The sequence below is a fragment of the Ammospiza caudacuta genome, chromosome 3, assembly GCF_027887145.1.
Source record: "Ammospiza caudacuta isolate bAmmCau1 chromosome 3, bAmmCau1.pri, whole genome shotgun sequence".
Lineage (NCBI taxonomy): Eukaryota > Metazoa > Chordata > Aves > Passeriformes > Passerellidae > Ammospiza > Ammospiza caudacuta.
Genome location: NC_080595.1, coordinates 50,591,496 through 50,848,655, shown reverse-complemented (window position 1 = coordinate 50,848,655; position 257,160 = coordinate 50,591,496). Strand labels below are relative to the sequence as shown.

General features: G+C 41.0%; 1 protein-coding gene across 1 annotated transcript; it reads left to right on the top strand.

The window, feature by feature from the left end:
- The first annotated feature begins 45,765 nt into the window (after nt 1-45,765).
- On the top strand, nt 45,766-199,140 carry UST (uronyl 2-sulfotransferase). The gene is made up of 8 exons (XM_058801100.1): nt 45,766-46,321; nt 101,210-101,253; nt 118,383-118,538; nt 125,675-125,754; nt 141,694-141,847; nt 165,543-165,640; nt 167,793-167,950; nt 195,101-199,140. The coding sequence occupies exons 1-8, from the start codon at nt 46,066-46,068 to the stop codon at nt 195,382-195,384; spliced, it is 1,230 nt and encodes a 409-aa protein (XP_058657083.1). The 5' UTR covers nt 45,766-46,065; the 3' UTR covers nt 195,385-199,140.
- The last annotated feature ends 58,020 nt before the right edge of the window (nt 199,141-257,160 follow it).

Genomic DNA, 257,160 nt, shown 5'->3' with positions numbered 1-257,160 from the left:
TTAATACTTGGTGAACCCAGAGGAAGGGCCCATGAGTACAATGCTGTGGAGCTGTAGTTAAAGTTCTTGCCTGCAAAAAGGGATTTCAAACATGGTTTGCAAATGCAGCTCTGCTTTGTTTGGCTGGTGAGGTGCTGGAACTCCTGAGCAGCCAGGTAATGTCTCCAGTCTGGAATACGATGCCAGTGCCCAGGGTTGGGGGCAGAGGAGCCTTGGGACATGACTCTTGGCATTTCCTTCCAGCTCACTTGAGTAACTCCTTGCTGACTATTTTGCATTTGTTAAATTTTCTGTGTAATTAATGGGTATGCTTAGCTGCCTAACAGCATGCGGCCAGCTCCTTATGGCAACGGCTTGAAGTTAATCCTTTGTGGATTTAGCCCCAAGGAAAGAGGGGAGCTGTGTCTGCACGAGTTGTCCTTAACCGGAAGCTGAACTCAGGAAAGACACAAAGCGGAAAACAAAAGAATCTTTTGGGCTGGATCCAGACAGCTGAATCCTCGTCCCCCCCGGGCAGCGATCCCCGCGGAGCTGCGGGACGTGGCGAGCGGCCGGCGGCCATGAGGGGATTAGGGCTCTGTGCGGCCATGAGGGCTCTGCGCAGCCCTGAAGGGGCGACGGCTCTGTGCGGCCCTGAGGAGAGGGTCAGGGCTCCGCCCGGCCGTGAGCGGCTCAGGGCATCGCGCGGCCCTGAGGGCGCTCGGGCGGCAGAGGGCGCCGCACCGCCGGGACCCGCTGTTTCCAAGGGTCTCTCAAGTAACAAAACAAAAATAAAAACAAAACAAACGCTGCACAACATGAAAAGCCAGGGCGCTTGCCATTTCTGCAGCTGGAAAGAGCATTGCTTCCCTTCCAAGATTGCTGTGGTCCAGGATTGCGTTGGGAGAAGCTGAAACACAAAGCCCCCATCTATTGCTCTCAGCGTTTTGCTGCTGTGTTTGATCCAAATGTGTGCTAACCACAGTAGCTGCTGCCAAAACCAAACACCGCCACCCCCCAACACATACATACCGATCCTGATTCTAAAACTTCTCTTTCCACATGTGTTTGCACCAGAAAATGAGATGTGGGAGAAACGTGCTAAAAATTCTTGCTGCTAATACTTAGAAAAAGAAACTTTATGCCTGAGCAGAGGGTTCATGTGTAAGCCCCCAGAGACTTAAAAGCTATGAATGTAATGTCACATGTACCACCAGAGCTACCTCAGGAGTCCACTAAAGGATGACCCTTTAACTTTCAGGAAGCAGTACAAAACAAATGGTGTGACTCTTGGGGATGGCGCTGTGCAGGGATGGGAGTTTGACTCAATGATTGTTGTGGGTCCCACCCAACTCAGCATATTCTGTGATTCTATGGTTCTTACTAGTTCTTAGCCTTGCTCTTTTTCAGGCACTGCAGTCTTTCATAGCATGAATGGACATCATTATTTGTTTCCTTCAGTTCTGTAACACAAGTAGTCCATGCTGAGCTTGTGCCTGCAGGAGTTTGCTTGCAGGCATACTGGTACTGTTCAAGTCCCAAAGCTCTGATATTACCGAGATTCTGTCATTTCCAGTGGGCTTGGGCCTCTCTCCAAGCAGAATAATTTTTGCACATGTAAATGGACTTAGTAATATTCTACACCAAATAGACCCCAAGGCCTCTTTAAAAACTTTTCAGGACATTTATTGAATTAGTATTCTTCCAAAGAGAAGCAGATGAGAACAAAGACATAGGTCTTATTTGAAAGAAATACTGTTTCTTGGCCTGCTGCAGTTGAAGTCCATGGAAAATATAGGTGCCTATGGTCAAACAGAAAGATGCCTGGTGTGATTAGCTGCTTCCAAGACTAGAAAGGTTTGAGTAGGAGAGAAAGGTAAGTTTGGATTACAGTTTCATACTCCAAACCACCTTGCTGTTAATGAATTTGTTTAAGTTTGCCATCTCTAAGATGAATCCTGCATAGCCTTGGAGGTTCTGGACTTGGCTGTCCAAAGGTGGATCCATTCCACGTAGGCAGAGACCTTTGCATCCCTGACAAGTTCTACCTTCCTTATGCTACTATGCATATGCTATTCTGAAATTCCCACAAGCTGCATTTTTTCATTTAGCCACAAATTGCATACACAGATTTGCAAGTTTGTGAGAATAAGCCTGGTGTTTATGTCAACAAATCCTGTCTTAAGGGGACACCCTTGTGAATTAGACTATCAATCTACTGCTTTTTTTTTCTCTCTCTTTAGCTCCACTAACTCCTATGGTAATGAATACTCACTGGGTACTAAAAATGGAAGATACAATTTTTTTATTTTATTTTTTATGTTTTACTGAAGCATGACTAAACTGTTAATACTAGAACTCACTTTTAAAGTTCTGATTTAAGTGGCTCCATTTGCACTTAGCCAAACAAAAAAAACCTACCACTGTTTCTCTGCCTCGAAGAGTGGAACTCTATTGTCTCTCCGGCAAGTTCAGTGTTGATTAAAAAACCTATGCAATGCCACCTCAGCCCTGTGGTGAGCTGTTCCTGTACATCACTAGCAGTGTGACAGTAGCCTCTCTTCCATCCTGATGTCCTGAGTCCCCACTGGAACAAGCTTGGTAGTGACAGATAAGGTTAGTTCAGGTCCTAGCAATCCTACAAAGCCAAAGAAAAAAGAATTTGCAAAATCCTGCTGACCACCTAGTATACTCTGAGGTGTAAGCAATTTTATGGCTGGCACTGTCTATCTGAAACCAGGATGAGTGACACTTCTGAGCACACTGGGACTGCAGGCAAGCACTGCCGCGTGGCGTGGCTCTCGGCTCTGCGGGGGGGGGCTCCACGGCGGGGGAGCCTTTGTGCCTGCCTCGGCTCGGCAGGGCGTGTCCCAGCACCCTGCTGCTGGTGCCCGGGAATTTTAAAAGCAGTATACACAGCTGCATTGTCTCTCTCTGCGACGTGTTTTGCTGTCTTTTGGAATTCGTGCCGGCGGGCGCGGGGAAGCTCTGCCTCTGTCCGGGGGGGCGGGGGGGGGAGGGGGGCCTTTTGGCGCGGGGTGTTCTTCTGGGGACAGTCCTCACCCCTATCGTTTTTTGTTTTCCCTTTCCTGTGGGGTCTGCTTCCCCAGACTTGGGGCCAGGTCCTACCACCTAAATTCCTTTCTTTCCCCTCAGTGAACCCTCAGACTTGAGGACAGTGGGGGGAGCAGGGGCCGACAGCATGTGCTTCATTGTTTTAGTTTGCATTTTTCTCGGGTGGGTGGAGTGTTCCATCGTGGCTGCTTGCTCCTCCTGAAGTCGCCTTGTCTAGGGTGCTTTAGGAGCAGGATCATGGGTGCAGGTCTGAGCAAAACCCAAAAAGGAGTTTTTATTGTGGTTAAGGGTTTGTTATTGGGGGAGGGTTTACTGCCCCCAAGAAACAGTTTGATAGTGTTGATTAGATGGGTATTCTCCTATTTCCCTGAAGTTTCCCCCGAAATTGTTAAGGAGCCACGTTTTTGGGCAGTCGTTGTGGCCAAATTAGATAAAGAAGTTAGTTCTGGGGAAACTCAGTTAACTAACGTGGCTTATTGGGTGGGCAAGGTGCTAACCTTGCTGCACCCCTCTGGGGAATTGAGAAAAAGCCCTTCTCATTCAAGTTTGCTCCCCAGTTGGCCTGGTTTTGTGCTCCTACCCCTCGTTCCTCTCCCTCTTCCCACCGGCACGAGCCCTTGAGAGGGGTTCTAAAGGCCAACAGCAAGCAGGGGGGTCACCTTGCCCCTGCTCCCTCTTGACCGGCTCGGCCCCCCCCCTCCGAAGAGCCCTGGCCAAGCTCTCCGGAGTTCTCTTCCTGATCCCTTTATCCCTGCCCCCAAAGTTGTCCGGTTTATTGAAAATTCCCAAGATGGCTGCCATGGAGCCCAGAATGGAGGCTGCCACCTGGTTTTTCCCGCCCTTACCCCTTCTTCTCCCCAGAATCCCTTTCTTTCCAATTCCAACCCTTTCCTCTCCCTTAATCCTTCCTGCTCCTCTGTTTCTCCGCCCCTGGTTCCACCCTTGGTTCTTCCCTCAGCTCCTCCCCTTGCTCCGCCCACAGCTCCACCCCCTATGGGCCCCTTCCAAGTTCCTCCTCCTTATTCCGCCCCGCCTCCTAACTCTACCTTGGAGGCGGAGAACAATACAGGAAGAGGAAAGAGGAGAAGGAAAAAGAGCAAAAAAAACTAGATCAAGACCGCAGCCCCTCCCTGTGCCAAGATAGAAATGTGGCGGGTGATGTAACATCTAGCGGGGAGGGAGGAGAAAAGGGAATCCTTTTTTTAAGTCATTCACGTTACCGGACTTGTGACGTTTAACAACCGTGGTTTACAGCTTCAACCTGCGCTTAACACCCTGTCTTCTGCTTCCCCATGTAGGCTGCAGCTCACTAGGGGCATACACCTCCCCAAATAGTGATTTACAGCTGGTGTCTGTCAGCCTCCAACATCTGGGTACTTCAGCAGTCACCAGCAGCTGCAGCCCAAAGCCAGGCCGCCGGTCCTCATCAAGGATCCGGAGACCTGGCGGACGGAGGGGCCCTTTGACCTGGTGACCTGGGGAAGGGGATATGCTTGCGTGTCCACGCCCTCAGGCCCCCACTGGATACCAGCGATTGGGTCAGGCCCTTTGTCCCGAAGCAGAGAACGCAGAAGGAGGCTGTGTCACAGGTTCAGGTGGCGTGCTGGCGGCGGCGGAGGAAACCCTCCCAAACACCATCAGTTTCCTCAGATATTCAGTTCCTCCCCAATGCTGAGACTCCTTCACCTACCCCTCTCCTCACTGCACTACCTCTGGTTTATGAATCCCAACCTTCCTCCCCCATTTCCTCTCCTTTTTCCAAACTTGATTTATTATTTGGGGCAGAACCATCTGTTTAAGTATTTTGTGTCTAACTGTTCCCTTTTTCTCTTTTAGTGCATTTCCCCAACTCACTTTGGATTTTCACCCCCCTGATTCGTGAGCTAATCCGGAGAAAACTGACAGCGCCGGGTGCCACTGTCCCTTGCAACGAGCCCATGCAAAGGAGCGACCCCTCTCCTTCAATCTCTCTTCGGAGGCAAGCCGCAGAGGAGATGGGGGCTACCGCTACAACATCCAGCTACTCATGGGCCGATGGACTATGTTCAGAAGACAAAGGCACTTGTCAAGACCAGCCACGAGTCACAGCCTTTTAAGTTATTTCTCTTGGACTTTTCAGTTTTACATACACTTTTCCATTTTTTTATCTTTATTTGGTAAAAAACGGGGAGATGTTGTAGTGGGTTCATTAAGTTCATTTAATTCCTCCCCCATTTTATGTATCTGCTCCCCCCCATTTTGTGTAAAATGGTTTGCCGTCCTCAGTTTTCCCGCCACAGACCTGCCAGTTCTATTGTCAATCTGTTAGATTATATAATTCTTCCTCCCCTTTTTTCCCCTAATATGTATGCTTTTTCTCCTCCCTGGGCCAAGTCAATCACCTCCCACTCCACCTAGTATTCCAGAAGCTTCTCTGCTTTGGGGGTTGTGCTTGGCTGTGGTCCCAGGGCCCCTCCCATACCTGGTACCTATTGGGCTCTCCACTATGTCGTTTGTATTAAGTTCATCCACCCTTCTCCTCCTATTGGTCTTCTGTAAACCCCTCCCGGGTCCACTCCTTCCCTTTATAACCCCTAAACACCCTTTATTTTTGGTCATTCTCTTGGACATCTTGGGCTTTCCAATAAACCAAGTTTAGCCCCCCCCGGCAAGAGTCCAGCTCCTTCCTTCTCGTCGTTTAGCAGCAATCCAGTCCGCAACCAGCACAGCCCGAGGCCTTACGACGCCGAGGGACGCTGGCAGGTTGTGCAGCTGGGTGTCAGCCTTAACCTCAGCTAGCCGGACTCTGACCTTCTCTACTCTTCAAGTCTAGATACACGTCGCTGCAGCAGGGCATATACCATCAGGTGCAGGCACATACAGCAAAGCTTACCAAAACTGCTCCCCGCTGAAGGCCAAAAGAGAAAAGACGGACCTGCAAACATGCTGGAATGAAGATACCATCAAAGGAATTGCAAATGGAGGAGAAAAAGAAAAAAGTGGAAATTTGGGACATTTAGTGACTCTAAGAAAATGGACCGGGATTGTATCAGGACCAGTGGAAAGGACCAAAAGGTGCAAAAACTAAGCTCGCAGATGTTGCAAAAGCAGGGGAAAAGGCCAAGGAGGAACCCACAACTTGGAGAGGGAGATATCAAGGACATGGCATGGATAGTGTAATAACAAAAAAAAAGAGAGAAAAAATCTCTCCCAAAGTCAAAGGCATCGAAAGGCATGGCATGCCATCAAGTGCAGCGACATGCACCAAAGATTCCTCTCTTGGTGCCCATTGAAATCGCAAGATTCCTTTTCCTTTCCCGAAAGGAAATTTCATTTCCTTTTGGGAAGGGAAAAGGAATCTTGCGAACTGCAAAAGAAAGGCTTACAAACACTCAGGAAAGGAGATAGGATCAAATGAAAGATAATTGAAAAAACCCAGAAAATCAGCAATTTTAGTGTCGTAAAAAACGGTCAGTGAGGAAATGAGATGCATTGCAAAGGAACAAAACATGCCAAAACTAGGCTCACAGATGTTGCAAAAGCAGGGGGAAAGGCCAAGGAGGAAGACACAACTTGGAGGAGAAGATATCTGTGATGTGGCATGGGTACTTCAAAAAAAAAAAAAAATTTTTCCAAATCACATCCATCTAAAAGCAGGCCATATACAATCAGGAGCAGACACAGGCCCCAAAGCCTGCCAAAATTGATCCCCGCCGAAGTCCAAAACACAAAAGAAGGACTTACAAACCTGCTGGAATGGAGATACCATCAAAGGAATTGCAAATGGAGGAGAAAAAGAAAAATGTGGAAATTTGGGACATTTAGTGACTCTAAGAAAATGGACCGGGATTGTATCACGAGCAGTGGAAAAGACCAAAAGATGCAAAAAATTAAGCTCGCAGATGTTGCAAAAGCAGGGGAAAAGGCCAAGGAGGAATCCACAACTTGGAGGGGAAGATATCTGTGATGTGGCATGGGTACTTCAAAAAAAAAAAAAAAATTTTTTTCCAAGTCACATCCATCAAAAACCAGGCCATATACAATCAGGAGCAGGCACAGGCCCCAAAGCCTGCCAAAATTCATCCCCGCCGAAGTCCAAAACACAAAAGAAGGACTTACAAACCTGCTGGAATGGAGATACCATCAAAGCAATTGCAAATGGAGGAGAAAAAGAAAAATGTGGAAATTTGGGACATTTAGTGACTCTAAGAAAATGGACCGGGATTGTATCAGGAGCAGTGGAAAGGACCAAAAGATGCAAAAACTAAGCTCGCAGATGTTGCAAAAGCAGGGGAAAAGGCCAAGGAGGAACCCACAACTTGGAGAGGGAGATATCAAGGACATGGCATGGACAGTGTAATAAATAAAAAAAAAAGAGAAAAAAATCTCTCCCAAAGTCAAAGGCATCGAAAGGCATGGCATGCCATCAAGTGCAGTGACATGCACCAACGATTCCTCTCCTGGTGCCCATTGAAATCGCAAGATTCCTTTTCCCTTCCCAAAAGGAAATTTCATTTCCTTTCGGGAAGGGAAAAGGAATCTTGCGAACTGCAAAAGAAAGGCTTACAAACACTCAGGAAAGGAGATAGGATCAAATGAAAGATAATTGGAAAAACCCAGAAAATCAGCAATTTTAGTGTCTTCAAAAAATGGTCTGTGAGGAAATGAGCTGCATTGCAAAGGACCAAAACATGCCAAAACTAAGCTCGCAGATGTTGCAAAAGCAGGGGAAAAGGCCAGGGAGGAAGACACAACTTGGAGGGGAAGATATGAGTGATGTGGCATGGGTAATTTAAAGAAAAAAAAAAATTTTATTCCAAATCACATTCATCAAACAGCAGGCCATATACCATCAGGTGCAGGCACAGGCTGCAAAGCCTGCCAAAATTGTTCCCCGTCGAAGGCAAAAACAGAAAAGAAGGACTTACAAACATGCTGGAATGGAGATACCATCAAAGGAATTGCAAATGGAGGAGAAAAAGAAAAATGTGGAAATTTGGGACATTTAGTGACTCTAAGAAAATGGACTGGGATTGTATCAGGAGCAGTGGAAAGGACCAAAAGATGCAAAACCTAAGCTCGCAGATGTTGCAAAAGCAGGGGAAAAGGCCAAGGAGGAACCCACAACTTGGAGAGGGAGATATCAAGGACATGGCATGGATAGTGTAATAAATAAAAAAAAAAAGAGAAAAAAATCTCTCCCAAAGTCAAAGGCATCGAAAGGCATGGCATGCCATCAAGTGCAGCGACATGCACCAAAGATTCCTCTCTTGGTGCCCATTGAAATTGCAAGATTCCTTTTCCCTTCCCGAAAGGAAATAAAATTTCCTTTCGGGAAGGGAAAAGGAATCTTGTGAACTGCAAAAGAAAGGCTTACAAACACTCAGGAAAGGAGATAGGATCAAATGAAAGATAATTGAAAAACCCAGAAAATCAGCAATTTTAGTGTCTTCAAAAAATGGTCTGTGAGGAAATGAGCTGCATTGCTGTGGTGGTTTGACCAGAAAGAAGTGGGAATTCTGGGATGTTCTGGTAAAACCAATGGGTGCTTGGATTTTGATATTGGCACCTGGGGTAGCCAGTGGGTTTTAGGACACACCTCCGAGAACACCCAGGGGTTAAAAGCAGAGCTTCGGCCCTGGGAGGCTCTCTTGGGACCTCGAGGGACGGAGGTCGGAGCTCTCCCCCGTCCAGCCGCTGCCGCTGGGCGGGGCAGGGGCAGCCATGCCGTAGGCCTGGGCCTGGACAGACATGGGAGTGAGGAGGCCTTGGATGATGGAAGGGTGGAGGAAGAGCCCTAAGAGACATCGGACAGCCTTCCCCCCCCGCCCCCCCCCCCCCAGAGACAGATAGAGAGAGAGAGAGAGAGTGCAGCCTGTGTCGTTACCTTGAAATTCAGTAAATATGTGCTGGCAGCAGGCAGCCCAGCTGAGGAGATGGGGGGGGTGCAGCCAGGAGTCCAGCCGCCTGGAGGAGTTTTTAACCCCTTTTGGACAATGAAAACCCTACAGAACATTAACCCTTCCTAGACGTGTGATAAGAGTGGAGGAGGACGAAGGAAATGAACCAGTGATGGGGGTCTGGACCAGAGAGAGAGAGAGTGAGAGATGTTGAAAGAAGGGAGAAGATGGAGTGGCATTTTATGCTGGACTCTTTTGTGTAGCCATGGACAGAGCTATGTTTCCGTGAGATACAGAGACTGAGTCCAGGGGGAGAAATGTCCCAGTGCCAGAGAAGATTCAGTGTGGGTACCCCTCGGCCCCAGGGGGTATATAAAATATGGGGGGGACGGATGTCCCAAAGGTGAGAAGGTGAGATACTGTGTTTTTCTGGAACTGGACAAAGCATCCTTAAAAAAAGACAACCCTGGAAGCAGCCCTGATCCCTGTTCGGTGGTGAGAGCACCGGAACAAGGACGGAAGAGGCCACCACGACACACAGAAGGACTCCCTCTCCTCTTGAGGAGCTGAAAGTCTGAGCAATCTGAAGGGTGGTGTTGGACCTAGAATTGGTGATTTGGAGGATGTATTGTATTGGGAATTTAGGGGGGAGGAGGAGGAGAGTGTTTTTGTGAGGTTTTCATTTTCCTTGTTTTTTTTTTTTTTTTTTTCCTTTTTTTCTTTTGTGTGTAGTTTAGTAATTGTTTGTGTGTAGCTTAGTTAATAAAATTTTCTTTATGTTTGAGTTTGGAGCCGGCTTTGCTTATTCCAGGTTATATCTCACAGCAGACACCGGGGAGAAGGTGTACTCATGGGGGCTCTGGCTTTGCCAGGCCCAAACCATAACAATTGCAAAGGAACAAAACATGCCAAAACTAGGCTCACAGATGTTGCAAAAGCAGGGGAAAAGGCCAAGGAGGAACCCACAACTTGGAGGGGAAGATATCTGTGATGTGGCATGGGTACTTCAAAAAAAAAAAAAAAATTTTTTTCCAAGTCACATCCATCAAAAAGCAGGCCATATACAATCAGGAGCAGGCACAGGCCCCAAAGCCTGCCAAAATTCATCCCCGCCGAAGTCCAAAACACAAAAGAAGGACTTACAAACATGCTGGAATGGAGATACCATCAAAGCAATTGCAAATGGAGGAGAAAAAGAAAAATGTGGAAATTTGGGACATTTAGTGACTCTAAGAAAATGGACCGGGATTGCATCAGGAGCAGTGGAAAGGACCAAAAGATGCAAAAACTAAGCTCGCAGATGTTGCAAAAGCAGGGGAAAAGGCCAAGGAGGAAGACACATCTTGGAGCGGAAGATATGAGTGATGTGGCATGGGTACTTTTAGAAAAAAAAAAAAATTTCCAAGTCACATCCATCAAAAAGCAGGCCATATACCTTTAGGTGCAGGCAGAGGCTGCAAACCTTGAAAAAATTGATCTCTGTCGAAGTCCAAAACAGAAAAGAAGCACTTGCAAACATGCTGGAAAGGAGATACCATCAAAGCAATTGCAAATGGAGGAGAAAAAGAAAAAAGTGGAAATTTGGGACATTTAGTGACTCTAAGAAAATGGACCGGGATTGTATCAGGAGCAGTGGAAAGGACCAAAAGACGCAAAAACTAAGCTCGCAGATGTTGCAAAAGCAGGGGAAAAGGCCAAGGAGGAACCCACAACTTGGAGAGGGAGATATCAAGGACATGGCATGGACAGTGTAATAAATAAAAAAAAAAGAGAAAAAAAATCCCTCCCAAAGTCAAAGGCATCGAAAGGCATGGCATGCCATCAAAAAGCAGGGACATGCACCAACGATTCCTCTCTTGGTGCCCATTGAAATCGCAAGATTCCTTTTCCCTTCCCGAAAGGAAATTTCATTTCCTTTTGGGAAGGGAAAAGGAATCTTGCGAACTGCAAAAGAAAGGCTTACAAACACTCAGGAAAGGAGATAGGATCAAATGAAAGATAATTGGAAAAACCAGAAAATCAGCAATTTTAGTGTCTTCAAAAAATGGTCTGTGAGGAAATGAGCTGCATTGCAAAGGAACAAAACATGCCAAAATTAGGCTCACAGATGTTGCAAAAGCAGGGGAAAAGGCCAAGGAGGAGTCCACAACTTGGAGGGGAAGATATCTGTGATGTGGCATGGGTACTTCAAAAAAAAAAAAAAAAATTTTTTTCCAAGTCACATCCATCAAAAAGCAGGCCATATACAATCAGGAGCAGGCACAGGCCCCAAAGCCTGCCAAAATTCATCCCCGCCGAAGTCCAAAACACAAAAGAAGGACTTACAAACCTGCTGGAATGGAGATACCATCAAAGCAATTGCAAATGGAGGAGAAAAAGAAAAATGTGGAAATTTGGGACATTTAGTGACTCTAAGAAAATGGACCGGGATTGTATCAGGAGCAGTGGAAAGGACCAAAAGATGTAAAAACTAAGCTCGCAGATGTTGCAAAAGCAGGGGAAAAGGCCAAGGAGGAACCCACAACTTGGAGATGGAGATATCAAGGACATGGCATGGATAGTGTAATAAATAAAAAAAAAAGAGAAAAAAATCTCTCCCAAAGTCAAAGGCATCGAAAGGCATGGCATGCCATCAAGTGCAGCGACATGCACCAACGATTCCTCTCTTGGTGCCCATTGAAATCGCAAGATTCCTTTTCCCTTCCCGAAAGGAAATTTCATTTCCTTTCGGGAAGGGAAAAGGAATCTTGCGAACTGCAAAAGAAAGGCGTACAAACACTCAGGAAAGGAGATAGGATCAAATGAAAGATAATTGCAAAAACCCAGAAAATCAGCAATTTTAGTGTCTTCAAAAAATGGTCTGTGAGGAAATGAGCTGCATTGCAAAGGACGAAAACATGCCAAAACTAGGCTCACAGATGTTGCAAAAGCAGGGGAAAAAGTCAAGGAGGAAGACACAACTTGGAGGAGAAGATATCTGTGATGTGGCATGGGTACTTTAAAAAAAAAATAATGGTTTCCAAGTCACATCCATCAAAAAGCAGGCCATATGCCATCAGGTGAAGGCAGAGGCTGCAAACCTTGAAAACTTGATCTCTGCCGAAGGCCAAAACTGAAAAGAAGCACTTGCAAACATGCTGGAATGGAGATACCATCAAAGGAATTGCAAATGGAGGAGAAAAAGAAAAAAGTGGAAATTTGGGACATTTAGTGACTCTAAGAAAATGGACCGGGATTGTATCACGAGCAGTGGAAAAGAGCAAAAGATGCAAAAACTAAGCTCGCAGATGTTGCAAAAGCAGGGGAAAAGGCGAAGGAGGAAGACACATCTTGGAGCGGAAGATATGAGTGATGTGGCATGGGTACTTCAAAAAAAAAAATAAATTTTTTTCCAAGTCACATCCATCTAAAACCAGGCCATATACAATCAGGAGCAGGCACAGGCCCCAAAGCCTGCCAAAATTCATCCCCGCCGAAGTCCAAAACACAAAAGAAGGACTTACAATCATGCTGGAATGGAGATACCATCAAAGCAATTGCAAATGGAGGAGAAAAAGAAAGAAGTGGAAATTTGGGACATTTAGTGACTCTAAGAAAATGGACCGGGATTGTATCAGGAGCAGTGGAAAGGACCAAAAGATGTAAAAACTAAGCTCACAGATGTTGCAAAAGCAGGGGAAAAGGCCAAGGAGGAACCCACAACTTGGAGGGGAAGATATCTGTGATGTGGCGTGGGTACTTCAAAAGAAAAGAGAAAAAAAAAATGTTTCCAAGTCACATCCATCAAAAACCAGGCCATATACAATCAGAAGCAGGCACAGGCCCCAAAGCCTGCCAAAATTGATCCCCGCCGAAGTCCAAAACACAAAAGAAGCACTTACAAACATGCTGGAATGGAGATACCATCAAAGGAATTGCAAATGGAGGAGAAAAATAAAAAAGTGGTAATTCAAGGAAATTTGGTGATTACAAGAAAATGGACAGGAGGAAATCAGGTGCATTGCAAAGGACCAGAAGATGCAAAAATCAACCTCACTCCTGTTGTAAACTCAGGGGAAAAAGTCAAGGAGGAAGACACAATTGGAAGGGAAGATATCAGGGACGTGGCATGGATACTTTAAACAAAAAAAAATTAGAAAGAAATTCTTTCAAAGTCAAAGCCATCAAAAGGCAGGCCATATGCCATCCGGTGCAGGCACATGCAGCAAAGGTTGCCAAAACTGATTCCTGCTGAAGGCCAAAACAGAAAAGAAGGACTTACAGACATGCTGCAATGGAGATACCATCAAAGGAATTGCAATTGGAGGAGAAAAAAACTATTCGGGAAATTTGGGACATTTTTTGACTTTAAGAAAATGGACCGGGATTATATCAGGAGCAGTGGAAAGTACAAAAACTTGCCAAAACGAAGCTCACAGATGTTGCAAAAGCAGGGGAAAAGGCCAAGTTAGAAGACAGAACTCTGAGCAGATGGTATGAAGGAAGATATGTTTCTGTGCTGTTCTGAGCATTGCAACGTGCACTTCATCCTCCCTCACACACAGCAGTGTAAACATAAAACATATTTAGGTCTCCTAGACATATCATTTCTGCTCACTGGCCTAACATATATAGGAAGCAGCTGCTACAATGTTTGGGACCACCTTTGCATTCCTTATCTTTAAAACTCAAGGCCTTTTAAAATACCAAGCAAACAAAACCCAAATGATGACAGCAGACCAAATAAGCAGCCCCATACTTGTTGCCAGGGAGCCAATTAGCATAAAAACCATGGATGCCTCTCTGATCCCCATTTGTTCAGGAGCTCTGCCACCTGTTGCCATTATCTCCATCCCACGAAGACCTGTGATTTCCTTTAAGCTCCAGCTTGATTCAAGGTGGAGTGCAAATAGTAATTGATGTCTGGTACAAGGTTCTGAAAATGTAAACTGTTCTGTAGGGCTGCTGCTTTTATCTCTGTTACACAAGGGTGAAATATTTGACAAAGGGCCATTTTTGCCTGTCAGTCCATACTTTTGGAAATCACAAAGCTTCAAAACAAATGCATGAATAAAGTGATGAAGAAAGCCTATGAGGACTCAGAGATATGAGCAAAATACTCTTGAATCTCTATTGCCTTCCCTTCACTTTATTGTTTACTGACTTGTCACTCTTTTCCACAGAAGAGTGTGTCTTACCTCTCTCCAGGTAACCTCACTGGAATATGGGTCTCCCTGCTTGTGCAGTCCTGAGCAGGGACACAGCCATTGATGATGAAGAGCACTTCAGCCTTCCCTGTGTCATGCAATGCACAGCTGGTGCCAACTCCCTGATCTCCCTTCTGGTGCTCCTAAATCCATACCTCCACTTGCACCCACCACAACCTCTAGAGAAGGCTCTGGTGACGTGGGCATGTGGGACAGGTGAGTAGGGAGGCTGGCAGCTGAGGCAGGGTCTGTGCCAAATCTGACATATTCTGGGGGTTTGATCTTTCAGTGACAACCCCAGAAGTGTCCCTGGGGCAATGTGAATGAGCAGGCAAGGCGCAGACACTCTTGTGACACACAGCTACCTTCTGGAGAGAGGGTCAGTCAGAAGGAAGAGAATTCATGGAGTTCTGCATAATCTTTTCTCAAGCACAGGAAATACTCCAAGAGCAAGTAAAGTTCCAAATGAGAAGATACCAAAATTTACAGTTTTACCTCCCAAGTCTTCCAAAAAGTCCATGTAAGAGACATAACTAAACCAACAAGCAGCCATTAAAGACATTAAAATCTTGTCCTGCTCTGAAATGTCATTTCCACATTCATTTCTCAAGTCTTATTTGTTCTGTCTCACATGTGTTGTCTCACACTGACCAGCAATATAATGAAATACTACTTGAATTATTTAATTGGATAAAGTTTTCAGTCCAAAGTTGGACTTAGAATTTATAACTAAAGCCCCCACAGACTTGTATACAGACAAGGGTCTCCACATGACTGTTTTATTGGCCAAGTGCTGGATTGCCATCTACTGGACAGTAAAGAAATACAATCCAATAAACAGCTATTTCATAGTGAGGGAACCATGTTGTCTGTGTTTTTGTCTTTAACTTTCCCTGCTTCTGTACAATTAATACAAGTCTGTGATGTCCTGTAATGTTGTTTCTCTGTTACGGTAAGCAGCTTCTGGTCTTCACTATCTCAAAGTTAGACTGCATAAATATTACTTTTAGAATGAGGCCCTTAAAAAGTTTTTTAAAAGGTTTCTTCAAAATGAGCATATATAATCTCTTTAAAGCTGGAATTACTGGATAAGCAGCAAGTAAAAATGTTGCTAAAGTTCTGATCTACTGCATTTGTGTGGCCTCTGTGTTCTTGTAAGAATGGTCATTGGACAGCTAAATAGCATTACTACTGGGAGATAAAACTGCTGGCAGAATTTATGCCAAAGGCAAATCAAAGTGAAACATTTAAAGCTTTCTCCCTCTATCTTTTTTATGTGAAATGAATCTGTGTATTTAAGCCTATTAATGTACAGTAATCTCTTGCTGCCTTCCATTTACTTTTTTTAAAGACTATAAAGTCCAATGCTCTTCGAAGGTAGAGAAAATAACAGTTACGGTTTGTGGTACAGCCTCAACTCACCCTACCTAGTGCACTACAAGTGCCTTGATGAGCTGAATGTTCTTCCTATAGGATGCTTCACTCATTCATTGCAGAACTTGATCATGTCCAGGTGGCAGATTTAAAAGAAGGGGGGGAAAATAAATCTGTAGGGCTCTGAACTACATTACTGAGGAAGCTTGGGGCAGATATCAAATGAGGCATGTAAGTACAGTAAGAGAAAGAATGGTTTCATGGCTGTGTAAGTTGAGGCTAGTTAGAGTCATGCTTGTAACAGAAAATAGGAAAAAAACCCCAGATACTTTGTTTAGAAAGACAGATGAAGATTATTGAAAAGTCGGCTGTATTCCAGGAAGAATGAGCTGCAGCCACCGCAGTTCTGAGTCCTTCTGCACGCCTACATGCCTGTCTCCTGCCCATCTTTCCTTATGCCTGTCCTCTGATGATCTTGTGTTTTCTCTCCCCCTTTTCTCCTCATTGCCTCTCCTTGCTTACCTTGTCATTAGATATCTGTTGAGGTGCTTGTTCCAGTCTGCTCCTCTCTGTTGAACACCACAGCCCGGAGTGTTTCACTCCAGACAAGTCACTCATTGCTGCTGAGGCTCAGCTGGTGCAGCAGGAGAAATGCATTTTGGGGAACATCCCATCCAGATCCTGCAGCGTTATGGCAGATCTGTTGAACAGATTCATATGGTGCACAGTGGCTGCAGCCAGCATTAAGACTTGCTTTGAGCTGGACCATTTTCAGTGCAAAATAAATTTAATCTTCTCATCGTTTAACTGTTACATTTTAGCAAGTAAGCAACCAGAAAGGATGAGACCCAGGGTTTGCCAATAGCTGTGATCCTAAAGCAATGAGGTAACAAGTGCTCAGTGGCAGAAGAGGAATAAATACAGTTGAGGGATTATTGTTATTGTTGCTATTATATAATTTTCCCTAATTTTTTTCTTGAAATGATTTAATGAATTTTCTTTCAGGAAGAAACAGATCAATTTGCAGCTTAACCAGGGAAGTCCAGTCCTCCCAGGACTGGACACTAATACCTATTAGAATGGCATTTATCCCATTAATTTGGAGATTTCTCTTTAAGAAGTAAGTACATCTCTCCTAATCTCCTTTCCTTGAAAACAAAGTATGTTTTAGTCTCTGCATCTCATACTGGTGTGCTGCACCCCTCTGAAGAAAATCTGCAACACCATGTGACTTTTGCAGCAACCCTTAAGACAGGGGAAAATCTCAATGTTGAGCAATGTGTGACTGAAAGGAAAAAAAAAATCAATTTGCTTGGAGTTATCCTCCAAGCTCCAAGTCAGGTGACCAGTCTATTGGCTCAATTTTCTCTGCAGCAGTTTGGATATTTTTCCATTTTGATGAGACTGTATTTCTTGAAAACATAGACAAACAGCCAAACAGGGTGGGGAGTTGGGGAGGTTTCCAAGCAGCTCTGAGAGACAGCGTGGAAGAGACAGAAATGTCATAAATAATAGTGTATTTCTTTTTTCCAATAAAATTTCTGAGTGGCATCAAAACAACAAATCAAAAAAAGGTCTGCAATTCACTGTCCTGTCATTCAATAACATTTCATGTAGCTCTGTGCCAAGCCCTTTTATTTGCTTTTTGTGGCTCCTGCGCGAACCAGGAACATGTTAGCCAGCCATGTATGCCCACTGTGCCATCACCTGTGCCATCAGAGTGTCTCCCTCCAGCCCAGGGCTGGCACAGCTGACAGCTCAGGGAGAGACCTATGAGCCACCAGGTTTGATAGGAAGGTGCAAAACTAAGGGAAGTCCCATGTCTACTAGAGCACTTCCATGTCCTCAGATCCAGAATCTGGGCTTAACAGCAAATTATCACTGTCTTGATTTTGTGTCTTGCTGCAGGAGCTGCTTTATATTTGTCTGAAAATGAGTGCTTATGTTGTCCTTGCCTCATCCTGAGTCAGCTCATACCTCCCTCTGCAGTAGAGATGGGAAAACAATTCACCTGGATAGCCAGCTGTGCCTTGCAGATGAAGTATTCTACAGAAGCACCCAGAGAATAAGGCTGTCAACTACTTTTGCAAAACCTTTTAATTGCCTTATTCAGAGACTGCAGCCAAGCCTACATGTCATTCCTTAAGTTTTGTTGCTTTCTCTTTGCAGTAACAAAACATACTGATATTCTTCTACATACTTCCATGGGCTGCCCTGAACCGAGGCACTCTTTTCTGCCGTCCTGATCCATAAAAATTATAAACCAACCTATTGCTGGCACTGGTGTCATTATGAAGCCTAGCATATATCTTGATATAATTACGCAAGCATGGGTTTTGGATTTGTTTGTTTGTTTATTCTGTGCATCCTTTGCCTTCCTGAGGACACGAAGGCAGTCTTTTCCCACCTAAAATATTCAGCCTTCTTTATGCACAAGTAGTGCTTCCCTGTAGCTATCCTCCTCTAAGTCTTCTAGGGGCTCCAATGACCCTACCCACTTTCTTTTTGGCTACTATGACTACTGTCATTGACTCTGCACTCAGTACTTTCCCTCCAAAGTACTAACCCTATTTTAGCCTCAACTGTATTAATAATTAACCCCATGAAGTTCCCACCCCTGATATCTGCCCCTTTTCTTCCCCACACATAGCACTACTACACAGGCTGCCCCTGCCTTCCTTGTGCCTTTGGAGGGCTGCCTTTCTCAGAGAGAAATGTGCTTTGGACAAACCTTGCTCTGTGCTAGGGCAAATCCAGGACTTTGCACAACTGGGAGAGCCCAAAAGGTGATTTCTGTGCTTGCTGTAAGGTAAATATGGGTCCCAGCAAAGCAGTGAGGACATTGTTCTTTCAGTTGTCTGAGTTAATAATATTTAATTGAGTAATTCCTTCCTAACTTAAAAGCTTGTGGAGTTTGCATGTTTATCTATATCTCACCTACTAAACGTCAGTAAGGTCACTGCTATCCCAGAAAACGTTGTGTCAGAATTGGATACAGCACAGGATAAGAGCAGGGATGGTCAGTGCAGCACAGCTTTCCTACAAAGAGAGGCTAAACAGCCCTGAGGTCTAAATGGAGAGACTGATGCAGAATGGGATAAAGAGAAGTGAAGTGATGGCAGTGAGGGAAAATGTGAATGGAGAACAGTTTGCTCAGGGTCTTCACAATGCAGTGAACAACTGATACCGGATCTGCAAAAGGAAATAATGGTTCGTGACTGAGTAGTTATATTGTGGTGATGTTTACAGCAGACTGCTTCAGAGGGCACAAGAACTAATAAATTGAGGAGATTTTGGAATTAAGCTTTGTTTATGACTGCTAAAAAGATTATGGGGTGAGTGCAGGCTTTACACAGGACATGCTTAAACCACAGAGAGCTGGAAGAATGTACAAGAGAAAAGGTTTCCTACTTATTTCACAAGCATAGTTAAGAAGCACCTGAAGGAAAGATATTGAGATGAATAAACCCTTAGTCTGACCTAACATAACTGTTCTGATGTTAATGAATTTGGGAGACTTGATGGAAGACTGGAAAGTGCAGCTTGTGCTTCCTTCCTTGTACGTCATTTTTTCCATAGTTAGGACCAGCTATGGTAACAACATGGATTTAGCCACAGTGGTCAAATATGAGGTCACTTTTACCTAAGAGCAATCTGTAGTACCTCAAACCTCAGTTTAATTGTCCAGAACCGTGTAAGAATTCAAATTGAACAGGAAAGGGCCTTTCCATTAAAAACTGAGCAGCTCCCTACTATGTTAGCCTACAGGATGTCTCAAACTTCAGCAGTTGCCAACAGCAGCAGCTGAAGGATGATCTCTCCTGGCTGACACTCCATTTTCATACACAATTTATGGTGCTTAGTGTTAATATATGGCCATAAACAGATGCTGCTTTTCTCCTTGCATGTGATAATGAAGCTTGTGACAAAGCCAGGAGTACCTGATGAGAAGGAAAGGAAGCAGAAGTGTTTTCACTGTAAGGTCACCTCACCACAGGGAGACTTTGGTGAATTAAGCACCAGCACAGTGGGTGACATAATGGGGCTCAGATGCTGTCCTTGACCTCCCACCCTTTCTTTCCAGCTTTCCACTAATGCCTCATAAAGTGGGAAACAGAGAAACTACCCATGCCATTTAGTCCAGGCAAATTCCAGATATCTACTTTCTCACTGTTATTCCAAATACTAATCTTTCAGGATAGAAACAATTGAGAAACAACCACAGCAGACATGGCTAGACATCTAACTCCGCTCTGGGAGAGGCTGGAAGCTGTCACAGCTTGCAGGGGGACACCTGGTGGAGCATCCTCAGCACTGGCCGCCAGTCCACAGTGCTTGCTGGCCCTTTCTCCGGCAAGTCCTCCTGGTACATGTTTCTCCAGGCTCTGCTTTGCCACCATTCCCAAGAAATGAACGGCTCTTTGCAGCCCAAAAAGCCCATGCTCACCACCCACCGACTCCTGCACACTGCACTCTGTTCCCTGCCGTTGTTTCCTACAGGGAAGAGGCTAAAAATCCCTCCACCAGTGCCACGTTTTTCCACAGAAAGTGCCTGTTGCATTAAGTATGTGCGCACGAGGGAGATTTCCAGGCTTGAGCAATCCATCTGGCAGCAGCACGCACCGCTATAAGATCGTTCCCGCAGGACAGGACCCAGAGCTGATTTAATTGCATTAGTCACCACCAGCAGCACCGCTGATCTTGGACCCAGAGTGCTGGCTGGCCAGCAAGCCTCATGGTTATTTTAACTTTGTTTGCTTGACCTTTCCAGTGGCCCAGACCCCTTGAGGAGCTGAAGAATGCTTCATTCCCCGCTGCTGCCTCTGAAATGCAGAGCAGCCAGGGCCAAGTGTTAGGCTAAATATCAGAATGCACAGGCTGAGTAATGGTTCATCTTCACAAGGGGAAAATTTGCCTCGTACTGACTGATTTTAAAGAAACCAGTTTTAGCATAGTGATTGAATTTGATGGCAAAAAAGGAAATGGAGCTGGCTCCTGCTTATTGTTCTGAGGATCATTAAACATTTCTTTATAGGCAAATAAATTCACAGATCTGCAGAACAGAACCAAAACCTGACATTTAGAGCCAGATTCATGTTTTCCCAAAGTTTGCGAGTTTTCAACTCATGTTATCTGCTGATTTAAGCGGGATATAAGGAAAGAAGATGAAAAAGTTTTATCCTGGGAGAAAGTTTTGAAAGCCCAGCAGGTAGCAGTCTCTGTCAGGTAGATCATTCAAAGATACACATTGTGCATCTAATATGTTACTTGCTGTGATTCCTAACAGTGTAGACAAAGCATTGCACAATTTTAAGTAAGTCTCCAAAAAGTGTTTCTAAAAAGCTGTTTACTGCCAGACCGTTATTTTTTTAATCTCTTAAGCCAAACTCTCTCATTCTGCACAGCATCTGGAGAGGAAATTATTGCTCAAACTGCCAATGTCAAGACAGATGCCAGACAAACTTAGCTGCGTAGCAGTGATTTCTCATTCACTGCTGTCTGAACAGCACACTCACCCGGGAGTGTTGTTATCCTGTTGTTGTATTTCATATTTCTAAAGTCTCGTACCTCCTCAGCGATATTTCTTGGGGGCAGTTCTTTGCAGCTCTGACTTCTTCTTCTGCTTGTTGCGGCTTCTTCATCAGGGCTCTTCCCAGGCTCTCCCTGACTGGCCAAGCCCAGCCCCTGTTGTCTTCATTAACTACAGCTGCAGCCCAATTAAGGACATGGCAGCTGCAGCCCATCAAGAGCAACCAGGGCTTATCAGGGCAAGGCCTATATACAGATATTCAATATGCAATACAGATATTTTACTAGGACTCCTACTATACTGGAGTCCTGTGCTCCTCAGCTTCCAAGAGAGCACTTGTCAGAGCTGAGCTGACACAAGAATTTGTACATAAGGAACCATAACACAACTTGCTTTAATTTGGGAAGATTTACTTCTCTTATCAAGTGCGTTACTGCCACATGGCAGGTTCAAAATTAAGGCAAAACTAGAATAAATTCACACAAAATGATCTATAAAACAGTGATACTAACACATAAGTAAAATAGAAATAATATAAAATATATAAAATTTATTAAATTATACCTGATACTATGCAACTCCATACCCTATGGATTTTGAAAGACCACCAGAAAACCCATGAATCTGATAGCCCAAAACAGGCTACTACAAGAATCAGATGTCTGTTTAAATAATCCTTTTCTCACAATATCTTGATAAATTCTGACAATTTATTATTTTTAAAAGATCCCACACCACTGAGTTTTGAGGATGACAATGATGATAATCTAAATGTGCTAGTGGGATATTTGTTCTTACTTCAACAGCGAGCTCATAGGCTGATGCTTCTGAAAAAGCAGAGCCCTTGGGTTAAGGCTTCCCTTAGCTGAAATACTTTACTGCTTGAAACTTCTTGATTAACTTCTAGGGATTCTGTAAATAGCTGGGGAGGAAAACATCTGTGCTCAGATAAAAGACGTTTGTGGATTTGCTGTTGGAGATGTGCAGTTCCCAGGGCAGCATCACTAAGTCAACCCTGTGAACCAAAGGAGATGGCTGTGAAACTGATGCCTGCAGTCACACAGGGAGCCGGAGGGACAAACAGACTGTCACCTGCAGACCCTGGTTCTGGAGGCCAGTTACTCTGGCAGACTATCCAGTGAAATTTTTAATAGGAAGACAGACAACATTTAAATTCCTCTAGATTTGTTTTTGCTCAGTTTTACTCTAACCAGGGAGTCAGTGCAAGCAGCTGTTTTCTCAAAATTCACATTTTTATAGTGTGAAATTGCTTCACAGTCTTAGGGGAGGGGAAGGTGCTGAGGTTAGGTTTTAGCAGAAAGGTGACTTTTCAGACTTCTTTTAGCTAACTAAAACATTATAACCTTTCTTCCTGTACTGCCACATAAAAATGTATGGTATGGCTCTGTACCAGCTTCTGAGGTTAAGAGCTCCAACTCCAGCTCCACTCTGAAATGTTACTCTGTAAAAAAAAAATCCATATTTATTGGTTCTAAGTCACTCAAACCTCAGATCTGCTCACTTAAAAAAAAATGTTTTTTCTAGCTGCTGGTGCTTAATCTGCACCTGACTCACAAATCATCTCTCACAGGCTTCAGCTCTACCTTCACTGTGCCTGTGAGGCATCTCAGTGGGACAGGATTATGGATGAGGCAGTCAGTGCCAGGAGGAACACAGCCTGTCTTTCACAGCCCTGAGAAGGTCTGCAGGGCTGGCAGTCCTATAAACCAGCTTTTTTTAGTCATGAGCTGAATGCATTCAATCTGCTGGTCAGTTGAAGCATTCTGGAATTCACGTGAGGTTGTGCTAAATACCCCAAGAGCAGAGGTGAGTGGTGGTGCATGTTCATCAGGTATTTAATGGAAGAGGTCACTATTCTCCCTTTAACAAGCTGGGCCAGCTCCCTCACAACACCCCTGGCTTTTTCTCCAGTGTGCCTCTCAGCAGAGACAGTGAGCCACAAAGTCCTGCTGGGGGAAGAAACATCTCCGTGGGTAGGTAATTTAAGTGACATTATTTACTTTCTTTTAATGTGGTTTTGTGACCTTATAACGGGAAGTCATCTCAGAAGACAGATCTCTCACAGCTTTCGAGCGCACCAGGGAAAGGCAAGGACACTCCCAGGGAAGGAGCTGAGCCTGTGGCCACAGCCATTAGGAGGATGTGCTATCCAGGGTGCCACCAGCCTGACCCTAATGCCACCAACCACCAGGCCTATCTGCAGGAAATGCTTGGGCCCTGCTGCTGGAGAGGCTGGGAGACACTAAAATATACGTGGGGAATGCCAAGCCCATGCTGGATGCAGAAGGGAGCATGGAGCAGCAAGGATAAAAACTGAAGCAGGTGCCAGAAGCCAGGCTGAGAACACAAGCAGAGCAGCACCTGTAGCGGGGATGGGCTGGGCTCAATTACAAAAGAAAAAAAAAAAAAAAAAAGGGAAAACAAAAAAAGGGGCAGGGATGGCTCATGTGGTAATTGCTAATTAGCTCTTGTTTGCAGGGAGTTTGGTCAGAGGCAAGCAGGGGGATTTCAGAACTGGCTTTGCTGAGGTAAGCTCTGTGCTGATGTTAAGGTACTGTGCAGAGGGGTCTCTACTCTGGCGAGGGTGAGCAGGTTTTAAGGTCTTTTAGCTTTAGTTATAAGCTTTCATTGTAGTTTAACTCTTTCTGTTTGCTCAAGCATTGATGGAAGTCTCTCAGCCTGTTTTCCTTTTCAGTATGTTGTATTTCTTATTTGCTTTTATTTGAATTATTTATTTTCTTGTCTATGGTCTCTCCTACAAGGTTTTGCCTTCCAAATCTGCTTTGCCCCTTTAGGAATGTGGCAATTTTTCTCTCTTATCTATGGATGTGTGACTTTGCCTATAATTAATAATAGGGTTCAGTGCTTTGCCACACAAAGTCATTTTCCTTCCATTACAAATGTTCATAAATGTCCTATTCTGAACTGTTTTGATCTGTGCTCTCAATTAGCAGGCTGATAAGAAACTATTTTGCTGAATTACTGCCCATATCTTTTCAAGCAGTCCACTTTAGAGAGGAAAAATTTTGGCAGCTGCTTAATTTATTAAATTAATATCAGTGCAATTATGCTTTTAAATGGGTGAAGTCTTTTATTGAGGGGAGTCATATCTGCCTAGTATAGGCCATCAAAGTCATCACAAATTGTTTTTGTGTCAAAACCACAGTAAAGAATTGCTATGTGACTACTAAATGCATTGTCGTCTCAAAGCTAGAAGAACTAAACCATCCCCTACCTTTTAGAAAGGAAGATATAATTTATCAACCTTTTACCTTTATTACATCTTCAGTGTGTAAAAGTTTAAGATGGTCTCTGGTGCTGTAAGCATGTGTTTTGCATGATGCTGAACCAGGAAGGAGTTATTTCAGTTTTATTTTGAGATTAAGAGACATCTGAACCTTTATCATAGGTCCTAGGAATACACATATATGTGTATTGTTTCTAATTCACTTAAATCTTAGTAAACAGTGTTATACTTACAACAGCAAAAGTAATTTTGGAAACTGTAGTGGAAGGCAAGTGGATGTAAGTCGGATATTTCATAGCACTAAGGGAAAGCTAATGCCTTCTAATTAGGATAAAGTGTGTGGCTGTGAGGTGTGTGGGACCAGCCTCCCATTTAACCTCATCAATGGCACAAAGGAGAAGATGTTGAGTTCTCACCAACTGTGGAAATTAGAGGAAGGTTTTCTCAAAAGAGGGGGGGAAATGAATGTCACAAGATGGATGAAGACTACACTCCTTGTTGGTTTTGTTTTATTATTGTTGTAGCTCCAGGGAGCACAAGACCATTGACTTCAGCCTGACCCGAGGTATTGGTGGCTGTAATTTCTACAGTCCCTTACTTTAGGAAGATTTACCAGAGCATCATTTCTCGAGGTGACAGCTCTTGTAAATAGATGATGATGGATTACCTGTGGGAATTACTTCTCCTATATGTAGTGCTGTTGGAGGGTAATTACTGCCAAGTAGCTGGCAGCTGCAGAAATCCAGCGAGAGCAGAGGGACTAAAGAAACTTAACCTTCATTCTATTCTTCATACCCTGCAACAGCTTGACTTTTGGTGGACAGCTGTGGGACTACTATAGAAAACATGCTGTTTGCATTGCCCATACAGTGATAATGCTTAAACACCACATCTGCCAAAATGAGAGGCTGGGATGTAAGGAGAAAAGGGAGACAACTGGTAGCTTTCTCCCACACAGAGGTATCAGCACTGCACACTTGCTCTGCTCCCTTCTACACCACTGATTGTCTCCAAAGTTCTCCAGCAAATCCACTCATCCAATGCCATCTGCGTTTACCATTTCACAAAAACATCTGTCTGATTAAAACCAGAGCATGCTGCTTGTCAAGACCCAGTCTAGGATATCAAAGGATCAGGCTGGTAGAGCCAGAATGCTGTCTGGAAATGGGTGCAGGTTTTTGGGGATGGAGCTGCAACCAGTTTCAACTTCTGCCAGCACTCACAGATGCTCTCCCCACCAACAGGCAATCCTTGCTTGTGCTGCCAACCACCTGGCTAGACAACACCTCAGCTGCTCCACTGACACCCCCTCATGTAGCACCACACACCCCCATCCTGCCTGCCAGCCTTCTTGGGATATGCTCAACAGCTTGAGTGTTGAGAACACACTTACCATGTTTTAAGGAGAGAGTTCTTTAAAAATAGAAAACAGGTGTCTACTTTTTTTTCCCCCCCACATTGCTCTCCTAAATAAGCATGTTAAGTAAAGAACTGTAAAAATGATGCTCTCTTCTCCCCTTGTTTTCAACTCTAACAGACATCTTTAGAATCCAGTCTGGTCAAAAAAAGCCAGAAGTAGCAAAAGTCCCACCTCACTAAAGTGCAGTCTTCTGATGGCGACCTACAAGATCATGCATCTGTTGCTTATCATCATATTTAATGGACGTGAGGACATTTCAAGCACCTTTTTTTATGAAATGCAGAACAGACATAGTGAGGTTTTTGTATCAATCACTGAAGTGTTGAGACACACCTACAGTAAGCCAACAAACAACAGCTTTTGTTTAGTTAACTCCATGGAAGAGTATTTTATCAATCTTCTGTATTGTGGGGAAAACCTGCTTTCACTGGAATACAGAAGGCATGCAACATTCTTCTACTATTAAGATATGAAACATGCATATCTTGGCTTGGAGTTTGTTGAATTTTACCACAGGACTCATGCTTGGCAGCGTTTTGAGGTTGGAGTTGAGGTTTTTCAGTTCTCCTTTTTTTTTTATGGACACATTAGTAAAAAAGGGACTAACATCAGGGACGACAGACTGTGGTAATGTCTAGGAGCTGGTGGGTCTCCGTGTGAATAACTGGGTCTTTTCTAGTGCAATTCATGGCCCTCTCCTTCTACCAGGGCCTGACAGAAGAATTAAGAGGCCGTGCTTATGCACCGTCATGCTACATGTGCTATGTCTGTGATTTCTGAACACAACTGCCTCTACACTCCTCCAGGAAAGACTGATGTGATGAAAAACACAGATAACAGTGGGAACATTTTGCACAGGCAGGAATGCCAGAGATTTGGGATATGGGTGGTGCTGAAGTGTCAGTGAGGTCCATACAAGTGTCCATACAACACCATACGCTGGTGCTTAGCCTGACTCCATGGCTGAGGTGCAGAGCTGCTCAGGTTGCTCTGTGCTTCACAGCTGTGACATCCCCAGAGAGCTCTCCTGCTGCAGCACTCAGCATCCTACCCTGAGACAGGCTCCAGAGTCACACCGTGCTGTGCACCACAGCAGCAGCTCCTGCAGGGCTGGGCAGCTAAGCAGAGCACGGCAAAGGTGTCCAGTGGCAGAGCACTGGGTGTGAGAGCTCCTGGCTGGGTTCTGGCCTGAGCTGCTGGGCTGTCTCTGTGTCATGCTCCCAAGTTTCTGCTGTGCTGGTAACGTTTTAGCCCAGGACTCCTGCCTGGCGCCTTCCCAATGCTGGGCAGTGCCGTGTTAGTGGGGCAGTTGAAGGGAATGACCCCACCCATAATTTAAATACGCAAAACCACAGGAATTCGGTAATAAGGGTGTTGTCTGCTACACTTCTAGAAGTACTGAACCATCTGTTATGATCAGACTGACTTTTTTTCTTGATACCAGACTCAAGCCCTCTGGGAATTCATGAATTTTTGAATATATGCATAAACATACACATATACTAAATAGTGTTGTCATGACCCATTTTCTGCAATGCTTCTAGTTGCATGCTGGATATAAGAATTTGAGGAACCTTGTTCACAAATTAATGACAAATCCAAGAGACTGCAGCACACTGAGCAGGCGATTTCATCCATGACCTGTGTTATGTGGTGTCCCCAAGCTCCTGAGGCTACATAGGGAGACTGAAATGTGAACCATTATGTTTTCAGATAGATGTTTGCAAGTGTCCATCTTGACCTTTCTTGACTACCTGTTCTACATTATAAATGCTGCAAGACTTCCCCAAGGGCTTCCACACAACAGAGCATTAGCTGGTAGAGCTGGTAGCCACTCCTCCCTTCCCCTTACATTAGTAAGCACGAACGAAGTGGTGCAGAGACAAACTCCAAAAACACATTAGGATCTCCTGAGAGGAGGTCCTGCGTGAACCTGCTCAGATATATTGTTTATTAAATGTGGTCTGGAGAAATCTGCAAAATATGTTTATTTTCTATCAAATCATGCTGAATACCACGGAAGTTGCAGAGTTTTGTACATGGCACAGGAGTAAAGCCAGGAGGCATTCAGCAAAACCAACACAAAGCTTGATTGTTGGATTTATTTTTCCCCATTGAAATAGCAGATAAGGGTTCAGGATATCTAGCAGCATGTTAACTTTAGGCAAATAATGCAGGAAAATCTATGAGGGGCAATGACAAATAGAGTTTCTGTGAGCACTACCTCTTGGGCTTTTTTCTGTTTAGATCTCTGTTTAATTATCTGTTTTATTGTGTCTGAGTGTTTCTCCTATCCCTATTTAAAGCCTGAGACAGACCTCCCCCCCCCAAAAAAAGGATTGAAAAAAACAGTTAATAGCCAGTAACATGCAAATAAAAAGGTGATATAGGAGTCTAGCACATTATTTTAACTAGCCATGTTTTTCATTATAAAGGAGGTAGCATAGTCCAATATAGAATACATATATACTATATGGGTACTGTACACATACATTCCTACATGTAGTTTGACGTTTAAGTTTGGATAATTTTCAATGGATGACCTACTCATCTTGTCTAAGCTCCACCTCCTGTGTTTGCCTCACTGCTTCTTGGTATATCTTTACTTTTTTTTCGTCACTGAAGCTTGCAGTGCACACTATAACATCCATTGCCAAGTGAAATAACTTTTGGTGTTTTTAGTGATAAAATTGGGGGCTTAAGGCTCAAGTGCTAGTGCTAAATTAATTTACAATTGCTTTTGGCATTATGAAATGTAGGGCAGTGCATTCTCTTCAGAGAGAATGTGACAACTTAGGTAATGAAAAAACACTTTTCCTCTCATTTTTATCAAACTTTCTATATAGGAAGGAGGCAGCCTGCAGAGAAACTGTTGGAAACTTATTTCAAAGGCAGGTTATAGAAGATTGAGGAGAGACACAATAAAATCTGGGATGAATGATCTGTCCTAAAGCCAAAAGATTTTGAAGGAAAAAGCTTAACCAGTTGGAAGAAGACAACAGATGATTTTGTCAGCTTGAATCAAGCAGCAGAGTAAAACCCAATTTCCTGGGAATGCATGAAAGGAGCTATTTCCAAAAAAAAAAAGTAAATAAGGATGCTGTATCCAGATGGTCAAAATCACACAGTGAAAAACTGTCTTCAGCAGGTGGAGATTGCCAGCCTTTTTGGAAGTGGCAATGTCAACCCTCATCAGCCAAGGAACTGCAGAACTGGGTAGGAGGCATGAGAAAAACATGGAATCATCACATTTTCCCCAGACATTCAGTAGATGTTGTTTCCCACTGTCTCAGTGCTGAAAGGTGCTATTTTCAGAGTGAAACAGTAAAACTGAGCTGCTGACCTCCACATCCATTCAGGAGAGATTACTGCCAGTTTTGCATAGCTAAAAATAGTGACTTCCACTCAGCCTTTTTTTTTTTTTTTTTAAACTCTTATATTACCAGGAGGACGGAATGTCTTAGAAATTTAAAAACCAATAATTTAGGTGTAAATGTTGGTACTGAAATCTCTGAGTTGAAGAGGAAAATGGAGATAGTGCAGAAGTCCTGTATCCAATTCCTTTAGGCTCTGGATTCCCTCTGGAGGAAACCCCACGCAGTTCTGTGACTGCTGTGGGATTAAGTATTAGGAGCCTCTGGCAGTCCAGGAGGAGGGACTGCTGGCCTCAAAAGTTCCAGATGTGTAAAGCTTTCCTACCTTGTAAGATAAAAGTCTAAGCAGAGCTCTTGTGACTGCCTTACCGGGTCTTTACATACTGGTTTTGTCAGCTCCAGCTCTGGATGCTGGTTTAAAATTCCAGTTGGAAACTTTTCCCTTCTGCACTCTCTCCTGAATCTCCCCTCTGATCCTCTCTTCTGCAGATGTTTTTTGTCATATAAACCCTAAACACCTACCTAGCATTCCTCATCTGTAATTCTGAGTCAATGACAACAAGACATTATGCTTGCAGTCATCTGCCTAGGCTATTGATGTGAAGACCAAAGCACTCTGCCTGTGGGGTTTGGTTTGGTGGGGTCTTGCTGCTGTTTTCATGGGCAAAGTTAACTTCCTGTCTTCTGTTCATGCCACAATAATTTGGGAAACAGATGCCCAGCCCAGCTGAGGGAGACCAGTGGGCTAGGAGGTATTTTGACAGATACTAACTCTGTTAAAATCCATGGACCAGCTGATTCACATGAGAGCACTCATTAAATAATAATAAGCCTTCAAAAATAAATCACCTTTCATTTTGGGATAAATGAACCCATTTCCATCTCCCAACTCTAGAATATTTTTCTAGATGGCCTTGAAAAAATTGTTGAGCTCATTGCAAATATACAGAAAAGAACAACTTATGAACATATTTTTGGTAAGATTTTTTCTATTCAGAAATATCAAGTAAAAATCAGTTTGTACAATCAGGCTGGTTCAGTGCTCTAAGTGGAACATATACATATTTTTGTCTTTAGGTATATTTTCTTTTTTAGGTAACATGACTAAAATTATCAGCAGTTAACAATGTTCACATTCTGTCTGTCATCTTCAGATTTCAGAGTCAGTACTGTAAAGGGATGAACAGGTCAAATAGACTGAAAATTATTCTTTTGATTGTCTTTGGTCTCTTGAACATAAGACTACATCAGTCCTGTTTGATTCATGTCTTCAATGATTTCTTCACAGCCATGACCCTGAGAAACATAATTTTATTTTAAATGGGATGTGAGAATTCAGAGCACTGACTTGACACCAAATTTAGTAATTACATCAAATACTGTGAGTATGCAGCGCAAGAAATTTAAGAATTCAACTGAACATGCCCTTCTTCCTTCCACCTTGTTTTCTCCCTATCATACTTAAGTTCAAGTTGGAATTTTTTATGCAGTAAGCTAGCTCCAGCTATCATCTCTCAACTCCTCCTGCCTATTTATTTCCATCTCTGTGAAATATTTATTGCTGTTTCTTACACTCTTTTATTCTAAGGCATATGGCTTTTGTTTACATTGTAACAGAAGTAAGTAGTAGGATGTGTTTGCACAAGCCTTACAGGCACGCTCCTGCTTGGGTTTCTCAGGTGTTAATTACAGCTGCTGGTGTTTTGTAAGCAAAGGCCTGTGTTTCTGGTCGAACAGAAAGTTTTACAATACATATCAAGAGAGAATGTGTCATTTTGTGACTATTGACTCAGAAGAGCAGTTTGTTTTCCTGCAGGAATAAATGTATTTCGCATCTTTCTTCTCTTGATGTAATCTACAATTCTGTACCTTTGCCTGTAACAAGGCGTAGATACAAATTAGTCACTTGGCAGAAGCTTTGCCAGATTAAAATCTGTTTGCCTGTCCTTAAAGCTGCTGTCAAACAATTTGTCACTTGTTGTTAAAATATATAGTGATCATAACACTGCAGAACTTGATTTACAGGGGAGCATTTCCCCCCTGTGAAGGTGTAGGAGATGAATGTTGAGCCTTTCTCTTGCCTAAAGAAATTTAAACTTGGATTCACTACTTTTCTGCAAAGCTCCCTCATTCAGAGCCTGCTGGCCCCTGCCCCTGGGCCCAGGAATCTTCAATTCTTTATGCAAAGTGGAGCACCTGTAAAGAGGGTCACGGTGGGAATGGCACCGTGGGTGAGAGGGAGCTGACCCTCACGTTCAGTTTTCTGTGTGCTCTGGACAGCCTGATAGGAATCACCAGCGGAAACAAAACCTCTTTGCATGTCTGTCTGCCACTGGAGAGCTCTGAGGAAAATGCTGTCAGTCCACTCTTGTGGCAAGAAATTGGGGATTTACTGCAATCAAAGCTACACCCACAAACTGTGCATACCATGACTTACTTCTCCCAAGAAGTACTGAGAGGATTATGTGCGTGGAATTGTATTTACAATTAAATAACTCTTCTGAGCTTCTTCTGTGCAAGTCTTGCTGGTTATGTCTGTACTGCTTAATAACTGTGGCAGGAAGATATGCAAGATGCACCCTGTCCTGGTCCTCCTGATGCCCAGATTCCCTCTGATCAGAATGTTCTGCACAGGGCTCTGCCCTGCACCTCCTCAGGGTCTGCTGCACTCAGGTCTCAGGAGAAAATAGGTAGGTTTTGGGGAGAAATCTCAGTATTTCTATTGCTGCAGAGAAAGACTGCAATGAGGGAAAACAGGCTGCAGAAGGATTTTTTTCCCCTCAGCTTACATTAATGGCTGCTTATTTGAGCCATAGGTGCTAATGGCTTGGGAAAAGAAAAACTGAGATGACTTGGAATTTTTTAAAAATATGTTCCTTTTCAATGGCTTTAATGGTCAAGAGGAGTAAAATACATGTGTTGAATAGCAGTGTCTAAAAAGAAATCAATTCATAGAAGCAAAAATAAAGACTGGAGAAGAACATACAAAGAAGGATTAAGAGGTAAACATGCATAAAGTATGTAAACTTATTTAAAGTAATGTAAATATAAAATAAAAAAGAATGTAAACGCACTGTGACGGTGTTCAGTTCCCTTATGTTGAGGGAAGAGATGAGCATCTGACTCCATGTTTCAGAAGGCTTGATTTATTATTTTATGATATATATTACATTAAAACTGTACTAAGAGAATAGAAGAAAAAGTTTCATCAGAAGGCTAGCTAAGAATAGAAAGGAAAGAATGATAACAAAGGTTTGTGTCTCGGCTCTCTGTCTGAGCCAGCTGGGCTGTGATTTGCCATTAATTACAAACAAGCACACGAGACCAATCACAGATGCACCTGTTGCATTCCACAGCAGCAGATAATCATTGTTTACATTTTGTTCCTGAGGCCTCTCAGCTTCTCAGGAGGAAAAATCCTAAGGAAAGGATTTTTCATAAAAAGATGTCTGTGACAAACACACATTTAAAAGAAACATTTTATTTTAGTTTTCACATTTTCATTTAGGCCTGAGCCATATCTTTAAAAGAAGATTTCAAAAAGCTAATAACCTTTCATAGGAAATTAGGCTCCTAAATCACTCAAATTTTGCAGAAAGTAATATCCCCTTCCATTTTCTAATTAACTATCTAACCATCTTAGAAAAGAACAGCATAGTTAAATAACAGCTTAAGTTAAAATTTTGCATAGAAATATATGATATTAAAATTTGCATTAAAATTTGTGGTTTTGTGGTAGGGAATAAGAAGGTTCTCTAAGAAGTGAGAACAACGATTATTATGCATGTATCTACAAGAGACAACATTTTAGACTTTTTTTGTTACATTTCAAGGAAAATGCTAGTTGGAAGATTATTGGTTGGTAATCGACTTTTAAAGATGATTTTGTTAATTAGGACTCTCACTTCATCTCTTTTCCAAACTAATTGTCTATAAAAACGAGAAGTTTGAGTCCCAGAGAGCAGACTTGAATGGCGAAAGATAAAGCTGTCTGCCTTGGTAAGAGATCATTAAACCATAAAACAGGGCTCATATAAAAAGGCTCTTAAACAACTGAAGAGTCACAAGTAGCAACAGCAGTGAGCAGAGCTGGAGGAAATGCCTGACAAAAGTCACAGGAATTTGATTTGTTTAGCATAGGGAAAAGATGATTTAGAAATACAGTAATAAAAGTCCCCAGAAATGCTACAGGCCACCAGAAAACCAAGACCAAATAACAATAATAACAACAACAAAAAATTAAACAGCTTTTCTGTCGCCTCTGTGAAAAGGACAAAAAGTAATGGGCTCAAACTGCATCAAGTGAGAAGTAGATGAGACAACTTGAGTCAGAATAACAAAGGACTGGAATTGTGTGTCTGGAGATTACAGGGAATGTAGGGATTCTCAGGCTTCTGATTATTGTTGTCTGGATGCATAATTCCTGTGTCTTTACATCCCCTACAGAGTAATATAAAATTGCTTTACATTTGAGGAGAGAAAAAATTGCATGAATGCTCCACCATCACCACAGTAACTTAGAAGGAGAGGTGTTTTACATGGTCAAAAACATGTCCTTTTTGGAAAGTGTTTTTTATGTATATAGTCTTGGCTGCAGAAGACAAGAGTTAGTGATATATAGCTGTACCCATTGAATATAGGGATTTTTTCACTGAAGGTAACAGCAGAAACTGCAACTATAGCAGAGCCTTTTTCTATTATGCCCTCCAGATCCCATAGTTGGTTGGGCTTGTTCCTGGAGTCAGTCCATACACATTCAAGTTTATTCAAAGCAGTGAAAACTTGTCCTAAATCTGTAATTTAATCATCTTGGTCTTTCATGTTACAGTTTATAGGAGGTAGGTTTTCTAGATAATGAGATGGTTATCTGTTCAGCAAAATGTGTATACACGTCTTTTGGAATTGATTTAGTTCTTGATACCTGGACATACTAAGGAGGGAGCCTTGCTGGATCACAACTGCAATGTTGGCCTTTGCTGGTTCGCAGTTCTGGTGCTGGGAAGCACAGTGCTCCCTGGCAAAATATTAATGCCTCCTAAGTGTAGAAAATACTGTGAAAATGCTAGGTACAGAGAGCAGAAGCTTTATTTTCTTCCAATCTACTTATATGCCTCAGGCATTCACATTAGGAAGATCTTCTCTTAACCACTGTTGACTTTCAGTTCACCATTCAGCACATCATTGCCATACTCTCCCCTTCCTAATTTCAGTGTCCTTGATTATTCTCTTTGATTCTATGATTCCTTCTCATTTCAGATCACCTTAGATTAAGATCAAAGCTTTTCAATGTCCTCTCTATCTTAATCTACATCACATCAACACCTTGCTTCTGTCTTGAAATGTCTATTCCCTACTACATGCACAGATAGACGCCTCTTCTACTTTCCTTATCATTTAAATTTGAGGATTCATTAGGATCAGAAACTCCACAATGAAAATGAAACAAAAAAGAACATTTATGGTGGGCAGAATGATCCATTGGAATAAGATAATAGATGCAAATTTTGGTCTAACTTCTGGTTTTTTCCATGGCAAAATCAATGAACTATGGTGTATAGTAGATTAGTTAATTATGTAAGATGTCAAACCCCATAAAGGACGTAAGATTTGATTTTACAAATCAGCTCTGCCTGGGAGAAGTTTCACAGCAGCAAGTACTAGTGATTAAAATGTCAGCATGAGGGACTGCTGCAGGAGCTACCAATCTAATAATAGAATGTAACAATTACATGCTTGGAAAGTCCACATAATAACAAATACAAATTTCAAATTATTTAAAAGAGTGATTTCAATTGAAAATTTAAAAAAGAAGCACTAAGTTCCAGGAAGGTGGTCTCCACATGGGGCTCTTTTTTAATCAGTACATATTCTGCAGCTGCCTTTGCAGCACATTTACCACTCTGCCAGCCAGAGATCCTGTGTTCAGGGACTGTATCAGATTTTCTGTGCCTGGCTTTTGCAAAAATTGCACACGTTCTGAACATGATGCATCTGCAATTTCTTAAAATACTCTTCAATCCTCAGTTATTTGCATTCTTCAATTACCAGCCAGCCAAATCCCAAAAGGATTTGACAGTTTCAGTGACAGCAGTTTCTTCTCACTTTCTATGGCATAACATAAACCACTGCAGAATTTCTGTAGGCTTTACCTCTTAAAGTAACACTTGCTTTCAATGTAAGATCCAGTCCTTTTTTCCTGATAAATCTTGTATTACTATTTGCAAGTGTGCAAGGACTGTGTTGCATCACCCAGTGGTGACAGCTCAAAAGTGAACTTTGCAGTGACAGTTTAGGTTTATTTGATAATCAGTGTCTTCTTTAAAAGATAAAGTGATATTATGTGCATTTTATATTTACCAAAATGAAGAAAATGTTGGAAATGTTTAAAATAGTGGCAATGGAAAGTTTTGGGGGCTCTGAATTTGGAAATTTTCCTACTGTAACTTTCTTTTTTGCATCTCTTTCCTTTTGCTTTCATTCAGCTAGCAGTCTGCTTGCAAGAACACAGCTCATCCCCTTTTGTTATTATTATGGTGTGTTCTGCACACTTCAAGACTTCTGATATTTTCTCAAAAACTTTTCTTTGAAGCGCTTCAGGGCCTGCCCTGAAGCAACTTCTTTAGAAATTCCAAAGCAGGTACCTGATTGCTCCTTTCAAGATGGAGACTGCTACAAAGCATGCTCAGAGTGCAAACATCTGTCAGCCTCTCTGAAGCAAAGAACTGAGTTACAGACAGTAAGTTCAGCATCTCATCTCAGCTTCTCGCCACGGACATCCCCAAAGCATTAACACATTTGCATATTCACTCAGTAAAGGGCAGTTAGAGTTTAACTTTAGAGACACTGGACAAACTTTGAGAATTCTCACCCTGCTGATCAGCTGATCTTTCTTCTCTCTAAGTTAGAGTGCAGTGCTGCAGGAGAGAGTAGATTTCTACTCACTGTAAAAATCACACTATGAGTAATTTCCCTTGAAAAACATAAGACAATGATGTAAATGTTATAAAATGTTTCACAGTCACCCTGCCAAACTTCTTTGGGATCTTCCAGCCCTGCTTTAATTTACAAAGGTCTTGAGCTGTGCACAAAAACAGCACGTGGCGTACTCATGTGCCTTCACCATTCCGCATTTAATAACTCCCACCATTAAGCAATGTTATCCCAGGTCTTCTGAAACTGTATTGATTTTTTTGGCTCCTCAGAGTTTTCCCAGCTGTGAAACTTATGTAAAATTACTATCATCATCTTCTTCCAGCTTTGGTATTTCTTACTTACATTGCATCTATTCAATGGAAGAGACCTTTAAAGCAGAGCCAGGGGGTGAGAAGTAGAGGCATCCTAGTGGAAGGTAGGTCCATTCAGTTCAGATAAATGTGTGTGTGACTGTCTTCAGGTGAGTTGTGGCTTTGCCTCAACAGCAAATCATATGTAAATGGATTTAGACTTCCATGTCCACAAGCTTAGAGAAGTTGAAATGTCTCAGCTATAGTATAGGATATAGGAGGTGCAGTTACGTGAACTTCAGCTGCTTATTAGTATTAGAAAATTTGATTAGTAATTAATAGGTAATAAGAGTCTTCATCATATACACCCTTAAGAATTCAGAGAACATATCTGAAAAGCTTTTGCAAAAAATAAAAAATACAGTGAGTTGCAAAAGGGAAATGGAAGAGAATGTATCCTCTGTAATAAGAGATGAATGTTTGTCATTAGTTTAATGAAGGGGCCACATCCTGCAGCCCCCCATTAGTCTAACAGTTAGTCCATTGTGTACATATACAATACACAGTCACTTGTCCTTGTAAGGGATCATGTCTGGGGTAAGTCCAAAGGCTAAAAATGAAGCCATTTCTACAGTTCTGAAGCTTAGACTTAAAGCACCAGGAATTTAAAAACCAAAACAAACCCAACCCAACTTTTGACTGCCCTATTTTTCTAAAATTGCATCTCATCCCTACAGTAAACATTCTTCTTTGGTTTTGTCTGAGGGCTTGGTCTAATCATGATTTATTTCCACCTAATATTTATGTTTCTGGTTAAAAGGAGAAGAATTTTCAAGACATCAGTGTTCAGCTTTGCACCTCCTTCCCCTGGCTTGAACAAACATACCACACTTATGTTGGAGAAGACAGACATTTTGGTCACTTGTGTGAGCCATACTTGCAGTTATGCAGAGTGGGACAATTTTAGCTTTCCATCTTGAGAACATTTAGAGGTACAAGAGGTACAAAGCTGTCATTTGGAAGGGGAGCTCGAATGAAGATAAAAGGCGCAGTTTATCCTATAACTGCTATAGGATCCACAAATGTATGGATGCTTATGACAGAACACTCAAGCCAATAACAAAGTAACTATTAAAATGTAATTTTGAGGAAGAATTTTACTATAACAGAGACAAACAAGCCAATCAAATCTTTGAATTCAATGTAAGAATCACACTTTTGATCCTGTATCATAATTTCTTCCACAGCACTTGCATTTCATACACGTGCAGCTCAGTGTTGTAGTTTTTTCCTGACCTGGGATCAGACACAGATGATTGCAGCAAGAATAATTCTTCATCACGTTGCGCTTGGCACAAGGAACACAGGCTGAAATCCAGAAAAGTGGAGATGCAGATGGTGAAAAGTGCAGATTTTGGAGCAACAGCCTTGTCCTGCCACCCTTTTCTGGTTATCCATCCAGAAGGAAAGGGGGATTTACATACCATATAATCTCCATATGTATTTGGGGGTTTCCATGATGCAATTTAGGGTGAGATTTCCTACCCAGATGCACATCTGTCATCTCCCAACCTTGAGCCAGCCTAAGACTACAAATGTAATAGGCCTGTAACTGAGATATCTGAGGGTGTAAGCAGGGACTGTCATACAGTCCTTGAAACACCCTGCTTTCCATGGATAAATATAATGAAATAAAAAGGCAAGGTTGAGGAGAAGGAAAAATGATCTTTCTTTTACAGTAAATGAACATTTTCCATAAAGTTACAAACATATATAATCTTTTTGATTTATGCTGTGAATATGAAAAAATGCAATTTAAGCAGATATTCAAAGATCAGTGTACTGTTCTTATAAATGCAAATGACATATGGTTGAGCCTGCTTGTGTTAATTGGAGATAAAAAGAAAGGAAAAAAAAGAGGTGACATCTTTTGAAAGAGCCTCCCATTAGGGCAATAGGAGCTGCCTTTACAAGGTGTGATGTTGAAGTCTGGCTTAGCTCAATCAGCAGCACGTGTGCAGTCCCACTGACACTGCTAAGGGTGCTGCAGCAAGAGACAGGGAAGTAAACCACAGTGCCAACAAAATAGCAGCAGCAACCACAGAGTAATTCTTTTTATTTCATCAAGCAACAGAAATCAGACCAGTTGATCATAATTGTTACTGTTTTTTTTAAACTCAGGTCTCTAAATCTGAACATTACTCAGCTGAAGGCCCAGTATAATGAGAATATATGCTTTCTTTTTCCACAAGAATTGGAAGTGCTATGATCTAAAAGTGACAATTCCAGCATCTGGGAGTGCTTAAAGCAATTCGTAGTTTTGCTCCAGTCATGTGGCTCTAGACAAAGACCGAACAAAAATCATATTGGTTCAGAGGAAGTCCCTGTGTTGAATAGGACTCAATAAATTGAGCAAGGAGACTTTGATTTATTTGCCTTTTTTCACTATAAATGAATTGCATTCTTTCTTCTCTTGCAAATGCTTGGCTGCTATTTTTGTGTAAACATTCATAACTATGTTAATTACATTGTATCTTTTTATAGTAATTTTACAGATTTTATTGCTCTACTTTAGAGGTCCTAAATATTTGATTTATATAGTATACTTTTTCAACAGGCATTTTCATAAGCATTATCTTCCAGATGTACTTTGTATAGTTTCAAAAGAAATGCATACCACATTCCAAAAGTACTGTTGCCAAAGAATCTAATTTAAACATGGAAATACTTTATGATATGCAGATCAACTTTCTGCTTTGCATATTTCACATTTTAAGAACAACATGAAACTGCAAGAGTAGCAAGAATTAATTACTTGTGAGCTATTCTTATGGAATTAAAAAAAATTAATACATTCCATATTTCCTACAGTTATTCTGCCAGCTGATACTGAATAAAACTCGTAATCTGACATCAAAACGAAACGTCACATACAACTTCAAGATCTTTAGGTTTATATGTGCGTGTGTCAAGGAAGGGATGGGAACCTAAGATTCTATATGTAACTATCTGGGAAAAGAGTCAAAAAACTAAGTTAGAAAAAGAAATCTCTGAGCTGTTGAAATAAGCTGTCCGAACCAGTCTCAGTCAGCATATTGCACCTATAGGTACCTCATATATGTGTGTGCATACTTGTATACAGGACAGTGTTTTCATCTTCACCCACTGTTTACCAGTCCCTCATGTGAGGGGGGAATTATCAGATATTGGTATGCAGTTGGTATGTTAATCTGTTGGCTTGCTGCTTTTAAATTTTGACCTTCCATTTCAGTTCTCAGCCATGCACCACCACTCTGCAGTCAAAAGTTTGCTGACAGAACTGAGTGCTGGGTTACCTATGCAGCAAATGCAAAGAGTTCTGAGGGACATGCCCTCTGCTGTGGCTCAGGAGGGAGGTTTGTATCCCCTGAAGTATGGTGTGCTTCTGGTTTGGGGTTGGGAGCAGCAGGACATGGGCAGCCAAAGGAGGAGCAAAGGCAGTTTCACACAACACATGCACTGAAGGCCACCACTGTTGGAGGTTAGGAGATGAAATAGCCTGATTCACAGGCTTTACAATAAACTCCATCTTCTGTGTAAGTCCTTTTTTGTACACTGTTTTTTTCCAAAATTTGACGTGACACATGTAATGACATCCCTGTGGCAGATTAAACAGAAGCAGCCAACGCATAACTCTATTTTTGGTTAATACCACTTTCCCAAGCGAGGGATCCATGCTACAGAACCTGACATTCCATGACTTCTTGATATGTGAACAAACAGCTTTTCTGAAATACTTTGATTACATACAATCTGTCTATGAATAATTCAGTAAAATAACTTTCAACTTGTGACTTTTTTCATACATAAGGTCTGAGATGAGCTGAAAAAAATGGGCCAAATTTACTGAGGGATTTACTCCTGTTGTTCGGACAGCTGCCTTTAAAAATCCTATCTGGGGTCTGAGACTGCTAAGCACTAAGGCCATATCAGCTGCTGTTTTCCCACCCCACTAGGAAAGCATTTCCTTCTTCTCTGTAAGTACAAATCACCCCTCCACTCTGCACACCACACGAGGTGTATGATCTTTGGTGGACCACTCTTTTCCAGTCTCTCATAGGAACTTGCTTCCCACTTCTTTTTTAACTTCACTTTGGCTTTTCACTTTCCTTCTCCTTACATTCCTTGCCCCTAACCCCAAAACCTTAAAGCCAAACAAGTTGGAGAGTCATCTCATACTGTGACAGAGACTTTGTTTTCAGGTCTGCCATACCTTATAAGACCACAGGGGTGGCATGACTCTTAGTATAATATCTGAAGTTAGAATATTAATTTTAGGAGTAGTTTTAGACATCTGGATTGGGGTTCCTTACAGATTAGACTAGGTAGCTGCTTCATCTTCCCACAGTGCTCCCAGCTCCAACACCAACACACTTCTCTGTGTATTAACTTGCTTCTCCCTGAAGCTTTTTCCTATGCTACAGAATGTGGTGCTCTACAGGAAGCTGTAAAATGTCTCACAAATTGGCTGGTAAATCAGTGCCAGGATGGCTCCCTGCCCACTCTGTCTAGTCGTGCTGAGAGCCCCGTGCTAACCTGTCACTGCTGCTCTCTGGCGTTGCACTGCTGTAACACTGCATGGGGTTGCATGCATGCACCATCTACTCTGGAGGTAACTGTGTGTTTCCATCATATTTTGCACTTCCTGGATTTAGACATTCCTGCCTGTCTACTTTAATTGGTGCCTAATTAGCACCAGTACTGTGCTTTCCCCGTGTGACCCTCTCCATCTTTACATGTCTAAATCTGTCCAGTCCTTCATATGGTGTTACTCTGTTAACTGTCCAAACAAATGAAGCTTTTAATGGGTCTGTTGTGTGAAAAGTCATGTTAACACACGGAAACTTCTGCCTTTCTATTAGTAGTTTCTGCAGACAAATGCAGGAATTAGACTGCTATTTGAAAATCAATACAAAGAGGACACAAAGACAAAGGGAACACAGTTCGGGTGTTCTGAGTGGATATACTATATGTTATAGAGCATACTCTTTTCTATCTAGCTTTGATTGCCCCTTCTGAATGATATGCATGCTGACTAAAACAGAAAGCATTCTGGCTGAATTCTCTTGTTACCCATTTTCTGAGAAAATTAACCAAACAAATAAAAACAATGGTATCAGGACTTAAGATAGCCCTGTAAGTAGCACATTGATGGAGATAGCCAGCAATGCTAAGGGATTAATACAAATTCCTTGTGACAAATCTATCATACTCCAAGTGATATTGATAGAACATGCTAAGGTAATTCCAAGTACCATTTCAATTACAAATTATAAATTTCTCTTCTGCAGTGACCTGCTCTGAGTGTCACTAAATTTTATCAATCTGGCACACAAGCTCATTTCCCTGTCTTCTGATATTTACTATCATATTTTTCATAGGCATATATATTCCTGAACCTTCCACAAAGGACAGAAATTAATATCACCAGCACAGAGCTGCAATTCCAGTTCAGCCAAGGCAGATTAAGCTTGAAAGAATTCTATATGAATTAAATTAAAAAGTATGGTGCATCCTTATTTTATCTTCATCAAATTATCAACTGTTGCTGAGTAAAGCAAAATAAAGCTTGCATAGTTGCCATCAATTACTCTGTTACTCTCTGAACCCGTTCTGAATTGCAGAGTGCTGGAGGAATTGAAATCTGAAATCTTTCATGTGTGCTTCCCAGATGACATTATGTCATTCTATATACCAGTGAACCTTTACTCAGGGAAGACTTATATCTAGATTTCTTCTATCCTTACTGTCTTGTAAAAAACCAGGGCCCGGTCTGTATCTTATTCCTTTCTAGTTATTTATACCTTTGCCAACTGCCAACTCTGAAATATAACAGCTGAGAAATTTTGATTACTTCAAGAATTTACTTAGAAAATAATAATTTTAAAAAAGGTGTTCAGATGTTCCTAGGAATAAGAAAAATATGTTTTGCTTGGCAGATCTGACCAACCAATAGGTAACCCATCCTGATCTGGCCAAATGAGTCTCTCTGCAAAGAATTGCCAGACACACAACCTCCTTGCACTCTATCTCGCTCGTTGAACTTGTTTCTGAATCCATGCATTTGTTATTATGATTCAATGCAGGAGTATCTAGCACAGTTCGAATGTGGACTCACTTGGAAATTTTAGGCAGGTATGCTCTCTGTTCCTTTGTACAGAGGAGCATCCTCTTGCAGCCCTGAGGTAAGTGCCTCTGTGCTCACCATGTCCTCCTTGCTGCAACTGTTGCAGCCAGGAGAGGGATTCAGTCGGAGCAAAAGCTGGACCTAGTCTGGGTGAGGTCATGGAAGAAAACAGATTTGGACAAAAATCTTGGAGCTGAGACCAGATCTAGAAGGGTGAGGAAAAGCAGCAACACAAGTCAGGGCAAGCAGAGGATGAGGACTGCTGCAGTGAATACCACTCTGAAAATGATTGATTCTGTGCCTGCTAGCCCCAGAGCTCTCCTACATGATGTCAGGTGCATTACTTGAACTACAGGTGGCCACCGAGTGCTCTTTTTACACTTGCTGTTAGGTTTGAAGCCTGGGGTCTGATATGTAGTAGTTAGCATTCGCAGCTGCATCTGATGTCAAACGTACAAAGCACTGTGTCATGCTAACTATTTCACCAAGGCAAACCCCAGTCATCTCAAGGCTGGCAACCAAAATTAATAGGCATATTTAACCTTAATCTCTCTGTCTCAATTCCCAATAAGTAAAATGTTGATATTCCCTACACCTCATGAACATAATTCATAAGCATTCATTATTGTATGCTCAAGGTACTGTAACAATAAATGCTATAGAAAAGCCTGCTACGATGTCAATAATTGCAAGCAGGATTAAACAGATTGAAACAAAGCTTAAGGACATATGCTGAACAAAGAGATTAAACATAAACTGAAAGGCTGCACAGGGTCTGTCCCATGCACTCTACAAGGCAGTGGTCCTCTGAACAAAACAGTAACATCGCACAATTAAAGGCAAAATTTAAAGTCATACCCTCTACAAGTCAAAACAAGCTCGTCTGAAAACTCTTACCCTTGGCCTACCCTTAAGTGTCAATACTTGGATTTTTAATCATAATATTCTTTTCATGTGCAGCTTGTGTTTTGAATTCTTTGGGGTTTTTTGTGTGAACAGAACATAATAATTTAAGGATATATATATGTATCTATATCTATATCTATATCTATATCTATATCTATATCTATATCTATATCTAAAATTGCTTTACACTGTGCACACAAAATCATACTTTTTTTTTAAAGTGGATGAATAATAGGGGAAAAATAAAAATAGGAAAAACACTTTCAGTGTATCAAGATATGGCATAAAGTAAATTTTATTTCTTTTCCTGCACATTGCCCTAGCTAGAAATTGTAATAATAGGTGCGACAGTTCACATATATGAAAGTAAATAATTTTACAGCTAATTTACATGTTTAAGCATGTTTCAACAACAGAGATTTCTATTTCTTCTTCCTCCCAAGAGATGGGTTTTTTTATCTGTAGATGCTTAGAAATATGGCAAGAACTCTCAACAATACAGCCTTCCCACTTAAATTTTGCTCCATTGATTGGTCTCTTTTTCCATCCTTTTTTTTTTTTAATCTCTGCCTAGAGATCAAAGACATTCTTTGCAACCAGAAAAATAAAGATTTATTGATTCCCTTACAGGTGTTGTCTTTCTCATCAAAGCCTCCATTTTTCTCAAACATTCAGTGTAAGAGCTTATCTGTTTCTCATCTGCAACAGCAACTAGCACTATTAACCAAATCTGCAATATTGTCATCCAAGCAAGATGGTAGATACTGAAGTATTCAAAGGAGTATAAAACATTAATGGAAGCAGAGTATGGTAAGGAGGCCCCCACTACTTCCTAAGTGTTTCAAAGAAATATTAATGAGAATTAAGAAGTTTAACTATGCAATTAGATTTTTGACTTTATCTGGTGAAAGGTGTTGGCTATTTTTGTTTTCAAGTGAACTGGAGCCCTAAAGGCCTAGCCCTGAGTGGGCTTTTTTTTTTTTTGTATCTTGTTACTTTTTCTTTTTCAGAAATGGTATGTCATACCTCAATTTGCCTTTGCTACAGGTTTCATATAAGACTGTGGAGCATCTGTGCATTGATGTTGTAGAACTGTGTCACTAAAACCAGGAGATTCCTCTCCAAACTAAGAAGGTCTGTTTATTCAGGCAATATGAGAGTATTTTTTATCAAGGAATGCAGCGAGAATGGTTCTTTATTGTTAGACTCTGTCTTCGTCCTCTTATCCACACCAGGAAGATTAATTTCTGTATTTTACCCTTTGCTGCTGGTTGCCAACAAAAACATCAAAGTCAGTAGCATAGGCAGCATTTACCCAAGCCTTTCAGGGCAAGTGGCAAAAACATCTGAATGCAGTCTCCTGAGCAAAATCTCCAGCTGTCAGTGTGAAAAGATTAAGTCAGGTCCCCTAAACCAGAATACTTTTTTTCTAAGTCTTAAAAGGAAAAGTGTGATTGCTTTTTAATTTCTTCCATGGTGAGTTACACTTGGCTTCTGATTTCCAATTTTTCTCACAAACCACAGCAAATAGAATTTTTCTGTTTCTTAGAAATGAAGAGTCTCATACGATGCCATGAGCAGCATCTTGGGAAATCCCCAGTTCCAGCCAGGTCAATAAAACAAAATGGTGAACCAGCATTACCACCCCAAGCTTTCCTCCCTCCACTGCTGTGCTGGCAACACAGCTGCCATGGGGAATGAAATGTATTTCTACATCAGACAATGTCCAAGAACAAGCTCCAAATAAGCCATCAGGACACATTGGGGACATATGTTGTATAAAGAGGATGAAGCTATTACCCAGCTCAGCGCTGATTGAATGCCATTCACCCACCAGTGGCTGTCTAGGAAAAATGGCATGATCGAGTAATTAGAGACTGTATCATAAGCCATATGGACAACGGGGTCAAATTAAAGTTCTTTTTGCAATCTTAATTTTGTAATTTCTGTTCTTGTCTAACGCCTTGTCCTCAGTAGACAACAGCTCTGCTTCAATCGTCCCAGCAAGGCTGCAAGGAGAAGAGTGGTGGTCCCTTTCGTCCCCCACAGAGGATGTTACACCATGTTAAGGCAGGGACCTTCCCGCCGCGTTGGACCGTGCTCGGCACGGGCGATGTGCGGGCGCGGCGGCCCGGGGCAGGTGCGCTGTGCCGGCGGGGCTGGGCGGCGGCGGCGCCCGCAGGGGTCGCTGGCGCGGAGGCGGCGGGCGCATGGCGGGACCGGAGGCCGGGGCGGGCCGGGGCGGGCCGGGGCGGGCCGGGGTGGGCGGGCTCCGGGGCCGGGCCGGGCGGGGGGCGGCGGGGCCGGGCGGCGCGCATAAGTCGGCCGCGAGTTACAGGCGGCCGGCGGCGGAGCGCTGGCTGTAACTTGACACCGGGGCGAGAGGCCGAGCGGAGAGAGGGAGCGAGAGCGGCGGCGGAGGAGAAGGAGGAGAGGAGCCCCAGGGAGCGGGATGGTGACCACCTCCTTCCCCTCCCCTTAGCGGCGCTCCGTAGCAGCAGCAGCCGCCGTAGGAGCGCCGGGGACTCGCCTGACGCGGAGCCGGGGACAGCCGGCGATGGGGACGGGACGGATCCCCTGAGCTCCCGGGAACTTTCCCGGCCGCGGGCAGCCGGAGCCGGGCAGGCGGATGGAGGATGCGCTTCCCCCGGCGGGCTGCGTGAGCCGGTGGCGGCGAAGGGGAGGATGAAGAAGCAGCAGCAGCACGGCGGCGGGGAATGCCCGGCGCCCTGGCCCCCTGCGGCGGCGGCGGCGGCGGGAGGGGGCCCGGGCCAGGGCGGGGGCTTAATGAGGCGGCGGCCCCTGTCGCTGCTGCCCTTCCTCTCGCTGCGCGACTACGTCTTCTGCATGGCCACCCTGCTGCTCTTCTGTTTGGGCTCCCTCTTCTACCAGCTCAACGGGGGCCCCCCGCACTTTCTGCTGACCCTGCGGCACTGTCTGGGTAAGGGCGGCCGGCGGCGGCGGCGACTTGTTGCGGCTCTCCCTCACCCCCCGTGGCGGCTGGGCCGGGCCTCCCTCCCTCCGCACCGGAGACGCGGCCGCGGGGCTGGGGCGGCCAGAGGCCGGGGCTGCCGGGCGGGCTGGGCAGGCGGGACGCGGCGCCGTGAGCGCTGACACCGGAGGGGAACCGAGCCTGGGGCGCGACCCGCCACAAGTTCCTGCTGGCCAAAGCGGAGTCCCCTCGGGACTTTCTCAGCCCCGGGAGCGCTGTGCCCCCGCGGGCGGCTCTTTGTGTGCCCGGTGGCCGTGGCAGAGCGCGGTGTGCCGGCTCCTCCGGCCGCCAGGTAGGTCCGAGGCGAGGCGGAGCGCAGGGCAGCGCTCACTGCTCGCGGGTCGCGCACCGGGGGAGCTCGGGCACAGCCGCCCGGAGCTGTCAGCGCCTCCCCGCCGGTTGCTGTGCCCCGGGGAGGACAAGCGGGGTGCTGATGGCCCACAGCAGAAGATGCTGTTCAAAAAAAACAAAAAAAAAAACCCCAACAAAACCAAAAACCCCAGATGCACTTTGTGAACCAAGCATCCATCCTTGTGCAGGAGGTTGGAGTCTGGAGAGAGGGGTTTGCTCAGCGGGGTCAGTGCAGCAGCGCTCGAACACTCGGGCTCACCCTGGTGCTTTCCCAGCCTGGTTGCCTGCGGAGCCCCGAAGGAGGAGCCCCGGTGGGGCGGGTGTGAGCCCCACGCTGTGGCCTGCAGTTCTCACCCTCATGCTAACCCCAAGTTTTCACGTGGTTTTTCTTTGTAGCTAGCGTCCACATCGCTAAATGTTGCTTCCCTGCTCAGCAGAGTTGTGTAAAAAAGAGTTTATCGTGAGGTCGAGTAAGTACCTTAGGCTGGCAGGGCTCATTCAGGTGGTGGCAGGACAAGGGGGAATGACTCTGAACTGAGAAAGGGCAGATTGCGTTTAACTGTTAGGAAGAAATTCTTCACTGTGAGAGGGGTGAGGCACTGGGACAGGTTGCCCAGAGAAGCTGTGGATGCCCCATCCTTGGTATTGTTCAAGGCCAGGCTGGATGGGGGCTTGATCAGCCTGTTCTAGTGGAAGGTGTTTCCTGCCCATAGGGGCGAGATTGGTTTAGATTGGAAGGAACCTTTAGGACCATTCTGTGATTCTGTGATGTGAAATAGGGAACAAAAACCGAGTGTTTCTCAATACAGGAGGATTTCTACAGAATAATTTGTGGTGTGAGTTTTTACCACATTGGCTGGTCTGCTTTACTTGTGTGTGGCGGTGAGGCTTTGGTGGTACATGCTGCAGAGGTGCAAGCTGTAAGAGACAATGTTAGGTTACAAACAAAAATACTGTTTGTGTATTTCAGAAAAATAAGCTGCAGCTCCTTTTTTATGTGTCCATACTTTAGGAGCATTTTAAGAATACAGCCCTAAGTGTGTGTGTTGCTTTTCCTTATGGGAAAACTATCCCTTGTCTTCAGTTAACTAGTGAGAGAGTATGGAGAGGCAGTAGGATGAGAGACAACAAACACAAGTTGCAGCAAGGGAAATTCCAATGAGATATCAGGAAAAAAAGATTTCAGTGTGAGAGAAGTCAGGTGTTGGAACAGGCTACCCAGGGAGGTTGGGATGTTCTTGCAGATATTCAGAATTCAGCTGGACTAGCCTCTGAGCAGCCCAAGTAAATTTTTCCTGTTTTCTTGGGGAAATAGGACCAGGAGAACAGAAGTCACTTCCAGAAAATGTTATTCCGTAAATCTGCCCTATAAAGTCAGTGAAAATTCAAATGAAAATAGGAGAAGAAAAACGTTTTGGATATTACTTCATGAACACAACAATTTTAGCTTGAGTTTTAATGACTTTTTTTCCCTTTAATATTACAATTAGGAAGAAATTCCTCCACTGAAGAGGAAACTGACAATTTTTCTGCCATAGAATCACAGAATTGCTAGTTTTGGAAGGCATCTCTGGAGATCATCTCGTCTACCTCCCATTCCAAGGCAGGGTCACCTAGAGCAGGTCAACACAGGAACATATCCAGGTGGGTTTTGAATGTCTGCAGACAAGGAGACTCCGCAGTCTCTGTGGGCAGCCTGTTCCAGTGCTCTGCCACTTCTTGTGGTTTAGTTTATGGCCATTCCTCCTTGTCCTCTCACTGGGCATCATGGAAAAGAGTCTGGCACCATCCTCTTGGCACCCACCTTTGAGATATTTATATGCATTAATGAGATCCCCTCTCAGTCTTCTCTTTTCTGGACTAAAGAGGCACAGCTCACGCTGGTAGAAGATTTTGTTTGCAATTGATTGATACTTTAGTGGGATTAAACACAATCTTTGGTTTCAGAAAAAAAGTTTTTGTCAATTTTTAAATTTTCATCTTCTTCAGGGATAAATATTGCTTAGATTGAGTGAAAATAGACTGCAAGAAATGCAGAGTTACTCAGCTTGTGGCCTTTTGACTGCTTTTGAGGAATGGGGGAAAAAACCCTAAGATCTACTACCCTAACCACTCTAGCCAGTAGTTGCATGTCTGCTGGAAAATCTTCTGAGGCCTGCAGATGAAAGGCTTGGAAACCACTGCATCTTGGAGGATGGGTTAGGATAATTTTTGTGAGGTGCTCAGCAAGTGCAGAAAAGCCTTTGTTGTGTGTGCCTGAACGTGATGTGCCCCTGGGGATGGAGTGTAGTCTTACTGAAAATGTTTTGGGGTTCTTTTGATGTGTGGGATTCTCGCAGGAGAAAGCAGACAGATCTATTAATCTCTGCTAATGAACTTCTGCGCTTGTTACATGAATTAGTGTAGGAATTTCCTTTCTGTGCGTGAGTGCCCTGGGATGTTAAGGAGATGCAGGCTTGGCTAACATCCTGCACCAGGCTAGTGGCTGAGAGGGAAGCAGAGTCCTCCTGGCTGCCTGGAGTCCTGGTACCCACTAAGCAGGTGGTGCTGCTGCCTTTGCAGACAGGTGGGATGTGCTCTGGGTACTGAGGTGTCTGTTTGCATGCAGCTTTATGGAGTTACTTTATACTTCCTTGGTCTGCAGTTTCATTTGGGTTGTCAAAGTTGATCCACGTGGGTGACTTTACTGAACATTTTATGTTTTAATTTTTTAGAGTGATGCATACTCCTTGAGGTATCTAGCTGGGAAGGCTTTCAAATTAGGAACAATATTTTTTTGTAACTAGAAGGTGTATTGTCTTACAGGGAGCTAACAGGACTGCTTGGAAGAATAGGTATTGGGCATCACATCCTGCTAACTACCAAAGCTGTACGTGTAAATGTGTGTCTTATACAGCAGAGGGAAGTTTCATGATGTTTAAAAAAATCAAAACAAACCTTTTTTCCCCCCTGAAGCCACAGATTCAGTACGAGTAACTCTTTCCTTCTACTCCTTCCAACCCACAATATATGGTGTTAAAGTTCACATCTCCAGAAAAAGAGCAGTTAGTTTGTAAACCATATTTGTTATGTGAATTTTGCAGTTTCCCTCATTGGATTTAAATCTACAGAAACCAAGGAGTAGCCTAAAGGGAATATTGATTTCTGTTTTGTGCCCTCCATAGTGTGGGAGGGGTCATCTTGTCTGACTTCAGAATTTTTGTTTGCATTTGGAAGTTTCATTGCATTGCTCATGTTTAGTTATGTTATTGTGAGGGGAATGCTTGGATTTTTTTACCTCAGAACTTGAAAGGAAGTTCCTGAGCAACAACACCAAACTTCAATAGTGGTCTGGACAGAAATCTCACCTGCATCAGGCGGGTGTGTGCATAAAAGAAAATCAAGTGTGTGCATAAAAGAAAATCAAGTGTGAAAACACATGGTTTGAAAAACTTTAATTTTTTTATTAGGCCTGCATCATATGCTGTGGAGGAGGTATACATTTATTTTCAAAGGAATGAAGTGTGAACATTTGCTAGTTCTATTAACTTTCCTTTGGAGGTGGGGAAGATGAATATTTTTTCAGAATATTCAGACTATTAGTAATTTTTTTTTCTCTCCCGGACTAGCTTCTCTGGTGTCTTGTCCATATATGCCTCTTTTTCTTTTGGTTGCCATACTGATTGGAGAGAATCTTGGGAAAACATTATGGTAGTTTTTAGGGTAGGCAATAGCTGTATTCAGTATTTCCACTTGATATGGCCATTTCTTTTATAGCAGAGTCATGCTGAGGAAATGAGAGTAGAGTAGTAGATATGAGGCTGTGTTTTGTTATTTATCCTGTTCTGACTTCAAGCTCACAGTAACTCAGAGTACAGAAGGTCTGTGGAAAGCTGATGTTTCTGCTGTCTGCTGTGAATGTGGCTCATAGTGACAGGGCTCAAGTTTCTCACTGCAGTCATCCCATCCGGTGGGACCCTGTTTTTCAGCATGAAATTATTGCAGAGGGCATAGGCGTATGTGGGTTATTTCTCAAGAATCTGTGGAAGATACTTAAAAGTCTATCTGTTGGCAGTAGGCTTAAATTTGCTCTGTGGGGGTGCATACCAGTCCTGGACCAAAAATGATCTCCAAAAAACAGGAAGGTTTAAAAACTGCCAGGCTTTCCAGTAATGAGCTGCAGTATTGGGATTTGCACAAATGAGGTCTTGCTTGTTGATTCTGCCAAGGTAACCCTGGCTCACTAATTGAAAACCAACTCCAGCAGTGGAAGGAAGTGAGAAGAGTCTTCCCTTAGATGAGTAAGACACAAATCGTAAATCCTGGACAGCCCAGTGGCTTTTGGGAATGCACCAGGGACGCCACTCCCGTGCAACTGCAGTGGTTCTACATTGCTTTATTCGTCTCTGCTTTCACTTGTGATATATACATGCTTCAAATTACAGAAATGAGGATGTCCAAGGCTGGTAGCAACCCTCTAATGGCCAATAAAAACATAAAACCTTTGTATCTTCAGTATTTGCTGTGCAAACTTGTTGTTCGTGTCAATTAAAACATTTCCCTGTTGAACTTGCCAGGAGCCTGTACAAGTACACTGGTGTGATTGCATGTGAAAGTTGCCTTTCCTGTGGTTTCCTATGCAAGGCAAAAGTCTTAAGTGTCCACTTGTGTTCCTCAAACAATTTCTGTGTTGCTCTCCCTCTTCATGACACCGGAAGTTCTCAGGTATTTTGGCCAAGATGGGCTTGGTAGCTTTAAAGTTGTAAGAGCAACAGTTGTGTTTATTTTGGGGAATATAACCATAAAAGAAGCTGAAAGAAATCTGAGTATTTGGGGAGGTTGTTACAAAAATCTTCAAAATGTTAAAAACTAAGCAGCAAGGGAAACTTTTTATTTAAATCAAGCTAGTGTGAATTGGCTTTATTTTGGTAGGGTGTTGTGGTTGGATTTTCTTGTTTGTTTGGTTTTGTTTTGTTTTCTTTTTTCCTGACCTATCTGATTTTTTCCTGTTAACCTATTAGGAGAGGGATGAAAATGAAAACCTGACTATCCAAAGAAAACAGTTAAACTAAGTGGCAGTGTTTTGTGTGCAATTTTTTTATAAGCTGTAGAAGGGAGGGACAACAGAAGGATTTTTAGGGCTTTTTTCAGGGGAATTGGTTGGGATTTTTATTCTGGTAATACCGCATTTATATATAGAATAATGTAAAGCACAGAATTCTTCAGGGCAAGCTTTTCTAAAAAGTAGAAGCACGTACCATACTTTAATTTTGCAGGTAGACAGCATGCTGACTTTGCATGGCCAGAAAGGGTTGACTCATTCAGTTTTGTTTTGCATGTGCATGATCAGGAATCCTTTACAGGCCCTTCAGGTGTGTGAGTAGCAGAAACACACTCAAGGAAAGACAGTCAGGTCTGTTGATGAGGTCTGAGTCAGGTCTGTAGTGACACAATACCCATTTCTGAGGTGCCTAGGCTTTTAAAAAGGCCTGGGTTATGTTCTTAGTGACTTTTTTCCCCCTCTTATTGTTCTCAAAAGAGACAGCTCTTCTGTACTCTAAAGGATTTTTATTTTCATCTGACTTGTCACAGAATTATTTAGTTGCAATACGCATGGAATTAATTGTTTCAAAGTTCATTAACATTGTAGGGAACTGAAAGGTCAGTTTGGAATCTGCTTCCTAAAAGCCTTGAAAAGAGATGGTCTGAACCTAAATCACAAGTCTGTATGTAGCGGTGTCTTTCTTAATTAGCTTTTTTGTCCTCTTTGAACTTCCTCATTTTGCTGTTGTGAAAGCCAATCCATATTATCTTTTAGATAAAATAAGTGTGGACTTCCATTTAGGTTACTAAAGTCTCAAGTTATAAGTGAGCTTCTTTGGAAGACAAAAGAGGAGCCTCATCTCTAAATAGCTTTTGTTAAGACTGCTCATCACTCACAGCTTGTCTGATGGCAAGATTAACAAAGCTTTTCCTAACACAAGGTGATGTCAGGGAACACTGTGGAGAACCAGAATGCATCTAATTTTATAACCGAGGTCATAAAATTCAAGCCTCTTCTTCCAAAAAGATTGAGTGGCCTCTGGATTACATTGTGCTGGCTGGCTAAAACACTCTGTACAGTGAAGTCATAGCAAAAAATGCTGGTGTGAATGTGTTGTGATAATATACTAAATATATTTGAAAAATTGAATAGCATTTATTCAGGAATGTATTTTCTGCTTTCAAAGTCACACTCCAGTCTGGGAATCAGGAGTTCCATATGGGTGTCTGTGTATGTGTTTCTTTTTCTTATTCTCCATTTTGTCATTTGACAAGGGATTTAAAGGATTAACTCAGTCCCTGATGAGAGGGAATTTTACTACAGCTTTTTCAAAAAATTTATTTGGTTTACTTTCAGGTTATATTGCAGGTTATATTGCAGTGTGGTATGTATATATTTTACCTGTGTAAAAACAAGTCTGCTGGTTAAATGGGATGTTTCACTTGGGCCTGAGGAGATGAGAGAGGCTTTAGTTCTCTGCCCTGACAGACTTCATGTGACATTGAACAAGTTGTGTAGAAATTCTCTCTAACCCCCTTTTGTCCAAATGACATTTTGAAGATTAATGTGTGAGAGAGTAGGATAGTCTGAGATAGTGTGGTGGTCATAGCCACAGAAATACTGAGAGGGAAAAGATGCTTTTGATAAACCCTTCTGTTATGTGCAGGTTTTGGCTGTGTCAAAGAGATAAGGCAGATAGTGTTAGGAGGAAGCTCCTGTATAGGCTGAGGCAGTGGTCCAGCTGCTTTTCTTTCGAGGGTGTCACCACTGTTGGCTCTCACAGACTCTGTTCAGTTTTACTTCAGGGTTATTATATTTGGTTTCCAGAGTCTTATCAGAGGACTTCAATTTTTAAATATTACTTCATCTAGAAGACTTCATGTCCACAGATGTTACCAAATAATTTATTTCTTGTTTCCCGTGGTGCTGTTTAGACTTGATTTGTGAAAATGCAGTTTCTTGAAGCCTTGTTCATCCTAAGTGAATGGCAGGTTCTCTATTAGAGAGTAGGCAGCCAAAAGGGATTGACTGTTATGAGGTAAAAAGCGGTTGTTGCAGTGATTCTCGTATTTTCACACCAAATTAGGGAGAAGGAAGGTTGCTTTTGCTTGGGGTATTACAAAGACTGATAAACATTCACGGGTGCTAGAATGAGAGACTCTGTAGCAAAATAACTCCTACAGAAGCTACAACACTTCGTGCTCTGTGGGGAAAATAAAGGCTCTCTACTTTTTCCCCCCCTTACCTCTAATAAGAGGTTTGAGATTAATTAACATCTCTGCTAGCTCTACTGCACTGATGCCTGATGAAAACTATTTTGAAATCAGTAGCACATGTTAAAATCAGCAGTGACAGTAAGTTGAAGTTCTTCATTTGTTATTTAAGCACAGGGGCCTTTTATCAAAGTGTGTAGAACATATGATGAAGGTATAACAGAAGGAACTGGATTTGATATGATTTTTGGCAGGAACATTCTGTAAAATGGTTGAGCAGATACCACATATCTTTTTTTCACTCTGTTTCCTGATGGTAATTGGTCCTTTCTCTCCCATCATTTAAATTTGTATGTTAATAGAAAGTGTGTCTGCTGTCTCTTGTGTCTAGGGAAAATCTGGGATTACTGAAATTGCTCGGGTGTATTTTGTATGGTAATCACCACGTATTTTGGACAAAAATTTTGAGCACACAAGGAAGCCCTTCTTTCAGGGTGGTTTTCTTAGTTTCATGTGCAAGTAGTTGCACATTGTCAGCTTCTGGCTCCTGTAACCTATTCAGGAAGACCTGGATATTTTGTTTTCATAGTTATCCCTCTCTGGAAAGACAGGTTTCAGGTAAGATGTAAGAGTTTATTTTCATCTTGGACTGGAAAAACAAGGCTGTTGTAGGTTTTTTTTTGAAGTTGTGACTTTGCACCTGCTGCTGACCCCCTGTGAGGTCTGTTTTAAATCGCAGTGGTGTGAGAGAAAGCCCTGTGTTTCCTCTGTTACAGGTACAGCCAAGGAGGTCAGAAGCCACTCTGTGTGCTCATGTGGGTGTGTATGAAACACACTTAGAAAAATCAGCTACTGCATTGTTATATGAGCCAGAAGACTTCTGAGAATATTTCTATTTGGGTTGTCTCTCCTGAGAACTGGGCTGCAAGGGGAGGTCCTCCTATCCCCCTTCTGTGCTGCATTTGTTTCTTTTCCTTGGACCAGTAAGTTTTGGTGCTAGGGCTTGCAATGGTCTGGGTGCTGTTCGTTCATACCATGGGGGCAGGGAAGACAAGAATCCTTTTGAAATTGACAAGAATTAAGTTCCTCTTCAAATCTTGCTAGAAGATTCATGGTCCTCTCAGCTATTTGTCTGCTTTTCCTGTCTCATCAGTGAAGGGAGAGAGCCATTTCCAGGCCATTACAGTTTATTACGGACATGATACGAGTAGGATCAGCCCTTTTTGGGAATGTCAGTTGTCTGTAGCCTGTTGACATTAATTTAGAAGGGAACACCAAGCTGGGATAGGCTGCCACTGCCTTTCCCTGGGCAGCAGAGGTGCTTGCCTGAAAGACCAAGTCTTAGTGGCACAGCAGTGAGTGGGCTCCTCAAGCTTTTAGCTTATTGTTTGGGCTTTTTCTTTTTTTCTTTTTTTTTTTTTTTTTTTTTTTTTTGGTTCTGTCTTTTTTTTTTTTTTTTTTTCAAGTGAAAGCTGTGGAAAGTGATGACATGATTTTTAGGTTTTGTTTTTTTTCCACCAAGAAATGTTTCCTCATCGTTATTGGTGAGCAGGCAAGTAGATTTTCAAACATAACTTGTGTTTATGTAATGAGGCATTTGTTTTTCTTTGTTTTAGAATCTGGGTTAGAGGATGTTTGGAGACTGGACGGGTGGATAGGAAGTGGAGAGCAATTATTTCAGTGAAATTTATTTTACTCTCTTGCTCTTTAGAGCTGCACTGAGAGGAGCAGGCCCTGTTGTGTTGAAAATGGATGTTCGGCTTTGTTTGTAAGCATGGAAGCACAGTGATTAGGTTTGTGTTACGGTTTCTGAGTACTAATGCTTTGGAAATAGACATTTGGATGCTTGCCAAGGCTTGCTACTTATCATACTTAATGATTCAGAGTAGAAGTCATCAGGAGGCTGGGATGGAGATCACAGTGCCTGTGCTATTTCAGTGAAGAAGCAGTATGTCTCTGCCATGAGTAAATAGCATGTTTCAGCACCCCGAGAGTGTTTATTTTAAAAACTTCTGCTGATCAAGTGGATGGTTGGTTCAGTTTAATGTAGCTGCCCCAGAGAGAGGATGCCAGCATAACATTGTACTCTTACAAGGTTACTAACTGCTAGCAAGTGACAGTTCTGGGAGATGAGATGCTGATGCCTGGATTAACAGTTGCTAGTCAAGGAAGTTTGATTTATTATTTCCACTTTTTTATTTTTCTTTTTTTTTTCCTGATGTGAAATGTCCTCGGTATTTCTGGGAGAGGACTTGCTCCTTACAATTCTTCTTGTAGTTTACTAATAGATGATTCTGAAATACATACAACAAAGTTGTTAGAATAAGTGATTGTTTCTTAGCTTTTGCTTAGTTACTGCTGGAGATTGTTGTGAGGCTTCTCTCATTGCTTGGCCTTTGAATGTAATGGTAGATTCATTTGGAGGATACTTTGATTTTTCTCAAAGATCTTTACATGTTGTTTTAGCCCTGATTTCAAAGCTTGCTTTTGAAATACAAATTCCAGTTACATGTCTTTTTGCCTTGTAAAATACCCTAAGATTTGGAAATTCTTGTGCGGATTAGAGCTTGCATTACTTGTCTGAATGTTCTGGGTTTTGGTTGTTTTTTATTCTATCCAGATTATGAAGTTTTATGCTTTTCCTTCATGCCAGTGTCTTGTGTTGCGATGGGCATGAGTCCTGAAGGGGCTGGGGTATGGGAAGCCATATGGTGTTGTTTCAGAAAGAGTTTGAGAATGATCTTACAATATACAATTTTGGGTTGGATTTCAGAAGACAGTAATTTAGTGAATGTTGACAGTAATTGATAAATGCTTATGTCTCTGTTTATCTCATGGCAATTCGGAGGAGATTACATCAATATTGACCATACTTACTGGTGTCTTTTTGTTCAGTCTTATTTTTTGTTTTCTTACCTTCTAAGAACTTTTTTTTTTCTGCCGTCCCTGTACTTACAGGTAGTTTCCCAGTCCTTTTGTTACTCTGTTCCTGTGTAATACCAAACCATGTTTAGCAGATAGTGATTTCCTAGTCATGAATTGCTGGTGGTCCTATTTCCTTCAACCAAGTTTTCTTTCTTTGGTGGCTTGCATCATAGAGCAAATACTCTTGCCTCTTTTGCTGGCCTGCATCTAGAGAAGAGCCACCTGAATCTCTGCATTGAAAATCAGAAAAAAATGGGATCTGAGAAGAAGCGTCCCATAAGCAGCCCATGCTTTTGTATTCCCAAAAGGTAGGGAAAAAGGCTACTGGGATGCAGTGAAATACAGAGCAAGATCTTGGAGAGGTGATGTTGGTAGACCTCTTCTCTACAAATTTGATGAAATTACAGGTAGAAATTGCATTCAGATTGGGCAATATACTGCCAAGAAGAGGATGTTAAATAGGAGAGAACTGTAGGGGGAGCAAAGGACAGACAAGTGTCTTGATTAGAAAAAGTTACACAAGACTTAGACTGCACATGGCTTGTCTGTAAGACATTTACTCCTCGTTTCAAAGGTTCCCTCTGAAGTCTGCAGGGAGAGACAGTGGTATCTCCAAAGACTCACTCAGGCTTCTTATGTGTCTATGATGGCAGAACCCCTAACTTTAGCACAAAGAAATACTTGGAGTTTGGTGGGAAGGATCTGAGTTGTCATGGTAGGTGTTCTGAGAAACACTCGTTGATGACCAGACTTCCAAAGAGGAGGAAGAGAAGGATGGGGACGGGAGAGAGGAGCTGGGAAGTTACATAGCAAGATTTTTAAACAGAAAGGTCATCACTTCATGTCCGTGGGTCACTGAAAGGTGAGTGCTTAGGATGCATAAAATAATGACTACATAAGGCCCTGGAAGAAGAGCACCATGGGGGTATCTGTCCATGTTTGATGGGTGGATTTGGTGCCATGTTTGTTTCTCCCTAACTCTTGCAGTTCCATGGAAATGGAGCACGACAACAGCTTTGATACGATCTGAAATGTTGCAGCAGATATTGCAAGGCAAAGGCTATGAAATTGCTGACTTCTCAGTTCCTTTCATGTCTGCAGCTGATTGTTCTTTTCCTAGCAGAACTCCCCATACAAATGTGCAGATTTCTTTTGTGTTGCCTGTTGGGAGATAGCACAATAAGAAAATTAGGGTGAATAACAAAACAGTGGAGCCTAAACCTTTACTGCCTGTTTATCTGAAGCTTTGTGGTGTTTTTGTGTGCGGGGGGGGTTGGTTTAGTTTGGGGCTTTTTTGGGGTGGGGAGGATTTTTTTTGTAAAATAGAGATTTTCAGAAATGCGATTAAATGAAAGCTGAAATAGAAAATGCTTCATTGTCTAACTGTGAGCTCTCTACCTTGCCTCACTATTAATGAGCAAAACCTGTTACTTAATATCATCATTGATATTTTCAATGGTATTTTTCTGGGGAGTCAGTCAACTTCAACATGAGTTATTTAGTCTTCTGATGAACAGCCTTACTTTATTAGGCCTGTTGCATTTTCCCTGTCTAGTTTTGAATCTGATACTTGTCTCATCTAATCAATGAAGCAAATTTTGGCAAAGCTCTGTGATTCTTTATAGCTCAGCAGTTGTCTGTTTTTTGCACTATGCTACATGGAAACAGCTGACAGCTTCAGTTCTTTTTCTCTGCAACTCTTTGGTTATGAATTTTTGAAACTGAAAGGCTTTTAAATAGCATATAGCATCTTTCACCTTCTGACCCCAGCTCAGATACAGCTGAGGCTGGCAGTAACTGGATCTTATTATTACTGTGCTGAGGTGTTCAGTTAGCTGTGTGCAGTAAGTTCATTGCGGTGCTTGTGACGCTGCCATTCCCCTCTTTGCTGGCTCAAGGATACTGCATGTCATGCCTGTGACAGTGTGTAGCACCAGTGGAGGATCCAATGGCTTTTATCTGGTAGGGCTCCCAATGGGCTGATGCACTTTTGGCCCTCTTTCTAAATGTGCTCTGGCTTTAGGGATGGTGTGTGTGCTGCTCACACTTAATGCAAGGGGGACTTCAGATTCAGAAAGATTTTAATGAGGGTTACAAACCTTGGGGGTGGGAGGGGAGGCATAGACCCAATTGTCCCCAAGATCAGAGCTGTGCCTGTATGCTGAATTTCTTTGTACTACCCTGCTGCATAGTTAGGCTTGTTTGTTTGGAGCTGTTGTATCAATGATAAATTTATTATTATTAAAAAAAAAGGCAAGCCTGAAATTTTCTTCTCAAGTGTCCTAAACAAAGAAATTTTTCCATCATCTATAAAAGAAGCTACTAAGTGTCCTTCTTGCTTCTTCTTCCCTCAATTGCTACTGACTGGAGAGTACAACTCTGTTTTTTTTATCCTCATGCCTCAGTTTTCATCTAGCATGTCGAAGAGGAAGATAATATTGGCACTTCTGATTTCATTTAAAGCGCACAGAGAGGTGATGTGCCTTTGGTGTCATATGCCTGATTAGAAGCAGTATCAGGAACAGAGTTGTGATTCTCTGCACTCTTAGAAGGGCAGGGATTTTCCCAGAAACCTGTGCACCATGTCCAACAAAACACTGGTACTCAGCAACATGGAAACTCTTCCACTTGCCCTTACTTTAGCACTTACCTGCCTCTCCTGGTTAGGGTGGTTTGAGTTTGTTCAGTTTGTGAGCTTTATATCTGTACACTGTTCCTGAAAAGTAATGAAGTTGTTTTTCTGAGGGGACTTCTGAGGCACAGGGAAGTGTGAAAACAGGTCTACCCAACTGTGTGCAGGTTTTGCCCTGCAGAACCTCCATTCAGCCCAGGCATAAAAACTCTTATTTCTGTCTTTGAGGAGGAGCATTTTAGAGTCTTTCTTCCCCTGTTTCCCTCAGCAGGGAAGCCTGCTACTGCAGAACTGTGTGCTGGGCTTGAGACTCTCAAAATGACAGGGAAGCTTGTGGGAGGGAGTGATAGCTGTGAAAAGAAAAAGTGGGGTGAGAGAAGCAGAGGTTGCTGGGCAAAACTTTCCTGATTTAAGCTAGAAAAGCATACTTTTTAATGTATTCTACTTAAAATGAGCTTGTGAGAGACAGGAATAGTTCTGGGGGAGCACACAAGTGATAAGTGGCACCTATTCCTATTGAAAAGTATTTCTTGCTCCTTTCTGCAGCTTTCTTGAGCACCTTTGTAGAATTTGCTCACCAAAGCCTCTGCTGTGAGTGGAAAAAGTTGTATTTGTGGCACGGGTAGATGATAAAACAGCTGCTTTATGCAGACAGCACAGCTTGAAAGCTATATAGTCAGCTTCAGAAATGTTTCTTTAACTAACTTAGTCTCAAGACAAAAATATTTTTTAATACAAAGGAGCTCATAATGCAAGGGGATTGATTTGCTCAAGCAAATTTTATCCATCTGTTAAGCTCTCTGATTATTTAAACTGAAATTTTACATCCCCTTTTTTATTTTATTTGGAGGTAATGCTTGCATTGTATGAGAAGGATGACCAGAGAACCTCTTCTTCCACTCTAAAAGCATCATTACCATGTCACAAGCACAAAATAATTATGAAACTGAAGGCAGATCAGTTGAATGGCTGATTTTCTTGCAACATGATTGTTTTGGCTCACAAAGCCTGGAAACAGAAAATTTTGATACAGACTTCTCTGGATCCACATCCAGGCTTGAGATCTAATGGTTATGAGAAATAAATGTGGTGGTCTCAGGCAATTCCTTTGTAAATGTGGTCAACATCAAAGAAAATAAGAAATGCACACTGATTTAAATATATAGTTAAATCTGAGATAAAAATGACAGGTTTAGCTATTCAGCTAAATATAATGTGTAATATGGCCCTGGTTAAGAATATTTCCTTCCTCATACTCTATAAATAACATCATAAGTGTGCTTTATACTTTCTCCAAACACCCATTCTTCACTTCTGTTCTAGCCTGTTTGCACTCCTCATCTCTGACTGCTCTGGGTCTGGCAAGGCATCTCTCCCATTTTCAATGAATCTCTTTTGTTTACTTTAGTGGCCAATGAATGGTTCCTGGATTGCAGAATGGGGAACCTTTAGTTCCTGATGCCACGTGAGCAGTGGGATTCCTTAGTGCAAACCTGTGTGTTGCATTTGGTGCTATTGCACAGAGCCTTGTGATGCTGCGCCAGTCATAGCTGTGGTTTGGCAAATGCTCCTGCTCAGCTGGGAAAGGAGGTGGGAGGCAAGAACAAGGAAGAGGAGAATAGTAAGCATTCTTTCACTTTCCTTCCTTTAATGTGTTTATGGACACTTAAGACAAAGTGATGGTAGCACTAATGTGCTCAAACTCCTGAAGCTGCACTTACTAGTGAACCACAAAAAAGTTTAAAGAAGGTATAAACTCATGGAATGTTCTTTTGTGTTCTCTTGCATGCATTGCAATTTCTTTGAGGAGGAAAAAGACTTGCTTTACTGCCTTAATTCTGGAAAGAAAAATAGTTTTGAATTGAGGAAGTTTGTAGTTGGCCATGGAAGTCAGAGTTTGCATTGATGGTTCTTATGTTAGCCTTACCAACTTCAGCCTGTCTGTGACACAAAAGTTAGGATCCTGCTAAGAATTACGGTTCAGTAGAGCCTGATATTTATTTTCTTCTACTAGAAATAATAGTTTGTGTCCAAAGTGGGGTTATTATACTGGCATATCTTGAAATTTCTTAGAATTTGCATTTCATTATTTAATATTATTTTATTTATGTAACTCTGTCTTTTATTTGTTTTATTTGGAGATCAGTCTGTAGTGGTGTATTTTCTTTCTTAGGAGGAAGGCATGCTAGATTTGTTTCATGAATAGTAATATTTTTCTTGCATGTGTTTTAGTGTAGAGGTAGTTTAGAGCTTAAATACTGTGTTACTACAGGACATTTTCTGTAGGAGAAATAAGACATAGTCTCTTTCTGGAGAAAACAAGAATATAAAAATAATGTGTGTGAATATAAAAATAATATTCCAGGTTACACATAGTTTTATCAACATGGTAAGATGCCACTTTTCATGCATGACATGAAGCTGAAGCATGTGTAGTAAATTGTTTAAACCTTTTCAGCTTTCTTCCTTACCTTGCTTGTGAGAATTTGTGTCCTCCTGGTAAAGTAAAAATGAATAAGGAATGGTTATAAAGAATTAAAACACTTGCACTGGATCTTCTTTATCCATCAGGTTCAGATGAGACAGTTTTGATGTTTCTCCTGCATCTGTGGTAATAGCTATTATTGAGCAAGGATTGGAGTAGTTAATAAGTTCTGTGGGTAAGAAGAGTTAAATAACCCAGTAGATTGATCCAAAATACTTTCTATGTGTTTCATATGAGTTCCTCTCAAGGTGGAAATGGCCAGGTTGAATGTAGATACCAATGTACCTATGAAGAAATTGGCATGATGTACTGTTGAAAGTAACTTTGATTTCTCTGGGTGCCCTCCTCTTGAAATTTGGGAGCTTGAGCAGCAATGAATGTGGTTTGTGCTTCCAACCGCTTAAATATTTTCATGAGTGTTTGCAAGTGAAACTCACCAGTGCCTTTCTGGTAAGCTCTGTATTGAGTTCACCAGGGGAGGAGTACAGAGACGTTAAATGTGCAAGGATGGGCTTAGGACAGCCAAAGCCCACCTGCAGCTGAATCTAGCAAAGGATGCAAAGGGGAACAACAAGGGCTCCTACAACTGTATCAGCAGCAGGAGCAAGGAGAATGAGGGGCTGCTGCTGAACAGGGCCTCAGAAAAGGCTGAGGTGCTTAAAGCCACCTCCACCTCAGCTTTTACTGGTGAGATTTGCCTTCAGAAGCCCCAGGCAAGGAAGACCCATTGCCAGGGCCAGATTGTTCCCACTAATACCCAGAGTGACAAGGCAGGAGACAGTAGTGACAGATTGAAATACAGGAAATTCCACTGAAACATCAGAAAACCCTTTTCATGTAGGGGTGACTGAACCCCAACACAGGTTTCCCCAGGATATGCAATGCAATTCCTGATCCCCCTGGTCTGGCTGAGCAGGGGATTGGAGTGGACAGGTTGCTCTGCTGGGGTGCCTTTCTGCCCCACTGTGCAGTGGCACTGTGCGTCTGGGATCTCATGGCATGTGCTGTCCTTTTAGAAACTTGGTTAGCAGTAGGAGTGCAAAGTCAACTCTAGTGTAAAGTGTGGAACATGACAGACATGTTGCTGATCAGTGCCAGTTCTAGGAACAGGGGCTGGGTTCTAATGTCAGTCTCAGTGTGAAGGAGATTGATATGTCAAAATTGCATGTCACATTTATGAATCACTTACAAGACTTGAATTTCTTTCCAGGACTTTGGAAAATTATTTTCTAGGAACTGATTAATTAACATGCAAGAATATAATTTTTGTGTTGCAAAAGGAAGGGTAAACTACCTGACTGCGAACTGTGTGACTTCAGAGACTATGAATCTTATTTGCTACACAGTAAGCTAGAAGGTGGAATATGCTGCTGCATACTTTTCTTGATCATGGTATCCTTTGTATATCATGATCAAGCTTCAGGTTTCTTTTACTGGTTGTGTGAAATCTGCCTGTTGTCTTGCATTGTGTCATTCTCAAGGAAGGAGATATAGCAAGGGGCTAAAGAGAAAAATAAGTAGTGCCTTCAGTAAAAACACATGAGTTTGCTTTATGCACAATTAAATGTCCTGTTGGACTTGAGCCTAGAAATCAGGATAATGTATGCTTCTAACATAGTGTAGCTGAAAACATTTAGAAATGGTGTTTTATTAGCTTGTGTATGTATTTGACAGAAATAAGTTTTTCCAAGAAGAGTCTTGGATGATGTCTTGAATGTGAGGGAGAAAAAGGATGGATAGCTACTTCAAGAGAGAATGCATCTGGTTGTGCTGGGAAGAGAATGCTCCTTGGCAATGCTGCTTATCATTTACCACTTTTAGCACAATTGCATTTTTCCCCCTTCGTGGTATGTTTTCCCTTCTGGGTCAGTAGGAGATCAGTTTCTTAGAACAGGGAAGTAGTACAGTAAATCCATTGTGCCTCTAGGATGTATTAACTTCAAAAGATAGGATGCCTCAGTCTTCTAGTGAAAGATAGACAGAATCTAGCCTGCTTGTTTGTTGGGTTTTTTCCTTCTTACTGTGACTTTATCTTGCAAAGGCATGGTCTAATTCTTTCAAGTGAATAATGTTGAAGCAGATTTGTTTCAATGAAATTGATACCTCTGGCAAGTTGGATCTAATTCAGATGGCTGTGCCAAGGATGGAAGTCCTGAAGCTTAAGGAGACAAAAGAAAACAAAGAATTTTTTCAATTAGAGATTAACTTTTAAAAAATTAGAGCAAACTGGGCCTTAAGTTACATGTGAATTGAGAGCTGTTGTGTTAATTTATTTACTAAGATAAGCAGCAATATTCTGAGATTTTCCTTCACTCAAATGACATATTCATATTTGGCACCGGTAAGCATTCCTATCCAAAGGAAATTTTCTTGGTTTTGCAGCACTTCTGTTTGCTGGAGTGAAGGAAGAGCAATTTGAATACTTGTGCATTCCTTTTCCTGCAGTTCCCTGTAACTGTGTGTGTTAACTAGATCTTGTCAACAAGCAAGGAGATTCTGAAGAAGTTTTAAAGGAAACTTTTAAAGAAAGGATGAAGACTGAAAGTATCAAGGCATGCTCTGATGTCTTTCCAGAATGGATGCTGTGATGTTGCAAGTAGACAAAGAATTCATTTGATTATTTTAAGACATAGAATTGAGGCATATAATTGCATTTAATTGATTTTTCTTAGTTTTGCCCACTCTCTTTTCCTCAAGTATCTAAATAGCTTATAGAAGTCTTATTGTGATAGTCTCCATGTAAGTGGATCCCAAATGCTTTTAAAAGGTAAGGACCTAGCTTTCTACTCTCTGCACCTCTCCCCACTGGGTTGCCTACTGATTGCCTAAACCTCTGAAAAAACTGAGTAGCAGGAAAAGGACAAACCAGCTGATAGTCACTTCTCACCCTTTAACAGGGAGTCTGCTGCTGAATCACCACTGGATGACAGGTGAAGGAGTTCTGAAAAAAATCAATAACCCAAAACTAGGAAATTAAGGAAAATAAAAAGGATTGAATACTTAGAAGATGTCTTGTGACCTTAGCAGAAGGGTACCTGTCAGGTAAAATTTTAATCAAGTAGATTAAGCAAGAGGGTGGCAATTCTCAGATGAGGGGCCTGTGTAATTTTCCTTTGAAACATTTTGCCCCTCCTGAGTGTGGGGACACCCACTCTTAGCTGCAGGCCATGCAAAATGTACATTTTAGTAGGGTGCATTGTAGGGCCCTTTAGTAGGGTGTGTTGTGCTACTTAAAAATTAAATTAGACACTTTTCTGCTTTTTTCACTCCCTTTGATGCGAACCTCAATTACATTAGTGGGTGATAGCACCCAGTCTGTGAGCACAAGCCAGACCAAGAGAGACTTCTTGAGGAGGAGGGGGAATTGTGGTACTGCACCTCTGCCCAGCAGCCCTGTAAAGCTGATGATTCTCTGCTCTAAAAGCAAACAGTGGCAATAAAGAGAGTTGGGAATAAAGATAAACATTGATACTGTAAAGTGAATATTAAATCCTGCTTTATATTGTAGACTTGTATGCCATTTTTACAAGGCTGTGCTTTGTTGCCCTGTGGAACTATACAGACTTTTGCAAGTAGTAGGAAATTTTCCTGTCAGCCAAAGTTTTCTTTTGGGTAAGAGTAGTTTCTCAGCACTTTGAGATGGCAGCTTTTTGATGCACTCACAATGAGCATTGCCTTAACCATGGTGTTTGCTTTTCTATTTTCTACCCCTTCTTGGGAAGGCAGGAGCTTCAGCAATAGGATGAAGAATTTCTTGGCAAATTAAATATTGATCTACTTAATACACATACAGCACCTTACACTGTGACTTAGTTTTACTGTTTCAAAAAAATGCTGATGGGACTTCTTGTTGTTACATATAGGAGATTTTTTTCTTTTAAATTAATTGTGCTTAGTTAGATTGTAATTTCCTTACAAACTGAAAGGAGAAATTCGAAGTTGAAGATCTAAATAATTGGAGCAATGTTGTGGGAGCAGTGCTTATCAGAATTAATGCTAAAAACCTAGCGCCTGTATCCTAAAAAGTATGTTTGAGACCAGAAAGAAGAAAGGGTCTCGACATAATGTTCATAATTATTAAATGCAAACTTTGGTTTTAGATTCTTTAGACAAGAATTTGCAAAGGAGGTACATTTTGTAGCTGTAGGGAAGAATGAGAAATTACTGGAGTTCTAAGCTTATGTCTGTCAGTGTGCCTATTCCCTGCACCACACGAACAAGTATCTAGAGAAACAACTGTGAATCAAATGGTATTCCAAAAAGTTAGCGGTGTTTAAAGCTCCAAGGAGGAATGTTTGAAACTGTAGGAATTTTTGAATATCTCTTTTGCTGTTCTGTTAAAGAAATAATTTGAATCTTGGATCTTCATTTGAATCTGGCTTTCCAAAAGTAAATATCAACATGGTCGGTTAATTTTGAAATATATTGAAATTGTCATCACGTAGTTGACAGTGACTACTAACAGTTAAGAAAACCCCATGATCTGAAGAGAACAAATAACTACTGCTTACTGTTGGACTCTCATCAAAATCCTTCTCTCTCTCAAAAATGCAGCTGACTGTAGCTGCCAGCTAATGTACAAACAGAACCGAGAGAGGGAACAGCTGCGCTCTGAAAAACAACATAGCTCAAAGGCAGCAGCACCCGCCTCAACTCCTCTGGTATTTGGTTTCAGGCTAGAATTATATATTTTGGGGTACTTTTATATGTGTAAGTAAGCTTTTCTAAGGAATCTGTAGGATTATGGCTTTGTCAAAAAGGAAAAAAACCCTAGCAGCGTGTTGATTTTAAAAGTAACTTCATCTCTTTTTTCTTACCTTTGTACTTTAAAGATTTCTTACAACTTTCTGTAGCAGTCAGTGTTTGTTGAATAGGGTTTGTAGGTCTGATATTAAGCAGACAGCATCTCTGAATCTACTTGGTAAGTGCATGTTGGCCAAAAAAGTCCTATGCCCAGTTCACCTGGATTTTGAGGAATATCATCTAGAAATAGGTGGCAGGGACCTAATCAAATATTTCTGCTTGGTGGGCTTCTGTGTTATGGGAAGTGGGACCCCCTCATTAGAGAGCAAATAGTGTGTGTCATGTTTCAGGTGGGACTGGAGGGGAATCTGCGTGTGGCAGGAACAAGATAGGATGGCAAGTGGTGGCTAAAATTAGGTCAATTACACCAGTAAAATAAAATTAAAAGTGGTGAGTATGAAGAGTGGTAAGTATGAAGGGGTGAATTCATGCAGCTTTTTGTGTGCATTGTGGTGTGCCAAATATCATTCTATATCTCACTGAAGCACACATAGAGCTTGTTATAGGGAAGGAAATTTGTTAGACACTAGAAACTTATGACAAACTGTTCTAGTGAATATAAATTCAGTATTGCCATAAAATCCAATGACTCTTTAAGTGGCTCTAGGTTTTTGTGTAGTAAAATGTCCTTCAGTTACTTCTCTTTTGTCTGTATTGCTATTGTGTGTTTTGCTCCAGATGACACATGATACAATATCTTATTTTTGAACTCCATAAAAATAAGCCTTAATGCTTTGTTTGCTTCAAGCCAAAAGAGCCTTTATTTCCTGCTTATGTTTTGGCAAGTGGACTGTATTTTAGAAAGGGTGTAACACTTGTATTTTCTAGGTAGTATGACTATAATTTTTTACTCAGGAAAAAAAAGTGTATTGTTTTGATTTCTTAAGAGGTGACTTTTTTTCTTGGTTCATGTTACAAAGTTCTGGTTTACTGAGAGAGTAGGCTTTACTCTTCCTAGGGAGCATATGGTGTGTTGTTTTCTGCATAAAACCTGGTAATTTTCAAGGGCAAGACAATTGCAACTTGTTTGCTGTTTTTAGAAGCTTGGGTGTTGCTGTTACCAAGCATACAAAATAATGTTGTACATTGGTTTTTCACAGGGACAGTAACATGGAGCCAGAATCTGTCTGCTCCTTCGCTGACATCTTGCTCCTGGGAAGTCTTTCCTTGCTGGGAAGGTGGCAGGCAAAATCTGTCCCCAGCCTTGCTGCGCTGGGTCCTTCACCTCACCTGGCTGTGGGGCACCCTGTGGTCAGAACAGAGGGCCTCATCACAGAGTGTAGTTTTAGGCACAATTTGTCTGACCTAAGACATTTAATTTACCCCATAGATGAACAAGTAGTGTTAGCTTGGTCATTGGTAATAGTTCTTTCAAGGGATATGTAAAAAATAGGTATCCGGGTTTAGTGATGACTTCTGTGAACACTACAATGACAAAAACACTACGAAATAAGCTTAATTGAAAGTGTATTTCAATTGACAGTGTCCTAAATGAGTCTTCTGAGATCACAATTACAGTGGTTTGGGACAAAATGAATTAGGTAAACTTACTTTTAATTAGCAACATCATTTGTGCTTGCAGTACCATTGGATTTGCGACATTTGACAGTTTAGGAAGAGAGGAAAAAGATACAATTACAAAAGACTCAAAACTAGTAATTTTTTTTTTTAGTACTATGCCTGATAGGAAATATGTATTTCTTACATGAATACAGAAGATATTCTCTGAAGAAAGAAAATGAGTAAATGTTTTTCTTTGAATTCTAGTCATAGGGGGGAAAAAAGAACCTGACTACTGTGCACTTCTAGTTTTCTGTGAATAGTATTTAAAAATCTTATAATGGCAGATGTAGTCATAAAATTTACACTGAAGTAAAGTTGAAGAAAAGGAAAAGAGAAGGTTGGCAGTAGCAAGATAAAGCTTTGAAGGTTTTTCAGAAATTACAGCATTTTAGCTTTATTCATATTTTAGTTCCGATTCTTTGTTTTCTGTTACTTCAGTGTTTTGGAACTGTAGTGACTTGGAAAGTTTGTCTGTTCTTGAATTTTAGTATGCCCTCAGTTGTTTTCTTCTGACATTCTAGAAGTTGGATGGCTCCTGGGCTAGGTACATCTTGGACAAATTAGAAAGTTCTAAAGTTTTGTGAACTGATATCAATAACGTAATATAGATTTTTGTAGTAAAGCTTCTAGTAATACTGAACAGCTGGAAAAAATTACTAATGTTTTAAAACCAGAATAAACAGAGCAGAGTATTGAGTGGAATATTGTTTTGGACGTGCTGTGCCTCGTCTTCTGGTAATTGTGGGCCATGTCCTGGTCATGGTGGCTGGTGAACACATCCTGTAGAGCGGGAAGAAGAGTGATGGGTGCTAAGGAAAGCCAAATTCCCAACACAGACCACAGTATACCTGTGGTCTGTGTTGGACTGAGGTTGCCTGTCAGAGCTATGATTTTTCTGGTAGTGCCAATGATTTGCTTAGGAATAGTGTAATCAGTATTATCTGTTAAAATACTGAGTTATGTTAGCTAAGTAATGCTAGCTGGATGGGTGCTGAATAATTTTTTTTGCTGGCTGTTGCAGAATAACAGGAGATGCCATTGTAGGCTTTGTGTAGTTCTTCCACTGTTGAATGCTACCATGAACACTGAAAATGTCTTGAGGGCTGTGAGAGGAAATACACAAGGACTTTGTGGGTTATTGACCAGAAAGTGTTTGTTCAGTCTTGCCCACAGTAGACCTAAACTACATGCAAAATCCTGGCCTTCCTCCAAAACAGCTCATGCCTCTTGTGAAAGGTTCCCTGTCTGTTCTGGGCTCTGAGAGTCTGGAAAGCCAGTGCCTCTCACAATGGCACCGAGTACCCCCTAGCTCTGCAGCAGCTTTTTATGGGGTGTGTGACAATAAGTTGTTGTATGTTGCAGTGAGTTTAAAGCTGTTGACAAGGTTCTTGGTGGGGGCTGAAGAGGATGCTGTGTCATGCAACATCTGGATTCACACAGAGGTTCTTCCTTCCTATCCTTAGTCATGGAGTTAGCTGTAGGGGGATAGAATATAAAAAAATAAAGGTAGTATAGAGAGTAATCTTACCCCTAAGTTGCAGCTGGGGCCAATTAATAAAGATTAGGAGCAGGCCTGGCTTTAACAAGTCACAGCTGTAACCAGTGAGAAGAAGAGTGCTATAAAAGAGTGGATTGGTTGGTTGAGGGGGAACTGGAGTCAGTTGCTGCTGTGAGAAGGAAGGGTCAGTGCCTAGAGGAGCTGCCTAGGAGAAACATTAAGGAGGTACAAAACTCTTGCAATAAGGAAACAACAGTATGGAACCTTTGCAGTATAATGTCAGCAGTTACCAGTGGCAAACTAACAAGCTACTGAACAGACTTGCTGGGTTACTTTGTAAGATGTGGAATAAGCCATGTGCTGGCTAAATATAGAATATGTAAACTGTATTTACTTAACATTTAACTTTGGATAGATGCAGATGTTGGGAGCCTGCGCTGGTGAATTTTCTGAACAAAAAATCTTCTGCTTTTCAAAAAGCAAGAGATTGGCCTTGATTATGATATCAGATCCAATGTATCCTAGCTGGTTTCATCACGTTGCTTTAAATTGTGTTAACACCTGAATGCAGAAGTAAATGCTTGCTAGGGTTTGGGGGTTTTTGCAATGATAATAAAACTGGGAGTTTAAAATTAAAGAAATGCTATGTTTAATGACCGAGCCCATTTTGCAAAACTTGAAGATGGCCTTTACAAAAACTGGAGATGATAAACTGAATTTGAATTTTGGAGATGCTATTTAGGTTGGTGAAACCTAATTGCAGCAAATTTCTTGATTTGAGTACTGCCAAGTTCCCTTGGAGGGCTGTCTTTGTCTTCTGAACTTTGCAGATGTTGGATTTTTTAAAGTGCATTATATAGAAGCGTTGAAAATATGTGCATCAAAGGGTAGTATTATGGAAGCATATGTAGCATAAAGCTAAGAGTGAAAGCGGTGTTCTGTCATGTGCATCTGCCCAGACACCAAAAACCTTTGCAATACTGTGGTTAAGATGTTTTGTTTCATTTTTTTTCGTGTATGTTAGGGCTGTTGACATTTTAGGAATTTTTGTGGCAACAGTTCAGTGGAGGAAAACATGATTAGAGGTTTGGGATGGGGGAGTCAACCCATGTCCTATATATACCTCTACTACTGGATATATTCGGTGTACTGTTTAAAATAACTTACCTTTATTTTCCCTCTCGATAAGCATATGGGTAAAGCTGTTTGTTTCTGAATAGTCAGCCACACTGTGGTGGTTCTAGATCTGTAATTACTGGAAAGGCTCTGAACACAATCAAACCTACTCTTTTGGCATTGCCTGAGTTGGGCTGAAATAAGCAGCTTTTAATAGCACATATCAGCAAACCTGCCTGTTCAGAAGTTGTTGACTTTGTCTTCTTACACTTGAATTTTCAAATTCAACTGGAGCTTCAAGATGATATGGCATAATTTGCTGGGGTTTTTTTCTGCTTGTTAGTTCTTGTGGTGTCAAGAGTAGAAAGTTAGAAATAAGTAAAATAAAAATCTAATGCTGAACCAATGCCAAGTTGGATTAATATTTTCAATAATATAAACAAGATGTTGTGTTTCAGGAGACTTTTCACCCTTCTGGTGGGGATGGTGGCCATCAGCAAGTATGAAAGCCACTGTTCATTAGAAGTCTGCAAGCTTGTAATGTTTTCTTGATACAAGTGACTTTTTCTTTTTTTTGTTTTTTTTTTTTTTTTAATTGCTGATCACCATACATTATTTACAAATTGAAAATAATAAAGGAGAGAGCGCAAGTTAAAGAAAAAAATTGGTGATAAATATTTTGGAAGTATCTGAAGTAGTTTTATTGAAATGGAGATTAATGTCTGTAGCTCTGAGGCAGCTGTGGCTCTTCAGTGCATTTTGTACCAATTGATGCCTCTGTGTTGATTGAGCTGTGAGGTGAAGGACTGGATTTGGGAGTGTGCTGGCCTTGTGTTGAGTCCCTGCTCATCTGTTTAGGTATAGGTGGAGCAGTAAGCTGTGAACACTAGTAGCAACAGTAATAGTGGTTAAACTTTTTGGGGCCGGTCTTTTAACACCTGGTGTTACCTGAACAACAGCATGAGATTATACAGGGAGTTGGATGGGGTGGGTGTAGCCCAGCAGCTGAAATCTCTGCCCTTGTGTTTTGTTTTAAGAATACTCCTGATCCATAAAGAAATCACGAGGTTATAAGAAGATATTAAGCTATTAGAGAGCATCCAGAGGAGCACAGTGCAGATAAGCCAAGGGCCTTGAGGGGAAGTCACATGGTAGGAGTGACTGAGGTCACTTGGTCGCACTTCATCCTGGAGGAGACTGAGGGGGGGGGATCTCGTTGAAGTCTACAACTTCCTTTTGAAGGGAAAAGGAGGGACAGACACTGAACTTTCTTCTGTGGTGCCCCAAGGGAATGGCCTGCAGCTGAGTCAGTGGGGCTTAAGTTTGAGGTATCAGGAAAAGGCTCTTCACCCAGAGGGTAGCTGGTTACTGGAAGAGGCTACCCAGGTAAGAGGTCACAGCACCAGTCTGACAGAGTTCAAGAAGCATTTGGACAATGCTCTCAGGCACAGGAGATGGTGCTGTGCAGGGCCAAGAGTTGGACTCAGTGATCCTGATGGGTCCCTTACAGCTCAGCACATTCTGTGAAATCAAGTTTATAGGCTTATTCCTAAATGTTCTGTTTGAAGATGCTTTTATGGAGATCAGCTTACTGGGGAAAAAAAGAACTAATAATATCAGGTGGGTTGTCCAGCTGCCGAACTGCAAGGATGAAGTATTAGAATGCTATTTTAATATTTCTCTTGAATAGCGCTAGAGATATGAGGGATGTAATACAGGAATCAAAGCTAGGAATACAGGAGGGCAAGACCCTACAATCAAGTTCCCTACTACTGAAAGCAATGATCTCCTATAATCAATTTAATAACTATTTTAAAACTAGGTAGATTTGTTTAGTTCTGCATTCTTACTGAAAACTTGTCACCAAACAACACTGCTCTGATGCTTAGAAAATCCCTCTCAAACCCAACTGAAACTTTTTGCACTGGCATCTTGATTTATCTTTGGTTTTGTGCCACAGTCGTTTTGTAGATTAAATAACTCCTGTTTCTAGGAGCCTGTAAAAGCTAATGTAGCCCTTTTTCATTAAAAAACCCCAAAACAACACTTTTGTTTCCAGCACGATTTCCTCCTTTCCTCTGATGGTGCTGGTAACACCTCCTGCACCCGTTAAAGGGTGAATTACTTTCTGGAAAAATGGACAATAATGTTGCACAGTACTTTATATACAACCTCATGCAAAGCTTAAGAGGTGTTAGCTCTTCCTTTTTCCACTTGGACAAAACTTTCCTGAGGCACACTGTGTTCCTGTTTGCCCTTTTAATATTCATTTTCATCTAGATATGGACTTGTTGATCAATCTGTTGTTCCCAGGTGGAAAGCTCATATCCTGTTAGGGAGGATTTCTCAGGGTGAAGTTTTATAGTTAGTTGCATCTCATTTCTGTTAGTCTAATCCTCAGCATTGCCACAGTTCTCCACAGATCAAGTTGTAATCCACCTCTGATGACAGTTCCTTCCAGCTTTGTGTCCCTGGGAGCATCATTATGGCTGTCCTAACCTTTGTTCCAAAGTAATTACCAAAATTATGCCATTTTGATTATAGACTGCAACATGTCCAAACTATGGTGGTGTAACTTTTGGTTCTTACACAATTACAAACTTTTCTCTCTTTCTTGGGTGGAAATGATTAAGTTCAGAGCAGAGGGCCAAATTCTGTTGTGTTTTGGTTTGGTATTGATTTACAGTAAATATATGAAACTGTAACAATTTTGTCTTCCTTGGAGTGTCAGACTAAGATCAAACAAGTTCTTCCCTTTGAATTTGCTATTTCAGTTATTTATAACTGCAAATGAATTTGTAATATATGAACACGCAAATGGAAATTTTGGGAGTCTGAGATGGATGACAGCAGAGAACCCTCTTAAGATTACTAATTTGAACTAAGTAGGTGCTGCCATTGTTTTCCTCTCTGTTTCATGTTCTGCACTATACCTGAAAATGCTCTGTGGCAGCTTTTGTGTCCAGTGTGTTCCTCCCTCAACCCTGGCAGAGCTCGCAGGAGACCAAATTTGAGTTCAAAGGATGACATTTGTGCATGGCTGATTGTTCTGACTGGATCTTGAAAGATTTGTCAAGCCATTAGTTATTTATTTCTCAAGCAGAAACATGAAGCACTGTTATTTTTTTTTTAAATTAAATCTAGTACATTGCTGAACTTGGAGGTATTAGTAATTTTTTCTAATTAATTTTAAAATATTCAAGTGATACTTTCTGACGAACCTCATAAAAGGAAGATCGGTTTTGTAATCCACAGTTTCAGAAGATCATGATGAAGAGTAGGATACTTGAGGAAAATGTGAGCAATGCTTACCTGGCATGGCGATTTCTTTGTATGTTGTTTGGATTTAGGGAAAGGATTGAAATGTTTTTTGCCTTAGTGTGCTGAGTAGTCTTCTTGGTGGTATGAAGCCATTTCAAGAGTTGCTTTAAGATCTCTCTGAAACTGTTGATTTCATTTATGAATAACTGCTCATCTTTCCCGTTCCATGTATGAAATACAATGCATCTGACTGGATATTATTGGTTGCCTTCAGAAGTCTTTCTGAGGAACATATGGAGTCATTTATTAGAGATACTTTGATATCTTTCTTTTTGTCATTAAAAAATGTGACATACTTCTAACCGTTGACCTCTGTCTCCTCCTATTTTTGTATGTCTGCTGAATCAAATGAACTGTACATGATGAGGATCAATGTTTCTACCTCATAAAACCCATGAGATCTGATCTGTTATGGAAAAGGACTGCACATCTGCAAGGGAAACTTTGTGCAGAACTTTAACGTGTGGGTGGTCTGGTTTCCCTCCTGGAGTTTTCCAAGGTTGCCAAAGTACCTGAGTGTTTTATTGCAAAGGAAAGCTTTATGATGTTTTCTTGTGCTGAAAATGGGAAGTGTTTGTCCCTGAATTTAGAGGTAGAGGGAGGACTAGGGTGAGTTTCATTCTGGGGCAAGAAGGCCATATTAAAGAAACTTGCAAATATGTTTTGCACAAGATTGGCCTAAATCACCCTAATTAGGATGCAGCCCTGGAATGGCTGTATCAGCTCTTGTTCCGCCTGTTGAAGTAAGCAATGATAACATGGAAGTTGGCTGCTGGAAAATAACATCTGCTGTTAGAAAACTTTCTAAAATGCCTGAAGTGTATTTGGTTTGCTTTCTTACAGCAATTGTTTCTATCTGTTAAATGATTAAAAAATTGTTTAGATGCTGGGAAGTGCATTAAGTTTTTTGAAAGATGTAAGCAATCTGCTCAGTACTTCTGAAACTGAGCTGCAGGTTTGTCCCATCAGGTGCTCTTCCTTTCATTCTGAATAGGAAATTAGAGCAGCTGGCAGTGTCTTATCTGATGCAGAGAATTGGTGCTCCAGTAGGTAGAGAGTACAGTAGAGATTTAGTCCTTGTTGTAACAATCCTTAAAGTGTTTGAGCATATGCAGCTTTGGCTTTTGCATTCTTATTTGCTTCTCTTGGTTACTTGCATGTGGTGAGAGAGATTTAAACAGCAGTGAGTTTGGATCAGCAGTGATGCTTCTGTCAAACAGTTGAAGGCCTCTTCCCCTGAAATAAGATTTTTGCTCTTTGCAAGTTACTATTTCTTTGTTATTCATTTTTCTAGTATGGTGTGGCAGAAACTGGGGGGACTTTAGAGTGCAGTTACCAATACTGGTGGTTCTCTAGAAAATGACTACTGTGTGAAGGCAGCAGAAAGCTCTTCTGCTATTAGTGTGCTGGTTGCAGTTGCTTATGAAGTAGGTCAAAGGGGCCTGAAGATAAATCTAACGTGTGTGTCTCATATTTTTGTGTTTCGTAGTTAGGGGATTAGGTAAGAGAGTTACAATAGCAACAAAGAGGCAACAAACTGTACAGCTTACTGGAGTCCATAGGCCGTGGGCTTTCATGCATGTGCCTAAGGGTCTTACTGCAGATACAAGTAATTTGCCTACAACATAGGGACTGTATCATAATGAAAGCTACTACGTCAGTTAATGTTTCCCAGAAGGAAGAAAAATTTGAACCTTTATTTAGGGAATACCTATTTCAATAAAATGCTGTCACTCTTATACTCTTGAGGTGGGTGAAGAAAGAGGTGGTTGAATTGGCTGTTGCGGGCGAGAGCTCACACCAGGTGCAAGAGGAGATGCTAGGAGACCAAGCTGCAGAGAATGTGGCACTTGCCATTGTGGCAGGTCCTCTCAGGAGGTGTGATACCTTCTTTCCCTTCCCACAGCCTGCTTGCAGTCTTTGTTTACACAAGTGATTTTGCTCACACTGACAGACTTACCTTGAGCACTGTGAGGGTGGTTGTCTCATGGCGACTACTATTTGTGTGTCCTGGTTTGGGCTGGGATAGAGTTAATTTTTTGCTGGTAGTTGATGTAGTGCAGTGTTTTTTGATTTAGTATGAGAATAGTGTTGATAAAACACTGACATTTTATTGTGCTAAGTAGTGCTTAGAATAAGAAAAGAAAAAAGAAATTTTTCAGTTTCTTTTTAATGAAGATGATGGCTGCAATGTAAATATGGGAAGAAGGGGGAAATGAATCTGCAGAATGGTAAAATAATTAAATGCAACAAATAAAGTTATTTGGTGTTTAAGATGTATCCCTTTTGGCTATAGCCAGTCAAATATTTCCTCCATAAGAAAGGAAGGCTTTCCATAAATCATGAAGATAAGCTCTGCAGAAATACCTATATCCTTGTGTGAGGAATACATATGCAGTTCTTCATTAAAACATTTTTTTCATACAAAGGGTGATGCCTGTATGATGATCAAAGACAATAAGATTTCATTAAAAGTCATGCTTTGACTTCTGCTACTGTAGACTTCATTTTTGAATGTAGATGTGCTATTTCAATTCAAAAATACCTAATGACAGTGCCTGACATGTCAAAATGGCTATTGACAAAATAGCAGTTTTAACTTATAGCTATTATTAACTTGCTGCAGAGAGATGTCTGGTTGGAATCAGTCAGTACCTGCTATGTATTTCACTAAAGTATTTGATATTAAGGGTTGTATATGTAACCAAATGGAAATTGGTCCAAATCCATAAGTCAGAAGCAGAATATTTAAGGACTAAAGTATTATTTGTAGACTCTGATAAAACAGCATGCTGCTTTTAAGCTTTCCTTTGCTCCCACTTGGAAACCATTGCTGGTATAAAGTATAACCATGTAAGGAGTACAACTTGATTTGATTGTTTAAATCTGAAGAATAATCTCAGTCTTGCAGAGATAAACTGCTATTTTATATATTTAAATACATGCCTAAGCAGCAGTCACTATTTCACTAGTATGTTTGTGCCATTCAGATTTAGAATACTTGCAAATGCTTAAATATATAAAATTATGCAATTGGGTAGGTCAATATTCAAGATAAAGCTTTTGGTATATATAACTGTCTTTTTCCTGTATATCACCATGCCCCTCAGACTGATGCTGTGGTAATAGAGGAATGCTTTTCTCCTAATAGGTGTGAGATGTACCTCAGCAGTGAAATGACACCTCTGTGTATAGTGCAGTTTTGAAAGGCACATTTTTAGCAGGGTAAAATAATGGCAAAGAGTAGTCGGAGGGGAAAAGCATAGAAATTATTTGAAGGCTGGAAAAAATACCTTGCAATGTGAAACTTTATATTGATTTTGCATAAAGAAGACTGGGATGTAACTGGCTCACAGTGTTCAATTACCTTTGCAGAGAGAAAATTCCAAGGAAATTACAGTATGTGAGAAATTAATAACAGGAAGCAATAGCTGGAAGCTGCAGTCAGATAAATTTGAATTGGAAATAGCAATGATAATGAGATTATGTGGAGAACTGGAGACAATCATAAGATATGTGACAAGAAAAATCTGTTGTGGAGGATCTGTCTCTGACAAGGTCATTATGAGTAGTGTGTTCTTTGTGAAAAGTTACAAGAAACATTTAGGCCTTCATATCCTGTTTGTGTAGAAGCTATGGAAAAACCCCCACATTTCTTAATTAAGGGAGGAGAAAATGTTCTGGGAGGTTATCAAAAATGCAGGACAAAAACATTTCTTGTGGCAAAGACTCAAAGATAGATCTTCTCTAAAAAATAAAATGCAAATGTTCTGGCAAATGCTAGAGTTCTAATACTCAGCACTCCAAAAATCAGTCATTTTAATGCAACCTCATTGTGGCTCTTTAGTTTTGAAAAAAAATCTTAGTTATCTTTGTCAAAATAGTCTTAAGCTGTTTGAGAAGGATCAATGGCTTTGCTTTTGCCTTCAAAATGGCAACTCTCATGAAAGAAGGAGTATTATGTAAATGCTTTGGAAGACCCTGCAGGTGGGAGAAGAGGGGAGTAATTTGGAAGTAAAATTTCCTTACCTGTTGTACATGACTGTGATATGAGAATAACTTTTTCTGGCCTTTGGGGGGGAGAGAAGTCTGATTTCAGGAAAGAATCTGAACTTTATGCAATATTTTTGGCCTTGTTTGTTCACTCTGTGTATTTTGTCCAAGGGTTATTTATACTCTGTGTGCTTGAGCTGGATACTCGTCCCTTTGCAAAAATAAGGGGTTTCTGTGGGGCTTGGTATTATGAACAATTGTGGATAGTAGTGTTCATAAAACAGCTTTAAAGAAGTTGCTGGTGTGGGAGTCAGAGCAGAGCTCATGGGCTCTGGCAGACGTTGTTAGCATAAGATCTACAGAGATGTCATAGAAGAGTTCCTCAAGAGAGCTCTGAAAAAGCTGAGCAAATATTCACTGAGTGAGGTTTTTTTAAATGAGAATGGTTTCCTATCTGTTCTTTTATTGGCAAGATTCATCCCTTTTGACTGCAAGGGAGGAAGAAATATTGCAGGCACAACATGTCTGGGGAGAAATGTGGGCAAGGAATGGTGATTCACTGAGCCTGAAGCTGATGGAGCTGAGCTGGGCTTTGCAGATAAGGGCAGAGAGGGGAAGAGGGCTGGGGGGGAGGCTGGCAGAGGTGCTGCAGAGCACAACCAGCAAGTGAGGGTTGTCTTTGGGCACACCAACCAGCCAGGTCTGCAGCGGACAGCAGCCATGGGGCAGGACTGTCCCAGAAGTGGAGCCAAGTGAGCACTGAAACAAACATTGCTGCTCCTGGGAAATTCTTGTACATGCCAGGGCCAAGATTTGCTTCTGCTTTTCTTGGATCTCTGTCTTGAGCTTCTCATAGAAAACAGCAAGAGAGTTGGCATTGCACTGAATTGGGACTTTGACCTCCTGGAAAAGGGGAGTTGAAAATCCAAAACCAAAGCATGTGAATTCTTGTGGTTTAAGAGCAGATGTCCAGTTTAATATCATATAACTTCCCAAATCACTATATATTTTCATCCAAATCTAAACCAGTACCAAATGCTATTGTTAGAGTCAGTGCCCTGTTTCTGAATTGGCCTTCCATTACTTGAGTTCTCTTCAGATGGTCTGCAGTCAGTCTTTTCTTGTAATGGTAGCTGAGTCTTTTATACTTATGTTCTTAGTGTTTTGAGCAACAGGACTAAAATTACTGAGTGATGATTCTTTCCTTAGTCTTAAGATATTGAGAGAAGTAGGCAACTAGCCTTCTCTCACAACTGAATGATCCAAGCTTCTCTTCCTCAGTGTTTCAGTTAATTTTAGGGCTTTGTGCTTCAGGAGTAACATGTATGCCTGGCGTTACCAGTGTTAGCTGGTCATGTGCCAGGAGATAGCTGTTTTGCTTTAGTCTGGGGTCACCAAACAAGCTAATTTTCTATATATAGAGTGGTTTTAGAAAAACAAACATACTTGTTCATACTTGTGCAAGTACTGTTAAGTCAGATGTGAGAGCTAACAATTTGGAAAGAAAGGTTTTGCCATTCTCTGCCTTGTGTGTAACAAGGCAGAGAAATTATTTTCCCAAACTTAGTGATGATAGTTATTTCTCACAAAAACACCCAAAAAGAAATGATATGATGTTTCTTTACGGCTTTATATGGAAGTTAATGATGCTCTGTAGTGCTTGATCATCTCATTTGAATATGTGTGCTCTGGTTACAGTGAGCATCAACCAGCTTTTCAAATGTTCACTCTATTTATTTTGAAACTGATATTTGCAACTCTGAAGAAAAAAAAAAATCCCTTAAAACTGGGGTTGGGTTTACCACGGCTGTTACATATTGTGATATTGTTGTCTGAATATTTTGTTGTGCACTTTGTGAGGTATTTACAGAGCAGTTGCAGATCAAAAAATGCAAATCCTCACTCTCATAACCCAGCATTTATTTTCATAAAGCTGGAGATATAAGAGGATCACCAGTTTATCAGCCCAAGAAAATTTGCAAGAAAAAGCTGGAGGAAAGAAAGGCATAAATGTCTTCATTTAAATAATGGAATACCACAAATGAGGCTGGATTTAGTTTCATTTATTGGACAGTGTAAAGACAACAAAAGAAGCTAATGGCCTCAGGCTGTGCAAAGGAAAGTATTTACATGGACAGTGCTGGAAGGCTTCTTGCTTTCAGGCTCTTCTTGATGAGATCTGTACCTCTGTCTCAGCTCTTGTTTGTGAACAAATACTTGTGGGAAAGCATGCAGCTCTGGTGTAAAAATCTTCTGGTATATTTTGTCAGACATTAGAAAGGAGAATTTTTTTTTCTAAGGAAAAATAGACATGGTTCCTAAGCTCCTCTGCGAGGCACAACAGCCTGAGACATCTCTGTGAGTATGGCCTCGGGAAGAGCAGGGATGTCATGATGTAAACATTGCATAGCAAGTGTCATCCAGGTTAGCACAACTAAAGAGTCTGTTATGATCTGTTAATAAAATAATCAGTGTAGAAGATGTCTGGGTATTTTATCACAGTTGGACTAGTGGGTCATGAAGGTCATGAGGCCTTTATGATGGAAGCAGTTGATCATGAAGGTCTCTTCTGTATTGAATGACTTGTCTGCACCAGCAGCTAAAATCCACACCTCCTAAAGGAAGCCTCCTGTAGGTCAACTCCAGCCTGTAAGTTGCCTCTGAGACATACATCAAATAAAATTTGGGAAGTTGACACAAGAGCTGGGCTTACAGAGAAACACAAATTGTCATGGGCGATATTAGAAAGAAACTTCAGACTATTTCTGTGTCATTGCACCAGAACTTTCTGTGTATCAATATCCTCATGTCAGGTACAAAACAGTATCTGGAAATATTAGGCAAAAAAGAGCTCTTAATTACATGTGTTTTTCAAGCTTATAGATTTACTTGAGAGGCCAAGGACAAAGAGAATGTTAATCTATCTTCTAAAGTAAAGTCATTAAATTGGGAACAAATTAGCACATCGTCTGTGTGCTCAAGACTTTGAGGATAAACAACTACCTAAATTCAGAATATATGAAATAGTAACAGCATGACTTCTACATCTCACTGCAGTTTATCCTTGTGATCACATTCCACTTTTAATTTGCACACAACTTTTCCTAAGGACTTACTCAGAACTTGGATTATGCTTTTAGCATCCCGTGATTCTGACATTCAACAATGATGAGTTCACATAGTTAAATTTTCAGTACTTAAAATAACAAAACAAAGCCACTAAAATAAAAAAAAACAAATTGCAAGCCCTAAACCAAAACATCTGTTAATTGAATTCGGATGTCTTGTTTGGAGAACATTCAATTAAGCACAAGAAAGGAGAAATTTTAGTTCAGTGAAAAGGTGAGGTTTTAATTTCTTTATTTCTTATTGTAAAATTGTGTTTCTCGTGTGTCCTGAAAGCTATCTGGGTAGCACAGTATCAAGATTTTGTTTGTATTTTCTTACTTTACTTTTTTTCTGCTTACTCAAAAGCCAGGTTATGTTTTCAGCTCTAATTTCCATGTCAAGCTTCAGAGTCAGTCAGTTTCAAAATAGGTATTTTGTTTTTACAAGTTTTCATAAATTTGAGATTTTAGAAGGAAAGTGTTCAATTGTGTCTTTTGATTGTAGAAAATAATTTCATCTCTAAAAACTGAGTTTGACCTTGTTTTTAACATTACTCAATGCCAGAAATGGTATTGGCAATATGAAAATAATGGTTTAGCTGGAAGTGAATAAAAGTGGGTGTTTATTTGTAATAGTGCCATGTGAAGCTGCAGGTGCACAATAGTTGAAATATTGGTGGTGCTTCCCTCACTGTTTCCATGAAAAGTCATCACTTTTTTCTGTGAAAAGTTGTCACATGGGAAGATCACTGAGAGCAGGAGGTCTCCTGTGACCACCTGGGCAGTCTGATATGCCATCAGGACTGCTGCCAAGGAGTAAGGAAGTAAAATCAGTAGAGAGGCTGGAGAATGGGTGCAGGACACTGTTGCATCAGTGATGCAGGAAGCCAGGCTCCCCTTGGCTTCATCAGGTGCCAGTGTGAGAGCAGTCCCAAGAGAGGCAGAGAGCAGGAGGATGGGAAATGAAAGCCTCCCACTGGCAGCCCCAGTGATTGCAAACGGAGCGCTCCCTTTCTTCCAGACCTGGAAGGGAAGATGTTTCTGCCAGTTTTCTGGAAACTTCAGCTGCACAATTGGCACCAATCTGTAGTTCAGGCAGGATGTTTGTTTGCCTTGAGTTGTTGGAAGAATGATTTATTGACTGTTCCATAAGCCCAGCAGCCACTGTGTGCATGCATTGCATGCTTCCTGATGCATCCGTACCTTGGCTTGTCCTGAAGGATCTTCCTCAGAATAGTTGCTGCTGTGGCTGCCCATGTGGCTGCTCCAAACATGAGGTGGCAACAGGTCTGAGAGTTATTACACAACCATGATGCCTCTGTGTGAGACAGAGATCCCTGAAGGCATCTCTGAGCATGGGGAACATTGTTTTCCATGGCGGCCTTGCAAAAGGGTCCCATGTGGCCAGGCTTGCAGAACTCTGCTGTGGGACTGCCACCCAGGGCTCTGTGGGGTTTGGCTCCTGCAGACCTTTGGGAGGAGAGCCCGACAGCTCAGCTGGAGACTCTACTTCTGGTGTGGAACAGGGAGGCAGGTCAAGTGTTGATGGGACTGTGAGGATGAATTGATGCCCGCTTGCCGCAGGTTGTTTGCTGGCCATGATGGGCAGCAAGAGGCTGTTTGGAGGTTTAGGTCTGGTTTGTATTGCAACAGAAGGCTGTCAGTCTTAGATATTGCATGGTTGGAGTTGTGGTTTGGGGCTTCTCTTTATTGTTATTTCATTAGAACTGCATTCCTAGCAGTTGAAGAAGGTGCAAAATTGTCACGATTCAAGTGTTCACTGGAAATGTAACTGGAGGACAGAATTTACTGAGAGATCGAGTTAGCTGGCCTTCTGTTTAATTTTGCAAAATCTCAGATGCCGTTGAGTTAGTAGTGAATTGTTCAACTTTGGCTTTGAATGTTCTCTCTCCCTCTTGTTGCTGATCAGATGAATTATTAAATCAAAGGGTCTTTGGGAAGAAGCACATCAGCAGCACTAGCACAGGTCTCCTACTGTATGGCACAGGATGCTCTTATGAATCAAGAAGTATTATTTTTTAAAGTATTTTGCAGAGTAGGGATTTCTTGTAAAGTGAAGGCAGGAGCTTAAAAGTGTGAATTTGAGTTTTTCTAAAAGCAGCAGTAGGAAGAGAAAGCAAACAGGTTTCAGTGCAAGCAAAAAGAAAATCTCAAAGCAGCTTGTAATCCCTGTGTCTCCTCCACACTGCAAGACTTAAACAGAAGTCTCTGAAGTGAGCAGCTTCTCAGGATTCCTACTTTCAAAATGCATGGTTTCAATTCAGAGCTGCTACAAATGAAAATGTAGTCAGGAACTGTATATCGGTGAATTATTTAATATATTTCATATATTCATACATTTTAGTTTTGGACTGTCCAAAGATGCATTTGCTGATTTGGTCATTAATTCAAGTTTAAAAACACAATTGTTTCTAGTGTCCCACAGTTTGCTATCAGCCATAAAAACGTTACTGTTCAAGTGCTTTACACAAAGTGTGGAGAAGCCGGAGGGTGAATGCTGTGTGCTGGGAATAACAGATTTGATGCAACTGTTCAGCACATGGAGGTTGTGCTGAAAGCCACTCCTGCAGTGTCAGATGTGGCACTTCCCATGTGGTGCTGCTCAAGAAGGGAAAGTGGCACCGCTGAGGAGCCTCTCTGGCTGGTCACTGTGACTGGGTGAGGTGACTGGAGGCTGCTGCCAGCGTGTCACCAGGCTGCAGAGTGGCACTGGCAGCCCAGTGATACAGGTGCTGTGTTTGCACCCAGGGACAGCTCAGGGCGGGTTTGGGGAAGACAGAGTCATGGGCGTGTGCTGGTTGTGATGGTCTCAGGGGATGCTGAGGGCAGTGAGAGTTTGAAATAGGGTCTGGTTGCTGGGTGGTTGTGTTTCAGGGTGTGCTAGAGTGCAATAATGCCATTATAATCAGAAACCTAGTAGTGTTATAGAAGTAATTTTTCATTACTGTGTTTAACCTTCAGTTTCCTTAGGAGATATTCTTTATTGATGAGAATGCTGAGCATATGACTATAATATTTTTCATACATTGTGGTGCTACAGCTATTATGGCATATGTGCATGTTAAGGAAGATGTCTATTAAGGATCAGTACTCTGGTTTTGAGCAATATCTGTTTTAGGGCTTAGCAAGGGGAGATGTAACATTTTGATTATATTTGCAGATGATGCTGAAGCAAAGATATTGTAAGGGCAGAGACACATTTCAGAATAATGTAGAAGTAATACATTGACAGTAAATAACAGGTCAGTTGTGGAAAAAAATACGGAATTGCCATAGTTGGGGAAAATTAGTTAAAATGCCAAAATTGCATAATGTTCTGGGTCCTAAATGGCATACTAAGAATGGAAGTCAAGTAAAAAACCAGATTGTATGCCAGATTACAAGGAAGCAAAAAAGACTATAATTTTAACTGTGTGAAAACAGTGTTATGTTAAATGTGAAGATACTCTTCCATTTGTAACAGCAAAAAAACTTCTAATCACTGAAGACATCCTAGCTGTGTTTCTGATATTTTTTACTGCCTTTATGAGTTTCCTGAAAAGTGTGAACTGCCTTCACTTACTTGTGTATTGAAAACCATTTTTGAGATTGTAAAATGCCTGTTTCTCTGTGATCATTTTAACAGAAACTGTAGTTCATCCAGGATATTGCTCAGCAACTGGGAGGAGTAAAACGGCTCTCCCCTTTGTGATCTTGGAGTGACTAAATTGTTCCTAGTTCTACTGTGAAATCACATTTCCCAGCGTTCCCTAACTACTACTAACATACATTGCTGTCCTGTTCTATCAGGGTGAAGTCACTGCTGACTAGCAATGTTGAAGTTGTAGAAACTTCAGAGTTGTCTTTTATTTGTGTTGTACACTTACAGATGTATGGGTTTGGAAAGGGTACCTCGATTGCCCAGTATTTTTGTGTTAATATTGTCAGAATACTGTACAAGAAGTAAAGTGTCAGAAAAGTCCACCTTGTAACAGCTCAGGTTTCTGCAGAAAATCCCTCTTTCCTTCAGAGGAGAAACTATTCCGTGTAACCAAAACTTAAGTAGCTGAAAATTTCCAATTATTTCAGGACTGTCTTCCAGCAGAAATTCTTCTGAATGTTCATGTGGGTTCTGATAATTTGAGAATCTGTTCTGCAGAACAGCTGAGAAATTAGCATCAGGAATAAGTAGCTAGGTAAATGGTGCGTTTCGTTAGTTTTCTAATTGTGGGTGTTGTTTTTGGCGTTTTTTTGTGATTTGTATTTAGAGCACCATTATCTAATGTGATGAACCTATTTGCTTCTGGTGCATCATCAATGCGGCCTTAGCCCGGCAATGGTACCTGTGTTGGCCAATGAATAGGGTTGGCTGTGCTGAATCCACAACTTTGAGAAACAACTATGGAAGTCCAAAACCTTTTTAGACACTGTTCATCTTAATATTTGTTTTCTTTTTCACTTGTGCTAAAAGAGGAAAGGGATCCACCTGATGCTGGAATGTTTTACTCCATGTTTCTTGGCACTGATGTGCACTGCCCTTTTCCTCTGCTGTCTCCCAGAGTAGCTTTGAATGTGTTTACATTTAAATGTGTCCAAATTACACATCCAGAGAAGATGAACACACTTGATGAAAGGTCTAGAGAAAGTCCTATGAGGAGCATCTAAGGAAACTGGCATTGTTTAGCTTGGTGACTTTATCACTTTTCACCTGAAAGAAGGTTGTAGCAAGCTGGGGGTGTTACCTCTCTTCTAAGTAACAAGTAGCAAGACAAGAGGAAGTGGCCTTAAATTTTGCCAGGATTGGATATTAGAAAGAATTTCTCCACTGGAACAGGCTGCCCAGGGGAGTGGTTGAGTCACCATCCCTGGCAGTATTTAGAAGATGTGTAGATGTGGTGTCTAGGGACATGGTTTAGTGGTGTACTTGGCAGTACTGAGTTAATGGCTAGACTTAATGATCTGAGAGGTCTTTTCCAACCAAGTGGTTCTGTGATTGTGCAGTCTCAACCAAGGTTTGTGACTCCTGGGACATTGGCAGTTGTGAACAGTCTCAGACTCTGTAGATGTTTAACTTAAAGGAAATGATCCTGCTCTTGCTGGTAGGACTCCCAGATTTAGCAGTGATGGTGGAAGAGGTTGAGGACATGGCCTGGTCCCTTGAAGAATGCTGGCATTTTGCATGAGGTCTAGGCTTTTCCTGGGATATGTGTACCTGCAGTAGCCCAGGAGGATGCAGCACAAGACTGAGACTTGGCAATGTCAGTGATGAGGTGAAACATATCCATGTTTCTGCTTGTTTGTTTTTTTTTCTTCTCTTGGTGAATTCATAAGGGATGACCTCTGTTAGTTAATAGCTTTCAGGTGTTGTACTTAAAATTTGACTAAGCATTCAGCAAGTGCCATGAGAATACATGGTGAAAATGGATTCTGTCATTCATCTGCATTATAAAAAGGGAGAATATCATCAAAGCTATGGTTTGTTGAGTACAGAAAGAAGCATAAGGCTCTGAAATTTTCTCCTTAACTGAAGGTGGCAGGAGTATGCTTACCCTGCTGGCATCCTTCCCAGGCCAAGCAGAAATGCAATAGCTTAATATGACATGATGAAGCAATGCAAAGTTCCCTTTCATCCAGTCAAGATTATATGTAGAATATGATTCCATTATAATAAAGACACACTTCTAAAATAGCAGCTGATATAGAAGGAGAGGAACAATGAACAAACCAAACCCAGAAAGATGTATGAGCACAAAGCTGGTTTTCCTAGTTTGGCTGTCAAGCTCTAGAGTTTTTGGTTTTATTAAGGGGGGTGGGATGATGGTATGTCTGTTTTGTGCTGTGATTCATGTACCAGGTCATTTGTTTTAAAAAGAAAACAAAAGTGACACAACCACCCTGATTTCAACTCAGGATGATGTGTAGGATTCTGTCTTGCTGTAAAATTGTTTTATATATGCCTCATAAAGCTGCATATGCAAAATCCTGTTTGTGCTCACTCAATGCATGTTCCAGCTGATGGCACTCTATTTATGCCTCTTTCTTTAAGTTTCCGTGACCTAAAATGGCACTATATTACAGGGTTCCTTTGGAGCTAAATGCATTGCTTGTTTACGTGCCAATGAAAGAGTCAAAAGTGTATGAGTTTATAAAGTCCTGGACTTAAATAAATGACTAAACTTTTGGGGATGTTGGAAACTTCATGTGTTGTAGTTAATAGCGAAGTTAGTGAGTGCTGGGTCCTACATGAGTGTGTCAGAAGGCTGTATCCTCTTTCCAAAGAGGTGCTAATCTTACAGTTCTGTCCTGCAGGCATTGCTGGTGCAGACCTTATTATAAAATATCAGCTCCTCTCATGTCTTTCCAGGAGCTATTACTAGTTACTATTACAAAAGTAACCCATCACAGGACTTTTATAATGGTTCACTTCTATTACTCTTACAAAATACATCAACAATGATTTGTATTTAAGGATGACTGTAGACAAAATTGCTATCTAGAGATGTTTGAAGTGATGACATTGTTTTGTCTCATTTAAGGCAGGATGGCAAAGAGGGAAGGAAAGCTGCCTGGCATGGGAGTAGGAGCTCTGGGCCCAGTCAAGTCATTTGAAGCGCTTTATTGCTTGTGCCTTGGCTGTGAACTCAAATATCAGCCTGAGTAAATACACTGGTGTCTTCTGAAATACAACTATGGGTAATCCCAGTGCCCTGGCATTTTGTCAAGTCTTCCACCTCAGTTTTTACCTTCTTAAGGTTCCATACTCAGCTTTCTAATTTTCAATAATTTAGGCTAGTATATTTTCCATGTCTTTTTTATCTGTTTGTTCCAATTTTATTAAAAAATAATGTACTTTTTTTGAAAAGGCAGCTAGGGGAATTACTTTGTTTCTTAGAGTTTGACAAAAATAAATTCTAGAGGACTCTCGATTGTTAAATAATGTAATACAGTGGAAATTGCTGTGGGAAACGAGAAGAAAACAGTGGAGACCTCTTAAACAGCTTGTGTGAAGCTGCAGTGGCAGCAGAGAGGAGGTATTTTCACAGCTGTATTTTGTTTGGAGTTGGGGGAGCTGAGGAGCTGACACTGGCTGACCATAGCATGAGAGCTGCCGATAGCGGATCCATAAGGATGTCAAGACTTGGAACAAAATGACTTGTGGTAGGAAGTCTGAGATGAATTTTTGAGGTCTAAAGAGGAAAGTAATGCCACAAAAGTCCTGACATGTGTCCCAAAGCCTAGAGTGTTGTCAGGCCAAAAGACACGGAAGCCCAGAGCAAATTGCCACAACTTTGCTGAGAGGGTATTTCATGTTCATGTCAGGGTGGGAAATTGCTGTGGCAGTGCAGTGGATGTGCCCTTTTAGAGTGCAGAGGTTGTGTTCAGATGGAAACAAATTTGGTGTTGGCATTATACTGATTTTTTTTTTTTTTTTTTTTAAAGAATCTCTTTCCCACAGGAGCCTATTCCAAGGGTAGAGTTCCTTATTTTTCAGAAAGTACCTCCATCTTTGAATCAGAGGTCAGGATAAATTGGAGAAGTGTTAAATTCTCTGTGAAAAACTAATGCGAGGACTGTAGGCACCATCATAGCTGTTTGTGTGCCCTTATGGCTTTTACACTGCAGACCATTGTTTCTATGTCTGGTTCCTTAATTTTTAAGTACCTGGCTTTAAACCACAAGAATTAAAAAACCCCAGACCAACAAAGAACCCGGTAGAAAATAGAAAAAAGTTCACCAAACAAAACCTGTGAGCACTGAACACTTGAATACATGAAATGAGATTTGACTTTGTTTTTGCAGTGCTTGTGTGGACACATTTCCTGAGTGAAGGCTGCATCCTAGATGGGACTTACTTAGCAGAAGTCAGTTTTGCTATCTACTGTTGCCTGGGGAACTCAATAATTTAATTTCAGAGTTACTTACTACCAATTACAGGAATACTTAAAGAACCTCATCTGTAAAGGGACAGAAATCCCATGTGAAGAAAGGCAAAGCCATAAGAAAATTAATGAGAGCGATCTGGATGTTCTTGCCATGTAAAAATGCTTTTACTTAAGGAAACACAACTTGGAAGTATGAACTGATCTGTAATTGTATGTAAGTTTGTATTTAAGCTTCTAAAGCACAGAAAATCACAACTCTAACTTTGTAATAGGGGAGAGGATGTTTCTTGTGTTATATTTGTATATGATTTTTTGTATTCTTATTGCATCCTTGGAGATACAAATGAGAGGACACATTTAATGGTTAATATTCTAAATATATACTATATAAATAGTAGTTAATAATAACCTTTTCCTAGTATCAGTGGCTGTTGACAGATAGGTTTAAACAGTAGCCTGGCTTAGCTCTAGAGGGTCTTCAATATTTTTTTAATGTAATACAATATAAACAACTCTTTAGATTAGATTTCTCTAGGTAGATTTCCCTATTTTTTTTTTTGTCATCTTTCAGAGAAATGTATAATCTAGTGCAAAATAAAGAACAAAAGATTGCATTTTTCATGTATCTGAACATTGATTTCAGTATGCTGCAATTTCTTTACTCTCTATCTCAGCCAAACTCAATGGAAAATTGTAGAAATTAAATATTTGTGCTGAAATTACCCTGTGAAATGTAGAATAACACCACTCTGCCTGCTGTATGATTAGAACAAGAAGCCTATTCTCACCTTTCAGCAAAAATTAAAAAGCATTGTCATAAAGTTCTGGCATTAGAAAATAATTTTTACTCTTAAACTGAAGGTTGACAAGCATGTCCTTAAAATGCTACACCATACATATAATACAATAGTATATCTGTTATATAATAGTATATATACATAATAGTATATCTATCATAAATAATAGTCGATCTAATTTATACTCGTCTGTAGGATGTGACAATGTGAGTACCTTTGCTAGCACTTTTGAAACAATTTAATGTTGTATAGGAATCTCCAAACCACTGAAGCAAAGCAGTGGTTGTTGCTTATATATATTTATATATTTAGCCAGCTATATGTAGGTATAGTAAAAAAAAAAACTTTAATCCCTGTGTATGTTGAGAAGTTGAATTTAGATGATGACTACTGTATTGTCATAGTCTACATGGCACAGATGTTTTTAATATATTTTAGGATGTTTCTTGTAAGAAACATTGTCTGCAGGAGGCCTGGTGAGTGGCAGTTAGAGCTCTATTAAACTGCCACATCTTAGTGGTGACATCCTGATGTGGTTCTCCAAGCTAAATAAAACACAGGAAAATGATATAAAAAGAAAGAGCACGCCTAGGTAATTGTTACCAGTAGTGAATGTTTGCAACTCAGAGTTCATGAGTGCGGTCAAAGCATCCGAGAGTAGTCCTAAGTAAACAGTCATTCCAGTGAGTGCAAATACATTTTAGATCCTCCTAGTTGCCTTCAGCAAGTTTGAGCTCCTCTCAGTTAGGTTAGGAGTATATATATTGAGTGCAAGTGTTTCCAGGATAGCTAGAGAGCACAAGAAAAATAAAACAGATTTGAAGACCTGTGCAGAGGCTGATGACATCTGGTCTGCTTCTGTAGTTTTGTGGCACTGCTACAAGTGAAGTTACCTTTTCCACCTAACGATGTCAATGCAGAACCTGCCATTGCTGACACTTTCACAATGCTCTTTTAGTCATTGGAGAGCTGAAGGCAGCAAGAATTAATCAATACATCTGAAAACTTGTCTTCTAAAGGTCTTCACTCAAATTTTTGAAAATTGAAGATACAAAATGCTTACCAAAAAATGGGTAGCCAAACTTTTGCTGTTTCAAATTGTTACATGTTTGTATTTGCTGCTGGATATGTTGAGTTGATGAAACTCATGAAGGCTCTGTAGTGTCTTTCACACAGGTAAGCCTGGTTGATGCATAGTTGGTCCTCAGCTGCAATAATGATGACACCATTAGATTTTGAAGAGCAAAACAATTAATTCCTTTTTTTTCCATAGGGCATCCTGCCAAATGTTTACAAATCAATCTATCACCCACTCATACAAAAATGGGTAGAAATCTTATTTAAGATCATGAGAAATGAGGCTAAAGGCAGAAAAGGTAATATTTCTAGACATAAATGATAAAGTTTGTGCTGGAGTCTTGCATTGCTTTGTAGAGGAATAAAGTACTTCCCAAAATACTGACTTTCAAGTCACCTATTAAGCTACCTTTTAAGTTACCTTTTAAGCTACCAAAGTCCATGTAACAAAATGATTCTTCTCAGTAAAGGCTGAAATCTAAAGTGGAAGTTATGTATTGCAAGGGTTTGGAATGGCAAGAATGGGGTTAATCCTCTAATTTTACAGTTGCAGGAGATAAAAGGGTGCTGAAATAGAAAGGCAGGTTTAAATCTAGTGCAATTCACTTTGCTTGCTAAATCTCATCCCCTGTTTTTGAACGTGTGATTTCTCTACAGAAATTCTTAAAATACAAAACTCCTTCACTGAGAAGTCTTTGTGTCACACAAATGCATGTTTGAGATTGGGGTAGGGAGGAGTTAAAATGTCTCCATGAATAGAAGCTGGGTAGTGTGAAAAATGAGTAGTTTGGCCAAAGCATTTATAGTAATGGAAAATATTTCTATTAAATCATGTTGAAATCTCAAAAGCCATCTGAAGCTGTAGTATTTTTTAAAGTAGAGATTAATAAAATTTTATGCTGATGCGTCATAAAAAAGAAATAGCTCATTTAGGTACATTATGTTCCTTATCTGACCTACTTATATGCTCCATTTTGCAGTTATAGGCGTCTTAACAGACTTGGCAAGAAACGCTACTTCTAATTTTGTGTCACTTAAGACATTGGAGGCTGGGAAGTTAATAATGGTTAAACAATTTGTAATTTTTTTTCTTTTTTAATTCTGTATTCAGGAAAGAAAGCAATACAAAGATAGCTGCTTCTTACATAGAGTGCTCTTGCTTTTCAGGAGGTATATAAGTAGAGTATATATAAGAAGAGTTTTAGAGTGGTTCTCCTGTGGCACAAAAAACTGGTTAGGGGGAAAAGGAGACAGACTTGTAAAAAGGCTCTTTATAAAAAAATTTCATTTGTACTTCTTAAAATCAGATACTTAAAGAACCTGAATTATGGAGAAAGTGAAAAACAGACTTACAGCTCAGTCTTGTCAGGCTACCTCATATGGGGGGTCCATTTTCCTCAATGCAGCAGCCTCTGTAAAGACGTGTGACAAAATCATAGCAACTAGATGACTCAGATGTTGCGAGAAGCACACGCAAGGAAAACTCATTTGGCTTCAGCACAATAAAAATATAAATAATTCTTTAGAGATCTATGTGACCAATTTTCTGTGAAGCGTGTTCATTTTTTCTCTGCTAGGAAGGTGCTGCTGGGGTCAGACCACAGACCTAGGCAGCTTCTCGGAAATGTGCCTCCAGGGACAGGAACTTCAAACCAAACACCCAACAAACCACTCCTTCTGGATAGCATTTGCAGTGTAGTACTTAATAATACTAATAATAGTAATAAAAGTCTTCCTTGAATAACTGGTGACTTGCCAGCTGGATGTTTTCCAAAATTCATTGACTTGCTGTTTGCCAAGATTGCCTGTGCAGGCGGAAAGGACAGAAATATATCTGCAAAAATGCAGCAGACAGGAGTAAAGCTTGCAAGTTGGGTTAAGTTTAAATAATAAAACTCTTGTCTCTGGAAAAACATCATGTGAAAGAGCAGAGCTGATGTCTGGCACTGATGTAAGAGGAAACTCTTGACTGGTATCATCTGAGAAGGTGTCTGGTCAGATACAGATTCCCTGGAGTTTGTAGCCTGAATGGCAGAGTGAAGTGAGACTGAGAGGCCTTGCACTTGACAAGGTCTTCACTGAAGCTTCATCATTATGTACTATGTCCCTCCCTCAGCCTCAGTGTCATCACTTTGCAAAGGGGAGCCTTGTGAAGGCAAGGTTCAGCTGTGGAGTTGCAGTCCTGTAGCTCAGCTGTGCAGAGAGAGGGAGGTCTCCTGTGCTGGCTGTGCTGCTCCCTGTGTGGCAGAATGTGTGTGCTGAAAGGGGAAGGATTGTGGCCATGCCAACATCACTCCCATGGAGTTTCTTCCTCTGCATCATGCATGTATTTCCTCTCTGCTGTGCATGCATTCTGCACAGCTGAGGGGAAAGAAGTTTTCTCTGAAGATATCAAATGGCTTGCAAATATTATTGCAGTTATCTCTCAGGAAGAAAAGGGGAAAATGGAGAAATCCTAAGTCTTAAAAAGTTTCTTCATAGGACAATCAATTAAAATGAACTTCTTACCAAGCTAGTGAAACTATCTCTATACATGCAGCTGGAATAGAATGATCTTCCTGAAAAGCTTTCAGAGAGTGCTCAAAGAAATCCAAAGGAAGGGAACTGATTTTCACCTCCCATCGTGGCTCTTTTCTGCAGTTTCCACTTTGTTTCCATTCTGCTTTTATGAAGATGTTGCCCTTTTCCAAGTTGAAATTTGTATGCTTGTTTTTACTGGATTGTATCCTGTATTTTCAGATCATTGCTTTAAAGGGTCAGTATGTTTCTGTTCTCCTCAGAGTTTCAGCAGATTTTAAGTCCCTTCATTTGGTATTATCAGATTTGATACTGGTGCTCTTTAATGCATCTTTCAAGTAATGAATGAGAATATTGAGTAATAGGATGCAGAAGAACACCCAAGGGAAGTTTGCCTGATTAAAAACAAAAAAAAAAAAAAGATAATAATTTAAAAGAAATGTTGCTGAAATAGGACCTGGTTTAATTTGCCTGTTGGTTCTAAAGCAGCATGATAACACCTGGGTCATTCCTGGCAGATGCTTGACTAATTTCCTCTTAGGTATATTCAGTGCTGTCCAGTCTTCATCCCCTGATTGTTGCAACACTTCTCTGTTTCCAGTCTAAGAGTGCTGGGTTTTGACAGCTGATTGCAGAGAATTTTCTTTCAGCCATATTTGACTCATTCAATCCCTGTTAATGCTCAGATAGTTGTTACTGCAGCCTTCTGCAGGCAGATTCCCTGGATGTCATGGAGTCAAGCTTATTTACAACTGTCAGATGTTTCTAACTACTCTCTAACTTGCTGGTTTCTGCACTACTCCGATCGTTTTTGTGTTCAGCCATAATAATTTGACACAGTGTCCATTATTATTCTCACATTGTCCAGCTAAGAAATGAAGTCAGAGACCAGTGTTTATCTGTGTTATTTCAGTGGATGGCAGTTCAGCTGTTGAACTGTGAGCTTTTCCCAACTTGCCCCTTTAAATTTTGAACAGGTTTGTTGGTAGCTGTATAGCTGTAGGTATTCATTGACCACACATCTTGAGAGATTTTTTTTTTCCTCAGGAACACCTGTGTGTATTTATAGAACTGACTCTGCATTTTGTTAAGGTAAGCCTTGCTGAGGAATTTAAGAAAAGAATAGAAGTCATTACAAAATATTTGACACATTTTTTGACAGATGGTAAAATAAAAATATTTCAGAAGAAAAAAAAAGGACACCATATTTAATCTGTCCCCGCTTGCTGTGTGTTAAGAGAATGCTGAATTTAAGAACTATCTGAAAAGTAGACTGAAGTTAGCAACAAGTTAATGGGTCTTTGAAGTGCATTTAGTAAAGAGCTGCCAGGCCACAAAGATAGATCACAGTCTTTGTTTACATAGCAAAATGAATTAAAATAAAATTGCAGTAGTTTGGCTTAATGGCACCTTTTTATTTTTTTGGTCATTAGGTTTTCTCTGCAGTGTCTCAGTAGAGCTGTATATGTGCTTTTCCTTGGTGTGCAGGAAAGTACCTGGTGGGGCTGTTTTATTTCTTGATTAAATGTTAATTTTTTCCCCCTTCCTTCCCCCACTATTAATAAAGAAGTTTATTGACAAAACAATTAAATGAAACACCTGTCTGTACATTTTTACATCCTCACAATTCAGAGAGGCTCTGTGATTTTGAAGTAACTTTGCCTTCTGCAGTCTCCTTTCTTTGCAAGAGGAGGGCCATCTGATGTATATTATATCCTGTACTGGTTTAGAACCTCATGTTATTCAAACCCTTCATATCTGTATTCCAGTGGTACTTTCATATATAATATATATGCAGAATTGCCAGTAAGTTTTCAAAAACTCTCCTTAAATGTGCCAGTTTCTCTCCTAATTGTGTTAGAAGTAAGAAACTTGTAGGCAATCAAATCTGAATTATATAATGATGAAGTTTCTGGGATTCAGGTCACTGAGTAATGAAGCAAAACAGGTATTTTTGTCATGCTCCAGCTTTTTTCCTTCATTGTGTGCAATGATGTAGAGTGAATTGAATATGGACTTGGTGCTGGTTTGGTTTTGTTTTTTGGCTGTAGGTTGGCTTTTGTTGTTGTGGTTAGTTGGTTTTAGTGAATTTATGTTTTTAAAAATAACCAAAATCATTTTGAAGGCAAGAAAAGAAGAAAAAAAATCCATTGTGGAATGCTTTTAAAAATAATGTTTACTTTAACTATTTTGTGGTTAAAAATGGAAATGTTTATAGGAGGATACACTTGCATAGAGGAAACCAGTTGTAGGTATGCAGCTTTTTACATAGGATGGAAGAAATGGCAATAAGTCACTCTGTATTCCAGTGCAGAATGGTCAGTGGGATTTTGCCGTGTTAACGTTCTCTGTCCACCTCTGTGAAAACTTTCCTTTGTGAAAGCTGGTGTGGCTGTGCTACCTCAGCATTAGTAGTGTTTTTTCTCTTAGGTTTGATTTGAGCTGTGGGCAACATCAATTCTGCTAATCTGCTAGTTTTCAGGTTGTAGTTCCTAACTCCCTTCCTGCCTTTGGACCACAGAGGGCTCCAAGACATGATGACTAAGAAAATCATATTGTTTCAGATGTAGAAATAGTCATGAAAGTTCCAAGTTTGTCCACTGCTTAATTGGGAGGGAAAAAGAATAAAGAAGGAAGCACAGCAGAATTTATCATCTTCTGATAACTCACTGGCACTTCAGTTTATTTTGAAGGTGCAGCTCTTAATGATTAGAGGGGCTTGGTGGGGAAATTATTCTTCAGGGTCTGATTTCCAGACCAGAAGACTCTTCAGGCAACTATTAAGCTGTTCCTTTCCTTTAAACATCAGAGAGTCTAAGGGATTGTTTGCCAGTAGAGGTTGTTGGCACCTGGAAGTTTGAGATGGTGACCAAGTGAAAAGAACAAAGAAGGATTTTCACAAGGCAAATTAAATTTGGCCTTCACTGGATCCCAGCTCCCTTAGGCTGCTGCTTGTGATTCCCTACAAGGGAAAAACCTGCTCCAGAATAATAATCCAAGCTCCTCATTTTCAGTGTTGGCTTTCTCTCCCTATCTTTACACAATTCTTTCTGTGGGATATTGGAATTGTTCAAGTAGAGTCACACTGTTTCAGTTGCAATCAAAGGGTCTTCACTTCATGCCTAAGTCCATTTACTTCTATTCCTGTACTCTACAGTATTTTTTGAAAAGGTGTTTTTTCAGAATTGCAGTTACTTTCATTATCTGTGGTTCTAAACTGTACACAGCAATATTTGTCCTTAATCCTGGTTGACTGACCATCTTTCTCTTTAAACTTGGCTTGCTTCAAGCAAAACCCCCACACTTGAGTGATTCCAAGAAGAAAGGAACATAACCACGAAGTTTCCCCAAAGATTTTGCATACAGCTGATTCACTTAACCTCAAAGATAATGAATTATGGAAAAGCCTGGACTGCCTCCATGTATTCAACATTTTCTATACTAAAGCTGACTCTTTTTTTTTTATCATCTCTGGCAGAGTGTGGAGGAGACATGTTCAGCCAGCCCAAGTGTTTGTGGAATGTGTAATACCACTTGTTTCGAGACTTGATTATTTTGTCTGACTTGTTTTTAATGCCTTAGACTTTTGTCCTATTACAGAAAGGTGGAAAATTTCCTTTTTGCAGAGTAAATACTCCAAGGGGAAAAAACCAAACCAAAACAGAAAAACTAAAATAATCTTGTTAGCAGAAAAGAGCAATGATGCCTTTATTAAAGCTTTATTAAAGGAGTTGGAAGAAGTCATCCTAATAATTTAATGCCATAGGTTGCTTTGGGGCTATGGATAAGGTTCCTAGTGAGGAAAGATGATTCTCTCTTCTATCACTTTACCTTTTCTACCAGAGAGAGCCTCTTTTCTGCTTGTGGCACGTAGTGACATCAATCACATGTTGTCTCTGCCATGGTATATAAAAGCTGTAAAATAATGTTCTGCATCTTAGATGGGAATGGATACCAAAAGCATTGTACCTAATTTAAAATGTTTATTACAATTGCATTAACAAGCCCAAGTCTCTGATTTTTACTGTGCAATGTTCCTACTATGTCAGCTGTTAGTAGCTAGCTGGTAGTTCATGGATTTGCTTTACCTCGTACTTTCCAATGGTTGCAGTTTCTATAATGCTGAATTTTTCTTTTGTTTTTAAACTAACCTAATTTGATATGCATTGTCTGAAAAGTGGCCCTGTGTGTAAAAGTGGCACCATGTTTTAAGCTTTTAAATCTTACAAAACACCCATCCTGGGAGTCATGCTTAATAAGATTTTCATGACCTCTTGTGTTAGAAAGTCATCCTCTTTCCTTCAGGCCTTTTGTATATTTTTCATTACATTTCTGCATGCATTAAGGCTCCTGTAGTGTGGCCCATTTTTACAGACAGAGGGGAAGCAAGCTGAGATCTGTAATTCAGTGATCAGTGAGGGCACTGCTGGGCTTCATGGGGTTAAGGAGCTGGCTGGTGTACCTCACAGGCTGCTGCTGCACTCCATTGCAGCTGGATTTGTGGAGTTATTTTAGTGTATTTTGCTTAGTGTATGGTATGAATCATGCAGCAAAGGGTTTTGCTTTTATTACTGAAAAAAAAATAATTCTCAATTAAAACTTGAACCCAAAATAATTCAGAATGTTAAATTGATGTGGCAACCTGTGGATGCTGAGATTGACTCTGGCTCACATACCTGGGGAGCAGAAGGAGGAGCTGTGACATGGGACAGTGGCCAGCTCTGCACTTGGAGTGTGGGGCTCTGGGGGCTGTCTTCAGCTTTCCATCCTCTGCTCATTGTGAGTAATTCTGACCAGGTTTCAAATTGATACTCTGGTTCCTCCTTCACTTGTATTGCCCTGGCAATTAGTTTGTCAGTTTGTAGCTTCTAAATTTGAGCAAGCAACTGCTGTGAAAACAACTGTTCTAAAATGTCCTATAATTCTACTGTCTTGTAAGTGGGTACAGTAGTAACTACACTGTGCTGTGAAAAAACATTTTGATTACTGAAATAAAATCTACAAGGCATATGTTCAAAGCTAGAGATATTTCCATGTCATTTTGATAATTTGAAAATTTCCAAGGAAGGAGAATGCAGTCTCCATACTAAGAACATCCATTACTGACACAGAGAGGTGAAATTAGTTATAAGCTCTTTAATTTTATGAAATATCTCAAAAATGTTTCTGTGATATAATTCTGACACTCTTGATGCTGCACTATAAGATGCTGTGTAAACTCCTGACTAGTAATTCCAAGTCCTTCTCTACTGTGAAATTGGCTGTGACAGGTGATTGGTAAAGATAGTTAATACATATGTAATTAATATTTTTATTTAGGTAAGCAAAAATTGCATTTGTTTTGGGGAGACACGAGAAAAAACCTGTTACTCCTATAACCACCTTAACACCAATTTTGAAACTTTAGTTTTGCTAATTTTTTTAAATTAGTAGTTTTTATCTAATGTTTTTGACTTCTCTAGTATATTACCTTCTTTAAACAATAAACATCACTTTTTTTGTTAGGTATCAAAATGAAACAATTTTCCTGACACAATGAGAAAACTGTAAGGAATGTTTTTATCAATGTGTCAACCTTTCTGCTGTCAAATTACAAAGAGGAGAAAGCTGCTGCAAGCTATTAACAGCCTGGTTCTACAGGAAAGTTAAATTCTGAATGAGAAGTTTTCCTTGCTCTTATCCCAGATTAAGTGGGAGGAGAAATGCTTGAAAATGCTTATTTTCAATTCTGTGTCACTGTGTGTGGAGTAGCTACTTTAAGAGAAAACCAGAGTGGCAACTCTTTTAACAGTCTGAGAGCTGAATTTCTTCCCTGGAAATCAGAATCATATCAGAGGGATGGATAAAGAAATTATGCTGAATGTAGGGCATCAGCCATATTATCTATGGCATTAAGTCAAGTCACTGGGTTTATTAATGGGTGGGTATTTGTGTCACATGTATAGAGAGATGAGTTTCTGGTATGCTTCAGAAGATGATCTGTGATTTCAGATGACCAAAAAAAAGTTACTGTTCAGGCTTTTTTAGTTGCACAAACTCTTCCAAGATCAAGGAACATACATCTGTAAAGACATGCTTGGGTTATTGAGGCTTCCTTTAGATGAATTGTAAGCCTTTTGACTGAAATTTTCATGGCTTTGTAACACGTGCTGGAAAAGCAGAAAGCAAAATACTTCTGAGAAGTAATTCCAACTTCTTATTACACATAGAAATTCATCATGCTGTGGCAGTGGTGGTGATCTGCAGGCTCTCTCACCCCAAGATGATGTGATCCAGGTGGTGGCTGCCTCTCCCAAGAGTCCAGCAAGGGAATGGTGGCCCTTCCACTTCCAGCCCCCTGCTTTTCCTGCTGAAACCAGCCCCCAGCACTGGTGTGGGTGCTATTGAATATTCCACGCTAAAGCTTCACCTCCTTTTTCTGTAACTGTAACACTCAGACGCAGACACCTCTGGGAGGCAGGTTTTGGCACTTGGCAAAATGAGGGATTTGGCCAGATCGTAAAGAGAAAAGTGCTTTGGTTCTGAATTATGCTTTATCCCACTAGCCTGTGTTTCTGTTGCCTATTCAGTGGCCCAGGAGCTCATAAGCAGAACAAGCTTTTTAAAGTCCTCTTCCATGTGCCTTTAGGATGTCTAGTAGGTACTTGTAAAAATAATTCTCATACCCCATACTGATGTATGGTTAGAGCAGAGGTATTTGTTCTGTCTTTGATAGGAGCATGACTGAGAGGAGAGGCATGTATGGCCCAAGGGGAAATTTTAGGCTTGCTGCAAGGTTTCATTATCTGCTGGAAGGTGTTGGGAAAGCACGTGATTAATACTTTTGGAGAAGAGTTTGAGAGGGACAGTTGCAGAAGATAGCCTATGTGTGTGGGGGAGTGTGTATTTTATGTATCAGTGTGTGTTTGTAAGTAAGAGGTAAAAAGTCTGAAATTTTTATTGTAGCTAACAAGGGTGAACTTGTTTATAAACTTTTTTTTTTCTGAAGCTTTTTGTCTGAATTTAGCAAACATCTTGAAAAGGCAGGTGCAATTACCTGAGAATACCACTCCCATTCAATCAGTGCTGTTTAGGAACAAAAAAGTAGCTTGGAGGTTGGGAAAAATACAGTTAAAAGAGAAAGAAGTGAATGCTTGTCAGTTCCATCAGACCAAAATTTGATAAAGGCCTTTGATACTTGATTACTTAAGAAAACTTTTTGAAGTTAACCATGCTCACTTGCTCAAAATGTACAAGGATGCAGCTGGCAATATTTTGTCATACAAATAATCGAATACTGATTGATTAATTAAAGCTGCCTTGGGTAATGTAATTTTTTTTTTGGTAAAATGGCAATGTGCATCTAATGTATTACAAATGTAGTCAAATAGATTTATTTGTTAATCAAAAATTAAAGCAGAGAGAATTTATTTTCCTTTAATTATTTGACACCACAAAACTTGTGGGATAGAGATGTACTGGTTCCATGAATTGGAAAGTTTGAAAGTTGCATTGGATGGCTTTTGTTTATCTACATCCTTCTTATTTTTATAGGAAATTCCACTTATCTGGATGACCATGGACCACCTCCTCAAAAGGTAGGCTTCTGTTATTTTGTATTTGCTTTATCCTTACTTAGTTGGCTTTTGTTTCTAACTCATTGTATGTTTACTCGTGCCAAGCAACTCTGCTGAGTTTACATCAACAGCATGTGGCCTTTCCCACTTTTTACCCCCCAGATGTTTTCAGATGTTTGTAAGTAACTTGGGTTAAAATGCATTAGCTAATGGAATTTTTTCTCATTGAGTCAAGGGAGACAGGGATTTAGTGGTTTTATCTGTCAGCACTTTCATGCAAAAAACCAAGACACCACAGTTGTAACTCATCTGGCAGGTGAAGATGGCCTTTGGCTGGCAGCATTTTCTGGAACTTGGGTTCTGCTGCAAAAACAATACTTGAAAGCAGGTCAGTAGGATAAATTTAATGAATCTGAGTCATGAGCCCTTATTTAGGAATAAGGTTCACTGTTCCTATCATATGGGACTGCGCTGCATAAGCTTTTCCCTTATGTCATCATGGCACCTCATGACATTTCAGGTTAGGAAGGGCACTGTGATAATTTCTTCAAGAGGAAAAAAGTGGAAATAGGTATTTAGGGTCTCCTGATTTGTTTTTCTTTGTTTTACCCTGTGTTGGTTTGTTCTCTAAACAGATTTGTTACTATATTATGCCTGTCTATCCAGCCTGTTAGAGTTCCTTTTGCAAGGTGCAGACCTGTACTGAAAGGGCAGATTATCTCACTTTTGTGGCCCACCATGGATGCTAGTGCAGCAGGTGACAGTGAGTAGTTAGAGAGAGGATGGGTGTGAGTAGCCACTGCCTCTGGTGGTAGCCCTCCCTCATCTCTGTTCAGCTGACCATGAAGTCACATCCTGAGCCACAGGCCTTCAGTTGAAGTGATCAACCACATGTGTGCACCTGTGTGGTGAAACAGTTGGCTTCTGATCAGCAGGAGGAGGATAATGTGGAAAGCAATTCCACTTAGCTTAGTTATTAGTGAAAACAGGAATCTGGGTTTCTTCACCTTTTTTCTGGGCAACAAAATCTGCAATTTTCAGGTGGTATGTGAGTATTTGTACTTGTTAAAGTTCAGATGGCTCACTTGGAGGAATGATGTACATTTGATTTTCTTCCTGTCAACAAAAATTGCTCAATTACAAAACTAAATGGATGTAGACAGAAGTGACAAAATCAACCTGTTGTGTTTATCATTGCAAACTGAGACAAGACACAAGTATTCTAAGGCTAAACAAATGTTTCACACTAAAATCTGTTTAGTGCTCTCTGCTTCTTTTAAAATACTTTTTTCTTTTTTAATTTAGTGCCAGCTGCTTCTCTTGTCCAGGAGTATAGCAGGCTGCATGAAATAAAGAATTATGTTTGTTGTGTCTTCACAGTGAGCACTCTGCTTCGAAGACTAAAGCAATGCTTATTCAAAACCTGTATTTCTCATGCTTGCATTAGCATTCAGAAACGATAAGCTGTTCTTGTAAGGAAAAGGCTTCCATCTAGATAAGGGTTTTTAACCTTGAAAACTTTATTCAGATTTTGGTACTTTTTCTTCAGGCATTTTGCATTACTCATTAATGGTGCTGTGGATAGGATCCATACTCCCATGGGCAGTAGCAATTGGACAGATTTATCCAACCCAGACACTTTTCTGTTGACACTGTGAAAGTATCTTTTGCCTGTCTAAACATGTAATTTTGGGCCATGTTCACACAGCCTCATCCAGCTGCAGCTCAGTTGTCTGTAGAAAGGACAGCTGAATAGATAGCTACTCATTGATTGGTTGGGTAAATACTCTTTGATTAGCTACCTACAGTCAGTAAAGTTTGTGGCCTTCCTCTGTAATCATCCTCACTCCTGGAAACTTGATGAAAAGCTCAGCAGAGTAACAGGCTATATAGGATTGTGCAAGTTAAAAGTATTTTTGCTTTTTGAAGTATTTGTCCATGTTTCAAAAACATTGATAAAATATGAATCATTTTGATCATCCCTTGGACAAACCTGCTTATTCTTTAGTCGCTTGCTTTTTTGTTTTGTTTTTTATTCCTCTGATCAAAATATGGGTGGGTATTGATGGATCCCCAGCTAATTCCTGGTATTTGCTTGGGGTCATGCTTTGAACTAAGATGCTCTTGCTTTGTAAATCTCATGCATTGCATTTTTTGGCTAAGTGCAGTTATCTACCCTCTTACAGCTTCATATCTGAACTGTGAACTCTGTGGGTGTGAGTGAAGTTCACTGTAATTGTCATTATCTTTCAAGTAGCCTCCATTCACATGACTTGATAGCTGCCTTTGTTTAAACTAACAGATGGTTAAGTTCTATGCATGCTTTTATTCCACATACAAAAAGGCATCAGAACAAATCAGTCCTGACTCCAACATTTGAAGTATTTAATTATAAAATGCTGAAATGCTAGAAGTAGAGATAATGAACAACAGTGCATTGCCTGAGGTTGAAATGACTGGTAGCTAATATGGGCAGTGTGTAGTTGGCTGTAGGGGAAGGCCACCAGCAGTTGATACGCACTGGACCGTAGCTGTTTTGCAGAGTACATTCCAGTGTTTGTAGGAAATCATATTAGTTTTGGCTCTTTGTCATGGCTAGGTGCCAGAGGTTTGGATTTTTTTAAATACCCGTGTGGGGTTTTTTTCCCCAGTGGAAGAGCTGAAAATAGCACTTGTTCTCTGAATAAGGAATTAGCATCATCACATTTCAGGAGAACAGGGTACTGGTCTGTGTTTTTCAGATAAAGGTGGCAGCAGCAATTTTCTCAGTGCAAGCAAAGAAAGTGAGCCTGGCTCACTTCTGTTCCTAAGCATTGCTGGTGTGGTTCTGATTCTTCTTGAAGACCATGTGAGACAGCTTTTATGGTGTTCCCCAGTAAAGGTTTACTTGGCTGTTCAAGATGAGCAGTGGTTATCCTTGCCAGTGATATGGAGGAAATGTGTCTAGGTGTGGTGGTTTGATCCTGGCGGGAGGCCAGGCACCCACCAAACTCTCTCTTGTCTCTCCCACCCTCAACTAGACAGGAGAGAGAAAATATAGCAGAAGGCTCATGAGCTAAGGACAAGCAGACGTCACTCACCAATTATAGTCACGGGCAAAACATTCACCTTGGAGAAATTAATTGAATTTGCTGCCAATCAAAATCAGAGTAGGATAATGAGAAGTAAAACAAATCTTAAAACACCTTTCCCCCACCTCTCCTCCCTTGCAAGCTTAACTTTATTCCCAATTCCCTACCTCTTTCCCACCAGCAGCACAGGGAGACAGGGAGTAGGGATTAGAAACATGTTGTTTCTGCCTCTGCTTCCTCCTCAGGGGGAGGAGGCCTTCTTCCTCTCCAGTGCACAATCCCTCCCGTGGGAGACTGTTCTCCATGAACTTCTCCAGTGTGAGTTCTTGCCACAGGCTTCAGTTCTTCATGAACTGTTCAAATGTGGATTCCTTCCATGGGGTGCAGTTCTTCAGAAGCAGACTGATCCTGCCAGCATGGGTCCCCCATGGAGTCACTAAGTCCTGCTGAGAAGACTTTTCTTCTCTCCATGAGTCAACATGTCCTTCCAGGAACCTCCATGGGTTATAGGTGGACCTGTGCACCTCCGTGGGCTCCAGGGGCACAGCTGCTTCCCCATGGTCTTCACAATGGGCTGCAGGGGAATCTCATCTTGGGCATGTGGAGCATCTCCTCCCCCTCTTTCTTCATGTACCTGGGTGACTGCAGGGCTGTTCCTCACATTCTCATGCCTCTTTTCTCTGGCCACAAATTACTTCTGCACAATAACATTTTTTTCTTTCTTAAAAATGTTATCTCAGAGACAGTACTGCAGCGAGGCGTATGTGGCCCAAAGGGTCAGTGTCCAGCTAGCCAAGGGTAATGGCCGACACCCAGGGGCAATTCCCTGCCAGCACCCCTCGGCGTCTGGTGGCCTTGGGCTGTGCTGGCTGCGGACAGGCTCTCGCTGGTGGTCTGATGAGAAAAGGAGCAGGACACTCTCCGGGGATGAAGTCGGTTTATTGATGTTCCCAAGAAACCAACCAAGGAGCAACCAACCTGGGGGTGGCCCGGAGTGGAGGGTGGAACAGGGTTATAAAGGGGGTGGGTGTACAAAGGAGGGGTTTACACTGAACCAATAAGGGAGAGCCAGGGAGTGAACACAACATAATGGGCATGAGGGAAAACCCAATCAATACAAAGTAAGGGAGGGGCCCTGGGACCACAGCCAATCATAACCCCCCTAGGGAAGAAGATTCTGGCAAAATAGGAGGAGTGGGGATGATTGACTGGGCCCAGGGAGGAGCAACAAATGTACATATAAGGGTATTAGGGGGAGGAGGAATTATATAACAAAAGGGACTGACAACCCCAATGGTGGGAGTTGCCATGGGAACAACATAACAGACAGGTCTATTGCAAGAAAAACAGGGAGGGCAGAACCATTATCAAACAGGGGAGGAAACAATACAGAGAATAGGGGAGCAAACAAATAACAAACACACTACAACACAGTACTACCATTCCTGATTGGCTTGGCCTTGGCCAGCAGTGGGTCTGTCTAGGAGGCAGCTGGTGTTGGTTTCATTGGACATGGGAGAAACTTCTGGCAGCTTCTCATAGAAGCCACTCCTGCAGTCCCCTCAGTAGTAGCAGAACTTTGCCATGTATACTGAATACACAAACATGGGCCACTCTTCTTTGGTCCTTAGGCACCAAAGACTTCAGAAGATGGGCTAATCCTAGGCTGTTCATGAGTTCTGAGGCAGATCTCTGTATCCTTCTCTGCAGGTAGATGCAACCTCCAGTAGCCCTAGCATACCTCTGGTGTTTCTGGTGTTAGTATGTGACAGATAGAAAACGAATGCATTTGAGCAAAACAGCCACTGCTGGTGGTTCTACACTGCCAGTGAAAGTTGACTCTTTCCTATTTGAAATCTCTGACTTCCTCCTGACTTTTTTTTTTTTTTGAGATAAGTTTCTGAAAGCATAAATTTTACAAAGTTTGCTAAGTGATAATTTGTTTATCCTTTTTCTGTAGATTGATGTTTAAGCGAGGCCTTGGTTTTCAAAAACACCTTTGAAATGGATGTGCATTAATGGCTGATGGTGTTCACTGGATATATTTCATGTCTGAGCATTTCTGCAAATCAAGTGGGTGTATTTTGTTCCAGTATTTAGACCAGCCATTTCCTTATCAGATCCTCCCAAGATTTTTTTGTTCCATCCAAGATGGTGAAACTGGCCTTGGAGGACAAATGATATGAACTTTATCAGACCTACAGTTGTTCTTGATTGAAAGCTTTTCCCTGAGAACTTGGTAAGAGCATCAAGATATGTCCCTGTTTCAGCAGAAATGACATATATATTTGTGGGGAAGCTGTGCACATAGCACACAGATAAATTACACTGAAGTAGTCTATTCTCCTTTTCTTGATGGTTTTCCCTTGGGTTGCCTGTCATGGACCCAGTATATCTTTTGGCAGCTGCTTAGTGTCAGCAAGATACTATGCTTAGCATGTGTGACAGTGCTTCAAAGCTTTAAATGAATACAAAAATGGATGGGGGTCAGGATCAGGTCAAAATGAATCTAAATAAGAGGCATACACAAAATAAATTTTATCTGATTTTATTGGTTTAAATCTGGAAAGTGGATAAGTATTCTTTTCACCATTCTTTCAGTTCTTAGGTAGTAATTATGTGCTAATTGTTCTTGTTTTTCTTATGGAGCAAGACTACCATAGCACAATGGAATATACCATATACCATAGCATAATAGAATCATTTGGGAAAGTCCTCTAAGATCATTGAGTCCAATTGTTAACTTAGCCAACACTGTGTTCACCACTATGGGAAAAGGTAGCAGAATCCTTGCGTGGACTTTGGTGTGTCATACTGTACCCAGTCCTAGACACTCTCCATTGTCAACTAGATTATTTATTCTTTTTTATTTGACTTTAAATATTACTGAAATATTATTTCAGCATTGTCCCCTTTACACTTGAGTTTTTATCTTCATCAGGTTTATGCCAGTTTTATTTTTTCCTAGTATTTTGATAGCAGAATTAAGACATTAATATAACGGCTTAAAGCTGTGTATTTTTTTTAGTTTTTTAGTTTTGATTATTTATTTTTTAGTGGATACTTCATGCTTCATTTGAAATAGTGTTTTAGTTCTAGCTATCCCTTATGAGAACATGGTTTTAACCCTTCAGCTCTCTACAGTCTTGAGTGATTGATTTGTTAGGGATTAAGTGCTTGATTTAAAGTCAGCCAAACAAACAAAGAACCAATTAAAAAAATAAACAACAAACCAACCAACTCCACACTACTTAGAACCAAGCAAGATTTGTTTTCTTTTAGGTATATACTTACTAGGGATTTTAAGAGCATGAAAAGTAGTGTTGTTTTTGATAGAGTTGAAACTGTCTATTTAGCTTTAATTGAAAAATGGGCAGATTATCTTTAAAGTAATCGTTCCAGGACAGGCTAGGAAAGATTCCAGTGATTTAAAAAATATTCTATCCTGCTTATAAAATGAAGACTTGAGATTATTGTGCAGTGTACAAATTTTCAGCTAGCAGAAATCATCAGAATTTAGCAACGCTAAAATAGAGTAAGTAATTTCCTACGGTCACCAGGCTTAGTACTTGGCTGATAAAATACGAAGAGAGAATTCACCAAGTGTCTTAACCACAAAGATCCTTTTTAGAGTTTGAAGCAGTTTTACAGTAAAACTGAGCTTGTAGGCCTAGTACAGCCAATAAAATACTACAATTTAAAAAACCCATAAAGCATTTCTCCACTTCCCTCTGTTTACTAGAAGCAGTGTGTTGTGGTTTAACCCAGCCAGCAACCAAGCCCCACACGGCCACTCACTCTCCCACCAGCAGGGCTGGGGAGAAAGTGGGAAGGATAGAAGGTGAAACATTCATGAGCTGAGATAATGACAGTTTAATAGGGAAATCAAAAGCCACACACACAAGCAAAGCAAAGCAAGGGATTAATTCACAGCTTCCCATGGGCAGGCAGGTGTTCAGCCACCTCCAGGAGAGCGGGGCCCCACCACACGGAACAGTGACTTTAGGAAGACAAGCCCTGTCACTCCAAATATTCCTCCTTCCTCCTTCTTCTCCCCACTTTATATACTGGACATGATGTCATATGGTCTGGAGCATCCCTTTGGATATCCCAGTTGGGGTCAACTATCCAGCTGTATCTCCTTCCAATTCTCAGGCACCCTCAATCTACTTGCCAAAATAAAAGCACACAGAAGACCTTGGCTGTGTGTAAGGCCTGGTCAGCAATAATAAAAAGTCTCTATATTATAACAGAGTATCTCTGTATTTATGCTGTGTTCAGCACAAATCCAAAACAGCCCCATAATAGCCACTGTAAAGAAAATTAACTCTATCCTAGCTAAAACTAGCATACAGTATAAAATATTTGTAGAATAATTGGTTTATGTTCTTTTTAAACTGTGTTTTCATTCCTTGTAAATGATAGTATCTCAAGGGAAGAAAAATCTGGTTTTTACAGAGTATTACCCCATTGTCTGTTATTCATAATTCTTTGCAGTTCTGCTGAAGCAGGTGGTGAATGATACAGCACTGTAATAGTATGGAGATATATCCAAAGGCTGGAATTGTATCTCTACTATTAAGTGTGAATTGGATCATAAAAATATATGAATTATACTGGAGCACTAATTTGTTTGTTTTGTTCACTTTAATTTATTGCTCAAGAATCTTAAGGATGAAACAATCACTTGATTCCATGATTTATCAAAATAGATGATTACTTACTTTTTAATACAACTTCAGTTTATAGCATATCAGAAAGTTGTTGATATGGGGAGGCTGACTGATCATAAATGGAAGTACAGAGAGACTTGGGAAATTAAAGCCAGATTGCCTGTCACAAGAAGATAAATCTGTGAGGGTTTCTGTGCATGCTGATGTCTTGCAAAAATTTAAACAGTAGTGAGCTGGATTTTTACTAAGCCTGACATTTGCAGCCCTTAAATTTTAAAAGACTTACACAGCAGGTATGCAGGTTTTGTGACTACTGCAGTAGTCTGTAGTTTTTATCTAATTTCAAAGATGCTTGGAAAATATTTTGCCTTTTGGTGGTACTTTAATTGTCATGCTGTGTGTGTGCTTAAAGGTGAATCTTGCTTATCTCTGGCATTAACCCAGCAGCCTACCCAGTATTACCCAAAATAGAAAAAAATTTAATATCACCAAATTTTCAACCTGTAGGTTTTGTTCTATGTCACACGCTGTAGCTAAAGAAGTACACAAGGCATAATCACAATTTCTGAAGCTAGTAAAGCTCTGTGCTTTCATTGAAATTTAGGACATAATCCATTCTGAGATGGTCTTTGTTCACCTGCAAATAATCTATGCAGATTATTACACAGCACATGAATATCTCTTAGAGATTACAGTTTTAGATTTCCAGCTGTCTAGTACATTCCTCTCTTCTTCCTTTCCTTCTTTTCATGATTGGAAGATATTCATAAACTAGCACATTATATGTTACAGGTCATGGCAACTCAATCATAACTGCCTTCGTTACCTTTTTATTAAGAAGTGGTGGATTATAATACCAATGTCCAATTGCAGCTGGGTCTGGATGACCTAAACCTTCAGTGGAAAAACAAATATCTGCCATTCTGCATAGAGATAACATGACAGAGTATCTTTTGAGTGACAAATTGATTTGGTTAATCTTGCTGAGCCTTGAGGCTGATGAGTATCACTCAGGTTTCTACCACATGTCTTATATTTGTTAATGGTATTCTTAAATCCTGAACTGAAGGAATTTTCGTAGCTCTGATGTTTGAAGGAAAAAAAAATCTGAAACTTGGGATGCTGGGGAGTGTTACAAAACTGAAAAAACAACCACCAAGTAAGAATTCTAGTATAATTTTGAAAGCCTCATGATTTTGAAGATGAGCTGATAGGTCCTGCCAGTCTTCTACTCGGGCTTTAAGAAAGGATAAAGTTTAATTCAGGAAACTGTAAATAGGAGTGAAGTACTCTGGAAAGGGTCATAAGCTTTAATCTGATAGGAGATTGTGAACGTGCCTACGTGTGGTCAGAAGCAGAGCCAAAGCATCAGGCAAAGAGGACAGGGCTTTGTGGCTGGGCTGAAGAAGTCAGTGTGGGAGTGGCAGTATTACGGTGATTAAGGTGAAGGAGTTTGGGCAAGGTAGTTCTTGCCACAGCACCTACAGCATCCTGACGTCCTGGGGAGTGTGGAGGCCTTTGTGGCTGGCACTACTGGGGATTTTCAGTAGATGCAAGGAGAGCCTCCATTTGTTAAAATGGGAAGGAGTCATGCCCTGGTCAGCGGAATGAGGTTTGGTTTTCCTCTGATCAAGTCAAATTAATAATTTCAAAGTGCAGAAGAGTGAAATGGGAGCACTTGATGTTGGGCCTCCTCTATTACTGACTCTGTTGTGCCATCTTCAGTACCACAAGATCCATTTGTGATTCAGGACATGGTTTGTAAGGGAAAGTATTTTGGGCATTTAAGTAATTTTATTGATTTCTGCTGAGCTCTGGTTCTGCTGGAAGAGTTGGATAGCAGCATGTTGTCCTTCCTGTAGGTGCTTCTTGGCGTTGTTACTTCCAAGTAAAGAGACCATGCCATGAACTAGATTTTAATCTGTTCCCTGCAGGAGCTATGGAAGGAACTCCCTTTGAGTTCCTGCAAGCATGCAGAGCAAGAGCACCTCAGAGACAGCTCATTGGTGATGAGCATGTCCAGCAGAACTGGCCTGTTTTACAAAATTTAAATCTAATTATGGCTATAAACAACCTTTCTTTCATACTGTGATTGGCTTATGAAGTGTCTGTTCAAAGTACAGTGGAAAAGACAAGCACACTAGAGACTATAAAATAGAGTGTGGAGTTACTGAAAGGGAGCCTGAAGTAAAGGACAAACTGAAACTCAGCATGACAGTCCTTGGCAATGGTGATTGCACTAGCTGCAGCCCAATCAATAGTCAACCACAATAGCTACCGAAGAGTTAAACCTGAATGTGAAGAAAGACAAGTGCATGCAGAGGAATAAATTACTCAGTCTGCCACTCACCACATTCAAATCCAGTATTATTGGCTCCCAGGGTGAATTTGTGAATATTGCACTGGAAGGACAGAAGCAACCATAAGGTGGTGAGGTTACTTAAGGGAATGCCAGTGCTGTGAAGTATTATAAAAAGTTTTAAAACCAGGCTTAGTTACTTAATATCTCTCATTTTGCAAGTATCCAATATAAACATGTGCGTTGGATGTGATAGGATTTACTACTTAAACAGAGAATAACTGTGCCAGTGTGTTCTGAGCACATCACAGAATGTACAAAACCCTGGGCTCCGAAGGAAAAATGGCAATTTTAAACTTTACAGTTCCAAGATACATATAACGTGATGCTGCTCTGGAGGTAAAATCAGTCTTGCACAAATTCTGCAGCTTAAGGGGTTTTTGATATTGTAGGTTAAACCTTCTAGTGGAAAATGGGGTAATTAAAGTGACACTAAAATTCTTAACCTACCTGACCTCATGCTAATTCTCTCAACAAATACCAGTATCATGTTCTTAGATAATTCGTCTGCTTTATCTTCTTACAAGGTGGGTGCCTACCAGAAAGATAACTTCCACAATGTGATTAACTTAAAAAGAGAAAAATATACTGCTTTTCATAAGAAAGCTAATGAGGGTCTTCCAGTTCTTTTTCTCATGTAGGATTCACTCGTGTAGGGTAAAGAAGAAAAAGAGCAATAGCTTTGTTCTGCATCCCTCTGCATCTATAGTAGGGACAGTACCATATTCTTTGATGCTTCTAAACTCTGGCCTGCGATGTATTAAAAAGAGATATCTCCAAGATGTGAACAGAAACTGTTCAGTTCTCCTTGGCACCAGGGATACAAGATACAGCACTGTATATGATTTTGGCCCCAAAAGAGGTGAACAAGTTGTGAACTGCAGAGGAAACCAAGAAGAATTCAGAAGAGGTTGAAAAGCGTGCTATGTTAATAAGGGCCAAAAGGAAAAGATTTAATTAGTCTAGAGATGGTAGTTGTACCCCATCCCAAAGCAATTATCCATTTAGTAGGGTGATTCTCTGTCCCCTGCTTCATCCCTGGAAGGAGCTGGAACTGAGCTGCCATCGCTTAAGTGCAAGTGAGTGTTGCTGGGTGATGAAAGCCAGGAGTGCCACTCACCTCCAGAGGCTGCCTAATATCAGTGAGTACCTGAAAGTGCTCAGTGAACAGAGCATGTGCTCTCTGCCAACCTGTTTGACTTCGTATACATGTGCCCAGTTTGAATGTTGCTGCATTGCTGCAACTTCACATGCCTGAAATAAACCTGGTTCTGCACTCCCTGTGGTGTGGGTAGTCTTGTGCAGCAGATTGGAAGTGCAGGGGTTTTGCTCTGCTGCAACCTGTTGTTGTAGACGAGTAAATGAGGTGTAAGGTATAAGATGAGCGAACCCAAACATGTTGACAAGATGCATCCAAAACTTTGAACATTAGAAACTGGATCTTTGTCCTTTTCTTTGTAACTTTCCCAGACTGTTATTGATGTTGTTTCTATAGCTGCAGTATATTGTAATAGGACCTGATGGGAGACTTAATGGGAATACTTGTCTATGCTTTGAACTCAGTTCTTTTTAGATTTGTAAGTGTGCAGTGCTTCTTCACAGGAAAATTACTGCAAGTTTTGATTTTGGCTACACAGATCTGTCTTGTGGGACACATCAGGGACCATAGGCTTTGGCAAACACTTCATAGTAATGCTTTTCTTTAGTCTTAATAAATTCGAGGACTGTCTACAACCAAGTTTCCTTTTGCTGCTGGTGCTCTGTGCTTATGTTTTCAATTTAGCTTGGTACTTAGGGATGTTGAACCATTAGAGAACACATTTTGACTTAGTCTTCCAAATATGTCATCTGTCTAACAGATGAAATGCATTGTTTGTGGTGATGAGGGAGGAAGTCACCCTTTTTCAATTAAATTAGTTTCTTAATGAGAATGCAACAGAAGAATATTCTGTTTCTTCTTCTGCCTTACTTTCCATGCTCTGCTACAGCTATATGACATCTAAACTTTGAAAACAAACAAATTTAATTTTTACCTTTTCATGTGGTTTTCTTCTTTTCTCTTCGAGTGTATTTCAGTGACCCGTAGAGATGACCATGCTGTCTGGTCTGCTTTAGAGTTGATTAATTCAAAAAGCTTGTCTCTGTCTAGCATCACTACACTCTACAGGTGACTGTTTATATAACTGGAACTGTGTGGTTTAGATGGGGAAGAAGGATTCCAGCTATATTTTGTTTACTCCCTTGTTCACCCTTCAGTCGTGTTTTCTGCTGACATAACTTTGTGTTAGCAACTTTTCATTGTGATTGCTTTAAAACTGAGCAAGTTGTTACTTGTTTGAAATGAGAGTTTTGAGCAGCAGTTCCTGAACTTAATTTTGGAAGGCTTTCTCTTAGTGGCCTTTGAGTTTGTCATTAAAGACCATGGCAGGCTTGTGAAAAACTTCAGTTGAAAAGAGCATCCAATGTATCTGAGAAGATCTCAAAGCTGATGACTGAATTATCTGATCTGTCTTCATGAAATCCACAATGTGAGAACAGATATTCTCTGGAAATCATAGAAGATTAATTAAAAACTAAATGCATGGTGAGAAAAAAAAACTGGAACAAGTTGTGTAAGAAAAGTTTCAGGCAGCATGGAAGGATGTGCCTTGTAACATGCCATGTATAATTTTTGAGAACACTGGAGAAAGAAGAGAGGTACTGGAGAGAAATGGGCTTCTGACAGCTGTCAGGTTTGTAGTTACCTTATGAGTATCATCCTCCTCTCATGAGTCAAATGGGCCATTCCTTTGACCAATTAAGCCATTTTTTTAATTCTTATAATTCTGTCTCAGTTGGACAGGAAAAGAAAATTAAGAGGTTGGACTGGGAGGGTGTAATGCTGTATAAAGATATGCCAGCAAATGTTGCATTGTTTCCACAATCTTATCAGTACTTTGTGTGTTATTGGCCTTACTCACCTGATAAACATGGAGCACTGCCTGACCACAGGTTAGTGTCTGCTCAGAAAGGAGAAGCCAGTTCTGGCATCTGCTTCTGGCCCCACTTGTGTGTAAGGACAGGGGTCACTTACTTGCAGGAGGTGTGAATAAAGTATCCACTGTACTCCTGAAACGAGTCAGAGACTGGGCAACTTGTACCTGGACTGGGAAATTTTTGGCAAATGGGCAAAATTGTAATGGATTTGTCTCAGTAAAAGTGGAATAATTTAGGCCTATGATTGAATCCCTACATCGCTGATGCTACAAGTAATTATCCAGCCTAAATTTTTTTTTAATGGTGCAAAGATTTATCTGCAGACAAAGCCCCCACTGAAGATGAAAGACTGGGTTTTTGTCAGGTTATCTGTTGAATGACTCCTTTTCTGAGACTGGCAGACCTCTCTGCAGAGGTACTTGACAGTCATTTTCTGTAATCCAAGTTCATTTGGGTCTAAACTTGCTTTTTCTTCCTGATTTCATTTCATAGTGGTTATTCTTTAATTATGAAACAAACAAAAAAAAAAACCCTGTTTGAACTGACAAGTAAATTGTCATAACTTTCCAAACTCTTGGAGAGAGCTGTTGTAATTATACTGTGGGTTTTACTTTTTTATGGCTGTAAGTGCTAATTTGTGTAACTCTAAAGTGAATTATATGTTTGAATTGTTTATATCACCTCTGGGCTTTGATAGAGTGCTCAATAAAGTCACTCTGCAATTATTTTGCAGTTGTGTGTATTGTTACATTAATATCAAGTTGATAGAGCATCATCTCAGCAGTTAGTCAGTCTACCTGATACCTACTCTTAGGTAATAAGTAATAATAAAATGTAATCCAATTAGCATTTTATAAATGTCCAACTGCTGTTTCTCACAATAGGAGCCTTCTTTCTAAGTGCCTTCTCTGCCACCATCTCTTGTATTGTCTGTCTTGTGAGTATCATGAGGGGGAAAAGAAAGTTCCTCCCTGGAGAAGTTTTCCATTTCTTGCATTTTTAGTTTTGTCTGATACAAACTCATGCTTTTGGAAGTTATATTTCTTCTCCTCAAATAACTTCAACATTTTCTAAATACAGAAAGCAGATTTGCAGCATCCTGAGGGAACTGGTCACATTAAACAAACCTTGCTTGTGCACCAGAAGCCTGTGTACTGCATGGCTTTGTGCACTGGACACACCCTGTGGGGCGTCTGGGTGTGATAAGTGCAATGGTGACGTAAACGGAGGAAACGTGAGCAGAGTTTCAGGAGAGCATCCCAAAAGCCAACCACACTCAGCAGTGCTGCAAGGGAAGTTCTGGTTACCACTCGTGATTCTTCTTTTCAAGTGACCTTTGAGCTGCAGCGCTTCTCTTGAATCTTGTCTGATTACACCTAAGTGCATTCACTGTGTACTGAAACAAGGCATTGATACATTGGTCTCCTTTAAGCTAAATAAGTGTCTGAAAATAATAGCCCTTTATTTCAGGTTCCTTTTTCTGCAGTGAGTATTTGCTGTCGTGTCTTTTTGGGGGTTACCATGGTTTGTGTGCAGGAAGGTGAGTTTCAGAAACGAATGTGAGAACTGGCCAAATTTGGTAACTACTGTCATTTTTCCAAGCTGTTGTTTGCACTTAGAATAGAGAATTTACAAAGGCCTCCTTTAATTTTATCTAGCTTTTAAAGAATTACTTTTATAAGATTCACCCAAAGTTACTGGATAATCCAGTCAAGGATTTAGAATTTGAGTGTAATCTGTGAGCAGTAAAATTGTACTTGACTGAAGTACAAATAAAGAAAAAAATTTGCTCACTATCTTGCCTAGTCCAAACTGCTAGCAAAATCAAAGCAGTTAATAATTATGAAGCACTTAAAAATATTTCCATGACTCTACAAACTCTCATCATTCATCTAAGTTCTGGAATGCTAGACAAACATATAGTGTATGTGCTCTTTCCTGTTCACTGACACTTGTCAGCATCTACTTATCATGTATCTTGAAGGCTTTCACTCACACAGCAAAGTATTCCAAAAGCATGTGTCTAAGCAGAGGAGTAATTCCCAACCCACAAGTTGCAGTGATGTGTGGATGGTGCTGCAGGACTGGGACAAGTAGTGATGCTAGTCTTTGTTATGCAAAGAAATGAACCAAAAAGGGGACAATCCAAAATAGGGCTCATGTTCTCTTTGATTAGGGTGTGATAATCAGCATAATAAAATGTGTTCAATTGTTAACCTTTCAGACACCATTAAGAGTAGTTTTGGGAAAGGTTAGCTACATCTGTAGCACAGGGATGTTAAATTCATCACCTTAGGAGTTCTCTAATAATTGAAGCTGAGATTTTGCATTTCGTAGGAAGCAAGGCTTCTGAAGGAAAGATTGATAAAGAAATATGGGGACTATGTTTCTCATAGAAAACCCTAAAAATGTTACAAAATAGTAAGACATACTGCACTGTGTGGGGCTTGTATGGGCCTTGAGAGGCCCTTCTTTACTTGCTGAATCAGCAGATGCAACATCCTCCAACTTAACTGAGGCCATGAACACCCAATACTTAGTCCTTCCCAGGGTGATTTGGGGGAAAATGGCCTCCATATTTAGGTTGCAGTGCAGGATATCCTAAACATTGCAACCAGTAACACCAGCAATGTTCATTTGTTCATGAAATGTTACACTGAGAGCAAAGTGCCAGTAGATTCCCATTATAAGGGAATACAGATTTTTTCCTTTTTTTTTTCTTTCTATTTGGCAGTTCTCTTTGAAAGTAGTCTGAAGGGTTGCCTGACAAATAATTTTGCTTCCTTGATCAAGATCTATTAGCAGTTCAAATGCAGTGAAGAAGTACTCTGCACTGAGAAGTGCCATATGCCTCATCTGACTGCTTTTATGTTAGAATTCCTTCTGCTGGAGGAACATGATTGCATCAGCAGCAGGAGTAGCTATATGCAGAGAGACCACTGAGACATCACTGTGGCCATTCCTTGTGCTGAACACAGGTTGCCGGGAACCCAGGTGCAGGCCCTGTGTCAGGATACGTTTTGTGCCATTGTCTTAATAGAAAAATTATCTTTCCTTAAGTGCTGTTTATGCCCCACTGTGGGTGAAACTGAGAGCTCCTGACTCTGTTAGCCAACTTAAAGGCTTGGAAACAGTTTCCTTTGGGCCTGTATTATCACATGCTGCTGTATGTGCTTTACAGCAAATACTTGTCTAGTGCAATAGTGTGACTCCAGAATGCTCTTTGCTGAAATAGTGTATAGACATCATCCAGGAACGAAATAAGGCTGCATCTGACAGACTGTGAGACGCTGAGTTACTTTTTGCTTGTTCTGGTTTCCTGGGAAGGAGAGCAGGGTGCAAGAGTTAGTGTGGGCTGGACACCATTCCCAGTGGCCAGGCTGGATGTTGCTGTTCTATTTAGATTTTTAATGAACATTACCTGTACAGAGGTGATTAGACTGTGCCAGTTGGCCTCAGGCCCCCTGTGGCCCTGTTTATTATTCTGCACGTAGATCCTTGACCAGTGGCATGATTTGTTCTGAGTCTGTTTGAAAGATTCATGTTTATATTTTAAATTAAAAGGGTTGATTAATTTCAGCTCTGTGCAACTGGTTGTTATTTGGTTGCTTTTGTTTCTTTTTAAGCTGAAGTTTTGCAATCCAAGCATTCATTCCTCCTGCATTATGTCAGCTTGACTTCAAGTTCCCAAACTGTAGTGCAAATTCACTCCTTTAAATTCTTTTTACGGGAGATAGTCAACTAAAGATGAGTATTTGCATTGAGATTACAAGCAGTAAGATCTAGATCATTACCAACATAATAATAATAATAGTGTTTCTGGAGTAGTTGTCAATCTGTTGCATTTAACTGCATCTCAAGGGGGAAATCTCACCTTGCCACTTCCCTGAGCCATGCTGTTTCTTTTCTGAAGAGCTTCTACCTTCCTAGGGGAAGTGAATGCTTCTGACCTAGGGCCTAGAAATTCTTCTCTATGTGACTGTTGGTTTAAGGTAAAAGCATGTTATTGAGAAGTACACAGAAACAAAATGTCAATGTATTGATTCAATTTTTTTCTCAATCTTTGTTTAGGTACTTCCTTTCCCCAGTCAGGTGGTCTACAACAGAGTTGGAAAGTGTGGAAGTCGAACTGTGGTTTTGCTTTTAAGAATTTTATCAGAGAAACATGGATTCAATCTGGTTACATCTGACATACATAACAAAACAAGACTGACCAAAAATGAGCAGGTAAGTTATTCTTGCTTGTCTTAGACTCTGTTTTCTTATTATGTGTATGAAACTGAGAAACAAAGGCACATGTTAGCAGATAATCCTGTTAAAAAGATGCATTGCTACTTTGTCCTGAGTAATCATGCGGAATTCATCGTTCTCTAAGTGACTTCACTTAATAAGAGAAATGGTTGGCAGAGCCAAGAACAACATGATGTGGCAGCTAACCAGAAAAACTAACTTCCAGTGAGACAGCTATTGAATTTAATCAGCATAGCAGTTGGACTACCAGCAAGGCAAGAAAGATCAGTACAGTGAAGTTAAGTGCAAACAGATCTGGGACATGTATTAATGTATCTGCAGCCATTTATCCTATAACCAGGACACCTTATTCAGACCTAGCTTGGGTCTTAAACAGAGCAGGAGTAAATAATAGCCAAAAAGGTCCTTTTTGATGACTTTCTTAATTCACTTCTAGTAATCAGTTGCTTCAAAAAGTTGTTTCCCAGGGCCATGCTAACCCATGTTTCTATAATATGACATGTCCTTGATCCTATCTCAGCTTTTTGCTTATCTGTCTTTTTCATGTTTTTGCACAACCCTCACTGAGGGAAGTGGAAATACCGCATGAAACGTCATAACGCAAACACCCTTTTTCATGTTCCCTTAAAGTTGTAGAAGGATTACTTCTGCAGCTTTGTTTCTGTGACAGATCTGCTTATTTAAATTTTCCTCTCTTCAGGGTACCCACTGTATGTATCACTTCTGTGAGTAGATTGATACAAGTGGTGCAGGAAAACCTCAGACTCAAAGTGCATGTCTGTAGTCGGATGCTGCACACCTTGCCCACTGCTGCTATTTTGAGCTGCTGATCAGGTAAAGGCTGCAATTGCTGCCTGTGTCACTTCTAGAAATAGCAGCCTGCAAACCACAAAAGGATGTGTGCAATGATCAAAATATGGTTGTGGGCCTGCCAGTGACATTGTGCTGTGATTGGGGGTCATTTACTTGCAGCCTGTTCATGAGCACAAGTTTGTTATTTTAGATGCAGCAGTTCACTCCAAAAGAAAATTTAGGAGCTGATATTGCTCCTTCAGGTACCATCTTCCTCCCCTTCAAGATGTCCACGGAGTCCCACTGCAGCTGACTGACCTAACACTCCATAAGTTAAGTTCAGCCAGAGATGGGGTCCACGGGCAGGGCTGCCATGCCAGCCCAAAAACAGCTGCTATGCATGGTTGGATGTGGCACACCACAAACAGGCTGTGGAGGGGGACAGTGTCCCCTCACTGCCCCTGCTTGTGGCCAAGGAAATGCCTGCTCTGCATCTGCTGCAGCATTCCCATGTGTATCCTATGGCAGCCCTGTGCAGCCTGGGAAGGTGGCGATATGGTCCCATCAGAAAGGAGTCAAACTATCCTGTGCTACAGAGCCTGTCTGCTTAGTTTTTCTGCTGTGATATGGGATTTCTGTGGGTAGGACTGCTCGGGTTTTGTTTGTATCTTTCACCAGTTTTCATTGCTGATTGAGGGACATACCATAAATCCCAAAAATCTTTCAGGTGATAGTAATTGCCAGCTTTCACTGTGATCAGCTTCTTCCTTTCAGTTCTTTTCTGTCTTTCTCTGGTAGGTGGATTTTCCTTTGTTAAAACATGATACAAGATCACTTCTTCACAGTTTTCCATGTTTTTGTCCAGCATGTGGAGATTCCAGAGAGACCCAGACATACTTTTGATGCAACCAACACACTGACAAATAATTATCTGCCTTACTTTTTGCACTCCCCAAATGGTTAATTTACTAAATGGCAAATCTGCTGGAAGTATTGCTACAGAGCTGATGATTTACTCTATAGATTTCCCTGCCATAATTTGAGTCTCTTTATTTTTATTTATGGTTTATTTCCATAGTTACAATAGGCTCATAATTTATTGAGTATTTTAGCTGAAAAGTGCCTTTGATCACCAGAGAACATGCTTGGAGACAGTAACTATTCTGTTGTTGAGGGCATTTTTAGTTGTCTACTCAATTTTTAAGAGCAGAATATGAAAAAATAAATGATGGTTTCCACCTTTAATGTGGTGTAACAGGAGGAAGTTAAGGCAATGAATGATCTCAGGCTCCAGGCATTAGAACAAGAAGAAAGAAAGCTGGGCTGGGCTGTAGGCTTCAGCATGAGCATGGGCTTCTCACTTGAGATGATATGTCTCTCTTCCTTCTGTCATTTCTGGGTCCTGTGTTTGGTTAAAGCCCTGATCCTGCCAAGACTTTTCTGTAAATATTTAGCTTATGCAGTCTGCCGTTGTTAAATAAAGTTAAGCATGTAGGTGTTTTTAATGGCTGTGGGGATTGCACATAATTGGAATCCATATTCTCATTGCCTTTTCCAGTCTGCTTCCTACTAAGAAATTTTCCCAAATTATGTGTGTCTGCCAGCAATTAGAAGTGCAGCCTTTGAACATCTGTGGGCATAAGGGAGTGAGTTCTGGAAACAGATGTATTAATATATGGCTTGCCATTTGCTGTAATATTTTCAAGTAAATTAAATACAGGAAATAACACATAATATTAACCTAATTCATGTGGCTTTAAAATGTCACTCAAACTGCTGCAAAATGAAGTCTTCCCCTGCCCTGACTTTGTCCTCCACTACCATTTTATTGCATTCAGAGAAGTAAGAATGAGTATGCTTATAGGTATAGAAATGCCAGTCACATACAAGAGTAATTGGTAGTTTATCCTTAAATTGTTTCCTTCTACCACCCATCATTATGGCTGTGCAGCCAACTTACTGTGTAATTCCAGTTCAACGCACTAAAAATCCATCACTAATTTTTCTAAAATGCTTTTAAAGACAGAAAATTGGTCATACCAGCCTGGGGAGGTGAAGAAATTCTTGAAACCATTCCAAGCTTTTGAGAGCTGAAAATGAAGATCTAGTCTCATTCCTGGGAGTTGTGAGTTGTTTATGGAAATGAGTACTGAGATGAAAGTGATATACCAAAATTCTTGTAGGTACTTGTGCCTCCTGAGCCCTACATGCCTTCAGTAGAGACTGAAAGCAGTGGAAGAAAGTAAAGAGCTCACAGGGAAGATAGATACAGAGGGGGTTTTTTGGTCCTTTTTGTGTCAATATTAGTGGAGACCGTAGTGTGATACAGCAGACCACATTGCAAAATCCCAGTTGCCTCACCATTTTTATATATTTTGACCTCAAATTCTCAGACTGAAATACAGCATCTTAAAAAAATACAGTAACATTTTGTCTGTTAGGGTGGGATTGTTACCTGGTTATTTCCTTTTGTTCCCAGTAGAATTTACTTACTGCAAACCTCAAACAGTTAAAGTGGGACTTCCCTGAGTGGTTAGCACAGGGACTGGACTAGCCATCTCCAGAAGAGAGAAAGGCGACCTGTCTCGAAGGCCAGAGTTGAGGTTTTGTGCAGGAACAATGCTGAGGCTAGAGAAAATCCATCCCATCCAGCCCTCCTGGAGTCACTTCACGGTGCCATCTGCTGGAGCTTTATTTGCAATACAGCACCAACCCATCGCAATACTGCTTGCCCATTGCAAGTTAATTTCAAGAGCAAATTAGTGTATTTTTCAGCTAGGTTTCACTGAAGCTGCCTAGTTCCTTCAGGAGAGCTCTGGGCAGCAGTGAGAGAGAGAAACAGCTCTTAATCCCAGCAGGTGCAAGCTCCTTTCGTACTTCTCCAATTTCTACAGCTTCTCCCTCCAACCATGGATGTGTTCTGACTCATCTCTTCCCTAGCAGTGTTTGCCAGGATTGTTTATCTTCTGCTGCTTTTATTTATTTTCAAACTTGGGATTATATGATCATCTGTACTTGTATGGCATTCTCCTTCGTCACTCATTTCATCCAAAAGCATTTCTTTCTTCAGCCCTCATCCTCTGCTCACTCTTGCTCTCTGTGGGCTGGATCCTCTACATCTTATTTTCTTTCGTTCTTGTTTCATCTTAGAGAAACAAACATACAAACGAAAAAAAGTATAACAACCAAAACCAACCAAACTTACTCTTCTGAGAGACACTGGAGATTTTTCTTTTTGTTGTGTTTTTTTTTTTTCTTTAACATAATCTTAGAAAGAGGAAGGGCTCACTATATCCTTCTGAGCAATACATTTGGGTTGTTGGCCTGAAAGCATTTCAGGACAGCATGATGAGAGAGGGAGAGGCCCATGGGAAATATGGCCACAATTTGCATGTGGCCATGAGCCATTACAGTTATTTATTTTTCCCTCCTGACATCTGTGTGTCATTTCAGTTGAGCCTTAGTTACCCTTTTGGTAGGGTTGTTAGAAGAATGGATTTTGCTTGTTTGTTCTTATGCACATTGTAGCTTTATCCACATCTGGTTACAAGTCCAGTTGATCATTAAGTGTCTAAATATGAAGGTACTCTAAGTCAAAACAAAATTCTGTTTCTGCTTTAGATCAAGCTGTTGTCTTTGCTCAAGAGACTGAGTTTGGTAGCAAGAGATCAAAAAAAAAGCCAGGAGCCAGATGCTGTCCTGCACTGTGCACATCTTTCCAGCCTCCCTTTGCTCCTGAGGCTGAAGTGTCTGTGCTTGTCCAGCAGCAGATTCTGTGACACTGACATCAGGTGGAATGGAGTGAGAAACCTGGCAGTGCTGTGATGTGAATCTGCTTCCTGACAGCAAATGGGTGCCAGCCCTGGGGACAGCTGGGAGCCAGGGGAAGCTCATGTGGCGCTTTGCAACACTCACATATACCCCCAGCTATGTTTATCTAGCAGTATTCTACTAGAGCTGCCTCTGTTTTCAGATTTGGTGAGATCACTTTGCATGGGTATAGTGTCTTTATATCTCCATATTTATACTCTAGTAAGGTTTTTTTTAATTTATGCCAAGAAGGAATTACAACGATGACCATAGGGGCATGAACAGAGTTTTTATACCAGATTAGTAACTTTCTTCTGCTGTCTTCAGTCCTTAATTCGTGCAGATAGAGCAACACAAGTAAAATGCAAAATATAACATCAGGCTTTATACAGTTCTGAGAACTTCTTCTCCTGTAACTTGTCTCAATAAAAATAAAACCAAAAACAGAAAAAGAATCTGTAGCGGGTTGACTATCACAGAATCCAATTGATACACAGGCTACAGGGTCTTCTATTGTTTGATTCTACAAGGTGAATGAATGTGAATGCAGAATATAATTTTTTGTCAGAGTGAGTTACCAGTTCTAAAGAAATGTCAACATACTGGTTTGCTAGGAAAGCCTTTGTCTCTTCAGAGCACGAAGAAACAATACTCAGTTCCTTTGTGCTAAGTATTGCAAAGCTTCCTGGGCTTTCTAATTGTGATCCGGACAAGCTTTGCTCTTCATGTATGACTAGCTAAGGAAGGGATGCTGTTCCCTTCCTGAATATTTCTTTAAATTCCTTGTGTTAATTTTTATTTTAATTGCACATGTTCTCTCCATATTCTCTTGTTTCTCTTTTCCCTTTATATTGTCCTTCTTTTGGTGATCTCATCTTACATTCCATGTCTTTGGGTTTTCAGCCTTTTTTAGGTGTAACATACCTTGCTGTACTTTCTCAAACCTAATATGTTGTGATGTATGAGGTCTGTGCCTCAAATACCCTGATGTGCTCAAACCAGTTGGACAGGGAAAGGTCCATCCTGAGAAGGTGGACAAGCTGAACTCTTTGCTTTAGTGGTCATAGTGTATATGTGTGTATAGAATTGTTGAAGACAGAGGGATAGTAGAGAAAGTCTATAAGTGTGTGCACTTTTTTCTGGCAGTTAAATGGCTGTAGCTTATGTTGGCTGAAAGAAGAGGCAGCAGGGTATGTGCACTGGGAAAAAGCAGAGGATGCAAGTGGAGGATGGATAAGAAGCAAAAAGATGTGATATAAATTACAAAAACCATGGCAAAATACTAGTCCATTGAAACTGGACATTAGAAGGGGAAAAAAATTGGCAACTGCTGTCTCTTAAATGTGGTTTGGTATTTGCTATGACATGGGCAGAATTTTTTACCATGCTCTTTTTGCTGCTAGTAATTCCACATATGCCAGTTACTTTATTTTGACCACACAACAGGCTGGACTACATGTTCTTGCTTATTTTATGTCAACTATAGTATTCAAGTTTTAAGAAATACATTTTTTAATTACTGTCCCCTCACATAGATTAATATGATTCAAATCAGAACATGTAGTTCACAGACTTGCCTCTTTTTTTATCCAGTGTATGAATTGCTTTCTACTACCCAGTCTGCAAAATCAATAAACCTGTCATTTCAAGTGTGTTTCTGTTCAGTGTCCATAACATAGCATGCATTTGAACACAGAACAGAAAATTGGAAATGAAATCTTAGGAAATTAATAAGAAGGAAGCAAAATTAACTGAAACATCGACTTTCTAGCATGATGCTTCACTATATACTTCCAGTTTCCCCTAAATCATAGCTAGAGTTCAGCTCACACAAAATAGATTACCATGTCTGTGGTGTTGTTTACATTATTCTGTCTTAATCGTCTGAAAACTCCAATTAATTAATTACTTTTTTGAAAAAATTAACATTATGTGAATGGGCCTGAACGAGAATTCAGCATCACCTTTCTCAAAGTGCCCATTCAGTTTGTGCTCCTAATTTGTTGTAATAGTAAAAGAAAATTGCAAGTCCTGATTTCTATATTTAAACAAGCAAATCAATTGGTGTCTTGACTGTGTCGGCAGTGTTTATTGTTACACAAAAATGACCATTGGTTCAGCTCCTGCTTTCTGTTACAGACATTTTGCATTTTTGGCATTGGGGTGAATAGAGCTAGTGTCTTCAGAGGGTAGCTGCCATTTGGAAGGCTCTGGCAGATTTAGACAGTTTAGATTTTTCCTTTAGTTTATGCCTTTGTTTAGACTGATTCCCGTCTCTGGAAGTATTTTGGAAGTACATAAGCTCCATGGTAGCAGAATGGTGTCTGCAGCTCAACCTTTCTTGCTTAGACATAAAATATTCATCATGCTCTCTTGATGATAGTGGGGAAGGAGGTCCTGAGTAATTCAGACTTGAAAATTATATCATCATCTGTTTTTGAAAGTTTTATGTTTGTCTCAAATTGTGCGTTGATGTAACATGGAAAATTTGATTTGTTAATTCTTTTTAGATGGAATTGATTAAAAACATAAGCACTGCTGAGCAGCCCTATTTATTCACTAGACATGTTCATTTCCTCAACTTCTCAAGGTAAGGCATTTTTTTGGTAAAAAACCTTTTTCATTGATTTCTATTAATTGTAATACATACAACTTTTCCCCTCTTTTACTCATAAACAATACAATGCACTTCTTTTTCCCTTCCTTCTGGCACTAGAATTCACATTCTGAAGTTGTTGTTTTTCCCCTCGCACTTACTTTTCTGTAGCATAATTATGTACAGTATGTTTGTGAAAAGCCAGAATGCTATTATATGTTTTTGCCTCTTAAAATGATTGTGATTTATAATGTTTGCAGTCAACATGCAAGAGATGGTGACTTAGGACTTTAAACTGTGCACTTGTGTTTTAAAAGTGGCAAGAACACTTCTGTTAACATTCATCTGTGTATAGCCAGACACTAAAAGGAGATCTAAATCTGCACTGAGTTCATTAATTTTGTGCCTGGAATAACTCTTCACCAATATAACCAATTTAATTTAGTTCTGACAAAATAGTCCCCATTCCACAGGCTATGGAAGTATTTTTAAACCCTGCAAACAGATTACACTCTGTATCATGGGAGTGCTGTTTCTTCTGGCAGATATTTAAAAGTATGCAGCAAAACTCTAGAGACTTTTATAGCACGGAATGTGAAGAAGATTGAATTTGGATGAAACTTCTAAGGAATTTTTGGAAGGACTTGAATGAATGATGCCAGTTAGCATTTAGCCAGGATGCAGAGGTTAAAGCTGACTGCAGATGCTTATTGCCCAGACTGTAAGTTTAATCTGGAAATGATATTCAGGAACCATGCTCTCTGTGCCACCAGATTGGATTCCTTGCATTTAGATTTTTTTTTAATTCTGTAGAATTATGATTGTACTGCAGATCTTTGCCAAAGCCTGCCTAATTACACAGCATTTTGTTTGCATGGTAATTAATGTGAGTGCATGGCTTCAGGCTTCTGTAGACAGTGTAGTAAGAAATTATAAAATTAGGGGCAGAGTGTGTTTATTTTTGTTTTCTTGGAAAATAAAATATTTTGAGCAATTGGAAATTCATTTGATGTAGAACGTAACAGCGGGCATGATTTTTTTATATGGAAACAAAGAGGAGTTAAACAAAATTTTGATCTTCTGTGTTCTCTCTTCTGATTCCTTGAGAGTTCCATTTCTAATGTATTACCTTTAAAAAATAAAAACCATTAGGACTTCACACTTTTAGTAAATGATCTCTTTCCTCTTCCAAACTGCAAGATCAAAAGAGTAGCCACATGTGAGGGTCAGAGGGATGATTCCTGATTAGACTGATTTTACAGAGATGGTATTCAGCATCAGGTATGAAAGAAAAAGATCAACAGTCTTAACCTCTTGCTCCTCCCTGGGGATCCCATTTTCTGTACCTATGGTACATCCTTGCCACTAAGGTACCACATTTCTTCTGTAGTGTATACATTATATATCTACAATGTATTTACCTTTTTCTTATAATATAAGTCTGCAAAAATATAAAACAGTTACATAAGGTGTATAAAATTATTTGTAGCTTCTCTTTTGGCTCTTTGTTGCAAACCTGAAGACCTTTGGGGGTTTTTTTGAGAGTAGTGAAAAGGCTGATGAGTCTTCTAAATCAGACAGCGTTGAATTGCAGCAATATTGCATACTAGTGTTCAGCATTTCTTAGTGTTTTCTGATAAAGGAAACATTTTTCATTTCAAAATTTATTAGCAGTGTAATATTTAACAATGAAGTAGCATGTTTTATATTTTTTTGGTTATTTAATTCTAGGGTGATTTTTTTAAACAGATTTCTTTAGGAAATGGATTGTCAAATATTACATTTACAGAAATTTCAGGATGCGATTTAAATACACATTTTAAATGTTACAATATTATGAAAGTGTTTTAGTTTTGCTTGATTTCTTTACCCTATTTCTTTATAGAAACCTTCCTACCTGTGGTGGTTAGCTGGAGTCAGATTGTCTGTGGAATACTTTTCTTCCTATTTGCCCCAGCTTTTTTGCCAGCTCAACATAAAAGTCATACAAAACTCCTCATCATCATAGAAGAACGGGGCTCAGAATATTGATGTGGTGTTTTCTGGGTGACAGCTGAAGTCCTCAGACAATAGCTTGGCATGAGCAGCCAGCGCAGTGGGGAGCAGGGCAGATGCACAGGGATGGGTAGGGGACAACAGCTGACTCCTGACTGCAGGTTTAGGGCAGGTCTAGATCCATGAAAGTCTCAGCTTGAAGATTAAAGAACCCTATTTTGGTGAAACTTCATGCTCCCTTCCAGGAAAAGGCATGAGACTTTCTGCGTGCCATTGCAGCAGAGCCGTTACTGGATTCTGTGAACTTTTGTAGGAGCGGCCTTTCTGGACATCAGTCCAGTGACTCACTTCTCTTGTTTGGCATTTTATACCTTTGAAACCAAGTTTTTGTTCACAGGAAAGAAACAATTTATTCTCCTTCCTCCTGCATATATTCAGCTGGTGAACAGGTAGGAGTTAGAAGGCATGTTACTTTGCTACTCTTTTGGTTGGTCACATTAGAAACAAAAGAAGTCTCTTCTGCTTGCCTTGCACCTCTCTGCTTGAGTGTTTTCAAGAAGTGTAGGGTTTGCATTAAGCCATTTAGAGCATATCACCAAGGTACTAGAGAAGCAGAGAAAATATAAGCAGAGTCGTGAAAAATGTGAATCTGATTTGCTTTGTCTTAAAATAGAGATGTAAAGTTATTTAAGGTAGAAAAGATCCTTAAGATCATCGAGTCCAGTTGTTAACACAGGACTGCCAAATCTGCCACTAAGCCATGTCCCTGTGTACCACATCTACATGTCTTTTAAACACTTTCAGGGATGTGGACTCAGTCACTCCCCCAGACAGCTTGTTCCAATGCCTGACAACCTATTCCACGAAAAAAAATTTATGAACATCCAATCTAAATCTCCCCAGTGCAACTTCAGGCTGTTTCCTCTTGCCTGGTCACTTGTTCCTTGGCAGAAGAGATCAATCCCCACCTGGCTACAAACCTCCTTTCAGATAGTTGTAGAGAGCAGTAAGATTTTCCATGAACCTCCTTTTCTCCCAGCTCTCTCAGCAATTTCTCATATGAATTATTGTCTAGACCCTTTACCAGCTCTGTTGCCCTTCTCTGGACACACTCCAGCACCTCAGTGTCCTTCTTGTAGTGAGAGGGCCCAAAACTGAGCTGAGGTGTGGCCTCACCTGAGCTGAAAGAGGGGGAGATCAGAGCCCTTGTCCAGCTGGCTACACTGTTGCTGATCCAGGCCAGGATGTCACCAGCCTTGGCCACCTGGGCACACACTGGCACATGATTGGCAGCTGCTGACCAGCACCCCCAGGTCCTTTTCTACCAAGCAGCTTTCCAGCCACTCTGCCCCCAGCCTGTAGTGCTGCTTGGGGTTGTTGTGACCCAGGTGCAGGACCCAACACCAGGCCTTGTTGAGTCTTATACAATTGACCATCAATCCAGGCTGCCCAGAGCCCTCTGCAGAACCTTCCTACCCTCCATCAGATCAACACTCCTGCCCAACTTGGTGTTGTCTGAAGGTGGGCTTGATCCCCTCATCCAGATCATTAGTAAAGCTGGTAACCAGAAGCTGTTAAACAGAACTGGTCCATACTGAGCCCTGGGTAACACCCCCTGTGACTGTCTGCCAGCTGGATGTAACTCCATTCACCACCATTCCTGGGCTCAGCTGTCCAGTTCCTCACCCAGCAAATTCTGCACCCATCCAAGCTATGAGCAGCTGGTTTGTCCTGGGGGGTGCTGGAGGAAGCTGTCACAGGCTTTGCTGAAGTCCCGGCAGACAACATCCACAGCCTTGCTCCCATCCACTGAGCAGGTCACCTTGGAGGAAGAGGTCAGCTTGGCTAAGCAGAACCTGCCTTTCACAAACCCAAGGTGGCTGGACCTGGTCCCCTGGTTGTTGTGCATGTACCCTGTGGTGGCACACAGAGTCATCTGTTCTACCGCCTTCCCTGGCCCTGATGTCAATCAGGCTGACAGGCCTGTGCTTCCCTGGAGTCTCCTTCCAGCCCTTCTTGTAGATGGGCTCACGTTTGCTGACTTCCAGTAACAGGGACCTCCCCACTTATCCAGTACTGTTGGTGAGGGAGGCAAAGTGGCTCAGTGAGCACTCCTGCCATCTCCTTCTGTACCCTTGGGTGGATCCCATCTGGCCCAATAGACCTGTGTGTAGCTAACTGGTGTAGCTGCTCACTGACTGTTTCCTCTTGAATTAAGAGGACTTCTTTCTGCTCCCTGTCTTCCAGCTTGGGGCACGGTACCCCAAAAATAACTAGTCTTTTATTAAAACCTGAGGCAAAGAAAGCATTAAATACCTTAGCCTTTTCCTCATCCTTGTTGGTGCTTCGCAGCTTCCCAAACAGTAGTAAAACAGACTTGTTGGTTTTTTTTAACGTTGCTGATGTGAACAGCAGCAGTGACAAATCAGTAATTTTCTGCCTTTGTGCCCTGTACCTGCTTATAAACCTGTCAGCACTTAAAGCTCTCTGATTATTCAGACAAGCATTTACTTAAGATTGTTTCCAAGTGAAAACAAGCAAAAAAAAAAAAAAGGCTATATCTTCTTTCCAGAATAAATCTCTAGTGGAAGTGAGCTAAGCCTTCAGTGATGAGTTTGAGTACATGCGTGTTTCTGAAGTCCCATTAGTTTTGCTGAACAAAGTTCTAAAACCTTGAAAATCTCATCCTGACCTGAATGCTTGCCAAGGTCATTTTCCTGTCATTCTTGAATAGTTTTTAAAGAGTGCCTGTTGGTTCAGCTGAGTAAATTAATCTCCTTTACTGCATCTTCTGATTCAGTACTATCTTTTCTCAATCCAAAGTAGTGTGAAGAGGCAGACAAAAAGATAAATATTAAAAGGAGACATGAAAGCAAAACTTTTTCCAGCTTCAAACAGAAGATAAAAAACTGTCTTGTTCTTCTTTCATGTTAGTGAATTTCTACATAGCCTTTGTCACAGAGAAAGCTTTTATTCAAAGTGTTTTGCAGCTTCTGTTCTCAGTCTGTCCAGTGCAGTGATGGTTAGCTTCAGAAGATGATCCCGTGCTTCTGGAGGGTGGCTACTCGACCCAGTTAATTTCAAGACTGTTTCTTTTGTGGTGCTGTTTTTTTGTGAGTTTGGGGATGTTTATTGTCTTTTTCTGACTTGAAGTTTATATAGTAATATTGCTGGGAAAAACATCCAAAGTGTTAATCAGGAGCAAATATTAAATAATGTCTCTAAGGAGGTAAAGATTTATGTGTTGATATATTTGCTGAGATTCCAGGTGTTGCTGGTAGATCCAGGGAGTACAGTGTAGAAGTGCAGAAGCTGTGAAGAAGCAGAATAACCTGCAGAGAGATAAAAAGCTGTTTCAGAATAGCTGCAGTTTGTTCACTGTGCATTACCATGAGTGCCTCTTGCCATCTACTTAGTCCAAGAAAAAAATATTCAGGAAGAGGCTTCAAATTCTTGGAAAAGCCCGCCTTGATTTCTCAGTAATCTGCTGAATTAACTGTAACAGTCACTGGGCAGTGACTCAAGACACTTGGAGAGTGCTCCAAGTGTCACAGATTTCAGAGAAGCAGGAAGAATGTTTGCAGGAATGCAGAGGCAGGTGGCAAGGCCATGGTTTTGGGTAAGGATGAGTCAGGGATGTGGAGAATTGCACAACATCTCTTTTGGTCAGGGGAAAGGCAGCATGTCTCTCTCCAACATCAAACTCTTCTCTTCCGGGCGTGCACTTACAGAGCCCAGTTTGGGCAGAGCATGGAGCTTGGGCATTCTTTCCTGTCTTGGGGTAAATGAATGGTGCAGCTGAGTGTGTAAAAATCTAATGACATGCCTTTGTCAGTGGCTGGTGAGTTTTGCTTGAAGGCTGGCTGATCAGGGCAGGGTGAAGTCAGAGAAAGGAGAAGCATTATAACAACCACCCAGAAAGTGAGACAGACTTTTTCATGTCTCACTGGAGCTATGAATTCTTTTCTTTCTGCAGTAGCTCTGGGCCACTGAGAGATAAAGCACCAATTCTACTTAATTTTACAGTTTAATTAGCCCTTATAATTCAGTTCAGTATATCTTACTTGTTCAGAGTCAGGATGAATTATCACCCAGCACTGCTGTGCCAGGAGTCATCCTTTCTGTGCTGTCAGGCTGCTGCCCTCTTCTTCCTTTCAGCTGCAGTTTTTAATATCTTAAGTGTGTATTTAGCATGTGTGCATGTGCTTAAGGGAGGGGACAACACTTCACTTTTGACATAAGTTTCTAAAGAAATGAGATCCATGCAGCAGTTTCAGGTGTCCTGCCTGTCTTTCCATCCTCTCCCCTCCTGAATTGCTAAATAATTTCTGAACATGTTGGCCACTTTGAAACCACATTGAGTAGGTCACTAGACTTCTGAGACAGCCGCACTGCAGGTACATCTGCTGAAGGCAAAGCCATGCAGAACAGAGCTGGTGGACTTTGTGCTGGGCCACAGCCAGCAGTCACCTCCCTGTGCCCTGCTTGGATGCCAGGCCCTGCTCTGTTGCGTCCTTGCTCGATGTGAGAGCTGTGGGGAGACAGGCTTGGGGGAGGAGAGAAAGGTCTGTAGGTCGTCTTCTTGGGAAGGAGCTTGCCTTTAGTCCCTAGAATCCACATAAGAAATATTTCCAGTTTTCTGTTTTTCATTAGCAGAGTTCATGTGTAAAGTTCTTGTTTTTCTTGAAACAAGCCTTTTTTGGTAGACAGTCTGTATCAACATTGTTGAGAATTTTTTTTTATTACTTTTTTGCACAGATTAAATGGCCAACACTAACTAATAAAAATGAGTAAATTAAACTGCTGTAGCAGCCAGACAGTGTCACATGCAGCAGTGCTGGTCAGGTTGGCAATTTTCCTTCAACTCTGACCTGAATTCTGACCTATGGGTAGCAATAAATCACATGCTATGTGAAGGCAGGGATGGACAGAGAAATTCTGGATAAGCCCAAAACAAAACTTGATTTCTGAATGTCGTTGAGCTTTTTTTGTTAGTCATTGTTACAGTGTTTTTTCCCATTCAGAAGCAGCTTTAAAAATTGTGTTTTAACACAGCACTTTGATATTACACCATTCTCTTGTTCTTGCAAAATGTGGTAAAACAAAAAGGAGGTAAATCTGGATGAATTAACTATGTCATGTGAATAACCTTCGTGTTTGAAAGCTGAAGCACACTCTGTGCTGGCAGCTTGTGTTTGGAAGCCTTGCATGTTAGTTTGTTGATAATTTGGAAGGGCTGGATGATACATTTACAATCTTTTTTTTTTTTTTTGACAAATAAACATCTTGCTTTGCAATTACTTAACCTAAGTATGTATGTCTTTGGTCCATTGATTTGGAAATAGAATTTCCCTTTTTTATAGACTGACTGGAGGTCAGTAAAACCAGAGTGATTCTGTGATGCTGTTTTCATTGTCTTAGAGTCATGCAATTCTGGTCACGACACCCAGATTTTTTTTAGTAATTTGAGGAATATTGTTTCTTCTTTTCTCTGGAACAAGTAGTGCCACACAGTTTGTTCGTGTTTTGTAGAACATGTCTATTATGTCTGCTAACCACGCTCCACTAGCATTTGAAAGGAGTGTGTTGAGCAAATGCATGGAGCTGGCATAACAAGATGCTAAATGTTCAGGACCCTTTGAATGCACGCAGGTATACTTTGTACAAAGAGCAGTACTTGGGTCAGCTTGCATCACTGACTATACAGCTCAGCTGTGGGAGGGATTGGGCTCTTTGAATGCCGTCTTGAATCAACATCTTGAAACAATGATTGCAGCCTAAGATTATCTATTAGAGTAATTTTATGTTGGGGGATTTTTTTCTCCTTTAAAAAAAATACCCACTTAGGGAAATGTCATTAAAAATATGGTAGCAAAAAAAAAAAGTTACCCTCTGGGCAAGCTGTTAAAAGTAGGGAAATGTCAGCTAAACTCGAGCATGGCCTTAACACTGTGTCTTTATGTGTGTTCTTTATAATCTGTACTTTTTGCTAACACATCATGAAACACTTTCTACCATCATGTGAGGTCTGCCTTGTAAAGTACACATTTCATGAATGGCCACATGGTGCTGTAATCCCTCCTACATATTTTTTTTCCCTTTTTTATACTACCTTTTTTAATTATGTGAGTGTGTAATGATGCTTTTTAACTGTGACTTGATGGAAGGTTAAGCACAAATCTCATGTGCAGTTTGACCTTTATGTGATCTAAGCAGGGTTTTTTGGGGGTTTATTTTTTTTTAAAGCATTGCTTTCTGGTGAATTTTTCCACACATTTTAAGATAATTTAATTTATTTAATTTATTCCTCTAGCTTTCCTGTGTTGCATAATACACTTTTATCTTTCATTCAGCTCATAATATGATATGTTCAGAATAGAGATTGTTGCTTGAAATCTAGTTACTGAAGGTGGGGTCAGGCATGTCTCCTCAATTATCCTGCTTTTACTGTTTTCAGCTTCCATGCTCACAGTCACACTGCAGATTATCAGTTTGGGAGTAACTTGATTTAAGAAAGATGATGATTAATCCACAGGGGACCAAAAGAGAATAAGAAGAATGAACAGAGATTTCAAAAATATACCTAAAATCACAGGAAAAGAAAAACAAATAGAGAAGACGGAAAGAGAGGACTGTTATAACACTTCTGATTTTTTCATTTTTTAGTTTAAAAGATTCTGCAGCGGAAAAGGGACTATGCAGTTCTTAATGAGTAATGATAACACAAGTGGCAGACTGAAATTGCTATTGAGTTCTAGATCAGACATTTAGGAGAAGGTTAGAACAACAAGGGCAGCAAAGCAACAGAATAGATTATACTTAAGGATTTTGAAGCTGGTAGTGGCAGTCGCATAGCTGATCCTGCCTTCAGAAAAAAAGATGGACAGTGACAGTTCTGAATAATTTTGAAGCTTTTTTTACCCTTGATGAATAAGTTTAAACCTGAAGCTTCCATCTTTCAGAAAGGAAATGGAAGTCTTGATTCTAAATCACCAGCAATAGAGAATCTGCTGCACTTGATAAATTCTTTCAATAGTGAATTGTTCTCTCAGATAATAAATTGAGTTATTTTTCCTCCTAATTTTTCAGAGAAGTTCAGTTGATTCCTTTTCCTTGGATCTCAGAGTCCATTTGTCCACTATGTAAAGACACATCAAATTTTTCACCTGTGTACTTATGTATAATTTCTTACACACTGTCATGCAGTCATCTCTCAGGCTTCTCTGTATTTTTTTCCTTCTCATTCTCTTTGCAAGCTGGAGGCTTTTAGTTTTTTTCATCATTTTTGTGATGCTGCATGAACTTTGTTCATGTTTTTCTGAAAATGGACTCTGTGAATGGTCACGAGTGCTGTGTCAGGCCTTTACTCCTCTCTCCTCCTGTTTTTTAGAAAAAGGGAAACGAGGATTATTATTGTGGCCTGTAAGGTTTCCCACACTCCTGATAATATGTGGAAGTATGCATGTCCTTGCCAGAACTACTCCTTCCCTGTCAATATGCTCTGCTTCATGTTCTAGATGCTTTAGGTTTCATTTGCTGTACTGCAGTGCAAAACGTTTTCTTAAGTCTTTCTTGCCTGTTGTCTCAAGTGACTCTTTACCAGCAAACCACTCCCTTCATTATTCCCTCCTTTGTTTTCTTAAAATATTGTCACGTTGCACATAGCTTCTGAATCACAGGTTATCACATTAAACTGTGTAGGTTCCAAGCCTCAAGCAGAGTGGCATCCACAATCCCTCTCTGACAGCAGATTTTCACATCTGTGACAGGGCAGCCATGTTATAGCTTTCACTTACATTGATTTTTATATTCTATAGATTGCATACATGATATGTAGTGCTGAGTTACAATGATTTATTCTTTTGTTATGCACAGTTTACTGTATTTCAGTTTGCATGTGGACACTCCTAGCATTGACTTGCTCTTTGCAACAGCCGTTTCCATGGGATGGCTAGAGTCGCCCATGCTTCTCTTGATAAATGTGTTCATACAGGAAGTTGAATATGCAATGCTGAGTACATTGCAGCATCCTTTGCATAATAACCTTCCTAAGAAGTTGAGCCCCAAGATTTTATGCTAATGTAACTATCTCAGCCAAATCTGTGGTCTCATCCAATTTTGAAAATACATCTTTTCTACCTATCATGTTTGTTGATTTAATACTTTCCAAAGAGCTGTATCAGCTATTCTACTATTTGCAGGAAATTTATTGTAATACTTTGTAATTAGTTTCCCTATTCTTCTGTGCAAATGCATAACATTTGCATCTCTGAATTACAGTGAAACATTAATCAGAGTTCCAGAGAAATCCTGAGCCAGACCTCTGGAAGAAAGTCTTAAATACAGGGTATCTGGAATTAGGTGATTTTAATTAATGTGGAGTTTAGCTGCTGTTAGTCTTTTATGGACTTAGTTTGCTCAAGTTTACTCTTTTACTTGTTTCCAGCTGTTTGCATTACATAAATGTAAACATAATTAGTATTTCCTTTACTTTACTTGGGACCCATGCAGGATGCGGATCCGTGTTGGTGCTGTTCATTGTGAATTTATATATTAAACTTCTCTGATATCCTCAGGAGAATGAAAAATATAGGGTAGAAAGAAGACCCTAATTGTTTAGCATGCATGAATGACTGACAAAATACAGCCTAAAATATTTTGGTAGATTTACAGGATAGTGAAGTAGAGAAATACAAGGCTTTACAGCGTTATCTTTTAGCCATTCGCTGGTCTGAGGCAGCTTACTAAACAATTCCTAAAGGACTCCGTTGTAATTTTACAGTGACCCAGACACATCACTTCAGAAACTGAAATTTCTATCATTGAAATCTCAGGTCCAGAAAGGGTGATTGATGAGGACTGTGCACTATTTTACTGTTAACTTTGAACCACTGGGCATTTTGAATCCCTGCACATACCTCTCATTGAAGGGCAGGCCAGTCAAAGATAAAGTTTTGAAATGAAAATACTTGTTTCATAGAATCATAGATTTGTTAAGGTTGGAAAAGACTGCTGAGGTCATCAAGTCCAACTGTTAACTACACTGCCAAGTCCACCACTAAGCCACGTCCCTAAGCGCTGCACCTACATGTTTTTTGAATGCTTCCAAGGATGATAATACATCACCTGTCTGCATTGCTTGTTTTGTGTCTGGGATAAATTAGAGAGCGATAACAATAAACCACACTGGCATAACTTTTAAGTTCAGCTTGCTGGGGAGAGGCAGCCTCGTTAGTACTCTGCAAGAAAGGAAAAAGGCCTCATGAAGCCAAAGTTTTACCTGAAGTCTGCTCTAGATAGTCCTTGTACCAGTTCAGCTATGCCAGCCTGTACTGTTATGACTGAAATAACTGTGTGGGTGACATAGGTGCATCAGTAGAGAAATGCCCTATACAAACTCCACCAGTTCTAAAGAAAAGGTTGAGAGCATGACCACAGCATGAGGCTGAAGGCTGCAAGAGAGGCACTACAGACAAGAGCAGGAAGATAAACTCTTGATTATGGAGGCTGGCAGTACCTCAGCCCATTCCTCTTTGCATCTCATCCCTTGGGAGGACCACTGGAGCATCCCAGAAGTGTCTGGTGTTTGTGTGGAGAGAATTGCTTTGCCACAAGTTCATGCTGATGCAGATGTTATGAAAACTAGTATTTCAAAATAACTTTTTCAGAAGATAAACATTGGGGTAACTGCATCTTATTTAAGCCCTAAAAAGGTGAAGGTTCTATGTTAGTGCTTTTACATGACCTCCGTGTGAAGCTGTGCTGCAGGGTAGGTAATGGAGCTCTAACATAATTGCTGAGTAAAGATGGCTGGGCAATTGTACTCTCAGCATGTGATTCTTACTTGTATGATGCTGGAAAAGGAAATTGTGCTTCCTTTATAAGAAGGAAACAATATGCCTGTTCCTATTAATTTTATGTGGCTGTTGGTTCTTCTTTGCTTCCATTATACTGAATTTCTAGCAACCACCCTTTTTGTTTAAGGGGAAAACAGAATGTGTTGAAAGAGTAAGAGGCAGACGACATTATTTCAGAGAACAGGGTGGGAGTCATCTTTTCCTTGAGGAGTTGTGATTTGCCTGCAAGGATGAAGTAACCATCTTCTGCTTGTGTGAAGAGTTTTGTATTAAATGCAAAGTCAGCAGCCTCCTGAAGTGAAATGAAAAATAATAGGAGCTAAGAGAGTTTCCATTTTAAAGCCAAGCAAATAACTTTGTTGGTTTTTTCCCCCCTAGCTTGCAAGGGGTTTGTAAATAATAAAATTAGAATTCATCAGAAACGTGAAGGGGCAAGCTCACATGCTTCTCAGGCTTTTTTTTTTTATTTTGCTTTTTTTAAAAAAGACATAGGTAATATATTATTAATGAAGCTAAATATCATTGATTGAAGCTTGCAAATAGTTTTTTTGATGAGGACTCCAAAACTACACCTTCAACAACAGATCAGTTAAAACGAATGGGATTTACTAGTGCATATAAGGTAAATCAGGAAACATTAAATACAGCAAGAATGTTGTGAGGGTTGGTGTATTATCCATTTGCAGTGCTCTGGTGGAGTGGTGGTATCCTGACCCACTCTTCCCAGTCAGGCCAATGTGCTGCTGGAGATGAGAATATTTGTGCAACTTCATCATGTGGGATCCAGTCGTGATTCCATTCAGGGAAGGTAAGTCTGCTACTCAGGCCTAGAAAATATGATCATGTCCCATTTTGAATCCTTCACAATAGGGGTTTGAGTGCAAATAAGGTGATGTGATGTATAATGAGAGCACATATCTATTTTTTTGCAAGAGCGCTTTCATGTGGGTGTTGTTAATCTGAAAAGTTTCACTTGGGAGAGCATTTAATATGTTGTGATTGATAGGTATCTAAAAATATGCAGAACATACTTGAACAAATGGAGCATTGATTTGCCCTTTTCTTCTTTAAATAGCTTAAGGGACTTGATTTTCTTTTAACTGTTAGGATTTTTTATGCTCTATGAGTGCTGCTTAGCTTCCATAAATGACTCCAAGTACAGTTGATAGAAACAAATGGCTGGAATTTGCAGTATTATAAACTATGTTTAAAAAAAAAAAAAAAGGCACATTTGAATAAGGACCAGAACAGACTTGATTTTTTTAATAATCCCTTGCTTGTTGCCTGGTGGAGCAACCCCCAGCTGGGTGTATAGCAGCTGGTTACATTGTGCAGAAAATCAGAAATTTGAGCTGTCCTGTGTTTGGGGAGGCAGGGGAGCATGCACAATGTGCATTTCAGAAATGGGAATTCCTCTGTAGCATTTGTGGAAGAGTGACCTCCTGTCTCAGCTGTCCTCTTGGGGTGATTGAGCTTGTGTGGGCCTGTTTTCTCAGGGCTTATGGTCCTGAATTACTCAGGACTGTTCTCATTTTCAGAAACATGACCTTACCAGCAAAAGGGTGGGCTCTGGGAATAGGATGGGTGGGTTGTACAATCTCACCCCTCCTTTTACTTCAGAAAAGACAGTATGTATTGAAAATTTCTATCAAGACAGCTATTAGCTGTCTGATTTTCATTTTTCGCTCCTCTAATGAGCTTTTAGGTTTAACATCCTCTATGGAACCTGGGGCAGGACATCCCTGCTCTCTTGCATCTATAAATCTTATGATCTTTTTGTCTTAAGACAGCTTGCTGCTGACATCGCTTCTTAATCGCTACTGCTTCCCCTTTTCTTTGCTCTCCTCCACTCACCTCTGTCTCTTGATTATTGCTATCTGCATCAAGCAGCAGGAGGATAATGTGTCCAGTAATTTAGATGCAATCCATTCTTTCCAACAATTTCACTTGAAAAGTTTAGTTTTCAAAACTACCAAGCCAAGGCATCCACTCAGAGCTTTCTATTTGAGTAAATATTGTCAAAACTTTATGCCCACATTGTCCTGTTGTATTTGCAGGAATGCCTTTTTTTTTTTTCTTTTTTTTTTTTCTTTTGTTTTCTTTTGTTTTCTTTTTTTTTTTTTTTTTTTGTTTTCTTTTTTTTTCTTCTTTTTTTTTTTTTTTTTCAAATACAGGTTTTATTTCTGTATGAAGACAAAAAGCAGCAAAGATAAGCTTAGAGAAGAATTCAGGGTACTAAATTCAGGATATTTAACTTGCACATCCATGTCCAAACTGGGTTGTGCACTAATCAGGAAGCAAGGACATATGCCTTTTTAATTGGATTGTTTTAAAATTTTATGCTGTCTGTGCAGTTTCAAATTACAGCAGTGATCCTGCAACACTGAGGTCAATGAGATTACTGATAGGCATAGTTACTCATGAGACAAGCCTTTGTAGACTGTGTTTAGGAGTCTGGGGAATCATGCAGGAGAAAAATCAGTTTTAAACTCTATGAGATTTTTCTCTTGTCTTTTACTAGAATTCATAATTTTAAACAAGTTTGCTGCCTCTTGAATATTAATGAAAAGCCCTGATCTTTTATTATACAAATTCAATCATTCATTGCCTCAAAAGATGGGGAGAAACTGAGAGGGGTTTTTTTGATCTAAAGGGTGTCTTCAGTTTTCTCTCTTTAATCTAGTATTTTACAGTTTAGAAGAAATTATATAAATTGTGACTCAGAAAATCATCAGAATAGCATTTAAATACTTAAATATGGCTATGTTCTCAATCTCACAAAAATAAAGTATAAGCTAGTGCTTAAGTGAGAATTGTTCACCTAAATTGGGAAAACAGAAGAGAGAAGCATAATCTGTGTTCTTAGATGAGGAGAATTCCAAGTTGAATTTATCCTATAAACTCCTAAGTCCAGAAAGGTTTTATTTTATTCTTTGTCTCAGAGAATTTGTAGTCCATACATCTGTTCCATGAACGTCCATTTTTTCATTTTGACCATGGAACAGTGTAAGCAGCTTTCCCCCCCTGCTTTTTTTTTCCAGTTAGGCCTGATGCTGTGTGTTGATACAAAATATGCAGTCAGTGTTTTAACATTGTGATAATACAGTGTAATCACAAACCTTCCCAAGCTTCTTTTTCCTCCTTTCCTCTTTTGATATCCCAGCTATTGAACTGAAGATGTTAGCACCAGGAGGTGCTTACACTTAGCACCAGGAGGAGACGTACAGGAGGGTAAAGTCAAGGTGGTGAAGTTGCTCTGGTTTATCTTCTCATCTCTTAAGTTGCAGATATCTCTGCTAGATTTTATGTGCAAGCCTGGTCACAGCTGTTGTTACCCTTTCCTTTTCCTTGGACTTGCATGTTCTTGAGATTGATATTTAATTATTTTTTTGAAGCAAGAATTTTCATGCAGACTTAAAAAAGTTCATGAAGTGCAGTACAGGGATAAGGTATTGCATAACCATGAAATAACCTCAAATCCAGCTGGTGGTGCAGACTGGGGGTGAGGGGACGAGTTGTTCCAGCAAATAAAAAGTTGGAAATACCATGCATATCTGTCAGTTCATCCAGAGGAACCTTTGGGAAAAAGCTTTCAAAGTAAGCTGAAAATCCTTTGCACATTACTACACTTACTGTACAGGAAAAGGGGATCCAAGGCTGCCTTACAGCAGTTACTATTGGGTGGTGCCTGTTCTAACATGACTGCCCAGGTAAGAAGTGTGTTGAGAAGAAGAAATGCTCATTCTCTGATTCATCTGCAGAAGGTTCTTCATCTGAAAACAGCAAGGAGAGAACTCAAGAAGCAAAACTGTTGATACAGTGTAAAAAATGGTTTTCAACTAAAATGTTTGTAGTACGCATATAGCTTAATGTGACTTCATATTTACTGTTCTCCCTGAAGAGATTTTACATGCATTTACAAAGGTTTGGAAACTAGTTGTAAGATTCTCAGTTTTGCTCCTCACCTTGTAAAGGCTCTGAATTTCTGTAGGAAGTAATTTGAAAGCGTTCAAATGAGAGATAATAGATATATGTTTGTGTGGAGCCTGTGATGAGATTCACCCATTTTTCTTTCCACCAGGTTTGGAGGAGACCAGCCCGTGTACATCAATATTATTAGAGATCCTGTCAACCGATTCCTGTCCAATTATTTTTTTCGACGTTTTGGAGACTGGAGAGGAGAACAGAATCACATGATCCGTACCCCCAACATGAGGCAGGAGGAAAGATACCTGGTATGTTTAAATAAAAGGTTTTGATTACCAATTTCCCATCATTGTTATGTAGTGCTGTTATTCAAACTGTATGCATGAAAAGTGGGAGACAAGCATCTCCCATCTTGTGTTTTTCCTCTGTCTTCTCTTGCCTGGTCCTTAGTTTGCGCAACTTTCCTGTGTAGAGTGTTGCCAATGAATTCAGTTTGATCTTGAATAAGCTGACAGCAAGTTCCAGATTTCCATGGCTGAATTATCATCCTCACACAGCGTTGGATTTGCACGGCATAGTAATGTAATAATTCTGCCTATATTTATCACTGTGAATATTCACACAGATTTTTAGGTTCAGACGATGTCTGTAACTCTGCAGCCTCAGAAGAAAATCGAGAAACAGAGCAATTCGGGGAGCTCAAGTCTCCAGTGTTATTGCTGCCAAGTTGTTTGCAATGTTCTTTACACCAGGGCTCTAATCTCAGATCTTGCTTTGGTTTTGTTGCCTTTTGTCATTTTTGGGTTAAGATGATGGCAATAATGCTGAATAAGCTATTCATAACAAGTTTTAAATTTGTACGACTGCTGAACTGTTGTAACACCTGCCAGTTTTTGTTGCAAAGCAAGGTCCCATGGCAGCAGGTGTTGAATGAATGCTAAATAAGAAACTAAGAAGCTAGGAAGGTGGCTAGTTTGGTTTATTAATGATCACTTTGCATGTACACAGATACCTCTCAAAAAGACAAAATTTTAGAATTACTTCTTGCTCTCTCTCTAATGGAGATCCAGTTGGATTGGATTCAGCCTTCAGGCATACTTGAACTGCAGAGAGTTCAATGAAACAGCAGTGACAGGACAGCTTGATGGTCTGCTATGAGATGTTGCAGGCCAGATAATGTCAGAACAAGATATGTCTGTGGCTTTTGGAGGAGAAAGAGAGGATGTTTTTGTGAGGTTTTGAAGAGGCAGTAGAGTACAAGATGTGTGATGAGCCGTAGAGGACACAACTCTGAACAATTGCCACACGCTACCTTTCAGCCCTAGCTGAAGTTAGATGAATCCAAGGTGGGCTGGGTTTTTTCCCTGTTACAGAGCTTTTTAAATTTCATTTGTCTTCTGGTTTTGGTCATGTAGAGCCCTGTGAACAGACAAGCTTGTACATTACGGGTAATTGAAGGGGGAGGTATCAGTGTAACGGTCTAATAGCCTTAAATTTAATGACATCTCCTATACAGGTATAAACTGTGAAGGGTTTCTTATTTGCTATGTGCCTATGCATCCCAAAGAAGTCCCTATGCTGAGTGGGTCTTGACCTCCTGGTGTGCAGAGCTGGAAGGTTTTGCCTGTTGTGTGTGCATGGACTTCTGCATCACTGTCTCTGAATGGGACAAGAGGGTTGAGGAAATTACTGATTGGTGGGGTTTTTTACTACAACTTTATAACAGTACTACATTTTCTTTTTTGGAAATGTTAAAAGTGAGTGGTAGAGCCTGTACTTTGCTTTGAGTGCCTTCTCATTTGAAGTGCAGTGATTGGCATCTCTTACAACTGACTCTGGTATTATTCCAGTATTGACTGCACAGCTTAAGACATGATCTATATAGCCAGTGAAATTTTACTTCAAGCAGAACAGAAACAAATAGATCCAATTCATATTGTCTTGGCTTAAAAACTAATAGAAATTACCTTGCATTTTCATAGGCGTTGGTATGTTCTTTAAGAAGTTAATTATTTATATGCATATGCAGATATCTGTGAATACATAGATCAGTACAAAAGCTATAATGAAAAAGAAATAAAAAGTGTCTGACTGAGGTCAGTAATCATTTTGTTCAAAAGGCAGTTTGTTCATCTCAGGCACCATTAGTATCCTTAATAAAAACTATTTTTGCATTTTTGTTTTGATTTTCTCTGTTGGTAAGTCAGTGTTAGAATCCTGGAAACATTTTTGGAACCTGTTTTCCATCCTTCCTTGGCAGACTTTGGCAGTCACTTGCACTGCTCAAAGAGAGTGACAGTAAGACATAGGTCACTTGCCATTGAAATTAATTGTCTCAAAAGCTGGTCATTCTGAATGTTCAGCATTTTTAACACTTTAGCTAACCAACTACATCATATATTGCATGCCTGCATTCTAATATTTTCCTCAGAGGTGCAAGAAAATCAGCTGGCGTATTTCTTAAAATTCAGGTATTGGGGATTTTGGAGGCATGGCTTCAGAAATCTGCAAAATCAATTGTCAGATCTAACTGTGAAGAAAGTAAGCAGCTGGTTTTACCTCTGAGACTGAACCAATATGCCATTTTAGCACAGGACTGATGGGTGGCCTCATTGCAGGTCACATAATTTTTGCAGTTCTTCACTAATATTCTTTTAAATGCAAAACTCATCATGAAGCATTACTTTTTTTTACAGGGGACTATTTAAGGATAAACTTAGATTTAGCATATTAAATAGTTTCAACATTGATCACAATATTAAACCTAAGTTGTTGGGGATGAGGTGTGCCTGACCACTAGCAGATACATGAAAGCAGGGGGAGGATATGAACTTTTACTTTTCTTCTTCCATCAGCCAGGAAAACACATAACTGTTAATTGATCCATGACACTGAGCTCTTTGCTGGAGTACTTGTTGTGTGATAGCAGTTAAAGACTTACAAAATGGACTGGAGAAGCTTTATATATTACTTTCCTGTTTTACCAGAAGAAATGGGTTTGCAGGCAAAATATATGTATGTGGAAAGTGGGTCTTAGGGGCTAATTGTGCTTTTATCAGCCATGATGTTCTTGGCTTGCTATCTCCTGGAACGTGGTGCAGGCACCTGGGAGCCTTTCCAGGCCATCTTGGCATCTTCATCAACAGCTGCCAGCAATGGCCATCTCCATTGAAAAGCTGAGGGCAGCGTCCATATTCCCTCATACTGCAGTGTGAAGGTGTGGGAGCTCAGCTGCTCTGGAAAGCAGACTCTTAAGGGTGGAAAAGCATTTTAAGATCAGGTTGTGATGCCCTTGATGGAAGCATTCCCTCCCATCAATTCTGATCCTTATGAAAAAAGGGAGTTGAAAAAAAAAAACAGACTATCTTGAAGTCTTGCAGTACCTTGCATGCTGCTTTTTTAACATCGAAAATCTGAACTGCTGACATTGCAAAGGTCAGAAATAGAGACAGAAATTTCTGCCATTCATTGATCATTTGAAATTTTCTCTGAATACAGCTTCAGGCTTTGACTTTGTTCCAGGAAACACAACCATTCATTCAGGAGTCAGATAAATTGTTCTAAGCATTTTGGTAAATGTCTCTGTTTACCAAAATTTAATTGAAAGTCAGGATAGAAAACAAGCCTTTTATTCATGAGTCAGATAACAGCAGAGGCAGCTGCTGCAATGTGTGACTTTTTACCCAGATCCACCAGCTCCTTGCCAGTGCCTGACCTGGCACTTTCACTGCTGGACTGAGTTACTGTTAGTCACCCGAAGAAATCACTTCCAAGCTTCCCTCCCAAAAAATAGTGGCAGCCTGGTAGTGTGGAGTATGGCAGAGAGGTAATTAACGGTGAGCACCTTGAGCCAAGTCTCAAGCACACTGATGTGACTGTCAGCCCTACATTATGGTCCTGTAAGATGAGTTAAATTCACAAAAGTTAATTTAAATCCATTGTAGTGAATATGTTTCAGGTCGAACTAGAGTTCTTGGAGTAAATATGCTTGAATAAAGCAAGGAAACTCTTATCAGTTGTGAGTGCTGCAGGTACCAAGCAAAAGAAAAACATGCCTGAGATGTGATTTAGTTCAGGGCTTGGAAAGGCAGGAGGCAGGAAGCACCCCGATGAAGAGGGACTACTATTAATATTTTAATGTTTTATATTACAATTGTTCCTTCCAGAAGACTTGTTTGTAATTATCTAGTGTTTATTACAGCTTCAGTTTGAGATATCAAATATTTAAAAAGGCATGTATAGGTGTTTCATATTTTCTTAATACTTGGTGAAACTTTGATCTAAGACTACTCAGGCTGAATAAGTGTTTGAAGCAGCATAGGCTGTGTGTTGTTGCCTGAATTGCAGCAAATCTGGTTACATGGGATTCTGATCTCTGTTAGGCTCATTAATACTACAGCTCCTAGCTCACTCCAGTAAAAGATTGCTGAGCTAATGTATCATAAGTGAGAATTTTTGCATTTAAAAAATCATTCAGTGAGATAAGAACTTGTCACCTTCCCATAGGATATTTGAAATTTTCATTATAATTAAGAGTTACATTTGCACAGCGTCTCTGTATGGCTCTGTATAGTTTTTCAACTTCATCTCTGAAAATAAATATGTTTTTCTCAGCAAAAATTAAAAATATTCTAACAATATTCAACCTCATTTATGTTAAAGATTACTCATGCAAGTGATCCCATAAAGGAGCATCTGTCCTTTTGTGTTTTAAATGAAATGTTAAAATAATTGTTAAAAGTGTATTAAGATTACTTTAAAGGAGGGAAGTAAAATTCAAGTGATGTCAGGGAACTTTCACATCAAATTTCTTATAATAGGAAAAAAATTCCTTTTGCAATGCTAGCTTTTATGGCTAAATACTTAAACTAATGTTTTTTAGGTTATTTCATAAATTCCAAACAAAATAATTACAAAAGGTCAATGGGTAAATGGTGTTCCCTTCACCATAGAACATTTTTTTTTTAGTCTTGAATCTTGAGAATTTCCTTTTATTATTTCCATGGTTTTCATTAATATAAGAATATTCACTAAATATATTTAACTAGTTTAGTTATTTATATCCTCAAACTTCTATCTACAATGAAAAATATTCTTTTACCAATTACACTGATTTTCGGACAGCAGCTGGCTGTCTTATTTCCTGTGTTTATCTGCATAATATCCTGGGTAATTATATTATGAATTGTCATCAGTACCTGACATTAGTATTTGTCATCATTGAGCTTTCTCCTTCGTGACTTCAGATAAGTTTCTTGAAGCTTTTCAGTTGCCTGACACTTGGCCTCCAAGGAGAGACCATGGTATGGAGCCCATGCCTTCTTCTTCTGGCTGTCACTCTCATGAGTGTGTTTCTCTAAAAAAAAAGCCTGGGAGAGAGTTGTCTGCCTGCAAATTTGGTCCAGTGAGGGAGTACAGGGTTCATGACTCTGATTTTCCTGTTGAGGACCTTACAAGAGGGGCTACCAGTGCCTGTTGATTGAACCTGGGAAATTTTGAGGAGGCTTTGATAACTTGATTAGCATTGATTAGACTGGAAATCTGAGGCACGCAGAGGTTAAAATTATTTGCCTTTGTCTGTGCAGTGCATACCAGATATTGGAGAGTTAAATCTACAAATTAAAAAGAACATTTTTCACTTTTCACTGTGTTCTGAGCTGTAGTTAGGAGACTAAACATTTTGTGCCCTCTCAGTGTTTTCCCTGACACAGACCCATGCAGACAGTAGTCATTTTCCTGCCTGTGTTATGCCCTGGTGCTGAGATGGTTGGGGCTGGTCACTGGACGTGCTGCAGTGCAGTTTGCAGCTGAAGTTGGGTTTGGATCACACAGTAGCACCAATCCCTGCACCCAGGACAGGGCTGCTGGGAGAGCACTGCTGAAGCACAGCCACCTGTCAGCTGACCCAATTAGAACAGTTCGCTGCTTCTTCCCTCTAATGAGTACTTTTAATAGTCTCCAGCTGTTCCCTTTTGCTGTATTACCTCTTCACAGCAAAATTTCTGGCTCATTTTTGCAGCTCTTCATCTATTGTGTGTGCTCTAAAGCACCATTTTCCCCCTTAGATTCTCCCACTTTGTATTAATAATTTATTGAACCACAAAGTTAATGGTAATTCAGACCTCAGCTGGAGGAGGGACTGATTAAACAACTTATAATATTAAAGGAAATATTTTCATGGCTGACATTTACTTTTCAGTGACTTTAATTTACAAACCAATATTTTTTTAATGTTCCCCTGTGGTGTTTGCATTCCAAGCATTGCAACATTATGCATTTATACAAAAGCAAAAAAATGGGCCTTCTAAATCTGTTTTCATTCAGTAGTCTGAGTCAGTTGCATATAGTAAATATGCAATATAGCATTGGTTAAGATTGCAACACTAAAAACTTCCATGTAATTCACAATGCATACTTATATTCATAGAAAATGCAAGATTAATACCATGCTTTTATTTTAATGATACCATTCTGTATTGCCATTCTCCTTTTTGTGGAGACAGAATACAGGATAACAACAATATATTGCTTCAGAATGTGAAAAGGTGAGGGGTCTTTTCTTGCAGCAAAAGTAGTGGTCTGAAAATTTCTGGCTGTTGCAGATTTTAAGCAACTGCACAGAAAACCAGAAAACAAGTAGCAGTAGAGGTCCCAACACTAAATACCCACAACCTTATTTAAATGTAACATTATTACAGGGTCTTCCTGGTTTTCGGTAGGACTTTTAAAGACATTTATATACATAAGAATATACTTATATTATTATACTTATATAGTATACTTATATACTTAAGATCTTTTATTAAAGGACCTTGCTGTATTAAGTTTAAAATTATGAATCTTAATTTTTATGGTGATTTTGCCAAGTTTTTATTTGTGCCTTCTAAGCATGAATACAGGACAGCTCTTGATTTCTCTCTTGTGCTGCTTTTTGGGTTTTATGTGTTGTGGTAGCTTGGGGAAATAGTTTTCTCTAGCTTCTCTATAGGAAGATCCTGTTTGTAGAGTGGAAAATCCCAACCACAGAAGAAAGATTCTAATATACTGATGCCAGCTTTTTAAGGCCATGTAAACTGTATAAGAGAAGAGGGTATGTCTGTGTTATATTTTAAGGAGATATATTTTTGGATCATTGAACAAGAACAGAAAAGAGCATTCTTGTGCAGCCCAGGGACAAAAGCCAGCCTTGCCTTCAGTGAAGGAGGGAAAGCACTTTGTGGGGGATAATCCTTATTTCACTTAGAAACTGATGGACTCTCACAAGCCTTTTACAGGGTTAGGAGTGAGATCTTCTCTGTGCATTGGGTGGTTCTACCGTAGCGTGTTTGTTTCTCAGTAGCAGTCAAAAAAGGCAAACCAAAAGCAATAAAGGGCAATACAGAGAGCTTCATTGTATGTAGATCTCCAGTATGTCTGCACTCGACTACTTTCATTTGACATTTGTGACTTCCTGTCCTAGGGTATTTCCTCCCAGATTTGTCCTAAACCAGGACACCTCCCATTCCCAAAATGGGATTGAAAGAACCAGAAAACACTCACAAATGGGTGGGAGAAATGATTAAATAATTTCCATATGAGGAATGACATAGGTTCAGGCTCTTGAGGAAGAAGTAAACACGGGTAAGTATACAAGAAGACAGATTTTTGGGAGGCATGAAAAAGTGGCCTCAAGGATGATTACTTTTGAGCTGTTTCATTGTAAGACTAATAGAAGTTTACAGCTGGAATGGATAGTTACGGGATCCAGTAAAAAATAGAAAATGCGATGGTTTGGCCAGCATGTACTGAAGCTGTGGAAGTCCTTTCTGGTCATTGTTGTGAATAAGTTCTGATGTATTCAAAAAGGAAATATCTTAGGAAACATTTCTTTACAGAGGGAGTGGTCAAGCACTGGAACAGGCTTCTTGGAGAGGTAGTCGATGCCCAAGGAGCATCAACATTTAAGAGTGATTTGTACAACGCCCTTAACAATAGCTTTAACTTTCAGTCAGCCCTAAAGAGGTCAGGCAGTTGGACTAGATGATCCTTGTAGGTCCCTTCCAACTGAAATATAATATTCTATTCTATTCTATTCTAGTCTTAAAAGTGCAGCTATGTAGCCCCCAAGGGCTGTTAATTACCAAAGCAACACTTCTTCATCAGAAAATGTCTGATCAGTAAAAATCTAAAGCCTCAGGGGTACCCAGGAAAAGGTCCTGTGTGTATGGTAAATGTTCCTCATAGCCAGTAGTGATTTTCTGAAATTGGTTTCTGCTCTGGGTAACTCAAAAGCAAACTTGAAACTGACATGCTTACAAGTGAATTCTGCTACTAGGTGATTTATATAAGGTAGTTACAGTTATAGACATCTCCAGTTGAATGTTGTTTCTTGACTTTAAAATAGTTGAGTGTTCTTGGGTATATGCGACAGTAGCTAAGACTTGTTGTCTTACATCTCTTCCAATCAAATTAATTTTTGTAAGTTCCAAACTGATGCTGAAGCTATAAATTGTTAACACTGTCACAACTATTCTCAAATTTATCATCAAAAGCTAAGATACAAATGCATTTCAAGTGTGAACTGCATCCACTATTTTATATTGTGCGCTGTTAATAGTAAAGGTACTAGAAGAGATGATGTCAAAATCCTTAAAATTGATGGATAAAACACTGTTTCAGTGGTAACATTTGTTTCATACTGTTCAGAAATGCGAAGTCTCTTTGGTCTGATGTTTCAGTATGGGTGAATTTCAAGTGTTTGATAATTTTTGTAAGCCTCAAGTTGAGTATTTGCATTTTCAATTCTCACATACTTTGTTAATGTGAAAGTAACAGGAACACACATCTAAGCAGATAACACTTGCATGATTCCCAGTAAGGGATGATTTAACAATTATAATTAGCTGACAAAAAAACAAGAGGATCTGTGTGTGATATGAATGTTATCTTCAGTGCGTAGTCTAGCATTTTGGGCATTATGAACACAAAAGCAACATTTAGTAGTAATCAAGTAAAACTAATTATTGATTGATATTTTGTCTTAAGTTGGAATACAATGGTTTTTAAAACTGGAAAGTTTTATCATCCAGAAAAAAGAACGCTTTCAGTTTCTGTTAGTGCAAAGTTTTAAAAAATTATTTTTAAAGTTACAGTTTGTACTTGGCATAAATAATGGAGATGGGGCATTGACCAGCAAATAGTGTGTCTTAATAATATGATGTAATAATGTACATATGTGTATATATGTCTGTGTTTAGGAGTAGGAGTCAGACTTTTTGAAATTATGTTTAATTAACAATTTTTTTGAAGACTTGTCTAATGAAATCATGGTGCCTGTCCCTAGAAAACCGTACTATAAAACCTCCTAAGTAGGAAGGTTTTATACTCCATACTATAAAAACTCCTTGCTAGGAGTTTGCCTTGCCTATTTTCTTTTCCTTCTTGCATTATGCTTTAACCACCTTGAATGAAAACTTTTTTATTGGCAGTAGGATGGGGAAGGAAACTGCAGAACCTTTTGCTCCTCCTGACAGAGGAAAGACAGAGAGAGACACCCCTCCTCTTACTGCCAGCATATTGAATGTGTTCAGGCTGTGGCATGATAATGTAATTTCAGGCAGTCAGATACTCACTTCGCTCTGTAGGTGTCAAAACCTGCAGGAACTGACAACCCATGAAAATAAAACTGAATTTATTAGCCCATTTTATTCCTTGTCTGTCATTTGCCTTCCTCTTTCTGTTCTGTGGTTTATACCTAAGTTTTCTGGCTGTCAGAGCTGCCAGCAAAGAGAAATAAGCAGAGATCCTGATCTCTAGAACTTCCTAGCTAAAGCAGAGCTGAAGTTGTGAGGTGGTGCATGGCAAGGAGAGCGCAGGGCGGTAGAATTGGGAGAAGTGCCTGCCCATGGTGTGTGGCTGACGTGGTGAAGGATAGACATGTCTTTATTTAGGCATCCAAAGCTGTCCTGAGCCTTAGGTGTTTGTTGACGACAAAATATTTTCCTATCGTGTAATTCTTGGTGGTGGTGTGGACTCTTCTGTTGACTGCAGAATTGCTGGGCACACTTGTCAATTCTGTATTTTTAAGACTGAAGTAGCTTATGTTGAAATCATATGGAAGCAGAGATGGCATTTTGTGGAAAAAAGGGACAACAGTGCCCAGACATACTCAAGACTTTGTTTGTTCTAGTTTTTCTGAAGTTTTTAAGGTTTATTGTGCCCTGCAGAGTAAAATCCTGTGCCTTATCCTGGCCCCAGCTCAGAGGGACCCCAGGGCCTGCTGGAGCGCAGTGTGCTTGCTCCTTTCTGGGTGGCACCAGACAACCAGAGTCTGTTGACATGAGTCTGTGGAGCCCACGTGGGGTGCCTGGATATCCTGTGGGACACATCTGGGCTGCTTGTCCCACTAGGGAGGTGGCAGATTCTTTCCAGCCAGCCCACCCAGCAGGGAAAGAACCCCTAATACAGCAGTGAAGACGAAGGACAGAGGTGCAAATTTAGATTTTGTTTCAGTCTCGTTACAGAATGAATAGATCTGAACTGGGGAATAGTCTGCCTAAAAATCTGGTGCTGTCTGTCTGTTCTTGCTTTGTTTGCTTCAGTTTGCTCCTGTGATGGAGAGAATGGGTATTTGTGTTTCTCCAAAAACAACCAAATGCCATAGGTTTGTGTTGGCAGATGGATTGTAATCTGCTCTCTGGTTGCTTGGCCCTGCCTGGCAAGTGCCCGCTGTGTTTTCCTTCAGGAGTGCTCTTCAGGTGTCAGGTATTCCAGAAATCAGATTTTCCTTCCTGGCTTAAAAAGTACTGCCCCTCTCTCCTCTCCCTCTCCTTCCCCATTTTTTGTTAATAATCAGTCAAGTTAAGAAGGGTACTGCTGCCAGGAAATAATTTTTTATTGTCTTCCTTGTAATTCCACATTATTTAAAGAAAGAAATGTAAAAAAAAAAAGCCCCAAGAAACAGACATCATCTGTTTCAAATGTGGTTTTGGTTTTTGCCTTAAGATGGCTATTTGAAGTTGAATTGCCTTTTTCGAAAATACATGTCCCTGACCAGTTTGCTGATGATATTACATGGTTGCAAGTTATCAGGGATGGTGGGGTGCATGTCTTGAATGAAATGGTAACTCCATCTTTCAGGATAAGCAGTAGACCTGCTGTGTCAGCTGAGAAAATATATTCCCTGTGTAACAAGGTAGTGAAATTCTCCTTTGAAGTAAAAGCAGTGTTCATTTTTTCTGGCTATTATTCCAAACATTAATTTTTTTTTTTCTTGTTTGCTAGAATTTTCAAAGCTCCTCTATGCCTTGTAAATATAGCTGCTTTACGTAAAATCAAAATCAGACTGTCCAAAAATCCCAACAAAGGGTGTTAAGCTGATTGTTTGTTGTTGTAGATTCTGGAAAATGGACTGCCATTGTTTCAGCAAATCTGGCTACTGCTCAGTGAGTTATTGAAACACAGGCTAGTCAGGTTACCTTGAACACAACTTTTTTCCTATGAACTGTGCTCCAAGCAAAGCCAGCCACTATTCATAACTGAGCTTGTCAAGAGTAATTTCCTTTTTCATGGGGAAAAATCCACTAACTAGTGGCAAATAGGAAACTTTCCATGGTGAAGATGGATTGTTAAATGAGTTTATTATTTTCTTCAAAATTAATTTTCTGTTCTCTTTGAAAGGAAAAAAGAAAACTCAAGTCTTCATCAGTGGCTGAAGGAAAAAAAATTAAAATTTCCTCAGAATGTAATCCAAATGATTATATCTCTGATAGTAGGAAGTGGGGGCGAAGGGAAGCATATTTGACACTTTTTTCTCTCTTCCTAACAGATTTATTAACCTTCATGATTTTATACTTAATCTTGTTGCTTGCTGAGCTTTTTGAAGCCGCAGCACCTGAGATTAAAGCATTGAGAGATTGTGGGTTTCTGTGTAGGCAGGGGAGTGTGGTTTTTTTTTTCATAGTTGTAGAAAAGAATTTCAGCAGATGACTGAAAATTAAAAAAAAATGCTAATAGGTGCATTACTTATGCCTCTGAACCTTGTAATTTTATGAGGTTTTTAATATTGATCTTGTCAGTATGGTGATAGTCTTGTCAAACTGAAAAGTGGAATCAATATGTTCCATTTTGTGTATGCTATTCAGAATGGCAGTGCTATGAATAATGCAAAGTATTAGTAATTTTCCAGAAAAACATCAGAAGTGTTCAGCAAGGGGAAGATTTTAACTAGGGAAATTAGATAGGGTCAGCAGAGCAGAAACCTCCTCCAGTTGTAGCAGCAGGGAAGCCACATGCAGAAGCAGTATGATTTTCTTCTCTGCTCTGCCTTCTCCTTTCAGCCCTGAGAGATATGAGGGGAGAAACTCCAAGTCAGTCAACACTAGGCAGAAACCTGATAAGAAGGTAAAATTAGCCCACAACTCAAACTTGTAGCTGTTTTCTCACCATTCAATAGGTTTGTGTTAATGTGCCATCACAAATGTGGTGGGTCAAGGAGACATAAAAGACATTTAGACCTTGGTACAATGAGGAACTTTTTTTTTTAAAAGTCAGTACTGTGATCTTTGGGATTTACCATCTGACTTAAAAATGGTCAAACCCGGAGAAATTCATAACATGTACTGTATTTTTTCTTTTTTAATTCAGAGGTCAGCAGCATGTTTGTTTTCCTTTTTTGCTAGGCAGTGTATTTTATGTGACTGGATTATTTCAGGGACATATCAGGAGCTGTTGGATACAGCTTCTCTCCCTTTAACTTGAGCAAAAGGGAGTTGTATCACTGGAATTTGTGACAGCAGATGGTCTAAGCTATAACTGAGCAGTATGTTGAAATAAAACATGCATTGGCTAGTGAGTGGTTATTTTCTGAAATGAGAATTTTGCTACATCTGCAGATTAGGAAAAGCTTAATAATTTCTAAAATATATTTATTTCCTGATGCCTGCAATAATTTTTTTTATCTGAGGCATTTCTTTCCTTCTCTATCTCTTCACTCTCTTATTTGTAAGATTTATATTGCAGAAAGTAAAGATTTTCCTCCACGATTCTTGTCACATGAAGTCCTATTTTTAAAAAAAGGCAAATCGAATGATCTCTTTTGTTTTGCCTCTGTCCTGTTGGGATGTATGAAAGCAATAATATCTAATGCTCATTGATACTAAATTAATTTTCTTATGGCTAATGGATTTCTTTTCTCTGGTGATATATTTAGCATACAGAACTCTGACATTTGTTCTAATGAGCCTCTTTCAAACTTTTATATTGTTTAAACTACTATTGTGAGCCTCTGCTAAAAACAAATGTAATGCTAGCTTCAAGATGTTGAGGCATTCATAGAACTTAAATGTGTTTCTGTTAATATAAGCATTTTTGAGGTTTGGGCTAAAATCTGCTGAGTATAATTTCTGTGTATCCAGTCGGGTTTTAACTGAATGAGAATGTTTGATCTAGGAAAGAAAATGGGAGAAAAATGTGAACTGCAGAAATGTCTCATTATTTAAATGGCCTTTTCTATACTGTCGGAAATGCGGTATTTTGAAACATTTGAATTCCTTGGTAGCTTGGTGCAAATGATATTGTGTCATATGTGGAGGTGTGAACTTTCTGCATTAGGCCCTTCTTGAGCCGTGAGCACCATCCAGCCCAGCGGGGGAAGCCAGCTAAACTGGGGGCAGAGTAAAAAGTGCTTCCCCTTGAGTGTCCTCCCAGGTTCTGACATCCTTCAGCTCACCAGCAGGCATTGCTGCCATATCTGTGTTTAATAGCCGTTGATAGACCTCTGTAATATAAATATATAGGTTCTATTGTATTAGTGTTGTTATTCTTTTGGTGATTTGGGTTTTTCTTTTTAAATCCCATTACATCCTTGTCATCCAGAGTATCCTGTTGTAAGGATCTATGTTTTTTTAATGCTGAATGTCTTTCAGCATTCTGGAGTCCTTCTGTATCTCCTTGAGGTCAGATTTCTTATCTGCTCCCATTAATATTCCCTGAAAAATTTGCTGCTCCACTCTGTTAACCCTTCTTTGTTATTCTCAAGAATTGTCTCAGCACAGGTGCTGTGCATCCTTGCTCAGTGTCTCATTTCACTAAGAAAACCAGCTATTTTATTCCTGTCTTTAGCTTCCTGCCCTTATTCATCCTATCCTTTCTTTTTGTTTCCCTTTTTTTTGTACTGGGAACAAAGGACGTTTATCACACCTTCAGTGACTGGATTAAAGACCTGTTGTAAGACAGAAAGGCTTTTCTGCTGCTGCTGGTTCTTCCCCCTGCTGATTGTGTTCTTCATTACAGTGTTGTCTAACACTAGTTAGGTTCTGCCAATCTTCTGTTTATTTTATCCATTTTTTCTAAAGTGTCTTTGATTGGCACTTCAGTTCAAGACTGTTTTTCCTGACTTAGGCTCTTTCTAGAGAGCCCTTTTCTGTATGTGAGCAACGTGGTGTAGTGGAAGGTGTCCCTGCCCGTGGCAGGGTGGTTGGAACTAGACATTTGCTCTTTAACTTCCCTTCCAATCCAAACGTGATGTAATGTGTGGTTTTTCTCATTACATGATTTTTCATTCTGGGTAATGTGGTCATGCATATTACTGCTCAATTGTGAGCAGGACTTGCTGTTAATACAGGTCACAGAGTCTTAGTATTACAATTTACTTGGCTGAACATTAATGCTTTTAGCTTTTCACATTAAAAGAGTGATGTGTTAGCGAGGTGATGATCCAGTGTTACCACCCCCCCACCCCCGAAGGAGGTCTACAAGAAAGCTGGAGAGGAACTTTTTAAAAACTGAATCTAGTGACAGGACAAGGAGAAATGGATTTAAGCTGAAAGATGGCAGGTTTAGAGATTGGGAAGAAATTCTTTACTGTGATGGTTGTTGGAACAAGTTGCCAGAGAATCTGTGGATGCCCCATCCCTGGGAGTGTTTGGGAGACTAGGCTGGGTAGGGCATTGGTACACTGGACCTAGTGAAAGGTGTCCCTGCCTTGCCAGGGGTTTGGAACTAGGTGATCTCAAGGTCCCCTCCAGCCCAAACTGTTCTGTGACTTGTTGCTTTTCTTGTAGGCATCAATTTGCTACAGTCCACATGCCCTCCATTAGGGAGGGCTGAAAAGTTCTTGAGGTGGTGGGTATTTCCTGCTTCTCATTTGCAGAATTGAATATATGCCATCCCTAATTGATTTTATTAAAGCTTGTTATCCAAGCAGACAAATTTTCCAGGTTCTTTTATGAAGAAGTGTTAGTAAACAGAATTAGCAGATGTACTCTCTCCCTCCTGTTAGCTGCCAGTGGGATTCATTCTTGATTACAGTATAATGATCTTCATTTTTGGTCTTCCCTGGATCTGTGCCCTCTGTAACAGGATGGCGTTTAATGCTTAGAGACTGCTTCCAGCTGGCAGCCACTCATCCTTTTTTTTTGGCAATTTCTTTCTATTTTTTGTAATATATTTCCCGTACTAAGATGGTTCGAGGTGAAAAATACAAAAGCAATGGAACAGATTGTTCCTGCTTACAACTATGAAGTGATTCCATTCTTAACAGTAAAACTTATCTTTGACAAATTACTACCATGATTTCTGATAACAGAATAGAGAGAAATATATCCACCTATATTTTCCTGATGTTGTACATCATTTTAGGTTAGAAAACAGGGATGTACAAATGTGTTTCATGTTTGTCACATCTAAATAGTAGCATTGTGGGCATAGTTCATCACTTTTGCTATGTCCATACCAGCAAAAATTTGTATATGAATGAATAACTTATGTCTGCACTTAATGAAAATGTAGATGGTTAGCAGAAGATGCTGTTTTGTTAGCTGCCACTTGACTTGTAAAGATGCCAAAAAAATGAGCTTAATACATTGTTGGCTGAAAAGTCAGGCAAATTAGCCCAGGCAGAAGAGTCCAGGCAAATTAGCCCAGCCAAAAAAAAAGTGGGAATTCAACTTAGCAGCCTATTTACTTATGTGGTGGTGGGGGAAGGAAAGTAAAAACATGCATTTTGCCAGAAGAAATTGGAAAGTCAATTCAAAGAAACCCCAGAATTATCCTCTACAAAAATCTATTGAGCTTGCACCGTAGGCTTTTGGTAGCAGTGGTGGGGGATTGGGAGGCAGAAGGCCTACAGGAGTGGCTTCTGTGAGAAGCTGCCAGAAGCTTCCCCCATGTCCAGTGGAGCCAATGCCAGCCAGCTCCATGATGGGTCCACTGCTGACCAGGGGTGAGCCCTTCAGTGATGGAGGTAGCACCTCTGAGATAATCTATTTCAGAAGGGAAAGAAGTTACTGCACAGGAGCAGTTGCAGCTGGAGAGGAGAGGAGTGACATGAGAGAAACAGCTCTGCAGGCACCAAGGTCAGTGCAGAAGGAGGAAGAGGAGGTATTACAGCAATAGAGCTGAGATTCCTCTGCAGCCCATGGTATGGACCATGGTGAGACAGATGTCCCCCTGCAGCCCATGGAGGTCCATGGTGAAGCAGAGATCCACCTGCAGTCCATGGAGGACCCCAGATTATAGAGGGTGGATGCCCAAGGGAGGCTGTAAAAGAAATTATTGCAGTGACTGAAGTCATCCACAGTGACCTGTGTTGCCCTGTGCAGCTGGAGTGCTGGGGTGGCATTAATGTGAGCAAGCCCCCACCCTCTCTTCTGATAGAGGACCAGCAGAAGGCAGTGGAGGAGGAACAGAAAAGGGTTTCTGTTGCCTTTTGAGCTGGTTGAGCCTCATAGAAGTGAAGGAACAACCACAGCTGGTGCTGGGGGGCATTTGGGGACAGAAACCCTGCATTCTAGGCTCAGCTGGATCTGCTCTGCCATCTTGTGGAGCTTCTCCCCAGGATCACTCTGCAGCTTCTGCCGCTGGTCACTCTGCAGCCTGCCACTGGTGTCCCAATAAACTTGTCCAGCCTGCTGCTATCTCCAGAGGACAATCAACCCACACAGTTTGGCACAGTCCACCCCGCCTGGCAGCCCACCCTGGGGGGGCCTCAGTGCCCCATCAGCACAGGATGGGAAGCATTTGGCTTTGTCTCTATTGGCAATGCTGATTTGGGAAGCAATGCCCAGCACCTACCCACTCCACAGCAATCTACTGCCAGTGCTGCTGGCATAGATGCACAAACAGATACCAAATATATTTGAAAGAAAGAAGTAATTTTGCTGCTGTGTGGCTCTGCTTACCCAAATACTTGATTGAGATTGAACAGAAACATTAAATATCACCTGGTGAAGTAAAACTCTAACTAGGGTTAAAAATGTGTTGCATTTTGTCTTGTGTTTCATTAAAATGTGTAAACAATTTGTGCTCCTAAATACGATTTAGTAACTTATGTTACATTTATACTTGGAAAGCTTCATGCCAACTATACCTTGACTTTTCAGTATCTTTCTGCAGCCTTCCAAAGTAGGAAGTCACACTTTTCTTTCTTTCATGTCATATTTGTACTCACAAGCCCTTTTCTGAGATACCATGTTTACATTTTCTTTCCAATCACTCTAAGGCCACCCAGAGCTCCCCAGCTGGGGCCAGAGAAGGTGGGAAATCATGTTGGGGGTTTTTTTTGTGTATTGTGTTTAGCTCATATAGTGTGACATTGTCCTCAGGATGTAATGGTCAGTTTGACCTCTTTACAAACACCAACTATGTGAGAAAGCACTTAACAAGCTGTGAGAGGATTCTTGGTGGCTCTCAGGAGAGCGGAAGAATTTTCCTTGGCTGGCAGCAGTGAGGGCTAGACTGCACTGTGGACCGTACTGGTGTATGAAAAACAGCGTTGTAAGCAGGAGAGGTCACTCTGGACTGGGCTCAGTCACTGGTTTTCCACATCTTTTTATTTCATTTCCTTTTATGAAAACTTGAAATTTAGGTTGCTGCTGACACACCTGCACATTTTCACCCTTCAGCCCAAAGTAGCATGCCCTGTTCCTGGGCTGTGGGCAGGGTCTCATGGTTTCACAATAGTTGTAGTATCTCACGGGGGCAGGGCATAGAAAGAGGATGTGGTTTTTTGTTTTGATTGCAAGAGAAGGGATATTTTGGTGGTTTTCCATAGATGAACAGATGGAAATGGAATGGAAATTATTTGCAAGGCATGTAGGCATTTGGGTTATGATTTCTTATGTTAAATTGTCAGGGCTACCAATAATTCTAATGCATCCTGGGCAGAATGTGGTCTTTCTGTAATTTTTGGTTGAGACAGTCATAATCAAAAAATAGCTGTGTAGGCCTCAAATACAAATAATGATAAAATTATAATGGAAATATGTAATCAGTTACATAATTCAACCAATAAGAGCAGGCTCAGGCCGTTGGAGACTCAGGCTTCTATTGGCTGGCTGACCAGGAAGTAACTGGCTCAGCCAATGAGGATTAACTTCATGGGCTCCTAAGATGTATCAGGGAGCAAGATTGGAATAAAGTGGACTGCTGCTGCCTGAACTCAGCATGTCTTGTCACTGGTCTGTCTCCAAAACTGTGACTTGGGTTTGGGTGAGTGGACATCACCAGACGATTGCAATGATAGAAAATTATTTAAAATTACTGGATTTTGAGGTTGCTCTGGTACTGTTAAATGATTTAATGTGTAAACAGCCTTGGCCACTTTGCTTTGTGGGGTTTTGCCACACATTTCCTCTTTCTGTTTTTTTAACATATGTTTTAAAGTGCTGCCTGCCCTTTCTACAATGGCCTGTCATGTTGCTTGTCGGGGAATACCAGTTTGGTGGGCCACACCCTAGAGCTGTAGAAATGGTTTAGTTTTTTGTGATGTGTTTGCAGGTCCATTGTCTGTTTTTATGTTACATGGCATTCTAATGATACATTCCACGCTAGGCCTCTGTTCACCTACAATCTGGGTCCAAAATACCTGGGGTTTTTCTTTTGATCTGAAGCCCTGGTCTCCCTGCACCTCTGGGTCTGTATGTGGGATGCAAGACTTAAATGGGATAAGCTGAGCAATTCTGGTTTTCTCAGGGATAGTCATGGGTGGAGTGGGGGTAGAAACCATAGCATATATTTGTCCAGTAAAGTTTGAGCCAATAACAACCAGGATACACAAAGATACCTTGCATTGTAGCACTAGGCCTTCCAATCAATAGTGCACTTAATCCTTTCCCAGTAGGTCCTCGATCTTCAAGAGGAATCTTATGTACCTTTGGGTTGCATATGGTTACTGTGTCGGATGTGAATACATCCATTCCAGCTGCTCCTCGAGTCCTTCCTGCGTGCTGGTCACATAAGCCACAGGAAGGTGAGGAGATGTTTTTGTCTTCACACATCCCCTCCTCACACTGAGTCTTTGGTTTCCCTGGTCCTTGACAGGATTTGTCCCTGTTAAGATGGGTTTACAGGAACAATTTGTTTTCAGATGGCATTGCTGTTTATATTTACAATACTGAGGTGACACTCTTACAGCAGCCACCATTGAGTTGCCTAGTAACATTTTTGCCTCTGCAACATTTTTATCATGTTCATTATGAGTCTCCATGGTTTAATAACATAAATGGCCGAGTCATCTCCTATGCAGGCAGCTGTACAGATGTGTCATCCAGCCCGCTCCCAAGTTTTTAAATCTAGCACAGCCCCTTCTGATACATCCAGTCCGTGGCTCTCACACCATGTTATGAGGGCAAATAAAGCCCATTCCTCATATTTTTCAAATCTTTTCTTTAAAGCGGGTGTCTGTATGTTCAGGAGGGGGTCCTCTGGTGTTGAAGCCCATGCTCCCATGCTGGTGGTGTCTTCCAGTTACAAAAAGAAAAATTAAAAGCAAAAATAAAGGGGGGTCCAAAGCAATCACGGCTCTATGTGCCGTTCCTCATAGCTCAAAGGCTGCGGGCAACTCTTCCTGGTTGTCCCCTCTGTCTCCCCACTCTATTGGCGGCATCTGTTGTGATCACATCGTGGTCCACCACTTGTCACAGTTTTGGAGACAGACCAGTGACAAGACATGCTGAATTCATGCAGCAGCAGTCCACTTTCTTCTGATCTTGCTCCCTGATACATCTTAGGAGTCCATGAGATTAATCCTCTTTGGCTGAGCCAGTTACTGCCAATAGAAGCCTGAGTCTCCAACGGCCTGAGCCTGCTCTTATTGGTCAAATTATGTAAGTAAGGGAATTATGTAACTGATTACCTATTTCTGTTATAATTTTATAATTATTTATACTTTGAGGCCTACAGGCCAGCTGTAGTCTACTGCACCTTGAAACCCAATATGATTTTTTGTGTGTGTGTGTTTCTTCAACTGAATAAAAACCAAGTTATTATTTCTGTCAGTACTCATAGGATTTTGTATTTGGAGGAAAAAAGTTCTCAAATCTTGTGTCACATCCTTTTGTATATGGTAGAGTATTTGTCATAAGACATTGACTTGAGTAAATTGCTTATTGTTCTGCAAAAGAACACCTTAAAGCTTGCTCTTTTTGTGATGGAATTAAAATTCCCAAAGGAATTTTGTGGCCCTTCACTCTTTACAGCTACTTGAAAGGAGTTTTAGTGAGGAGGAAATGAAAGGGTGGTTGGAAATGTCCTTATGTTGCATCAGGGAGGTTCAGATTAGATATTAGAAAAAAAAACTTAACTGAAAGAGATGTTAGACAATGGAATAATTTGCCCAGGGAAATTATACAGTCACCACCTTTGGAAGTGTTCAAGAGGCATCTGGGTGTGACATTTGGGAATATGGTTTAGGATTGATTATGGTGGTGCTGGGTTAACAGTTGAACTAGATGATCTTAAAGGTCTCTTCCAAACCTGATGATTCAATTATTCTCTGAAATATTTTTAACAGATGCTGACTTCTTTTATAGCATGTTGAGCTCACTATGGCAAATGAAATAGTTTATTACTAATCTCAAAAAAAAAAACAAATTAATAATGCAGCTTTGATATATTTCTGATCAGTTGTCTGACTCATTGACAGATTAAAGGATTATTGCATGTTGTGATTTTCATTTCAAAGACAATTTTACAGAGGAAGGAAGCAGAAATTACCGGTTTAACTTTTCAGACAAAATTGTTACATGAGTAGAAAAATAGAGTATTATTTAAAAGAAAGATAGTTTCTGTTGTTACTTGGAGCTGCAGGGCTGATTCCCAGGCCTGCCACTGCCCCTTTGAAGACGCAAGCCCCATGGGATGTGAGTGATATGAATTGTAGCCAGGAGCAGAGGAATGAAGTAAAATACTGCTTTCTTTGTCTTGAAAGGTTATGATCAAAGTAGCTCTGTGTGTTTCCTTCTGTATCTTTCCTGACTGTGTTAAAATAATTTTTTTACAAGGCTCCTCCAGTCATTTAAATGAGCACGGCTCTCATCTATCACCTTGCAAATTTTTGTCTCACGTAGAAACATTTCTGCCCTGAAAGATCTGTGTTCTGCTAAGAAAGCATGTTCTTACTTGGAGATGTGGCTTAATTAATGTTGCCTAGGATAATGTCGTTTCACCTTGACTTTCCATGCTGGGAAAAAACGCCAGAAATTCCTGTGTGCCACTGGCACCAAAAAGCATCTTCTGTAGGTGTGTTTAAGTTTTGTAATGACTAGCTCACCTCAGGCTGACCTTTCTTTCACCCACTTTTTGGTTGAAAACTGATTTCACATCTCAGGGAGTGAGCAGGGGCTGCAAATGCACGAGGACACTCCAGCAGCTGCAATACAGATCATAGCAGTGGTGGAAAACAAAGCCTGGAAAGGGGCAGTGCGTTTACTGCAGAGAAAGCCTGGTGCTTCTGATGTCAGGAGGGTGAAGTGCATGTCCTTGTGTGGCAAAATATTGTAGGTTTGTATGAAAGGTCACGTGGCCTTTATCTTAAACCTTGAGTTATCAACAAGGAATGGGGGAGATGAGATTAGATTAGAGCCAGCCTGGTTGTTTCAGTAATCCTGCATAAATTTACCCTAAAAAGGACACTAAAAATCTCTTTTTCAGTTAGTATCAGCTGTCTGCTTGCTAAAGCTGCAGGATTTTCCACATGAATTTACATTGCTTTTATTGTACAGGTGTTTCTCTGGCCGTGTGAATCAAATACTGTTTTCACAATTACCAGAAGGTCCCAGTTACACTTTTGTGTTGGGTATTGATACTCATGTCAGGGAATATTACTTGACTCATCATATTCATTATTCTTGTAAAGAAATTGTAAGTTTCTTTGTTGGGAGCTAATGTCCTTTTGCCTTTGTATGACAGTGAGAAAAGCGAAAATGTTCTTAGCTGGGTGTTGGTAGAGATTTTTAAGTCTTATGTCTTATGGAAGGTGTTCCACCCACCTTTCATCTAATCTGTCTACCAAGTGCAAGCCAGCTTGGCCATAATTTAAAGTATTGTCAGGGCAATATTTCATTTTTTTTATCCAAGAGATTTATTAATTTTTTGCAGGTCTTTAGTTTCTTATGAAAGCTAAAAATATGTATTACTGAAAACATCTCTGGTGTTGTCTATAGTAAAAGCACAATAAGCCTTTAAAGAGGTGCAATTTGTAATTCATGTTATAAAGGCCTGTTGAGATGACAGGAGAGACACATTGCCTGTGCAATCTATACATCCACAGTAAGATTTCTTAGTAATAGCATGGAGCATGGGCGGCTGGTTAGCTTCAGCTCAGAGCCTTTAATGTCAAAATTCAGGTCTTGACCATAAATCTTCTGGTATGTATTTAAGGCAAGCCCTGAAATATACTGTGGGGAGCAGGGGAAATGGATTGTTTGTATCCCAGCTGGCAATTTCTATGTTATTTTCTTTAATGGTTCCTCACCATGTGATTTACTTCCTAGCCCAGTTTTCTGGTGTGCTTATAAAGTTGGATTCACATGACTGTGAGACAGAGTAGGAAATGTGCTTTAAAAGGCTTACAGGCCGAAACGGGGATCTAATGAAGTTAGGCGAGAGGACTGAAGTTCTGGGAAGAGCTTTTCTCTGATGAGGCCTCAGATGCAGATGCTGTGTCTGGAGGCCTGTACCCTCCCCTTCTCAAAGGAGAGCAGGGGATGCTCTCCATGTTTTCCATGCTGCCAAGCACATCTGTCTTGTGGAATGTTCTCTATCACATTTTATTTACTTGATAAATCATGGTTTTGTTTAGTTGTTGGCTTGATACTGATGTGTATAGTGCCTATGGCATTGTGAAAGCCCATATCTAAATAACAAAGAAGATTGATTCTGCACAGGTGAGATCCTTCCATCCTTGCTGTAGTTGTCTTACCCATTTTTTTGCCCTGTATGTCTCTGCAGAGGGTGTGTCTGCTTGCAGAGTAAGGCTCTATTAGATTTGGATAATGGAATTCAGTCCCACATGTTTATTATTGTGCTGAAGTAAAGCTATAAATGGAATGCAGTTCCTCAGGGTTCAGTAGCTATGCCAAGTCTTTGAAAAATGATAAATAGCTTCTAATTAGATGAATGATATTTCATGAAAATGATAAATACTTTCTAATAACCCATTTTCTCAGCAGGCTTCGCACAGTTCAGTTCTGAAAATCTAAGTTTACAGAATTGTAACCAAAAGTGATGTATGTTATAATATTGAGTGAGATGTACAAATTACATCTTACATTTGTTCATTCCAGTCATTGAATGCAGCAGAATTTAAAAAAAAAAGGGGGGGCGGGAGCGGCAAAGTAATAAATGTTGTCTCAATTTTATTTATTCTGGCTACTTCAGGTTTTCTCCAGGGTGTCTTTAGAAGAAAGAAGAGCCTGAAAATAATCTTCTGAATATTTTAAGTGTTATTTAGTATGAAAGTTGATTAATGTGTCCCACTTAAACTCATACAGTAATCTCAGTATAATAATTGTGGGGTTTGCAAGGAAGAAAAAATTGCTTTGTGCATTCTAGGACAAAATAACTTTTGTTTCCCCTGCTGATATTTAGAAGAAGATAAATGGACCAATAGATGATTTTTAAGATACTTGTTATGGCCTTGGCACAGTTCTTTAACCCTGAGATGACTGTAAAATGTATGAGATAAAGAAAGCAGTTGCTAATAGAGAAAGGAAAATACAGTATTTTTTTTTTCCTCCCCCACAGGACATTAATGTATGTATCCTTGAAAACTACCCTGAATGTTCTAATCCCAGGTTATTTTACATCATACCATATTTCTGTGGACAGCATCCAAGATGCAGGTAAATATATGCAAGGTATTTCAATTTGTTCAGCAATAGCTATTGCAAACATTTTGTCAGAAGTTGGTAATAAAGAGGTGACATTATTTGAAGTACAAGAGAAAAATGAAAGTACAAGGAATGCAGCACTGCATGTGGTAACTGCATGGATATATTTTGAAGTAAGGAGGCCATTGCAAATGTAGCAGTATTCTTTTTTCTTGATTTATCGCATGAATAATTCATCAAATATGAATGTATTTATGTGTATTTTTTTTCTGGGTTACTCATTTTATCTGCACTATAATTTTGTAATACGTGTTTCTGATTTGCTCAGATGCTTCTATCAGGTCTAGATGAGAAATACATGTTTCTTAGATGAGAAATACATGTTTCTGTGTCCATGTGAGAAACTGTATTTGTGCTCAAAACCATATAAAATACAGCCTTCTACTGCTTTAATTGAGCTACCTCATTTTTAACGTCTGTGAACACCATTCTAATAATGCTGAGTTACTGATACCATATTTTTAGTAGATTTTTATAAAATACTATAGGAATATTTTTTAATATTTTCTTGGCTTTAAACAGTTTAGTATTGTTAGTAACAAATGTTCTTTGTTAGGTGTTCAACTTCAAGGCATCCTTTTCTGTATTATTCAAGCTTCTCCATAATGAAACAGTTGCACATTTTCCAGAATTTCTTTCAAAAGCCATACTTCTTGTAGCAGTAATAACAAGTGAAAATGTATTACTTACAAATGAAGACAGAAGAAGTATCCATGTTGTAAAATCCTACCTTTTTGGGGTTTTTGCTTAACTGAACTTATGTATAAGAAACAAAACAAGTTAATGACTTCATTTTCATTGCACATTTTTTAACATATTTTGGCCTTATCTGCAAATGCTTATGGTTGCACATTTAACTTGCCTGCCCAAATAATCCCATTAACGGCAGTCACATGCCTGAATACCTTCGCAAAATATCTCTCTGAGGTTCCCAAGCAGGATATTGAATACTGTTTTGTACCTTGTTGTAGATTTGGCTCTGTTATGCCCTTGAACTTCCTTCAGCTACTTCTTAGTCCCATAAGGAGCTACAAACAGGAGGCTCATAGTGTTTGTTAGGACACTTTGCTATTCCAGGAAACAGATCAGTGCCCAGAAGGTGGTAGAGCATGAAAAACCTGCTACAAGTCTGCTCTAGTAGGAGTGAAAAGTAGTACGCTTTTCCACATGACAAAGAAAGAGCTTCAGACAAATGTTAAATTCACTATTGCATAGGATCCACAATAACCTAATGAAGTCGTGGAAGAGGTGTGATTTACAGCTACTCCCAGGCAGTGTGGGGAGCTGATTCCTTTAGCCTGGGACACTGGCATTATATCCTGTGTCAATATGAATGATGGCAGCTGCTCCCAGACCATAACTAATATGAATTATTATACGGGATTTAGGATTTGTATGGTTGTCTAATTACATTGTGCTTTTGGGAAACAGAGAAGCATAAAGATGTAGTGAAGTCCTGCCAGCTTCTCCTGCTGGGAGAAAGGACAGAAGAACCCCAAACTGTTCTTCAAAACCAGTATCAGTCACAGCTAAAAAATGCAAATCCTGTAGCAAAGCTGCAGGGCAACTGGGGGTAATGACAGGGGGAAGGGAAGCTCCTGGAGACTTTGGCAAAAGTTAAAATGAAGGACAAGGTGGAAAATGGTAGTGTCCTGTGTAGGATTCACCAGTAACAGCAAGCAGTGGTTGATCCCAGCAGCTCTCCTGATGTAGTTCAGGGACACCACCACTCCTCAGCACCTTCCAACACCAAGGGCAGTCATCCCTCTGATCAGATGGGTTGTGCTTCCAAGTTGAAATACCAAAGTTCACAAGTTTGAGCTTATTAACAACTTGGCAGAAGTTCCCTTCAGAATGGAGTATTTTCACACAATGATTAGCCTCCTTTTGACGTGATCCTGTTTTTACATGCCAATGCAATTATAAATGTTGCGTGGAAAAGCTCAGTAAGCTACTTGGGTTTGGTGGGGGGGTCTTTTTTTGTTCTAAGTATAGCACTGAATATTTTTTATTCACTTGTGTTCTTGGCTTTAATTTGAGAAATAAATGTATATTTAAACTTTTCATTTTCCCTCCTCCATCTTCCCCCATGAATTTCATACAGGGAGCCTGGTGAATGGGCCCTTGAAAGAGCAAAGCTGAACGTTAATGAAAATTTTCTGCTTGTGGGCATTCTGGAGGAGTTGGAGGACGTGCTGCTTTTATTAGAAAGATTCTTACCTCATTATTTCAAGGATGTGCTTAGCATCTACAAAAATCCAGGTAACTTTTTCCATTAAAAAGCTGTTCTTACAGAAACTTCAGCTAAATCTGCGTGGCTGCTGAAGGGTATGTGTTTCTTTCTTGTTCAGTCAATGAAGAAGTTTATCTCCCTCTTAGGGAGCAGATTTTATGATGGGGAAGGTAACATATTCCACTTTTATCTTCAATGTTACTGTGTGGTTTTCTTTCCTTGCCTGCACTTGTTGCTCAGTGATCTTTCCACCTGCCAGAAAGCTTCCCATTTTCCACTGAAGTGCCTTCTTCTTTTAATTGTGTCATACTCAGTTCTCCAATAATACTGTCAAAATATTGTCAAAATGGTGTCAAGAATATGTACTTAAATAAACCTTCAAGGAATGGTTTGGGGAGCTGGACACTTTGATGATTCTCCAGGACCAGGTTATTTATTTTCTCTCAGCCTTGACTATGGGTTGAAATGAAATGAACCTTCAGCTGAGCTGAGTTTAGGTAGAATACAATAAGAATGTGCATTTACAGCACTTACAATACAAAGCCTGCTGAGGAAAAAGACTTAGGAGTCAGGAGTTGAGAAACGAAAATGGAGAGCACTCGGCCTACTCCTTAATTTGTACCCCATGGTCAATCTGAAACGGTTCTCTGCACCAATCCGTCCCTCCAACACTGATTTATTGCTGACTTCTTTAAAAGGCTGTCTTGTGTCCTGTGCTAAAAATAGATATGATGCTTCTGGAGGGCTGTGCATGTCATTCCAGCAGAATTGATTTCTTGCTTACATTTGACTGGCCCATCAACACTGTGTGCACCAAGCAGGGGTAAAACTTCCCTTCTTCCTTTGTGACTCGGTTGCACTTGTGTCATTGTGAAATTAATATGTTTTGTACCAAGCTGTACATTCAAAGCACATGGAAAAAAGATTAAATTTAGTTTGTAATGCATGCAACTGATGGCTGGCTTCTGACTGAGAACAGCTATTACAGTAGTCAGTCAAGTCACTCTGGAGAAATTACGGGTTTGTGTCCGTAACCGGGATTTAGGCATTAGTGTCCACCAAACCCTTCTTCTAGGACTCATCTTTGGAAATCCTGTATTTAGCTGTGATACAGGTACTGGGGAAAGTATGGCATTCCTTTTCTGAACATGCTTGCAGTGGGTCGTTGTCTGCTTGCAAGGCAGCTCTTTGGAAGGTGGGCGTGTAACTTTGTGATGCCACGTCCAGCCATAGAGTAGTTTTGCTTAATAACAGACATAAAGAGAATATTGTACTGACATAAGAGCAATGCCCAGTTTGGGATCAGATACTTCCCTTGGTTTTATAAATTAAAAAAGAAAAATAATGATGTTTGTAGTATGTGGAAATCATCCTAAAAGTTTGCGCAATTTGGTCTCGAAGGTTTCCCCATAGGATGTTAGACAAAAGGAAGGCAGGGGGATCAATAGATGGATATGCTCTCTCTGCCATGAGAGTTTTCTTTGAGTTTATGACTTCTTCAGCTGTTCTGTGCACCATATATTTTCATTTCTTTTAGAATGGGGGAAGCTAATAAGCAGCACACAGGGTTTTGTTTTTCATCAGGGTGCCCTAGAAATTGTCAGGTGGGAAATAAGCAATCTGCCAGAATCATTAACTGCTGGGTAATCTTTTTCCTCTTTTTGCATTTTCCAGTACCAGGAGGAAATTTGATCACCTATTACAGGACAATGATTTCCTCTGGGATTTCATGTGAAAAATGGATCATGAATCTAAAGATTCACCACTTTCTGTCAGTATTCCCTAGGTGGATTAAACCTTTATTTTATCTTTCCCATTCACTTATTGACTGGGCATATTAGTAAGAAAGCAGTTTCCTCTCTCCTCCTTTTTTCATACATGCATATGTTTGAAGGTTTTTTCCTATCATAATTATCTTCTGGTTATTTTTGAGTTTGTGCTAATACTTGCCAAAAAAAAAACCCTTAAAAGAATCAGCCAGAAAAATAAAAAATATTCAAGTGGTGTGTAAGAAATCGTACATTGTTCTCCTCAGGGTATCTTAGACCTGATCTGCAACACTCTCTGCTGTTGCATCATGAAGTGCAGGGAAGAAGACATGTTGTTCTGCCAGCTGTCTGGTGGTCCCACAAAGCAGCAGATAAATTGGGCCAAAACTGACCTTTTGTTGCAACTAACACTTGCAGATTAAATCTATATAGTTTACAGTATTGTCTACTGACCTGCTGCTCCACTTGATAATCTCTTATGGCAGTCTTTCTTTCCTCTTTCCACATAAAGAAGGAAAGTTTTTTCTAGAACTTATCTTTTGTCAGCTGAACATAACAAGATGAGGAAAACACAGAGAAGGACATGCACAGAAAGGTAATTCACTTCCAGATCTGTGAATATCTGCACCAGAGTCCACTGCAACAAGCAGTTCTGGATTGGAGGCAATTCAGAAATGGGATTTGTAGAGCTGCCTTGAAGCAAAAAGTAGCTGAAGAAAGACATTTTCAATCCAGTGTTGCTTTCGTGGATTACATAGATTAGAAATCACAGTAGGAAACGGGTGATTGCTGTCCCACCAACATCATAATCTAAACTATATTAAAAGCACCTTCCTGCTATGGGAAGCAAAATGCCGGATGTTATCAAATGCGTAAAATCACATGTGCATATAAGATACATCTGCAGGAGTTGTGAGTTAAACCCCTTCTTCCTGAAGTTGGGACTCCCCTTGCTCATTACAGGTGCTTTGGTTTGTCACCAGATCACTGTAAATCTCATCTAAGCAAACTTCTTAGTATTGAAAACCTTCAGTATAGGTTGATAATACAGAAATCAGGAAATCTATAAACTTTTCCTCATCTCTACTCCTTTGAACTGTGCAGGCCATATTCAAAGCTCTCTGTTTCTTTTGTGCCTATAGTAAAATTTCTTATCTGAAGCACTGTGATAACATTTGTCAAGAAGCTCCTGCTCAGCATTCTCTTAGCAGAAAACAAAGCCTGTAGTTGTTTTACCTTCAGAAATACTTTTCTGCTGTTTTTCTGAAGCTCATCATTTAAACTGTGGCTCTATGATAAAATAGTGTGACATTTTCATCAGAGAGTTACTGTCTGTCTGTATACCTGATGACACAGGTAACTGCTTAAAGCAGTATGAATTGAACTTTTCTTTTTGATGCTAATGATTTGTCTGATATAAGCTGGCAGAAGGAAACTGTGAAGAAAGGTAAAATGTTAAAAGACTTGGCAGTTCAGCATGGAAGAAAATTTTAATGTCAGAGGACACAAGAAGGATAACTTCTTTCATTGCATTAACAAAAACATTGCATTCAACTATTCCATATGCCACATATTTTGACCTGTGTGTTTTATAACCATGTGTAACAAAATGTGAAAGCCCTTCGTGGTGCTAAAGTTTTCATTGGAACTAATCTGGTTTTATCTTGTACAGTACTTCAAAGCTATGGGCTTCCTGTTTTTCTGTTTCTCCACTCTCTGCTTGAAATTAAGCATTATCTTAATGTTAATACCAAGTCAAGAATTGCAAAAGGACTCTCTTTTTTGATGCCTATCTTGTCCAAAGTTACAAACTTGTCCTGGCAGCCAAAACTAGCTTTGACAAGAGATTAAAAGGGCAGGAATGGGGGCAGCAGATTTTGAAATCAATAGATTAATAGAGGGGTAGAATAAATTTTAAAAATACATTTTTATGTTTAATAGCTTTCTTTGCTAACACAGTAAAATTTGCTCAAAATTTTGTCTTTTTTTCACCAGCATTGAAGCAGATAGGATCCGATTGCAGAGCCTTAGAATATATTTATTGCAAAACTTGAAAGTATTCTTTAACTCTTTGAAAGGCCTGAAATAGTTATAACAAAACTTGACATGTAAAGTCTTTCCTCACTCTCAGAGGCTAAAGGAAAAAAAGATTGGTCAGTCCTGTTCATTTCTGCTGGCTGCAGCTCACTTCTGTAATCTGGCTGGGAGCTAGAACCCTGAGAATATTTACTCAGTTTCTTTTGAAATGGGCACATGTGGGTTTCATATCTTTGCTGCTTTTAAGAAACAAAAAAGTACCTACTATACTCAGCAAAAAAAAGAGTTTTCTTCTGTCTTGTCAGTTTCTGTGGCATGGGTAAAAGTTAACAGCATCCAATGTAAAACAATAGGCAATAAAATGGTTTTTTATCACCTCAGAAATGAGCCATATCCTCACACCTCAGGAGTTCATAAATTTTCTTTGGCACCAGAAGCCCTATAAAAACACTTCTTCCCAATACCAGGAAAAAACCCCTTTGTTTCCTGAAAGGTGCATTTAGCATGGAGAATGTATAGGTCTTACTCTACAACAAGAAGACTGACTTTAGGCTTTTCAGACACTGAATTTTATTGAATGCAATGAAATAACTCACACTGTCAGCTGAAAGAAAATATATTGTTTAGGTAAACTGAAAATTAAAAAAAAAATGCAATGAAAATGTGATTCTCATAAGAATTGCATTTACAGGGAATGTCTTAAACTGTAGTAGTAATATTACCCCAGGTAATATAAACCCTCTCATTTTTTAAATCTGCTCTGTTCATGAATGTTAATGATACAGTCTTGCCATTTTCTATTCATAAGTTTCCCCTTCTCTTTAAACCCATTAAGGAGAAAGATGGTGCCATTTGTCTTTATTGCAGAGCTGAGGTCCTGGGAAGCAGAGCACTTTTGATGGAGTTAGGAGAAGGGTGAAATCAAGCTCAGCAGTCTTCGTGCTGTGCTGAAGATCACTCCTGTGCCAGGCCAGCCCTGAAGGTGGGCCATGCCTTCAGATGGTTCAGATGCTATGCATTTGGAAAAGTTCAGGAACAAGGGATTTTTCCCTCTGAGAAATTGTAGTGAATGTGTTTACAGGCACCACCTCCAAGAACAAAAACTTTGAGCAAGAAATGATCATAGGACTCTAGTGGAAGGAAGCAGTGCTTTTTGTGCAGTGTTTTTAAATAGTGATCATTTTATCGTCTTTTGTTCTGCCTTTGTTTAGCACAAAACGAAAGGAAAGAAGAAATTAGGAAAAATTATATGAGGCTTCTTAGTCTGCTGGCTTCTTGTGAGCTGTATTTTCTGGAAAGGGTTGTGACTGGTGAATGGGAAGGGAATACACTGGCTCATCTCCTGTGCTGAAGTGCCCAACCCTCCTCTCTCCTGCAAGCACCTGCACTCTTGTTGAGAGAATAAAATCAGTGTGGATTAGTTTTAATGTAAATACTTGGGGGGGGTTTGTGGTGGGTTTTTTTTGTTCAGTTTGGTTTTGGGTGGGGTTTTTTGTGGACTTTTTGTTTTGGTATCACTTCTAAAATTTCAAACACATTCAAATGTTTAAAAGCTTTGGAGACTCAAAATATGCTGTCTTTTCTTTTGCCTTGCACTCTAAAACTAGAGCTTTGTGTTTTCCCTATGTAATACTTTGAACAGGAATCACTGACTCTGAAAATTTTCTACAGAGGAGGAAAATTGCAAATTTCACATGGAGGCAAAACATGAGTTTGGAGTTGAGAGGTGACTCCCTGTGTAACTCTCCCGTGTGTGATGAGATCGTGAGCAGCGCTGCTGTGCCCAGCAGATGGAGCGATCCGCCCGCGTGTGCGCCGCTCCCAGCGCCAGCGGCACACATGGATTCACATTCCGCCAGGGGGGCCTTCTCTTATCGCCCAGCATCCTGTTCTGAAAATAGAAAGCGTGAGCAGACCATTCTTCTCTTCCCCCTCTGAAGTCTCAACTTTCAGTATTGCACAGAGGAACGCTGTAAAATGACGTGAATGCTAAAACATGCAGTTTAAGATTTGGAAAAGTGTTTAATTGTACTTTTGTTTCTTGTAAAGCAAATTCCCTGTTCTCTGTGTGCAAGATGAGCAGGGAAAGAGGAAGAGTCACAGTGCATATCCCTGAGGACATTTCTTTTTTATTAGGTCGATAGCATCTAGGACATTCTGCACAACTAATCTGTTCTTGGTTTGTTTTATAAAACTGAAGGTACTATCAAAAGCTGTAGATACATTATCTAGCTCTTTGGCCATGAAGATACAAGGTTTGGAGAGCAGGGAAAAACCAGACTGCCTGATCCAGGATGCCTTGAAGTTAGTGGATACACTAATGAGTGGTAAGGATAGTCAGTGAAAGTATCTTTTCTTTTTCAGTCCCGTAAAAGAAAACTATGTTTTTTTGTCTTCCAGAGGTTTGAAATCTTTTTGTGAATAAGCTAAGCAGTTTTAAGAATAGGAGCTCTTGAAAGGATTTAAGCACTTCTGGGCTTTCTCATGACTGTGTTTTTCAGAAGGGCCACTAGGTCTTTGGAAGATTTGTCTCAGAAGCAAAGCTTCTCTGTGATGAGTTCTAAAGCAAAGCTTTACAGCTTATAACAGCTGTGGTTCTTGTTCTGCTGAGGAAGGTGAAGCCACTCCAGGCAATATGTGTGTGACATGAAAACCATAACTGTGGCACCAAAAGATTTATCCAAGATGGTCTAATTGCTAAGATGTGACCAGGACTAAAGGTGTGGCAAGTGAGTTTGGTATGGCTTTCCAACCCACATGGAGCTTGTGTACATCCAGGCTCAAGTCCTAACTATTTGCTCTTCCTTGCTCATGTGTACTTGTTGGATTGAGTTAGCTCATATGTGCAGAGTTACACAGCAGAGAGGTTGCCTATAAATACATCTTGTGGCCCCAAATGAATGGCATTTTGAGATCAAAAGCGAGGCAGCTGACATCCTGACACAGGGTTGGCCCTCAATCTGGATGAATCTGCTCCCTGAGCCTGCAGTGCAGGGAAGTGGGATTTTAGTGTCCATTTGCCAAACACATCACTATGACTCTGCTGTCTCCTGGAGTTAAGAGCAGTGCATGACTTGCTGAGTACAGCAGCACCAGCAACAATCATTTAGATCAGGTGAGAAATTTACATATTTCCCATTGGCAGGCCAGGATAGTGGGCATGATTCATGAACTGGAGAAATGAGGAATGAGGCTACTGTTGATCCATAGTTCCCTTTCCCAGCTCTTCTGGCATTCTAGGATGTTGGCTGCCTTCCAGATCTCACCACTGATTATGACAAAGAAGAATATAGTTTCTCTTTTTGCTAATTACAGTACTGATTTTTAAATCCTTATTTTAGGCTTGGATTTTCATGGGCATTGAATTTGTAAAGGCTCTGCTCAGAATCAGTTTTATTGGAAGATGAAGTCCATGTTCTCTTAAATCATTGTTTGAAAAACCTAGATCTAATGTTGTTCTTCTAATACAGTTTCTGGACACATGAGCTCATAGACTGGCTCTGACAAACAGCAATGTATTGTAGAGATAGGCTGAGTGTGTTTTGTAGAATTACCTAAGGTTCCCTTTCTGTGAGCTATAATGCATGCCTGTACCCAGCTTGTACTCTGCAATCTGCTATCTTTTTCCTGTTCCTCTCCTCCACCTTTTTCATATTTCTCTTTCCTGTAAAATGGCAGGGTCTTTACCTGAAGCCAAACAAATTTTACTTTTCTGCATGCTCATCTGAACCTCTTTATCAATAACAGTTTCCCTCTCTAAAGTTTCTGTACGTCTGTAGGATTATGAAGATTATGAGACCACCTATTGCATCATCTTTGTCTTTTAGTGCAATTCCAAGACTTCAGCCTACAGATTTTGCATTTCATCCCACCTATTCCTGTCACTTGCATTCAGTTTCTTTTCATCAGCTCTATCAATGGGTTGTCTGGTTTTGGACTAAACCCTCATAGATGTAATTTCATACTGTCTTGCAGTAAAAACAAAAATTATTTATATTCTAAATCCCAAGGGACCAGTCAAACAAGCCCTTACATCTCACAGTTCAAGAATCCATATGTCTTGGTGGTTTTTTGTGTATGTCAGGAGATCATTTTGTACTGATATCTTCCAAGCAACTGTCATGTTTATTTAATGAGCATATCAGTCACTAAAGATGTTATGGTTTATAAGTGTGCTCCTGCTGCTCATCTAAGGTTGATTCCCCAATGCATCTTTTGAATATTTCCTGTTCCTGGTGTCACAAAATGGAAAACCCATGGGTAGCCAGCTTTGTTAAAGCTCTTGCACAGAAGGAAATCTGCATTTGGATACAGCATTAGTGATATCTCATAAATAATCCAGGGTTACTGATGACAATGTACCACAAACATTTTAATGACAGGCAGTTAAAGCCTGCAATGACAGTTCATTCCTTCTTGAGTAACTTAGTAAATAAAATCATAATGCTATTTTAATCAGTAGCATTTCACTAAAGCTCCCTTACTGCTTCTGCTTTAAAAATAGCATTTAAACCAAAATTGCAGTGGTAACAGATTATGCAGATTGTTTCTTTGACAACTTTGCCCTCTGCTCAGGCAACAGAAGGCATAGAGAAGGAGCCATTAAATCCCATTTAATAGACCAGCTTCTGTTCCCAGGTGAACAGGTCTTCATTTCACCTACATGGAAACAAGCAAGCTGCGCAAGGTGACTGAGGCTGAAATATAAAAAACTTTTATTAATAAATGACCAAAACTACTGAGAATTTAGCTCAATAATCAGTGTATCCCACAGTATGTTTTCAGGGCCAGTGTATGGGGAGAAACACCTCTTAATTGAAAACAAAGCATATAGGGGATTGAAGACACAGGAGCAATATAAAGCAGATCACAGAGCTGACTATTCACTTTACTTTTAGGAGCATAATCTTATTTTCACTCTTCAAATAAAGTTATTGTACTTTTTTTCTCAGACTAAATCACTGTATCAGTGGCACAATGGGCTGCGGGTTAAATTGATTATTCTTACTCCCAAGGCATCTGCAAGAACAATGCAACTACCATGAGCCAGTATCTTTGATGGGCCAGGAATTAAAGATAGGGTAGCTATAGAAAAGAAATTTAGGTGTTAAAACACTTCTACTCGTAATCTTTGTACAGCAGGGACAAGGAGCCGTCCCTTAGGAATTACTTAGATTTTCACATAAACATTGCAATTTAATATCAGGTTTTTACAGTGATGCAAATCAGCTGCTATAGTAATTTGAATGTTGTAATAATTAAAATTAGGAAAACATGAGAGAGCATAAATTCTGACAAGTTATGTGTGAAATTATAGCAAGGCATGCAACTTGCAAAAGGCATTTTATAAAGCTAACACCAAAAGGGTTTTTTCCAGCCACATCAAGGCTAGGTGGCTGAGAAGAGAGTCAGGGAGAGAGAGGCAGTGGGCAGCTGGGAGAAGTGCAGGGAGACAGTCTTAGGGAAGAGACATGTCCAAGGTACATCCGTAAAGGAGCCACTTGCTCCCAGAGGACACAGTGTATTGTGCTCTAAAATCATCTTAAGGACACTGTTGCTGCTATTAGAAAAGAAGGGAAAGAACTAGTAACATGAATTTCAGCAAACTGCAAGGGTCAGCTCTTGATGACAAAACTTTAAGAATTAAAATGAAGTAAATATGTTAGCAGTGTAGCTCTCAGCTGGTGTGTCTCCTCACTTGAGCACAGCTTCACACCCTTCCTGTGCTCCTTCCTGTGAACCCCTTTGCTTTACCTGCCCTGAAGGCAGTTTATGGTGCTGGAGAGCTGTCCCCTTGCTCTTCCAAAGTCTTTCTTGGAGTTATGTTCCCTACTTCCTTTCCTTGTTGAAATTTCTCAGCCTTTTTGATCTGTCCCTCTTGAAAACTTGCTCTCCTAGAAGCTGTATCAAGAAAAGAGGGTTTCACTAAATATAGCTGTGAGGATTCTGGTTCTCTTCTTTTTCTCAGTTCTTGGAGTTGAATCACAAATTTTCAAATGTAGCATGAAAGAGCATCCTCCCCTCCATTTCTCTCTAGGCTCATCTTCCCAGTTTCCTCCCCTTCCAAACTGCATTCCCATTGTGTTCTTTTATTGCTATCTTCTCTCCAGTTTTCTTTGCCTATCTCCATCATTGTTATTGCACTTTATAAACCTTACCTTTTGAGTTTGCACTCTGTTTGAATATCTTTTCAGTTACGTGCCATCTATAATACAGATAAATGTTAGGGTGTTGCATTTTTACTCCGCAGCTGTCTTTACTCCTTCAAACCAGGACAGCAGTGTTAGGGATGCTGCTGTGAGAGCAAGTATTCATCAAGGATTTCTTTGAAACTGAAATTGCTCGCTCTGTGGTTGGCAATCCCCTGATTCATTCAGCAGCTATTTTAGAAGAATAGGTAAGATCACTCTCAAGCTTTTAGAGGGCTGCAATTGTCACCTAGACACCAACAGATGAAAAAATCAAATTGACATATTGGGAGGAACTGTAATAGAAGATATGATTAATACGCAGTTGGGGAAAGTCAGCATTTGTGAAATCTTTAAGGACTAAGCAAGCACAAGGATATGAGATGGTACAGGTGTTATTTTCAGCAAGGTCTCTGTCCAAAAGCTCTTTAAGAAAATTGGGTGTCAGGACAGAAGAAAGAGTGGTCTCCTGCAGGATAAAGCTGGTGAAAGAGGTAGGCATTCATTGTTTCCTTGTGCCCCCCTAGTATCAAAAAAATAGGGAAGTCTTGAAGGGACTGTGCTCCAGCCTGGGACAAATGTTCTCTTAAAAAGCCATGTCAGAGGTAAGGGAGGTCATTGGTGACATGAAGTTACCAGGGAGCAACAAAAACAACACTGAAGTGGCTTACTAATCATAACAAAGCAAAGCATTAAAATTCAGCTCATTGAAGTGCTGCTGAGGTCTGTCCTCGGCACTCAGAGCTGCAGTCCAAGGATGCTCTGAGTCCTGTTCCATGTGGAGCTTGGTAGGAAAGTGCACAGATTATCAGATGGGGAAGCAGTCATCTACAGAAGAAATTTTTATGTGACACTAGATCAAGTCATTACTCAATTTTTCCAGATGGCAGAAAATGATGATGCAGGACAGAAGGGTTAAATCCTGGTTGAATTGCAGGAGCAGCTGAAAGAAAGGCATTCCCCTTGGAAGTGCTGCCCTAGCTGCAAAGCAGGGACTTCACACAGCTGTAGTTCTGATTTGTGTTTAATGGTAGGTGATTCAGGAGGATCAGAACGTGCCTGCTCTTGTTCTGATTTATCTCTTTCAAGTTTGCATTCTGGGTAGGCGAAAGGTGGCAAGGATGACAGCGAAGCCAAAGAAAGGTAATTTTCTGCAGACACACCAGGCCTCATTTTCCAGCTAGACTCACCGGAGAAAGAAAGAAACTGTTGAGTTGGCCTCTGGTTTTCTAGCAGTGAGCAGCAGCTGTTTTGGTAGCGGTAGCAGCAGCTCATATAACAAATGTTTCATGATGAATGCAAACAAAAGCCAGCCCTGAAATTCCAGCTCCACTATGTACGCATAAAATATAAAACCAGTTCAAAATAATGTAACTAGTCAACTTGAGGGATTTTTTTCTTCCCCTCTAAATAAATTCCATATGAGAATTAGTGTTTGGTCTGCTCAGTTCTCCAGGGCTCACCCAGAAATTTTTTATCATAAAGGCCAAGGGCAAAAAGTGAGCACAAAAACAGAGCAAGAAGAAATATTTTTAGAAGAAGTGCACATGCAAGGAGGTTGTGTGGTTTGGGCAAAGGTTTTGAGAATGCCAGTCATGCTTACTGAATTGAAATTACTGCTGATGTTTGTGAGTTGGCTGAATTCACTTGCCTCCAAAATAGGTCTTGGAGGAATTCTTTATGCATCTCTGTGCAATTTGCTTTCTGAAGATGACTTGTGGTTTTAAAGGCATCTACATGTTAGAAGAGGGTTATGCCCTCTAGCATAAATTTCTTTCCAGATAGCTAGTGGGAGGATTTCTAGAGAATGCAAGTTGCTGGTCAGTGCATACCCAGGGGAAATGAGGATATTGAAGAGAGAGAAAACTATAATAATTGGAGACTCAGGAGAAATACAAAAGCTATCCAGGAGGCAGTGTCTTAAATTGTTATCTTCCTCCTGTTGCCTAAGTTAAAACAGCAAGCAAATGCCAGCATTTACCCATCCCTCTCTGCTCTGCTGTTTGCTGGAGCAGCATCTGTTGTCTGCCCATGCAGGCACTCCTGCTCTGTTCTCAGGCCCTGAAATACTCTCCTCGCAGTTTGCTTTCCTTGTGGTTGTTTTTTCTGGGCTGGCTTCCCTGTAATTGTGGAATTATTCAGCTCTATCCATCCAGCCTAGGAAAAAACCTAATTTCTTGTGTTCTGACAGATTAATGATAAAATAATGTAGTTTATTGTTGTGCCTTTTTCAATATGATTCTATTTAATACCTTTTGTGTAATGCAAGTTTTGGATGAAGTTTGTCTTCTTCCATTTTGTTGCTTTCAACTGAGTTTTGAAGGGCCTGGGAAGTTGTGTTTCTGTGTGATGTATTGCTGTTCTTGGGGTACATGTGTACCTATAAGTCATTATGGGTATCACATCTTTGGTGTAGCAGAGCATGCAAAGGTAGGGCTTAGAGCAAAAGCTGTGTGCTTGTCTTGTCTCTGCTCCTCCTGTTTCTTGACTGCTTCGAATAATTTCCAAGCCATCACCTACATTATTTTATTTCTTGGTATTTGTGGAGTGGGAGGGGGAAAAACAGATAGAGTACTGTTGGATCTAGCAAAGAAAAGGGAACAGAAGGGGTGGGCTCTTTCAGGTTTTGCTTCTTTCTCACTAGAAGGAATTGCAGCACAAGTTACTGGGAGAGCCAGTGGTTGTGTTGGGCCTGTGTGTAGGGAAAACGGGCAGGGAGCACATGGATGTTGCTGTAGCAGAGTTTGGTGCATGCAGGGAGCCAGGGGCATGCACAGTCAACCAGAGCCCACAGTGCTTTGCAGAGCTGTGCTCCTGTGGCTTTTAGGATGTTACTAAGTTTGGAGGTTTTCTGCTTGGGTACGAACACTTGCTTTTTCTGTTACATAAAACGAGAATATGGAATTAATGGGTGACTGATATATAATATACATCTTCCCAAAGCTAGTGGAAATTGGACATGACAGAAGTGACAGCATAGCCAAAGCAAATTTATTTAAAACATTGAATGAAAATATTCCCCAAAAACTCTGTTTTATCTTAAATACCACTGAATATTTTCTGGGCATTGAAGTCTTATTTTTATCTTTTAAGTTCTCTTCCACTCTCTACTGTTCCATGAGTGCTCTGCCATTTTTACAGTAGCCATGACTCACCCTTGAAGGGTCTTCAGACAGCTAACAAACCTGCCATACTTCACTGGGTATTGATATTATTTAATGTCAGTACTTAAATTATGTATTGGGGAAACTGAACTCTCTGCGTGACCAGTGAAGAGAGGTAAATGGCTGTTTCTTTCTCTGAGGGCTGTTTGGTGCCCTGAGTCCTGTCTGGAGTTCATCAGCAGGAGAACTCCTAACTCATGCTGGTACTCATGCTGGTATACAGTAGGGTAGACAGGGATGCTGGCTAGGAGTTGACATGCAGTAGTGTTTGTAGGAGCAGGGATGAAGTATGAGTACAAAACCAAAGTTTATGTCATCCTTCTTAGTGCTTTCCTTGCCTATCCAATAGACAGATCTGTGCATCATTGAGTGCTATTTGATTTAAGTTTTGGTTTAATTATTTGGGGCTCATTTGTGGACTTCACTTTGGGTTTTTTTAGCATCCCACTAAATTTTCCTGCAGTGATTCCAGGAACAAGTCTATAACTGTAGTTCCCCTGTGGGGTACAGAAACACAGCAGAAGCCCAGGACTCCCTTACCAAGAGCAAGGGAGGTGAGTGAAGAGGAAGATCTTTTCCAGTAAAGTCTCAGGAAACCCCTGCATGGTGACCAAAGCAACTGCTAGAGAGTGAATGAACTGCAGAAGATGGGAACCTGGGGAAAGTTTTTGGACAAGTAAACTATGAAGGGTCTTGAAGAGAGTGAAGCATGGCAGGACCAACTGGGGTGAGGGATGATGGTTGAACCAACCTGCTCAGGTATTTGGCAGTGAGGTAATTTCACCAGTTGCTTCCTCCATATTCTCTCCAAGATTTTTGGATTGGCTACATCTCTGGCCACTCACTGCCCACAACTAATGTTTTGGTGATTGAGAAGTCCTCAATCTGTTTTTCTGCACTGAATCCTGGTTCATAGAGATTAGTGTTTGTCCAGTTGCACCACAGAAGTATCACATGCTTTCCACATTTTCCTTGGGGTTATTATGTCAGGATTTGTGGATATTTCAGGTGTGGAGTTTTTTCCACTCTAGACTCTTACCCTATCTATTTCCATTCTTATTTAATTCAGTAAGTGGTAAACTCAGTGGTAAATTTTGAGTGTCTGTGATGGCAATTAAAAGCTACTAGAGTCAGGACATCAGCTGGGAATCCTGGATACCAAATAGCGTTTTGAAGAGTTCACATTCTTTCTGAAATTTTGGTACTTAGTCTAGCTCATGACTAGCATGACATGCTAGTTGGTACTTAGTCTAGCTCATGACATGCAAAGCCAATTCATTGATTTTCTGTAATGACCAGGTGAGATGCTAAGCATGGAGGGTGTGAATTCTTTTTAAGCACAATGAAACAATTTATTGTGTTAAGATTGTTTTGTTTTGTTTGCAAATGGCAGATTGTTCTTTCTAGTCAGTATAGTGAAAAGGGTGAGATGAGTGCTCTAAGCCCTTGAAGGAAACACATTATTATGACAGGCATACACATACACACATCCTGATACACGTATATATTTATCCAGATGTACCAGGAGCAGCTCTTGGAGAGCAGTAAGCCCTTTTTATAGTCAGCCATTTTTAGCTCTTATTAGTGGAAAATAACAAGAACAAATTGCATCTTGTACAACTTTGCCTTTTGGTGCAGACATGCCAGTGCAAGTGGTTGATAGCAAGAAAACTCAGTCTCTTGTCTTACACTTTAGCAAGCAGTTTACCAAAGATGTCAGCCCAGTTCATCTTGGGCTTTGCTAACAGATCAGTGAAATTGCAAAGCATATATTGTCTGTATATTAAATTTCAGAATTTACTTGGCACTGCCTTCTGCTCCTGCTGGAATATGGTACTGGGTCCCTGGCAGGCCCCAGTACTTTGTGCATTTGCAGAAAGTACTTAGTATTTAGCCTAGTTTAAGGGCAGATATGCCACTTAGCCAAAGGTTCTGCTTTGAATCATGGAAAATTATTTTCCTTGGTGCATGTTTTTGCAAGCTACTTGTGGAAATCAGTGGTTTGATTTCCTGCTTAATTCATCTGCTCAGTTCACAGACTGCTTCAGTTACCCTTTCAGACCACTCCTTCAAAAGTAATAAAAATTTAAGCACATAGCCACTTTGTATCTCATGTGCAAAAAGGGAAAAACTCCTAGTCGCACACATCTTTTCATACTGTATACACATGTGTGAGTAATTTAGTGAAAAAATGGCACATGATACATTAGTGTATTTTATTAGCAATTGGCACTGCCAGACCAATATTTTGCTTTTGAAATAATGGCAGAACTTGCCCAGATTGCTGGTGAAATCAAAGGCTGAATCTAGCACTGCATCCCCGTTTCTGAGTCTTAGCAGGAAGAGACAAAAAGCAAAAGATACAACAAAAGTATTTCGATAAACAGATGTCACCCACTTTAAAGTGTTGAATCTCAGTTTAATTTTTCCCATGCTACATAAATAGCCCCTTCACTTCCTTTAGGCTTGCAGTTTTTCATTTCCCACTGTTGCTCAAACAAAATGAAAAAAACCTAGTTATATTTATGAGGACTCTATATTTACTCAGTTTAAGAGTTCTCATTTCTTCAGTAAATGTACTTAATAAAATTAAATGCTCTGGTAATGTGCCAGAAATGCTGTCAGCCACTATGGCAAGCAGATGGATGAAGTTTCAGCTGAGCGTGATGTGCCCAGGTTACTTTGTTTATTTAGAAGCTGATGACCAGTCACTGGACATACTGGAGTAGCCTGTGAGAAATGTTTTTTTAAAGAGCTCAGAGTCACAATTTTGTACTCCCAGCACCTGTGGGTTTACTGATGAACTTGACCCTTTACCCCATCCAGGCATTTAATTGGGTTCCAGGACCTGCATACGCAACACTAAGACTGGATGTGAGGGCAATCTAGCTGCAGCATCTGCCCCCACACTGGCTGCCAAGGTTGATTCTGCTGTTTGGACTGGTTGTACCCTTCCTCCTTCAATAGCTGGGTGTACCCTTCCTCCTTCAATAGCTCCATGTGTGTCTCTCCCAAAACTGCGCACTCAGTTGCAGAGGACAACCTCCCCAGTAGAATTTTTTTGCCTGGAGAGTGGCCCAGCAGAGAAGGACCTGAGAGTGCTGTTGACAACTGGCTTAACATGAGCCAGTGTGTGCCCAGGTGGGCAAGAAGGCCAAAAACATCCTGCCCTATGTCAGACACAGGGTGGCCAGCAGGACCAGGGCAGTGACTGTCTCCCTGTACTTGGTGCTGGTGAGGCCACACCTCAAGTGCTGTGTTCAGTTCTGGGCTCCTCATTGCAAGACATTGAGGTGCTAGAGGGTGTCCAGAGGAGAGCAACAGAGCTGGTAAAAGGTTTAGAGGGGAAGTCATATGAGGAGCAGCTGAGGGAACTGGGCTTGTTCAAGTTGGAGAGAAGAAGGCTCAGGGGAGACCTTGCCGCTCTAAAACTACCTGGAAGGAGATTGTAGCCAGGTCTGTCTCTTCTGCCAGGGAACCAGCGACAGGACAAGAGAAAATGGCCTTAAGTTGTGCCAGGGACCATTGAGGCTGGACATCAGGAAAACTTTCTTCACTGAAAGGATGTTTGAGCATTGGAAGAAACTTCCCAAGGAAGTGGTAGAGTCACTATCCCTGGAAGTGTTCAAGGAAAGACTGAATGTGGCACTTAGTGCTATAATTTACTTGACCTGGTGTGTTCTCTCAAAGGTTGAACTCAGTGAACTTGGAGGTCTTTCCAACCTTAATGATTTTATGATTCTAGGACAAAACCTGATTGTGTGCATTGCTCACCCACTGAGCACTAAGCCTGGGTGAAAACCTGTGTATGTGTAAGTGCATACACACATCAATGTGGTCAATGTCCCTTCCACACAAATGTACACTGAGCCAGAGGTAAATTTTTTATTTTTTTGGACTGCTGACTATGTCCAGCCTACCTCAACAGGTTTCTCTCTTTATCTTGATATAACTTCTACTATTGCACATTTTGTGAGTAATGTTGAATGTCTTTATTCTACCACTCCCGAAGATTGCCTTGTAGAAAATTGCAATGTTCTTCCACAAAAGCCTAGGTTGTTGCACACATAGTGCTCCTTTTAGTAACCTCGTTCCGTCCCAAAATTGATTTATCTTGTAGAGCTTTTCCTAATTGCTGTCACATTGCCTGGTTTCTGTCTCATTTTATTCTTATTCAGAGGTGTTAACATTTACGAGTTCCTGTAAATACTGAAATGGAAAAAGACAGCAGATCATTTTATCTCCTGTTTTGTTAATCACAAGGGAAAGGTTTGTGCAGTATAACTTTGAAGCACAGTAGTCATTATGTCAGCTCTAGTATTGTCATTAAACTAATGTGCAGACTATCCTGGAAACTTTGATACTAGCCAGTCTCTCTAGCACTGGCATGAAACTACTGGTTGAAATACTGCAGACATAAGACAATTTACACAATTAAGTGCAGGAGCAACGGCTCTTCATGCCCCATAAGTCTCTTATTGGGAATCATGTGTGCTTTCAGAGTGTTCAGCTAAGTCCTTTAACAAGCAATAGAGTTAAGGCTACTGAGAATATACTTCCTGTAAGCAAGGTGATAGATGGCAAAGTGATGCACCCATGTATCTCTTCCTTGTCTGTACATTAATGTTAAATGGGAGTTGAATTAAAAAAGATCATTGAGCAAGCCCTGTTCCCTCACTGGATTGTTCTGGGTGCTGACACACAAGCAAGAATGGTGAGGGTGTGCTGGAGCTGATCGTGTCACTCCCAGAAGACAGGTGAGAGTTACTACAAAAGCAGCTGTCTTTGCTTCTGGCTGGCACAGATGGATGGAGTGCGTAGGGAAGCCTTTATCTTCCAAGGTCTTAGTCTTGTAAGCATGTCAGAAATGCTGTTTTCACACTCCTTCTGGAAGAAAATATATTGCTTGGAATATAGAGCAAGTACATGCATGTGTAAATCTTGATGGTGTTTGAACACCTTCTAAGCACCTAAAAATGTTTTGTATTCATTTATATTAACCCAAACAGATTAAAATTATACTTATCCTTGAGTTGGGGCCTGCTTCCAAAAGCTCTCATGCATATAAGGAATTGCCAGGGGAAGTCTCCTGTCACAGGTCACTGAGACACTACATCCTGTGATACAGATTCTGAGGGAGCACTTTGGGATCAAGCAGGTCACACCAGACCAAGGGAATTTCTTCTGCCTTTCTCAAGCTCCCATCCCTCACCTGTGACTGAGCTGCTAAAATGCTGAGGTTGGCATGAAGAGCCATTGTATCTCTGTAACTTCTGCAACAGCATCTGCCTCCAAGGTTTCCAGGAGAGACACAAACTCTCAAATCACAGCAAATCCCAAGTGTCCCAGGTTCCTCACTGCAGACATGGCTGCAGGCTCTGTAACACAGGCAGTGAAAAAGCCAAGCATGAATTCACCTTGACTTGGGTTGCATTTGTGGAAATCCAGCAGGAGTTTTGGTCACTGTGAAGTCCTGAGATAGCTAAATGTTTGGCTTATCTATCTGTCAGACTCTTGGAGGTCTCCTAGGTGCATAGGAATTACTGTCTTTGTGAGTGAGAACACTTGACCTTCACGTGAGCCTATTAATGCAGGCATGGAGGGTAGAGTGGGTTGCCTGGACCTTCCTGGAAGGAGGAAAGATGAATTCTTGTTTCTGGTTCATAGTGACCTCAGGGGACATGAAGACCCTGGCAGCCTTAAGGCTTAGCCCTGTTGGGACATTATACTTTGCCTCCTAGCCTGAACAGTAGAAAATCAAGATGCTCCCTCTCCAGGAAAAGCACGGGGTGAGAATTGCATTAGCCACACTATAAGATTACTCTCCTCTCCCATGGCTTCTAGTTAATATAATTCCCCTTCTTTTTATTTTTTTTTCTCTTGCTGAAACAAGTCTGCCTGTGTTAAACAACAGACCCTTTTCCTCGGTTTTGGCCAGAGGAGGAAGCCTTTGTCCCGATCTCCTGGCAGCTGGCCAAGGCAGTCGGGATGTGGGCCAGGAGGGGGTGAACTTGAAAGGAACAGTGTGTTGTTTCTGCTCTGGTAGCATTCTTCCTTCTTCAGCAGTGCCTCGGCCCCTGGCTGCCTTCAGTCACTCATTATACACAAAAGAACCTAAGGGCAAAAGAGACAATTTTCTCTTGACCGCCTGTAACTTGAAATAATAAGAAACAAAACCATTTTGGGGCTTTCAGCTGTCTGTGTGCAGACATGGTTGGGAGAAAATCTTCTTGGAACTGGCAACTTTCTCACAAGAGAGAAAAGAACCAATAGCACCTTTTTCCCCCCATTTTAATAGCAGCCTTCATACTGCAACATCCATCTTCCCAGTCCTGTATCTCCTATCAGTTGTGATTTTGCCTTGGCAGTGCATAAGTTTTATTACTAGACATTAGTTATATCCTAGTTAGTATTTTTGCATCCATTTTTTCATTTCAGTAGTTATATAAGACTGCTTATTTCTTTATATATGCTCTTGGAAGACTTAGGCTTAAGTCTAAGAGGCTAAGCATATAAGAGGCTGCATTAAGAATTAACAATTTTTAAGGCTATAGTCTCAATATTTTTTTGAAAAAATATGGGATTATTTCCCATTCCTGCAAGCCCTGATACTACAGGATGGTGACCACTAAGTTTGAACAGTCAAGAAGTGGAAAATGTATCAAATTTGGTGTTCAGACATCTTCCAAAAAAGACATTCACACTGAGGTATCTGAAATGAAGTGACAAAAAGGCTTTTGCATGCAGTGCTTCTGACTTGGAAGCTGACACAAGCAAGATGTTCAAAACTTGAATCTGTGAAAGACTTAAATGGATCATTGGGTCACTGAGGTTGGTTTCCTGTGTGCTGCAGGCCACACAGTCTCTCTTCTGCATAGAGACCGGTATCTGGAGTTCATTCAATTGTGCATCCATCATTGATGCACAATTTTCAAGTGATACCAATCAAGTGTGTTCATTTTGTACTAACAATTAATCACCTTCACCACTTCAAGAAAGCGGTGACTTCAAGTCCACATTTGTCTGACTTCTGCTTCCAACCCTTCAGTACCTGTAGTTTTCTCACCATGAAAATATGCAGATGCTGTAAACAAGTCACCTCTCAATCGTCTTTTTTTTGTAAGCTGACCAGAGCAAATTTATCATCTTTCTCCAAAGTGTCCCTTTCAACCCCAGTGTTCATTCTGAGGCTGTTTTCATACTCTTCCTGATTTAGGATGTGGTTACAAAACTGGATGCTGTATGCCAGTGTTTCACTTACCAATACTATATATGGAAATAAAGATACCTCCACCTCTCTCCATCCCTCTTGGACATCTTAGCTTGCACAGCATGCCTCTTCATCATTTCCTTTTTGTGGACAAAAATCACAGATAGCAGCCTACCATGACTCGAAGCACAAAGACAAGATGCCTGCTCCAGGTTCTCAAGTCCTGGGCTGTATTTCTGCAGGCTTTCTGCATTACATAGCTGTGGTGAAGCTTTTCCTGCTTGTAAGCGCTGCTGAAATTTGTCTCGGTCATTGCAACTCTCTCCTCTGTCTGCAAAAAAGTGATAATGTTAGTATCTGATTAACCTACTATGCAGCACTGTTCACAAGCCATCTGTAAGAACCTATTTTTAACTTGTGGTTTTGTCAGATCCAGATTTGACTGGATTCATTCAATAACTCTTAAACAGCTGTAAAAGATACATTAGAAATTGCAGCATATGAGCTGCAACCATACCAGTTCTTTCGGCAACTCAAACTAGACAATCCTGGCATTTCCTCTGCAGATGACTTTGGTTTTGGCACCTCCAACTCTGTCTAGTTCAACTTAAAAGTTGCTTAATGGCTATAAAAGTACCTGACCACATTCTCATAAGAATCTGCCTGTTCATTCTACCAGTGTGGATTAATTTTCAACTTTTCTTTTTCTTCTGCGTTAACCTACCTGAACTGGGAATACAACATGAGAATGCACCAAATGGAGGAGTCTCTTAGAGGATGCTGCTGAGATTTGTTATCTGATCTTGTGTGAGATAGAGCACATTTCCAGGTTGAGGACAGCATCAGAGGCAGTGTGTTGTACAGCAGGGTTGGCTGAAGTGTCCCATGCAGCTGGAAATCCATGTTGTTGGATCCAGAGCTCTGAACTGGTAGGAGCAAAGGCATAGCACTGTGACATTTCCAGGAGGAGAGTTTAGAGATTTCTTTATACTTACTGGTTGGAGAAAAGACTTCAGAGAGTAGTAGCTGGAGAAAGTTATAAATTAGCATTGCTGAGTGTGTTGTATGGCAAGTGTTTCATAACAGTGATATAATGCCTTTAACAGCTCAAATTATGTAAGAGCACTGTTGAATACATATCGCTGTTGCACTGTCCACTTGACAGCCAGACCAGTGCAGTGCTGACCTCTGCAATATTTTCTAAATATATGTTATTTGTATAGTGTAGGAAGATATTTGTGATTTATGGCCTTATCAACCCAAGGTACTCCTTGGGCTGATATTTATTTATGACTTATTGCTAACTTTTATTTTCTTTTTTCTTCATCTTTCTTCCTTGCTGTGATTTTATATCATGCCTCCTTAGTGTTTACATCCTTGAACATCAGTAGTTGTTTGATTATGTGTCTTTTAGATTATCTCTTTGAACTCTTCCTGGCTAATCTCTGTTTTGGCATCCCTCCATTTTTCTGTGCCACCCTGTCATTATCAGAGCTTCTTGCATTTTTTTTCTATGTTAATATAAGTCATGAAATTGTGTAAGGTTACAGGGAGACTATTCTTTCCTCCAGTTTCTTTATTTATTGTAGTGGTAAGGAAGAAGAAAGAACATTGCTATCTCACCTATTTCCATCATTTTAGAGTGTCTGGGCCAATTACAGGCTGGTGTATTTGCTCCCAACATCCCTGTTTGATAAATAATAGGATGTTCTATTGCCTAGGATTGCAGATCCCTGAAGTTCTGGGAGTTTCCATGACCTCTGGAGAGCTGCTCTTTCAGAGAGATCCATACCTGACCTTTAGGAGATAGGAAATGGCTGTGTGCCAGTGTGTGAGAGTTCTCCTAATCCCTTGGAGTTAGGAGTTGTTCTGTGTCAGCAAAGCACCACAATAATTCAGGACAGAAGTGCTGAAGCCAAGAAAGCTGTCACCACTATGCACCTGAGGGTCCAATCTTTATCTATGTGTTGTTAAAACTGAAGCCATATTTTGTTGGTGTGAATAACTGAGACTAAACTAACCTCTAGTAAAGAGGTTAATAACTGGGATTCATGGTATTTTGGATGAAGTTGGTAGATACTGTGGGACAAATTGATACTTCACTTTTCCATCACTTTTGATTTTTAATGTATTTCTGGTCAGTGTCTCTGTTAGATTTTCTCCACCATCCCTGCTGTCCGTTAACAAACATGAGCCAAAGCAAGGTGCTCCATCACAGAGTGTGGCTGCAGCACACCATCCCTCCTCCAGCTCAGATCCAGGGACCTGCCCTGTGCTGAGACTCCTGAGCAGCAGTAGCCAGTGGCCATTGGAAAGACATGCAAGCCCAGCACATTGGTGTCTCATCCATTCTCCTGGAAATGTCCTTTTCCAGATATCCTTCAAGTGCCAGGCTAAAAATTTCGAGTTTGTAAAGCAAATCAATTGTGCCAGAAAATTTTTTGCTAAGCTGCAGTTGAACATTCCAGGGGAGATAATTTCTAGTGTAGCCATCAGAGCCCTGCTTGGCACCACAGCAATGAGAGGCAGATCAAACAGAGACCCTCACCCCTTCACATGTCACATCCAGCCACAGTGACACACATTTCTTTCCATTTAAAATTCTGGAGAAGAAGGTATGTGCTGTAACTCAACTGCATACAATTGAGACGTGGGGCCTCCCTGCCCATTGCAGGAAATGAGTTTGCTGTGTCAGTGACAGCCACTGTCGTCTCTCTCACAGCCGTGGGAGCAGCGCAGCTCGGCGTGGCGTTCTTCCACCGCGGGTGTGAGCCCGGCAAACCACAGCTCTGCTGGCCTGCTGCCCTCCTGTGCTGCCTCCAGCCTGCCTCACCTCTCCTCAAGGGTCCCAGGGACACTGGCTCCCTGTGGCTCCATCCAGGAGCAGCCTCTGCACGGCACCCCCCAAACCAGCAGGACACTGGAGAGCACATTGTTTGGAAAGTTTCTTCTGAGGTGGAGAATGCCTTTAGGATCATTTTGTCTAAATATGGCAATTCAGGGTTTTTGAAGCCACAAGTTATAAAACTCATTTTTCCCTATGGTTTGGATTGCTGCAGTGAGTAATGTCCATTTCTTAGTTAAAAAAAAAAAAAAAAGTGAGAGTGTGGAAAGTAACAGTAAACACTCATCAAGTGGTAACCCAAAAGAATTTAATTTTCTTCATTCCTATCTGCATACCAGTTTAGTCCTAATTTAAGGTATGAGCAGGCTGCCCTGGGAGGTGCATTACTGTATAGTACGTTCTTCTAGTAATTGAAAATAATGCCAAAGCAAACATATTTTTTAAAAAATAACCCTAAGAAGTAAATGGTATAGTTTGTTGCCCTCCATCTGGTTAGCTGTCTCAAAGGTCATAAAATGGGGGTCCTTTGGTGGGGCAGCGTGGTTTATGTAGCATATGCAGATTGGTATTTTGACTTTAAGCCAGATCTACCTAATTTTCCATTTTGCTTCTATGATGAGAAAAGGTACCTGAGGTGACTTCAAGGGGCAGTTTTGTGATTTCATCCGTATTTGTATTAAAGAGCCCTTTAAGAGTATTTAAGATTAAAACATAGCCTAAATAAAGTTCAAGCACAAAAAATAGCAGAGTTCACTTGTTTTATCAAAAGGCTGAGCTTGCAGCCAGGCACAGGCCCAACTCACACCACCCAAGAGCCCACACCTCACAGCTCTTCATGCTCTGTGATTCCAATGATTGTGCTGCAAGGCAAACAAACGGGAGCCAGAAAATTTACACAGCCCCTGCAGCCTTCCAGAGTGTGGCTGTTCCTGTCTGCTCGGACATTCTGTAGGTAGGTGTGTGAACAGAACAGAGAATTGCACACATCCAGAAACCCCTGTGCGACTGCAGCAGCACATTCAGAGGAGGAGTGTATTGTGCTGCCAGGGTGGCACAGAGCACTGGGCTCCCTGCCTGGGAGCACACTGCCTTTGGCTGCTCCTGCCCCCACAGACTGTCCCCCAAAGAAAGCAGTCTCGTGCTTTTCGCCTTGTTGGCAGCGCTCCTGGGCTCAGCACAAGTGCCTCTCTCTGCTGGGAGAGCAGCACTAAGGGAGCTGGAGCTGTGAAAGTGGCTTTCCCCACTTACAGTCCTGGAGGGACCATATAAGCAAAGAGCTTTTTCCAGTGAGCTAAATGGAGTTTTCTGTAGCAGAAATAACTTACGTAAAATAAAAATAAAGTTGGCAGGCAGTATAAAGGCTTAAGCTAATAAATGCAATATTTAGTAGTGTATATTTGCTGCTGAATTTGTAAAGAAAACCAGACTGCAAAGCTGACACGAGCTATCAGTTAAGCACAATAAAGAGGAGTGTCTTGAAGTGCTCAATAATCATAAGAAAGTTTTCTCACCCAAGGACAGACTGAGTACATTGGCCTTTCTGGAATGTAGTCATCTCATACACAATGGCAATTTGAAGGTAACTTGAACAACTTGACTAAAAATTTAGATGACATATTTGTGAGTCTGTTCTGGTCTATGGGTGAAGGTGGTACAGAAGAGAATAAGCTCTTGGGGAACCCAGATATTTTCACCAAGAATACTTCACACTATTCATTAACCACAGGTCCTGCTTTCTATGCCGTTGTCTGTTTGAAATGCAAGCATTTCCTGATCCTTCTTCTACACCTTTTCTTAGCTAAATAACATGTTAAAATTGCATCTCTCTTCCTGTTTTGTTTTTTTTTTTTTTGTATATTTTAATAATTTCGCTACTATCTAAATAGAACTAAGCAAATTGATAAACAGTCAGTAAATACAGAGCATATTTCACATTACATCACTGTAATTAACAGAGAACTCCGTGTACTCAGTTGTTTAATTACTTACATATATGAGTAGAGACAGATTTCAGTGTAGAGAACTACTAACTTTGGTGTAAAAGTTCCATTTAATTACAAAGCAGTATGTTTTAATAGTTGCCAACTAATAAAAACCATTCTTCCTTTAGAGAAGGAATTAAAAGTATAGATTCAAAATAGAATTAATGTTTTAAATAATTTTTTGTGATTTAGAACAGTGTTGCATTGGGTAAGCTAGTCAACATGTCTTCCCTTTGTATCATTCTTCCTGCATTTCAAATTACTCTGCTGCAGTTGATAAGCAAAACAATTTCAAAGATAGATATTTCAGATGTAACTTTTTTCTTCTGCACCAGATGGGTGTGACACAGTGCAGTCCAGTGATTAAAAAGATGTCCACCCCAGCACTACTTGTCTCATGTAGTATTATTAAAATATTCTGAATTATTTTTCTCTAATTCTTTTACTCTGTAGGAGGAAAATGTGTGTTCCCCAACTGAAAATGGAAATTTTTTACAAGTGTGGATACCTTAAGCTCTATGAATGTTAATCTTTTAAAATTTAAAGAAAGCAGTTCATGTTCAATGCTGTGCTCTGCCCATCTGTTGGACATTTCAAGATTTAAAGTCTTGTACCAACTTTTTCTCTAAAGATCATTGCTGTTGTGCTTGCTAGATGGGCTTAGTAGTATTGTATTACCTCTTGGGATAAAAGGTTTTGTCTTTGTTTAAAGTTCCTCTCTTCCCTAAAAAACTATTCTTGATTATTTCTCTTGTATAAACAGATCACTTGTGGGATCCCAAGAACAACTCACTTCTCTGCTAGGAACCAGCACTGCATCCTTTAGCTTTATGTGTAAGCAATTGTGAAAATCTGTTTCTCTGTAGAGATGTTAAGCATTTGTTAAGGTTTGCTGGCAGGTGCTTCAGAAGACTTCCATTTGTTCTCCTCACATGAGCAAAACTCTGCCCATGGTAAAATCACATTTTGATTCAGGGACTCCCTCTGGAAGTGAGGGTAGTTGCTGCCACTGGAACCCAGCTGGAAACATTTAATGTGCTTTGTTGTCTGCTTCCTCCATGTTAGCTTTTTCTTTGCTGTCCTTCATGGCCTGACCCTTTTGAATAATTCTGACTTGAAGAACTGCTGTTACAGTAAGAATTAGGTTCCCATGTTATATACTTAGAATGAAAATACTTGGGATGCTCTGGCAGCCAATTGCCATCTAGAAAAGAGCAAAATTATTGCCGTCAGATTTTGCTTTATACCTCATTTAAATACATTCATCTCCAGTGATGGACTCATTTATTGAGAGAGAGGGCAAAGAGACAATTCAGTATTTTTGTTAGTAACTCTTAATTCCTTATCAACAATAAAAGGTTTGTATTTCAGTTTGCCAAAGCAAAAGTGTCGGGGTGAACAAAAAAGTAGTGAAATCTTCCAGGGCATGACAGGAAGATGAGTCTAGTTCCATTAACAGGTATAACAGGACGAGAAAGTTAAGAGGCACAGTTGATCCTAAGGTGTCGTGAGGTGATGCCAGCCCTGAGATGGATTCAGGTTGACAAGTATCTGTTTAGATTTGAACTATAATAAAGCACAGCATAGACCTGTCACCATATGCCACATAGGAAATAATTGATTAGTTAAGCTTGGTGGCGTGCCTGATGTCAAATTTCCAAAGCTAGGCAAGATTTTGGGTTTCTCTACGTGTGGCTCATGCTCTTAGTTCATATGATGCATTTTCAGGTAACCATTGACAATTAGGATCTTTGGTGACTGCATACAAGACCTGTGTGAACTAGCCGTATTTAAACATGCAAGTCTGACTTCAAACATCAGGGTTTTTTCATATCTTGTTAAAAGTAAATCCGTTGTTAGAAACAACTTGAACTCATTGGTATCAGGAATGTAGCAGGGCCATGCCTTAATGTTTAAATTAAAAAGTTTTGTCTGGCCTCACTAATCAGCACCCACCATGTTGCTGCTTGTTCTTTCTTTACAGAACATAGGAAACTTGGCAATCTGACTGTGACAGTGAAAAAGACCGTCCCCTCTCCAGAAGCAATACAGGTCCTCTACCAACGCATGAGATATGAATATGAGTTCTATTACTATGTCAAAGAACAGTTCCACCTGCTAAAGCGCAAGTTTGGACTGAAGTCTCATATCAGGAAACCAAGTCCCAGACCTGAGTTCTTCATTCCTTCTCCCCTGGAAACAGAAGAGCCAATAAATGATGAGGAAGAAGATGATGAAAAGTGGCTAGAGGATATCTATAAAAGGTGATGGATGGAAGAGCTATCCTCTCTCTTCTGGTGGCCCCTCCAGCTTTCTTAAGATTTTTTTTTAATTATTATTAAAAGTAATTCCTTAAGGAACTGATTTAATGCGCAGCGGATTTGAAATGGAACAGAGGAGATCATTCCCACATGCTGGAGCCATTGGGAGATACCTGATTTTGCAGGTTTGATTCATTATACAGTGTTGGCTCTATAGCATCCTTGCTACAGCATAGTTCAAGAGAGAAGGACCTACCATCTGTCACAAAATAACTTTTGGAATACACAGTAGTCCTTTGTGAACTGCAGAATACAAAAGAATAGATTGGGCATTCATGAAAAGCAAGTCTTACAGACTCTCATCTCTCTCTTTGACCATAAAAAAGTCTTCATAGCATAACACTGTGGCATGAACTACAGACAGTGAGCCATTTGGGAAGAGTGCCTCTTTCTGTCCAAAGCACACTGATATCCTAGTGGTATGGTCAGAGCCATTGCTTTGTCTTCAAATCCAAGGATACCAGGCTCAGGAAGAGGCTAGGTAACAGCTCCTTGAATTACCTGTGCCAGCGGAGTGAGGTTGCTGTTCTACCAAATCAGTACTAGTGAGTGTAAGGCAAGCTACAGGAACCAGATATTTTTGGTGAAACCTTCTAGTTCATAGAGTGGGAAACATTACCAAGTCAGTCAATGGCAACAACAAATGTAAAGTGCCAAGCAGAGCTTTATGTCAGCAGTTGAGTGTGTTTCTATGAAACTCTAAAGGAAAAGGTGTAACATATGGGGTTTATGTTCAAGAATGGTATTTTTAGATTTTTATCATTCTTTTGGGTCACAAATCCAAAGAGATGCAGAAAAAGCTACTCATGAAAAAGCTGGGGTGATCTGGAGCTCCTATTAAACACGACCTGTATTTCTGCAACTGCAGAATTTAATTGTTCACATCTGAATCTCAACGCAGCTTCCCCACCAACACAAACACCAAACTCCTGCTTTTAGTGTGGCTAGAAGGGAAATTACCAATATGAGCATACACAGCTTCTCTAGTTGAAATAGTTCAGAATCATCAAAGACAAGAAGATGTGCTCTCCAAAACCAAAGCTGATTCAGTGATAGGTTTGAAAGAGAGTCACTGTGAAAGTTGCCCTTGTTAACCACTACAAATATTATCTGCCAACACTAGGAAAGGGATCAGTGGAAACTGGTGAAAGAGAAGTAGCACCACTGTGTGAGGTGCTGGAGTCATTCAGGTGGGTGTTCCTGGAGTGGGATTCCCTGTGATGTGGGTGTGCTGGCTGTTGGCCAGCCTGCCAGCCTTGGAGGTGCAGGAGGGACAGACACACAGGCAGTGCTGGGCAGAGCTCCTTGGCATTCTGCTACACAGCAGAATAGGGGGAGTTTGGGGTCTTGATGAGGCCTTGGCCTCTTATGCACCATTGTTGCCAGAGAAAGCTGGACTAATAGAGAATAAGAGCAAAAAATTCCTGTCCCCAGAGCACAGGAAAGAAGCAGGTACAAGATGTTTCAGCTGCTTGCCAGGATGAGGACAATCCACCTCTGTCTATCTCACATCCTTTCTCAAACATTTACCAGAAAATTTTTGGTTCCTATTCCACGGCTGCTTTCTGCAAGGCCTTACTTCAGTTTGCTGCATCAAGCAAAAGTTATTTTGTGATAGATGAAGCATATAAACTCAGGATCAGCTCAAATGGGCTTTCCAAGGGTTTCCTCTTCCATGAGCCTGCTGAGAGCCAATAAAAATTATGATTGACCTTCTTCACTCCTGAGTCTTTACCTGTACACAGAGAATGAAAATAAAGGAGAGTTAAGACAAGATGCTAACTTACAGAAAATACTAGGAAGATTCTGTTCTCATTATTAACATCCAGGTTGGTGGTAGCAATGCACTACTGTGGGGGAGCACATTAAAGAAAGCTGAAAATGGCACAGATAGTAACTAACATATTAGCTAAAATATGAATCTGCTGCATTGTATATTTTAAGTGGTTTCTATGAAATTACATTGAAAGAGTAATGATTAGTTTACACACTGTGGAGTTGTTATATTTTGGAAAGAACTAGTATTCTCATGTTTCTGAAATTCTGTTTGAATCCTTTTTCTGCCAGTGTTTTAACAGAATATAGTCACTTAACACATTCACCCTTCCTGAGAGTTCACTGCCGCTTACAGTAAAGTCTGTTTCTATCTGTTTGTTTATTTAATGGTATCTTCAGCCATCACTACTTATAATCTAAATACAGAAGCTGCTTCATGATTTACTCGCTAGGTTTTAATATTGTTGTATTTTCGTAACAATCAACCTGGCCTCTCCTCCTCAAATGGTAGTTCTTAAATTTATCTGGCACATAGCATCTAATATTCCTGGTCCTATGGCCTGTTTATCTGTAATTAAATATATTTTGCTTAACTTTTAAAAGGTACGTTATAAGCTGGTAAATCTTTGACTTATTTATTGAAACTTTTCAGCACATTCCAAATTCTAAGTTGCTCAGGAAGAATTTGATTTAAGTAATTGTGTTTGGGTCTGATGAATATTTCTTATTCAAAAAAATCACTATTTGTAAGCCTTTAGTCCACAACAGCTTTGTAGAAAGTGCCAACTTGGAAATCTTTTTGGGGGGAAAAACGTGGCGGTTCAACACTTACAAAAATATGAAAATAAATGTCTACATTAGCTTAGCTATAAATGAAGCAACATATGTTTTGGAATGAAATCTTCTTTAACTTATTCACTACTATCTCCTGAAATATCAATAAGCCATATGATTCTTTATTTTCCAGTCCAATGATGTTTAAAAATAAAACTTGCACATTTCTTCCTGGCGCCATTGTCCTCTTGCTTACAGTAGTTTTCCTGCCTGGATGCAGTGGCTGTGGGGAGGATATTGGAGCTGCACCCAACAGAGCAGGGCAGGATACAGCCTGGGGCATCCTCTGAGGGTCATACTCGAGCAGTGAGACTGGAGCAGGTTGCTCCTGGCTTATTCCATCTCCCAAGCTGTCTGGAGGTGTGAGCTGAGGTCTGAATTGCTTTACTCACCTGAGATGTGTGGTCAGTACAGTGAAGTACATTGTCCAGTGTTCCGTGGCTGCTAAGTAGAAGTTTTATCCAGGAGAGAAACAACTTAGTCTCCATACACTTCATTTTTACTAGATATGGTGTTTGATGGCTAGGCATAAAAGCTTCATTGATCAGAGTGATGTTACAATGTAAGTGAAGTATCACTGCTTTCACATTAAGAGAGAACCAACGGTTGTTAAAATGCAGCATTCTGGGAAAAAATAAATTTTAGTCTTAAGTTTCAAGTGACAATGACAAATTGTGCCATTTTTTGTTTCTGTTCAATTTACTTCTCTGCCACATGAATTTTGTTGGCAATGCAGGGCTAAGTCCAAGTGTCTCAAATGTTCTCTACTTGTATGTAGAGAAGCAGCTTGGCAGAACTGAAAGTACTGATGGTGTATTTAAAGCATTCCAGTTTCTTTGCAGTTCTTTTATCGTGGATCTTGGATGAATCATTTGAGTGTTAGGATGTAAAATGGTGCATTGTAGCATAAACACACAAGCAAAGCCATGAATTTTTAAATGTTGGAGAATACATCTGTGAATTCAAGCCATGGAATTTTTCCTCCTTTCAGTATGTGATACAATTAATTGAATGTACAGGTATGTTTTTTGACTAGCAAAGGAAACCACACTGCATGCCAACTTTTATCCTCTTATCAAATGAAAAAACATTGTCTGCCAAAGAATAAAATTCTACATTCTTTTAAAAAATAAAGACCTGATAATAAATTCCCAGCTAAGAGTAATGGTGCTCTGATCATTCCCTCCGTTTTAAGAAAGGGAACATCTGTGATGTTAGAACATTAGCCTAAAACAACACAGCAACATTTTTGAGAGCTAAAATACTGTAGTACAGTACCACAGCATTCCTTCTGTTTTATTTTTAAGGACTCGGCCTTTTTTGCAGGGAGTTCAGCTAACACATAAAACACTGTTGATCAGTCTGCTTGCACAAGCCAAGACCAGAGTAAAGAGCTGAGTGTTGCTACATACAGACCTCCACACACAGATTGCATGGGAAGAACAAGGGTGTTACCCAGCCTTGGAAGTGCTTGTCTGCTGGCAATGGAATCACTGGAACAACTTTTGCAGGATCTGTCCCAAGGGAGGGTTTGCAAAGTTAGGTTCTGCTTAAGTACCCACAGGTATGGCAGGAAGGTGCTGGAAGGCAACTCCATGAGAAATGGCGACTGGAGGGTAAAAAACCTTCGCTGCAGAATATTTAAAGTGGATGGGAAGGGATCTTGGTTTGAAGGTTGAAAGTTAAATTGCAACCAGCATAAATCAAGTCCTGATGTCTCACAGCTGAGAAGCAGTGGTAAGTTTGCTTTGGTTTGTTTGGAAATGGCGTATGCCAAGCTGCAGTGTGCAGTGAATGTTGGATCTCAGTTGCAAGCTCCAGAATATCAGTGTGTGTGTGTGTGTGAGGAGAGCACCAGCACACCGTCATGGTTGAGTCTCAGCACCGATGGCTGACCCTGTCATCTTGGAAGAGCCTGCAGTAAGGTTTTTGTGGAGGCAGTGGGATGGGGGAAGGGGAAAATTTTCTGCAAATACAAATTTGGCCTTGCAGACACCGTAAGATGACAAGATTTGACCACTGGTTTATTTAAACTCATATTTTGAATATAAACATGTGGATTTCCTTTTCTGAGTGTGTAAAGGATGTGAGTTGGTTTTGTATTTAATTGATTGTGGCTGGAAGGGTAAGTTAATAAAACTGCTGTCAGGCAGGCACATTGGAGTGTGCCTTATGCACACTTTTGTCATCTCTCTGTTCCCTTCTTTGGATACAATGGGCAAAAAAAAAAAAAAAAAACAAAAGTGAAAGAATTCAGCTATACTGCAGGGCAATTGGTGTTGTGAAAAGTAGACATTAGCAGGAATACATGGAGGTGATGCTGTTCATAAGATTATTGGTCTAAATGCAAGGATGATACAGAGCAACCAGCAGCAGTGGCACACAAGCTGCTCACTCTGTGGCTTTGTCTTATCTAGAAAACTTGATACCATGCTTCAAAATCAAATGCTTCTTCCAATTTTTGATTCGTACATTTAAGCAGGACAGTACTGGATTTTTTACTCTTTCCTTGTGCTTTCAAATTGCCGCTTCACCTCACAAACTTGGCGGAGCATAAGCACACAGCCTATTCCTGTATCTGATGTGCAGGAGCTCACCAGACACATGGATTTGATCCTTCTACAAACCTCTCTGCAAGTGCAAGTGACGAGCAGAGTGAAACAAATCCTTGGCACAATGTTGCTGCCTACAGGTGGAGTAATATTTAGTTACTGTGCCACAAGGGAAAGTATTCCTGCAGTTCTCCAGTTTACTACAGGAGAGTTTGGATAACCTCAAGGGTCATGAGACCATTGTCAGGTAGCAAAAGCCAATTGCATGTCACAGTGTTGAACTCATGATCATCCCAGGTTAGGTGCAGGAAAGAAGCAGAGGTGGTTACTGTTTGTACCAGACGTAAGAGTGGCAGTCCCAGCTGTGGTTTCCCACAGCACACAGAGCTTTCTCTTCTAGAAGCTTCCTGTCTAGTTGGTGTGGTGGGAAGCTCAGGGAGAGGAATTCAGCTGCAGTTGTTAGTCTCTGACTCCTCAAAGAAGACAAGATTCTCAAGATAATGCTGGATAAGCGTGCTAGAAGAAGCGGCAATGAGGAGCCTGTGCTTCTTCTTCTTCACAGAAGAGCTGTGAGTCTTTTCCATTTTCACTTCCTCTGTTTGGTTCTATTTAGCTGTACTTGCCAGGGTCAGTCTGTGTAGGGTATTTCTTTCCGAACCATATTGTTTAATGAAATTATTCATATGCTTATCCTTTTGATCCACAGTGGAAGTAAAGAAGTGCTGTTATCCCCATTTCATACATTGGGAATAGTTACAGCAAGTGTGTAAGTGATATTCCAAATGTCACACAGAAAGGTTGTGAAAAAGAGCTGATGATAATTTATCCAAGTGTCTTAGTCCTTGAACTTTTTTTTCTGCTGTAAGATCAGCCCTAGATTGTAGAAGGTAAAACAGCTACTATGGAAAATTTTAGTTACTTGGAGTCTTTTCCTTAAAACTGGGAAAATCTTTTTGTTAACTGCCTAAATGTGAATGATATTTTAGCCCTTCTGCAGACCATTTATTTCCTTTTGGGACAAAGATTAATTCCAAGTTTTATCTGTTCAGTTGCATACTAAAGACCTGCAGGAATGGTATGGTTGTAAGATGTTGTGTTTGGGAACAGTGTTCCTGTAGCAGTTAGGAGGAGATAAGCAGATAGATCGGTGGCTGAAGTCACATCTTGTAAATTTAGTCATTCACAAGAACACAGTCACATTTTCTCCTGCAATATGTGGCACTTGTAACCTACCTGAAAAGTCATCAGACCTGTGTTCATGTATGTGGTCTAAGCTGTGTTTTCATTTGGTTTTCCACAGTGCTTAAAAACCCAGAAAAAGAAGCAATGCCTCGCTGTTCAGCAACCACCACAGAGTGAAAAGAGCTCTCACACAGCTCCCAAGCAGTCAGTTCTGTCTGATGTACTCATATACCCCAACTTCTGATACCTTCTGCTTACTGGGTAGGGGCATATGCCTTTCACCTGAGAGATCTGGTGTTTTCCTCTCATCTCTTCCCTGCCCTTCCCTCACCTGGACAGCACACACCATTAGAGCTTTTGCCTAAATATTCTTGGGAGCATCTTAAGGAAGATTGTGCCAATGTGACCATAATCCTCTCTTCCAAGTGTCGATGGAGATGCATGAGCTGTGAGCCTGGCTCCAAACTTTAATAGTGGGGGAAGACTCTTGATTTTGAGCCCACCTCGCAGGTGTCATCTTTGTTCCTGCTCCAGATGTAGTTTCTGTTCTGAGTGTTAGGACAGGTGCTGGCCTGTCTCTGTTGAAATAATGAGGCTTAGCCAAATTAATACCAAATCCTTCCCCTCTGGCTTTGGGCCGGGAGGCTGAAATGCGCTGGCAGGTAAGCCCGTCAGGGCGCAAGGAATTCTCCATAGTGTCAGTCCTCCAGTGTGAGCAGAGACACTCAGTGCCAGCAGCAGCCCTGGGGGCTGGTGTCTGAGTGGGGTGGGGGAGACTGAGCCGGTTCCTCACTCATGGCGCACTGGTGGGCACTTCTGCCAATCTCCCTTGGACAAGTTTCTGCTGGTCCTGTCAGCACTTGCTGCGGAGAAGAAACTTTTTTCCTGCACTTCTTTGGACAGGAAGCTGGCAAAGAAAACCCAGCAGTGCTTCTCTTCCATAGAGGCTGCAGAGATCCTGGGGAGATGTCTGGGTGTGGGGGAGGGAAAGCAGCAGCCTCCTGCCTGCCCCATGGGCTGAGTTCCAAGCTCTTTCTCATCAGACCTAGGCAGGGTGGTGCTGGTAGAGGACAGTGCTGCATGAAAGCACTTTTTCCTTGAAGCCTGAAAACCCAGCTCTTCACAATGGAGTCTGGTGTCAGAAACTTAGCCATGAAAACTCCTTGGAGTCTCTCTGCACAGTTGTAGCTTTCCATCTGCTTTTACCCCAAAGAACATGATTTGGCTCATCGGCCCTGGCTGGAAACTGAGCTTTCTAGTGACTTCACAATCCAGCCCTTGTCAGTCATGCCACTTGGGTCTGTGCATGGGGCTCTTTGTGATAAACCTCACTGGAATTTGGAAAACATTCAACAAATTTGACCTCTACTTTGTCTTACAAATATCAGTGTCAAGCAGCATCATGCATGCTTTATCGCTCCAAAACGGGGAAAAGGAGATTGAATTAGTGCAGTCAGCTCTGATTTTCCAAAACAATATCTTCTGAGTTAAAAAAGCTTTTTGCTTCTCAAAAAGAAAATACAATGTCCTCTTTTTGCCCCAGGACTGGGGCTTCTTCTCAAAATTATTCTAAATCCTTATGGACATGGACTGGTGAACCCAAAGGAGCCTAAAGCATTTTTGTCTCCTGTAGGTAAAGCACTACAGCAGACAGCTCCAGCAAGGAAGGAGAGGTGAGACCCAGCCCATTTCTCTATTTTCACTACAGGAAAGGGAACAGAGGCATTGGAAAAAACCTTGGCCAAGAGCAGCTCTGACCAAAGTTAAGAGCTTCTTACTTCTCTACAAAATAGAAAAGCACAAAATAGATAGCAAAGCTCACTGGGGCAATCGTGGGAAAATGCATCTCTCTGCAGGTCAACATCTTTCCCAAAAGCTGCTGCTCCTGCTAAAGTAAGGAAGAGCAGACCCTTTCTTCCCTTGGCAATGGATGTGGTCCCACAGTGCCCCTCCCCAGCCCCTGGCAGAGCTGCCCAGGCCGTGGGGCCGTGCTGGTGCTGTGGCAGGAGGCAGATGAGGATGCCTTGGGAGCCCGGCCCGCTGCCGCATTGCTGTGTGGCCCAGCCTAATTGCTTAAAGCTTTCCTTTTCCCCTCGCTGCGAATGCTGGAGTGCAGTATTTATCTACTCTGCAAAACTTTTATGAGAATTGGTAAGGTTTTGTAGAATTCCTGAATAACAGGGATCACAATAGCTGCGGCAGAGCCAGACTGTGCAAACCCAAACGCTTGCACTGTTGGCCTCATTTACACACAGCCTCTGCAGGGAGGAGCTGTGCTCTTCTGCCTCCCACCAGTGTCTGGGGAAAAGTGCCCCAGACCCTCACAATCCAGCTGAGGTGCAGCTGCTCAGTGCCCACAGCACTTCAGCCTTCACCTCCCTCCTTCTCTTTTGGTCCCAGGCTCAGCAAACTGCATGGGCACCATTGGAAGACAGCTGAATGTAGCTCCCTAAACTGCTTTGGGACTTTGCACTTGTTTGTCTTCCTCCAGAAATAAAAAGGAGGTCCTGGGAACTTCCCTGGGGAAATTTTCCATGGGAAAAACTTCCTTGCTTTCCTACCAGATAGTGAGCTAGGAAAAGCAATTTTAAACAGGACAGGTAAACTACCTTCTTCAAAATAGCCCTTCAGAATTTGGCTGGCCCTTATGTACTGTGAAGCCAGCAGTCACATGTCATGGCCTTGAAGACTCTGGTAATATTTTAAATTAAGTTGTGATAGTAATTACAAATAGTAATGATAATAATGTTGTGTTTACCTCACAGTGATGTTCAATTGAAACAGTAGATTATGAAAGAAAAATGCTTTGCATGCAGAGGAAGCCTTATGCAGGAAGGGGATGTGTGCAGGTTAAACTGTGGGAGCCTCTTGCTGAGGAGGCCTGGACTGCAGTGCTCAATGCCTGGGAACAGCCAGCTTTCCCCTTCTTCCTTCCTCTCCAGTGCCTGCCAGTCATTTCAGTTTAGATGAAACAGAAAAAATAACCAAGCCAAACCAAACCTAGGTATCCATTGTTTTCCTAGCCTGTCCGTCCAAAAGTAGTTTGCTTTAGTCCAGTGAGTCAAAAGGTACTAATCCCTTACTCATCATTCCCATTTGCACTGCTCAAGGGGAGGTCTGGCAGAGGAATGGTGTGGACAAGCGCAGAACCTTGCACCAGTACTTGGTAGCCCTCTCTTGGGGAACCACTGCATTAGCTGTAGGGACTGCAGGCTTGGAGACTGCCTGAATGGTGAATTTGTTCAGGGCTGGTGCAGCCTGCCTGAAAGTGCCACCACAAAGGGGAAAACAGCCAAGGGGAGCAACACCAGGCTGGCACTGCAGCAATGGAAGTTCCCAGCCTAATGCTGCAGTGTCACAGTCAGTGTGTGTTTGGTGGGGGCACTGTATGGGAACACAGGCAAGTGTAATGTGCATAGCTTCAAAACACTGTGGCCCTCTGGAGCTCTGCAGAGGGGTTAGAACCAAAGAGAGAAGGGTTTTGCTTTTGCTTGTGGAAGATTTAAGAGTTGTTAGAGACAGAGCAAAGAAACCAAAACAGAGGTGATGAACACATGGGGTGTAAGGAGCAGAATCCTGTACGAGAGGGGTTGGGCAAAGCTACTCCTGGTACAGATATTGGGCATTCTCCATGCAGCTTGATATCCATAAGGGAGCTGGCAAAAAATCCAGTCACAGCCTTTCTGACTCCACTTTCCCTACTCCTGATGGTGAAAAGCCCACACCTGATAAGAGACAGGAGCACACAGCAATGGGGAAAAGATTCAACCTGTGCCTAGATGAAGTGATGGGTCCAGGGGAAACTGCTTAATAACCCTGCCAGTCACCGGCTTTCAGGTGCTGGAGCCAGGCTGAGGGGAAATGAGCAGAGATGGAATTTGTTCATGCTTTTTTGTTCTGGTCATCGAAGGTGAGTGCTGGTATAAATTAACTAATGTTGCACGTTTTTTAAAAGGAGTCAAGGCTGCCTATAATACTGTTTCAAGCTTTCTTCCAGTAAGCTACCAATACCAGCTTTGTTTAGAGGTTTTCTTCACCTCTCAGTCTCAACTTTGTGCCCTCTGCTTCTCAAGAAAAAATACTAAAGTCAGGGGAGGCTCTGGGCTGACTCATTTTTGTCAGAAGAAGGATTTTTCCTCCTGCTGCTGTGGTCCCTTTTTCCCATACCTCATGGGTCTCTGCTTTTCCAGCGCAGAGCCTGCGCTCCGCAAAAATGCACCGCAAGCTTTCAAAGAATGCATCTGTTTATATTACCTCCCCTGGCCCAACATCCTGTTTTGGGAAAAATAGCATTTATAATGAGAAGCAGTGGAAAGCGAACAAATTATTCTCCATGCAAGACGCGAAGGTCTGCTTTTCTCCCAGCGCTTTTGGGGCGGACTCTGCTCTTTGCCCGGAATTCCTGCCTTGTTGGAAAGCGCCGATGTGCCTCCCCAGCCGGGCAGAGATGCGGTGCCGCTGTCCCCGAGGCACGGCCGGCGGGGTGAGGCTGCCCGGGGCGGTGCGGGCTCCCCGAAGGGCACTAGAGGGAGCCGCGGCCGCAGCCATGCCCGCCAGCCCCGGCCCGGGCAGGTGGAGCCGCCCCGGGAGCGCCCTCGGCTCCGGGAAGCGCCCGGGGCTCGCTGCGGCTCCGGCTCCGCTGCCGGGCGCCTGCGGGGCACGGGAAGGGAGCGGCCCAGAGAGCCGGGCCGGGCGAACGAGTGGTTCTGGCCGGCACTCGGGCACCGAGGAACGCAAGGGATCCCGGGCGGGAGGCGGTGAGAGATGTGGCGGGATGTTAGAAGATGAAAACCAGGGAGTGGCCGCTGGTGTCTCGTGATCTGGGCAAAAGCCAGGCGCGCTGGAGAGAGAGGAGGAAGGAGAACGCGTATTGCTGAGTAGTGAAATGATAATATACAGCTTGCTTTTAAAGGCCAACCAAAGAAGCCGAAGCTGCAAAAAGTTGTTTTCAAGCTGGGGCTGTGACAACCTTTTGTGAACAGACATCAAACCTGCAAAAACATATTCCCTCTGACTTTTGGCAGCGGGAAGAGCAAATTAAACTTCCACACAGTTGGTACCTTTCTTCTGGTGACACCAAAGCCCAAAAGAAGATGAATAGCCTGAACCTTATCACTCTCTTGAGAGATAATTCACTGTCATAATCCCAGCTTTGCTGGGCACATTTAGAAGCACATGAGTACCCAGTCTTCACCTCAGGAGTGGGAGCCTGGATCCCTTCCTTCATTTGAGGCAGGAGCCTTCCCCCTTCTTGTTCCCCCTTTTCCCATTACCTCTCCTCCAGCAGCACCTCAAGGGCTGTGTGCATTTTCGTTAGGTAGACTTGCTGTGGTTCCTTGTTAGCTATTTTCGTCCGGACAGAACATAGATTCTGGGACATGGGCACAGAGAGAGATTAGGTGGTTTAAATCTTATGCCTCGGGCCCCTCTCCAAGGAAAAGCTGTTGCTAACTTACAGCTGTCTCGTGCTCTCTGTGGAATGAGAGGGAAGTCCATTCAGTCCAGTGAAAATAAACCCACCATCATAGCTGGCATTCTCGTTGGTAGTCTCAGTGTGGAGGCCAAGGATTTGAGGGTTGTGACACATAAGGCAGCTCACTCCTAAAGAGCTTGATCTGGGTTGGAGCGTGTCATCAGAAAAGTATGAGGAGCCTTGTGCTCTCGCTGTCAATACAGTACTTGCCCTCTTCACACGGACTGGCTTTCCTTTTCTGTCCTGCCAGTCTGGCACACGGCATGGGTACCCTTTACTGTACATTCACTTTAAAGGAGAAGGACACACAGTTTCCTCTCACGAGGCTCCAGGACTCCACCATCAATCCTGTGGCTACTATTTTAACTTCACCATCTGTCCTTCTCTCCCAAATAAAAGGTGGTGTCCTATCTTCCTGCTACCTGGCAGACAGCCCATCATCTCCTCTGCCTCTTAACTCTCCTCTCTTGTTCCCCAGCTCCTCCTGGGCATGAGGCTGAGTGCCCAGCTGGTACCTGGTACAGTGGGACATGGGTGGGCAGGCTGTCAGGTAGATGAGCAGTTGTTAGGAGCAGTTCTAGGAGCAGGACAGCAGGTACAGTGTAGCTGTGTACATGCCATTGTCAGCCTTTCCCTCCGAGTGAGGATCAAGAGTGAGTCCAGAGCTGTGCAAGAGGCTATCACGGGCAGGAAGTGTTGACTACAACAAGGTTATTTATCATATGATATGAGAAAGCTGCAGCTTTCATCATAGAGACCTGGAGGTTTTCTCTTTGCTCTTTTATCAGCAGGTCTGAGAGTTTATACAGGCTTCTCACAAGGGTTGAAATCTCTGTTGGAGTGGGTTTCATAATCTTCCTGACTGAATTCATTTAATATGCTAAACATAAGTGTAGCATGCAGGAGACAGGCTAGAAAAGCTCTGTGAGGTGAGAAGGTGCAGGGAGTGAGAAGGACAGATGCAGTGAAGGGATACACCACCAGAAGAAACTGAAATGCAAAGCAAAGCCATCTAGAAGAGTTGTCATCCATCAAAACTGATTTGTCACCATATATCGCCACTGAAATGGTTTCACATTTCACAAACTCTTTCCTTCCCCTGTGGGTCAAATTAAGGAAGTCAATCACCCTGGAGATGACCTGTGACCTTTCATGTGAAAGAGTAACTCTTCAAAAAATGGGTTAAAGAAAAATATTCAGTATTAAATCTCCAAGCTTTCCCAGGCAATTTTGGATGGCCTGGTTTGGTCTCCTCCCCCTGCATTCACTGCTGTAGGTCTTTTCTTGGTACAGCTTCCACATACTCACCACGAGCCCTCCTCAGAGCTGACTGTGCTGTGTGCTCATTTTCCAACTAAAAAAAAAACCCTGGAAAAATGTAAGCAAGGGGTGCTCCAGCAGGGCCATGTGGATGGATCTGCACACCTTCTTCTCAAGGCTGTGGAAAGAGTTTTAAATTATATGGTGGCAAGAGAAGGGGAAGCCTGCCGCTGGTTTTAGTTCTGGGGTGAGAAAGTTGAAAGAATAAAAGAATTAGAGGCAGTTCGTTCACAAAGGTGATTAGTGCAAAGGAATGTCAGATTCGGCGAGGAGAGTTTCCTTATCGGGCTGCAGATTTATTAAATGTGTTCCAGACTTGCATTGCTTCATTCAAGTTTAACAGAGCAGTAATACTTAATATGCCCTTTAGCAATTTAATACTCTCTTGTACAAATCATTGGAAAATTTAAAATAGAAAAAATATGTCCAGGCTTAACTGTAAGAAGAAGGGGAACGCTGTACAAAAACAGAGGAGAAGGAATGCATGGGTAAAGCTGAATATTACAGAATATCTTACCACATGTATTATTCTGCTGAGTTATTAGTACGTGCACTCTCAGCTGCAGGCTAAAGGAGGAACTTGCAGAAATAACTTACAGAAAAATTTCCAGCATCAGGACTCAAGGCTGGCATCATATCATGCCTCGAAATTACTCCTTGGGAAACCCATTTTATACATTTTTTTTTTTGGCTTTGGGGAGCACAAATGTGGGTTTCTTCTATAAGGAAATGAAAATCAGTTGTTGGTGCTGCTTATAACAGAGAGGAAATACTGCTGTCAGGCATCACACAGTTGCTTTCACAATTGAGGGGGATGTAAACATTGAATTGGCACATCACTGAGACATTAAAGGCAGTCTTTGTTGGAGACAGAGAGAGGACAAGACCATAAAATGCCTCACTGCTGCATAATTACGTGTGACTATAAACACATCCATATAAACATGTTTCTGCATGAGTACTTTTGGTCTAATATCCTGTGTAAGAAAGTTCCTTCAAGGCTCCACGTGCCCAAGGTGAACGGGGATCTGTCCCAGTTTGGACAAGAGGATGTTATTTAATATTGGCTGTGCATGTGGGAAAGGAGGGAAGGGCTTTGTTTTGTGGTAGTCGATTAGACTGCTTGGCTTTTGTGTTTGTTTTGGAGAAGCAAAGGCTCCTAAAGCAGCCTTCCCAATTAATTGCAATATACAAGCACACTCCTGAGTATCTAACTGCCCTGCAGAGGGTTGGACAGAAGATGCAATGGTGCCTATTGCATCCTGCAAGGAGATGTTCCCAGGACAGAATCAGAGTGCAGGAAAGAGAAAATTACATATGTCACAAGTACCTCCATCTTGACCTAGGAGAGCAACTGATACAGCTTTGGATATTGGCCACTTCTAATGGCACTGAGTCAGTTTGTCAGTCTGTGTGCTGCTGCTGACCCAGACTGACTGCCAGTAGCCAGCATGAGTCAGTGCACACAGAGATCACAGGGCCTTGCAGAGGCTGGGAAGAGCCTTTGCTCCCAGGGGACAAACTCCCTCAGATCATAAAGGACAGCAGTATTAGAGATCCTCCAAACATAATGATTTGAGTTAAGCAGCAGCTGGGACCAGAATCTCCCCTCTCCTGCCCTAGTCACACACTTCCAGGCCCTGAGCCATTTTTAACAATTACCATTGCTTTCTACTGGCAAGCTCAGAGTAACTCTTTCCATACTATTTAAGGGCTGCAGGACTGGAAGTGACCTCCTGAATCACTGATCCCAGTGCCTCCTAATTGGAGGCAACCACATCATGTGAGCCTAGTCAGAAATGTCTCAAAGAGAGCAGGGTGGTGGGATGGGTGGTGATTTCATTCTTCCAAATTCCACAGGCAACACACAAGCTCTCAGACATTTTGGCAAATACAGTTGTCTGATAACAAAAGGAATTTGGGGTGAAAGGTGTTCTGGTTTGTCTGTAGTTTTCCTGAAATGACAATGGAAACTCTGTAGCAAGGTGGATCTGGGTAAAGCAGCCTCTGCTCTCACCCACCATGCAGCAACAGCACTGAGTGCTGAAAGCAACTCGCCAGCATCTGAGACCTCAGAGAGTCCTGTTGAAGTAGAAGCTGAGACAATACACTGAATTTACCAGAAAGATCAAGTGTGGGGCCTACACTAATTTATATTAGTGGAGGAATGTGTCAGCAATACCTGTTTTTGAAAGGCACGTATTTCATGGTCTCTGGGATAAACAGAAAGGGAAAAAGAGCTTTGGTTCTCCTCTTCTGTTAGCCTCTATCTCCAGCTTCTCTGTGTTGGAGCCTGTCTCCAGGCCTGCAGGGATGATGGAGAGGAGGGCCTGTCTCTGCAGGGTGCAGGTCATAAAGGGATTTTATTTTTTTCCTTTCTTGTCATCTATTCCATTTGGAAGGGGTGCCCCTGGGGTTAGTTCTCCTGTTTGCTGGGGAGGAGCACACCCGGCAATGCCCTTCTGCTGGTGCCTTCCTCTGCCAGTCCTTTGGAGGCTGTGAGCTGGGGGGCAGCATGGAAATAGCACCAGGTGCCCGAGGTAGAGAGAGGGAACCACAGGAAAGAGAGAGGCAAGCAGGATTGTTTGGGTTTTGGAGGTGGGATAGAGAAACCACTGTTACAAGAGGTGTAGGGCTGTCACAACAGCCTCTCTACAGACCTTAGAGGGAGCTGGGGACCTGGATCACCTGGATGCTCCTTAAGAAGTAATCTTGGCGATACATGACAGAGTGTGAATATGGGCCAGAAGCACTGGGGGAAATGGAATGGAAAGAACTATGGAAAGAAGGCATAGATGCATGCAGCAGCTACAAAGCCAAAGCTACGCACATGTGTCAGGTTCACCTGGGCAGGGCAATACCCAACAGCTTCTTCCACCATGGCAAAGCAGAAACAAGCAGCAGGAATTCAGGACTTCCACAGAAACCATCCTTTTGTGCTGGTATCTTTAAAAGCTGCCGAAATACGATGGCAAACTGATTTGAGTTAAAGGACAAAAGGCTCCTTAAATATCACATAGCACTTTAACTTGACCCAAAATACAGGAGTGAAACTGAGTTTCATGTCACCACTGAATTGTGACAAGCTACCAACAAAACCTACTTTGGAGGAGCTGGCGTAGTATCCGTAGCTGATATCCAACAGCTTCAAAGTGAGGGTAACAAGCAAAAGACATTCCTTTGTCAGGACCAGGAAAGGGGAATCACACAGCTCAGATGTACTGAGGCAGATGATCTGAATAGCTACTGAGGTTTTTTTAAGTCTCATCTTCAACAAGCACTTAACAGAAGAACATGTAAAAGCTGCTTTATCAGGAAGAAGGAGGCAAATTGCTTGCATTGCATTGATCTCATTCATGTAGCATTTATAAGATGTTAACATCACTGTAGCTCAAGTACAGATTGTTTCATTTGTATTTAAATTTAAAAGTAACACTCTTGTGAGTTCTGCTAGTTAGGTCACTATAAATTAGTGTAAGCTAGGAGTCAATATTTGAAATTTGGTTTGAGAAAAATAAGTAGCATTGACCCTTGCAGGAAAACAGTGCTGTCCTGCACCTGATGGCTCAGGGATCAGTCATTCCCAGCTGGTGGTATGTAATTGATCAATACAGAGAAATTCAACGCATTCCCAAGCAGGTAGGGCTGTCATTCCCTGAGAGGAGCTGCAGTGGTCGGAGGTTTGGCTGTGCTTCATGCATTGGAGTGTGCCCATGGGCAGCAAGCTTGTTGAGAACTTCCCTCTCTCTTCATAAGATGCTGTCATGCCCCTGGATGTTAAGGTCAGGAGAACTTTTCAAGCCATCAAAAAGTGCAAAGAAAAGTTAATCTCTTTCTAGTGGAGATTTATCTGATTATTTCTACATGTGGTTGTGTGAAATTTCTTGGCAAAGTTTAGCTTTCAGGAAGGATAGTGTAGAATAGAGATTGTGCTATTTAAGCATTGTGTAAAGAGATACTAAAATGAGACATAAATAGGAATGACAGATGTTGGTAGCAGCAGTCCTTAAGTCAATTGCATGGTTTCTCCATAACGTCCTTTCCTTATGGAAATTACTGCTAAGAAAATATGAAGACTTGTGAACCCAGTGTGGAAGCATGGACCTCACTGAGCAGGACCTGAGGAAGAGATCTCCTCAGCTGAGCATGGTGCAGCAGGCTGGCAGCTCCCATTGTGCCTTGAGCCCACGGCTATCCCTGGTGTGGGAGCAGGAGTGAGCAGCCTTGTCTCTCACCTGACCTCTTCTCAGGCTGCTGCTTCTGTCACAGGGTGCTTCCAGGAGAAGGGTGAAATTCTGGCTTCACTGAAGTCATCCCATAACCCTCCCTTCAGAAAAGGCTCTTTCCTCCCTTGATAGATAGAAGATACAAAGTCTTTCCTTACACCAAGCTGCACACTCCAGGTAATCCAGGAGCCAGAATGTCAGGTCCTGCTGATCTTCCTCATCTTGCCATGTTTTCTTCCAAAAGACATCAAGAACAATTGGATGGGGTGTTGGTGCCTGGTAGTGGAACTTTGATCCCTGCCTGGGAAGTTCTGGTCAGATGGTGGCACTTCACCAGACCATGGAAAGCCTATCCAAGGTAAAGGTGGGTTAAGGGAGTCCAGTCTCCAGGGTGGTGGAGAGAGATGACCATCCAAATATTTATCAGAGAATTCTTCGCTGCTGTGAGGAAATATTGAGCCTATACCTCCAAGAAAGTACAGGCAGTCCAGAGGCATTTTCACTGTCACAATGGATCTATTACAGCCATATAAAAGGAAAAAGGCTCCCATATTCAAATCAGAGACTGACTGAGCCTGCCCCCCTAAGAACACTGTCAGAGATACCAGAAGGTGACAATGGTCTGACTGACCATTTCCTGGTGAATAAGTTCATTTATTACAGTATTTTAAATGTGAGATATTGAGATAATGACTCAGGGATGCAACCTCTCTAAAAAGCCTCTTTCTGCGCTTTGGCTGGTAAGACAGCTAATAAACATCTTCTGAAATGGGGCTCTGGTGCACATTGCCAAAATTCAATTTATGCATTTGTTCTCCTGAGGCAAAGAGATTGAGTGATGAAAACCAAATTGCCACTGTCGGCTGGGTAAAACCATTTAACCATCCCAGAATCTGCATCCTGGAATGAAGTTCTCATGCCTGCATTCCTCCTAGGTACATTTCACTGAGTCATTCCAAATATCTGTGAATGAACACTGTGGGGTTTGGAGGTCAGCAGTGGTTAAAACAGAAGTGCTCAGAGGCTAGTTTGCAGAACAAGCTGTTTGACTAGAGAAAATTAGGTATAAACCAGCACCTTTTCCTCAGGCATGAAAGAGTGAGGATAACTCCAAATGTTTTGCCTTGCATTAAAATACAGGCAGTTCTGTTAGGGGAGGGGTTTCAGTGGACAAGGCTCAGCAGTGTGCCCTGAGCTCTCAAGCACAGAATATCCACAATTTATAGCAGCATAGAAGAGATCTTCATCTGTTGATTGCACTGTGCACCTCACAGTGGGAGCAGTACAATAACTAGCCAATGACAGGGTAACTGATCTTGACAGCTGGTCAGCCACAATTAAGAATTTCAGGGAGTTTTTTGTGAGCCTAATAATGAAAGGGTTCTTCTTCAATTTAGTGTTTTGTATGAAAATGAATTCTGTTTTATTAGCAGTGTGTGGATGGATGCATGCCCATCTGCATGCATGAATGTGTCTAGTGAACATAAAGGCTTGACCTGGACAGTCCATATTTTGAGGTTGCTTTGGGTTAGACTGCATATCCTGTTTGGATATCAGGTGCCTCACCCACGACTTTGTCTCTAGAATCACAAAAGCTTTCCATTCAGGTGCTGCATGTCAGTACTTCTCCGTGAGAGCTCAGCCAAAAGTTCCAGCTCACACTGACAAGTCCTCAGTGGCTGTGAATGCCAAGGAGATAAAGGTTCTTTTGGCATCTGCTTCCACTGATCTTCAGCCTTGGTTTTCACTGATATGGCCCAGACCTCGTCCCTCAGAGCAGACTCAGCCCTGTCCTTTCTTGTGCTAAAATAGTGAGAAAGAGATATCTGCAACAGGCAGACAGAGGGGAATCAACACAGGCCAGGTAGATCAGTGGGTCTTGTCACAGGAAGGAGGCTTTTCTATGGGTCCTCCTCAAAAACCACAGGAAAGATGTAGCAGCTGGATGCAATGAATGTCTTGGTCAGAGAATCAATGGCAAGCTTAGCCTATGAGTTTAACAACCTGAGCTGATGTGAGGTGCTGTGAAAGGCATTCATCAGCTTTATCTAGTTCAGAGTTAGCAGGCTGAAACCCCCTATGTCCATGTCGTGCATTTCCAGTCTGGGTTCTCTTGCAGAGCACAGCAGCAAGGGAAGGGCCATGCTACTGATCAAATGAAATCAGAGCATTTGACGTGTGATATAGAGATGCTGGCTCCTGGAAGCTCTCTCTCTGTTCTGTAAATTAGTTTTGAACCCACAAGAGGTTTGGTAAGTGACTCAGAAGTGTCATGGAAAATTGAAGCAGTCAAAAGCAGGAGGAAATTACAGACAGTAAGTACCTCTCCCTGCAAAGCTTGCCTGGCTTTTATACTTACCTAGTCACTGTTAGAGCTACTCTGAGCATACTCTTCTTTCAAGTGATTAAACCCTGACCATCCTGGGAGAGAAGGTGATTCAAACCATAAATAAAAATACAAATCTAAAGGTCAGGCAAGCCAATGTGGTGTTTCAGCTCTCAGTTCATACTGGGCTCTACAGTCAGTTGGGGTCCAGTACATGTTTATAAAAATCTGCCTCAGTAAGTCTAACTCCTTTCTCACTTGCCAGTGTACAACACCAGAAGATGTTAACTATGGTATTGGTGCTGTGTTTTGCATCACACACACACAGACAAATGCACACTTGAGTGAGTCAGATCAGTCTTTATATCCCTATTTTGTAGCTGGACTTCAGAGCCAAGGTAGGATGCCAAGCTCATTCTGAAGATCCATGAGAAGCATCCCAGATAAGCGTTAATGCTCTGACCCATAGCACAGCATCCTGCAATTTATCAGAGGTTACTGGAACCATTGCAGAAAGTATCAATGAGGTTATGATGGGCAAACATGCAATCACATAAAACAATTTTGTTTCTTAATTCATGGTCAGTCCTCCAATGGTCACGGGAAACCGGAGGGAACACATCCTAATGCAGAAATTGAAGTATTTGAAATTTTGTGCTGAAGTAAGCTTGTGGCTTTGTGGTTATTTTCAGGGGTAGGCATTACACTCATTGAATTTGGCACAAAGTATCTCTAGGTTGGAATCTGTCCTGTAGGATTAGAGTCCTGGACTTGGAGCCAACCAGCCTGTTATTTGTGGAGGGTGAGGAGATGACTGTCTGAACTGTCCACTTGATCTTGCCAATACTTCAGTGACCTTTTCCTAGATGTAGAGAGCTGGAGTCCAGTGGGAGCACCACCACTGCTTTAGAAATGGAAGAAGTGGGGGTAGCTTCTGATTTCAGCGGCAAAAGCCTACCTGTTTCAGGGATGCAGCAGCCTCAGACTTCATACCAATAACACTGGGCCTGGAATGTGGTTTTCCCTTCTCAGCGAAAACAAGTTTGGGTTGTATCAATGAATACCTAAGGAGACACGTATGTATGTATGTATGTATGTATGTATGTATGTATGTATGTATGCCTTTAATTGCCAGAGAGCTACGGCCTAGAATGCCAACGTGCCCAAGCACTTTGCTCCCTTAATCATTTAAAGTGCTGTGCATGCTGCTTGGATACCTCCTAACACTGTTTGCTAGATCAGATATCAAACAGGAATGTTAAACTTTGGAAGCGGGACAGTGGTATGCCTTCGTAATTGCCCTTCTCTATGAATAATGGAAGCCTGCTGGACAGGACAATGATTTATTAACATTACCTCTCTTGCCTTCCCCCTTCTCCATGTGCCATCTCAAGCAATGCACACAGGAATTTCTTATAGCTGTATTTTAATGTAGCATACTCATCCTAGATTTGTGCCCCAAGAAAATGTTTATTCTTATAGTTGATGCTGGCATCAAAAATATTTTTCTGCCATTGTTGTGGGGACAGTTTCCTCATTCTCAGAGTCACAATATCTTGTGTTGCTGCTCTGGCTCCTGTTCCCTTTACTTCCACCAATAACAAGAAGCTGCTGCGAGTTAGAAGCAGTCCTGGGGCTGGGACCTGGCCTGTGAGCTCTTCGCTGACATCTCAGGCATACCAGAAAAACGCTGGTGTGACAGAACAGGGATTGGACTGGAGCCTTCCAAATGCTACTGAATTGCAGGAGCTGCTACAAGAGAGGGCTTCTTCCTCCCCCACAGACACCACTGCTCACATTTCATTTCTAGCTGATCTTGGAAATTATCCATATTTCATCTGCTCATTTGCTTTATGTTTGCTGAGTTGTTAAACTAGTATCAGGAAGAAATCTCACTGCATAATGCTTGAAAGCAAAGTGCTTCTAAAGCCCAGTGAAACTTTTCCCTCTGTTGTTCCAGGGACTCCATTTGCCTGCCAGCACTGTGCTTAGCTCAGAAAGACCCAATTAGAAGGGGAGACGGGCTGATACCAGCCCCTGGTCTTATGCAGCTGATCTCTCTCCTGAGTGATGGAGGTATGTGTCCCTCTCAGCATGGGTAGAATTCCCTTTTGTCACTCATGTTTCAGTGCCTGTACCTCCAGACCTCTGGAATCTGCAGCTCACATGGCCTGCTCTACCTGCGCTGCTCCCATCACATGCCTCTGACTGATGCTCCATACCAGCAGACACTTGCTGTCCCTCAAAGCTGTTTTCTCAGAACCTGGAAATAACAATCCAGCAGGGCTCCTTGGATGTGCCTGCAGGACCGAGTGACAAGTCGGCCTCCAAGAATCATGAAAATTGCTGCTCTTTGTTACAGAGCCTTCTGTGCTGCCAGTGGGACTTAAAAGGCCTTATTCACCCAACTGCCACTCTTCTCAAGAGTGCAATAAAACCTCCCAGGCTAGAATGGAAGCAATTGACATTTGCCAAGTTTATGTGTAAATGATCGTTTTTTATAGTGAGCCAAATAAGTCACTGGAGCAAACTAGCCAGCAACATTTTCAGAAATAGCTGACTCCTGATGAAGCAGGTCAAATCTAAGTATCTCCTTCTCTTGAAGTTATTGTGAAACATAGGAAAGCACTCAAATAACTCTTCTTTCACTGTAAACCAGATGTGAAAGACACACAAAATACACCACCATATTCATTCTTAGTGTATTCCAGTTAAATCTTCTCGGTCCTTGGACATCTAGAGTGCACTAATCTTGAAAAGAGATTTTTAGGGTTTTTTTCTATGTGATGACTGAGCTGTGAGGAGGAAACTGTGTCAGAATGAGCCTCTGTGGTGGATTGGTACATCTATAGCAGGTTATCATCTTTAGCAACTGCAAATGTGATAGATATGTCCCAAATGGGTCCTATGAAAATTGTTAGCAAGAGAAACTCAGTTCATGTTTTGCAAAGCAGTGAGCCCTGCTTTGATCAAAATGTAGTCTTTCTACCCATACTTTGCTAATAAGAGTATTTTATCCTTCAAGGGCAGACAGACATCTTTCTTCCTGCTTTATAGTGCAAGGTCTTTCCTTCCCTGTGGATGTGGATAGCAGCTTGCTGGTGGTTCCCACAGGAATGGCTGGATCTGGCCCATGAGAGAGCACTGGTAGGCTCTTGGGGATTCAGCTACAGCAGATAGGGGAGGAAGCTGATGTGGAACCTGTGAGGCAGTCACTCCACAAGGAGCACAGTGTAGGTCCCATCTTCATGCCCAGTGTGGGACTGTCTGTGCAAGCACAGCTGGGACTCGACAGCTCACCCACACAAGGTGGAAGTGAACAAGTCATGCTGCCACCCTTTACAGGGAGCCCAGGTATATCCGCATGTCCATCAGCAGGCTTCTTCTCTTCATGCTTATCTTAGGCAGTGGTTGTTAACATTCATCCAAGGAATCAGCCAAATTAAAACAGAAGTGAAAACGTGCCTGTGTAGCTGCCCATCTTTCTACCCTGCTATTGAATGGGCCAAATTCTTTCCCCAGTGCAGCACAGAGAGATCTTCTCACTGGGGTCTTCCAAGGACCTCCCTGTGCCTGGGATCTAGCTCAGAGAGCAGCTTCATGTGAAACAAGGAGAGAAAGGGGCTGTTCCCACATTGGCGTTATGCTGGGATACAATGAAGAGGCTTATGTTGAGAAAAGCTTAACAACAGACGTTAGAAGCATTCATTGCACCAGTCTTTCTAGAGTCACTTATGCTTACTGTGCTTTCCTAAATATTCCTTTAAAGCAGCCTGTGTCTATGGAAAATGGTTCCATTGTAGGAGGAGGCCTGGTCTCAATTTTTTTCATGGAGCTAAGCATTCAGTCCAGTCACTCTTCCAGAACAACTCTGCAGAAAACACGATATGTCAAGCAGTCATTTCCTGGTAACATGGCATCTTCTTTGGCAAATACTTCTTAAAACAAACAAAAAAGGCACAATAGATAAATTTCTCAATTCCAGGCTTGTTTTAGACCATATCTGCCAGACAGCAAACACTGTTGGTCCTGCAGTAAGTGACTTTCCCTTCCTTCCTTATTCCTGGGGCAAAGCCCTGCAGACACTTTGTGTGTGTTTACGGATACAGCTCTGTGATTACTTTGGAAATGCAAAATACTCAGTGTAAGGGATTGTGACAGGGTTTCATTGGCTCTGATAAGCCTCAGTACCTTCAATTTTGGCTACCCAAATCTTTGTTCAAAATACTGTTCAGTTTTTCAGCAGTAAAACAACCATCTCTAATGGCACTCTCTGGTGTCACCTGCCCATCCTGCTGCCTTCAGGATCTAGGAAGGAGGCAGGGAGAAGAATGCAATCATACATCTGCAATTGGCAGTGGGATTCCTGGCTTTGATTCCTCCCCTGTGGAGTCCTGTCAACCAGACAGTTGTCAGATTGTGAGTGTTTGAGTGTTCCCTGCCGTGTCAGTGGGAATTGTTAGTCCTCAATCACGTGGGATGCAGTCCCCTCCTTTGGAGATGACCTTGTGCTGGGATTTAAGGTTATTTGCTGCTCTGTTTTTGCCACAAGTTCTTTACTCTCAGCTGCCTCATTGTACACCTGAATTGTACCTTTTGTCCTGTCTCCCTTCTCTTTCCTTTCACCTACCCACTTCTGCTTCTTCTGGCTCCATTAGGCCTGCATTGTACGACTCAAGCTTGTGCTTGTTGCTGGGCTCAGGACTGCTCAAGGGTTTTGCAAGAGCTCCATATGACATGTGCACAGCATTGGTGAATGAAGAGTTTTGTATTGGAACATAATTACTGACCTGGCACAGAACAAGAAATACAAGTCCTTTTCTTGCACAAGCATTTGCAGTTTGGGTTGGCTGAATACCTGAACACCAATTCTCTATGGGCTGGGATCTCGTGGGTTTATTTATCCAGTTACATTCCTGTTTTTGAATTTAATGACTCCCTAACTATCATCACCATGGTAGAAAAAATATTGATATGCAGGCTACAGGAGACAATTTGATGTTCAATTTCAACAGCAACTAAGGAAACTATTTAGCTGGAGGCATCATGGAACAGCTATGTCTATTTACACAAAAATTTGGATGAATGACATTACATTTTCTATTTTTTCTGCTTTCCAGTATGGGGGCTTAAAATTCAGACACAAGTAAACAACAACTGGGGATTTTTAGGTACTCCTCATTCTGGTAAGAATACTTTGTTACAGGGAACACAAAACCAAAAACCCTACACACAGGACAATGAGGGGAGTTATGATCAGAATGCTATTAATTGTAACAGTGTCAGAGATTTGTGCACTGAAGAAGATACTGTCAACACTGAAAATAGTCTAAGCAATACTGCTTTGAATTCTAATAACACAGAGCATCAAGTACACAGGGCTTGGGGTAAATACAAGTAATAGATTAGGGTTGAGAAGAGTGTCCATAAGGTAAGGTCACTGTCTGTCTCTCAGTCAGTCTTACTCCACCTGTCTGCCTCTACTCCTCCTCCTCCCATTTTTGCTTTTGTTTCCAGCAGAAGGCCACTGATGGAGACTTGGGAAGGGCTGAGGAGGATCAGATATAATTAACTGCCTTGTTTTTAAAAAAGTTCTGAAGAGGTAAGATTTCCTTACAAGATAATCTTTGTCTGAAAAGAATTTCTAACAAAAGGGTATTGTGTCCAAAGAGGTAAAGCATTTGGTTTCTTTATACTAAAGAAAGATAATTACTCACTGGATGAAACTTGATAGTAGCCTGCCTGTAGCAGCATGATACTCAGTAGGGGCAAATGGAAGACACTGCTGAGTCGTAGGCATATTTTCATAAAAAACATTTCCTGGAACTGAGAAGAATTGGGAGGAAAAAATAATCAGAAGAATTATTATTAACTTAAAGACAAATGTATACATGTTCATATAAAACTAAAGAGAGAAAGAAATCTTGAGTTGAAAGAAAATAAACTAGGTCCAAAAGCTGATCTACAGTGATCCACACAGTTGCAGCACTCACTCTTATTTAGGTTTTCATAATGTGGTGAAAAGCAGAGCACATCACGAAAGAGCCTGAACCCTCTAGTGAAAAACACTGATTCTTTTAGGGCATGACCCAGAACCCAAAACTTCAGACTGTATATTTTAGTGTCTCTCAGAAAATTTTGTCCAGCCATCAGGAGCAATACTCAAGTGAAATTAACTGTGCATTAATAAGAGAAAGAGAAAGGTTTGGTGACATGGAAGATGTAAAAAGCAGCTGAACACAGGCAGGAGTGGGGCAGCCATATTTGTATCAGAATCAACAACATGACTATTTTGCAAGTATATAAGGCATACCACAAGAGGTAAGTGGTCCTCTGATAAATAAAAATTATAAAATTATTAATGGTCATGTAGAAAAGATAGACTAATTTCATTCTTAGCTGTGTTTGAAAGCCAGAAAGCTAATAAGCATGGATGCCTTCTTTCCACTTATAAAGCAGGATTATATTAAAACACACTGACTCAGAATTAATTTTTTTGAAAATCAACAGATCTAGAAAACTTGCAGTCAAGACACCTACAGAGATGAAGGAGCAGATCATTTTTAGTGAATCCTGGAACACCAGAAGGACAGTAGAACAATGCACAATGTTCAGCCAACATCACAGTAGGTCACCAGCATGCTTGACAGCACTGCAGCTCGGTCTGCCTGACAAGGGATCCTAGGCAGCAGAAGAATGAATTGTTAATGAAATTAAGTGGGAACACAGTCACCAGAAGTCTACACTGGTTTACAAGATAGCATTCTTGTCAGACACTAATGATACACAGTGTCTGTGTGGTTTGTTCCAAAGGGATTAACATAGGGCTTGAAGACCCTCCAAAGAGTGTCCTGCTGGTTCCCCTCAGGCTGCCATCTGTATGCAGCAGGTTATTCAGTGCTGCTGAGGTACAACCAGACTGAACCAGCAGTTAAATTGTGGTTTGACCACAGCAATCATCAGCTGTAGGTCACAGGCAAGAGCGAGGCAGAATCGATATCGCCACATCAGCAAGAAACTCTTCAGGTGAGAGGCACACGACTGATCTCTGCTGTAAAAAAGGATAAAAACTTCACAAATGTGCTTGATGATTTGACCTTGGAAACCAATTCAGATGATGTCTTTGACTTTAGGCATGTGAGCAAGAGACACCCTCAAAGCCCCTAAGTGCTTTACCTCCTTGGCAAATGGACTCCAGACCAGCTTCTAAAAATGACCAAAAAAATCCCAGAAACAGAAGAGTTTACTACCCCAATTCAGTTTGATCAGGGATGTGCTTTTATCCATGTACAGTATTAGGGGTACTCTTTCAACACCCATGGTTTTAGGAGATTGTTGAAATACTGGCATGGGTGTGGAAAACAGCCAAAACACTGTACAGGATCTAGAGAAAAAGGCCACAGCAATGACTTGGACAGCACAGTCTGCTGAGTTAATCAAGACTTATAAAAAATGAGAAATTATTTGATTACAGAGAATGTTTCCTGGCAGGAAATGTCATGGATGAAGGCGCTCTTAATCTAGCAGAGAAATGTGCAACAAATGCCAATAGCTGGAAATGGAAGCCTGGCACCTTCAAATGAAAAAATGAACAGAAATGTTTAACGATGAGAGTAAGCATTAAAACAATTTGCCAAAGAAAGTGGTTGCTTATTCATATCAAGCTATCATCACATGAAATCTCCAGGCATTTCTAAATTAGGAGTTGCTGTTAAACAAGTCCTTTGGCTCCTGATGGGAAAATCTGTCCAAACCTAATGGCCCATCCCAAGGACTGCGACTCAGCTGGCTTCAGGAAATTCAGACCAGATGAATTTATTGACTTCCCTAGCCATCATTTTGTATGTCTTAGAGACTGGTATAGGTTAGTTTAAGTTTTTTCTTATCTACCAGCCTTATTTGTTATCTCTCTTGTAAACAAAAACTTTCTCCAGCTTTTGCCTGTCTGGACTCCACAGGTGGGCAAAGAACTGTCTCTGCATCTTTGGAGATTCAAAGGCAATCTGTCCTTGTGGCTAAGTACCCTGCAATAGCCAGGGATTTTCTTTTCTCAGGCTTCTCCATTTTTCCTGGAAAAAGGGCAATTTCTCTCGATCCATCTTTTTCTCCATCTTAAGCCACAATTGCCAAGTCTCCTGGAAAATATTTTCTAGCTTCTGGAACAGATTATTATCCCTGCTTGGTGCAGATCTTTCTCTGGGTGGTTTTCAGAGCCTCTCGGGGCCCACTACTTCCCATGGTCTGGCAAAATCCCTGACCACCACTTGGGACCTTGGTTTGTTTATTTTAACATTTATAGTGAATAAAATGAAACCAATCAATGCCAACCATTGGTACAGAACAAAAAATTAATAGAGACCAAACACATTTCTATCCGCTAAAGAAAGATGTAGAATAAAGGCCTCACCCAGTGTCAAATTAAATAAAGGCCAGAGTTAAAAGTTTTGTCTTGCAACACATTCTACAACTGTTCAAACTCTGTGTCAAGAAGCAATAAATCCCAGAGCCAAGGGCTTGCGTGGAGCAAGTCCTCCTGCCTGGTCCAGAAGCTCAGGCCCAGAGAGAGGCACCAGGAACATTCTGGTTCATTTTTACTATGGGACAGCAAAAGCTGGACAGCCCAAGTCAGAGACACTTGTTGGAGAGGGTGGGTCAGAGAAGGTGCTCAGCTTCAGCAAAGCTGGTGTCTTAAATAAGTGCATGCAACATGGCACTGAGAGGATAACTCACCTCTCACCTTGGACCCTGCCTTTCCCATACTCTGGTTTTGTCCTGCTCTCCTGCCCTGTCTGGGAGGTGGGCTCTGGGACTGGTGGTCTATACTTTGTCCTTTGCACTTCTTTTCAGAAGTCTTCCTAATCTGGGAGATTTCTATGCTCTTTTAAAAAACCAGAAGGCACAGGAATCAAATATCACTGAGGCATTTGGGAAAAGCTGTCAAATGCTTTGCCATGGCATGCACAGCCAGGCTGAAACTGGTGATCTGCCTTGACTCCCCTTCTGCGTCTCTGGTGTGACTGCTTACCCCCGTGGGGCTCCTGGGCTTCCAGCCCTTAGCTCCTTGGCTCAGGCAGTGCCAAAGCCATTGTTTTCTGTGCTGGAGCTATGTGGTTTCTGTGTCAGAATTATGAGTAAACCATGAAAAAATATTAACATTTTTGTGTAGACTTATGCAACTTTTTCCATGAAGACCCTCAAAAATGACAAAAGTCTTGTCTTGTCATTAACCATACAGAAGGGTATGGTACGTGGGTGCCTTCTGAAAGCAGCAAAGGTTTGTCCAGAAAGAGCATGTTTGCAGAGCAGAGAGCTTCTGAAGGACATCGCTTATAAACTCCCACCAAAAGACCTCTGTGAAGGCATCGCTAAGGAGACACATGTAAACCTGCTTTACAGGCAAATTTTATTCTACAAACACATCTGCTACTGCTCTTGAGCAGTCATGAAGCATGGCTACAATGTCAATTAGACTGGGGCAGAGTGGTGGTCACCACTGAGGCCCACTGGCTTCACCAGTGCCTCACCCAGGGCCCCAGAAATGCTTCCTGTGCTCTCCTACCAGGAAACACTTGTACATGAGATCCCCAACACTTTATAAAGGGCTTTCAGCCTTAGCGTGTGTATCAGCACTTTGTAAAACTCATGGGGATGGAAACACACATGCCAAATGCTTTGAGCAGCGAGACTGATCAGTGATTCAAGGCTTGTCCTGAGGAAAGGCTTGCTTTTATAGAATAGTGGGCTGCTGTCACTCGTGTTTGAGCAGCATTCATTGCTCAGGGGCTCAGATGTATCCTGTGGAATGCAGACACACCACCACGTGTTTTTGGGGTTGGTGGGTGGACATGTGCCCACTGGAGAGCCCAGCCATACAGATGCTCAGTGATTAAGCTGGACTCCCACACACTTGTAAGGTACACAAGGCTCGTGGAGAGCCTGCCAAGTTCCTCAAGTAGTAACAGTTCATGGCACTCTTGAGATATCTGCCAGATGCCGACACAGTGTTCTGAAGTTCCTATTTCAGGACATAATTTTAAAAATACTTCTAGCTCAGGATTTAGATGCCAAAAAGCATTTGTGTATGAATTGTAATGTAAACCAAAAACCCAACAGGAAACATCAGAGCCTTCTCCTTTCGTAGATACCTTGTGACTAAGGAGTTAGGAAAATATTCTTTTATTGGCAAGAAAACAAATACATTTTACTGTCCCATATGTGTAAAATGAAACAACCAATTAACATATATCTGGCAAAGAAAGAATACCTTCCAGCATTGCCCACACATCCCACATTTTATATTGATTGCAACATTTATGAGTATTGCACAGGGGGCAGATGGTGACCGCTCTGCTGAGCCCTGAGTTTGGCTGACACAGAGACATGGCACTTTTAATAACAGAATCAGCAATTCAGCTCAAGCCTGAATTTTCTCACATTTCTGCAGCTTACACGAGGAAAGCAAAAGCTTTATAACATAGTCGCTTTCATATAATAAACTGGCTGACATAATCACTCTCACAGTGCTGATATAATTCTTATCCTTTCAGTAGACATCAAAATTAATTGCAGTAGGGAAAAGGTCCCAAGAAGAGACCCTTGCCTCACACAGGATCTACATTTGTAAATTCAAGTTCAATAACCCATTGGTGCATGTGTGTGTTGCATGTGTGTGTTTTCAGCACATTGGCTCGTTGAAGGGGGCGTTTTGGCTTTTAAATCTTTTCTCAAGTAAGATTCAGATAGCCCTGAGGAAGTCTTAGACCTAACAAAACACTAGCCCTGCTTTTCCCAGTGTGTTTTCACAGGGGAAATGCAAAGACAACAACAGTGTGAGCAGAAGAATGCAACTCCCACCCCTGCAGCAAGCCATGCTCAATGCACGTTTTCAGCCTGGCCACACAAGCCTCTGGGCCAAAGTGAAGTATGTATTTGTTGTTTGTGGGGTATTGTCACTGGATATTTGTAATAGCTGAATAGATTCAAATGCCCCATGCCACCATTTTGATCCCTATCCCATCTTCTTCATCAAGTTTGCATATGCTGGGCCCCTGGACACAGTAATAAGCCTTGATCAACCTCAGCTGGAGCTTCCAGCCACACCCATGGGGCCAAGAATCCCCATTTCAACCCAGCCCAGGGTTGAGCAGTAATGGAGGCTGCTGCTCTCTTATCTGTGGCTGCTGCTGTACCTTTTATTTGCCATGGGCCTTATCGATCCAGACCTCAACCAGCAGGTTGATATCCTGGCTTAATCCAGCCTAGTTGTTGTGGACCTTCCTGGCCATTATTAAACCTGGTCTTAACCCTGACCTATGGATTGAATTTCCAGCTTGACCTCAGACCTGTTTTGTCACCATGATCCTGCCTCATGAGCAGAGGTTTTGGCTGGCTCCAGCAATTGTCTCCAGGTTTGTCCTGCTTGCCTCATTTGGGCCCTGTTTGGGGAGGTGGGTCCTGCTGGGTCTGGGTTCCCATTGCCCCCTGGATCACCCATTTTTCACTGGGTAATGATAAGAAAGAGCTTTTGAACAGCCTTTATCCTGCACAGCTGTATGGGGAGCTGCTTGTTTTTGAATTAGAACAGTGGGAATTTTTTAAATTGGGAAGATAGACTATAAAGTGTAGTTTGAATGTGTCTCTGTCCTTTTCTCTTTTTACTGTTTTTGCACTAGCTTGAATGTGTAACCAGCTAGTTTTCTGAGACCTTTGTTAGCCACCAGTTTAATGTGCAGGCACCAATCTGAATATTATGGGAGTTTAGAGGTCTTGAGGGTGGAATAAATTGGTTTTAAAAGCAATAGCAATTGCTCAAAGGATCATGTTGCAATAATAGATTTGAAAGTTGTGAGCGATGCAGTGACGAGAGCTGAGGATGTAGATGAAGCATTTAGTGGGCTCCTGGGAGCAAAACAGATCATGATTATTGCATTGACAGAGGTGGGTTGTGGGGGCAGCTGACACCTCTTTAAAGCTGGGGATTTCAATCTATCCATGGCTACCATGGGACTTCAGGAACACCACTCAGTCACACTGATGGATGAGGCAAGGAGGAGAGCCTGTGTCTGTATATTCAGGAGAGCTCTGTACTGGCTGACACAAATGCTGCTGTGATAAATATAGCAATAGTTAAATAGTAAATTATGAAGATAGGTAAAAAAAGAAAAGGGGACCGCAAGTAAAAGGAACTCTAAAGAGATCTACATGAGCCTGACAGAAGAAACCATGGCCCAGACCTTTCAAATGAGAGTCAGGTGCCTGAATAACTTTTGAGATGTCAGCCACAGTCTGGAGAGAGAGAAAAGGAGCTGGCAGTCTATTAAGCTACTTCTTAACAGACTGCTTCTCTTCCAGTTTGAGAGGAAGCATGAAAGGCTGTGTCAATATTTTTCAGGATGCTATTGGGAATTTCTCACACTTTTATTTACTATTTCATAATGTTTGCATTGTGGTTTACATGTGGTATATACACTGGAAGTAACTTCAAGTCTAGACAGTTTTTTTGCCGGTTTTGTATCATCAAATCAAGACCTTGATATCCTCAAGCTCCTTGTCAGGACCACACTTTAGCAGCAATGGTCTGTGTCTCTAAAACTGAATAGTTATTATTAGCTAAAGCTGAAACATATTCAGTCAATGAGATTCTGGTTTGGAGATGTTATGGATGGTATGTAAAATGAAGTACTGACAACTGACTAAATAGCCCAGCAATGAAATTCCATTCATAAACTCACGCTCACTAGTTTCCAAACTATTGTTAATGGCAATATCTTTATGGATGTCAACTAGGCAGGAGTGGGAAGGCAGAAAAACAAGAATCACTAAATTGAACTTGAATGTGCATACATATAGAAGCATAAATCCATGTGTTTACTTTCACAGGTGAGATAATGCCATATCTGTTCTAAGTGTAGTTTTTCTGCTGTTCCATCCGTACAAATGGCTCTTAAAGCAACTATGAGACACTATAGGAGATGAAGGGAGGAGCAAGGGAGTGTATGACCCAAGAGAAGTGAATAAATCATGTGGACACATCCTGTGTGGGCAGTTTGAGCTGGCTCACAGGCAGCACCAGGTAAATCTGTCCCACAGAGGATGCTACTTTGTGCTTTACCCTCTGGCTTTAATGTTTCCCAAACATCCTGCTGGCCCTCAAATGGCTGCAAGGACGGTTGTGAAAGTGCAAGCCAAAGATAAGCAGTACAAAGGTGTCCACAGGCAGGCAGAGCAAGATCTGAAGGGATATGAACTTTTGCTATTCATCTTAATGACATGTTATCACTTAAATGATGCAGCACTGTGCATTTTAATGTTGTTAACTATATCGTTGCTGGGTAAAACTTGGAAGGTAAAACTGAACTGACATGTAATACAAAGATATATAATGATCACTCTCATTGGCTTTGCATCATGGTAATGTCTCTGAGTTTGATATTTGCATTATAAAGGATTGTCTTGAAACTATAAAATAAGCTGATATTGTGACTGTTCTACTGCTTACCTGGCAACCTGCTTTACATTACAATTTGACATTACTGTGACCATGAGATGATAAATTTCAAGCCAGTGAGGAAAGAAAGGTAGGCAGGGTGATAATATTGGTCTTTAGAAAAGCCGATTTCACCTTCTTCAGGCTACCATGGGATGCTGTCATAGAACACTGTGAAGAAGCTTACGTTTGTTTGGTCTTCAAGAATCTCTTTGGATTAGAAGTACTCAGAAATTACTAGCCCTGGCAAGGGACTGGCTTTAGAAGGGGGAACTCCTGACTGAAATGAAATACATCCTTTGAGCCTTTCCAAACTTGACTGGTCAAAGCTTTAAGAACCTTAGAAGTTACTCCTGCTTTGTGCAGCAGAGGTGGGGTTGTCCAAAAGTCCCTTCCAACCTGAATGAGTTGTGTGTTTATGTTGTGCCATAAATGGGTATGTCTTAAAAAGGCATATTCATTTCAGTTAACGAATGGAAGGCTCCCAGCCATCCTTTGAACTGGATATGCTGCTGCCAAGTGAAAAAGAAAAGTCTCTGATAGTCAAATATGATGGGGATAAGTCCAGTACCAATGACTTCATGTTTGCAAATTGAGGAATTGTGTAGTATATCAGGTAACAGAAGTCATCATTTTGCCTTTCTGTGCAAAAATGGGATTTTAAGACTTGCACCCATTGTCTTTAACTGGTTGAATAAGCCATTTGATTATTCTGCTCATTCTTCCAATGACCTTTTTCCTATGCTGCTTATTCTGATTCCCCACTGTAATACAAGATACAGATTTCATGGGATAGCCAAGATCACTAAAAGTCATGCAAGTAAATGCAGACAGAAAGGTTGATGTGTGCTTTGTACAGTGTTGTATCTTGATTATTCTGAAAGTTTTGAGGCAGAACCTGTGTCGTGTTTCACTAGAGGAAGCAGGTGTCTCTTCCCCAAGCAAAAATACCACAGCTCTTTAAAGGCAGACACAGATGTCTCTCATGAGTTGCAAAGCACTTTGACTAAGCGTGGCATCTAGAAATGCTTATTTCTTGTTACTTTCCACTGAAAATATGTGTGTTCTTCACAACCTAAAGTAGTGTGATGGGACTCCAAGCTGGCTAGAATCTTGAGGCAGATCTGAGTAAATCTTTTTCTTAAGTTAACTGTTCTCAAAACTGTAAAAGAAGTTTTAAGTACAAATCCAAGTTTTATTTTAACAGAAACTAGATCCCACAGCTTGAAAAACAGATAAAACTTAGAGTGAGACAAAACAGAAATGAAAGCTTTTGGAAACTAAATTTCTTCTTGCCTGCTATGTCCTGGCAGAAAAGGTCCCTTTTTTAGGCTTTCTCTCAGTTTAGCAGCTCAGGAACTTTCTGTACTGCAACAAAATCTCCTCTGAGAAGGTCTTTGAAACTATCACTCTGAAAATATCACTAAGCTCATCACTGAGGCTTGGTTCTGTATCTGCTTTTCTCAGCACTTCGTCAGTCTCTGAGTTCTCACACCCTCAGCATAGGGTCTTTCAGTGTTTATTCAGTGTTCAAGTATTTTAATTTGATTGCTTTTTAACTAGATTCTTATATTGTATGATATCTAAAAAACTCACCTGGAGAATGAAAGAGGCTGATAAGAGGGGAGCTGTCTGGCAGGGGGTGGAGGATGTAAACCATCAAAGGAAGTATATTTTAAGACCAGCTTGGCACTAAACATATCTGGTGAAAGAGTTCCATGTAGAGAGAAGTAGCTCTGTATTTTTAGGGTTTGTTTCCTTTTTATTTTGTTTTTATTTAGCTTTAATGTTTAATACCTTAAAAGGTGCACAGGGCATGATTGGAAGAACTGACCCTTGGAAGAGATTACTGTGGATGTCAGAGAAGGGCAGAGTAATTAAATTCTTCAGAAAGGGTTGCTGGAGATGAGGTGAAGAAGCATGAAGGGCTGGCAGAAATACAAACTGAAATGGAGAGATGATTTTACCATATGAGATGAGGTTTTGGAGCAATATTGTCAATACTGTAAGATATTTATAATTACAATCTTATATCATACATCGACTTGTAAAATGTTAAATTGCATGTAGGAAATTAGCTGATAAATATATGTTAACATAAGAAAATAACTTTGCTCACAGGCACTTTTTTAGTGAAGACCTTCAAGAGACATACAGATTTTTTTTCAAATTCTTAGTTCATTCAGTTTAGTGCCATGTACTGCCACTGGTTGTTGTAAGGCTGCTCTAGCCCCCAGTCCTGGCTTTTACCTAAAAATACTGAAAGAGTTTAGTACTGAAAAGTACTAAAGAGTCTCTCAGTACCTATTTAAAGCAGTGGCTACAGATGGAAAAGAACGAGAAGTATACAAACACCTTTCTTCTTTCTTTTCCTTTTGATTTGAAAGGACTGTGTGCATAGAAAATGGTGCAGAGGGTTTGGTCATTCTGTTCTGAACCACAGACATCTGAGCAAAGGGAAACCCAGCCCCTGCCTGGCTCTGCCAGCAATGACAGATTGTGGCTCAGCAGAATTGATGATGTTCCACCAGTGGTTGGGGTGGCAAGACAGAGACCACGTCAGGCCAAGGCTGAGGAGGATTCTGAGAGCTTCTATGGAGGAGTGGGAGGTCTGGGTGTGAGGGAAGAACAGGGTACCCAGCTGCAAGCCACAGTGGCAGGTTAGGAGTCTCAGAAAGGGCAGAGTCACACATGGCAAGTATTTGTGTGGGAAGCTCAGAGAGCTACTCCTTAATGAGTTTACTGTGTGCCAGGCCTTATATTGATGTGAGTCAACCTTTTGGTTTTTAATCTCTTCCTCTGCATGCATAGTGACTATTCATGAGGGGATTACAGTGAAGTATGCTGAAACTAAAAGGCATGTTTGGGATTTCATGGCTACAGGAGTAAAATGAGGGGCAAGTTTGGATAGTGCAAGCAGTCTGCAGCCTTGTTCATGTTTTCTGCTCAGTGTCACACTCCTACTCACATTTATCCTAACACATAATGCAGCACCAGCTCTAAAAATTCAGCTGCTGTTGCCAGTATGTAAATTAAATACCTCACATGGGTGGCACCTCTTCAGGATCACCTTGTTCTTACTGCTCAAGAAGTCGGGTAATGGGAGCAGGTGATCACATCAGCTGAGAAAGTAGAGGAGCCAGTATCTTCTGCAGATCTAATGTTTTAAATGTTCTAAACAAGCACATGCCTGCCTTGATTTACTCTGGAAGACCATATAATACCATCTGTGTAACTGCAGGATTACTGCCTGCCAAAATGAGACTCCTGTGAAGCTGAAGTTTTATGTAGCTCCAGGTACCTCAGGCTTGCCCTTGTCTCCAGAGCACTTTTTGCAATGCTTCATACTTAAACCTATGTACATATGCTCAGCAAAACAAGATCCCTTCCCTGGGGGGTGTGGGGAATGGGGGCATGGCAGCTGACTACCAGCCTAAGAAAGAGGGAAATGAGTCACAGTCATTAAGTAGGTCACTTCCACTTTGTGCAACCGTGCTCTTCTGGTACTCAGGTTAATCTCTGAAACAAGGAACTGTCTGGGCTCAAGTTTTCATCTGAGCTTGCCGTTTCTGCTCCAGAAAAGTGGGGAAAGCAAGGATTTCCCTGTATAAAAATTGGTGCCTTCAGCTGATGAATATATGACTGTGGATTCTAGTGAAACTCTTTTAACTCCCTCTGGTTGAACATGTGGTTTAGTTTTGTTTTGTGCATCGATGTAGCTTCCTAACAAAAAAAAACCGAAACAAAACAAAAAAAACACACACAGAGAAAAAAAACCCCAAACCACACCAACCCTCTGTAGCAGCTGCATTGTCTTCCGCTAACATTTGCTTCCCTTACAGTAAAACCTAAGCAGTTCAGCAAAAGATGTAAACCTTTACTTTCATGTCAGATCATGTCTTTGAAATGGTGAGTTTCTTCTGGAAGACAAGTTTATCCATGGTGAATGGGAGGTTGTAGTGTTAGATCTTCTTTCAGGAAGCTTCTTTGACTCCAAACAGAGGGTCAAAACATTTTGGTAATCAAAGTTCTCAAACCAGCAGATTCAAAGATTAAGATATGACAAAGGTTTTGTACCAATAAATTTCTCAAAGATGAGGGAAGGGTATTACTATTGTCATTGTTTTGTTGTGGCAGATAGACTGCTGTCCCAAGACATTATCTTTGCTGAAAAACTGATAACAGTTCAGTTTTGAAAAGTGGGTGTTTCCTCTGCTTTTAGTCACCACATTAGGCTTTCGTAAGGAAACACACAGAAAAACCCCCAGCCAAAACCCCACCATCATTTCTCATATTCCTGTTGCTTTCCTGGTAGACCTGTGTCACTGAGTGTGAAGCAAGCTGCTGCTTCATTTTTTATCCTCCCCTTCTAGGAAACAGTTGCTTTAGGACTGATTCTAGTAACCTGATACCACTTGATGTATTTTTGCTGGAATATGGAGCCTGCATAAATTGCACCATAAGCAAATTTCTTTATAATGGAAGGATTGGGAAGCTGCAGCTTGGCAGGCCATTTCATTGGTGTGGCTTTTTTAAGGTGGATTTTCCAGATCTTTTTAACAGATGATATTGTGGACTTTTTCAGAGGGTATTAGGAATATGCAGTTGCCACTGTTTTTAGACCATCCCACCTTGGCTCCCACATTTGGAAAAGCCTGAGAGATACCACTGTACAATCTGAAAGGAAAAGTTGCTGTTATTTGCACTTTCCAATGTGCCTAATTATGTGTCAGTGTTGCACGAGCCCACAGACTCCTGCTGAAATTGATCCCATCACTGCAGACTCAAATACAGATCAAAAGTTAGATCTTTCCTCTCATAAACTGAAAAAAATCCACAAAGAGTAGCAAAACCCAAGTTCATTAAACCAAAAAACCATTCCTCTCTGGCAGGGACACAGTAGCTGATCTGGGGACTTATTTAGATGGAGGATGAGCAGATGTGCAGTGACTCTGCAGCATGGTGTGATGCAGGCAGGGGCTCTTCCAGTGCTGGTCCTCAAAAGGAGCCAGAGCAGAGCTGTAGGTAGGAGAATTTCCTCCCATCTGAGCAAAAGCTCTTGTGCACTATGGTTACAGTGAGATCAACCAAACCAGCTGGATCCACTGCCCAGAGTGCATCCCAGGGCTCTGGGCTGGTGAGAGCCTTTGTGTCCTCTGATGTCCTGAGACACTCAGCACCTCCTGCTCTGCCAAGGGCTGGCACTGCCTCGTTCAACACATGGACAGAAGCATGGCCTTTGCCTCAGGCCTTTCCAGGGTGCCAATGCTTTCCCTAAGATTTCCTGACAGCTCTGAGAAAAACAATTCCTCAAAAGGCCAAGGCTCATTTGTGCTATCAGTAGGAGATGCCATCTCTTCCTGCATTCGAAAAAATAGAGTGGGAAGCCCTGGCCGGTGACTTCCACATGGAAAGTGCTTTCTAGAGAGTTTAAGACTTGCATTGTTTGCCTGGCAGGGGCTGAGGCACTGGGGAATGCTCTGAACTATGAAGACCATGCAAACTCCGTCACCACATTATCCCAACTGGAGAGCTCTGCTACAGCTCATTAATGCTCTCAGGCCATTCAGACTTGATTTTGTTGTCATTACAGTATTATCTGTCCCTGAGATACTGCAGAGTAGTGCACCTTCCAGCAGCTCTTCCTCTCCCTGCAGCACATGGCTGCACGTTGCACATGGCTGAGCTGCTTGTCTGGCTGTGCCACGTGGGAATTTCTCCTGATAAGGCAAACCTTCATGTTCTGCCCAGAAATGGAGCCTGGCCCTTAAGAATGCAGGAAAGAAGGAGATTTGCACTTTGTTCCTTCCACTAGAAAGAATGCTGCCCAGTGGTCAGATTGAAGTAAACACAAGATAGGGGGCTGGAATGCAACTCTTGCCTTATCAGCTCCTGGCCCCTGCCTCAGGAGCCCTCTGTCATCTCATTTATTACAGGCTTACCAGGCATCAGAAAGGGTTCTGGGTTTTGGGCTTCTGCTGCTAAATAACTTCTGTGATGATGAATGAGTAATTTAAACTTACAGCACCTTGCTTCATGATCTCCAAAACTCTTAACAGGAGTTTCACTGGGCTCCCTGGAAGCTCAGTGTTCGTAAATTGCTTTAAGAGTCTTTCCTGAAGTATTTTCTTGTTATGTGCGCATAGTGTAATAACCTCAATTTGAGATTATTATTCCAGAGCCAAGTGGTAAACACCAGCTCAAATTCACATTGTGTGGCATTGTCTGCTCTGGAATGGGGTGGCTGCATTGGTGCTGTGCTGCTGCTTTTTGCCTTGTTTTCCTCTAGGACCCATGTAGCATAATTGTGGCCATGAAAACTAGCTTTTCTTTTAGGACAGTTTTTGGGTTCAAGGGCTTTGAAATGAGAAGATCTGTTAAATTACTCAACTTACTTTTAAAAGGTCCTTTAAAAATAGTCCCAGAGGCTCCTTTTTGAAGAAATGGTTACAAGAAACTAAGCCATCTATCTTCACATAATAATTATGATAATTAGATCCTATCCCTTGGTCTTATGCTTTAACTATTCAAAAATAAGGGTATAGCCTTACAAAAGCCCTTTATAATATATGTTTAGAATATGTGGCAACCTGATTTCTCCAGGCAAAAGATCATTTCTGCTGCTTTCTGACTGCTAAGGAGAAGCTGTTCTTTACTTGCAGGAGGGATTTCCCTAAAACTCAGCACCTGGGGATCCCAGCCCCCAGACACTGACACTTTGTCCTATGGGTTACCCGAACACCTCTGGCTTGGGGGTTGCCTCAGCTCATCTCAGCTGGCAGGTACCCATGGCCACTATGTTTAGGATAAAGTTTTTTATATTTTATTAGTAATTTCATAATCTGCAACCAAGAGGAGATGTGTTATAAAATTAATTTTTCAGATAATTATTTGTCTCCCAGATTCTGAAGTAGTGGCTGCTGTGATCATATTTTCATCACAGCTACCTTGCTCTCTACAAGGACCAAAAAGTAGATGTGAGCCAGGAGCTGCAGCTGAGGGGTGAAATGTGTCATTTCACTGTAGCTGTGCAGAAAACAGTTGCTGCAAACAGGGAAGAAGCTCAGCTTTTAGAGGGGTGTATGGTGAAGGAGCCAGGGAGGTACCTAGCACAGAGATAGAAATTTAGGGCAGTAAAGGCCTTCAGCCACAGGGATTCCCAAAGGTCCCTCACATATGAAGATCTGCTGTGTTTGTGCTCTAATAAAAGAAGATTAACAAGGAAGCAGTTTGCTTGACTGAATTCTACTCTTAATTTTGGTTGGGGTTTTGGGTTTACTGACTTGGTCTCGATTGTCATGTTGCAAATGTAAAATGCTTCACTTTTGTGACTTTTTCTTTGGTGTCCAGAGTTCTGAGAAAGAGTTAAATTATCCCATATGGACACACTTAGGAAAGACAAGGAAAGAATAAAACTAGGAAGAGTGCTTTGGTGGAAAACGTAGAATGTCCCTGACAGTGTGTGCCTGGTACCAGAAAATTGGTTATGTGGGATTTTTCTGGCAAAGGCATTCCAAACAAGATTCAGACATAAGATGAAGTAGTCACCTAAGGCTGCTTTGAGACAGATATGCTGATGGTAGCCTGTGGGGAAAGTTTTCAGATGGGGTGAGGTCCATGCCCAATAGACTAGTTCAACTGGTCACTTTCCACTAAACAAATTATTCCTGTTCTTCAGCAGAAAAGGCACCGCTCTCACAGAGCAGAACCTGTTTGATGGGTGGCCCTCACAAGGTTCTGCTGCAAGAAAAGCTGCAGACTTTGCAAAATGGAGTGAAAACCAGCAGCTCTTGTTTCAGTGTAGCAAAGCATTTGTCATTTCCATTTCAAGACGGATGAACTTTTGACAGATAACAGCCCCTTTGGGCTCTGTATACCCCATGGTAGCCAGAGTGTGAGTGCTTGACAGGTGCTGTCTTTCCAGAGACTTTCCTTCAGGACAAGTGCAGTGAATGTTGACATCTGAGAGTTCATGACAATTTTTTAAGGCCATGAAAGAGTTAAGTACATGTAGGTATTTGTATATATTTGTACACGTGCACACGCACTTATGCATTCAATATATTCAAAGAGGTTGTAAATTTTTAGCAGAAGTTGTGCAACTGGATCTGTGTGACAGCAAATAAAATTATTAAGTTTTGAGGTTTCTTAATTTTTATAATTTTTAGTAAACATTTTTAAAGGACCACCTTTAAAATCCTGTTAAATGCTTGCATTTGCCTAAAATGGTTTGTTTCAGCAAATGAACATACCTGTGAATTGACTAAGTTTGTTTTTGGTGGTGTAGGAGCTTTTGTGTTTCTGTTTGCTGAGTTTTCACTCTGGGAAAAGCAAAAGAAAAGGCATTTTCTCCTGGAAAAGATTCCTCATATACAATTTTTTTACTAACTTTAATAAAAAGTCAAAGAAAAGAAAACATTCAAGTCTCTTGACTGTTGCCAGCTCCTGCTGCTGCTATTTGTTTATAGTTTATTCCTTTATTTTTATTATTACTGGCCATTTATTAGTACTGTAGTGGTGCCCAGATCTTCCCCATGACGATCGTAGGCGCACGTACAAGGCTCGTAAACAGAGGAGCTGATACCATTCCTTTCATGAGGAATCCTAGCACAGGCAGCCGACCTGGAGCCAGGAAGTGCAGTACAATAAAATCACATCCAGGCTTTGGGGTACATTTATGAGCAAACACAACCAGGGAGGGTTTGGAAAAACCGCTGGCAGACTCAGGTCTGATTGCTGTGGGGACACCATTTTGTCCCTTCCTCTTGGAATAGAAAGGGGCATTTCTCAGGCCAAATAAAGGCTTGTAGTCATCCTGCAGAGGTGGCCAGTGAGTGGGTTCTCTACCTTTAGACTGTGGGTCTGGAGAGTGGGAGCAGTACCCCAGCAGCCCATTTGGGCATGAAATTTGGAACATGGCATCAGCAGATGCTCTGTTTGATGGCCCCACCACAGTGTGCCACCCCCTCTGCAGGGACAGGAAGGACCTAGGCTGGAAGGGCAAGGTCCAGCCACTGTTCTTCCCAGAACTGTTCTTCTCTGGGGACATTTCTTCCCTTGTGAGGGCTTCAGTAGGAGTCACCACCATGGGCCCTCAAAAAGGGAGAGGGTTTGTGAAGGCAAGAACTTATGCAGATTCATAGCTTAAGCCAAAGTGAAACCTAAGTCAGATAACCAGTTATACCAGTGGATAAATTTTGGGAGGACTTTGAGGAGAGAAGTATGCGGACTTGTGCTATTTTGAGAGTGTGGAAGGATTGAGAAAGAACTGGTGATATTTAATGGAAGGAGGGAAGATACTAGGTCCACTGAGACTGGGAAGAGATTCCCTCACATACTCATATTTCCTCACCTACTCACTTCTGTGTGAGACAGCCTAGTTACTCAGAGGGAAGATAATCTCAGCACAGCAGAAAGGAAATCTGTGATTTTTTAAATACACAGAGGTTGGGGGAAGGTTTTAAGAGGCTGCAGATACCCTCTATTAGAATACAGTAACTACAAATGTAATAAAGTTGTTGAGTAGAAGGAATGCAGGTATGAATGTAAGGCCTGAGTAACACAGGGATCAGTGGTTCTGCAGTAAAAGAAGTGCTGGGCAGGACTGTGAGGGCTCAGCTGGTACAAGTGGAGAAAGCCAGAAGTAAGTCTGAAGTTAGAGAAAATTGATAGAGTAAAGTAACTAAGGCTGCTGGGGCACTGGCGTGAGACAAGGATGTTGGGATGCAGCAGAAGGGTCAAGATCACAAAGCCCAGACATCTCCCAATATAAATACAAGTAATTCCCTGGAAGCAAATGGACTTGATGTGATCTTCATTAGGTGAGGACAGAGAGGGAATGAAAAAATAAAATTATGATGAAAAAAACATCTCTGGAACATAATTCATCTTTAAACCTGCTGGATAATGTCTGGCTTGGGCAGGTCTGTGCAGTCAGGGACACCATCAGCAGGATGATAATTCCATGCCTGCTGGTGGTGAAGCTGAAGGGACTGAATTGAGTTATTAACTGTAGCTTTTTGTTAAAAATGGCATAACATTATTCCTGTAATGAGCTCAACTGGTAAGAACTGTTTGTGGTTCATTCAATGTAAATTAAGCCAGCAATAAGTAAAATATAATCAGGTATGTTACAAATGTTAATTAACACATTAGAAACATAGAGACAGCCATTGGCAAACAGAATTATAAATGTTTAAATAATGCAATAGTTGCAGAGTGAGATGTAAATTAAGTCAAATGGACAGTCTCAGTGACAAAAAGTTTTTAACAGGTAAGAAAATCAGCGAGAAAACAGCATTCTGCAGTGGGCTTGGAGGTCAGTTCAGGCACTAGGAGAGCTGTATTGCATTGCTATATATCAGATGTTTTGTTTCTAAAAGAGCAATGACTCCTGCTGTTTCACGAGAAAAACAAAAAATAGAACATCCATGTTCTTTCTGTGAAAGAAACCATATCTACAAAATTCACCACAGCAACTCTGGAAGAGCATGGAAAGATATGCTTTTTGATTCAATAACCTGCCTTGAGAAGGCATAAAATACATTGTTTACAACAACTATTGATACTATTTTAAGGATGAAAGCCAAGTAAGCTCAGCCACCTATTGGAAACAAGAGTAAATTGGCATGTTAAACTTGCAGTTTGTTTACAGTGGTTATATAGTGGCCGTGTAGCATGAAGAATGTGATTTGTTGGAATGCATTTCTTTATGGTATGTTTCTTTTGGCTCTTGGGAATTCTCCTGTGTCTCAGATCATGCCCAATAAAGAAAAGGTTCTACCTGAAGTATTGCTGTTGTCACATGGCATTTATGTTGCTGATAAACAGCAAAATGTTTGATCAGCAACTTATTCAAAGGCCATTGTGAAGCAATACATGGTTTCTGAAACAGAGCTAAGTAGCTGTATCCTGTATTTTAAGGCTAAAATCTGAAAAATTATGTGTGAGATAGGAGTCTTTTTGTTCTTTTCATGAGTTTGCTCTCTTATCCCTTCCTGGCAGAACCAAGCTTCTGTGTGGGAGCTGCTATGCTGAAGTCTGGAGCTTCATTCCTAGCACAGTCTTCTAGCTGGGGAGAGCTGTACCTCCTCACCATCCAGCTAAGTCAGGTTTTTACATGGCCCCTGCAAATAGATTATTTTGCTGCCATATCTAAATATTTAATTCCTAGATTCTAAACTCAAAGAGCATCTGTCAGTGTTATCTTTAAAAGCCCCATTGGGAAAGGATGAAGAACTCTCCTTCTTTCTTACATGGCAGATTTTTTCTTCAGAATAAGATCCTTCTGTGTATAATTTGGTTAAAAATAAGAAAAACCCTGAAGACAGGATAAATGAAGTTTCCTGGTTTGAAAAATGCATTTTATATTCTGTATTTTTGAAGATCTCTTATTGCACCTTTTTTCTGTTTGATTGTTTTGTTTTTGTTAGTGGAGAGGAATTCAAAGGAATGAAATTAAGCCTCTGAACCAGTACCAGTAATCACATTAAACATAGGATAATTGAACTAGCAATTTCCCCCAGCTGTAGGCAGTTTGTGAACTGCCAGGCAATAAATCCACTGCCATCTACCACAGAAAGTACTGTTGCCTAGTTCCCCTTCCCTTTGCCTTGGGATTTACTTTGCATTCAGTAGATTGTTTCAAATCCTTGCCTGCATTCAGCACAAAGGCTGCAGTCCAAGTGCAGCCGAGGGTTTCCTCCTTTGCAATCCCTGACCAGGGCCAGGCCTTTCAGTATTCAACATGCTTCAGGGGACAGGCACAAAGAAGTGATCAGGTGCTGGGGAGCCTGCTCTGTTGCTCAACTCAGAAAATAGGTCAGCTGTCCTTCAGCTGCCTTGAAAAAAATATAAAGGGGGTGAGGAATAAACTTGTTTTTCTTTCTTTCCTATCAACATTGTTCCAAACCCAGCGGGAGGGAAGATATCCACCTCCTACAAGCTGTACAAATACTGATGTTCAGATTATAGGTTGTTTCTTCTGCTGTGAGTTCTCCGCTCCTTGGGCTGTTAAGGGATGTGATGGCCTGGGCAGTGCTGGGGCAAACAGAAATGCTCTCGAAGCAGATCTGATAATCCCCTAGATCACGATGGTGTCAGGCCACTGCAGTGCTCTGCTGCTGCCACCTTTCTAAGCAAAATCACAACTCTGTAGAAAGACCTCCTTTTACTGCCCTGACTTTAATTTCCTCACCAATCCTACAAACAGGGAGTGGGGAGGCGGTGTGTGTTATGTTTCCTTTATTTTTCCCCCTCTGTACAAAGAAAAACCTCTCTGTGAAAAAGAGTGCCTGTACTTGGCATGTAGCATAGTAACATGAGCATAATAAACAAGAGTGGCTGTCCCCATAAATAATAAAAGGAATGTTTCTCCTCACATGGCAGCTTTTCAGAGGAGAAAAGGCAGGGAATAGGTAGCTCTCCTATAATGTGCAACCTTGCAAACTCTAATCCCCACTTCTGTTGTTTTCTTTGGCAAGCCACCAGCTGGTGGAGAAGGAGGTACCTCTTTGCTGTGAGCTCCCTTCTAACTTTTATTCTCTTTCTTATCTCTTATGCCTTGTGCCTGCTGGAAACTCAGAGGCTCCTTAAAAGCACAGTTGTATTTCTTCCTTCTGCCTGTGTGGTGCTTTACATTCTCATGACGATGGAGACATGCTCTGCTGGCGATGAACTTGGACTCGTAATATCAGCGTAGAGGTGAAAATAGACCATTCACAGCTTAACATCCTCCTGATTTACGTTCTTGCAGCAAAGGTGATGAGCTCTTGATACAAGTGAATAACTGTATCATTGGAAAATGTTTCTGATGTTGTTTCAGCTGTTAAGTAAAAACGTTAAGCTTTCTCACCATTAGGAACATGATTTAGTGGCACGTCAAGATTTCCCTTCTCTGGCCACTCAGTTCAAACTTTGAATATATTGTAGTTGGCTTCAGTTTTCAGAGCCATGTGTTAGCTACTGCAGTAGCTGAAAATGCATGCAAATTATCCCTTTATTCTGGCTGAGATTACGACATTAAAACAACAACAACAGAGAAAAGCCTGTGCAGAGAGTATCATAAATAATTTAGCTTAAGTGAATGCTGAAATTAGTCAAGGCACCGCATTGCTTGGCTCCAAGCAGTCTATTTACAGCCAGATATGTAGAGTACCCTCCAGCCAAAGCCTAGGCTTACAAAAATGGAAAGCAGGAAAAACAATATGATCTTCTTTTAAAGAAGCATGTTGGAATGAGCCGCGGGGTTAAATATACCTAGACAGTGCTCTAGGCCATAGCTCCAGCAATCTGGGGAGAAAACAAACTGTTTATAGAGAGCCCTGAGCTGGGGAAGGAGATAATGAAATATGCTCGTGTGTTATTGGCAAGTGCTCTGAATGGTACAGGCCAGCTAAGTGCATACAGTATTATCTTGCATAATTATTGGGTCACTGTACTGTAAACTAAGTGGCTTCTATACTTAGCCACGCTACTGTGCTCGCTGCCTGATTAAGGACTAGATCCAGCTCTCTCTCCCACCAGGCTGTATTTACACTGAGCTCAAAGGATTGATTTGGGGCCTGCTCATTCTTCTTGGGGCCTTCATTTCTGAATAGCTGAGATAAACGTGGGGACACGACAGCGGGGGGCATTTGTAGCCATAGCAATGGGGGTGTTCCCACTGCAACCAGGCACAACAGAGCCTTTCCAAGGAGTCCACGGCTTGGAGATGCAGTGAGGCAGCAAGAGGACAAGCCCAAATAGATGACTTGGATCATTTTAGAGAGACTACAAGAACTGATGTGAACTATGGACCAGATTATTTCATAGCTAGTGCTTAGTTTGCATGAATCAGCAACCCCAGAACATCTCAGCAGGGGAGAAAATTTGTGCTTCTCACCCATTTCTTTGAATGTGTTTATCACGTACAGGTACCACTTGAGGAGGGACTTCTACCAGCACAGTACAGCAGATCAGGGAGCAGGTTTATCTGCAGACTCATGGGTTAAAAGACAGCTCTGACAGGCAAAAGCAGCAGTCTGTGGAAAGAAGTTGAAAAACTTTGTTTATTTATGGGCACTTTCAGAACCAGCCTCCTTAGCACATTTCTGAGTCCCAAAGTGACTGATGAGTTGAAATTGTTGTGGAGAATGGGGGGGAAACCCAAGACAGCCAATTTGTTGAGGTAGCAAAATGTGTGTGCATATATATATATATATATATGTATGTATGTATGTATGTATATATATATTTGTATGCATGTATATGTTCGTATCCTCGGAGAGCTTAGCAGGCTAGCTGAAATGACACAGTACTGAGACAAAATCAAGAAGAGAGGCTGTGAAAGCAAGGGGTGAGAGAAGGAACAGAAGTCAAGATTACAGACTGGGATGAGATGGAAACAAAGGCCAGGAACTGAGACAGAGAAATGGGAAGTAGAAAACACAGTGGGAAGAAATGAGGTTGAGAATAGAAGACAAATGGAGAGAGAGTGGGAAATGAAAATAAAATTAGTATTTTTGTTGTTTAAAGGAAGAATGGCAGCTCAAGCCTTGGGAAACACACAAGGTCAGATAAGAAATGAAACCGAAAATCAGTGTAGAGAAAGTAGTGTGAGAAATCATTGAACAACACTAACATGGCAAAGGAGATGAGAAATCTGTCCCAAGACACTAGTGGCAGTATTTACTTTTACTGACAGGCAAAAAATGGGTTAGATCTCACATCATTAAGATACATGCTTATCCCTTAAGCAACAATACCACTTCTTCGAAATGCCTGTGCTGCACTGTGATAGGTCCAGTCTTTATTCTGAAAATCAGTTTAGGAGTGAATGCAGAGATCATTAAAAGAGTAGATTTTTTTTATATACCTGCATCATCTGACATATTACTAACTCTTTCCAAGTCCCAGAGTAATACTGAATTTCAAGATTGTAAGGCCACATTAAAAAGGTTCTTTCTAACTGTGTCTTCTTTCAGTTCTGATTTCATGGGAAAATGTAACAACAAACCCTAAACACTTGGAGAGAGGATACAGCCGCTCTCTCCAAGGCAGTCACTGGACATGTCACATTGTGTGACTGCTGTAATAGAGAATTTCCTCTGCCAGTCATCCCTGCCCTGTCAATGATGTCCTCCATCCAAACAAGCAGACAGGAGGAGACAACAGCCTCATGGAGAAAGAGGAGATAGTGAATGTGCTTTAAGTAGTAGGTAAAGAATCTTTGACACATCTTCACATCCATATGTGAGGATGTGAATCTCTAATGTCACTTTCATAGAGAGAAGAAAATTCAATAAAACTCTGCTTTTATCAATTCCACTTGAAACCTTCAAATCTAGGTCAGAGTCTTCGAACCATGTATGTTTTAATCTCTGTAAAAATATATTTTCCAAAGATTGAATACTATTTGCAAAAAAAAAAAAAAAAAAAAAAAAGAAAAAGAAAAAAAAAAAGAAGCCCAGATCTGACATAAAACCTTAGAAAAGCCCCATTAAGACCTTCAGCCTTCATATAACCATGTCAAGAAGCAGTGGAAATAGAGGTTTAACCCATTCACCTCCCTTCCTGTGCAAGCTGGAACAGGGCTCTGGGCATGTACACAAGGAAGTGGCTTTTGCTGCCTGACAATGCACAGCCTGCTTAGGATCACCACTTATCTTTGGGCTGGGACTGGCTGTGAACCTTGTGTATGGATTTGGTGCTGTGAAACACTGTGCAAATGATGCTTCTCTTTATCTCACTTTTTTAATCTGAAGACTGCTGGTGTAGTCCTTAGGACCCCTAAAGTAATCACTTTTATGGCACAAAGGTTCCTCTTTCTACCACAGTGAACCAGTCCACTAGGGCGAAGTGGCAAGTATCTTTAATTCCTTGGATGTGTTTACCTGCTTCAGAGATAGCAAGTCATGAAAAAAGTGAGCTTGGTTTTTGAGACTGAGAGGTATAGTTTTGAAACACTGTAAGTGAAACATGATGTATGCTTGCAAAAAGCAACTTTTTTGTGAGAACTGTTTGGTTTTTTCACTTTTAAAGCGGCAAAGTCTGCCTTACATATTTAAGATTAAGGAAAAACCTTACAATACCTTACTGCACAGGACTATTTGCCTTATTAAGTCATATTTGCCTCAGGTTTCAAAAAAGAGCACTAAACAAGATGCCACTAGGGCTAGGTACATTTATTAGAAACTTACTGAAGTGAGAAAAATCTCACAAGAAGATGAACTTGGTGTTTCCATGAGTAACCTTTTAATCTTTGCTTGTGGAGGGGTCAAGATGCACAGGAGTACCTTGTGAATGTTAAGGTGAGGTCTAAAAGAAGGTTCCAACAAGCAGAAGTTATTTCTGGAGCTTTTATATCTTCAGTAAGTTCACACATGAAACAAGTTGCTATGACTCAATAATATTTTTTTTCTGAATCCTTGCGGGCCTTGTCTGGTTTGTTTTGTGGGAATTAAATTACACTTGGAATTCAAACCTGCAGTGTGCAGCAAGGTAGAGGGAGGCTGCTCAGAGGGAAAGTGTTATGCTCTCAGTAACCTTTTTGTATTTATTTGTTCAGCATGCTAGCTCTTGTGCTATTTGCTGGGAAGGAATGCCTACACAAAAAGCTACGAGGTTGGTCAAATAAAAAAGCCTAGAATGTTTTGAAAGCCTCCCCCTTGACTTTGGACTGAAGGGATCTGTAGAATTTTTGGCACATTATAAATTTGTGTTTACTGAAAAGAGAAAAAACCCAACCCAGCAGCCCCCCCTCTGACTCTGGGTTTATGTCCATTGAAGTCTGTGCCAGACCTGGTTTACAGAATGTCAAGTGCTAATAATTCACAATAAGTCCAAGAGAAAAGAAAACTTGAACTGCATTTTGGGTCAAAACATGTTGTTTTAAAGTCTAAAACTACTATGCAATTTGATCTTAATTAAAAGATCCAAGCTTACATCACATTGTTCCAACTCTTCTCCTAGAAACTTGAATGTAAACTTTGTGCTTAAATATAAACCCACCTCTGGGGCTGGCTTATTCTCTTTGTTTATTTTATTTGCCAAGCTGCTGAAAAGGTCGCGTGCACAAAGAGAATGCCCTGCTCCTAATCTTTTTAAGCTATTGAGAGTCTAGTTAATGCAAAGCACTTGGTTTCATTGTGTCTCTAAAAATGGAAAGCAAACTACCTTTCTTATTCCACAGTCCTTTTCTTCCACATTGATACATTTCTGGTTTTCTCTCTTAAATACTCATTCTGGCCAGACAGACACCATCAGTCCCAATACACCATTCTGTATGGGACATTGATATATGCTACAGTTTAGAAGTAACCCGGGCACAAAACTCTTCTTCTGACAAGATAAAATCTTTCCTTATGAAGCCCTTACTAATGTCAACAGAATAAGTTGGCATTTCATTACACTCCTTGTTTGTTGAGCCTGTTGTTCATATGCTTCCTGAGAACTTGGGCAGGAGAACTTTGGGAATAGCAGATTGTGGGGTTACCTAAAGTATCACCAAACTTGTAATCTAAATTGGAACCCTGATGATGAAATCTAGCACTCAGGCATGTGACTTTGTGTAATTTTCTGCAGGATGCCTTCTCATTTTTCCTGAATTTCTGTCTTCTGCATTTTCTTGGAAATTTTCACACTGCAGTCAAGGTGCCAAGGATGGGCTTAAAGCTGCCTGCAAGATTTATGCCTGTTCTTTTGGTTACTCATTTAGCTGTGGATCAGAATTGAAGTATCCAGTTGCTCCCTGGAAGAACTGAGTTTGGGGTACTCACTGGGGACTGGGCCCTGCACTTTGTGGCACCACATGTGGCTGAAATCCCCACTGAGTGCACACCAGTAAATGACCTGGGAGGCAGGAGAAGCCAAGGTGGCACTGCCACATTCTAGCCCACCTCTCTTCTGCAGTTCCTAGACCAAGTGAAAAATGAAGCTCCTTTGATGCAGAGCCACATCAAAAAGGAAAAGTGTAAAACTTTACTGAAATGGAATTTAATGAGCCATCCACAAAACACACCTAATGAGGTCTGGGCATTTCTAATTTTCTAGTTCTGCTAATTTTCTAGTTACCTGCTCAGGGTGGCTGCCGCTGGTGCAGCTGAGCTTCTCCACTGCTGCTTGCTCATAACCTCAGCCTGAATTCACCTGGCTCATCCCTGGTCATCTGAGAGGTTTGGTTTCACATGGATACACTGAATTCAGCACAGCAGAGCCAGATCCACTTTTCTCAAAGATTTTCTTGTCTGTGGATCTGCTGGTATGGATTTCCAGTGACCAGCTTCTAGCAAGGTGAATGGACCTCTTTCTTTCTTCATTTCTCTTTAGATACAAGTGGTTTTGGAGCAGATAAAGCTATCTGCACATGGCAAGGTGAGCTGTGCTGTATGTTTTGAGGGAACATCCAGAAAGCTGACTCTGCATACAGTAGCAGGATCAGCACATGCATTAAGGGAGGGGCAGGGGAGATTGGATCATAGATTAAAGATCAAATAAGAGAATGGAAGATTAAATAAGCATAACAGTAATTACAAAAATTGCCAGATTCAGAAGCTTTGGAGCCTCCCTGGTAACCAGGGTGTTACAATGGCTTAAACAGAAAGCTTGTAAGCTGCTTTATTCTGCTCTAAAGGAATACACAGACTTATTTTGTACTTGCTGGCTTATTTAATACTTATTTTGTGTGCATCAAGCACAGAAAATGCTCAAATGCAGATTGAATCTTTAAAGCATGTTACAATGTTTCATTTGTTCCTGTACTTTACCACTGCAAACTTGACCATCTTTGCTGGCATTTTGAGACTCCACAGTTGCTCTACTCTCAGCACTGCCTGATAACAAGAGATTTGTGAGGACATCTCTGTGCAAAAAAGATGGGAGTGGGCAGAAAGAAACTTTTCACAGTGACTCAGAATTATATCAGTGGTAAGTCTAGGGAGAAACAGATTTTAAAAGCTCCTGCTACCTTTGGAACAAATTGGGAGGGGGAAGAAGCAGTGCTCATTTACATTGTAAGTCTTAATTTTTAAACAGTGAAAGAGAGATGTATTTGAGGAGGGAGAATCCTGTATTTTTCATAACGATACTCTTTTTATTACCAGTAGTTCTAGAATTTCCTTTAGAGAGAAAAACAAATAAAAACACTGCCAACCACAGAGATTAAAGAAGCCGCCAATGGAGAGAAACAGATTTTTTCAAATAGTACAGTGATGACAAAATACCAAGGACCATTGACAGCATTGTCAAAGCTTAAAATTATAGCTAATGATACAGTAGTGGCTCTCTGACATTTTAAAATACCACAGCACATAGATTTCCCACTGCATTTGCATTTTCCTTCTTCTCTAGAGAGCAACAAACTTAAACTGATTCTGCTGCTAGGCAATAACAGCCAGTGTAAAATAATTATCTCAGACTGTAGCATAAATTGGATCAGGCAATCCTCTGTACACTTTGTTATCAGTCTGCTGGGAGCAAATATAGCCCAGTAGTATCAAAAGTCATTAGTTCAAGTCAGGACTTGGGTGACTGAGCAGGTGGAAGTTTTACACATCAGACGGAGGAAGCTTAATGCAATATTGAGTAGCAGTTACATGAACTCTGCTAGGGTGTTACTGCTCCTTTACAGACAGGCAAGCTGCACAGGTTAGGCAGTTTGGAGTGGTTAGAAAAGTCCACAGCTATAAAGCTTCTCCCAAAGTTTGGCTGGATTCAAGTTTTATCTGCAAATTGTTGCTGAAGAAGTAATTTTGTAAGCTTCTTTGCCTGCCTCTCTATCTGAAGGCAGGCAAAATTGCACCACAGTGGTGTTCCCTCTCTCCCACTATCAGCTGGCACTGAACTGTGAATGGGATTGAGATTTACCATTCATTCAGGGTTTGCTGTGAATCTCATCTTGGTACATGCACTTCTGTGCATCTGATCCACAGAGCTGGTACAGCAGCCAGTGCTGTGGTACTGCTCTGCCTCAGGGTGGAATGCACTACCAGCCTGGGGGCTACAGCTCAGCCAAAACCCCTGACAGTGGGCTCTAAACACAAACTCTTTCTTCCTCCTTCCACTTTGGGTGCCAAGAAGAAGGGGTTTTTATCTGAACTATGCAGTAACTCGGGTACCAGGTGGGATGCAGGAGGCCCTGCATGAGAATTTCCTGTAGTGACGTGGGTGATCAGAGCAGGCATGTAGGAATGACTTGGACCGTCTCTGGCTGAGGAACACTCCACGTGCTAGTTGGTTCCTTTCTGGTGAGTCCTGTAGGCTACTGCATAAAGTGTAGCTGGTGTCCACTGGTTTAAATAAGTGCCAATAACCAACAATTTGAGGAGAGACAGTGCATGGAGACAAGTAAAGGAAGTAAAAGTAGAGGTAAAAAATTGTATTAGCTCTGAGCTACTGAGAAATACTCAATTTAAGGAAAAGGATGTTTAACGCTGAGAAATGAAAATGAGAACACCTAACATAGCAGAAAAGTTTAAAGACGTGAAGATGCTCATTTGAAGGGTGGGGCAGAGATAATACAATACGATAATCACTAAATTTGAAGAACTAGCACATGAAATGGAATCTAGAAGCAAAGATTTTGAAGGAGAGGCTGTGACTTGATCGGATAGTAAGGAAAGGGCATAAATAGCAATTATGTTCCTATGATTAGGATGAAGCAAGAATACAATGTATGTTATTAGTTGAATCCATTGATCAGATCTCAACTTGTAAATATTGAATGAAGTATAACCAAAGATACTGAGAAAAATTTAAAATAAGATACAACATACACTTTAGGAATAGATTATATCATAGTGATAAGGCATATGTCTTTACCACTGGTCAAGTTCTTCTTGTTGACAAGTAAAGCATTAGACTGAAGTGCTTTGGATGTCAAAAAAGCACGTAAAGGAAAAAAATTAATGTATTAAAGTTGAAAATTTGTAGGAAAAAACCAAAAGGTGGCTAACACAGCAGCTAAAGAAGAGGCAAAAAAAAAATATTAACCTTAAACCAAAGAGAGATTAGGATTGCTATCTCCCTCTCTGGTGGACAGAAAGTTGATATTTAACATAAAAGTCAATGCTGGGACAAGAATCAAGTAGCACAAACTGCCCTCAACAAATATACTTTGAAAACTTTAGAAATTTTGAAACATCAGAGGAAAGGAGAACAGCTGCCCAGCCAGTATAATGGAAGTAGCATTTTAAGACAGAACTTTGCAAACATATTGAAGATTGATAAACTGTAAACTGAAAGGCTGCTCTGGTGACCCAGGAGATTCTTTCCAATTCTTTTTTAATAGACTAAAAGATCTGTTTACCAGTCTTTTTACTAATAATGCCTCAGATGATCATTTCTAATAGCAAAAAATGCCTCAAAAGGAGGTGACTTTTTCCTTTATCATCTGTTACTCTGAAGGAAAATGTAGAGAATAGGGGTGTAACCTTTTGTGAACCATAGGACAAAGTAAGAATGCAGTTTTTTTTTTCTGTTTACATTGGGCAGTGGTTTTTGCATATATCTAACATGGTAATGTTTTACAGAGATAAAGGAGATGATCACAAGGGTAAATATGATAAACTAATACAAATATTTGCATTTTAAGTACACAGTTTTATTGTATAACCTGAATCACATGTAATAGAAATAGGCCTGGAGAGGGACTTAGAGAAGTAGTTTCATTTATTCCCTAAGGGATGAACTATACCCTATGGCATTTCTGATGTGTTTGTACCGTAAGTTCTTTGTTGATATCTCCAAAGGTGGAGCTGTTTGAACTACCCCAGCTCTTGCAATGCTTTTGTTGCACTCATTGTTTAGAAAGGTTCACTTGAGCCAGTGCTGAGCAGGGCAAGATTACTTTCTGTATTTTGCTGACTTTTTTTTTGTGAAGCCTAATATGAGATTGCTTACTTTGAAGTTCTTCCTGTTTTAGAAAAGGATTATTTCATAAAGATGAGAACATGGATCAGCCAGGCACTTGCGAAACAAAGAACTGAAACAAATTAATGTGAGTGATGAGCAAGAACTGGTCCTTAGTACAAATGTTTTAAAGAATCTGTTAATAACAAGAAAAAATCCACACAATTAAAAGGCAACGGTTTTGAGTTTTAAAGGGAAACACAGAAGCACAAATAACAAGGACAGTTGTTGGTTGATAAGTTTCAATCTCAGATTTCTGGAACTTAGTCAAAGGGAGAATACCCTAGTAGAAATAAACCAATAAACATGAGTAGAATATATAATTTATTTTGTTTTCCACATATTGGAAATGAAAGGAATTCCAGTAATAGTTGTAATTTTTTTCTAGTAGGAGGGAGAAATGTTACTTTGAGAGTGTCATGGAAGAGAAGTGTTCATGTAATGGAACTGTTATGTAATTTGAAATATTGCAGTGGCGCATTTGACCTACTTCCCAGCTTTTGCTGATGTTGAGGTGAGGGGATTCTTTGTTTCCAGGTTATTTTGTGTTGTATACATGCCAAAAGCCAACAGCTCCATGCTCCCAGTGTGCTTACATTCAGACCAGGTTTTCTTCATGAGTTCCAAAGAACCCATTTTGCAGCAGGGGGAAGGACCCAGCCTTTGCCCAGGTTAGTTCTGCTGCTGTTTGTGGTTTTGGGGAGGTTTTTTTACATGTAAGATCTGTTTGTAACAAATCAGTTTGTTGCTGTGCTGTCCTATGTGCATGTTTTTTAATTAAGGTATTTCTAATGTCTCCAAGTTAGGTGCATGGCACTTACTTTTCTTACCACAGGAATAAGTAAATACTTTGAATGTAGGCATCTTCCTACTGCGTTAAAACGTTAGGAATTACAATCCTCAATACATTACTTTATTAGCAATATTTCAAACACTACACCTGACAGAAACTTAATGCTTACTTCTTATCTGTTTTTACCATAAACAATTGACAATGCCCCCTTTACCTTGCCAGGGAAGGAATTATAAACAGTACTTGCTTTAGATCACATGCAAGTAACTGCTGTGCATTATGCAATGTGATTAAAAACACATGATAAAACTTTCAGTATCTGTTGATCACTCTAAAGAGAGGTATCTTTAAGGCACCTGTTGCCACCATAGTCCAGGTACTGTGTGTTGAGTAGAGACATGAAGGAACTCTGCTCATAAAATTATCTTGACTATTGGGGGCTCTATTTTGAGATGGGCTGCAGAGCCAGCTGTGGTTGTAGCTGTGTGCCACAAACTGCTGCTTGGTACTTCCTGCAGCTTTGTGCTCCTGCCTCATCTTCTGTATGGGTTGTTATAAGGCAGATGGAAGAGCTCCTGCTTGCACAGGGTGATCTGGAATAGCATTGGGACTGGGATGATGCTCTGAACAATTTTGCCCAGTAACACCTGTAGTAAAGCCATGAACAGAAGACCTCACTACAATTTACACTAGTCAGCTCCACAAGGGCAAGGACTAAGAGCCTTCAGATTTACATTTGAAATGCTCTCCTACCTAGCACTAAACCAGGAATTAGTGCTCACAGCACTGCTGACTTTTGTGGAGTTTGTAAAGTTTATTATTTGTTTAAAACACACAGCAATGAGGCCTCTTAATATGCATAGCTAGTTTCTTAAACACAATGGGCTTTTTAAGTACTGATATTTCCCTGTAAGTACCAAACTTAAAAGTTTTATGAACTTAATACATAGCCAGGTAACCAAAACAGAAGGCATCGCTGCTTGCTACATTACAGTGACACTGAAGCTTTGCTCAGGAAAATATTTTAAGAGTACATTTTAACACAATGATTATCTGGTCTGCATATTTAGAGGCAGGGCACTGGGTTATCTGAAGAAGAGGTAAACTGATATGGATATGGCAACTCTGCTACACTTCAATAGCTATTTTCAGCCTAATTTCAGTGCCTAGAAGTCATTCCACCACAATACTGCTAAAAGTACTTTCCAGTGTGATACACACATTTTTTCCTTGAAAATTTTATCAAATTATTGCAGTTTCAAAATCCATATGAATAAAAGGCACTGCTTCCCAGTATTCTTGATCTGAGAGAGACAATTGCAATACCCACCACCTTACAGGAAACGTAGGTGTACTGTCTGCAAGCCAACTCCTTTATTGCAATGCATGGCATTTTAACATTGCACACTATTATTTTATTGCATCATTGAGGATGGCATGTTCTTTCATTTCAGCAAAAAATTACACACTGTGCTACAATTTCTTCTCCTCCCTTTTACAACATTTCTATTGGATTCCACTCTGAAATTATACCAGGTGGTTTTTTTTCATCACTACATTGCTTCAGGGTGACTACATATATATAATTTTCTTTGATAATTTATCACACCTCAAAGAAACAGAGAGCACTTGTAATTAAATTGCCCAGTTACATGGCCATGTGGTCTATGTAATTCCTTTTCTGAAGCTGCATTATCTGAACTGCCGTTATGAGAAAGGCTGTAGATTAAATTAGATGAAATCACAACTCAAAATTAATGACTTATACATTCTTAAACTAAAAGTTGGATAAATTAAATTATTGCTTTATCACAGGTGAACAATCAAAAGGAAGCCAATTATTTAGGACATCTTGACTTACATATTTTAAAAGTCACCTCTTGTGCAGCACATGTGTTACTTGTTCTTTATACAGATACCTTATGAGTCTCAGCTGCAGCATTGTAACACCATCTCTTAACTGTTTTCCACACCTGTTTTTATTTTGTGGTGATCTTCCTTTGGGTTTTTTTCAGGGTTAAGATAATCATAATCAAAAAAATAACTAAAATTTACTCTCTTTTCTGAGTATTTTATTTTATTTTGGAGTGTCTTCTCTCCTATATAAGCTGATGCATAAAAGCTAGTATAGGTATAAACTACAGATTTTAAAAATCCCTAAGTTTCTATGAGTACTAATCATACTTGAAACATACTAATTACTTGAATATTTATTGCCTCAAAAACGCACAGATTCTTTGACAATTTAATACATGCATTGTCTTTGTAGACCTTCCTTATTCAGAACAAAAATTTCTGTGTAGTACTCTAGCAAGATTTCCAGATAGAAATACTATTCCTAAAAATTAAACTGATACTTTCTAAATAAGAAACAAAGTCTGTTTATGCTGTTGGGCATCAAGTATTTATAAACAAGGTGAAAAATTACTTATTAAAAAAGTTACTAACACTGGTTTAAATCTTCTCTTTTTCTTTTTTTTCTGAGGATGATGGTCTCACTAAAATAATTATTTAGTGACAATTATTTTAATCAATAACAATTCTATGCATGTACAAATTTCAGATTACTACTAGGTATTGGATTTTGGTAGTTAGGAAATTGAACCAGATAAACCTCTATGGTTCATTGCACATAGTTCTATGATGCTGCAATGATACCTATTTATTAAATTTAATTACATTTTAAATCTAGTTTTCACTCACCATTACAGTTGGGAGACTATTTCAGAACTTAATTTCTGTGATTAGAAACTTATTTTTGCTTTACTGCAGAGCATTGCCTACTACTGGGACTAATTCTGACAAAGATTAACTGAAATGAGTAGGAGTTTTGCTTGGAGAAGGGCTGATGATTAAACTTTGAAATATGTAATGCATTAGGAAGCTCCCAAACTGAGATCTCAACTGGTGGGAGTTTTTATGGTTCCATTACTACAGCTCTTTTAAACACACAATGCTGAGTTAACTGTTGGTGAACCTGAACTGTCATTCCAGCCGTGCTGTACCTTAGCCTGCTCCCTGCAGCTGGTTTCTTTTGCAGCTCAGCACAACTTAGCTTGCCTGCCCAACTGGACTAAGCCCCAGCATTGCTGCTGTTGCCAAAAAATGAAACTTTCCTTTCTGCCACACTCTCAGTCAATGTGCAGCTGAGTGCTAGGGCTCCTTTGCAGTCCTGTCTCAACGCAAAACCTGCACAATTCCAATTTGCGTTCCGGTCTCCTGCCCATCAGTAGCAGATGACAGCCATACAGCAGAATTGAGATGTGACTCATATGTGTCATTTTTCTCCATTATATTTTCTCCATGATATTATGCATTACACTGCTTAGTCCAGCTGAACAGGTGGCACTGGGGTTTACTAGAAGTATGCAGTTTCAAAAATTATTAAAAACTTTAACCTGATTAATGGTATCTGTATACAACACTGCAGAAATCCACACAGGACCTCAGAAGAACTGGTGAAGAGGTGAATTTTGAAGAAAAAGCAACCTCTGACATAATTGGTAGGAAGAATGGATTTTTTTTTTAACAAACCCTATTAATTAGAGTCCCATAACCATCTGTAAGGATTACTGCAGAAAACATTCCTTTGAAGCTACTTTTCTTTCCATCTGTGATCTCATAAGTTTCATGCAATAATTTTACTGTTAAATGTTTGTTTTTTCTGTAGGGCACTGGGACCATCACCCAGTCTTCTGGGTGAGCAGTGGGCCTTGTGAATAAGATATGAAAAGAAGATTGCAGATCCTGAGTTGTAAAATCCAGTTAGATCCGGAATTTATTAACAGTGGAGTGATGAAACCTGCTTTTCATGTGTGTCAAGGCTGATGTTTCCAGTGGATTCCCTCATGTGTCATAAGGATGAGAGAAGATCCATCTTCTTTCTTCCCTTTTGTAAGGATACTACTTTCAGCCCAGACACTTATTTTCTGAAAAAGTTCCAAACTAGAAACGTGTCTATCAGAAACTGTTCAATGTTCTCTGGGGCTGTAGCTGGCAATGCAGAATGAGCACAAACACCTGCAGGCTGTGCACTCAGCAACCTTGCACCTTTGGAAGACTGGCTATAAGGACAGAGCTACTAAAGATCAGTAAAGGACCTAATTTGAAAACAAATTATGATGTCTTCTGAATGAAGGTTTTTCCCTTTGAAAAGGCAGAATACAATGCACACGCATTGCCTGGTGATTCAGATGTGAAGCAATGCTAAAGGAGTAGATGACACTAATTGTGGAAGTGTAACATATTTTCTCTGTGAGGATGTTAGTGAGAAGGTTGCTGGTACAGCTCCACTGCTGCTGGGAAGTGCCAAAGTGTTAATGCAGAGTCCTGCTGTGACCGCTGGTGCCTCAATGTACAGAAACACGTCCTAGAGCACATGGCGCAGGATTGTGTCCAGACACTTCTTGAATACCACCAGGAGGGACACTTCACAACCCCTCTGGGTAATCTGTTTCAGTGGTCAGTCACCCACATAGTATAGACGTTCTTCTCCATGTTCAGGTTAAACTTCCCACGCACCAACTTCTGCAAATGAAACTGGTGAAGGATCTGGAACACAAGTCCAGTGAGGAGCAGCTGAGGGAGCTGGGGTTGTTTAGTCTGGAGACATTGAGGTTTACCCACTTTACAACTACCTTGAACGAGGCTGTAGATAGGTGGGGGGGGTTGATTTCTTCTCCCTGCTAACAAGTGATAGCATAAGAGAAAATGGCCTCAATTGCACCAGTGGAGGTTTAAATTGGATATTAGGAAAGATTTCTTCAGTGAAAGGGTGGTCAAGGATTTGAACAGGCTGCCCATGGAAGTGACAGAATCACTGTCCCTTGAAGTTCAAAAAAATGTGTAGATCTGCTGCTAATGGAGAAGTTTTAATGCTGGACTTGCAAGTGATAGTTAACAGTTGGACTCAATGATCCAAAAGGTCTTTTCCAACTTGTACAATTCTGTGATCCTGGCTCTTAGGGATGCACTGTTGTTGAGCTTGGAGGAAGTAGTGCTTGAATATTGACTAGCCATCTTCCCTGCAGGGCCAGTTCCCACAGGATTCTTCCAAGAAGGTCACTGAAAGGCAGCTCTCCTGAACTGCAGGGTTCCTTCCTCCTCCATGCAAGATACTGAATCTCATGGTGGCTGTAGCCGAGGCTGCCCCCAGCCCTCACATATGCAACAAAGCCTCCCCTGTTTGGTAGTACATGGTCGAACAGCTCACCATTACTCGTTTTTTCCTCCACCACCTGTGTCAGGAAGTTGTGGCCAACAATTTCCAGAAACCTCCTGGACTGTTTGTGCCTTGCCATGTTGTTCCTCCAGCAGATGTCAGGGTGGTTGAAGTCCCCCACAAGAGCCAATGCCTGTGACTTTGTGGCTGCTTCCAGCTGTCTGTAAAAGGCCTCACCTACTTCCTCTCTGTGATCAGATGGCCTGCAGCAAGCACCACACAGTCCCACCCTGACCAGTCTGCTCTTTAAACCCAACCTATAAACGCTTGACTTGCTCATCACCCACCCAAGACAGAGCCTGATTCAATCCAAGTGTTGCCTCGTCACAGAGAGGGCAACTCCAGCTCTGCCCCTCCCAGGTCTGGGTTTCCTGAAGGCTGTGTGGCCCTTCACACAAGATAGAGCAGCTCTGAATGATGACAGATAGCCCTGTGCTTTGAATGCCAAAGAAGCAAACAGCTACACTAGAATTCATACTTTGCCCCACTGTTGTTAGCAACAGAAAGGTTTTGCTGGAAAAATTAAAATTAGCACGGACATAGTCTGGTAGAATTGTATTCCTTCTGGTTTTGAGAATGATGTAAGTTCTCTTTAAAGGATAAACCTACAACATCAAATATTCAGAGATATTCTTAGCATAAAAAATAA

Bases quoted from the DNA above. Each gene is read 5' to 3' on its own strand.
- UST (XM_058801100.1), top strand. From the start codon at position 46,066: ATGAAGAAGCAGCAGCAGCACGGCGGCGGGGAATGCCCGGCGCCCTGG. The intron at 101,254-118,382 runs GTAGGCTTCTGT...ATCTTTGTTTAG, and splicing joins ATGGACCACCTCCTCAAAAG to GTACTTCCTTTCCCCAGTCA. The intron at 141,848-165,542 runs GTATGTTTAAAT...CCTCCCCCACAG, and splicing joins GGCAGGAGGAAAGATACCTG to GACATTAATGTATGTATCCT.